Source organism: Spea bombifrons, chromosome 11 (genome assembly GCF_027358695.1).
Source record: "Spea bombifrons isolate aSpeBom1 chromosome 11, aSpeBom1.2.pri, whole genome shotgun sequence".
NCBI lineage: Eukaryota > Metazoa > Chordata > Amphibia > Anura > Pelobatidae > Spea > Spea bombifrons.
In genome coordinates, this window is record NC_071097.1 from 2,636,298 (window position 1) to 2,919,332 (window position 283,035).

At 45.0% G+C, this 283,035-nt stretch overlaps 24 protein-coding genes, 1 long non-coding RNA gene and 1 other non-coding gene across 29 annotated transcripts; 13 read left to right on the forward strand and 13 right to left on the reverse strand.

Moving 5' to 3' along the window:
• The first annotated feature begins 23,785 nt into the window (after window positions 1–23,785).
• Window positions 23,786–29,362, forward strand: GHITM (growth hormone inducible transmembrane protein). Its single transcript, XM_053450954.1, has 9 exons — window positions 23,786–23,885; window positions 24,532–24,689; window positions 25,190–25,292; window positions 26,098–26,209; window positions 26,397–26,538; window positions 27,235–27,343; window positions 27,617–27,805; window positions 28,235–28,406; window positions 28,932–29,362. The coding sequence occupies exons 2-9, from the start codon at window positions 24,558–24,560 to the stop codon at window positions 29,017–29,019; spliced, it is 1,047 nt and encodes a 348-aa protein (XP_053306929.1). The 5' UTR covers window positions 23,786–23,885; window positions 24,532–24,557; the 3' UTR covers window positions 29,020–29,362.
• Window positions 29,363–36,231: 6,869 nt separating this feature from the next.
• Window positions 36,232–54,543, forward strand: CDHR1 (cadherin related family member 1). Its single transcript, XM_053451105.1, has 17 exons — window positions 36,232–36,301; window positions 42,365–42,460; window positions 42,773–42,918; window positions 43,636–43,686; window positions 43,861–43,950; window positions 44,057–44,143; window positions 45,419–45,535; window positions 45,991–46,134; window positions 46,469–46,547; window positions 47,257–47,357; window positions 47,968–48,171; window positions 48,388–48,540; window positions 48,984–49,148; window positions 49,507–49,574; window positions 50,742–50,970; window positions 51,729–51,983; window positions 53,767–54,543. The coding sequence occupies exons 1-17, from the start codon at window positions 36,232–36,234 to the stop codon at window positions 54,301–54,303; spliced, it is 2,592 nt and encodes an 863-aa protein (XP_053307080.1). The 3' UTR covers window positions 54,304–54,543.
• Window positions 54,544–57,425: 2,882 nt separating this feature from the next.
• On the reverse strand, window positions 57,426–61,219 carry LRIT2 (leucine rich repeat, Ig-like and transmembrane domains 2). The gene is made up of 3 exons (XM_053450953.1): window positions 61,110–61,219; window positions 58,875–59,656; window positions 57,426–58,272 (listed from the first exon to the last, which is right to left on the reverse strand). The coding sequence occupies exons 1-3, from the start codon at window positions 61,217–61,219 to the stop codon at window positions 57,461–57,463; spliced, it is 1,704 nt and encodes a 567-aa protein (XP_053306928.1). The 3' UTR covers window positions 57,426–57,460.
• A 2,497-nt stretch (window positions 61,220–63,716) lies between these two features.
• LOC128469286 (zinc finger protein OZF-like) lies at window positions 63,717–66,711 on the forward strand. The gene is made up of 4 exons (XM_053451106.1): window positions 63,717–63,824; window positions 64,512–64,685; window positions 64,764–64,887; window positions 65,352–66,711. Exons 1-4 carry the CDS (start codon window positions 63,747–63,749, stop codon window positions 66,692–66,694), a joined length of 1,719 nt encoding a protein of 572 aa, XP_053307081.1. The 5' UTR covers window positions 63,717–63,746; the 3' UTR covers window positions 66,695–66,711.
• Window positions 66,712–69,056: 2,345 nt separating this feature from the next.
• LOC128469287 (uncharacterized) lies at window positions 69,057–99,168 on the reverse strand. Its single transcript, XM_053451107.1, has 20 exons — window positions 99,047–99,168; window positions 96,987–97,125; window positions 96,693–96,803; window positions 95,970–96,099; window positions 94,046–95,612; window positions 90,100–90,109; window positions 88,002–90,014; window positions 84,840–85,083; window positions 83,186–83,284; window positions 82,536–82,595; window positions 81,016–82,386; window positions 75,606–75,733; window positions 75,444–75,511; window positions 75,325–75,377; window positions 74,943–75,002; window positions 73,647–74,775; window positions 71,437–71,536; window positions 70,548–70,721; window positions 70,348–70,471; window positions 69,057–70,177 (listed from the first exon to the last, which is right to left on the reverse strand). Exons 1-20 carry the CDS (start codon window positions 99,166–99,168, stop codon window positions 69,057–69,059), a joined length of 8,823 nt encoding a protein of 2,940 aa, XP_053307082.1.
• A 1,844-nt stretch (window positions 99,169–101,012) lies between these two features.
• LOC128469288 (oocyte zinc finger protein XlCOF7.1-like) lies at window positions 101,013–124,560 on the forward strand. The gene is made up of 11 exons (XM_053451108.1): window positions 101,013–101,095; window positions 101,320–102,637; window positions 105,720–105,868; window positions 106,178–106,292; window positions 106,825–107,049; window positions 107,831–107,929; window positions 109,807–109,885; window positions 110,375–110,560; window positions 111,216–111,282; window positions 112,182–113,133; window positions 123,838–124,560. Exons 1-11 carry the CDS (start codon window positions 101,065–101,067, stop codon window positions 124,346–124,348), a joined length of 3,732 nt encoding a protein of 1,243 aa, XP_053307083.1. The 5' UTR covers window positions 101,013–101,064; the 3' UTR covers window positions 124,349–124,560.
• Window positions 124,561–126,601: 2,041 nt separating this feature from the next.
• On the reverse strand, window positions 126,602–132,644 carry LOC128468804 (oocyte zinc finger protein XlCOF6-like). The gene is made up of 5 exons (XM_053450625.1): window positions 132,562–132,644; window positions 130,341–130,469; window positions 129,919–130,107; window positions 128,893–129,016; window positions 126,602–128,710 (listed from the first exon to the last, which is right to left on the reverse strand). Exons 2-5 carry the CDS (start codon window positions 130,416–130,418, stop codon window positions 126,924–126,926), a joined length of 2,178 nt encoding a protein of 725 aa, XP_053306600.1. The 5' UTR covers window positions 130,419–130,469; window positions 132,562–132,644; the 3' UTR covers window positions 126,602–126,923.
• A 1,895-nt stretch (window positions 132,645–134,539) lies between these two features.
• Window positions 134,540–137,402, reverse strand: LOC128469289 (pulmonary surfactant-associated protein D-like). Its single transcript, XM_053451109.1, has 4 exons — window positions 137,216–137,402; window positions 136,586–136,687; window positions 135,397–135,480; window positions 134,540–134,919 (listed from the first exon to the last, which is right to left on the reverse strand). Exons 1-4 carry the CDS (start codon window positions 137,400–137,402, stop codon window positions 134,540–134,542), a joined length of 753 nt encoding a protein of 250 aa, XP_053307084.1.
• A 5,110-nt stretch (window positions 137,403–142,512) lies between these two features.
• LOC128468822 (membrane-spanning 4-domains subfamily A member 4A-like) lies at window positions 142,513–145,679 on the forward strand. The gene is made up of 6 exons (XM_053450643.1): window positions 142,513–142,674; window positions 143,323–143,439; window positions 143,739–143,795; window positions 144,147–144,257; window positions 144,646–144,768; window positions 145,391–145,679. Exons 1-6 carry the CDS (start codon window positions 142,540–142,542, stop codon window positions 145,580–145,582), a joined length of 735 nt encoding a protein of 244 aa, XP_053306618.1. The 5' UTR covers window positions 142,513–142,539; the 3' UTR covers window positions 145,583–145,679.
• Window positions 145,680–147,512: 1,833 nt separating this feature from the next.
• Window positions 147,513–151,076, reverse strand: LOC128469290 (gastrula zinc finger protein XlCGF48.2-like). The gene is made up of 5 exons (XM_053451110.1): window positions 150,779–151,076; window positions 149,931–150,021; window positions 149,410–149,598; window positions 149,245–149,323; window positions 147,513–148,718 (listed from the first exon to the last, which is right to left on the reverse strand). Exons 2-5 carry the CDS (start codon window positions 150,006–150,008, stop codon window positions 147,598–147,600), a joined length of 1,467 nt encoding a protein of 488 aa, XP_053307085.1. The 5' UTR covers window positions 150,009–150,021; window positions 150,779–151,076; the 3' UTR covers window positions 147,513–147,597.
• Window positions 151,020–168,644, forward strand: LOC128469291 (uncharacterized). The gene is made up of 9 exons (XM_053451111.1): window positions 151,020–151,123; window positions 151,980–152,047; window positions 152,493–154,368; window positions 159,986–160,127; window positions 160,235–161,147; window positions 164,634–164,767; window positions 165,153–165,341; window positions 165,424–165,547; window positions 166,618–168,644. Exons 1-9 carry the CDS (start codon window positions 151,020–151,022, stop codon window positions 168,567–168,569), a joined length of 5,502 nt encoding a protein of 1,833 aa, XP_053307086.1. The 3' UTR covers window positions 168,570–168,644.
• Window positions 168,645–169,764: 1,120 nt separating this feature from the next.
• On the reverse strand, window positions 169,765–172,040 carry LOC128468819 (pulmonary surfactant-associated protein D-like). The gene is made up of 5 exons (XM_053450640.1): window positions 171,845–172,040; window positions 171,637–171,735; window positions 171,069–171,104; window positions 170,331–170,411; window positions 169,765–170,178 (listed from the first exon to the last, which is right to left on the reverse strand). Exons 1-5 carry the CDS (start codon window positions 172,023–172,025, stop codon window positions 169,796–169,798), a joined length of 780 nt encoding a protein of 259 aa, XP_053306615.1. The 5' UTR covers window positions 172,026–172,040; the 3' UTR covers window positions 169,765–169,795.
• A 1,136-nt stretch (window positions 172,041–173,176) lies between these two features.
• On the reverse strand, window positions 173,177–178,343 carry LOC128468821 (pulmonary surfactant-associated protein D-like). 2 transcript variants are annotated; one of them, XM_053450641.1, is made up of 5 exons: window positions 178,079–178,343; window positions 177,871–177,969; window positions 177,321–177,356; window positions 174,000–174,080; window positions 173,177–173,575 (listed from the first exon to the last, which is right to left on the reverse strand). In XM_053450641.1, exons 1-5 carry the CDS (start codon window positions 178,278–178,280, stop codon window positions 173,193–173,195), a joined length of 801 nt encoding a protein of 266 aa, XP_053306616.1. In that variant the 5' UTR covers window positions 178,281–178,343; the 3' UTR covers window positions 173,177–173,192. The 2 variants fall into 2 exon arrangements, with proteins under 2 accessions (XP_053306616.1, XP_053306617.1); XM_053450642.1 differs by lacking the exon at window positions 174,000–174,080 and adding an exon at window positions 176,915–176,995.
• On the reverse strand, window positions 176,089–217,570 carry LOC128468811 (uncharacterized). The gene is made up of 7 exons (XM_053450631.1): window positions 217,534–217,570; window positions 216,311–216,601; window positions 215,880–216,003; window positions 214,814–215,575; window positions 184,014–184,049; window positions 183,697–183,777; window positions 176,089–176,495 (listed from the first exon to the last, which is right to left on the reverse strand). The coding sequence occupies exons 2-7, from the start codon at window positions 216,365–216,367 to the stop codon at window positions 176,113–176,115; spliced, it is 1,443 nt and encodes a 480-aa protein (XP_053306606.1). The 5' UTR covers window positions 216,368–216,601; window positions 217,534–217,570; the 3' UTR covers window positions 176,089–176,112.
• LOC128469205 (N-myc protein-like) lies at window positions 191,038–195,000 on the forward strand. The gene is made up of 3 exons (XM_053451033.1): window positions 191,038–191,737; window positions 193,036–193,607; window positions 194,947–195,000. The coding sequence occupies exons 1-3, from the start codon at window positions 191,038–191,040 to the stop codon at window positions 194,998–195,000; spliced, it is 1,326 nt and encodes a 441-aa protein (XP_053307008.1).
• On the forward strand, window positions 195,605–203,398 carry LOC128468829 (gastrula zinc finger protein XlCGF26.1-like). Its single transcript, XM_053450648.1, has 4 exons — window positions 195,605–195,716; window positions 196,703–197,502; window positions 202,508–202,605; window positions 202,666–203,398. Exons 2-4 carry the CDS (start codon window positions 196,743–196,745, stop codon window positions 203,287–203,289), a joined length of 1,482 nt encoding a protein of 493 aa, XP_053306623.1. The 5' UTR covers window positions 195,605–195,716; window positions 196,703–196,742; the 3' UTR covers window positions 203,290–203,398.
• On the reverse strand, window positions 204,935–205,006 carry TRNAT-CGU (transfer RNA threonine (anticodon CGU)). Its single transcript has one exon. It is a non-coding gene; the product is annotated as a tRNA-Thr (tRNA).
• LOC128468807 (zinc finger protein OZF-like) lies at window positions 208,011–211,034 on the reverse strand. Its single transcript, XM_053450627.1, has 2 exons — window positions 210,892–211,034; window positions 208,011–209,745 (listed from the first exon to the last, which is right to left on the reverse strand). Exon 2 carries the CDS (start codon window positions 209,705–209,707, stop codon window positions 208,037–208,039), a length of 1,671 nt encoding a protein of 556 aa, XP_053306602.1. The 5' UTR covers window positions 209,708–209,745; window positions 210,892–211,034; the 3' UTR covers window positions 208,011–208,036.
• On the reverse strand, window positions 213,301–214,808 carry LOC128469207 (gastrula zinc finger protein XlCGF17.1-like; the record flags this gene model as incomplete). Its single annotated transcript, XM_053451034.1, has 1 exon — window positions 213,301–214,808. A coding segment is annotated over one exon (1,062 nt), but the record flags the coding sequence as incomplete, so codon positions are not given.
• Window positions 217,571–218,266: 696 nt separating the features above from the next.
• On the forward strand, window positions 218,267–238,517 carry RASSF4 (Ras association domain family member 4). 3 transcript variants are annotated; one of them, XM_053450632.1, is made up of 12 exons: window positions 218,267–218,329; window positions 220,040–220,121; window positions 226,537–226,615; window positions 227,312–227,387; window positions 233,808–233,953; window positions 234,964–235,031; window positions 235,460–235,605; window positions 236,072–236,173; window positions 236,675–236,726; window positions 237,400–237,521; window positions 237,686–237,783; window positions 238,163–238,517. In XM_053450632.1, the coding sequence occupies exons 3-12, from the start codon at window positions 226,557–226,559 to the stop codon at window positions 238,230–238,232; spliced, it is 939 nt and encodes a 312-aa protein (XP_053306607.1). In that variant the 5' UTR covers window positions 218,267–218,329; window positions 220,040–220,121; window positions 226,537–226,556; the 3' UTR covers window positions 238,233–238,517. The 3 variants fall into 3 exon arrangements, with proteins under 3 accessions (XP_053306607.1, XP_053306609.1, XP_053306608.1); XM_053450634.1 differs by having other exon boundaries at window positions 235,463–235,605; XM_053450633.1 differs by lacking the exon at window positions 218,267–218,329 and having other exon boundaries at window positions 220,035–220,121.
• LOC128468828 (growth-regulated protein homolog gamma-like) lies at window positions 221,463–225,452 on the reverse strand. Its single transcript, XM_053450647.1, has 4 exons — window positions 225,382–225,452; window positions 224,282–224,405; window positions 223,704–223,784; window positions 221,463–221,942 (listed from the first exon to the last, which is right to left on the reverse strand). The coding sequence occupies exons 1-4, from the start codon at window positions 225,440–225,442 to the stop codon at window positions 221,804–221,806; spliced, it is 405 nt and encodes a 134-aa protein (XP_053306622.1). The 5' UTR covers window positions 225,443–225,452; the 3' UTR covers window positions 221,463–221,803.
• DEPP1 (DEPP autophagy regulator 1) lies at window positions 228,273–229,026 on the reverse strand. Its single transcript, XM_053450644.1, has one exon. It carries the CDS (start codon window positions 229,024–229,026, stop codon window positions 228,466–228,468), a length of 561 nt encoding a protein of 186 aa, XP_053306619.1. The 3' UTR covers window positions 228,273–228,465.
• Window positions 238,518–240,815: 2,298 nt separating the features above from the next.
• LOC128468808 (peroxisomal N(1)-acetyl-spermine/spermidine oxidase-like) lies at window positions 240,816–248,873 on the forward strand. Its single transcript, XM_053450628.1, has 8 exons — window positions 240,816–240,872; window positions 241,924–242,190; window positions 243,416–243,899; window positions 244,455–244,663; window positions 246,725–246,980; window positions 247,278–247,390; window positions 247,545–247,702; window positions 248,388–248,873. Exons 2-8 carry the CDS (start codon window positions 241,932–241,934, stop codon window positions 248,535–248,537), a joined length of 1,629 nt encoding a protein of 542 aa, XP_053306603.1. The 5' UTR covers window positions 240,816–240,872; window positions 241,924–241,931; the 3' UTR covers window positions 248,538–248,873.
• Window positions 248,874–249,837: 964 nt separating this feature from the next.
• Window positions 249,838–254,849, forward strand: LOC128468809 (peroxisomal N(1)-acetyl-spermine/spermidine oxidase-like). Its single transcript, XM_053450629.1, has 8 exons — window positions 249,838–249,968; window positions 250,359–250,639; window positions 251,086–251,566; window positions 251,951–252,144; window positions 252,764–253,019; window positions 253,429–253,541; window positions 254,203–254,360; window positions 254,639–254,849. The coding sequence occupies exons 2-8, from the start codon at window positions 250,393–250,395 to the stop codon at window positions 254,771–254,773; spliced, it is 1,584 nt and encodes a 527-aa protein (XP_053306604.1). The 5' UTR covers window positions 249,838–249,968; window positions 250,359–250,392; the 3' UTR covers window positions 254,774–254,849.
• Window positions 254,850–265,252: 10,403 nt separating this feature from the next.
• On the forward strand, window positions 265,253–267,730 carry LOC128468830 (uncharacterized). Its single transcript, XR_008345905.1, has 2 exons — window positions 265,253–265,389; window positions 266,508–267,730. It is a non-coding gene; the product is annotated as an uncharacterized LOC128468830 (long non-coding RNA).
• An 8,331-nt stretch (window positions 267,731–276,061) lies between these two features.
• ECHS1 (enoyl-CoA hydratase, short chain 1) lies at window positions 276,062–282,198 on the forward strand. The gene is made up of 8 exons (XM_053450636.1): window positions 276,062–276,169; window positions 279,056–279,253; window positions 279,694–279,821; window positions 279,982–280,081; window positions 280,276–280,380; window positions 280,779–280,898; window positions 281,495–281,562; window positions 281,988–282,198. Exons 1-8 carry the CDS (start codon window positions 276,085–276,087, stop codon window positions 282,051–282,053), a joined length of 870 nt encoding a protein of 289 aa, XP_053306611.1. The 5' UTR covers window positions 276,062–276,084; the 3' UTR covers window positions 282,054–282,198.
• The last annotated feature ends 837 nt before the right edge of the window (window positions 282,199–283,035 follow it).

Genomic DNA, 283,035 nt, shown 5'->3' on the forward strand with positions numbered 1-283,035 from the left:
ACCGAAGGATTTTAGGATATGATAGATGATGAAGTAGAAAAGATTAAAGGACGCTTGGAATCCTTTTTTCTTCACGCTTAATTCCGCTGCCATTTTCACTCATTTCATATCTTTTTCTGCTTTCATCTGCGGTGTCATGTTTACCCTACGGCGACACCATTTCATCTCTGGAGCTGGTTCCGGCCTGTAGGTCCATGAACTAGAACCTGACCTACAAGCTCACGTCCAAGAACACCCCACCTATATCCATATTAGACAGTTATTAGACAGTTGACCTAACATTCTGAGGACTCTGGAAGAAAAGGTTGTGATGTTTAGCGATGTCTTCTGGCCTAGGGTGTCAGTCCCCCCCCCGTGCCTCAAAGCTAGGGGACAGATTGTCCCAATGGACTGTCGGGTTCCCCCTCCCCGTAGGGCCAGTGAAAAGGAAGTGGCGATGGAGGGGGCCTGGCGTTACATGACCCCGGTTGAACTGGCCCTTTTTGAAGAATTTGGACCAGCCCAGAGGACAATTGACCCCTAAGCCAGCCCACCCCTAAGTATATGAAAAGGTCAACAGCATCCCATTTGCCTCTTTGTTCTTTTGAAACCCACCTGGACCTTCTGACCTCCAATAAAGTTGTGGTGGGTTTCTTGAGAGTTGACATACCCAAAGATAGGCAACGTGACCGCACACGGACAGCAGGGTCCAAAGCAGAACGTGTGGAGGCCCTTGATGGACAGCAGCCTTTTAATGGCCTCCATAACCTTACCTCTTAAATTTGGAAAGGACTTTGAATTGATGGGACTTCATCATAAAGTGTTAATATTATTATTATTACATCATTCCGTCTTCTCTTTCCTAATTCCTGTCGCTTCATACATTTCTTACTTTATCTGGACCCTAATCTCTTTTGTCTGCCCCCCTCCCCCGGGTCTATACCATGAGAGCAGCCATCTTAACTTTCTATTCTCAGGATCTCTATGATTATTCCTCCCCATTAAGTTATCTCTTGTTAAGTTGCTGATTGGTTCAGACAGTCTTTGCACGGGTGGAGGGGAGAAGAGATCTTCAGGACAGAAAATTGACTACATAATGCTGTCCCTGCCACATTCAGCCACGGATCTCAGCTTCCGTTAGGTGAACTTGTAACCCTTAAATGCCTGGGGTCCAGGCCAATATTCCTGAGCCTGAAATTAAAATGGGTAGAGCCAAAGCCTCAATATGGGGAGACGGAATAGATTTTCATTAAAGGGACTGTCCTTTCAATGAAACAATCCCGTTTCTTGGAATTTTTAACTCATTATATGCCATAATCTTTGTCTGTTTTCTTTTTTTGGGTTTAATTTTTTCTTTTTTGTTATTTTTGTCCTCTGTTAACCTTATCATAAATGAATTTCAAATTGGGTGAAAATACAAGATTAGCTCGCTTTTGAGATGTGAAACATTATGAAGAAATAATAACATTTAGGTTAAGTTTGTAAAAAAAAAATACAAGGGGACTATAGAAGAGCAGTAACTAAATGGAGGGCGCCACCTAGTGTTAGACGTGCAGAATGCGGGTGTCAAATGTAAGTGGGAATTACTTTAATATGTATGTGAATGCAAATAGGCTATTAACGTGGATATGATTGAGTGAAAAGCTACCTGGAAAGCTCTCTATGATGGTATCCTGAATCTAGAGATGGTAGCCGGGAAGCAGCCATAACCTGGGATGAACCATGAGAAGGCTAAGCTATACTACAACCCAGCTCACAAAGCCCGAGCTGTCCCACCTCCGGAGACAAAGGTCCTTGTGAGTGTCCTTCAAAATGTGCCCGAGGATCTGGTTGTGGCTCGAGCTCATTACGTTACAACATATTAACAGAGTTCCAGCAGATTCCCTATTAAGAGTTTGAGGCTAGCCCTGCCCACAAACTTCAACAGCCCCGCCCCAAAACCATCATAAGCCCCACCCCCGAAGAGCATCCTGGAATTTCCCAGGTATGAATATAACTAAAAACCTAAGCACATACAAAATATTTACCAATAATACTGTATTCACGGCAATTTTTAACCACCGGCACTGTTGAAGGCAAATATTTTTGGGGGCACCATGTTCTTTATTCATTATTATTTGTTTACAATCCAGTTAAAGGAAGGGTTGGATACTTTGGTTGACGTAAATATATCATCCTCTCAAATTAAGGTCACATTTAATATGAATAAGTAAAGATTGCTGAATATTTATGAGAAAGCTGCGAACTCTGGGTTTCTCAGAAACGCTTTGACCCAGATTCACGAAATTCTACACAAGATCAAATAGTATGCAAACTTACCAAGGTCATGATAAGGGTTCTGGATTTTTTCTTAGTTCATTTGTTTGTAGTTAACCTCTTATTTGAAATATTATTTCAGAAAATAATATTTTTCCCCCCCAATTCAAGTGGATTGGTTAGATTGTTTGGATATTTCCTTTTTTTCCCCAAGAACCCTCGAGAATTCTAATTAATTGTATAGAATTCTAAACACCTAACGTTATACTTCAAGGGGATCTGTCCGATATTCGGCGCTAAAATAAATAAATTGTGTTATTTTCATTTTTACTTAAATCCAGAGCTTTTAATGACATTTGAGGACATTTAGGTTAAAGGGCCAACTTGAAGAAGATTGGTCACAGAGTGTGGTAGAGCCACCATTATCTAATAGTTCCTGTCTGGAAGTTCTCTCCCTTCTCCTTAAATTTGAAACGACTATAGTATCCTTTCTCATCATCTGTTAGAAGGGAGAACTTGATCCTCTGGGGGTGACACAAAGCTGAGGACACAAAGAACCTCAAGGGTTTTTTGGGGGGGACTCCCAGGTTAGGTCCACCTGGGCGCTCATCAACTTGGTGCTTGGGTGAGGGCTACACTGGACCACTTAGACTGGGCCAATAAGACCACCAAAGTGCACTGGCACCATTTCTTGCACCTTCTTGTCTCTTCCTTAATAGCCTGGGCTAAAGATCCAAGACGACCTGTTCCTCCCTTGGTTTCTCCTGCCAGGGAAGAATGGAAGGGGCTTCATATGCCTTCAGGGAGTGGAGTGCAAGAAGGAGAAGAAGATCAGGGACCAGGTGGTCCTCTGTGGCCTTACGAAGCATGATCACTTTCACCCTTCCTCACTTTACAATGTAAAGCATGATATATCAGGTTTCTAGATTAAATCCTATAATTTCTCATCAAAGGTCTCCATCACTACAAATACAGCTGTACCATAGGGAGGACTGTGGATCTTAACCCCATGTGCAACAATGTGCCGGACAACGACATCTGTAATTAAGTTCCTTTGATAGCTTCCATATTTCCTGTTACTTGGACGCCTCCCATGCTAACACCCGCTACCGTGTCAAATCGAGGACCTCCATTCTCAAGACGAGCTTAAAATAAAAATCACCTAACGCGAGCAAGCAGTGAGACGCATCGGGATGAAGTGTGACAGGACACATTGATTAAAGACGAGGCACCATAACATCCCCGCAGATCTGTCAAAGGGATAAGCGTGTCTGTACGTCCTTAGCACTCTCTCTATCTCTCTGGGGATGTACTTAAAAGGCCCTAAAAGCTACTTGGAAAATTCCAGAGAAAGAAAATAATAACTAAGTAGTGGAGATACTAAAACGTGCGTCTAATCCTACAAACCGAAGCATCACAGCTTATCAGCTGCCTGAGGATATCATAGGGAGATCTTCAGTTTCTTTTTTTTCCTATCGTTGGAAAAGAATAAGCGACTAAAAGTTTTGGCTTCATACCATCCATATCTGATTAGTGCGGGCAAAAAAATGAGCGTTATAAATCAATATTCTCAACTTGAGGTCTACACCGTTGTGTGATGGCCCAAGCTTGGAAATACATCGTATATGGATCATATATATTAAATTTAATCTACATTTAAACTGTTTTCCTCCTGTAAAGGTTCCGACCTTAATCAGTCCTTGGTCTTGTCTTATATCCACCACCCCAGGCTTCGTTCAACAAAGCTCAACTAACCGAGGTGGCCATAGTCTACACAGTAGAAGGTCGCCTAGTTGGACTCGCTCAACAAACCTGGTGCAGCTTAGATGGACTCGCATAATATATAAGTCATTTTAAGCCCATAATTACACGTTGGGAGGACCCAAAAGTGGACGAGGATCTGCTCTGCTCCATGACCTCATCCTCCCCACTTCACAAGCCAAGAGCTGGACTCAAGCTGATAGTCAAGCTGCCTCCTAAAATCTGAATCACTTTGCCAAGCCCTGGCCCAACACGTAAATGTTCCATTTTACCGAGATATCTACCCTTTTAGTCACTTATGTTGGTCACCACCAGCGTCTTCCAAGTAAAGCCATGTTATATCACTCACGAAGACTGTAGAACGAACAGGATTTAGTGCCTTATATAAAAATATTTTAATCAAGACTCCATATGGACTGATAAATCTCGGTGATATCTTCGCCGTGAAAGATTACTTGTTTTATGCAAAGGGCCTCCTAAAATATTACACTTCCGACATGAAAGACGGCTCCAGATGTTTAAAGATTCCAAACGCGGAATTGACAGTTGACCCTCGATTTCTCCCACCTCGTCGGGAAGACTGCGTTTTAACTCCATAGTCCCCTGGCATAAATTGACACGTCTCGCTTCTCGTTTATCAGGTGGCTTCGGAAAGGGGCCGAACAGAAAATATTCTAGATGGAAATGATTGTATTCTCGCGGAAAACCACCTTGAATTGGATTGTAAAATGAAGACGCCGGGACGCATCAATCTTCAACGTTGACAAGTGAATCTTCTGTTCACAGCAGGGAGAGATTTGCCTTGACTCACTTCTCTATAAATTTGCCTAACCCTATTTAATGTACAAGAGAACCGTTGAATTGAGGGCCAATATTTCTACGACCTCCTCAGCTGGGCTCCCTCAAGGTAAATCTGATTTACTAGGTTCCTCCTCGTAGGGACGCTACCGTGTACCTCTACAGAAGCTCTAAAAAGTGAAGTTTAAAATGTCATGAGGGAACGAACGGAAAAGTTAGCAGCGGTGATGAAATTCCTGCCGGCAGCCGTCTCCGAATCAGTAATCTATTCACCTATAACCTTGATGTTCCACGTTCTTTTTCATGACAAATGGATAAGTGATGTGTGGTCTGCTCCGGGAGTTCTTTTCCGGCCTTGAAGAGGCTTCTAGCAAGTAGATACATACAATCCAGGTCTCAATAGTCTTGAGTAACCCCCACGGGTTATCAACGATTGCTCCTTCACGGATCATTTTCACACACTGTTGATTATTGATGGTGTGTGGACTACGTGGTACAAAAAAGGAATCTTTACTAGAACGTCTTCGAATGGGTTTCAGAACACTCTACCAAAGTTACCAATGATTTGATTGCAGTCAGTTCTCCTAGAACGTTCTGTTGTCTTCCACTCACTTTGACTTCGTGCCGTCCATATGTCTGGCTCCTGTGATTTTGCATCTGCCATTTTGGACAAAACAGGCATATTTATACAGTGATAAGAAAACGCTTACTCCATCTAGGCTGTGATACACGTCTCATCTGGGCACCGTCCATGGATCGGAGGCGAGATACTGCCATCCAATACGTCACATGGACAACTCATGGTGGGATCTACTCACTAAAGGTGCCCAAGTGTAGCAACTCTCTCTAAAGTCGATTCGGCCAGATTTCAAGCTAACTTGACTCCTAACTGGCGTTGAGTTGTAAGAATAGCAAAAAAGTCAAGTCAACTTGGATTGGCGCCAGAACAAAATGACCCATAAAAGTCCAATTCTCCATAAAGAAAAAAAAAATCAACTTGACTTCCAACTCAGTTGATGATGTCAGCAACAATCTAATTAAAAGGGAAACTCAAAATTTCAAATTTGGTGGTTTGGTTTGTAGAACTCAACCCAACAGCCAAAAGTCTAAGGTGCCACAAACCCATTAGGCATGGAACTTCAGATGGAGTCCAGCTCATGATGATGGACTCCAGCTCATAACGATGGAGTCCAGCTCATGACCGATGGACTCAGCTCATAACGATGGACTCCAGCTCATAACGATGGAGTCCAGCTCATGATCGATGGAGTCCAGCTCATGACCGATGGAGTCCAGCTCATGACCGATGGAGTCCAGCTCATGACGATGGACTCCAGCTCATAACGATGGAGTCCAGCTCATGACCGATGGAGTCTAGCTCATGACCGATGGACTCCAGCTTTTAATACTGACGATGTCCGTGAATCCCTTCAAGTTGTCGAAGTTGTCTTTAATCTCTATTCCCCTTTCTCCTTAATGGCCTCGTTTTAGAGAAACACCTTATTTTTCACACATCTGTCACAAAACACAGATTTTTCTTCTGTTTTCACCTCCTGGTTGCAATCAGACGGGTAGCCATTCTTCGTATCTCCTTGGTGATGTCTTGAGTTTTTTCTTCTCTAACTCCACTGTTCTAACAAAAAAAATCCTACAATAATAAGAGGCTTCACATCCTCATGCGCCGTTTCAAGATATAAGAACATCTGATAACCTTTAAGACGAGAGTCATAGATAAACACTGGAACAGACAGAAGCACTGTAGCTAAACCGATTTTATTCTCGCTGACAATATAACGTGAGCAGGAAGTTCTTGAAGATAACCAGAGCCCATGTAATCTATATTTAATGGAATATTCCAGTCCTGTTTTCAGGTAACGTGCATGTTGTAGTCCATTTTACATGGGCGCCAATGCATTTTACTGCGTGCGAATCGGTGCAGGCGTTCTTTAGTTATCGGACGTAGAATGTAAGAATCCTATCTCATTTAGCTCCTCCCCCGGTCGCCTCTACGGAAACCAGGAAGCGTTCGTTGGTACACTTCCTGCACATGCTCAGTAGCACGCCCATCTACTACTATCTAGCCAATGGAAGCAAGAGATTTACACATGAATACGTCCTAGGGGAAGGGGGCACAGACTTCATAGTATAAATGGGCAGGTTGGGGGAATCAAAGACCCCTCCAGTGACCGGCCCTTGGGCAGAGGGACACAGGGGGACCCAAGATGGTGGTCTCTCCCCCAGTTTTCCAGAGGGCCTAGGCCAGGACACATTACTTCTAGATAAAAAAAAAACAATATATATGTATTAGAAACAAGCCTCATATGTATAGCGTGGGAGCGGCCATCTTAACTTCCTGTTCTCAAGCTCTGCATCATTATTCCTCCCCATTAAGCTTTAATCAATCAATTTAGTCCTCGTAAACCTTCGTGAAGATTAAACGTTATCTACTGTTTTCAAGGTCATCTCGGGGGTTTGGATGCCGGCGTAGCTTTAATCTACATAAATATAATTTATCGGAGGCCGGAGCAGCGCCGTCCAATCTGCAGGATCATCATATAGATACGCGGGATGTGGATTAAATACTTTCTCCTATATCGTGCTGCATTTAAAAAGTTTGCTTCCGTATCCTAAAAAAAGAGTTAGACAAAAACACGGAGTAATATTTTTAAATAATCCAATATAAAATAAGAGACCATGGGAGCAGCCGTCTTAATTTCCTGTTCTCTGTCTCTGCATGATTATTCCTCCCCGTTAAGTTATCTCACCCCTATTGTTAAGTTGCTGGTTGCTGTTGATTGGTTTGGGCAGCCTTGGTAAGGGTGGGGGGGAGGAAAACAGGAAGAGAACTTCAGAAGTAGGACATTTGTTGCCATGCTAGTTGTGTCCCTGAGTCACCAACTTTTAACCCTTTCCAGTGTTGGAGGCCTATTTGCAGTTATTTATGTAAACGTTATACGGCGTTTAGAAGAAGAATAATGTATGTTATTAAGCTCCTAGAAAAGAGGGGCATCAGGGGAGGAAAAAGGGGGCACCAGGGAGGAAAAAGGGACATAGAGGGAGAAAAGGGGAACCACAGGAGAGGAGATAGGGGCATCAGGGACAACAGAGGGGCATCTGGAGAAGAGAAAGGGGCATCAGGGGAGGAGAATGGGGCATCAGGGAACAACAGAGTAGTATCAGAGGAGGAGAGAGGGGCATCAGGAGGGAGAGAGAGAGAGGGACATCAGGGGGAGTAAAGGGTGGACATCTCAGGAGGAAAGAGATGCATCAGGGGAGAACACAGGGGCATCAGGGGCGTAAGAGGGGCATCTAGAAGGACCAAAGGGGCACCAAGGAAGTAAGAGGGGCATCGGGGGAGGAAAGAGGGGAGCATGGAAGGACAGAGGGTCATCAGGGGAGGAAGAGGGGCACATTGGAAGACAGAGGGGCACAGAAAAGGAAAGAGGGGCATCAGGGGGAGGAAAGAGGGGCACAGGGTTTCCTGCCAAACAAAATGGGGAGAGTTGGGAGATATGGTCCAATTATTACAATCAAATTATTATTTTATTTATCTTGTCTTATTTTAAAAAAAAATATTATGTGTCAAAATGTCCCGTTTCATGGCCCGTCAAACCCCACAGATAAGAAGTAGAAGTGCAGTGTCTAAAAGCAGTCCTAAAACCGGCACCAGTAACCTTCTCCTCGACTTAACCAATTTTCTGAATCAATGAAGCCTGAGGAAGAACAATTTAACTCCCACTACGCACCCGCAACATCGCTGTATCATTATCCGCCATGATTATTACTAAACTGATTTATTAAGATTGTTTCAGAAGTTAAAAAAAAAACAAAAAAAAAAACAATGTTAGGGAATGAAAAGTTTAAAAAAACACAGCTTTGAGGGAACATCACGGGAAGAGATGTGGCAGAAGGTGGCAAAACTAGAAGTCCTTGTCCCAAAATGATTTGACATTTTGCTTTTGTTGCTCCGTAGTAATTGATTTATACATTGTGATTTATTTGGCGACGGCTCATTCGCGGACTCGAGCGCCGATTGGATTTAATGAGCTGTTGTCTAGGGTTACAAAAAGAAAACGTGAAGAATGAGTACTCTGTAACCTCACAATACTTATACATACTAACATACTTACCCACACTACCACTCACAGCAAAATACATATACATACTAACATACTTACCCACACTAACACTCACAGCAAAATACATATACATACTAACATGCTTACACACACTAACACTCACAGCAAAATACTTATACATACTAACATACTTACCCACACTACCACTCACAGCAAAATACTTATACATACTAACATACTTACACACACTAACACTCACAGCAAAATACTTATACATACTAACATACTTACACACACTAACACTCACAGCAAAATACTTATACATACTAACATACTTACCCACACTAACACTCACAGCAAAATACTTATACATACTAACATACTTACACACACTAACACTCACAGCAAAATACTTATACATACTAACATACTTACACACACTAACACTCACAGCAAAATACTTATACATACTAACATACTTACACACACTAACACTCACAGCAAAATACATATACATACTAACATACTTACACACACTAACACTCACAGCAAAATACTTATACATACTAACATACTTACACACACTAACACTCACAGCAAAATACGTATACATACTAACATACTTACCCACACTAACACTCACAGCAAAATACTTATACATACTAACATACTTACCCACACTAACACTCACAGCAAAATACTTATACATACTAACATACTTACACACACTAACACTCACAGCAAAATACTTATACATACTAACATACTTACACACACTAACACTCACAGCAAAATACTTATACATACTAACATACTTACACACACTAACACTCACAGCAAAATACTTATACATACTAACATACTTACCCACACTACCACTCACAGCAAAATACTTATACATACTAACATACTTACACACACTAACACTCACAGCAAAATACTTATACATACTAACATACTTACACACACTAACACTCACAGCAAAATACATATACATACTAACATGCTTACACACACTAACACTCACAGCAAAATACATATACATACTAACATACTTACACACACTAACACTCACAGCAAAATACATATACATACTAACATGCTTACACACACTAACACTCACAGCAAAATACTTATACATACTAACATACTTACACACACTAACACTCACAGCAAAATACATATACATACTAACATACTTACACACACTAACACTCACCGCAAAATACTTATACATACTAACATACTTACACACACTAACACTCACAGCAAAATACTTATACATACTAACATACTTACACACACTAACACTCACAGCAAAATTTGTATACTTACTAACGCACTTACACACACACTATCATACAATGGTCTTACATACACATACTAACACACAAACATATGTACTTACACACACTAACATACTTACATACACATACTAACCCACACTAACATACTAACATACTAACCCACACTTACATACTAACATACTTACATACACATACTAACTCATACTAACATGGACTTTGAGGTCCATCTTTAGGATCTCTGCAACTTTCGTCTCCCTTCTATCCAAATCCAGCTCTTCTGTGTTTGAAGCCAATGGCAACCAATTGAGCAACCTGATCGAACATAATTTACCCCGGACCCTTCCAGGTATTAACCCTTCCATCCCCCCCTATTCCCCCTTCTCTCTCTCTCTTTGGAATCCTTTTTCGTCTGTTCTCTTCCCTGATGCTCTCAGATTTCCTCTCCGATGGTATCATTTAGATGAGACGGAAGACCCGTCAACCCGACTTTGATATGGCATGTATCAACGTATTCCATGTTATCATACACGGCTATCAGCTGTTTACCATTCAACGGGATTCCGCTCTGCGGCCCCCCCATATGTTTGGTGATATAATGTATTGCCATACTATATATGTATACCTTCTGATTTCTTTCATCTTGAAATATGGAATCCTCCTTCAATAACAATTATTTGTGGGGGAAAAAACAAGGAATAAGAGTCGGAAATTACTTGACAAATCCTCAAGATTTACTGCCTTAGCATATAACATAAATAAATACCCACTGGATCTACGGAGAAAGGCCTCAGCATTACGCTGTCATAAATTCTGGAGGAATCTGGAATAACTTATAGGATAGAATCCTCTTTTACGTTCACTTAATGTGTGTTCTATTCAATTAGGCAAGTTATCTTTTCCAGCTGGCATCTCCTTTAATCTGACTAGCGGTTTGGAAATTATTTAAAGACTGTCTTATCTCCTCATAAAAAAACACACCTCTGGAAAGGCTGAAGGACAAACAGCGAGTTAAACCCAAGATCGTCTATCAAAAATAAGGGCTATTTTCTATAAATCTAGAGCTCCAGTGAAGCATTTTTATGTCTTATACATCTTTTTTCATTAAAAAAATGTTGCTACAACCATAAGTGCCAACTGTCTTGACTAAGAGTGTCCTCATGGCTAATGAACTAAGGATCTGGTGGCACATGCAGAGTGCTTCGTGGTACAACAGGCTTTGAAGATGGATCGTTCGGACATTATGAAGAAATTATGAAGAAGCCATATGACGTAATCCGAGTTTCATAAGGTTTTTTTATACTCTTTACAGAATGTCTCACTTTGATTTAAATTTGAGGACAAAAGGATGGACCTTGAGGTCCATCTTCTGGATCTCTGCAGCTTTCGTCTTCATATTGCCTCACCTTGCTTTAAATTTGAGGACAAAAAGGTGGACCTTGAGGTCCATCTTTAGGATCTCTGCAACTTTCGTCTCTTGAATGTCTCACTTTGCTTTTAATTTGAGGACAAAAAAGATGGACCTTGAGGTCCATCTTTAGGATCTCTGCAACTTTCGTCTCCCTTCTATCCAAATCCAGCTCTTCTGTGTTTGACTTTGTGTGTTTCGTTCGGAATGAGCACCAGCTGTTGTGATGTACCAATTATTACTGCTTCAGCAGCTTTTCTCTTCAAATCATTGCTCCGTTGCCTCTACTTGCTTTCCGAAACAAACAACTTTGGCCAACAACTCTTCAACCATCCATGGCCTGCTTTCATGAAACAGGAAATTACTTTTCTCGTCCAATGAATGGAATATAGATCCAAGGCCGGACCTTTAGCACCCAACATCCATCTGCTTTCCAAGAGAAATCCAGAAAACAGCTACGGGAGAGATTGTATCACGAAGACCAGTCAACCGGAGCATATTGACAACCCGAGGGGGAAAAAAAGTCTCCATTGAACAATTAGGCGACTAGGTTGATTGAACGCATGGAACACACAGACACTATGAGATTCCATTAACAATTAACAAACATGTCCATCCTACCCTGAAAGAAATCACAAGGCGTGATTCCTCCACATTCGGAACACATAAGTAATTAAAATAACCACAACCACGGGGCGGAATGTCTGTTACTATGTACTTGACATTGATTTTAAGACTGAAATTACAGATTTCAGTGTTCCGAGGGCTGTAAATCCTCGGGTTGGGGACAATATACAAAATTCTTGCTTTTTAGCCCCCAAAAAACCCTATTCAAGGGAGGAAAACAGCAGATTTTCAAAATATGGAGCTACAAAAAGACCCAAATTTGGTGACACCAGAGGACATTAGCTTGCTAACTAGGCTTCCATAAAGTCCTCTATCAGTGCCCATTAACACATACAGCGTGCAGGGTTCAGGTTACAGAGGCTGGGCTCGTGAGTTTAGAACAGTCCGCTAATTAGTAATTAACAAAGGCCAGGCCTACGGTGTTTTAATGAATTTCCAGGTTAATCATGTTGGTGTAATGAGAGCTCGGCCGTGTACTTTATATTAACAGGCCTGCTTAACTACTAGACTTGGGCATTTAAATTCGTCCGAATTTAAATTTTAACTAAATTTGCCAATTTCATTCATTCGCACAAATGTCAAAAAATGAGGAGAGACCCAATGAATGAAGGATAACGAAGCAAAGAGCTCTCATTCACACTCTCGTTCGATGTCTCCCTACCTTCCGCGCCAGCCGCTTCCATATCCTTGTGAAAGAATGTAAGAGCGACTGAGTGAGAGTCCTGAGTGTGGATTGGCCAAAATGGAGTGCTTTACTGCCATCATAGCTCTCTTTATGAATCTGCCACAAGGATTTGCCCCCCTCTGGTTTCATTTGCTTCAGAGTACGATGATCAGCAGGCCCAGGCTGTAATAACATCTAGCGTGGCAGTAGTGGGATAGAGTGGCTAAATCAGGACTGTCCCACCCAAAGCAGGACAATTGGGAGGCACGTCTCAAGAACATGTGTGCGGCCACCCATATCCAGCCTTCGGCCACACTTATGTCATCAGGTGGCTGCTGGCTTTAAAGTGCCAGGGCTGTCCTATCATCAAGAGTTCAGGAGGCAAAGACATTCTGAATGAAGTCACCTGTATTCAAGCAGGGATTCCAGCTGTGATATGAGAGGGAGAAAAGCACCAATCGGGATGCTCAGATGGTCAGAGGAGAATATGAAGACTGTATGACACCTGTGCCTATTCACCCCGACACCTGAGACTGGTGTAAAAACCCTGAGAATCTGCCCATTTACCCCAAGAAAGCAGGTAAAAAAAACCTTAGTATCTGCCCAGTCACCCCGAGACTGGGGTAAAAACCCTGAGAATCGGCCCAGTCACCCCGAGACGGGGGGGGGGGCTGAGAATCTGCCGAGTCACCAAGTTACCCTAAGACTGAGGTAAAAAACCTGAGAATCTGCCCATTCACCCCAAGAACGGGGTAGAAACCCTGAGAATCTGCCCATTCACCCCGATACCCAGAGACGGGGGTGGGGGGAACCCTGAGATTCTGCCTATTAACTCCGTGCGCGTACAGAAAAGCTCCCTGTTGCCGCCGGCGGGGATTCGTGCGTAACCTGTTATATTGTACAGAGAGATGTATTTTCGGCGTGTGAATCGGTCAGACACAGCGTGCCGGAGCCGTGCTGAGTAAATTCCAGCGCCAGCATTTATACTGTTCATCATCGTGAGATCCAGGCTGTACAAATGTCACGGAAGCAGCCAAACTGTGCGTCCGCGATGTGCGCCCGGCCATAAATAAATGATCGTTAAAGGAGAACGATCCCCGCCATCGCTTTCCGCCCAAAACAAAGCCATTCGTTAAAACTATCAATAGCTCGTGCTTTTTTCATCCAATCAGAGCGACTAATATGCTATATTATATGATATAATATTATATCAATTATCAAGGACGCCTTTTATTTAGACCTCATATCTGCGGCCTAGCCGACTTAGCCTAGGGCTCTCTAACACTCTCTTGTGCGCTCATTCACGTCTCTCCCTACCTTCTACCCCATCGCTTCCGTGTCTTCTTTTCCGCAGCTCCCTTTCTTCTCTTGCCTTTTTTTCTTCTGTCTTCTTTCTTTGCCCTCTTCTCCCCGGTATCAGCACCGTGATTCAGGTACTTATGCAAAGGGGCGGAGCCTAGCACACCCTTTCCCCCTATTGGAGGAACGGGGGAGAGGCTATCCCCGTGGTGTGGGTTGTGGCACAATGTCTTGGACCAGCCCTGAGTCCGCCCATTCCCATTCAATTTTATATTATTGGCAGCTAGTCCCGCTCCCTTTCTAAGACATTCCCCCAAAAGTCAGGCGGCTCGAGGTAGCCTGACCTGGGAAGGTCCCATTTATGCTTTTAACCCCATTACCTAACTTATACTCCAGAGGCATCGGGTATCCTACCTGGTTACCTAACCTTTAGGGCAGCCTTTTGGCCTCTGGTCGGTGTTGGGAAATTGGGGGTTATGATGGCTGGGAAGGGGTGCTCTTCAACCTACACCCAACTAAACCCTTCCCATAAATGGCTTCTTTCAAAGCATTTACCGGGAACACCAAATTGTCATGTGACCAAAAAAAAAGCACTGATAGGTTGTTGCCATGGAAAATGTAAAAGCTTCCTAACATGTCTTTTTATTTTTTTTCAAAGTCCAAGGTATCAGGCTTTAACATCGTCAGGGAAGTATGGTGACAGGTGACCATGCTCCTCAAAAGGCCACAGAGGACATTGGGTCCCCATCTTCTGCTTCTGGGGCTGGGGATACGTGGCCCCTTTCTTCCCTCCCTGGTAAACCAAGGGGGGCTCAGATCTTCTTGGCCTTTTACTGCAAGGAGAGGGACCTCAAGTCTTCAAGGAGATGTGGGAGCCATAATGTCTATGATAGATCAGCATCCCACCCATGGAACACTCCATCTCCACCAAGACCTTCCCCAACTGGGGCTTTTCTCATCTCTGGCTCTATCCCGCCCCAATTATGCAAATTTTGCGGAGAGGCGCCACCGCGAGTCATACCGACTTATCACCTTTACGATTTCTATCTGGCCAAGACTCGGGTCAAGTGGCCAAGTTTCTCCTTCCTTTCTTCGCAACGGAAGCACTCGTGTCCCTCAAAATAAAATGTTTTCTATAAAAAAAAAGGCAAAGAAAACATTTTCTATCAAGGTTTGTGCCTTTAAAAAGAGATAATACCCTTCTCGGAATGTCAGATGTTTGGAAGCGATAAGGACAGTGATGAATACCTTGTGAGAAGCGGCGAGCAGGGGGGTGCCAGGCTGGCAGGTTGATATGAAGGATAAGCTCGAGTTTGAAGAGTGTTCATGGAGCCAGAGAAGCAGCTTGTCCCTTGATGATAGCTGAGCCAGGAAAATCCAGACATCTCCAGAATATTAACAACGTTCTGCCGCACTATAAATTTGGTCTGTTTTTCTTTATTCTCCGGCTGGAAGATGCTCGGGAGAGAGATAGCGCGCCGAAGGAAGGCCCTTAACTCTTTCGACGACCCTGCAAGCCGACGAAAGAGAGCTTTTACTCATCTGCCGGCTTGTTTTTTTCTCAACAACCTCATTGATGGAATTAAACCCATTATAATGTAAAAAAAAACTGCAAGGCAGGCATTATTTTTGAGAGATATTTTTATTATTATTTTTTTATTGGTCTTTCTCGATCAGGGCCACCATCAGAAGGGTGATTGTAAAGAAAATATATAGCATAGGGTATAACGTATACAATATAGCATAGGCTACAGCTCTGAAAGTTATTGCAGTATACAGCAGTATGGGTTATTACTCTACACAGCACAGGGGGTTATTACACTATACAGCTCTGGGGGTTATTACTGTATACGACACTGGGGGGTATTGCAGTATACAGAGCTGGGGGGTTATATTACTGTATAAAGCGCTGGGGGGGTTAAATGACTGTATACAGCGCTGGGGGTTATATTACTGTATACAGTGCTGGGGGGTTATATTACTGTATACAGCGCTGGGGGGTTATATTACTGTATACAGCGCTGGGGGGGTTATATTACTGTATACAGCGCTGGGGGGTTATATTACTGTATACAGCACTGGGGGGTTATATTACTGTATACAGCGCTGGGGGTTATATTACTGTATACAGCGCTGGGGGGTTATATTACTGTATACAGCGCTGGGGGTTATATTACTGTATACAGCGCTGGGGGTTATATTACTGTATACAGCGCTGGGGGTTATATTACTGTATACAGCGCTGGGGGTTATATTACTGTATACAGCGCTGAGGGGTTATATTACTGTATACAGCGCTGGGGGTTATATTACTGTATACAGTGCTGGGGGTTATATTACTGTATACAGCGCTGCAGGGTTATATTACTGTATACAGCGCTGGGGGTTATATTACTGTATACAGCGCTGGGGTGCCTCCCTCCGTCACGCGGTATTATCCTCCGGTATTTAGCATGTATATGAACATATTTCATTTATTTTCATATGAGTCTTGAATATTTGATCAAGAGAACATTAAATGTTTTCGCTGCCAGCCCGGATCGCTGGTATAATTTATTCAGCAGATTACTGGTGTCGATGCCTCTTTTAGAAGCCTTCATCAAGCTCCTTATGAATACATAAATATATAAAGCCGCGTTGCCTGCATTCGCAAACTCATACGATTACCGTTCACTTTACCTCGCAGCGAGACTGTGCAAACCCCATCCACGAAGATGAAAGATTAGTATAATTCCTCCTGATTGGCCGAAGCCACCCTCGGACACCGTCGATAGAACTTTCGGAATTACGTCTCGTCTGTCCGAGGATCACCAGACAAAAAGACCAAGAAGAGGTCCATTGGTTTCCTTAAATAATTCCTCAAATTCACGCAAAATTTGGGGTGATCACTTTGAAAACCAGAAAATTGTTGGGGGGAGGAGGGGGAACGGGGTTCCGGATTATTGAAAGTCCAGAAATATCTCCAAAAACTCCCAACTTAATAATGTAACAGTTTTTTTGTAGATTTCAGCTCAAATATGGAGACAGTGAGGGTGACATCTAGGTTTGCAAAGCCGAATCTCCTGGATTGGGGAGTCTTTGGTAGCCATGAGGTGTCTACACACCAGGAGACCAACGGACTGCCCCAGAATACCAATTATCAGCTGTAATATCCAGATCTCCAAGGTATTTCTGGAGACTTCCCAAGGTGTGGTCATCATAATTCCTAACTATGCCCCCCAAAAAAAGACCATACACGACGTCTACTTGGAGCAAACGTTCAAAGGGTCTTCACGATGATCAACCAGACTTTGAGACCAAGAACACCTCTCCCAAGCTTGCCGTATTAAGTTACATGAACGTTAGAGGTCCTCAAGTTCCTTATGAAGAAGAGACCGCTCGGGTTTCGAAGGCTCGTATAACGTTAACATCCTTTACTGTGTTGCCCCAAAAAAAGGTATGACCTTTGACCTTCGACACGATTTTCTCGTGAGCTTGTTGATTTTTCTTCAACAAACAATATAGTACGCTACCAACTTATGGTGACGCTCGGACGTTTGTGATTGAACATTTGATCCGTGGTCTCTATGGAGCCCATTTTACAAAACACAACCCCAATGATTGTAATAATTGGACTTTTTCGTCTATTTTTAGCGCGATGACTTTCTATAAGGAATCACCTTTGCGACGAAGCCATTCTGTTCACAGAATAGACTTTTAATCTTAGTTCAGACACCTGGAATCAAAGTGGCTTGCTTTGTAGCTAGAGCTTTCAAACGCCTCATGCCATTAACTCATGACAAAGAATAAATCGTGTGGCCTGAAGACAAAGCGTTGTACTGTCCAACCATGACCGTTGAGTGATTAGAATATTCTATAAGTGGTACTTTCCAAGTATCTCCGTTTTAATGCCCCAAATCCTTGTTCCTATTCTTTTCCTCCATTGATACTACTCTACCTTCCTCGATGCCCCTCTTTTCTAGGTGCTCAGAATGTTTGCTGGGTGTGAGGGTACAGCAGGGTCCTTTGAAGCCTCTCATGGTTCCTCTCTTTCGAGGACGGCCAAGAAGATCCAGTCAACCACCAGGCCTTCTAGCCAGGGAGGGGTGGAGAAGGCTGCTGCCCTAGAAGATGAAGATTTGGGGATCCATTGTGGATCTTTGGAGCTTTTTTGGATTTTGAAGAACCACACCTTGAGCTTCATAAAAAGTCATATCTAAAAGTCTAGGTAAAGCTCGCCCCACCTCTACACACACTCCCTAATCATCTTGTCTCAATTCTCCATTTTGAATTGCTATCTGCCCGGGGTTTAACCCTCGCAGCCATTGTTTTCCATACAAGATTATGGTCTTAAAAATAAAGAAAACTGATTTTTGAGTAAGTGCGGCAAGTTGTCCGTTTACGACATAAAATTGCTAATTTAATTAACGATATTAGAACCTTCGGGCATCGAAATACATAAATTGGAATTACAAAATTCCTGTTTTTTCAGCGATTATTATGGCTTAAAAGCGGACTTTAGCTTGGACTTTTTGACTTGTACATTTAGACTTATTTACATAATTTCTAATCAGCGAGCTATTTAATAACGTTACTCGTATAATCATATGTTAATTTTGCTTTAAGTTTCTATAGCTTTACTTGATTAAGAAGCTAATACTTCATCTATTTTTGTTGTTGCGTAATTAGATTTTTACGTTCTAATACCTGGTGAGTTTAAATGTAATTTCTAGTATTTTTTGTAAACCACCTATTATCAGATGTAGTTTCAGGTTATCGAAGCCTAACGATAGCCTTAAGAAAGTATAATCATAATGGAAACATTCAGATACCTGCTTAAAACTAATATATATATATTTTTTATTATTATTATTATTTTTACTTAAGATCTTTCCATAAGATCTCTTTATCTCGAGATCTCGAGGCTGTCCTTGTAGACAACCATGTAGACTCTCTACAGGGATGGCTTAAAATGATGGCATCAAAAAAGAAGACCTTTAATTGTGTTGATCGCTAGCGTTGGGTGTGGGTTGAACTTGGTCACTGACCCCACGTGGACTTCATATCACTAAATCAAACCAAAGGACATAGGGTTTTTCCTCACTGCTGCTGACGAGACTATTGGCACCACCAGCGTCCCTCGAGAACTATTCTTTCCACGCTAGACCCGGTAAACTCTTCTTAATCTGTAGGCTCAGATACTTGGCATGAATACCCTAATAACCGCGAGATATCCAAACTCAGCCAGATGTGTAATTGGAGTCCAGAAGTGTTCTTGACCCAAATTAGCGACAATTTTGGGGGGATTTTTGGGAATAATGCGCCTGACGTATACTTGATGATAACCCGAGATACATGAATGTGACCTTCACTAACATCACATATTCCCCATAGATAATACACATACTGGGGGAACTCAACGGTTTTGACCAAGGGTCTCCGGTTGAAGAGCTGCTTCCCTGGGTCTCCAGGTCATTTTTTCATTCTCCAGGTAAGGGGAGAGGAAAAGCTTTGGGTAGCCTGCCCTGGAACGTTCCGAGGTATGGTAATAAATTACACTTTTCATTCTCAAATTCTTACCAAAAAATGTCCCAAGGGGTCTTCTCCAGACTATATCTGAGATATCCAATGTTGGCTCCAGCCAGCTCAAGGAGAACACTTGAGTCACCCTGGACTGCGGAGACAGATGAGGTAGGAATCGTAGCTGATCTGATTCAGACTCTTTATCTTGGTCAGGACCTTTCTCCTGGAAAAATGCTTGAGGGGACTTTTTTCTGATGTCCACCTCAACAAGCCAACTCGAAAGGCGCACACCGGTCAACGTCCCCACGCATTGGCCATACAGATCCTCCAAAAACCCCGTCACCACACTCACCCTATCGCTCAAACCTTCTTAATATCCCTCATCTTCAAGATGCAATCATCGTATGCCGATTTTTTCTTTTTTTCTTTTCTTGTCCCGAAGAACCAATTACGGCCGAAAGGAATTGTCAACGGTGATCAAAGCCACGCTGAACCACGGTAGTTAAAATACCAGAGGTTGGTATTTCTCGGGTTACGGCTGCGCACGCACATTCATAACCTGCATGACATTTACCCAGGCTGTGGTAATGAGTTTTGCGATGTAATTACAGTACAGTGCCGTGTTCTCTGCTAGGAAACCCTGTTCTGTTATTAAACCTCATACCGCGATCCCCTGAACTTTAAAGCCAAATATTAAACATTTATAACAGAAGAGTGTTCCCTTCACTCCGACGTGACCTATTTTAGATACGGGAATTTGTTAAAAATGGCCGTCCGCACAAAATATAAACCTTTTGATGCCGTATCAAGCAGTGTTTTTTTGTTTTTTTTGCCTGGTTGAGATGAAGGTGACACATTGCGCTTTAACATACAATAAATGGGTATTTCCTGGACGTTTGTTACTTTCGCATAAGCCAGATAACTAGAGCTTGAGGCATTTCAGACAATAGGTGTTTGTCACGTAAAAAACAGATTACTGGCCTCTCTCTGCAAAAAAAATAAATGTAAAGCTCAATACTGCCCCCTCAAGGCCTTCATAAGTATCTGCAGATTTATATTTTTTTTTTATTTTTTTTTTTTTTTTTTTATTTTTTTTGTACTGAATGAGAATTTTTCGATTTTGTTTAATTTCTAATTTTTTTTATAAAAAATTTTTGGAAATAATTTGAATAGAATGTGGAATCTTTAGATAAAAATTAAAAAAAATTCTTCAAAAGAACTTGATACGGATTTGATGTAAAAACAGAGACCATTTTCAAAATTCGATAACGATAATATAACATTCACTATTCCATGATGCATATGGCACCCTGGTCCTGATTGTCTACATTTTTGCCTTTTTCTTGTTTTGCCGGTAAATAAAATTTTGAAAAATAGGAGATCGTTTCTAAGACTTGTAGAAGGAAACGGCTATAATCTTGTCTGTCATTGGCCAAGATGGCCATAGATCAGGACGTGTTGTCACCTTGCATGATCTTAGGTTTCCATCTTGGGTTTCCATCACCAAAAATTGACTTAAAGTGGAAAATAACTCACTTACTAATCTCAACTGACCTTAAGCCTTTCACCTATCATAGTTGGACCTTGAGGATACCCCTTACCTCTGCTTACCTTCTCGTTGGTTTCAGCCAACCTTGAGCTTTTGCTTGTCCGGATTTCACCCACTTGCTAAATACATATATATTGAACTGCTATCTGCCACGTCTTTGTGGTCAATGTCACCTTTTGGTGGACCATCATAAGCCTGAGTGTCTACAATACCCCAATGGCTCGACTCCAGGGGAATTGCAGCTATGGTAGGTGAAGAATGCAACCGGCAATGCAATCTTCCACATCGGGACCCTCTCCTGCGTAGGGTAGATCAGTTCCTTCTCATCTGGGTTTGTTTACGTTGACATAGAGAAGAGAAAGTTAGCGCTCCACTTGACCAAGGAGTAGGTCCTTGTCACCGTTAGAACACACATGGTTGAGACATACATGAAGTCCCAAACCATGTGCATATTAGTAAAAGCAGACCAGACTAAATGGACCAAATGGTTCCATCAAATTCTATGGTCGACCTATGTCTCTGCCACCCCCCAGAAGCCCCCTCCATAATCTGCACCCTCTTTTTTTAAGGTATGCTTTGCCTTTAAGACACAAAGTGCCAGGATATTACATCATATGGTATGCAGCACCTTCTAAATTATGGAGGCTATGCTCCATTGTGTAAATGTTAACCCCATCTGTGAGCAACGGGACACCAGAGGGCCCGATTGCCCCAGAGGGGGAAATATGCCTGCCGGTTTGGCAGCAGGGGATTGCCGTCCCCCCTGGACCTGCCGCCTTGCCTAGTCGACCTAGATCTAAATTTTACTTAAGACTCAAACGCTTCAAACTGACCTTGGCCGCCAAAAAAACAAGGTCAAAAAAACATAGTCTGGCTTGAATGCGCTTATCCAGATATGAGATCTGTACTTTTTCTGTGCTCTGGTCATTTGTTTTTCCTGTTATTTTGCGAATGAATGAATAGCAGCCCCTAACGTACAATATATTGGGATATAAAAATTTAAAAAAAGTATATGAGATAAAGAAATGCCGGAACAGAGCAAGTACGACGCCATTTGTTATTTTACACGTGCTATTTTTTTTTTTTTAAGGGAAAAAAATATTGAATTATTAGTTTTTAAAAATCCATCTTTGTTAAAATCTTCTTAAAATCCACCTGAAAACGGCTATGTTCCTCGTGGAGAAGAACTCTCGGAGACATCAGAGTCTCCGTGAAAAAAAGATATTATAGAGACAGTTAGAAAAATGGGTGAAAACATGGAGATTTAGATTGTAAGCTCAGAATCCCACCATTCTTGCCAGGAACTTTGTATGAAAGCGCCGTGAGGCTAGGTGTCAATCTCACGGGCAGGGTCCTCAGGTCCTGTTCTATTTATATGTGTAAATGTATCTTTATGTATTTATTAACCACTTTTCGATTTAATTTGTACAGCGCAGCGGAATATGTTAGCATTTAATTAATAAAGAAGGAGAGTAGTCTGACATAATAGACTCTTCTAAGCCACCTTCACCAAGAACATGTACTTCATAATTGCAGCTCCCTGTGCTGCTCAGGAGAAGACCTCTTCAACCGGTTCCATGATCCCCACTGGGGCAGATACTTGGGAAGGTATGGACAAAAGTATTCGGACACCTGACCATTACACCAACAGAGGCTTTGATGACATCACATTCTAAATACATAGACATTAATATGAAGTCAGCACCCCCTTTGCAGATATAACGGCTTCTGCTCTTCTGGGAAGGATTTCCACAAGATTTTGGGGAGTCTCTGTGGGAATTTTTGCCCATTCATCCAGTAGAGCGTCTGTGAGGTCCAGCACTGATGTTGGACGAGACGCCCGGCTCGCAATCTCCATTCCAGTTCATCCCAAAGGTGTTTGTTGGGGTTGAGGTCGGGGCTCTGTGTGGCCGGTCAAGTTCTTCCACCCCAAACTCATCCAACCAGGTCTTTATGGAGCTTGCTTTGTGCGCTGGGGCGCAGTCTGGAATAGGAAAGGGTCTCCCCCAAACTGTTCCCACAAAGTTGGAAGCCGAACATTGTCCAAAATATTGTTATTCATATTACATTTATATTATCTATATTATTTTTTTATTTTATTTATATATTATTATTTATTAGTGTATATACGGTACATATATATATATATATATCTTTACAAATCATGTAATTATTGTAATTCTGAATATTCTTAGCAGCCGTAAAGAGGCATTTTAGAGACTTTTATCCCGTTCAGTCTTTTTATTTATATATTTTTATATATATTTGTACAATTTTTACATTATATTTAAATTATATTTCTATATTATTATTATTTATTAGTATACATATATATATTTCTGTACAAACGCGAGCATGCCCATTAGTCATGTCATCCAGCGCTTATGTAACTACGTCATCGCATAAAGCGACGCCCACCAATCGCTGACAGGTGCCCAGCTACCGGGCGCTTATGGGAATTGTAGTTCTTCTTGTACCTCCGTCTCCCTGGCCTGCGTTGGATCTGTAGTCTCTCGAGGACTACTCTTCCCATCAAGCCTTGCGTTCGAAGCGATATCAGGAACCTTCCCGAAGCTTGCTGCGTAGTTACATCAGAGGAAGCCGAGTCCTTGTCGCATTTGTACTTGTGAGGGGCTTTTAAAACTCTAGGACAAGTGGGGTGAGTAATAACTCGCGAATATATAGAATAAAGGGTAAAAATAACTGCTGAGTCAGTGCGGCGAGCTATTGTTTGTGTAATTAACGTTTTATGCATTTTTTTCCTAATTTTACAATTATTCCTCATTATATTATGTTTCTTTTATATTTAAACCTATAAATTATGTAAGATATATGTGTTTTATTATTATTAGTGTTATTATTAACTAAAATATATATTTTTTATTATTTATTATGAGATTTTTTTTTGTATTTATTATTTTTATTTTATTATGCCTGACATATATATTTTATTTTATGTATTATTTTTATTTTATTGTTATGCCTGAGATATATATTTTATTTGTTGTATTGTTTATTCTGATTTATTATTTTTATTTTATTGTTATGTCTGAGATATATATTTTATTTGTTGTATTGTTTATTGGTATTTATTATTTTTATTTTATTGTTATGTCTGAGATATATATTTTTTTTTGTATTGCTATTGGTATTTATTATTATTATTATTACTATTATTTTCATTGTTATGCCTGAGATATATATATATATTTTTTTTGTATTGTTATCGATATTTATTATTATTATTATTTTTATTGTTATGCCTGAGATATATTTTATATGAGCTCCTACTGTTATGTTTCCAGGAGAGGTGATCCGGTAGACGAGCAAGATGTTTGCAGCGAGATTGGTCTGCCTTCGCAGCGTGCCTGCGCTGGCCTTGCGCCCGACACTGACCCAGGGCTCTCCCGCTCTGAGGAACACCACGCTGAAGACCCAGCAGTGGCTTCTGCAGCCCAACCAGGTGAGCCCACCTTCTCCGTCCTTAACACGGTTATACAATGGATAATGAACTATACAGATGGCCCTGTTGGGTATGTGTGGGGTATGGTGGTGCGTGTACATAGATGACACGTGTCGGGAGGCAGCCGCCGGCTACGTTCCCTGTGACTCTCTACGGTAGGGAAGGACCAAGATCCTTCCGAAAGTGTATCGAGCGCCAAGAGACGGCTGCCTCGTTCCCCGGCTGTACGGTGCCCAGACGGTCAGCAATACCCTTTAGTGGACCAACGTTCATAAAGTAACAGTTCACGTAAGCTTTGAGCTCCAACTTCTGAAGACGGGACCTCTGGAGCTTCTGACTCTGAGCATTGAGCCAATGAAAGGTATCTCGGACCTCCTTGACGCGGTTACAGGAGAAGTCCTCTTATGTACCTGATGTATCACGCATTCATAACTATAACATACGTGCTAATAGCATCGTACACTATGGGGTACTTTAACAGCGGTGGTCTTCTCCGACAGGGTCATTCAACCAAAGCCAGGTTCGGGCTGCGCCGTGGCAAATCCGCTCGCGAAGAACTCAAAGAGGCCGTTTTGGAACCGTCAGTGGGGACGGCTGCCAGAAGTAAGTGACATGGCTTTAGTGATTGGTTCCCGCAGCTTTCCCCGTCTCCGCTGTACCGGAAACTCTCACCGGCCGATACCCCGGAGGACGTGCCGTGGAGTATAAATGCGTGATACGCAGGAAGAAAATGAAGCTCCTGTGTATAACACTCGCCCACCGGGTCAGGTCGCTGGCTGGTGATCGGTGAGACTGATCGGTGGCCTCAAGAGTCATTCATCAGATAGCAATTTATTAGTTTAAAATAAATTAAAAAAAATAATCTGTAAGCATTATTAGATCACATGACACGGTGAGTCCGATCAATAATCAGTGACCCAAAATGTCGCTAATAAGTGATCAGATACTAATCAGTATGATTAGATCACTGCTGACCAATAGGAGTGCAGCTGACCTGGAAGCACCTTTGACTTCCAGGTCGGCGCCATTGACGTTTTTTTTTTTTTTTATGATTATTATTTATTTATTTTTCTTTTGTTGATGCTTTGAATTGGTGACTTGGTCCTATGGGGGCTGAAGACACAAGCGTTAACCCCTTTAATGAATGCACCAATTTGTATTCAGTAGAAGCAGCCTCCCAGCAGAGTTGGTACAGGCTGATACAGTGAGGGACTTTAAACATGCACGGGATAGGCATACGGCTCCTGAATCTAAGATGAGACCAACGACTGGTTAAGGTCTGAGTCTTTACAGCAGGAGAAACGGGGCGACTAGACGGGGGCCGGATAAGTCTTATGGGTGTCTGTTGGTGGTTTCCGCTATCTGTTATACTCTGTACTTAATGTTGTAATTCCTCCCCACTTTACAGTTGATTTGACCGGCAGACTGGTCGTTGCGGGGGGCGCCGTGGTTGGTCTTGGCGCTCTGTGTTACTATGGACTGGGAATGTCTAATGAAATCGGGGCGGTGGAGAAGGCTGTGTACGTTACAGATACCTTTTATTGCTCTGTTTCATCATTTTTGGAATCGATTTCTTTTTTTCTCTCTCTATCTTTTTCTCTTTTTCTTTTTTTCTTTTTTCTTTTTTCTTTTTTTTTTTTTTTTTTTCTTTTTCATTTCTGTCTCATGAAATGTTTTATTTTCATTTATTTGTTTGCTTCTTTGCAGAATTTGGCCCCAGTACGTAAAAGACAGAATCAGGTCGACCTACATGTACTTTGCCGGCAGCATCGGCCTCACGGCTCTGTCTGCCGTAGCGGTTAGCAGGTCGCCGGCTCTCCTGAACCTGATGATGAGAGGCTCCTGGCTGGTGAGAATCTATGCTAGACTCTGTTGCTATGGCGACATCATCTGTCACGTCATACCTCGTTAGCCACGACGTAACAATTGATAGCCATAAAAAATACAAGGCATCCGCAGGATCTACGTTCTGCGTGTGTGTTCTATACATGCAACTTAAATAAATTCAAATATTTTGACATTTTGGGCTCCCTTTTTAAGAAAAAATATACCCCAAAATTTCTTAGCCCGCCGTATTTGAGCCCAAGGGCTACAGTGACAACTGTTTGATTTCAACACTTTCTTTTATTATTTCCTTGGAAACATAGAATTTGCCGGCAGATGCATGACCCCATGCATGTTTAAATCCCCTCGCTGTATTAGCCTCTACCACCTCTGCTGGCAGGCTGCTCCACTGATCTACCACCCACCCCGAAGCAAAACTTCTTTATTAAGGATAACCGGTTGGGAAAATCCTTCACGAATAGCTACTCAAGTTCATAGCTTCCAAAATAATTCCTATGTTTTCTATGTTATAAAAAATGTGCTGCCTTAAAAATAGCCATTTTTGGCTTGTAAGCATTTTTTTCTATTTTATATAGATTATAATTTGTAACAATGAGGTGTTTTTGTTTTATATAGCGCCATCATATTCCGCAGCGCTGTACCATGGGTGTTTATTTACAGCACTTTAACTAAAAAGCGATGTTTTCTCGTATCGTTCTAGGCCATCGGGGCGACCTTCGCAGCAATGATCGGAGCCGGGATGCTCCTGCGATCCATCTCATACGAACAGAGTCCCGGAGCCAAGCATCTCGCGTGGATGTTACATGCTGGTACGCCGAGCCCACTGGTTTAACGGTCCCCGTTATAATCTGAAACCGTTAACGCACCAGTTTTAGATGGTCTTACTCAGTTGGGCGGTAGTCATGGCGACAGCTCGGGATACTTAATGTTCCTGTTCACTGGACCACGATGATGGCTACGTTTAGACACCCAAGCGTTTGTGAAGAAGACATATAGCCTTACCTGGGGGTATTTCAGGGGGATATAAACTGTACGCATGTCAATCGTAGATCTGCTTGCTAACATCGGCTTCCTCTTCGCAGGTGTGATGGGCGCCGTGGTGGCTCCTTTAACGTTGTTAGGAGGGCCCCTGCTTATAAGGGCCGCCTGGTACACGGCTGGCATTGTAGGGGGTCTGTCCACGGTAGCCATGTGTGCACCAAGTGAGAAGTTTCTCAACATGGGAGGACCGCTGGGCGTTGGTCTGGGCCTTGTCCTTGCATCATCTATCGGTAAGTAGAAGCGATATTCTTCCTTGGTTGCGCCATTTGTGGGGTTCCTACCCAGAGCCGCAGCCTCCGGATCCGCTTCCCTCCAGGGTAGGGCTGCGAAGTAGGCCGCATCCTCGGGCTTGAGTAACGCATGCGCCGAGCTCAGCGGCGTAAATCTGTTGTAGGCGGGGGAGGCATGACCTCTCATCAGATGGTGCAGCCTCATTGGTGGGACCATAGTTGAAGGAGGAACGGGGGCAGAACTTCTCAGGCCTGCATCACTTCACTGTGTCACTGAGGGGGTGGCGCCCTGACATTGGTGGGAGGAGCCCGAAGCCTTGTATAAACCCTGCTCTTTTGTGCTTGTATGTTGCCAAGTTCAACTTCAGGGTAGTAGTCGAAGTCTAATCTGATGTTTCTCTTCTGACCACTTTTCTTCTTCCGTTCCAGGAAGTGCTTTCCTTCCTCCAACCTCTGCGTTTGGGGCTGGCCTCTACTCCGTTGCGATATACGGGGGTCTGGTGTTATTTGGGATGTTCCTTCTGTACGACACACAGAAAGTCATCAAACGGGCCGAGACCCATCCGGCGTACGGGGTACAAAAGTTCGACCCGATTAATTCGTAAGTATTCAAGCTTTTTCAATAAATAAAATTAAAAACGATGACTGTTTTTAAGAGCTTTTATCTGTATTTAATTCTGGAAATAAATCTTAATTATTTTTAGTTCGTATACCAACCTAGAACATATTAAAAAATATATATATTTTTTTTTCCAGTTTTATATAGTTGTACATTGTGTGTTGGAGCCGCCATCTTGCTGCCCCATCACAGGGTTTAACCCCTTAAGGACAATGGGCGGTTCCTAAACCCATTGAAAACAATGCATTTTGAGCCCGTACATGTACGGGCTTTGTCATTAAGGGGTTAAATCCCTGCCGCCCCTGTTATTTGTGATAATAGCTTTACTGAAACCCCGCGCGGCTGGAAACATTATTCTAGCGCTAGAGGCTCCTGCACGGTCCGCTAAAACAAGGCGGGGCGAGGACAGGAAGTGACTTGCCACTTCCTGTTTGGGCGGGAAAATCTTGTCTTTATATTCTGTATCTGTGAACCTGATGACGATGCCATGTTTTTTTTTGTCTGTAGGTGCCTGGGAATCTACACAGATACCTTGAACATCTTTATCCGCGTGGCCATGATAATGGCCGGTGGGGGAGGGGGCAAAAGGAAATGAACCCGTAAAAATAAGAGTTCTGCCCCAAAGCACTTTACACGCCTCCTGGATCTTGAATACGCGCTTATGCAAACATCAAAGATGCGCGTCGATTGAATCGTTTGTTTAGATTTCTGAACTCATTATGTATAATTCTCATTCATAATATCGAGGACCGGAATGGAAGAAGGGGGGGGGGCGGAAAATGTCTTTTACCATCCAATCTTCAAGGATTCCTTTCCGAGATGGAGACGCAGAGGTCGGAATAATTGCAGCTGTAACGGGTCATCAAAGTGGGTTTATAGTGATGTCATAAACTGAACACCTATTTGTTCCGGGAAATAAAAACATTTTGTTTTTCAAAGTGGCTTTAAAGAAATTGCTTCCAGAAATATGTTATATGTTTTATATATATATTATTATTCTTCTGTAAGAGCAGGGGAGGAAAAAAAATAATCTAGGCTTTGATTGTAACCAGCGAGGTGCAGATATGTCAGGACCCTTAAATATTTCTGTTAAAATTTTTGTATTTTTGTTAATATATATAATAAATCTACGTTGGACACTTGTTTAGTTTATGTGTAGTTTTGGGTAAAAATGAATCAACTGGGGTTTCGTTCAGAGCCCACAGATGAAAGAAGTAGAGAGAGGGAGAGCAAAGATGGACAAGAGAAAGGGGAGAAAAGAAAGTGTCCTCTGATGGTTGCCGAGACATCGGTTATATCGGATGCATTCTGTGTTGGGTGCATCTTGGTTGGATCCGTAACATTAAGATTTCACCAAAACAATGGTAGGGAATCTTCTGATTGGTGAACAATGCCAACGCTGTTGGAGATGTTTCTCCACCATGTGGACACCACTAATGGTTGGAATCTCCTGTGATCCCATGGATGGTCCAGCACTATACAGTAATAACCCCCTAGTGTTGTATACTGTATTAACCCCTCTAGTGCTGTACACAGTAATCTAGGTAGCCATTGACAAAAACCTGGTTTTATCTCATTTTGCTCCAATAAACTCTGCAGACCTGGAGGCCGCCATTGTTGTCAGTCATGTGATATTTTGGGTGACTTTCTTGGCTCGAACGTTGGGCTGATGCTTTATGGCAATGCTAATGAAGTCTGTTCCTCTATTGACTTTTAATAGAGTGTCATGCTGGGTGATTAAGACTGAGCCATTCCATTGTTTTCCCACAGGCAGTATGATAAGGAGTCGGGGGGGTTTAGTAGATCGGGGCTCAGATAACAGAGCGAGAATCATACAAACGGCTGATATGCAGCTGCCTGAAAACATTATATTATGGAGGCAAAAACTACAACTGGGTTAAAAAAGAAAATAGCAAAATACTGTATTTGCTCGATTATAAAATGATGGTTATTTTTCAGGGCAAATGCTCTGAAAAATACCCCTCGTCTAATATTCAAGGTCATCTTCTAATCAGATATCAAATAGAGGTCTGACTACAAGTCTAAGATCCAGATCCCCGCAGCGCTGCAGGGGACCCGGATCCTCCTCTCCGGCAGCAGGTGGAGGTCTGTGCGATGCGCGCAGGCAACCTCCACTGCTGCCGGGGCTTCTATGACGCCGTGCACAGGCTGCCCCACTAGACACGAAGGAAACTGATAAGTTGGGGAGGGTAAGAGTGGCATATGGGGGGACATAAGGGCTTTCTAGAGGCAGAGTGGCATTTAGGGGGTTAATAGGAAGGCAGAGTGGCATATAAGGGGTTAAAAGGAATATCAGGGAAGCAGAGTGGCATATAGGGGGTTAAAAGACATATCTGGGGGGCAGAGTGGCATATAGGGGGTATAAGGTATTTCTGGTGGGCAGATGTGCATAACTGGGGGCAGGTTGGCAAATAAAAGGAAATAAAAACAAAAAAATGCATTTTTCTCAATCATAGTTTTTATTAAATATGAAAAAAATAGTTTACATGTGAATTAATATTTACTGGTAAAACTTTTTTCTTATCGGGTCGTCTTATATTCAGGCTTTTTTCCATAAATTAATCTTCAAATTTTAGGTTGTCGTCTTATAATTGAGCAAAATACGATATATCAAAATATTATCCTGTTTTCCTTCCTTATCTCCTTTCTTCTCTTATTTCCTTTCATTATCTTTAATCCTCCTTTCTTCTCTTTAATCCTCCTTTCAACTCTTTCTGTATATATATATATTTTTTTTTTATTTTTTTTTTAAATACAAGAAAAAGTTTAAGAATGAAAACCCGGTGCGTGTCTTGGATGATGCCAGCATTTAAGATTCCACCTCCCTGGATAACGAGATCGACAAAGGATTACCTATAAGCAAATCATCTTATACTTAGCTTTGACATCTGTGCTGCGCTAAATATAAACCAGACGCTTTACGTAAGGATATTCAAAGGTGGTAAAGCCGGACGCTGCGTTTTAAAAAAAGAAGAAAAATATATATAATTAAAAAAAAAATGGAAGAGTTTGAGAAATGAGAAGAGATTCTAATATTAATATATATTTTTTAATAATAATATTATAAAGAAGCCGAGATGGTTAAGTATAAGAATATGTGCCTGTAGTATCGGGGCATGTACACTAGAGGGCGCCAATAGAAAACATACAAGTTAAACAGAAACCGAGAACCTGCTGGCCGACCCGTTCCCCACCGTCTAGTCTGCCCGTTTCTCCTTAATCAGTCGTTGGTCTCGTCTTCGATTCCGAAGCCATATGTTTATCCCATCCTCATTGTATTAGCCTCTACCACTTCTGCTGGGAGGCGGTTCCACTTATCTACCACCCTCTCAGTAAAGTAAAACTCCATTGCATTCCATCTAAGCCGCTGACCCTCTAGTTTTAGATTGCGACCTCGGAGCCAGTATTATCGAATCAATCCCTGTCCTGAAACTCTCCAACTTAACGATAGGGGAGAGAGAGAACTTAATAAGGAGGAATAATCACGCCCATCCTGAGAACAGGAAGTTAAGATGGAAGCTCCCATTGGAAACCAGTAACGGGGGTTTCTGACACATATGTATCGCTTATTATAATCTAAAAACAACTTTACACGGGATTATTTAGGGTATGGAGCTTTAAAATATACCCCCTCCTATGGTTCTTAGTACCTCGAGGCAGGGGGGTGAGGTTTGGTCATGCCCATTCCCACCGTCTTTATGCCCACTTCCACCCAGGTAATACCAACTCACACCTACTCCCCACCCACTTCCTATCGCTCCAAAGTTTAACTCGAAGAAACTCCCCCCCATTAAGTGTTAGCCCCGCCCCAGATCACAGTCACACCCCCAGAAAAAAAGAGGCGCCCCCCCCAGGTACATCATTGTACAGATCAGAGGTCCCTTTAAAACTTGGCTCTGCACTAGTGATAGTTTTCGGCATTCCTGGGAACTGTCAGGGTTTCTCCCGGAGACTCTTGGTGAAGCTTCACTTTTGCGGGTCACCACGGAGAATCTCCTGGTCGCGGGAGCCCCGTTGCGGCACGTCCCATTCCCCGCCCACTTCCCCTCCAACCACACCCAGTTTTCCTGTGTGGGGGGCTTTACAGAGAACCATTGTGGAGACAGAGAGGCCTAATAATAGACGAGCCACCTCTGCTATAGACTGCGTATGCAAAGGACTTGTGTCTATGGCCAGAGAGGTGCCATTTTGTTTTAGGGGTGTGGTTAGGGGTGGGGATTTACCTAGACTATTTGTGTGGCTTTCTGCCCTATTGCGGGGTATTTGTGTTACTGGGCGGGGAATTTAGAAGAATAATGGGGTTTTATTCACCCCGTTTAATTTATAAAGCCGTTTCCTGCTGTTTCTATACACATTATCGGGGCTTTTAGGGCTGTAGAACCCTGTGATCCCCTCATACCCAGCAAACATTCTGACCTCCTAGAAAAGAGGGGCATCGGGGGAGGAGAGAGGGTCATCAGGGAGGAAAGAGGGGCAACAGGGGAGGAAAGAGGGGCACCAGGGGAGTAAAATGAAGCAAAGAGGAGGAAAATTGGTCAATAGGGAAAATATATACCAACAATTAAGTTTATGTATTTTATTATTATTATTTTTCAGTTACGCTTGCTTGTTTTTTCCCCTCCCCGTATATTTTAAAACTACCGGAGTCAGAAAAAAAAGTGAGAAAAGGGTGAATATTGCATGGTCTTATATCCGTTATGGCATCAGCAAAGCGCCACTTTGAGCAAGGTGTAAAAAATATTGTGGTTTCCATGGCAACTCGTATTAGGTATGCAAGAGCCTATAGGCCGAAAGCCTTTCCTGCTGATACATGACACCACAAATTGAAGATTTTTTTTTTTTTTACTCTTTCCTCCCCTGTTTTCACACTTTTCCAGAAATGAATAAATTAACAGACCTCTGTTTTATTCGTCCAATTATCTTTGCATAATGAGCATTTATAATTATAAGAAAAGAGTAACCCAATTTTGATGTTACGGCATTCTTTTTTTTTCTTTAGTTCCTTTATCCTATATATAGAGGTCCAGCCTCCCCATTCAGCCCCCCATCCTGCCTCACCATCCAGCCTCCTCATTCAGCCCCCTCATCCAGCCTCCCCATCCTCCCCATTCAGCCTCCCCATCTAGCCTTCCCCCCATCCAGCCTCCCCATCCAGCCTTTCCCTCATCCTCCCCATTCAGCCTCCCCATCCAGCCTTCCCTCCATCCTCCCCAGTCAGCCTCCCCATCCAGCCTTCCCCCCATCCTCCTCATTCAGCCTCCCCTTCCAGCCTCCCCCTCTAGCCTTCCCCCCCATCCTCCCCATCCAGCCTCCTCATCTAGCCTTTCCCTCATCCTCCCCATCCAGCCTCCCTCTCTAGCCCCCCCATTCAGCCTCCCCATCCAGCCTTCCCCCATTCAGCCTCCTCATCCAGCCTCCCCCCATCCTCCCCATTCAGCCCCCCCTCCTGCTTCCCAATGTTTCTTTGCCCCCCCTTTCATTTGGTTAGCGAGCCAGTGGCACGGATGGATCCTGGGTGCAATTCCAATCTCTGCCACTAGAGGAGAATGTATGCATGTATACCTAATACCCCCCCCCCAAACCCGACTCTATTCCTCTCCACCCCAAAACTTTCCTTGTCAGTTACTCACCATTGGGTTCATCAGCCCAAGAGAAAATTGGGTCGTTAGTTGATACCTCATACCTTCTATTGGGCCAACAGATCTAGACTCTGATCTAGATCTGGGCCCTTCTATTGGGATGTAAAGTTACCTAAGGTTTCAGGACCTCTGAGGTCTCCTTTCCAGATGGAATGGATCCATGGCCATTCCCTCTTCAGGAGAGGTCTATGAGCTTCTGAATGCTTAGGTAATTTTTTCTACCAACTTCAACTAAAGACTCGGTCCCCGAGATAGAATTATCTAATCAATTTCCTGTCCTGACGTTCTTCTCCTGTGCCTGAACCAATCAGCAAATCAATAACAGACATAGCTTAATGGGGAGGAATAATCACACAGATCCTGAAAATGGAAGTTAAGATGGCCGCCCCCATGGCATATACATAAGGTGTGTTTATTTCATGTATATAAAAAGAAAAAAACTCCACAAACTGCTTTAGAGGCGGTCCTTCCAACGGTTCTTTTAAAGGCAAATCAAGGTAGAATTAGGCTGATTATGAGCAAATTTGATCAATTACCTTGCATTTTTTCAAACCAAAGCAGTTCAAGCAATTTACATACATTAAAAAGTAAAACAGAATCTGGCGGCAGATCAAAGCCATTTGTCAAATCTGGTCTTGGGGGTCAGGGGCGTTCATGTAATATTGCGAAGGTTTTTCTTTACTCAGAGAGTGGTAGATAAGTGGCACAACCTCCAAGCAGGGGTGGTAGACGTTAATACAGTGAAGGAATTTAAGCATTTAGGCATGTGGCATATGTAACCTTGAAATACGGCGGAGGTCTGTGGAGACCACCATAGCACCATGGTCACCCAACCTAATGACATCATACCCTAGCCCTTTGCAGAGAGAAGACCAACAGAAGACACAACGGTCCCTCCATATGAAAGGTCCTGTCAGAGACGTACCTTGGCTGGGTGCTGCCCTAGCTCTGACCCAGGGGAGCACCCCAGCCACCCCTTTACCACTAACCTCCATGGCCACCATCTACCATGCTGAACGTCAGCATATGTGGAGTCTATATGGGCCATTAGAAGGGACCTCCCCAACCGGCATGAGGAGCTTTGGCACGCCAGGAAGTATGATCACCCAACAGGGCAATCTGCCCATGGTTATGTGGAAAAATGGCTGCCTTGACCTCCTAGTCAACCTAGGAGATAATATGCCACTGGATCTATGAGGGTGGTTGGGGGGGACTTTTCTCAGCCAAGCCTAGGGCACAGACCCCCATAAATACACCACTGATGGAGCTATAATGTGTTGAGCAACAGGGTAGGTAGAAGTAGTAGGGTATATAATGGCAAGAACTCCCTAATGTTCCATACAGCGTCCAGGAAATTAGGGTAGAAGAAGAGCTTTCATGTGAGATGTGGGTGAAAAAAGATAGAGCGTGGGCTTGGCCAGACACCGTTCCTCCCCACCTAGTGATCAATGGTTGCCCCAGAGTGTAGGGTAATTATTGGTGCAACCCAGAGCCCCTGGGGTAAATCTGAAGGATTCCCGGGTATCAAAGTTGGTACTAGATGGTTTCAACCATCCCATGGCACCTCTAAGACCATGGAGCTGATAGGCTGAAGCCCACTCGAATCGGAAACCCAGCCATGTGTATAGTCTCTCAACTATTGATACAGAGTGACTCCCACTCAGCTCTCCCACTCAGCTCTCCCACTGGCTCCAAGAATAAAATATCTACAATAAATTATTTTCCGAATTAAAAAAAAATAATAATAATTCAACCTTTGGCCTGACGCGGTAAAAAAAAAAAAAAAAATTATAAAAAAAAAAATCTCTATAAATTAAATAATTTACAAATTAAATATACATTTTAATAAAAAATAAAATAATTAGAAATAAAAAAAAAAAAAATTCAAACAGTCCACGGGGGGGGTAGTTGGAATGAGAAAAAGAAGAGAAAAAAATATCACTCTACGCCTCGCAAGTTAATTGGTCTAATAAGATAGCAGGAAGGGGAGAATGGGACGTGTCATTGGATTAGCATCTTAACGTCTGTTGTTATCTCCGACGGCACAGAGATTCTTTATTCGCTGCTCGGAAAGTTAGCAGCCTCCGAAAAACTCCTCTAAATAATATATTTTTTTTTAATTTTTTTTTTTTTAAATTAAACCAAAAATGTTCTTTTCTAAAAGCGGCCTCCGTCTCGTCTTCATCCCTTTCTCCGTACTTCACGTTTGCCTGGCGGGTAAGTGGAATTCAATTTCTTTTCTTCTCGGGCTGGAGGAGCAGTTGGTAGGAAAGCTTAATCCCTTCTTATTAACCTCGCAGAGGGATATTTATTAACCCTTCCTAACCTAAGGGTTTCGAGAGAGAAAAAAAAGCTTTTCTCCTTTTTCTTTTTTTCTTTTTTCTTTTTTTCTCCCTTTTTTTAAGGATTTCCTTCAAACAAAAATTCATTAAAATGGTCTGCTGCGCCGCGGCGCGGATTTCATTCTTTATTCCGAAGAAGGTCGACAATAAAAGTGTTAATTGTGGGAAAAAAAATCTGATTTCTGGAATTTTTGGGGGGGAATTTAAATTAAATTCAAAATTAAATTAGAATGCGTTAATTTAGAGCTTGATGAAGCCCGGGGGGGCAGGAACTATGGCTCCGATTCATGTTGTTATTGATGGACACCCTTTTTGAAGGTTTTTTGGTGGTATTTTTGGGATATATTGTTAAGAGAGTCCTCAAAAAATGTTTTTTTCTTCTAGAAATGTCTGCTTGTCTCCTATTTTCACCCGAGATTTCTCATCCAGGGCTTAAAAAATTACGTTAAATGACATAAAAAAAATGTTAACTTTAATTGACCACCCCAGTATAAAAATGTATCTACCTGGAAATTGTCCCAGGTTTTTACCCCTGTCCTGGGGTGAATGGGCAGATTCCTACGATTTTTTACCCCAATCTCAGAGTCTTGGGGTGAATGAGCAGATTCTCAGGACTTTTACCCCAATCTCAGGGTCTCAGGGGGAATTGGCAGACTCTAAGGGTTTTTACCCCAGTCTCATGGTGAACGGGCAGATTCTCGGGGCTTTTACCCCAATATCAGGGTCTTAGGGTAAATTGGCAGTTTCTTAGAGGTTTTTACCCCAGTTTTGGGGTGAATTTGCAGATTTTCAGGGTTTTTACCCCAGTCTCAGGGTCTCTGGGTGAATGGGCAGAATCTTAGGGATTTGTACCCCAGTCTTGGGGGTAATTGGCAGATTCTCAGGGTTTTTACCCCAATCTCAGGGTCTCGGGTGGAATGGGCAGATTCTCAGGGTTTTTACCCCAGTCTCAGGTTCTCGGGGTGTAGGGGGGAAGATTCTCAGGGTCACACAGTCTAGAACCTTCATATTCTCTGATTGAATTATAGCGGAGCGTCTCGATTGGTGCGTTTCTTCCTGCTATACCACAGCTGGAATCCCTGCTTGAATACAGGTGCCTCCATCCAGAACACCTTACCCTCCTGACCAATCACCGTTTCTATAAGGACCGTTATTCAAACTATTTGGCTGCTGTCATAAGCGGGTCACTAACGTAGAAGCCTCACGACGGGCTGTGAAAGAGTTAATATTTAAATATTTCTTGGGGGCAAATAACGTAGAAGGTCCCCAGGTAGGGATGGGAGTCGTGTTTAGAATTTCCCAGCCGGTCAGATAAGAAACAGAAAATATCATTTTACCAAAAATACTATTTTTAACAAAAAAGTCCCCAACATGACTTGGCTGTTCTGATGACATCATCATAGTTTATTAATGACATGACTCTTGGTATAAAGGGTTATTGATGACATCACTGTACTGTATTACTAACATTCCTGTATTTGACCCTAAAAAGTCACTGCGATGTAACATTCATCACGCATGTTTAAGTTCCCTCACTGTTTTACCCTCTACCACTTCTGCTGGGAGGCTTTTCCACTTATCTACCACCTTCTCAGTAAAGTAAAACTTCGTTACAGGGTTGGTGGTCAATAAGTTGAGCAAACAGAAATGATTATTCAAACGCATCTGATGAGAAAATGGGCGAGCCTGGGGTTAATGGAGTCTGGGTGCAATATTTCCTCACGCCACCCCCTTCATAACTAACATGCATACATACTAACACACAAACTCGCTCTAACACCCACTCACTCTACCAGCTTACACTCACACACATTCTTTATCCTGCTCCTCCTCTCCCCCTCCCAGGAGCCACTAACCCGGGGCTCACCCCTGACACGCCAACACCATACGCTGACACTCACACACGCACACATACTAACACCGAATACTAACACACATACACTCATGCTAACACCATACTGTTACACACTCTCACATCATACACTAACACACACACATGCTAACATCATACACTAACACACACACACATGCTAACATCATACACTCATACACACACACACATGCTAACATCGTATGCTCACAAACATTGACATCTCACACTAACACACATGCTAAAATCATACACTCATACACAGTCATGCTAACCCCATACAGTGATAAACACACACGCTAACACTAAATGGCTCAGTCTTAATCACTCATCAGACACGCTGACTAATGAAAGTCTATGGAGGAAGAGACTTCATGAGCATCGCCATAAAGCATCAGCTCAGTGTGGTGTTTGAGCCGGGAAAGTCACCCAAAATGTCACATGACTGACAGCAACAGCGGCTCCAGGCCTGCAGATAAAGGGAGTTTATTGGGGCAAAACGAGATAAATCCAGGTTTTTGTCACCGATTGAAATTACTGTATACAGCGCTGGGGGTTATATTACTGTATACAGCGCTGGGGGTTATATTATTGTATACAGCGCTGGGGGTTATATTACTGTATACAGCGCTGGGGGGTTATATTACTGTATACAGCGCTGGGGGTTATATTACTGTATACAGTGCTGGGGGTTATATTACTGTATACAGCGCAGGGGGGTTATATTACTGTATACAGCGCTGGGGGTTATATTACTGTATACAGCGCTGGGGGGTTATATTACTGTATACAGCGCTGGGGGGTTATTACTGTATACAGCGCTGGGGGGTTATATTACTGTATACAGTGCTGGGGGGTTATATTACTGTATACAGCACTGGGGGTTATATTACTGTATACAGCGCTGGGGGGTTATATTACTGTATACAGCGCTGGGGGGTTATTACTGTATACAGCGCTGGGGGGTTATTACTGTATACAGCACTGGGGGTTATATTACTGTATACAGCGCTGGGGGGTTATATTACTGTATACAGCGCTGGGGGGGTTATATTACTGTATACAGCGCTGGGGGTTATATTACTGTATACAGTGCTGGGGGTTATATTACTGTATACAGTGCTGGGGGGTTATATTACTGTATACAGCACTGGGGGTTATATTACTGTATACAGCGCTGGGGGTTATATTACTGTATACAGCGCTGGGGGTTATATTACTGTATACAGCGCTGGGGGTTATATTACTGTATACAGTGCGGGGGGTTATATTACTGTATACAGCACTGGGGGGTTATATTACTGTATACAGCACTGGGGGTTATATTACTGTATACAGTGCTGGGGGGGTTATATTACTGTATACAGCGCTGGGGGTTATATTACTGTATACAGTGCTGGGGGTTATATTACTGTATACAATGCTGGGGGTTATATTACTGTATACAGCACTGGGGGGTTATATTACTGTATACAGCGCTGGGGGATTATATTACTGTATACAGCGCTGGGGGGTTATATTACTGTATACAGCGCTGGGGGGTTATATTACTGTATACAGCACTGGGGGTTATATTACTGTATACAGTGCTGGGGGTTATATTACTGTATACAGCACTGGGGGTTATATTACTGTATACAGCGCTGGGGGTTATATTACTGTATACAGCGCTGGGGGGGTATTACTGTATACAGCGCTGGGGGTTATATTACTGTATACAGCGCTGGGGGTTATATTACTGTATACAGCGCTGGGGGTTATATTACTGTATACAGCGCTGGGGGTTATATTACTGTATACAGCGCTGGGGGGTTATATTACTGTATACAGCGCTGGGGGTTATATTACTGTATACAGCGCTGGGGGTTATATTACTGTATACAGCACTGGGGGTTATATTACTGTATACAGCGCTGGGGGGTTATATTAGTGTATACAGTGCAGGGGGTTATATTACTGTATACAGCGCTGGGAGGTTATATTACTGTATACAGCACTGGGGTTATATTACTGTATACAGCGCTGGGAGTTATATTACTGTATACAGAGCTGGGGGGTTATATTACTGTATACAGTGCTGGGGGGGTTATATTACTGTATACAGCGCTGGGGGTTATATTACTGTATACAGCGCTGGGGGGTTATTAATGTATACAGCGCTGGGGGTTATATTACTGTATACAGCGCTCGGGGGTTATATTACTGTATACAGTGCTGGGGGTTATATTACTGTATACAGTGCTGGGGGGTTATATTACTGTATACAGTGCTGGGGGGTTATATTATTGTATACAGCGCTGGGGGGTTATATTACTGTATACAGCGCTGGGGGGTTATTACTGTATACAGCGCTGGGGGTTATATTACTGTATACAGTGCTGGGGGTTATATTACTGTATACAGCGCTGGGGGGTTATATTACTGTATACAGCGCTGGGGGTTATTACTGTATACAGCGCTGGGGGGTTATATTACTGTATACAGTGCTGGGGGTTATATTACTGTATACAGTGCTGGGGGGTTATATTACTGTATACAGCGCTGGGGGTTATATTACTGTATACATCGCTGGGGGTTATATTACTGTATACAGCGCTGGGGGTTATATTACTGTATACAGCGCTGGGGGTTATATTACTGTATACAGTGCTGGGGGGTTATATTACTGTATACAGCGCTGGGGGTTATATTACTGTATACAGCGCTGTGGGGTATATTACTGTATACAGCGCTGGGGGTTATATTACTGTATACAGCGCTGGGGGTTATATTACTGTATACAGCGCTGGGGGTTATATTACTGTATACAGTGCTGGGGGTTATTACTGTATACAGTGCTGGGGGGTTATATTACTGTATACAGCGCTGGGGGTTATATTACTGTATACAGTGCTGGGGGGTTATATTACTGTATACAGCGCTGGGGGTTATATTACTGTATACAGCGCACGGGGTTATTACTGTATACAGCGCTGGGGGTTATATTACTGTATACAGCGCTGGGGGATATATTACTGTATACAGCGCTGGGGGGTTATATTACTGTATACAGCGCTGGGGGGTTATGTTACTGTATACAGTGCTGGGGGGTATATTACTGTATACAGCGCTGGGGGTTATATTACTGTATACAGCACTGGGGGTTATATTACTGTATACAGCGCTGGGGGTTATATTACTGTATACAGCGCTGGGGGTTATATTACTGTATACAGCACTGGGGGTTATATTACTGTATACAGCGCTGGGGGTTATATTACTGTATACAGCGCTGGGGGGTTATTACTGTATACAGCACTCGGGGGTTATATTACTGTATACAGCGCTGGGGGGTTATATTACTGTATACAGCACTGGGGGGTTATATTACTGTATACAGTGCTGGGGGTTATATTACTGTATACAGCGCTGGGGGTTATATTACTGTATACAGTGCTGAGGGTTATATTACTGTATACAGCGCTGGGGGTTATATTACTGTATACAGCGCTGGGGGTTATATTACTGTATACAGTGCTGGGGGGTTATATTACTGTATACAGCGCTGGGGGGTTATATTACTGTATACAGCGCTGGGGGTTATATTACTGTATACAGCGCTGGGGGATTATATTACTGTATACAGCGCTGGGGGTTATATTACTGTATACAGCGCTGGGGGTTATATTACTGTATACAGCACTGGGGGTTATATTACTGTATACAGCGCTGGAGGGTTATATTACTGTATACAGCGCTGGGGGTTATATTACTGTATACAGTGCTGGGGGGTTATATTACTGTATACAGCGCTGGGGGGTTATATTACTGTATACAGCGCTGGGGGTTATATTACTGTATACAGCGCTGGGGGTTATTACTGTGTACAGCGCTGGGGGTTATTATTGTATACAGCACTGGGGGTTATTATTGTATACAGCGCCGGGGGTTATTACTGTATACAGCGCTGGGGGTTATATTACTGTATACAGCGCTGGGGGTTATTCCTGTATACAGCAGTACATGGCACTTCTCTTAGTAAATTTCTACATATTAAAATATTTATTCTGTATTTTATTTTATTTTCAGCCCAAACCAATTACGCCCCGTATTTTTTTGACAACGGAGCCGGAAGCAGCAATGGAAACATGGCCCTGCTGAGCGTTTCGGAAGACACACCAGTAGGTCAGTGGTAATACCTTTTTTTTTATTATTTTTTTGTATATTCTGGAAAGCGGCCAGGAAGGGGTTACTCCGAGCCAGGAAAGGAACATGTCACACATTCCGTTAACACTGACTTCCTACAGCTCATTAATATGCACGGCACAGATAAATATTTATGGATTTATTTGCGGGCCGTAGCTGTGATTTTTAGTGAGATCAAGGGTTTTAAATGCATTACGGTAAGAAAAAATATAAAAAATATAAAAATATATAAAAAAGATAATATTGAAAATAAAATAAAAATATATAATATGTATTTTATATTCATTAAAGGTTCTTATATCTATACCCTAAATGGAAGCGACCCGGAGGGTTATCCGGTGACCTATGGCCTGACGTTTGAACCTGGAATGAAACGTTACTTTGCCGTGGACCCTCTTAACGGAAATGTCACGTTAATTGAAGAACTAGACAGAGAGGTAAAATTATCATTTTTGGTTTTCACTGGAAGGGTGAGCTTGTGATCTGCTATAATGCATGCAAGTACGGGAGGCATGATGTGTAACCTAGACACAACCTAGGGGTGGGGTTAGAGGTGGGCAGGAGTGGGGTTAGAGGTGAGCAGGGGTGGGGTTAGAGGTTAACCGGGGTGGGGTTTGAGATGACAGGGGTGGGTTTAGAGGTGAGCAGGGGTGGGTTTTGAGATGAGCAGGGGTGGGGTTAGATGTGAACAGGGGTGGGTTTTGAGATGAGCAGGGGTGGGGTTAGAGGTGAGCAGGGGTGGGATTGGAGGTGAGCAGGGGTGGGATTAGAGGTAGGCACAGTTAGAAGCAGGGCTCAGGACAGGACCATTCTCCTGCCTTACTGATTTGGCCACCTTATGATGTATTGAAGAAGAACACCGGGATTGGGCATTGGGCTCCCCAAGGTCCCAAGGTGGCCACTTGTGGGCTGCTGGTGAGGCTTGTGCTTCAAAATCAGAGATTTTAGTTGATTTCATGGCAGATTTCCCAGTTTAAGGAGAGTCTCTAATCCCCCATAATTTGCCCATGATCCCAACCGTCCAACTTTTTGGAGCTCAATGGGACGGCAGGACAATCCCTGAAGATCTGGACTGTCCCACAAAAAAAATGGTGGCATGCATAGGAAATATTTATAATATATTAAATATTTAAAAAAAACCATTTGTTTTACAGAAACGGGATGAGATCGAAGTATTTGTTAGCATATCCGATGGTCTAAACAAGGTAAGTCTGGAATGCTGATGTTCATCGGGATTTGAGGCTAAAAGCCACTATTGGTCGAATTCCGGTCATAAAAAAATAATAAGAAGAAATAATTTAGCATATTTGATATTTATTAAAAAAAAAAACATTTTAGAATATTTATTACAATTTCCATGTTTTTTATTCTTAATACAGGTGGCTGAGAGGGTCCGGATATTGATAACGGACGCCAACGACGAGAGCCCAGAGTTCCTTCACACACCATATATTGTGACGGTGCCCGAGGTTCGTTAATTCACATGCAATTTCAGCCATTTCCCATGATCCCTCGGGGCAGTTTGTATCGGAATCCACCCTCTTGTTTAAATAGATGTTCCTCTTTTATTTTTAGGATGCCCCGCCGGGAAGCAGTATTTTTCAGATCGAGGCAGTCGATAGAGACAACGGATCTGGCGGGAGTATTACATATTCGATACAGGCAAGTTAAGACCTCTGAGGTCTTGAAAGCTTATGTTATTCTACATCTTATTACATGGCCGGTGTTACTACTAAAAGACACTTCATATAGTCCTATGTTGGGGTTCTAGAGTTTGACCCGGAGTCTCCGGGTGAAATTCTGCTTTCCTGGGTCTCCAGGTCAGATTCTTCTTTTGTTGGCGTAGGGGAACAACGTGTTGCCCCGCCCACGCTCCACCCACTCCCACCCACATTGCACTTGTTCTCCACCCAGTTCCCTCCTACTAAAGGCTGTCCGAGGGTCGCGGTAGGGCCTTCAAATCCAGGACAGACCTCTCCAGGTGGTCCAGTTGTGAAATAAGGAGTTAAATCCCAGAAGAATGGCTGGATGGGTGCAGCCCATTGCCCCCTTTTTTTGCTTTTTTTCTCCCTCTTGCCCTATCTTTTGTGGCTTTTTAAGCCTTAATTTTTTTTTTCTTTCTACGTCTTCTTTACCCCTCCCTTTTCTCTCCTTCTTCCGTCTCTCTCACATCTTTCTGTCCTCAATTACAAGTTAATAACACCTCTGACGGATGACATACGCATCCCTTTTAAATCTTTATCAAAGCATCTGTCTCTAGGTGGCTTTCTCTGCTTCACTCCTGGGCCTTAGGCTTTAACGTCTGATTTTGTTCACAGCTTGCCGCATTCACACATAACTTGCGCTATATTATCTTCTGCTTGTTTGGTTGGCAACAACACCCACTTGCTACGCAATGTATGAAAATAACTCACAATTTTGCTAAATCAAATGTTTATTTTTTTTTAAATTGCCTAAACCTCAGTCTCAATCACAAAAATAATAAACACCAAATATGGCCACGAGGGAGGTCCAGGAAGGAGATCTATACGGTAATTGGACTGCTCTTTCCACCATTGGCATGACGGCCAATGGCGCCCCATGAGAGTTGGCACTCTAAGCCACTGCTTAGGTGGCCTATTTGATGGGACAGGTGCTGCTTGAGTTTTTTTTCCCATAAAACATCAGTCAAGGTCAAATAGGATAGGTACAGGTTATCCTTGAATGTGTGTCAAATAATACTGAAGATAGTCTTCATGGTCAACCACCTGACCATTGCTAACCTTCTATGTTATCTCCATACCATAGAAAGTCCCATTTGACTTCCAGATTTGGGCACCATAACATGTCACCTCTTGAGGTCTTCATATGGGCATCATGAGCTTGATGGCTTCAATAACTCCATAACATCTCAACACGGTCACCAATATATATGTTTCTTTCCTTATTTCCTTCCAGAATACGCACAACAGTAAATTTTCCATAGATCGTCACAGCGGTGTTCTGAGGATAAAGGAAGGAATGCCATTAGATTTTGAGAAATCAAGGACTCATTTTGTCATAGTGTTGGCTAAGGTATGTTGATTGTCCTGTATAATTACCCTATGCTATTTTTTTCCATTATGGGTGATGTCCCTGGCCTTCAGTACCTCAAAAATGTTTCCAGTGCCACCGCTCCCCCCACTGTCCAAGGCCCTTCTCCCATTCTGAGCCAGCAGTTGGCATTCGCCAGATGGATGGAGACTCCTGCTCCTTGCACGGTCTAGATGTGATGTCATATCCCAGTGCTCGAGGTGAAGTCATTGTCAGATGGCAAAGATCTCAACTCTGGTGGCCTTCTTCTCCTTACCCTCCTAGACCTTGTCATAAGTACCCCTCTGAATACCCAATAGAGTAAAAAAAGATGATTTTCGGAAAGTTATTTTATTGTATCTTGTTATGATTACAGTGCCATCAACTTTGTATGTGGTTATTATTCATCCTCTAGCTAATGTGTCTATTTTTTTTTATTAATATGATATCCGTTGAAGGATGGAGGAGGGAAACTTCATGGCAAACACCAGATCTTTTCGTCGACTACCACCGTGACGGTCAACGTTGCAGATGTCCAAGATTCCCCCCCAGTATTTGTAGGAACCCCGTACTATGGTTACGTATATGAAGACACTACTTTGGTAAGTTACATGTGAACGTTGAGGCATGGGTTTTGGGGATTGCCTTACCAGTTAAGTCTCAGCTGATGACATCGTATGACATCATACTCATGTTCCTTTAGTCACTTTAATCCAGGCGGTATGCTTATATTATCATGAATCAGAATGTGATGCATCTGAAGGGATTATGATGTCTATTGCATTAAAGTTAATTTTAGGGTGATTTTGAGCAAAATATTTTACCAATTTGGACATATGTTGCTCAATATTTTCACTCAAATCGCAAATTATTTTCACGGACACTTTTCCTGATAAATATATATTTCTTAATTATTATTTTTTTTTTTATCATCAGGGATCTGAAATATTTACCGTTATAGCATATGATGGAGACAGAGGAAGCCCCAACACTATCTGTTATTATCTCCTAGACGGTACGTGGAAATAGGCGATTGTCAATGCGGTTACTTCATTTTGTGCCATTTAATAGTAAACCATGTTTTAAAAAAAATCAAGCAAAATATTGTCTTTTTTGGCTCTTTATTATGCAAAATCCTTATAAAAATTGATTTCCAAATCATATGATGACAAGGAATGGGAACAATTCATAGTTTGGAGCTTACGTTTAAGGGATTTTAGCGGGGATGGATAGGAGGAATTTTAGAAGATGTTTCATTAGCAGAACTCCAGCATCTCTCCAGGAAGGTCTTAGAAGAGGACATTCCCACCAAATATATGGGCATCTGCCACTGTTTGGGGTGTATAAGGTAGGAACACAGGGTAGGCCCATCCAAGACTGACCAGCAAAGCCATCGGTCTTCATTTTTTGGCCTAAGAAAAGCAGTGGTAAATTCTAGACGGGGTTGCGAGTTTTAGGCGAGGGCATGTGAGTGAAACATCTGGCATTTTAGTAAATCTGCCATATCTGTGAACAAATAATTATAACAAGGTTCGGAGCTAAAGAGAATCAAACATAAACAAGATGGTAAAAGGTGCCTACAGAGAGCAGTAAAGCACCACTTTTGCTAACGTTCATTTAGATAAGTTGTGTTACCCTTATATATTTAACCAAAACATAAAAAAATTATAAATTTCTCCATGATCATTTTATAAGCCCATTTTCCTTCTATAATAACGTTTCAGGAAGCGATGGAGCTTTCGCAATCAACAATTCCACTGGAGTGATAACAGTGATAAAAAATCCGAATGAACTCAAGAAAGAGGTCTATGAGCTGAAGGTCCAGGTAACCCTTGAGAATACACGATCTACTAGGAAGTCATTCTACTGGCCAAATTATACGAGAGATAAGGTTCCCATAGAGAACACTTGGCTGTTGCATAGGAACCATTTTTAGGGGTTCAGTTGGTGCTAGGTCGAGATTAAGCTTCTAAGTTTCTTCCTGATATCCTGAAGCCCCTTCCATGGTGTCTTCAATGTTGTCCTTATAGTTAAGGCTTACTCGGATGTCTGTTGTATTAACGCCATAAGCATGGGCATCCACAGAAATATTTCTGGGGGGAACTAGACTTACTCAAGGTGTGGAGCATGAGCTGGAGGAGGTGGAGCATGGGTGGGGTAATATGCTCTGCCATTTTCAATGGGGGGGGTTTAATCATATAGAATGATATGGAGCGTTGGCACCGCCAACGTCTTTGGTCTTTGATCATCACGGTTGAAGTACATTTCATGTCCTTTCTGCAATACTGTCTGGTTGTTTTAGGACTTTAAAGATCTCAGATTTTATTTTAGATTTTTTTTTTTTTTTTTGCTAAATAAATTTAAAAAAATGAAAAAAAAAAATTATTCGGCCATTTTGAAACGTTTCTCGATATTCTACCGTGTTTCCCTGGCAGGTTTCAGAATTGAACGCGGAAGAGGAAGTGGTGGGTCGTGCTTTTACGGTGGTCACCATAAGAGTAGTTGACCTCAACAACCACCCTCCCACCTTCTATGGCGAAAATGGACCCCAAAATCAATTTGAACTGACCATGTATGAGCATCCGCCAGAGGGAGAGATCCTAAGAGGACTTAAAATTACCGTCAATGATTCAGATCAGGTTCGTAAGATTCAAAATTTAAAATAAAATTTTATTTCTTCTCGTGAATTGCAATTGGCAATGTTTGTAAAATGTAATTTTACCTGGGAGAGGGCAAATTATCAAGTCTTAATGCAATTGTAAAGGCTTTGTTTTTCTTTATTTTAATTTTTTATATATTTTTTAAAAAAAATAATTTTAATTTGTTTATTTTTATTTAATTATTTCTATTTAAAGGGCGCCAATGCAAAATTTAATCTACGTTTGGTTGGACCCGGTGGTATTTTACGCGTGGTACCCCAAACCGTCCTGAACGAGGCTCAAGTCACAATAATTGTGGAGAATTCTGCTGGAATAGACTACGAGAAATACCATTTCCTTGTTTTTAAGGTATTTTTTTCCCATAATGATCACTTTAATAATTGTATTTAAAAAGTTAAGGATATAATATGCAAAATAAAGCAGACAATTGTACATTTTGGATCCCCAAGAGAAAAAATATTGAAAAAAAATCATGCTTTACTGTAACGAATCAAACAGGGACTATATTGTGACCTTGCTTACCTGTCTCGGCATTAGACATGCGGGGTGCTCTCTCACACACTCACACAGTCTCTCACACTCTCACTCACTATTACTCATGCTCTCTCACACTCTCTCTCAATGTCTCCCTACATTCTCCGCTGACCGCTTCCGTGTCCCCTGTCTCCGCATCTTCTCTTGCCTCTTCTTATTCGGTCTTCTTTCTTCTGTTTTCTTTCTTCGTTCCGCTTCTCAAGTACAACTTTTCTCCTCCAGGTGGGTTAGAAATATTTTAACCATTTTGTCTCCAGCTCCTAGCCATAGAAGTCAATACGCCTGAAAAGTTCAGCTCCACGGCGGAGATAACCATCCATCTTCTGGACATCAATGACAACGTCCCAAAGTTCTCTTCGGAATACTATATTGCCAGAATCCCAGAGAACTCTCCCGGAGGCTCCAACGTAGTAGCCGTGACCGTAAGTCCTGTTTACTTTGACATTACTTAGGGTCACCCAATTCTCTTGGACAGCGCAGGCCCTGTCCTCTTAAAAATGGACAATGGGCCCGTAAGGACATATTTTCCCAGCTGTAACAATGGCGACCTCTTAAGTTATGCCACCGTTCATATTACCCTTGGAAAAAACGCTGAGGCTAAGGTTAAAAAAGTCGAAATATACAATATTAGATATTATACTATATTCCCACCAGCCGTGCTTGATTTGAAGGCCATTCGCCGGAATTTGGGTGTCGAAATGAAGGATGGGTAGAAGCATGGCAAGTTTTCTCATGGAAACATTGGTGGGATGCAAAATATTTTTAATGTTACTGTTTCAGGCAACTGACTTGGATTCCGGAATCTGGGGTGAAATAAAGTACTCAATATACGGAGCTGGATCTGATCCGTGAGTAAAATTCATATTGGTCCTTTATATCATAACAATGAAAGACATAATACATAGTAAAAAAAAAAAAAAAAAAAAAGTCAAAATGTGCTTTTTTAATAAATTGGTTATTTTGTTTTATTTTAAATAATAAATAAAATATAATATTAAAATAATAATATAATAAATAAGTAGATATTTTTTAATAGCATGTTACAATGAGGATTTACAGAAAAATATAAAACAGCATTATATAAAAAAAAAAGTTTATCTATATAAAGTTTATCTATATAATTAATAAATGAATTTGTAATAAAATTCTAAAATTGAAAAATAAAAATAAGTTCACGGAAAAATTGGAAACCTGATTTATTATCCACGTGTAACAAAAACATGCGATTATTCATTGGTGATTTAAATTTTTTTCACTAAAGCCTTCTAAGAAGCTGTTAATTGGATCATGGCGGGCGGGGGGTGGGGTGCACAGTTGGAACGCTGATAACCAAATATAACAGCTTCTTCCGTGTACACAAAAGGGAGAAGAAATTAATTGTCACGATTTATTTTGGTTTTCTCACTTTCTTCCCAGCGGAAAAACTAAAAATAGGTTTTTAAAATATATCTTTATATATAGATTTTGTATTTCACTTGGATATCGGGCAAAAAGTCAGCACGGGGGATGACGAATAAGAAAGAAATAATAATTAGCTGTTATTTTCCATTTTGAATGTTTGGGGGGTTTTTTAGTGGGGATAATTTTAGAATTATTTTTTTTTGTTGGGATTCAAGTCAAATTTGTAATAAAAAAACTAGGAAGAAATAAAAATAAAAGGTCTTTTAGTAACCAGATAGTGGTCAATCTATAGGTGGGCATCTCAAACACCACACTGAGCTGATGCTTTATGGCCATGCTAATGAAGTCTGTTCTTCCATAGACTTTGATGGGCAGAGAGTCCGTCTGGGTGATTAAGACAGAGCCATTCTATTGTTCCCCACAGGCAGTATGATAAGGAGTCGGGGTGTTTAGTAGATCGGGGATCAGATAACAGAGCGAGAATCATACAAATGGCTGATATGCAGCTGCCTGAAAACATTATATTATGGGGAGATCTATATAACCATACCTAGAAAAATCTCCTCCATAGAGATCCTGAACTCTTGGGTGATGCTGTTTTTCCTTTTCTGCAGGTTTCTTATCCACCCGTCAACAGGAATCATTTACACACAGCCCTGGGCGTCTCTCGATGCTGAAGTCAACTCAAAGTACAACTTTTACGTCAAAGCCGAGGATACGGAAGGGAAGTATAGTCTGGCAGAGGTGTTCGTCACGGTATTGGACATCAATGACCACTGTCCGGAATTTAATGAAAATATTCAGGAGAGAACGATGGTCATTGGGACCCCAGTAAAAGTAGAGGTAAGTAACATCACTCTTTTGAGTTACTTTGAGAATATTGTAGAAATCTAGAATTTGCCGGCAGATCTGGTCCTTTTGGCCCCACCTAGTCGCTGGTTTCTCCTGCTGTGAAGACTCAAACCTTAATCGGTTCTTGGTCCCGTCTCATACAGTGAGGGGATTAAACATGCATCTAAGGCGAGACCAACGGCTGATTAAAGTTTGAATCTTTACAGCAGGAGAAACGGACATGCCGAATGGTTCTTATCTGGCATCAAGTTCTATGAAGGTCCAATCTTGTTGCTCAGAGGTGTCTCATCTCATTCTGATGAGACTTCTGGTACCTTTTGATGGCCAATATCCTTAGAGTAAAATATAGAAGACTAGAGTTCTAATCTACTTTTTGCTTCCGAGATCTTTATTGCCCATGTGACATCTTTCTGGCAATCCGCGAATGTTGGCCTACAAAAGAACCTTAGGGTCCCTCATGTAGAAAAAGTCCCACCTTCCCCAAGGTCCTTGTTTTGATTAAAGTCAACCCAGTTTTTCCCTAAATCGCCCCATCCCAATTCCCCAGTATGTTACTGGCATCTGGGGGTCCCCACGCTCCTCTTACACACACACAGTTACATACTTACATTCACACTAACACACTGTAACATACACACACACACACACTAACATACCTAGGAGCATATTAATAGACATACAGATTTTTTTTTTTACTTGAAAGTTCAGATTTAGAAATCAGATGTGTCTTTGGATGACTTGTTTCCTAGGCAACCGACCAGGATGCAGATGAACCCAACAATATTGTGGACTATTTCATCATGCAAGCGGACCCAGCTAATGTTTTTGACATCGATCAAAACACTGGGGAGATTAACCTGAAATCATATATCAGGTCTCTGGACATCATTGAGAACATTACGCACAACAAGGACTGCAAGTGGTCAGTGGTGGTCCAAGCCAAAGACAGAGGGTCTCCGTCTTTCAGCACGACGGCTGTGGTCAAAATTGACGTTACAGAGGAGGTGAGATGTTTAACGAACCCATCTGTCCCTTCGTATCTAACACTTCTAATAACATTCATTTAAAAAAACAGCATGTGGTCTTAGAAGACTAGATGTGACTAACTCGTTGTTGTGACTTCTACCTTTTTTAACATTTCATTAAAGGGGGAACGCTCACCATTTTTTAGCCATTTGTATGAGTTTTTTTATCCAAGCCCAATCTACTAGACAAACCAACCCCCCCCCGACTCTTTATCATACTGCCTGTGGGAAATAGCAGAATGGCTCAGTCTTAATCACCCAGCCTAACACTCTGACTAATGAAAGTCTATGGCAGAAGGGACTTCATTAGCATTGCCATAACGAATCAGCTCAGTGTGGTTTTTGAGCAGGGAAAGTCACCCAAAACTTCACGTGGTTGACAAAAATGGCGGCCTCTGGGCCAGCAGATATAAGGAGTTTATTGGGGAAAAAACTGACATTTTTTTCATGGGAAGTCCCCTTTATTGAACTTAATGCAATTCTTTTTTACTACTTCTGTTATTATTTTCATGCAAAGTTTGGTGACTTTTGGTGTTGACCGAGGTCAACTTGGGAAACATACCCAAGATGTTACTTCAACATGGTCAGCATGAAAGATGAGTTGTAAACCAAGCTGAAACCTTTTTTAACCAAGGAATTACAGGTCGGCCGAGTATTTAACTTCCTCTTCCAAATAATAAAACACCCAACACAACTAAATATATGAATCTGTAGGGTCTTTTATTCTACGTTGTCTTCTCCTCTTACCTCATATAAGGTAGGATGGAGAAGAACATCCAACGTCCACCTGCCCATCTGCAATGGAATAGGTCTTAAGATACCAAACTTGTGATAACCCTAGCCAATGGAATGATGGCTTTGATAATATTAAAAGGTATGCCAAAAACATAAAAGCTTCCAAACTGGAAGACATTTTTCCAGACGAGGCCATGGTGGACATTGCTGTCTGGAAGAGTCTCGCTGAACCTCAACTTATATTCTCTGATACTAAGTTACTTTTGTAGTGTCCCCAACGTTTGTATTTTGCCCCCTTAGACGTATCCTATCCAACGTTAAATTTCCTCATTTCTTTGACTTTTCCAGATAAGAGCAAAGGTAAAGTCCTATGTTTTGAGTCTCAGGAAGCGTCCATGGACAATATTCGGGATTTGCATGAGTACCGCCCTTTCCAGCATATCTATAACTATAGTGATATCCACCATCATGTATTGGAAAAGTCTCAAACGAGCCAGAATCCATCCAAGAGGCAGAGTTAAAAAAATTATCAAGGGACCGCCGAGGCAGCCCCTTCACTAAATTTTTTTAGATTTTATATAAGCCTTATGCCAAAGAGCATTTACGTTTTATGTTTTTATGTTCTTGTCTGTAAAAGAGTATAAGAAAACAAAAAATAAACACAGATTTCATCAAAACATTTTATGTATTTCAGAATACGGTTTTTCGATAATTTCTGTAATAATTATTCCAAATTTTAAAATTCTGTTATCGTATTCTAAAATGGCTACCGTTATGGGAAAAATTATTAAAAAAAAAAATAATAGCAAAATTAATTAAAAAAATTGTAGGGAATATCGCACAAAAATGGTTTATCGACCAGGATAATGCAATTGAGTTCTTTATGAATTTATCGCAAATTTTTCTAAATAATCTCAGAAATTTTAAAATAGTTATAAAGATGGTGGGCTGATGTATCTGATAAATGGGATGAAACTCTTGAAGGTAGGGAATCCAAGTTACATGTTCTCTTTGTACTCTTTTACAGACTCTTCTTCACAAAGGGCCCATGGCTGCCTTTTTGATGCAAAGTAAAGATAACCCAATGAAAGCGTTAGGGGTTCTTGCTGGCGTAATGGCCATCATGGTGGTCATCACTATCTTCATCTCCACCGCCATGTTCTGGCGCAATAAAAAGTCTAACAGAGTCATGCCTCTGAGGAGAATAATCAGGCGGAGGAGAACAGACCACCCTCCGAGGAATGTCCGGAGAGAGTGGCTGAAATTCAAGAGATCCAACAACTCTCCTGATAAGTTCGCCCTTGAGGAAATGGAAGAAAACGAAAACGGGAACAATAACAGCCAAGGCTCCATGCTCACCCCGAGCGCACCTTCTCCTCCTCCACCTCCGCGCCTACTGCCCAAGGCCAACAAGACTGAATGGAGCCTGCCTACCATTTCAGGATCGTTGACGCCAAAGATCATAGATCAGCAAATGAAAGACAAAGTCCCCACCGGTCTGGTCTCAGAACTCAAACAGATGCTGGAGAAGAAAAACGCGGGGTCCTCCATGTCGTTCTATTAGTCCGGGAAACGCTTTTCATACGGGATGCGCGCCTGCGCGAGGGTCACCCAGTCCATAAGGCATGCCATATAAACTTTTTGGAAAATCGGCTTTCAAGCGTGGCCAGGAGGGGGCGCAATTACACCAAACCCAATTTGTTGATGGCTTAAAATGGCTAAAAATATTTTATTGTATAAAAAATACAAAAAACTTAGTAATTTTGTTTATTATATACTGTGTGAGCCTTAAAAGAAAGATAAAACAGGACATAGAATATCATATTTTTCATTGGACATTGGAGTCCATTTTGAATGGACTCCAGTGCATTTTACTGCGTGAAAATCGGACCATGCATTCTTTAGTTGTTGGCGTTAGAAAATGACTCGTCTGCCTGATTTAACTCCTCCCCCCCAGCTGCCTCTACTGAAACAGGAAGCATTCGTCAGTACACTTCCTGCACAGCCTATCATGTGAACGCTAGCAAAACATTGGTGTTCAGAGACATGTGTTTGGTGTGATTGGCTGCTTAACTGCCCTTGACTAGAGTAGGAATTCTGCTGAGCATGGACAGGAAGTGTACTGCCGAATGCTTCCTGCTTTCATAAGAGGCAGCCGGGGGAGGGGTTAAATCACATAAAAGTCTAATTTTTTAACTCCAATAACTAAAGAATGCCTGCTCCGATTAACATGCGGTAAAATGCGCTGGAGTCCACGCAAAATGCACTCTACTTTGCATTAAACATGAAAACAGGCTTGATCATCATACTGCCTGTGGGAAACAATAGAATGGCTCAGTCTTAATCACCCAAAATACTATTTCAGATTGTCTCCTGGACATATTAGTTGATCAGAAAAAATGTTATGTCACCATGGTGATCACAATTAGCTGAACATATAAGTAACTGCAGAAATACAATGAAATTGCTAATGTGCATCTTTTATTTTTTTTTTTCACTGAAAAATAGATGTTGTGTCTTTTCTGACATTTATTCTTATTTTCAATGCAATTCATTAAACATAACAAAAAAAATGAAATGATCTGCTTATTTTCACTTCACGCTTCCGTATTGCAGATTACTTATCTATAATATAATTATTATTTTTTTATATTTTTTTTGTATAATGTTATGATTTCTTATTTGCTATAATTACGTATTATTTTGGTGGTTTTATTTATTTTAACATATTACGTATTTAGAGTATTATTATCATTATTATTGTTTACATATTGTGCATCCATAATGTTATTATTATTTATTATTTAGTATTATTATTTATTATTTGCGCATTACTTATCTATAATGCTAACATTATTTATTATTTAGTATTATTTATTATTTGCCTATTATGTACCTATAATGTTAATATTATTATTTATTATTTAGTATTATTATTTGCCTATTATGTATCTATAATGTTAATAATATTTACCATTTAGTATTATTTATAATTTACGCATTATGTACCTATAATGTTAATAATATTATTTATTATTTAGTATTATTATTTACCTATTATGTATCTATAATGTTAATATTATTTACTATTTAGTATTATTTATAATTTACGCATTATGTACCTATAATGTTAATATTATTATTTATTATTTAGTATTATTTTTTACCTATTATGTATCTATAATATTATTATTTAGTATTATCATCTATTTTTTACATTTTATGTATCCATACTGAAGAGGGTGACTTGACATTTTGATGATTTGTATTTAGGGGTTGGAGTATAAACAGAATTTGACGACAGAAAAGAACCAACTGGGCCGTCCAACAGCATTTTTCTTATTGCTGTGAAGACTTCAGTTATACAAAATGCAAGGGCAGGGGCCAAGGGGCAACTTAATGATTTCAAACTCTGATTTGAAGATTTCAGGGCCACTACCTGAAATGCGTGTTGTATAACATGGAGTATTGAGGGGTACTGGAGTAATAAGGACTTATTTCAGCATTATTTACTAACTGGATCCCTTCTGTGCTCCCTTCGGTGTTTATTTTTTATGCGTAGTGGGCAAAAGAGTCCATAGTGTCCATCGAGTATATTGGGCTGGATTTAACTATATTGATGTATTGATGGGCAACCAAGCAGAACGTTGTCAGCACTCCCCATTCATTTTCCATATTACACCATTAATAAGTTTCACGTGGGGGGGTCTATATTGCCTCCCTTCATTAAAAAGTATTTAAAAAAATAATAATAATAAAAAATAATAAAACCGTTAACGTTAATAATAACGTTGGGCAGGGTCGGCTTTCAGCTAGGAAATTAGTACAATAACGAAAAACAAAAGATGAATAGGTAAAAATAACATATAATATATATAACTTTTATTAAGAGCCAATTGCAAATAATTACAGATATAAATTAAACAAATCAACAAAGGAAGACTTAAAACCTAGAACAGAATATTTTTGTACAATTCCTGAGATTAAACATTAAGAATTATTATATTCTAATAACGTCCAGTGGTATTGCAGTGCACTTTTGCCATAAATATAAGAAGAAGAAAAAAATAAGAATTAGTTAATATTTATTGAATGTACATAGTACATTTTAATTGTGAATATAAAGATAGATATAAAAAAAAAAAACGATTTATATACAGAGACCTACAGAGACACAAAAAAAAGCAAAAAAAAACATTAAGTGAAAGCAATGGATATGATATACTGTGCAGGTCTGTAGCAAAGGCATCGTAAAAACAGTTAAATGGGAAAAGAAGTATATTTTTGGGGACCCCCGATCAATTAAAGGTCCAGTCATGCCTGGGTTTTTTTCACTCGGCGTAAAAGAAGTTTTTCACTTAAAAAATGCTGGTCATTTCCTTTAACGGTTTATTTGCCTTCCTGGTATCGTGGCAGCATCCTTGCGTGTAACATACATGAACGCCTGATGCTGCTACACGCATTGCCTGCTGAACAGACCAACACGCCATCAACCTGGTTGGAGCGAGACCACGAGACTGTCCTCCAGGGTAAGCAGCGTGCCGAAAAACAAAAAAAATTCACGTGAGTTCCATTAAAAGAAATCGCCGCCATTAAAATCGGTGAGGTTTTAGTCTGTCGTAAGTTTCTGCCCTTGAGTTTCTTCTTGGATATCGTATGTTGGGGCAAACATTGGAAAAAACTTGGACCAATAAGTCCCGAGGACGTAAAAGCCACGGCTTTTAATAAAGTTCTGCCGGATTCCTGTTGTCTGGTTTGGCCTTGTTTATTTTTTCTTCCGAACACCTCCTTCTCCGATTCTCGTCGTTGGTTTCGCGGTGGCACAGACCCTCCTCGCTGCTGGCCTGTAGACTGTCGAAGGTGCTTTCTTTGGTGTTCTCTTTCCGAAGAGTTTTTTGGGCCTTACGTTTCTGCCTGCAAAGCCCTACGCACTTCTCCAAGCAGTTGAACCTTGTCTCGGTGGTACACGCGTACATCCCGGCGGGCACCGCCAGCACCATGGCGCACACAATCACGATTATGTGAATGAGCTTCTCTCTTTGTTCCAGTTCACTGATGTCACTTCCTGTCATGAACACAATGCACTGGCCCTTCCTAGGGGGTTGACTCTTCAAGGTGATACACACTTCGTATTTGGTGGCCGGCGACAAATCGTTCACCGAGTAGGTATAAATGCCGGGGCCGATATTTATCACGTCCTTGTCCGCGTCATCGTACCGGCCAAAGTAGATGGTGTACCAGGTTTCCGACGGGTTCTCCGTCGCTGCGAACCATTCCAAGGCGATTCCGTAGACAGTCTGTTTGGAAATTCTAACATCTATGAAAACGTTCTCCTCGGAAGAAGATGGCGGGACGGAGTAGGCCTGGAATGTCGATGGATCTTCTGCTTTTGGAGACTGAACGCTCAGAAATATTGACGTGGAAGCGTTGCCCAGGAAATTTGTGGCTACGCAGTTGTATGTTCCTGCATCTGTAGGGCTCACGGAAGGGATCGCCATTTCTGATTTAATGGTCTCTTCGTCAACGGTAGATACTACAAGAATGGAAAAGGTACAGGTGAAATTAGGCTGGTAGCTGTGTTTGCCACAGCACAAGGGTCAAATACTATTTCTCCTGGGACTTGACTGTTCCTCTACGCTCTGTAGGATGACCACGTTGACTATTTGTCTTCCTGGACAAACTGGGGCTTCCAGATCTGGGAGAGACTTAGCAGGTCTACAAACGCTAGGAAGGATTCAGGCTAAAATAACCTTTTGTACATTAAATAATAAAAAAAAGGACATGACATTTTACCTCTATACCCTATATCTCATTATGCTTTCCATAATTAACCCCTTAGTGACAAAGCCCGTACATGTGCGGGCTCAAAATGCATTGTTTTCAATGGGTTTAGGGACTGCCCATTGTCCTTAAGGGGTTAATAGTTGGAAATACTTTGCTAATGTTCTGAAAAAAATCTAGTTTTAAAGAACACGCACATGTATATTATAAAATTCTTTAGGAAAAACGGGCAGACTAGATGGGGCCGAAGGGGGCCGGCCTTCCGGCGGGTGCTAAGGTTACAAATCATTTTCTGTTCCGGCGTAATTATTTTTCTAGGCTATGTTTTTTGACGAGCCCACTAACAGAACGTACCATTAAATGCTTTAATGATCTTTTTCCCATGGGTCCACCATATAGATGGTGCAGGAGCTGCTTTCACCAGACATGTTAAGGTGGCATTGTGTCCCACGTGGACGGTGACGTTGGTGACCGCTGCCGAGATCACTGGCTTCGTGCATTCATTTAGTTCCACCTCATGGAAGGACTTTCCTGCCTTGGAATCTGGACTCGCGCACACTAAATAGGGGTTCATCAGTATTATAGGGGGGCTCAGAGACTTGACAAAGCCGACGAAACCCCTCAGACGGCAGTCGCACGTCCACGGGTTGTCATGTAAAGCTAGGACAGCACTGGAACGGGCTTCTGCTCTGCCTTCTGATCCATAAGCCGTCTGGTACAGAGGCCAGTTGTAAAAGACGTCTCTGGAGATGATGGTAAGCTGATTGAAGGATAAGTCTAAGTAGGTCAGGTTTGCCAGGAACCTCAACGCATGCTCAGGGAGGACATCCAACCTGTTATGTTTCAAGTCCAAGATTTTCAGGCCGGGGGTATTTTGAAATGCCGTCCACGGGATGGACCTCAGCTTGTTCCCTTGTAGCCGAAGCTCCTTCAGACTCTTGACATCTTCCAGGCTTTTCAGGTGCATGACAGTGATGTTGTTAAAGTTAAGCCATAGGTGCTCCAAGCTGCTGATCCCACCAAATGAGCCTCTGGACAACTCCGTCAGATGGCATTTTTCGATTCTAATTTTGCGAATGTCTGAAGGGATGTCTTCCGGTATTCTTCTGAGGGAAGATGACATGCAAAGCAGTGTTCTGAAGAAAAAGCGGGAGAACAATCACATCACAGTTCTCATCCCTTTGCGGGATGCGGGTAGGAGGTCAGGTCGCTGTCGGTGGGCGATCCCGCTGATGTTACGGGACACGCGCTATTTTTAATGGGAAAGTGAGCGGGGTGTGGGACGTGGCGCAAGAGTTTCCCCTTAGTGACCCGGGGGGCTCCCAGTTATGGAAATAAGTAAAAGTTATAAACGGATTTGAACTAAATAGCTGTTAGCAGTACAATAATACTTAATTAAAGCATCCAGCCATTACTGATAGTGAAACATGAATATTCATACACTATGTAGAAGAGAGAATGGAAGGGAAAGGGAGGAAGAAAGGAAGAAACAAAGGAAGGGAAAGTGAAATGTAGGAATGAAGGGGGGAAGGAAGGAAGGAAGGAAGGAAGGGGAGGGAAGGAAGGAAGGAGAGAGGAGGGAAATGAAGGAACGAAGCGAGGGGGACGGAAGGAAGGAACGGAGGGGAAAAGGAAGGAAGGAAGGAAGGAAGCAAGGAAGGAAGGAAGACGGGAAAGAAGGAGGGAAGATATGAAGAAAGGAAGGAAGGAAGGAAGGACAGAAGGAAGGGGAAGAAAAGAGGAAAATGAAAGAACGAAGGGGGGGAGGAAGGAAGGAGTGAAATGAAGGAAGGAAGGGAGGGAGGAGGGAGGGAGGGAGGGAAGGAAGGAAAGAAAGAAAAGGAAGGAAGGAGAGAGATTTTGGTAAAACGTGCAGTATAAGGGTAAGTTGTGGCTTTTGTATCTACGTCAATGTTAAGTTGTAATAAATACAAAAATAAACTATTTTTTATATCAGAATGTTAAAACATCATCTCATTTTAAAATGTAAAAACATAAAATGTTGGTTTCTAGCTTACAATTGGGAAAAAAAAACATTTTCATGAATAATTTGGATCCTAGGATCAGGAAATAAAATAAAAGAGAATAAAAAATAATTTCTAGATAACAAAAAAGATCAACTGCAATAAATTTAAATTCCGGGGGACAGGAAATAAAATAAAACAAGAAAAGAAAGTTTATAATGAGAGAAAATGAAAGACGAAAGCAAAATTAATAAAAATTGTATATATATATATATATATATATATATTATAAATTTATTTTCTGCAATCAGTACACGTGTCATAAATTACATCTTTTCGATTTAAAAAAAGCGTTTTTTTTTATTTGAGCAGCATTAAAAATAATATTTTTAAAATTAAAAAAAGAAAACATTTTTTAAATTAAAAAAAAAAGCATATCATTTTTAAAATGAAAAATATATATTTAAATTAAAAAAAAAACTGCGGTTAACAAAAAAAATGTAAAAAAAGAAGATGATTTTGGTGTCCAGCAGTAGTTTTAGATGATGAGGTCAGCGTTAATAATTTCGATCCCAGGGACAGGAAAGAAACTAAACTAAAATTTTGAATTCCTATTTGAACTTGCCTGCCGAATGTATCGTTGGAACAGGAGCACCCGGCGACACACGAAGAGGAAGCCCGGCCGACCTCGACCAATAGAAGCAGGAAGAGAAAATGCTGCCAAGCCGTATCCATATTCCGTCTATAGAACGCACCGTTTAGTTTATCCTGCGAGGCGCGGACGGTGCTAACAAAGCCCAAATCCTATTAGCGCTAATCTGAGCTGACGTAGCAGGCAAGGTAGGAGATGACATTCAACCTGGAGAGTTAAGGGGTCCGGTGATGGGATCAGGGGAGTGGTCAATATGTTTACTGAGAGGGAGGTAGATAAGTGGGACAGCCTCCCAGCAGAGGTGGTAGAGGGTAATACAGTGAGGGTATTTAACACGCATGGGATAGGCATACGGCTCCTGAATCTAAGACGAGGCCAACGACTGATTAAGGTTTAAGTCTTTACAGCAGGCGAAACGGGCGACTAGACGGGGGCCGAATGGGGGCCGACCTGGCTCCTGTTAAGTTTAAAAATCATTTTCGTTTACGGTGTTATTATTTTTCTAGCCACTGGATGGCTCTAATGGCTTATTTTTGCTTTATAGACGCTGCCCGAGCCTAAACATGGAAACAGAATGTCCGGCAGATCGGCCTTTTTCGCCCCATTAGCCTCTACCATTTCTTTTGGGAGGCTGTTCCACCTATGCACCACCCTCTTGGTCAAGTAAAACTTCCTTTTATACTTATACACACTTTAAATTATTGGCTTGTGTCTGCTCAGCGATAATTTGGTGGATTTTCTTCTATAAGGGTTACTGGAGGTGGAAGTGAGGGGGTCTGGGGCGGAAATGGCCAGAGGTGTGGACACCCACCCGCCCGGAGAGCCACCTGCCAACGCTCAGCTAGTCACGGACTCATGGGCATTCCTGGGAACTCTCCATGTTTCCCCCGGAGGCCCTGGAGACACTCCATGCCCCCCCAACCAGTGTATTGCGTGTCAGCAGGACCCCCCCTGACCTCAGAGAGACCGCCCATTGACCTCAGCGAGACCGCCCACTGACCTCAGCGGGACCGCCTACCCGCATTCTCGAAAAAGGGAGATCTGCGGGTGGCTGGAGCCTGGATGCTCAGGTCTGCAACAGATCTCCATCGCTTTTCACAGCTCCCTCGGCCAATCAGAGGAGCTCAGAGGATCTCCCCAACTAGCCCAAGATCCCTACGGGGCAACTACTCAAGACAGCAAGACTGTCCGGTAAAAAACAGGACCCCTGGGGGGTGCAAAGCAGACACCCTCGGGCATTTCACCAGAGTCATCCAATCATTGTGCACGATTTTGGTTGAGATTTCGTCCGCAGGACGGGAACACGCTTACATACGACGCCATTGTTTTTTATTACCCCTGGGTAGATGGGCAATAAAGGGGTAAAACCCCCTGAATGGGGTATAAAGTTTGGGGGGATTTTTTTTTTCTTTTAATTGTTTTTTTTTTGTCTCAACGTCTTTGTTAATAAACTTTATTTAGTAATTTATTAATTATTAACCCCACAATAGGTGTTATAAATAAAAGTGATTCCGAAGCACAGTGTGAAAAGTGGTTGTATCACCATAGCAACCAACAGAAGAATGGCGCAATCACCAGGAACATCCCATTGGATGTCACATTAACAATAATAATAATAACAATAATAATTTTAAAAGTCCTTTTTTCATTAAAAAAAACTACCAATAATATACCTCAAAACTATAATTAAATAAAAATAATAAAAATTAAATCCAAACAAACATTGTAATTATGTTATTATTATTCTAATGATTTTTATTATATTAATTAATAATATGTACGGCTCTCTTCAAGCCTAAAAATACTCCTTGAGTTGTTACTAGTAAAGTTTAAATACTAATAATAAATTATTAAATAATGTTTAGCGCCTTTAACAGTAAAAATAATAACTAAATAAACGTTCGGGTAACCATAGCAACGGGGTTTTCAGTCCTAGAGACCCAATGCAACGTTTTCCACATTCGTCGTCGCCGGCTCCGGGCGCCATTTTGGTGGCGACATTCGGCCGGCGCTTGGTCTCCAGGAAGATGGCGGCCAGGAATACGGAAGTGCAGTGAAACGCAGACACTTCCGGTCAGTAACTTCCGGCTACTTTGAAATCATTTCTGAAACAGGGAAGACCCGGCAGCAGGTCAGTGCCGAGTGTTTTATTTTCCACATATTTCGCTATTTTAATCCCGAATTTAACTTTGTTTATCGCACTTCAACTCCATAAGCAAAGTTAAAATATTTTTTTGGTAATTTTAATTATTTTTATACAACCTATGTATCATTTATTTATTAATTGATGTGTTTTTAACATATATATATGGTAGTTTGGAGACTTATTAGTATAATAATAACTATACATATATATGAAATATATATAAATAAATATATATAAAAATAATAATTCGAAAAAAATAAATAAAATGAACATTTTATGAGCAGATTTACACCATACGTCCGGTTGTGGGACTCTGTCGGCAGGGGCGGGACTGTTGGCAGCTATGCTTGTGCCGCTCCCATCGTTTCCCGAGGAATATTTTACATTCTGAGATACTTCCTGCAGGGGACCGGATCCCGTGACCCCGTGACTCTGTGACTCCCTGACTCTGTGACTCCGTGACTATGAGCAACCCGGAGAAGGAGAGGACCGAAAATGTCTTGGCTCTGACCTTGGAGATCGTCTACCTGCTGACTGGAGAAGTGAGTGAGCGTCGCGGGGACGGCCCGTTACGTTTTGTTTGCAGGCGTTTAGTAAATTGGTGAAATGCACGAGAGGGGACGTATTTTCAGGTAGCACCAGCCCCTGTGTACGGAGAACCTTACAGTCGGAGATGATTGTGATGTGGAAGCCTAGAATCTGCCGTATGTATGTTAGTGTGTGTAAGTATGTTGGCGTGTGTGTGTAAGTATGTTGGCGTGTGTGTGTAAGTATGTTAGTGTGTGTGTGTAAGCATGTCGGTGTGTGTGTAAGTATGTTAGTGTGTGTAAGTATGTTAGTGTGTGTGTAAGTATGTTAGTGTGTGTGTGTAAGTATGTTAGCGTGTGTGTGTGTGTAAGTATGTTAGTGTGTGTGTAAGTATGTTAGTGTGTGTAAGCATGTCAGTGTGTGTGTGTGTGAGTATGTTAGTGTGTGTGTTAGTGTTGTGGAAAATATGGGTGGTCCTTGATATAAACTTCCTATAATGTGATAATATAACTGGGGATGCTATAAATGTGATTGGCTGTTGCTTTAGTGATGTCAGTGGGCGTGATACTGCATATTATGCAGCCTGGGGAGGGGTTAAATGAGACCGAATCCTAAGTTTTCCCACAGAATATCCACTCCAGCGTGCATTAAAAATACAATGTCTGGCACTAGACCATCTTATTGCTTCTCCTGCTCTATAGAACTATATCGTTGTGAAGCGACAGAGCGTGTACACGGCAGACAGCGGTAGTCCATGCGCGGCGGGGGTCTGCAGGACCCAGAACCAAAGCAAGGCGGCTCCGTCTCACTTGAGAAACATTGACCAGAAGGTCCTGGATCTGACCAACAGGATCCTTCAGCTGCTGACTGGAGAGGTGAGGGAGGAAGGGAATCGCCTCACACAGATTGGAATGAGTCTGAATGGTATGATGTCATCGTGGTTTTTTTTTCAGGTTCCTGTAAGGTGTGATGATGTCACCGTCCATTTCTCTATGGAGGAGTGGGAATATTTAGAGGGACACAAGGAGCTTTACGAGGACTTCATGACGGAGAATCCCCCGCCCCGCAGCTTGTCGGGTAAGAGGAGCCGTGTTCATTGGCTGGATTCCTTTAACCCCTTAATCTCAATTTATATGACGTAATACCGAAGCCACTGAAATCCATCGCATCATAGCTGGTTCAAGTCTCTTCGTTTATATTGAAATTATAAGAAAGGGGGAGTAAAATCAGCTCAGATCAGGGAAAGACCCCCAGTGACACTTAACTGACCCCACCACTGGAGGTTACGGTGGAAGCTTTTCAGTAGCCAATGCACCCAACAGACATTTAACCCCTTAAGGGACAGGCTGGGTTTTTTTTGGGGGGGGCGGGGTGTTTGTTCCCTTCATGACAATGGCGCTCGTGTTTAATGAGCTCACACAAGTTATATATTGGGGGGCTTTCTTCAGATACCGTTTATTGATCATTTCATCTACATTCCTATAAAAAAATGTAACATTTTAACCAGATTTCTCTACTAAAAAAGCTTTCATTTCCTGTAGTTGATCCAAGCGAAACCACGAAAAACAAAATGGCGGATGACTTTGGCACCCCGATTCCTTCACGCTCTGTGAGCGGAGGTACAAGCGACGTCAAGACCAACCCGGCAGCCACGTACGTCAGGGCAATCGAGCAGCAGAGACGGTGTATGGAGGGGGAAGAGGAGGCGGCTGCTCCCGCGGATTACATACGGGAAGAACGTATATCGATATACGTCAACGAAGAACTCGGCTCTTGTGAAGAAGAGAGCGTCGCCGACATTTATGCAACCAATGGCTACCGACCAGCAGAAGATCCGTCTTCTACCACCGAAGGGCCAAGTAGAGTGATTATTCTTGACCCTGACATAGAGACGTGCCCAGAGACGACGTATTTCCATGGTAACGTAGATCCCGACCTCGAGGAAACCCACTACGGAGACGTTAGAGAAACCTACGACAGGTTTAGCGACACGTCTCACCGTGCGCTGTACTACGCGGAGGAGCCGCGCGCGCGCCTCGCCTGCGAGGAGTGCTTTTCCAGCGCGTCGGATCTCGAGAGACACCAGGCGGCCCACAAAGGCAAGAAGCTGCGGTGCTCGCGCTGCGAGAAGTCCTTCTGCCACCGGTCCGAGCTCCTCCGGCACGAGCAGGTCCACACGGGCCAGAAGCCGTTCTCGTGCTCGGAGTGCGGAAGGAACTACACGAGCAAATCGAACCTCCTCACGCACATGACGCTCCACACGGGAGAGAAGCCGTACTCGTGCGCCGACTGCGAGAGACGCTTCACCAACCGCTCGCATCTGGCCAGGCATCGGCTGATTCACACGGGGCAGAGGCCGTTTTCCTGCTCGGAGTGCGGGAAGTGCTTCTCCAGCAGAGGACATCTCGTGAGGCACCAGCGCAGCCACACCGGCGAGAAGCCGTACCCTTGTTCCGTTTGCGGGAAGTGCTTCGTCGATTACTCGGCTCTGGTCCGGCATCAGCGGATTCACACCGGAGACCGGCCCTTTCCGTGTTCCGTGTGCGGGAAGCGCTTCACCAGTAGCTCGCACCTGTCCGTCCACCTGCGCATTCACACGGGAGAGAAGCCCTTCTCGTGCTCGGCGTGCGCAAAGTGCTTCTCGGATTACTCCAGCCTGGTTAGGCATCAGCGGACTCACACGGGAGTCTCGCCCTTCTCGTGTTCGGAATGCGGCAAATCCTTTAGCAGCAAATCCAATCTTGTTACGCACCAAAGAGTTCACGCGGGAGAAAGGGGGAGGCCCTTCTCGTGCCCTGAATGCGGGACGCGTTTCGCCAACAAATCCAGTCTCGTGAAACATCAGAAGATTCACATGGACAACACGATGGGTTTCCTGCACTAATATTGGGCAAAAACTGGGGAAAAAACAACTGGGGGTGATTAATAAATGCTGCACGAAGGGCAGGCTGGCTGTCCTGGAGGGCAGGGGACAATCTCCTCCAATGCTGTTCTGAGTTAAACCACCACCGTCGCAGGGGCCGGAATGCAACAGGGTCCCGTAAGACGATGCGACCCCGGGGTGACAGACTGCTTGCACACACTAGGGAAAAAAGGCTCTGGACGCAGTGGAGGTGTGATAGTAAGCGTGAGTGTGTGTGTGTGTGTGTGAGAGCTTGTAAGGGTTAGTGTGTGTATGTGTAAGGGTGACTAGGGGGGGCCACTTAACTTAACCCGCCCCATCAGGTAGGCAAAACCTTTGTAAATCCATTTCTTATCCGTATCCAAACAAAATAAGTAATCGGGACGAACCAATGGACACCGTTACAAACCCAGAACGGGATCTCTCGGGATGCGTCATGACGCGAGCTAACGAAATAAGAAAGCTGATAACCCTGTACGTTTAATTTTTTTTTTTTATTGCAAGCTGCGGAATGTTTTACTTCCGATTTACCTTGATTTATATTCAAACATAAAAATACTGAAAACCACCGAAAATTGAACCCTGGCAGTCGTCGCTGGTTACCAATGTGCCAGGATCCTGGAGAAGCTTCTCTCCTGCCGTGTCGTTTATCTCTTGATAGGACTGTGACTGCTAACTCCTATCATTCTAAGTCAGCCAATACATGCTGGAACCTGGCTCCCTGTGCCATGCCCCCCCACTTACACATTCATGCTATCACACATACACTCATTCATATACTCATTCATTCACAGATTAATTCCCTCAATCACGCATACAACCCCACCCTCTTACCTGCACTGCAGATCTCTCACTCGCAGACTTACACAGGGGCTGCTGCTTCCCACTGCGTAGCTCGCTAGCAATTTCTCTTGTGCCAAACAGCGGAAGCAGGAATGGAGCGGAGTCATGTGATGTGACAGAAATTCACGTGAATCCTCTGTGTTCGGCTTCCGCTGTGCGGTACAGAAGACACTGCTGTGCGAGCAACCCACAGGAAAGCAGCAGGGCCCTTGCGATTCTGCAATCCAGGTTGCCTTGCCTGCAGGTCCCATGCGGGCCGCACCTCAAGGTCCAGCGGGCCGCATGTTGGACGCCCCTGGGGTAGGGAGTTAAGATTAACCTTTACTAATTAAGAAGCAAAGCATTTCTGTGAAAAAGCCTGAAACATCATCGTTCTTAATTGTTGAAACGGCTTCAAAAAGAAACATCTGCCGAGATAGGTGAAATTGTTACATTTGTAGCAAGCAGTTCAATTGATATTCCTTTGGTAAAGTGATATTGTTCAATTGGTAATAAAAACTGTTAACATTTCTGGACAATGTTTAAAATTTCTATTAGCGATAAGAAGAGACTATTTTTTTTATTGATACAAATAAACTAAATATATTTTGAAATGTAACCCTTTCAATGCTGGTATGTATTTAACGATTTTAATATGGCATTGAACTGAGTTATGCCTTCCTTGTTATAAATAATACGACTCTCGGCGCATTGGCAGCATTTTAGGGTGTATTAAAATCCTCCTAAACTAAGCTTTTGCAGAATGGTCTACAACGAGGCTGCACAAATCTTCATCTGATGCCAAGTCTTGGGTATTTCAACTGATGCCAAGGCATCTCAATTAAAAATCCATCGTTTTTTTCAGTCAAGGATAAAAAAATATTTTATTGTCATCGGCATACAGAAATACAACAAATACAGGTGCACATTGAGGCAAACCTTCCGCTTTAACTCTTTTTTAACTGGGGGGAAGAAAAATAAATATTAATTATGCATAAATATTGGGATAACACATATGAACACATCCTATCTTCGTAATAACAATACTTGAAAATAAAGTAATTTGGAAGTTCCTGTCTCGTACCATATGAGATCCCCTCTCTTTTTCTTGTTCATTTTCATTTTTGGGATTAAGTAGGAAACTCTCGGTCCTATTTCTACCTACTCTATGGTGGTTCTGCCCCCCTCCTGGACCCTCAGTGATTTCTTGAAGCCCAGGATGCCGTTCTTCCACCGTCGGATGCTCTGGTGGGTTAGGGCCACAGGGAGAGAAGAGCCCCAATCTTCTGGGAGAGTGGCTTTACAAAGGAGTGGGGCTAGATGGCTGTGTGGGTGGGGCAATCCCTAGATTGTATTAAGTAGGAGGGAAAGTGGGTGTGGCCAATATTTAAATTGCCGATAGGAGGGCAATAAGTAAGATCTCCAGCTGTTACACAAGTTCAGCTTCCGAGATAACCCCCCGGCTGTAGTGTAGCAAAGCATCATGGGAGCTGTAGTTCCACCACGGCTTACCCTCTGCAAATCAAACATTTTTCTCTCTTGCGTGAATCTTCTGATGGCGGATTAGATACGGTTGGCACTTGAAACGCTTCCCGCACGCGGCACACGCGAACGCCTTCTCGTCGGTGTGAACGCCCCGATGGCTGACGCAGCTCGAGTAGTCGCTGAAGCGCTTCCCGCACACGGCGCAGGCAAAGGGCTTCTCCCCCGTGTGGATCCGCAGGTGGGTGACCAGGTTGGACTTATCGGCGAAGCGTTTCCCGCACTCGGGGCACGAGAACGGCCTCTCGCCCGTGTGAATCCTGCGGTGCACGATGAGGTGGGACCTGGCCGTGAATCGTTTCCCGCATTCGGGGCAGGAGAACGGCCTCTCGCCCGTGTGAGTCCTCAAGTGCGCCATGAGCTCGGATTTATACGCGAAACGTTTCTCGCACACCGAACACGCGAAATGGTATTTCGCAACATGCGTGTCGCCAGCGAAACATTCGCGAAGGTCTGAACAGTTATAAAGGTTCTCGGCGGTTTGCGGTCTTTCACGGAACGCGGTATCTAATCCAGTCCTGCTCCCGCGCTCCGTTCTACCGGCAAACGTCTTATTGCTCGACCTGCGGTAGTCCATGTTTCTAGATATAAACTCTCTCGGTTTACGCTCTGTGGGTAGGTAAAGGTCGCGGGCCATGAAATAATTTTCCTCGACGCACGAGGCCAACTCGTCCCTCAAGGGAGTAGATACATGCTCCATCTGTTGGGGTTCCGCGGGGGTCCCGTGTCCATCACGCGAGGATCTTTCCATCACCAAGCGAGAAGATGAACCTTCTGTGGGTGTAGACGTGTCTGGGAGGTCACGGGAGGTTGGTTCTTCTTGGATGCCAGGAGATAGATTCTCTGTATGGGCTTTAGTCACATCAATGTCCTCGATACGAGTCGGTGGAGTCCTGGTCTGGGAGATGTCACCGTCTGGGAGATGTCCTTCTTCACTTGAGGTTGACTCCTCCTCAGAAGATAGATGTTCTAACCTTTCTTCTCGTGGAGCAGAGTTCTCTCCTGTCCTTATAACAGAAGGATCCTGGCTTTTAACGTTTGCCACGAGTTTATCGTCGGTTGAGCGAGCGGGACTCTGAAGTCCTTTCAGGGTCTTTCCATCTGTTGGAAACAAAGACCATGATCTATTTTTTTCTGATGGCAAGCTTGTGTATGTTCATATCTATTTTTGTGCATTTATTAAGACAAAATGTTTTTCCATGGCTTTTTTTATCTTTTTTTTTTTGGACAACCATGGAAGGGAGGATGACAGAGATGAACGATCGTCTTACCCAGTGAAGTGAAGGTCTGGTGATTCTCCATCATCGCGTCCTCATAAAGAGCCTTGTGCCCTTGTACATAATCCCACTCATCCGCTGAGAAATAGACAGCCACGTCCTCACACCTCACAGCGACCTGACAAACCCAACAACACGGTCATTACCCACAAGCCCCTCTCTGTTTTTACTGTACAAAGTCCCGTTCCTCTCACCTCCCCGGTCAGCAGCTCGATGATCTTGTTGGTCAGTTCCAGGATCTTCTGCTCATTGTTTTTCCCACGTGAGAAGGAGCGGTGCCGTAGAGGAACAGCGCCACTGCCTTGGGTCTTGAAGGAACGTCTTCTGTGCATGACACGTCCTTCAGGATCCATCAAAGGTAGGCGACCCTACATATCGAGAGAGATACAATAGTAAATATTTCATTCTAGTATAAAAAAAAGTCAAAAAGTATCCCACTTTCTCCCCATTTTTCTAATGGGTCATTTGTAGAGAAGTCCAGACTTAAAGCTCTTCTAATGCGTGTCTACCTTATAAACAGCCTGTGGTTATGTCACAATTATAATATATATATATATATATTATATATATATATATATATTATATATATATATATATATTCCTCACCTCCCCTGTGAGCAGGTAGATGATCTCCAGGGTTATATTCAGAATAATGCCTGTGATCGGATCTTGGTCCTTGATCATTATGTTAGATTTATGCAGGTACGCAAGAAATGGCCTCTGGTCCTCGTGGGGTTATCACAGGGCTGATGTCCACAGGGTGCTCTGGGAATGGCCTTGGTCCTCGCGGGAGGGGTTATCACAGGGCTGATGTCCACAGGGTGCTCTGGGAATGGTCTTGGTCCTCGCGGGAGGGGTTATCACAGGGCTGATGTCCACAGGGTGCTCTGGGAATGGTCTTGGTCCTCGCGGGAGGGGTTATAACAGAGCTGATGTCCACAGGGTGCTCTGGGAATGGTCTTGGTCCTCATGGGAGGGGTTATCACAGGGCTGATGTCCACAGGGTGCTCTGGGAATGGTCCTTGGTCCTCGTGGGAGGGGTTATAATCAGGCTGATGTCCACAAGGTGCTCTGGGAACTGACTTTTGTCTTCATAGGACAGGTTATTAGTGAATTGATGTCCATTAAATGCCCAGAGGATGGACCTTGCCCCTCGTGCGTGGGGTTATCAGCACCCTGGCAGCTGCAATGACACAAGAAATATTAGACATACGTATCTTTGCTGCTGCATGTTTAAAACGCAAAAAAAATCAGAATTCCGCCAAAATTACTCACTGTAGTAGCTGTTACCAATTCTGCTGGGAGGCTGTTCCACTTATCATCCACCCTCTCAGTAAAGCAAAAAACTGTTTTACTTAGCAAGGAAATATAACGTACATCCATTTGAACAAGAGACCACCGAAAGCTTATCTACTTACCCCCCCCCATCTACCCTTATCTCCTTCAGACCCCCAAAGTAGGGGTAAATATTAACACAAAGGTAATAAGGAACCCCTGGGGGAGGGGGCAGAAACCTGTGCAAATTACCCGAATTAAATATAAATGTATCATACCTAGAAACATCGTTAGCTGTCAAGGCTCCATCAACGCTCCCGGGGAATAACGGTAAAGATTGCCCAAATCAAACATGGCCGCTGAGCCCTTCCCCAATCGACAGCTCTATCACAACCCTTTCGCTATGGTAACAGGGACGCAGCGCGCTTCGGTAGCGAAACGGCTCGTGCACATGCGCAGTCCACTCGTGGTCGCTTTTTGACCGCTAGTGACGTAAAGCCTGCTGGAGTGGATACACGGCAGGATTGCCCTGTTCAAATATGTCCGCTTAGCCCTTCCTCTACTTGACCGCACAGTCACACCCCTTTCTCTATGGTAACAGGTGCAACGCGCAGCAGCCGCTCGGTGGTTCCTGTGCACGCTCAATCAACATTGTTCTATCCGGCGATGACTAGTGACGTAAATTCGGCGTATTAGTTTCCATAACGAATTTACCTTGAAATCCACTTTAACCCCTTCAATCCCAGGGGGTTTTGGTACCTCAAAGCCCAGAGCAATTTTGCCATTTTTGGGGTATGTCGGTTTAGCGATGATTCTCTTTTCCTGTGAATAGAGTACCCATGTAAACTATATATTGTTTTTTCAAGGAGAGAGAGAGCTTTCGTTTGATACCATAGTTGGATGATTATCTGAAAATTTAGAATGAGAAATTTAGTAAAAGCTAGCGAAGATTAAAAAATTAAACTAATTTTTTTTTACATTTTGCCTCTGAATCCTCACAAAATTAGGTAAAGTGATGGAAAATCCGCTCCAAGTTGTTGTGAACGGGGGCAGGAGGGTTATACTGGCTAGATGTTATGCTAGGGCAATGGGAAGTAAGGTTTTTTAATAATTTTTTTATTATTTTTTTTTAAATTTTTTATTTTATTTAAATTTTTTTACATTTTTTTATTTTTTATATATTATTTTTACACAGAAATGGTTAGAGATCCTCCTAGGGACCTCCTGAACATGCCAGTGATGTCACAATGACATCACAGCTCACATTATAATTTTTTTTTGTATTATTTATATTATTTTTTTAATGATTTATTTAATATTATTTTTTAAATGAATTAACTTTTTTTTTTTTTTCAGCTTTTTCGTTTCAGGACGGGAGGGGGAGTGAGAGAGACGTCCCGGGAGGGAATGCCCGATCGCGCGTTTGCAACTTTCAACCGTAACAGCTTACCGGCTTTCATGCAGGAAGCTGTTACGGGAGATCGGGCAGCAGAAAGCCGGCGATGCCGGCTTCTGCTGCCAGGGGGGACCTGTTTTTTTTTTTTGGGGGGGGGGGGTCTGTCACAGGGACCAGAGGACTTTGAGCTGGGGGGGCCCCGGCCCTCGCGTGGACGTCTTTTGTCGGGTCGTCTGGAAACGTTCCTCCGAAGCTCCCCGGCAGCAGCCGCAGACAAACAAAAGCTGCTCCTTCTACAAGCTTTTTCCACCCCATAGGAAAGCAGACCGCAGTTACCATAGAGAGCAGCTGAACAAGCACTTATTTATTAAGGACAATCAGGTCAACGAGATGGAACACAAAAGAAAAACCAAAATCGGGACAGGCGGATTATTGCACATGGATCGGCGCCCTCTCCTGCCGGGGGGGAAAGGAGAACTTCGACCCTCTGTAATAATTCATGGGGGGGTAGGCTAATCCCAGGGAGCTTTTTCCCCTCTTCGGGACTCCGGCTCATCACTGGCCCGTAGCCCCCAGCTTCTATTGCGCATGCTCCTGCTGATGATTGACGAGCTGCCCGAACCGGACGAAAGACTTCCCACACTCCACGCAGATGTACGACTTTTCCCTTTGGTGGGTGAATTTGTGTTTGGCGAGGGTGGTTTTGCGGGTGAAGCTCTTGCCGCACTCTTCGCACGAGAACGGTTTCTCCCCCCGGTGCATGCGCAGGTGCCCGAGGAGGGTGGACCTCCTGGTTAAGGTCATCCCGCACACGTCACATGGGTACCGGCTCTCGCCGGTGTGTATCTTCCGGTGGCGGCCGAGCTGCGAGTTCTGACTGTAACGCTTCCCGCACTCGGAGCAGGAGAAGGGCTTCTTCCCCGGGTGAATGCACTCTGTTTCGTGAATGCGGAGGTCCGCTCCGAAGACGAACGCTTTGCCGCAGACAGGACAGGCCAGCTTCTTCTCTTTTTTGACCGCCGGCCGTGGAGGGACATCCGACTTGTCGCCGACCACCAAACCCGCAACGCCAGCGCCCTCGAAGGCTCCGTAACAGAAGACGAGTGCCTCCTTAAAATCGGAAGAGCGCGCCGACGGCGTGTGTCCCGCGGGCACGCAAGCGTCTTCACGCAAGGCATACTCCTCCCCTTTAATAGCGCTCGCACATTCTCCGCCGGGCTCCTCCTTCACACGGGCCGACGTATATCCTGACCGCGTACGTTCTGCGGGCGCGTAGGCGCCGACGTCGCCAAGACTTCCATCGTCCTCCTCCTTGATTGAATACACACATCCTATTCGGATGCCACCTCCCTTCGCACAATCGGCGGCGTCTGTAGCACCTTCATGGCCGCCGGGCTCCTCCTTGACGCGGACTGATATATATTGTGACCGCGCACGTTCTGTGGGGGCGTAGGCGCCGACTTCGGCAACATTTCCATCCTCCTCCTCCTTAATAGGACATGCGCATTCTATCCGCGTGCCATTAGCAACGTCTGTAGCGTTGTCATCTCCGGGCTCCTCCTTGACCCGGACAGACCGAGTAGATTCAGTGAGCGCGCATGCGTCCGATTCCTCCTTAATACGAACGGAGAGATATTCTACCCCCGACGGCTCGTCTCGCGTACAGGCGCCGCGGTCTGCTGCCTCCAACCCTTCCGGACTCCTCCTGACCACAGGGCCATCTGTTGGACCAAAACGTATCGATGAAAGGTCTGGAACGCGATCGTCAAAGTCATTAATTAACCGTATTCCAGAGGGACCTCTGCGGACCAACAACCCTGACTTCAACCAATCAAGGAGAAGCTTAAAGATTAACATATAACATATTAACATATTAACATATAACATATAACGAGCCACTGAACGCAGCGCCACCTACCCAGTGAGAGGAGAGTCTGCTCGTTCTCCATCTTCAGAGGTCCTTCTAGTCGTCGTCCTTCTGGAAATAAAAGAGACGGTGACTTTATGTACCGTATTTGCTCGATTATAAGATGACCCCCCTGAATATAAGCCTACCCTACAGGGAAAAAGTTTGATTAGCAACGATTAATTCACGTGTAAACTTTTTTTTTTCATATTTAATAAAAACTATGATTGACTTTTAGCTGCCAACCTGCCCCCCAGTTACGCACATCTCCCCTACGGCTTGATACGTTGCCCCCAGATAAGCCTTATATCCCCCCTATATGCCACTCTGCCCCCTCACACACACACACTTGTTGACCCCAAAAAGTCTGCCTATGCCACCTTACACCACTTACCCACAGAAGTGGCCTCTCTCTCTTCCTCAGTGTTGATTGAAGACCGATCGTGACTTTAAATAACAAAATTGTTGGTCATTGCAGGTTTGCGTCAGTTCCCAGCGTCAGGGGGGCATCACCTAGGGTAACGATAGCGGCCGTGGTAGACATCAGTTGTGTAGAAGAAGCAGTGAATCCACACCGCCGGCTATAACAAGATCAGGCAGGTCACCTCAGAGGTAACACAAACCCCCAGACGTTACACCACAGACTCCGTGCCGATCGTGCCACTGACCACTTACACCCCTCCCCAGCTCCACTTCCAACACACCTTCTATAACGGAGCTCCAAAGGGAGACGCTGCATCCACTTGAAAGAGATCCGGGCGAGCAGACGGTGCCCGGGGGGCCGGATCCTTCACAGGACACGCCTGAAAGACATTAAACGGAACATTAAAGATGCGGAGGGACTCTGTCGGGATCACTTTATCGAGGGGGCATTTGAGGGGCTGTTTGCCCCCTCTTTCTGTTGGTGTCGCCCCGAAATGAGATGAGTGACGTAACTCACGGCGAATAAATTCACGGCTCCGTCACTAAAAAAACCTAGAGAAGAACGGTCGATGGGGCAACAAAAAGGGGCGAAGACAACCTAAAGGGGCAGCCCAGCCATTATAATTAACATGATGCCCCCCCCATAACCACTTGCCCCCCTTCCCTAACCCCAGGGGCTATTTTCTGTGCAGGCTGAACACATCCCCCGGCGCGCGATATCCTTTCCGCCAATCAGATCTAGCGCCGGCCCGGCGAACGCGGCGTTACAGAGTCTCTTCAAGCAGCCAATCGGTGGTGAGGACGAGGAAGCTGCAGCTTCTACCTCAAGTAAGTCATTTTTATTCAGTGATTAAACGAAGGCGCAATAAATGACTCATAAAGTAACTTATAACGCATCGTCCTTTACAGGCCACGTTTAGAAAGCGCTACGATGGGGCAAAAAACTAAATATGGAGTAATTAACATGGACATTTGATCCGTTTTAACAGTGACTGCGCCACATAAAAAAAAAAATATTGCCCCTCACGTAACCCACTGGCTTTTTACTGGGGGGGGGGGTGTATATATATACGGTATATATCAAACTCATAAAGTACCCACCTAGCAGACCCCCAGCTTCTCCCCAGGAGGGCAAAGCACCCCTATTGCCCCCCCCGCCCACAACATATCCGCCTTCCTACCCCCCTCCCAGAGCCTCAGTACTCACTTTCCCACAGAAACGCTTTTAGGGCAAATAATCCAAAATTTAGGTTAATCAGCCATGGCCGAAGAGCCACTTTCCCCTCTGATGCAGACCGAGAAGCCACGCCCCTCCGTCCCAGCGGTAACAAGGCGCATGCGCCGTTCGAAGAATGCGCTACACGGGAGGCCAGGAGGAACTACGTGCCCCGTGATGCTCTGCGCCCGCGGCTAGTCCAGTGATCTCATTTCCGGTGCGCTTAGTTACAGGGTATTGAGTGAAACGGGTGCACGTTGAAAGCAGGAAAGCGTGTGAGCGTTGCTTAGCAACCGTTATGTATCGAAAGATAATATCTGATATTAAATGAAAGAAAGCCCTCCTTATTACACGATTTAGTGACATGGGAAATATCGCCCCAGCCCCTTCAAGACTGTCGTGTGGTACAGCATTTCCTGAGATAAACATTTCAGCTGTACGTTGTGCTATGCAGTTGGCTAGCATATGCATAGGTGAACAGTTATTCCTGGGAAAGGTGTTGCGATGTTATCACACAAGATGGAAAGTCCAAACTGTGGTTCCAAAGTCACAGGTCAATACACATTACATTCGCCCGAGTTCTGTGTCTACATGGAACAGCCTCCCGGCAGAAGTGGTAGATGCTAATAAAGTGAGGATTATTTAAACATGCATGGGATCGGCATACGGCTCCTAGAGGCATAAAGATCACTTTTATCTCGTCTCGCTTATTATGCCAAATAAACAGTAGTCGTTGACAGGGGCGTAATTAGAAATCAAAGGGCCCTGGGCTGAAAATTGCCTTGGGGGACCCCCCACCTTCACCAAGCATCATGGAGAAAGAGTTCTTCAAAGGTAATAAGGTGCAGAAACCTGTGCAAATTACCCTAATTAAATATAATTTATCATACCTTGAAACATCGTTAGCTGTCAAGGCTCCATCAAGGCTCCTGAGGGATAACGGTAAGGATTGCCCAAATCAAACATGGCTGTTGAGCCCTTCCCCAACCGACAGCTCTATCACAAACCTCTCTCTATGGTAACAGGGACGCAGCACGTCAACTCGTGGTCGCTTATCTACCGGTAATGACGTAAAGCCTGCTGGAGTGGATACACGGCAGGATTGCCCTGTTCAAATATGTCCGCCTAGCCCTTCCTCTACTTGACCCCACAGTCACACCCCTATCTCTATGGTAACAGGTGCGACGCGCAGCAGCCGCTCGGTGGTTCCTGCGCATGCTCAATCAACTTCGTTCTATCCGGCGATGACTAGTGACGTAAACCCGGCGTATCAGTTTCCATAACGAGTTTACCTGTTTAACCCCTTCGTGACAAAGGCTGATTTTACTTTTTGTACCCTTCGTGACAATGGCCGGTTTAACATTTCTGCGCTGCTCGTGTTTAGCTGTAATTTTCTTCTTTCCCATTTACTGAACCCACACACATTAGATATTGTTTTTTTTCAGGACAAGAAGGGCTTTCTTTAGATGACATTTTTTGTTTTGATTGTATCATATTATTTACTATTAAAAAAAGTATAAACTATGGTGAAAAATTTAGAAAAAAATGACTGTTTCTAACTTTTAGTTGAAAAATCTTTTACTCATCTATAAAAGGTAATAAAAAAACCTGCTAAATAGATTCTACTATTCGTCCTGAGTTTAGAAATACCCAATGTTTTTATGTTTTTTTGCTTTTTTCTACACATTATGGGGCAATAAGTACAGGTAGCGTTTTGCTATTTCAAAGCCATTTTTCCCAAATCTGGTCATTCTTCCCCCATGTGCCATTTCGGGTATCTTTGAAGCCGGCCAATGATGATTTACCCCATCAAGTCATATATTTTTGAAAACTAGACAGCCCAGGGTATTCCAAATGCTGGTATTTTAACTCTTTCCATGCACTTATTCTACCAGCAGCCTATGTCAAACTTTATGGTAGTAATTTTTTTGCATTTGTTTTGTCACACACATTTTACTTCAGGTATGAATAAACAGGTTCTGGTATATGTCACTATCACAAAACACCCCAATATGTGTTCAGCAACATCTCCTGAGCGCAGCGATACCCCACATGAATGATTTTGCCTGGCTGTTTGGGGGCAAAAGGGCCACATTTGGGGCATGCACATTTTTCAATGTTGAACTTTGGCATTTGGGCATCCACTGCCCATGCCCTATTTGGTACATCTTTGAGCCTGGCCAATGCAGTGTGTGCCCAATAAACCCATATATTTTTGAAAACTACACACCACAGGGTATTTTAAATGCTGGTATTTTAACTCTTTGCATGCACACATTTTAGCACCAGCATTTTTTCAAAGTTTGCACTAGTATTTTTGTGTGTGTATTTTTCCCACACACACCTACTTTATGTATGAATTTACAGCTCCTGGTATATGCCGCTGTCACACGACACCCCAATATGTGTTCAGCAACATCTCCTGAGTACAGTGATACCCCACATGCATGGGTTTGTCATTTTTTGGGGGAACTAAAAGGCCACATTTGGTACGTGTGCATTTTTTTTTAATTGGAAATTAGATGTGTGGCCATCCTTCCCCCCGTGTTATTTGGGACATTATTGAACCCGGCCAATTCAATTTACCCCATCAAATCATACATTTTTTAAAAGTAGACACCCCATGGGCATTTAATATGCCAGTATTTTAACTCTTTCCATGCGAGAATTGTTTTAAGCTAATATGCTAATTTTAGGACTTGCTCACAAAAATATATTTTTTATATATATATTTTTTTTTTGCCTTTTTTTACATTTTTTTTTTTTAAATTTCAACTTGAAGGTTCCCCTGATAGCGACATCAGTGGGAAATTATTTTTACATTTTACTGGTTTTTTACTATTTTTTTCTAATGATTATTAATTTTATTTTTAATTTATGTTTACTAATCACACTGTGATTAGAAAGCTGAGCTCCATTGACTTGCATGGTTGAATGCAGTACCTGTATTCAACCTGCAAGTGGAGCCAGAGTTCTCTAGAGGGTCTGGAGACCGTCTAGCGAACTTTTTAGTCTTTACTGTTTTTTTACAGGGCGGCCGCCATCTTGCTGATGGCGAAGATCACCTGCAGCGGCGGCTGTGACCGCTCTCCGGAGCGGTCACAGTCCATCCCAAGGTAAGTGTTTGGTGTCGCTGGATGCCTCCTGATCGAGGCATTCCAGCGACACCATTTAAGTTTAAGAGGCGATCGTTGATCGCCTCCTAAACGCTTTTAAAACGGACATCCGCCGCCATACAAAGTATGGCGGATGTTGACGCCCCAGGGAGGGGCCAGAGATGGCGAGGTCGAGGCATTACAGCAACGCCGTTTCGGTGCAGAAAGCGAAAATAGTTCGCTTTCTGCACCCGTTTAAAGACGTGCCGGTCCTGGCACGTCAATTGTCGTTATCGACTTGATTTTCGGTGACGTGCCCGGACCGGCAATTGTCATCAAGGGGTTAAATACAAATAAAATGTGCATTGATTATCGGGCAGATGGGGCATTATTTTTATTTTGCCCCCAGAGGGGGTATTTGTCTAGAAATGACGCCTTGTAATAACACAGGAAGTGCTCTGCATTCATAATGGAGCGATGCTCTGCAGTCTTAAAGTGACAGTAGCCTTGGTTTTTAACCCTTAATGAAACTATTCAGCAAACCTTACTTTATCCTTTATGAAAGGATTTAGTTTCTTGCAGCTGATTGGCTGCGTAGGCTGCGTCACCGCCATTAGCAACCTGGAGCATTAACAATATGTTTGCCCCCCCCTTCCCTTATTACCAGAATTTTGGGGGGATTGCCACCCTTTCGAAAACTTATTACCCACAAAAGAAGATTAACCCATTGTAGAGCGCTGCGGAATATGATGGCGCTATATGAAACCATAAACAAATAATAACCAGGCTAAGCAGTTGTAAAATGACATCACTGATGACATCATATTTTTAAAATGACTTAAATTTCCTGTGTCAAAGAAACAAGGTCCCGGAAAAACCGAGCATATAGACGCATCAGGCTCCAGGGCCTAACATTCGTGGTTGCAGGGGCCACAACTACCACTCTAGGGGGCCCAGGTCCTTTTTTTTTTTTAAGCTGGTGGGCGCAGGTAATATCCGCCGCTAGGATGCAGGATGATCTCACATTCTATCCCCGTATGCTGTGTCTGGCTGAGCACAGGAAGTGACATCATATCCACTTCCTGGGCGCCAGATCAAGCTGCACGCCACTCCAGCAGTACACACCAACCCTGATAAAAAGGTTCCAAGCACTTATTTATTAAGGACAACCAGGTCATCGAGATGGAACACAAAAGCAACCGAAATCGGGACAGGCGGATTATTGCACATGGTTTGGCACCCTCTCCTGCCGGGGGGGCGATGGGGGGGGCCTCGACCCTCTTTAATAATTCATGTGGGGGGGGGGCTAATCCCGGGGAGACTTTTCCCCTCCTGGGGATTCCGGCTCATCACTGGCCCGTAGCCCCCAGCTTGTTTTGCGCATGCGCCTGCTGATGCTTGACGAGCTGCCCGAACCGGACGAAAGACTTCCCGCACTCGGCGCAGATGTACGACTTTTCCTTTTGGTGGGTGAACTCGTGTTTGGTGAGGTTGGTTTTGCGGGTGAAGCTCTTGCCGCACTCTTCGCACAGGAAGGGCTTCTCCCCCCGGTGCATGCGCAGGTGCCCGAGGAGGATGGACCTCCTAGTGAAGGTCCTCCCGCACACGACACACGGGTACAGGCTCTCGCCGGTGTGTATCTTCCGGTGGCGGACGAGCTGCGAGTTGAGGGTGAAGCGCTTCCCGCACTCGGAGCAGGAGAAGGGCTTCTCCCCCGCGTGAGTCTGCTGGTGCGTGACGAGATACCACTGGCGGGAGAAGCGCTTGCCGCACTCGGGGCACGAGAAGGGCTTCTCCCCCGTGTGGATCATCCGATGCTGGGCGAGGTTGGACTTCTGGGTGAAGCACTTCCCGCAGTCGGAGCAGCCGAAGGGCTTCTTCCCCGTGTGAATGCGCTCGTGAATGCGGAGGTCCGCTCCGAAGGCGAACGCTTTGCCGCAGACAGGACAGGCCAGCTTCTTCTCCTTGTTGGCCGCCGGCCGTTGAGGGACATCTGGTTTGTTGCCGACCACCAAACCCGCAACGCCAGTGCCCTCGAAGGCTCCGTTACAGAAGACGGGTTCCTCCTTACAATCGGAGGAGCGCGCCGACGGCGTGTGTCCCACGGGCGCGCAAGCGTCTTCACACAAGGCAAGCTCCTCCCCCTTAATAGCGCTCTCACATTCTCCGCTGGGCTCCTCCTTCACACGGGCCGACGTATATCCTGACCGCGTACGTTCTGCGGGCGCGTAGGCGCCGACGTCGCCAAGACTTCCATCGTCCTCCTCCTTGATTGAATACACACATCCTATTCGGATGCCACCTCCCTTCGCACAATCGGCGGCGTCTGTAGCACCTTCATGGCCGCCGGGCTCCTCCTTGACGCAGACTGATATATATTGCGACCGCGCACGTTCTGTGGGTGCGTAGGCGCCGACGTCAGCAACATTTCCATCCTCCTCCTCCTCCTTAATTGGACACGCGCATTCTATCCGTGTGCCATTAGCAACGTCTGTAGCGTTGTCATCTCCGGGCTCCTCCTTGACCCGGACAGACCGAGTAGATTCAGTGAGTGCACGTGCGTCCGATTCCTCCTTAATACGAACGGAGAGATATTCTGAATCGCGTTCTACCTCCGACGGCTCGTCTCGCGTACAGCTGCCGCGGTCTGCTGCCTCCAACCCTTCCGGACTCCTCCTGACCACAGGGCCATCTGTTGGACCAAAACGTATCGATGAAAGGTCTGGAACGCGATCGTCAAAGTCATTAATTAACCGTATTCCAGAGGGCCCTCTGCGGACCAACAATCCTGACTTCAACCAATCAAGGAGAAGCTCAAGGATTAATATATAAATTAACATATAACGAGCCACTGAACGCAGCGCCACCTACCTAGTGAGAGGAGAGTCTGCACGTTCTCCATCTTCAGAGGTCCTTCTAGTCGTCGTCCTTCTGGAAATAAAAGACGGTGACTTTATGTACCGTATTTGCTCGATTATAAGATGACCCCCCTGAATATAAGCCTACCCTATAGGGAAAAAGTTTTATTAGCAAAGATTAATTCACGTGTAAACTTTTTTTTTTCATATTTAATAACAACCATGATTGACTTTTATCTGCCCCCCCAGTTACGCACATCAGCCCTACAGCTTGCCACTCTGCCCCCCACACACACACACTTGTTGACCCCAAACCTTCTGCCTATGCCACCTTACACCACTTACCCACAGGAGCGGCCTCTCTCTCTCTTCCTCAGTGTTGATTGAACACCGATTGTGACTTTAAATAACAAAATTGTTGGTCATTGCAGGTTTGCGTCAGTTCCCAGCGTCAGGGGGGCATCACCTAGGGTAACGTTAGCGGCCGTGGTAGACATCAGTTGTGTAGAAGAAGCAGTGAATCCACACCGCCGGCTATAACAAGATCAGGCAGGTCACCTCAGAGGTAACACAAACCCCCCCGACGCTACACATACGAGGTGACTCCGTACCGATCGTGCCACTGACCACTTACACCCCTCCCCAGCTCTACTTCCAACACACCTTCTATAACGGAGCTCCAAAGGGAGACGCTGCATCCACTCGAAAGAGATGCGGGCGAGCAGACGGTCCCCGGGGGGGCGGATCCTTCACAGGAAACGCCTAAAACACATTAAACGGAACATTAAATCACTTAATCGAGGGGGGCATTTGAGGGGCTGTTTTCCCCCTCTTTCTGTTGGTGTCACCCCGGAGTGAGATGAGTGATGTGACTCACTGCGGATAAATTCACGGCTCCATCACTAAAAAAACATAGCGAAGAACGTCTACGGGGCAACAAAAAGGGGCGGAGACAACCTTAAGGGGCAGCCCAGCCATTATAATTAACATGATGCCCCCTTTGCAGAACCCCCATACCCATTTGCCCCCAGGGGCTATTTCCTGTGCAGGCTGAACACACCACCTGGCACGAGATATCCTTACAGCCAATCAGATCTAGCGCCGGCCTGGCGAACGCGGCGTTACGGAGTCTCGTCAAGCAGCCAATCGGTGGCGAGGACGGGGAAGCTGCAGCTTCTACCTCAAATAAGTCATTTTTATTCAGTGTTTAAACGAAGGCGCAATAAATGACTCATAAAGTAACTTATAACGCATCGTCCTTTACAGGCCACGTTTAGAAAGCGCAACGATGGGGCAAAAAAACTAAATATGGAGTAATTAACATGGACGTTTTAACAGTAACTGCCCCACATAAAAAAATATTGCCCCTCACATGACCCACTGGCTTTTTACTTGGGGGGGGGTATATAGATATCAAACTCATAAAGTACCCACTTAGCAGACCCCCAGCTTCTCCCCAGGAGGGCAAAGCACCCCTATTGCCCCCCCGCCCACAACATATCTGCCTTCCCACCCCCCTCCCAGAGCCTCAGTACTCACTTTCCCACAGAAACGCTTTTAGGGCAAATAATCCAAAATTTAGGTTAATCAGCCATGGCCGACAAGCCACTTTCCCCCCTGATGCAGACCGAGAAGCCACGCCCCTCCGTCCCAGCACTAACAAGGCGCATGCGCCGTTCGAAGTATGCGCTACACGGGAGGCCAGGAGGAACTACGTGTCCCGTGATGCTCTGCGCCCGCGGCTAGTCCAGTGATCTCATTTCCGGTGCGCTTAGTTACAGGGTATTGAGTGAAACGGGTGCACGTTGAAAGCAGGAAAGCGTGTGAGCGTTGCTTAGCAACTGTTGTTATGTATTGAAAGCTAATATCTGACATTGAATGAAAGAAAGCCTTTAACTATTTAGTGACATGGGAAATATCGCCCCAGACCCTTCAAGACTGTCGTGTGGTACAGCATTTCCTGGGATAAACATTTCAGCTGTACGTTGTGCTATGCAGTTGGCTAGCATATGCATAGGTGAACAGTTATTCCTGGGAAAGGTGTTGCAATGTTATCACCATGGAAACAAGATGGAAAGTCCAAACTGTGGTTCCAAAGTCACAGGTCAATACACATTACATTCGCCCGAGTTCTGTGTCTATATGGAACAGCCTCCCAGCAGAAGTGTTAGAGGCTAATAAAGTGAGGATTATTTAAATATGCATGGGATCGGCATACGGCTCCTAGAGGCATAAAGATCACTTTTATCTCATCTCGCTTATTATGCCAAATAAACAGTAGTCGTTGACAGGATAGACTTGTAAGGAAGCGTCACACGACGCACGAGTCCCAGCGTGGAGAAAGAGTTCTTCAGTAGCACGAGCGGGAGAGACAGCGAGCAGAAGATCCTGGACCTGACCAACAAGATCATCCAGCTGCTGACCGGAGAGGTGAGGATGGCGAGGACCATGAGGTCTTCTTTGGTAACCCTGTCGCTGTGTTCCAGGTTCCTGTGAGGTGTGATGATGTCACCGTCTGTTTTTCCATGGAGGAGTGGGGGTTCATAGAGGTGCACAAGGAGCTTTACAAGGACATCATGATGGAGAATCACCAACCCCTACGCCCCATGGGTAAGAGAATGTTAAATCACCATCATGCCTCCATTAAAAGGGCCATAGCAACCATTATATGCACTTTAATGCACCGTGTGGCCCCTATAAAAATGTGTGTTGTCAATTTGGAGAATGCATTGTGAATATTGAATATGTGCCTTCAGCTTCTCAGCAGATATTTTTATGTTAACCCTGAGTGTCCTTTTCTGTGTGACTCTATGTGCAATGAAAGGTTAAGAGTGGACAGGTGGTTGGCTATTTCTTGCTCCAAGTAAGTTAAAAGAAACTGACCGAGTCTATTCAAGGACCACAATGAGGGGGGTCAGAAGTGATTGATCATCTCAGCTGCAAACATGGTCTTTGCCATAAACTGACCATAATAGGATGAATGGATTTCTGTATCTTTCTGTATATTTCAGGACACTTGCTACACAGACAGATCTTAGCACGTAGCTGTCTTGTTTGTAAAGGTATATAAGACACGTGTTGTTTTCATGGAGAGAGAGTAGTCTGGCTGATGACTCTCCCTCGTGTGCACGAGCAATAAAATCTGCTTATTCAACTCTTTTGGGAAGAATCTGTGTCTCAAAGTTACTGAGCATTCACAGCATGGAGGGGGATTCTGGAGAAAAGTAAAGGTAGGTGCTAATTACACTTCAACCATCTTACTGGTTTATTCCCACGATGCAACCAAAGTTCCCTCTCCTCTCCTCTTACATGGATTTTGCCGGCAGATCAGCTAATGTTCTGGTGCCCACCTCCCCAACCGGCCCATTTACACTATGGAACAGCGCGCCTAGCCACGTAGCCTGATCTCCTGTGTAGCGACAGGGATGTGTCCCTGCCGCTGCAAGAAGGGCACGACGTACCGATACGTCCATAGGGGTTTCTTGGGATGCGTTTTATGGACGTACCGGTACGTCCATAGGGGACTGAAAGGGATAACTAGCTTCTGAAATGATGTCCGACTGGTAGATATCTCCATTCCGGTCTGACGGGAGATTCTGCCGGGCCAAGTCATTCAGTAATTCATCAAGAGACGGCAAAGCCCCAGCAGTACATGTAAGCATCGCCATTACGCGGTTCTTTCTTCCATTCCCACCGTTCAAAGTCCTGCTCTCCCCCTACGGTTGGCCACGCTTCCGGAAACAGAAACCTAAAAGATTGTTTTAACAAACGCTTTAATATACAGTATATACATGGTTAACCATTTCCACGTTGTGCACCACCATTAGCCAGAACTATTACTTTTAAATGGTCGTTACATTTATTGAAGGTAAAGTAATTGCCCCCCCCCCGACCTAATAACTGGTTGTGTCACCCTTAGAGGCAACAACTGCAGAGAAACGTTTGTGAATGTCTCCCTGCGGAGGGTTTCGAGTGTTAACCCCTTAATGACAACAGCCCGTACGTGTGCGGGCTCAAAATGCATTGTTTTCAATGGGTTTAGGGACCGCCCATTGTCCTGAAGGGGTTAAAAGGCCACTTAAGGTCATGTCGCAGAATCCCAACCAGGTTCAGGTCAGGACTTTTGAGTTGGCCTTCAAAACCTTCATTCTTCCGAGTCGTTCCGAGGTGGACTTTGCTCATGCGCCTTTGGCCGAGAAATCGGGAAAGGAGGCAAATACCGTAATTGCTCGACTATAAGACGACCCTGATTATAAGACCCCCCAAAATCTGAATATTAATTTAGGGGAAAAAAGAAAAAGCCTGAATATAAGACGACCCTATAGGAAAAAAGTTTTACCAGTAAATGTTAATTCATCTAAACTATTTTTTTAAAAATTTGATTTCTATCATTGAGAAAAATGTTTTTGTTTTTATTTCCTTTTATTTTCCAACCTGGCCCCCAGTTATGAACATCTGACCCCCCAGTTGTGCCTTATATGCCACTCTGCCTCCCTAATACGCCACTCTGCCCGATATGCCCTTTAACCCCCTATTTGCCACTCTCCACGATATGCCTTATATACCCCCTATATGCCACTCTGATATTCCTTTTAACCCCCTGTATGCCACTCTGCCTCCCTGATATTCCTTTTAACCCACTATATGCCACTCTGCCTCCCTGATATTCCTTTTAACCCCCTATATACCACTCTACCAGAAAGCCCTTATACCCCCCTCCCATATGCCAATCTTACCCTCCCCCGACCTGCCAGTGCTTCCCTAGACATCAGATTCCTGAAGTGGGGCAGCCGGTGTTGGTCTGTCCGATGCGCGCAGACAACCTCCACTGCTACCGGCACTTCTATGAATGAGCACAGGAAGGTCATGTGACGCCAGCTCTTTGTCATAGAAGCCCCAGAGGAAGCCCCGGCAGCAGCGGAGGTTGCCTGTGCGCATCGCACAGACCTCCACCGCCTGCTGGAGAGGAGGATCCGGGTCCCCTGCTGTGCTGCGGGGGATCTGGATCTTAGTCTTGTAATCAGACCTCTATTTGACTTCTGATTAGAAGATGACCTTGAATATAAGACGAGGGATAAGAACCTTGTCTTATAATCAAGCAAATACGGTACCTCTTCGCAGCGCTGTATACAAAGGGGGTTGTGGTTTTAACTCTTTCATTTCACTATTCATTACGAAGGGCCGACGCTCCTCTAGCGTGAAGGGCTGAGCTGGCCCTGGAAGATTCATCATTTAATGTGTTAAGGAGACTTTCAAGGGATCTTGCTGATTTTACTATACATTATATAGGGCCCGGCCAAGCTAGTCCTCCAGCAGAAGATCACCGGTGGTTTGCATGACCCACAACTTGACACAAGTTGCAATATTTCAACAAGACTTTGGTGCGTTAACGAGAAAACGGGTTTGTCTAGCGTATAAACCACTAGATCTACGTTTCAGACACCAAGAGAGTCTAAAGCCCCCCGACGTGTCAGTTAGCCGCAGCTTTTAGGTCATCTGGACTCGGGTGCTGTAACTTGGCGTCTAGGTATCTCTTTTCCCTCGCATGAACCGCCTGATGCGCCACGAGACTCGATTTCGCCGCGAAACTATTTCCGCACTCAGAGCACGAGAACGGCTTCTCCCCCGTGTGGATCCTCTGATGGTAGACGAGACCCGACTTATCGGTGAAGCCCTTGCCGCATTCCGCGCATGGGTAACGCTTGTCCCCCGTGTGCACGCTTTGATGCCTTAAGAAGTGCGACTTGGTGTAAAAGCGCTTGCCGCACTCGGAACACGAGAACGGCTTCTCTCCCGTGTGAACGCTCTGATGCGTGACGAGACTCGACTTGAACGTGAAGCACTTGCCGCATTCGAGGCATGAGAAGGGCTTCTCCCCGGAATGAACCCTCTGGTGCTTGACAAGGCTTGATTTAATCGGGAAGGACTTCCCGCACAGAGAACACGAGAACGGCTTCTCCCCCGTATGGATCCTCTGATGGGCGACAAACTGCGACTTGGTGTTGAACTGCTTGCCGCAGTCGGGACAGGAGAACGGCTTCTCCTCGGAGTGGATCAGCTGATGGTAGACCAGCCCCGACTTCCCGGTGAAGCACTTCCCGCACTCAGAACACGAGAACGGCTTCTCTTCCGTGTGGATCCTCTGGTGCGAAATAAGATGGGCGTCTTGGGTGAAAGATTTCCCGCACACGGAACACGAGAACGGCCTCTCCCCCGTGTGGATCCTCTCGTGTTTCACCAGGCTCGACTTCATGGTGAAGCTTTTCCCGCACGCGGAGCACGCGAAGGGCTTCTCCCCCGTGTGGTTCCTCTGGTGGATGATGAAATGCGAGCGCGTGGTGAAGCACCGCCCGCAGTCAGAGCACGAGAACGGCTTCTCGGACGTGTGGATGGTCTGGTGGTACACGAGACCCGATTTCTCGGTGAAGCGCTTGCCGCACACGGAACACGAGAAGGGCTTCTCCCCCGTGTGGATCCTCTGGTGAGACGTGAGAGTGGCCTTCTGGCTGAAATTCTTCCCGCACGTGGAGCAGGAAAACAGCCTCTCTCCCGTGTGAATGTTGCGGTGTTTCACGAGACTTGACTTGCTCGGGAAGCCCTTCCCGCACACGGAGCACGCGAACGGCTTCTCCCCCGTGTGGCTCCTCTGGTGGATCACAAAATGCGATTTATTGAGAAAGCGTTTGCCGCACTCGGAACAGGAGTACGGTTTGTTGCCCGCGTGAATCCGTTGGTGCTTCGCGAGATCCGAGCCGCTACTAAAGCATTTCTGACACTCGGGACAGCCCCACGTTGCCCCGCCGGTCCGCGCCGCCTCATCGGCTGAACTTGCTGACGTTTGGAAGACCCTCAGCCTCTTGCCCCTCGCACCGTTCTTGGTGTCCTGGAGACTTCTTCCTCTACGTGGAGCGGAGGCCTCCTCAATATGAGAGGACTCCGTCACCCCCGTATCCACGAGACCGTCTTCTTCATCTGTCGATTCCTCCTTAATGCGGACTGATATGTAGTCTGTGTCCGTGAGACTGCCTTCATCGCATGAGTCTTCCTCCATCTTAACAAACACGTTCAGGTCCGCGTCCGAGATACTTCCACCTTCGCTTGAGGTGGACTCCTCCTTAATAAGAACGGCTATGGTGTCCGTGGGACTTCCTTCCTCCGACGAGCAGGATTCTTCCTTAATGTGAGCGAAGGCATATTCTGTCGGGGTGCGAGCAGCGCCGACATTCCCGTCACGCGAGGACGATTCCTCCTTCATCGAAGATGAGGAGGTATCCTCTACGCATGCGCCGATGCCACTGCTTTGGAGATTTCCATCTGAACGAGAGCTGGACCGGTCCTTCACACAAGTAGAAGGTGGTTCTAGTTGTGCGTTTTCCGAAGGGGTAAAAACAACATTATTTGTGAGATTTCCAGAACCCCGGGTAGAGGATTCTTCATCCATATTTCTCACAGATCGTCTCTCCTGTTTTCTTGAGATGCTACTCCTGGTGAACTAGGAATGGGAACTCTTCTGGTTTATTACGTCTTAGGGCTCCATCTCCTAGACACAAATTAATAGGAATAATAAGATTACGTACGCTTTTGTACCTGTGTCAACTAAACACAACATTGCCAATACTCAGAGATACTTTAACCCTGTTAGTCCCCTTAGGACGTACATATACGTCCTCAAAACTTGTGGCAAGAAGCCCGTTAGGACGTACAGGTACGTCCTGGCTTTGTTGTCCCTGCCGCTACACGGACTGGATTCCTGCTGACTGTCGTTCAAGGAATGCCCGATCACGGGATCGGGTACTCTCTTCCGGTGCCGACACCAACAGGAAGTTCACTCGAGGACAGAAGAGCCTCAGCGGGGTCTTTCCATTGATATTATTGCTATCTGCAAATGCAGGGTTATGGAGCCCAGCCTGCTGATCACATTGTGATCAGAAGGAGTAGAAGAATAGTTTCTCCCCCTTCTAAATTTAAAAAAAAAAAAAAAAATTATATATGGGGGGGGGCACAAATAAATTATTCCCCCATTCCAGACTTTGAGATTGGGGTACAAACCCTGGGACCGGGGGCAAATCTTTAGGGTTCCCACATATATCTGTATAGTTACTGCATCCTGACCTGTCACCCGACCACCCCCCCTCTGGATATTTTGGCCGAAGGGGGCACTTTTGGTTTGAGGTGTGGTTATGGGTGTGTCTGGGGCGGGGCTTTATCAGTGTTTTAATGTGACTTTGTGCCCTATCACTGGGTATCTGTGTACCCTGTGATACACTCGTACCCAGCAACCCCTCTGAGCTCCTAGAAAAGAGGGGCATCAGGGGAGGAAAACGTGATTTTGGGCCTAAAGAGGGACTGGCCCCAATAAGGAGAGACACTTGGCAGGTATACCTCCAGTCTGCCCCTCGGTTACCGCTGTAGCCCGTATCCGCAGGTGATAATTGTGTAACTACACGTACCCAGCCTGCCCCACCGCCAGGGGCTCCGCCGGTCACACCACCGGGACAACAACACCCCGTCCGCTTCGGACACTTCAGGTCTAAGCGCCTGCTAGTGAGGTCACCGAGCCCTGCAGCAGAGGCTCACTGGTATTGTAGTTCGAGCGAGGCACCGTGACAGCTTGGCGCATGCGCACTAGCGACTTGCGGGAGGCGCAGATCGCTTGTGGTTCGTATAGGCATACCAGATATCAGACGCATGCGTGCATCCTCTACCATAGAAATTAGGGAAAAGATTGACGGTCACACTGCGAGAAGCACCCGACGGCCATGTTTGGTAAGGGCAAACCGTTTAATTCAGCCTCGGAAGTATCGGGGTTTTTTTTTACTCTCTCTGACCACTAAGGTTAATTCCAGCCTTTAAAGTAACATTTACCCCCTCGTGGAGGTCTGTCCTCGGTTGTCTCTATGGCAACGCAGAATTTCCGCACATGCGCAGTCGATACCTGCGCGGTGCAGCCACTATCCAGTGCTGAACTGTACGCTTAAAGGTGCAGCTCCACTTCGACATTGACAAACCACAGTGCCTACTTTTGTGTCATGTGACAATTAGGTGTGCCGGGCAAAAACTGGCACCATATTGAAAATCAATCTCTGATTGGCTGATAAATGGTCATCATTTTATAATTAATGTACTGTATTAGTGGGGGTCATTGCAGAAGGGGCGGAGCCCATAAGTTCCCAGGTACGCATACCCGGTGCAGGCTGACCGACGCGCAGAGGGACTTCGCACGGGAGATCAGGAGATGGTATCAGTATTTCATCCATCCACACGTACCTGACACCCCACTCATAACTAATAAAGGAGGAGGAATAACTAAAAGACCCCTTTCCCACAAACTGCCGAGGATCAAGCGGTGATGGTCGGCGACCGGCTGGGTCAGACTGGCGATGCTCGGTCCGCCCTTTAAGTCTGGCTGCCACAGAGTACGTAGAGTATTTGGCACCAGGGGCCGACTCTTTATTTAGCACCCCGTGCTTTAAAATGTAAAATCTCCCACACTCTCGCGCACGCTCTCCCTCAATGTCTCCCTACTCTCTCTACCGACCGCCTCCATGCGCTGTACAACAGGTAGATAAGTAACATAATTCGACTGTAGGAGGATAGAAATCGGAGGAGAGGATCATAGAGGGGCAAGACGGGTAAGAGAAAGCACGGCTAAAACAGGGTTACAATAATCCAGGTGGGAGATGAGGGCATGGACAAGAGCGTTGGCGGCATCTTGTGCTAGTGGGCGGTCACATGATCGATCAAACTGGCCCATTTAGGTCACAGTGCCAGGATATGATGTCACATCCCAGCGCTCCACAGCAGGACTGCGGATTGCTGTGTCACATTCTGGCCCAGGCCATCTAGCCCTTGGGGGCAGCAACCCCCCCCCACCACCACCACAAAACAGCTTCCCTGTAACCTTTTTTGTGCAATCAGACTTCCTGGAGCACCACCGGTGAATGAGCCGGATAGAAAGATGGTCACCGGTTTGCCTAACCAGGCCGTTAACTCTAAAGAGGACGGGGCTGGGTTGGCACAGCAGCCTTTAACACAGTTCGGTCCGGTTCCATAGGATGGAGAGAGAAAGAGAGGGGGAGATCGAGAGGGGGGGGGTCGAGAGAGAGAGAGAAGGGGATGGAGAGAGAGAGAGAAGGGGATGGAGAGAGAGAGAGAAAGTGGGGATGGAGAGAGAGAGAGGGGGCGAGAGAAGCATGCACATGAAGAAGGCGTTAGACACAGCGGCGGGAGGAACGTGAAAACAGATATCGCTCTTTATTGACTATTAGACGGCAAACGACACAAGCAGCACATCACGTAACAAAGGGCGAGGAGCGGCCTGCTCCCAGGAGCTTACAATCTAGAGGTTTTGTTCATAGATATCGTTTATGAGAAGCATCTGAGAGACGTTCCATTTTCATAAATAAATCAGCAGGACTCTACGACTGGATGAAGAAATAACGTGGAATAAAATGCGAGGAAACAGAGAAAAGAGCCCCAAATCTCCATAAATGCGAGTCAGGAGGAGGCACTGCTATACCCCACTTATTCTAACAAAAATAGGGGGGTGAATGTATCCCCTCGGGCCACAACAATTAAATGTTGCTCCAGGGGTTATTATTCTGGGGATATGCATAAACCTAGAGAAGGCAGAATTTGCCGGCAGATCGGCCCCATTCGGCCCTCGCCCGTTTCTCCTGCTGTAAAGACTCAAACCAGTCGTCGGCCTCGTCTTAGATTCAGGAGCCGTACGTCTATCCCATGCATGTTTAATCCTCTCACTGTATGACCTTCTACCACCTCTGCTGGGAGGCTGTTCCACTTATCTACTGCCCTCTCGGAACAATGTCATTCTACTGAATCTGTCCTCTATAAATAGAATTAAATAACGTTAACTAAGCTTTTTACTGAGCTGGTAAAAAAAAAAAAAAAAAACTACTTTTAGTATTTTTAGTTTTAGTGTTTTTTTTATCATAAATAAATGCAATGGAAGAATGTACAATTTTTAAAAAACCGAGTTTAAATATTTTAGCTTAAATAGGCAGAATAAGTTGAGAAAAACATAAAAAAAAAAAACCGTCCATCCGGAGTTTTTTACGCCACTGGCATTCATGATTGCTGCCTCTCTCTCTCTCAAACTGACTGCGAGGTCCTGTCATGGGCAGTTGGGATTTTTTGGGGTAATTTTTATTTTTCTATTTTTTGTTGGCTGATAAAAAAATAAAAAAAATAAAAAAAAAACACTTTTTGACCCCTAAAGCAGTTTTTTTTTTTTTTTTTTTTTAGGTTAGAGTGAAATTCTTATAGATTTCTTGTGCAGATCCACAGATTTAGAGTAAAAACAAATAACCTTATTATAAAAAAAAAAAAGTGCATGTATATAGTCTATTGTTAACCCTAATACCTAAAAAAAAAAAAAAAAAAAAAAAATATTTCCAAAATCAGGACAAATTATAATATTTTTTTTTTTATCTGCACCGGATATGCATAATTTTTTTTTTTTTAAATTTTCAAATTTGTTAAATATTTTTTTTTTATGTTTACGCCAAATGGAGCTTTTCCCGGGCGTGAAGTTTCTGATGTTTAACGAAACCCAACTTGGAAGAGAACAGCTTCCCGCACTCGGGGCACGAGTAGGGCTTCTCCCCGGTGTGAATGCGCTGGTGCTGGACCATGTTGGACTTGTCGGTGAAGCACTTGCCGCACTCGGGACACGAGAAGCGCTTGGTGCCGCTGTGGATCCTGCGGTGGATGATCAGCACCGACTTGTTGGAGAAGCACTTGCCGCACTCGGGGCACGCGAAGGGCTTCTCGCCCGAGTGAGTCCTCCGGTGCGTGGCGAGGTTGGCCTTGGTGGAGAAGGCCTTGAAGCACTCGGGGCAGGAGAACGGCTTCTCGCCTTTGTGGATCTTCTGATGCGTAATGAGGTTGGCGCTGCTGGAGTAGTACTTACCGCACTGGGAACAGAGGTAGGGCTTCTCGCCCGTGTGCGTCCTTTGGTGGGTCACCAGATACGACTTGCTGGCGAAGCACTTCCCGCACTCCGAGCAGGAGAAGTGCTTCTCGCCCGTGTGGATCCTCTGGTGTATGGAGAGGTTGGATTTGCTGGAGAAGCACTTGTCGCATTCGGGACACGCGAAGGGCTTCTCTCCCGTGTGGACCCTCACGTGTTTGACCAGCTCCGACCTCCTCAGGAAGTCCTTGCCGCACTCGGAGCACGCGTACGGCTTCTCCCCCGTGTGAATCTTGAGGTGCGACGCCAGTTCGGTCTTCCTGGAGAAGCGCTTGCCGCACTCGGAGCACAGGAAGGGCTTCTCCCCCGTGTGGATCCTGTGATGGGTGATCAGATTGGACTTGTTGGAGAAGCACTGGCCGCACTCGGAGCACGAGAAGGGCCTCTCGCCCGTGTGGATCCTCTGGTGTATGACCAGGTTGGAGTTACACGTGAAGCCTTTCCCGCAGTCAGGACACACGAAGGACCTGTCGTCCCGATTGGTCCTTTTATCCCTCAGCAGACCGCCCGAAAACCCGCGGCTCTCGCCGGCCGGCAGGAAGACGTTCTCCTCGACGTCCTGCCCGGCGCACAGCTTATAAGCGGGCCGTTTTCTGGTCTCCTCTGGTGTCTGGTCTATTCCTCTACAAACGTTCCGGCTCTGGACCGAGTCGGAGATATTAACGTGGACGCCGTATTCGGGGCAGTGGGTCTGGGTAAATAGATCAGGGTGGTCTTCACAAGGGTATTCCTCCTTTATACAGACAGATGTGTACTCTATCTGTCGGTGTTCTTCTTCAGCGTAGACCTCAGACCAAGCAGGTTCCTCCTTAAGCTCGGTAGATACACGGGCATTAAGCGTTTCTTCCGGGGGGGTGTGAGGGTCAGCACCCCAACAGCTCCCATCGTACGGCGTTGACTCCTCCTTTATACAGATAGAGACATACTCTATAGGTGAATACGCTTCCTCGTAGGGCGGCTCCCACTTGATGTCGGTGGACGTTCCATCTGGGCGCAAGGCGGGCTCCACCTTAATACGAGGAGAAGAAGCCGTGCGTTCCGTCTGCGTAGCAATATCTTCTTCTTTCCGCCCGGCGGGTTCCTCGGGGGCGTGTCTGTCTGTGGATCGGAAACAGAAACTTTTTTTTGTATCTTTTTTGATTGATGAACGTTCCTTGCATAAACCCTAAAATATATATATATATATATATATATATTTTTACATTTTGGGTTATAACGGTGAGTTGGAATATATATATTTTAATTCAGATTTTTTGTTGGTTAATCAATAAATTACACTTTTTAACCCCCCCCCCCCCAAAAAATAGACATACGGCTCCTGAATCTAAGACGTGACCATCGGCCGATTATGGTTTGTTCAGGAGAAACGGGCGAGTAGGTGGGGGCCTCGAAGGCGCTCGATGCTCTAATGAACTCAACGAGGAAGCGGCGGGTTGGTTCTCTCCGTTCTCTTACCGATCCTCTCGCAGGACCCGTCCTCCTCCTCCGCCGCCGCCGCCGCCGCCGCCTCCTCCTCGTGTACTACAGAACTGCCCTGCAGCTCCTCGGAGGGAAACCCCGCAGCTCCTTCCATCTCAGGCGCTTCCTAAAGAAAAACAAAACCAGTTCATAAATAATAATAATAATACAAAAACAACTTAAATCCGCAGGCAGATCGGCCCCATCCGGCCCCCGTCTACTCTGCCCGTGTCTCCTGCTGTAAAGACTTGTGCGGGGCGCGGGGTCCTCACCCCCATGACAATGGACCAGGCAGCTGTTATATGCATTGAAGTGCTGTAGCACTCAGACATGTCCATGGGGATTTTGGAGTGCAGCTTGAGGTTAGGTGATCGATAAGTGGAACAGCCTCCCAGCAGAGGTGGTAAAGGGTAAAATCAGCAAGGATTTAAACATGCATGGGATAGACATACGGCTCCTGAATCTAAGACGAGACCGACAACTGATTAGGGTTTGAGGTTCTACAGCGGGACAAACAGGCGACTAGACGGGGGCCGGATGGGGCCGATCCGCCGGCAGGTTCTGGGTTACTATAATCACCAGCAGGTCCTCTCCAGCTGCATTTGGATAATAAAGAACTCGGCGTACGAACGAAGAAGCTCGATACCTGATCCCCAGCGGCTGCTGTCACATCAACATCTCGCCAATGTCGCCCTCGGTTAGGTTAGAAGGCGGGGTCACCGAGACGGACGGAGTCACCGCACCAGAGATCCGGGTCCCGCCATATCTTCCAGGCACACACGGCCCGAAGCTGCTGGCGTCATCCTCGCCAGGTTTCTTCACGATATCACCCTGCAAAATAAATACATTGTAGATAAACGGAACAGACACCCAGCAGAGGTGGTAATGACTAATACATCAACTGAAACGCACAGGGATAGGCATACGATCCTGAATCAGGACTGATTAAGGGTAACAGTTGGATTACTGCCAAAGAGGATGTGTGACATCATGTGCAGGTCTCTGACGTCACACCCGCTCCCATCGATCAAATATGAAGACACAGCTGTAATCACGAGGGCCTCTGCTATTTACAGGTTCCTGTATGTAGAACGACTGATGCTTAAGCTGATCGTCAGGACAGTTAGCAGCTACCCTCCAGTATGAAGAGGTCCTTTAAGGCTCCAAATCATTTTATTGATCTAAAGATACAGACAAATTGGAGCCTCCGATGCAGATCACTTCCATCACATCCCCACTCCATAACAGACGTCCCCACTCGTGTTTACCCGCTTTCAACGCTCACAGAGCCATAAACAAACACAATGACTTCCATATAAGGCCTCTACCGACCTGCCCGACTGCTGCTGCCTGGGAGTCCCCGCACTATCTCCACTACGCCTTCAACCCTTTGTTTTTGCCAATCCAGGGACTCGCTGGGATGCTAGAAACAGAAACTTCCGGTTTTCCGGTGGCGCGCCGGAAGCGACAACACTGTGGGACAACGCGCAGGCGCCGGGTCATTTGCCCACACTAGATGTGGAGCCGCGTTGCCATAGAGACGGAGAAGCGCGATGTAGTCGATTTGTATAGGATACACATTTCGCCCATACAGTGCGTTAGGGAGTTTTCTAGCAAATGCATAGGTGAACTTATTGCTAGAAAATGATGTTTTTATTATTTTATTGTAAATAATGAGATAAAAACATAAAATGTGCCCCCCCCTTTGCATTGACATAGATTATGTTGGGCCCCCAGGACCCTGTATAGAAAACACGCGCCAGGGATGGCCACGGCTTAGGCGTCCGGCTGCGGAGTGGTTTCCATGGAAACAGCTAAAAGTTTTGGATTAGTACAGGGGAAAAAGCTATGAAAGAGAGGAGGCGGGGGCGAGAGATAGGAGAGAGGATAAAGAGAGCGAGAAGAGGAGAGACAAGAAAGAAAGGAGAGGAGAGAGAGAAAGACAAGAAGAAAAGAGAGAAAGAGAGGCGTAAAGAGACTGAAGAGAGAGAGTGAGGAGAGAAGAAAGGATGGAGAGGAGAGAAAGAAAAAGGGGGAGAGGGCAAGAGATAGGAGAGAATAAAGCGAGAAGAGAGACAAGAAAGAATGGAGAGGAGCGAGAAAAAGGAGAGAGAAAGACAATGATGGAAAGAGAGAAAGGAAAGAGGGGTAAATAGAAGAGAGAGAGAGAAGGGGACAGAAGAAAGGGTGGAGAGGGCAGAAAAAAAGAGAAACGGGGAGAGACAGGAAAGAATCTAGAGAGGCGAGAGAAAGACAAGGAATAAGAGAAAGAAAGGAAAGGAGGGAAAGAGATAGGAAAGAGAATATGGAGAGCGAGAAGAGATAAAGGAAGGAGAGAATGGAGAGGAGGGGGAGAAAGACAAGGAAGAAAGGAGAGAGGGGGCAATAGATAGAAGAGGAGAGAAGAAAGGATGGAGAGGGGGGGGAGAAAGACAAGGAAGAAAAGGAAGGAAGAGGGGACAGGAGAAAGGATGAGGGGAGAGGAAGAAGAGGAGAGAGAAAGGAACGAGAGACAAAAAAGAATGGAGAGGAGCGAGAAAAAGAAAAGAGAGAGGGGGGAAGCGATGGAAGAGAGAATAAAGAGAGCGAGAATAGGAGAGAAAGGAGACAAGAAAAAATGAGGAGGAGAAGGTGGAGATGAGAGGAAAGAACGGGCAGGAATGAAGCCACCTGATGCAGAACGCAAATCCTCCCACTCCCATCACTCTCAGTCCAACACAACATAAAATCACATTTTGGGAGGTATATTTATTGAAATAAATCTGAAGACAGCAATTCAGGGTTAATAATAATTATTGTTTTTATTATGTATTTATTGTATTATTATCTTCTTACTTGCCCTTTATAAACAGCACTGTATTAGCCTCTACCGCTTCTGCTGGGAGGCTGATCCACTTATCTGCCACACCTTCAGTAAAGTAACTATTATAGATTCTTCAGCTGGGGGGGGATTAAACCTTCACCATAAAGAGAAGCTGCAGCCCCAGAGCTGCAGTGCCCCTTCCTTTGTGCTGTTTTTCATGCCAAAACAATGGACACTGGAGTCCCTCTTTAAGGGGTTAAACACAAGTTACTTGAACTTAAACCCTTCACCAGCTTCCGGTCTCTCGCAGACAGCAAGCCGCGGGCGCAGAGCATCACGGGACATGTAGTTCCCTCTTGGCCTCCCGTGTAGCACATACTTCAGACGGCGCATGCGCCCATAAAGGGAGCGCTTTGTTGCTATGGGGACGGAGGGGCGTGGTTTTTACTGTCTGGATCAGGGGGGAAAGTGCCTCGTCGGCCATGGCTGATTAACCTGAATATTTAATTTTTTGGCCCTAAAAGCGCTTCTGTGGGAAAGTGAGTACTGAGGCTCTGGGAGGGGGGGGGCAAGAAGGCAGATATGTGGTGGGCAGGGGTGGGGCAATAGGGGTGCTAGGCCTGGAGGGGGTGTTTTGCCCTCGTTGGGGGAAACTGGGGTGCATATAAGGGAACTTGTCACATATATATTTATGAATGTGCTTTTGGGAAGGCCAGTGGGGGCAAACTTTATATTGTGGGGCAGTTACCATGGAAACTGCCCCTGCTCATTGCTGTCTATTCAATTAATGGCCTGGTGTGTTTGACAGGTGCATAAATTTACTGCCATTCAGATCTCCAATACAAAAGAAGTGTTTTCCTACCCCTACATATATGCAGTGGGCTGTTAAAGGGGCCGTTTATTGCCCCTGTAAAGGACGATGCGTTATAAGTTACTTTATGAGTCATTTATTGCGCCTTCTTTTAAACACTGAATAAAAACGACTTACTTGAGGTAGAAGCTGCAGCTTCCCTCTTCTCACCACCGATTGGCTGCTTGAAGAGACTCCGTAGCTCCGCGTTCGCCGGGCCGGCGCTAGATCTGATTGGCGGAAAGGATATCGCGTGCCGGGGGATGTGTTCAGCCTGCACAGAAAATAGCCCCTGGGGGTAGGGAAGGGGGGGGCAAATGGGTATGGGGGTTCTGCAGAGGGGGCATCGTGTTAATTATAATGGGTGGGCTGCCCCTTTAGTCACATCGGTCATCTCGCTCCGGGGCGACACCTACAGAAAGAGGGGGGCAAACAGCCCCTCAAACGCCCCCTCGATAAAGTGATTCCGACAGAGTCCCTCCGCATCTTTAATGTTCCGTTTAATGTCTTTCAGGCGTTTCCTGTGAAGGATCCGGCCCCCCGGGCACCGTCTGCTCGCCCGGATCTCTTTCAAGTGGGTGCAGCGTCTCCCTTTGGAGCTCCGTTATAGAAGGTGTGTTGGAAGTGGAGCTGGGGAGGGGTGTAAGTGGTCAGTGGCACGATCGGTACGGCGTCACCTCGTATGTGTAACGTCTGGGGGGTTTGTGTTATCTCTGAGGTGACCTGCCTGATCTTGTTATAGCCGGCGGTGTGGATTCACTGCTTCTTCTACACAACTGACGTCTACCACAAAAGAGAACATGTCTATTCTAGCATTACCTTAGGTCAGCCAAGGCACGTGGCCACGGTTTAGACTTACTGGCCCAAAAATAAACGGGACTAGGAAGGAGATGGGGGAGAGATAGTGAGAAAATAGATCAAAGGAGAGATATAGTGGGAGATAATGAGAAGGAGAGATGGCTTGAAAATGGAGAGACAAAGGGGAGAGATAGTAAGAAAGTACATAAAAAGGAAAGATATAGAGGAGAGAGGAAGTGGGAGAGAATGAGAGAGAGGGGAGATATAGTGAGAAAATAGATCAAAGGAGAGATATAGTGGGAGATAATGAGAAAGAGGAGAGATAGGGAGAAGGGGGAGAGATGGCTTGAAAATGGAGAGACAAAGGGGAGAGATAGTGAGAAAGTAGATAAAAAGGAAAGATAGAGGAGAAGTAAAGATGAGAGAGGAAGTGGGAGGTAATGAGAGAGAGAGAGAGGGGAGAGATGGCATGAAAATGGAGAAAGATGTGGGAGAGAGAGGGGGGAGAGAGTAGAGTGCTAGAAACTGGACATTATACATTAGAAAATAAAGACCTTCTGTGTTCTATAACGTCACTTTCTATTTCTCCAAGTGTCGGGGGTATCTAGAAGAACAGAAGGACCTCTACCAGCCAGTTGAAGATGGAGAATGAGCGGACGCTCCACTCATTGGGTAGGTCGGGATGCTGCCTGCTGGGTTCCCCCGTGAACTGAGGAAGGAAGTTAAGGGGTTCCGTCATAAAACGTCCATTATTCTCGATCTTATAGTCTAGAACGTGGAAATGAGCCCAAGTTTATTGATGTTTGCAGAATTTTCTCACTCGTACGCTTCGTCCCGACAGATGGCGCCGCTGTTACGAGTCAACCGGTTACCAGGCCGTTTTCTTTCTTTCTCAGATCCCGTGTATGAAGAACTAAGCGCCGTGGGACCCGATGAACTCAACAAGCCACAAACGGACCGTGTTAATGATACGCAAGACGAGCCGTCGGAGGTAGACCGCGCGTCCGGCCGTATCAAGGAAGAACACGATTCGGAATATCTCTCCGTTCGTATTAAGGAGGAATTGGATTCGTACGAAGAAGAAGAAGAAGATATGGCGGAAGGTAATATTTATCCAGGCCAGGAGAACGCGCTGGCAGAAGGTATGGCCGTCCGTGTTAAGGAGGAGCCTGAGTCTTGCGGTGAGGGAAACGCCACGGACACCGACACGGAGATAGAATACACGTCTTTCGTTATAAAGGAGGAATCCTTCTCGTGCGACGAGGGAAGCGTCACGGACACGGACACTGGCACTCTCGCGGAACCCACGCGGTCGGAATGTTCCTCCGCCGATTGTAAGGAGGAACGAGGCACGAAAGACTCGGACGTTAGCAGGTCGGCGGAAAACTCGCAGGAAAGCGGTTCCGCTCGGACGAAAGACGGCGAGAGCGCAAGCGACGTCGCGAGAATGGAGAGCACGCCGTCGGCCACGGCCTTCAGCCCGTGCGGGGGAAGCCAGATCATTGGCTTCATCGTCTACCAGCAATCGAGCTGTAGAGAGAGGATGGTCACCTGCCCCGAGTGTCAGAAATTCTTCAGCAACAAGTCGGATCTCCTCAAACACCAGGCCGTCCACAAGGACAAGAAGCTGACGTGTACCGTGTGCGGCAAAACGTTCTCCTTCAAGGCCGACCTCATCGCCCACAAGCGCATTCACACGGGCGAGAAGCCCTTCGGCTGCTCCGACTGCGGCAAGTGCTTCACCCAGAAGTCCCAGCTGGTCCAGCATCGGATGATCCACACGGGGGAGAAGCCCTTCTCGTGCCCCGACTGCGGCAAGTGCTTCGCCCGCAGCTCGCACCTCATCACGCACCAGCGGACGCACACGGGGGAGAAGCCCTTCTCCTGCTCCGAGTGCGGGAAGTGTTACAGTCAGAACTCGCAGCTGCTCCAGCATCAGAGGATACACACGGGCGAGAGCCCTTACTCGTGCTCCGAGTGCGGGAAATCGTTCACGAGGAGAGCCATCCTCCTGGAGCACCAGCGGACGCACACGGGGGAGAAGCCCTTCTCGTGCGAGGAGTGCGGCGAGTGCTTCACCCGGAAGTCCAGCCTCCTCAAGCACGAGAAGACCCACAAGACGGGAAAGACGTTCGTGTGCGCGGAATGCGGGAAATCGTTCATTCGCCACATACACCTCGCCAGGCATCAGCGCACGCACGCTCGCGAGAAGCTGTCCAGCTGCTAACTCGGCGGTCCCTTCCACCGACAGCTCCAAAGGATGAACGTTCTGGGTTGGGGGGGCAGAAAAAAGCACTTATCAGAGAGATGGGACAAGAATTTGCTGCAGACGCTCTGCGTGGTCCTTCCAGAATCCGAGACCTGGAACCTTTTGGCTCTGACATGGAGAAATAACATATATATTATGTATATATATATGGAACGCTCGTCCCGTAACAGTTGATATCTTGTTTCTAGGACGTGGTGGCCACGTGAAGGACATGGTGGACATACATTTGCCGCCAGGCATTCCTTTGAACATCTAAATGGTTTGGTCAATGGACGCTTTGGTCAATAATGGCCCTTGATGGACAGCCTTAGAACTCATGACGTTGTTACGTTTTCAGTAGTATGTAAAAACGATGTTACATGTGAACGAACTGACACACGCCTAGTTTACCTGCTAGTAGTAACGATGCCGTAGTTCCGTTATAATTGCCCAGTGGTGGTAAATATTAGACAGTCCGCGGTTGTACTATGGTAATGGTGTCACTAGACTGTAGGAAGTTCGCTCTGCTCAGTGGTATTTAGTTTGTGCGAATGTTCGATTTCGTTGTGAATATCTGGATTGTGTTGCCCTCAGGGGTGAGAAGATGTTTTAAATAAAAAAAAACGGATTTTTTGGATTCCGGAAAGTGGCAAAATTTGTATTTAAATTCCTTCAGGTAGCAGGAAGGAGGTGAATGGCACCGACATCTACCTCAGCGGGCTCAGGAAAGGGGGTGCAAGAGGGATCTTCTCAGTAAGTAGTTGGGCGGCCTGGATTTCTTGTAGGTGGCCATGTTTCTGGTTTCTCTGGAAGCCCTGCGTGGCCTGGGTCAAAAAATACAGGTCATTTCATAGGCAAGAAGTGGGATTTTCTCAGTAAGCAGTTGGGCGGCCTGGATCGCTTGTTAGGTGTTTCTGGTTCCTCAAGAAGCCCTGCATAGTCTTGGTCAAGGAATACAGCTGTTTTGTGAGAGGACAATTAGTATGCTAACCGTAGGCTCCAGGAACTGGCTTGGTTGTTGTGCGAGGACAACCGACCATAGACCTTAACATGTGGCGCCAGACCAGTCCCAGGGGCGTAAAACCCTAGGCAGAGGAACCAAAACACCACCGGTGGAAAGGTTGGTCAGATAGCTCCAAGGCCAAAAAGACAGGCTGCGGTCACAATGCCCAATAAACAGGCGAGGGGTTAGGGTCGGAGGAAACGCAAGCAGGATCCAGGGAGCAAGCGGGCCTAAACGATTTTAAGCAGGTATTTTTTAATCCCCTTTTGTAATTCATTTATTCCAGAAGTACGATTGAATGCCAGTGTGGCAGAGTTGGCTCTCTCATTGTTTACGCCAGGTGCAGTCTTTAGGGCGACTGTTGTTGGGAAGCTGAGAAAGCGTGCGTGAATGTGGTGGTTTGTATAGGAAAGAGCCAAGACAAGGTAAGGGAATGAAGTATCAGGTGTGATGAGTGAGGATGGATGTATGTGTGTGTGTTTGTGGATTTGTTCACACATGGAAGAGCTCCACGCAAGGTAAGGGAGTGAAGTATCAGGTGTGATGAGTGAGGATGGATGTATGTGTGTGTGTTTGTGGATTTGTTCACACATGGAAGAGCTCCACGCAAGGTAAGGGAGTGATCGGCATGCAGTGTGACGACAGAGTGGGATTTAATGTGTGGATTTTAGGTACCAGGGGAGGTAAGGGGCCGCTTGGCTGTGCCTGCTCCAAGTGCCGCCCGGTGCACCGCGTTGAGTGTACGGAAAGCGGGAACCGAGCTGTCACAGAGACGCCGTCAGAGATGCGGTCCGCCGCCTGGACACGAGTCCCAGGTATCTTACATCTTACATTTTTAATGTTTGGAAGCGGGAGAGACTCTGTTTCTTCCTCCTTTTCACGTTGAGCCTCATTGCTGCTGATCACAGAGTGTGTGTGTGTGGGGGGGTGTTTACGTTTAATGTTCCCGGTGGTGTCAGGAGTCTGCCGGCAGAGAACGCCTGAATTTCCGTTCAGACATTCTCCAGCATTCTGAAGAAATCGGTGCTCACATGGAGCGCAGAGACATTGGATCAGTAAGCAGGAAGCCAGTGCTTGCTGACAGGGGTGACCCCAGGCTGTCTGAGACAGGATGGATCACCCTTATACCGGCAAAGAAAAGCTCCCCATCACCACAAAAAAAACAAAGTACAAACTATTAAGTCCACAGTTATCTAGACTGTATTAGAGGACGTAATAGTATGTCATAAGGGTCGCGAACGGCTTAAAAAAAGAATGAGATTCAGAATCTCTCTCTCCGTATTAAGGAGGCACTGCATTTTTACATTTTATCCCCCTAATATTTATACAGGCCTGGAAAATACGCAGACAGGAGGCAAGCAATTGCACGACCAGAGATAACACACAGATTTATTAAAAATGAGGAAGCCGTCTGGTGTGAATGTGGAAATCTTTACAGACGCTTGCACATCCACAGAACAGTCACGATGCGCTTCTATTAGAAAGGAGACCGTGGTGGCCACGCATTACCCGAAAGGAAGGAAAGCGAGCAAGCCTGGCCAATAAGCACGTCCTCGATGCTTTAAAAGAAAAATTAAACGCTTATTAGCGTTTGCAATAGAATTATTAAATATGTACAGTACTGTGCAAAAGTAGTTTTCAATTATTTAACCAAACGATAAAAGAAAAGTCTAAATCAAATAAAAACTTGGCGGTCCCAGATATTCCGCAGCGTTCACCGGGACGCGGCCGTGCACACGCGGCGTCAGAACGAGGGATAAATGCTTTCCGGAACCTCCCGTCCTCGACGCAAGGCAGGCAAGCACATGGAGGATTAAGATAATAAATATATATATATTAATAATATATAAATATATATTATTAAGGGGCGGGCCCTAAGCAAGGTGAGCCATGATCCGGCTCCGGCAACATCGCGGCCCTGGTATGTCTCTTACGGTGGGGGCGGGTTTGGCCCGTTTCATCATAATTATCGCAATTTAAGGACCTTTAAGGGAGCGAAGTGCCACGGCTCCTCCCCTTTTCTTTTTCCACGCTGTCCCGTGCAGGAAGTCGCTGGAGGCGGGGGCGCGGCGTCCCGCAATGTACGCGGGGGATGCAGCCTACTTTGTAATCCGTGTCGGGGCCGGCGCTGCCACCCTGCGCCTGGCGCACACGGGGGCCCGCGGCCCGACGACAACAATCCCGTGTGCACGCCGTAATGTTTAACGAGATTCGACCGCGAGGAACAGGTCTTCCCGCAGGTGGTGCAAGTCCAGCTGCACCTTTCGCCGGCCGTCTGGTGTTTAATGAGATCGAACTTAGTTTTGAAGCATTTCCGACACTCGGTGCAGCTGTACGTTTTCTCCGTGGTTGGGGATGCGGTAGGAGGAATACGTGGGCTTTCTTTTTTAATATTGCCCCCGGCGCCCTCAGTCGCTGTAGGCCAATTCGTCATTCCTTGTGAATTCGTCTCCGTTGCTCCGCATTCCTCGGAATGATCGGTTTTATCGTCTATTTTTGTAAGCTCCGATGACCTTGAAGTATTTACCTCCGTGGGACTTCCTACTTTATATGGGGAGGATTCCTCCTTCACTTGAGGAAGAGTACTTTCTCCGTGTGCGTGTTTTGCAGCGGGATACGTGAGATTTCTTTCTTCGCTCGCACATTCCTCGGAACGATCGGTTTTATCGTCTATTTTTGTAAGCTCCGATGACCTCGAAGTATTTACCTCCGTGGGACTTCCTACTTTATATGGGGAGGATTCCTCCTTCACTTGAGGAAGAGTACTTTCTCCGTGTGCGTGTTTTGCAGCGGGATACGCGAGATTTCTTTCTTCGCTCGCACATTCCTCGGAACGATCGGTTTTATCGTCTATTTTTGTAAGCTCCGATGACCTCGAAGTATTTACCTCCGTGGGACTTCCTACTTTATATGGGGAGGATTCCTCCTTCACTTGAGGAAGAGTACTTTCTCCGTGTGCGTGTTTTGCAGCGGGATACGTGAGATTTCTTTCTTCGCTCGCACATTCCTCGGAACGATCGGTTTTATCGTCTATTTTTGTAAGCTCCGATGACCTCGAAGTATTTACCTCCGTGGGACTTCCTACTTTATATGGGGAGGATTCCTCCTTCACTTGAGGAAGAGTACTTTCTCCGTGTGTGTGTTTTGCAGCGGGATACGTGAGATTTCTTTCTTCGCTCGCACATTCCTCTCGAACATCCCGCGAGTTATTCCCACCATCGAGATTGCCGGCTGTATTGACAGTTCCGAGATCTTGAGAAGGCACGTGGGGGTAGCTTCCTTCGGGGTCGTTGCTGGCGTTGGATGCATCTGTTTGAAAGAAATAGTGGACAGCACAGCTTTTACTTTACGCGAAACTACAAATCAACGTTACAGGTAGGCACTGATGACGCATGGGGATGATGTCATACTCATGTCACAGGTAGCATGGGACACTGGCACTGAGACCTTTAGCGCTGTCTCCTAGTTGCCAGTAGGAGACCCCCCCTATTTGCCACTCTGCCTCCAGAAAGTCTTTATACCCCTCATATGCCACTTTTACCATCCCCCGACTTACCAGTGCTTCCCTAGACTTTTCCCCATGCTTCAGATTCCTTGACGTGTAGTGGCGGCAGCCGGTGAAGGTCTCCGCGATGCACACAGTCAACCTCCGCTGCTGCCGGCACTTCTATGAATGAGCACCGGAAGGTTATGTGACGCCGGCGCTCCGTCATAGAAGCAGCAGAGGTTGTCTGCGCTCATCGCAAAGACCTCTACCACCTGCTGAAGAGGAGGATGCGGGTCCCCTGCAGCGCTGCGGGGGATCTGGTTTTTAGTCTTTTAGTCAGACCTCCATTTGACGTTTGATTAGAAGATGACCTCGAATATAAGACGGGGGATATTTTTCAGAGCATTTCCTCGTCTTATAATCGAGCAAATATGGCAATTATACATTCTCTTACCCAAGGGGCGTAGGGGTTGGTGATTCTCCATCATGATGTCCTTGTAAAGCTCCTTGTGTACCTCTATGAACTCCCACTCCTCCATGGAGAAACAGACGATGACATCATCACACCTCACAGGAACCTGAAACACAGCGACAGGGTTACCAAAGAAGACGTCGCGGTCTCACGGCGCGATTTCCCGTTCCCGGCCGGTCCCTCACCTCTCCGGTCAGCAGCAGGATGATCTTGCTGGTCAGGTCCAGGATCTTCTGCTCGCTGCCTCTCTCACCTGAGCCGCTGCAGAACTCTTCCTTCACGCTGGGACTCCTGCGGTGAGTGACTCCCCCGCCAGACTCGCCTACGACAAGGCTGTCCTAGAAAGACATCTTCCGTTTATACATCACCCGTTTACTGCGTAAGCAGCACGTGTCTGAACCCCTCAATGCCAGCCCCCCCGATCTGCCACCAGCTACAATTTTTATGACATCGCTTGGCATAGATAGAAGTGATGTCACGGGATCATTCCCAGAATCCACTCACCGATCCGGTCAGTAGGAAGACGATCTCCAGGGTGAGGTCCAAGATCTGCTTGCCCATCCAATTCCTGTCTTTGGCCATCGCGGCCGCGCCAGTCGGCTGCTCCGAGTAGTAGTAGTAGTAGATTTAGTTACTTGCGGTGGGCCGTTCTCCGGCCGGATTCAGTCTAACTGGGGGGGGGGAATAAATGAGTAATAAGTACATGTTGTATGCAGATCCTGGGAACCTATGGCCGAGACCCCACCCCGAGACTCATAATATATATAAATTATATTACATATAAAATATATATTACTTTAATATTATTTCTAACTCCCCGCTAGATATTACATATACTGTAACAGGGGGGGGGGTAATTTACATACAATGGTCACAGCCAAATCACACATAATACTCCATCAGGCGCTCCTTTGCACACGGTTAAGAATTTGCACCTGGCCCACCTCAGCCCTGTAGCGGGTCGCTGATTTCTGGCCGAAACCGGCTGGATATCAGATCTTGGGGCAAATACCGGCCATAGGTCTCTGTCCTGTAAATCCTGATCCAATGGAGAGTAAAACAACACATACTAAAGTCCAAACGGACCCCTGGGCATCTGTATAACTGAGTGGGCATCAGAGGAGGAAAAACAGCCAAAGGGACCTAGGTAGGGACTGGTTAGACTAAACAGGGACAGTTGGCGGATGTGGGCACATTTTATACCTGCGGTTTAAACGGTAACTCTGCTGGCGCCTTCCGTGCGTTAGAAGCGAACATTACCAAAGACTCCGGGGAGCAGCTCCAAACGCGCACCGTAACTGCCTCGCACCGAGTGCTTCTCTTCCGCCACTTCCTCGTCTCTACAGTAACAGGACGGCGGACCGCCTCCTGCGCATGCGCAGTCTCTCACGTCCCTTTGTTGGCAAACTAGCCAGTGCGCGTGAGTCGCCTGACGTCAAATCCGGCGCACGACAGGAAAGCCGGAAGTTTCCCTTATTAGCTTCACGGTTCGACCGTGGAAACTCAAAACAACTGGATAAGGGGGTAGTGGAGACAGTGCCCGTGCTCGCAGGCAGGAGCAGACGGTAAAGTAAGTGCGGGGTTGGTATAGAAGTGATGAGGTGACATGTTCTGCACCCTGGGGTAGTTTATGAGCCTGTGGGGGGGTTGTAATTGTGGAAGGGGTTAAATATACTGTAGGGCATGACAGGAAAATAATGAGATGGTCGGCGGTGTCATTGGGGGTATTAAGAAGGTGCTGTGGGGTGGAATAGGGGGGTATGAGGAAGGTGGTTTGTGGGGTGGAATGGGGGGGTATTAGGCAGGTGGTTTGTGGGGTGGAATGGGGGTGTATTAGGCAGCCCTGAATACAGGAGGGGTGATTTAAAGGGACAGCGCACCTATCATATACATTTAACTGCATATAATGGCTGCAGTGTCCCTCTAAGCATGGGAGGCTTCACATATTAGGCGGGGGCCGGATGGGGGCTGACTTGCCCCAAATCCTTCTTTTTTTTTTTTTAAATAAAACCTGTGAAAGTGAATCACTTTTTTGTTTCATAAATTAATATATTTTTATAATTTTATTTTTTTCAGGCTCATCATCTCTGGTTGCCCTGGAAACCACCCCTTCCCAGCGGACCTAGGATCGACGATCCCCCCCCAAAAAAAAAACCACCCCCGACGCGCTCAGAATGAACAAGGACAAGAATCAGACGTCGGAGAGGATCTTGAGTCTTACGCTGGAGATCATCTACCTGCTAACGGGAGAGGTGAGGATTCCGTGCGGGGCGGGTAGGACTTCGGGGGTCTCGGCCTGTCCAGCTGGGAGGGGGGGGAGTCATTTAAAATACATAAAGGGGTTCAAGAAAGGACAGGAGGAGAAATGTCAGAGCCAGAGGTTATGATCTAACACTAGAGGGTTGGAGGTTCGGACAAAAGGTAAAGAAGGTTTGCTTTACGGAGAGGGTGGGGGATAAGTGGAACAGCCTCCCAGCAGAGGTGGTAGAGGGTAATACAGCGAGGGGATGTAAACATGCATGGGACAGACATACGGCTCCTGAGTCTAAAATGAGACGGACGATTTATTAAGGTCTGGGTCTTTACAGACTGGACGGGGGCCGGATGGGGCCGATCTGCGTGTCTATGAAGGATTTGGTCCGTGGAAGATCAGCCCGCTCGGCCCATCGCTGGCCGGGGGCTGCTTTGGCCCTTTGGTGGGTTTGTGCCGAGCGCTCTGCTCAGTGTCTGTGCGTTTCCAGGATTATGTTATCGTGAAGAAAGCCGGCGAGGACGACGCGAAGCTCAGCGGTCCGTGCGTGCTGGACAGGCGCCGCAGGGCCCGGGGCTCCGACGCAGGGGCCCCGTCTCACTCGCCGCTACTTGAGACGAACAACGACCGGATCCTGGAACTGACCAGCAAAATCATTCATCCTCTGACCGGAGAGGTGAGCGCCAAGTGTCACTGATTTATCTATACATTATACAGGGGGCCAGCTCACTGATATAACTATACATTATACAGGGGGCTGGCTCGCTGGTTTATCTATACATTATACAGGGGGCCGGACACTGATTTAACTATACATTGTACAGGGCACCGGCTCACTGATATATCAGTGACCGGCCCCCTTTATAATGTATAGTTATATCAGTGTGTCGGTGCCCTGTACAATGTATAGTTATATCAGTGACCGGCCCCCTTTATAATGTATAGTTATAACTATACATTGTACAGGGCACCGGCTCACTGATATAACTATACATTATACTGGGGGCTCGCTTGCTGATTTCACTATGCATTACACAGGGCCCGGTCCACTTAAGGATATACTATACAGGGGCCGGCTCAGCCTTCCTGCAGTAAAAGTTCACTGGGATTTGCCCTTCTTAATAATATCGGGATAAAAAAAAGTTCTTGGTACAGAAGTCCATCCAATCGGTTGACGCTCTTTATTATTATTGTTTTATATAGCGCCATCATATTCTGCAGCGCTGTACAACGGTATGATTTTGTGTATTTATAACATACGAGCTGTTTGCTGCGTAATACGAATATTCATTTAAATCTTTTTTTTTTCTTTTTTCTGTGTTATACATTAGTATTTGGAAGGCGGCCAGGATATTTACAAGGACAGCGTGAGGAAAAGCCAGCTTCTCAGCTCACCAAGTAAGGCGAGATTCCATTGCGTTTGTGCGCCATTAAATTAAACGCCTTATTTATATACCTCATATTATATATTATATACTCTCCGGCCGTATAACTAATCCCGTCCTTATAACCCGTTATATCCCTGTATATTCCTCATATTATATATTATATACTCTCCGGCCGTATAACTAATCCTGTCCTTATAACCTGTTATATCCTGTATATTCCTCATATTATATATTATATACTCTCCCCCGTATAACTAATCCCGTCTTTATAACCCGTTATATCCTGTATATTCCTCATATTATATATTATATACTCTCCCCCGTATAACTAATCCCGTCCTTATAACCCGTTATATCCTGTATATTCCTCATATTATATATTATATACTCTCCCCCCGTATAACTAATCCCGTCCTAATAACCCGTTATATCCTGTATATTCCTCATATTATATATTATATACTCTCCGGCCGTATAACTAATCCCGTCCTTATAACCCGTTATATCCCTGTATATTCCTCATATTAAATATATTATATACTCTCCCCCCAGATAACTAATCCCGTCCTTATAACCCGTTATATCCCTGTATATTCCTCATATTATATATTATATACTCTCCACCCGTATAACTAATCCCGTCCTTATAACCTGTTATATCCTGTATATTCCTCATATCATATATTATATACTCTCCGGCCGTATAACTAATCCCGTCCTTATAACCCGTTATATCCCTGTATATTCCTCATATTAAATATATTATATACTCTCCCCCCAGATAACTAATCCCGTCCTTATAACCCGTTATATCCCTGTATATTCCTCATATTATATATTATATACTCTCCGGCCGTATAACTAATCCCGTCCTTTCTTGATGAAAACATGGGATTTTTTTCTCCCCAGGTCGCTCGGACGAAGAAGTAAGCGATGCCAAAGATAATCCAGAAAAAAAGCACTTAAAAACAAACAAACCGCGGAGGAGACAGAGTAGACCTTGCAGAATCACGGCATCAGCTACAGCCTCCTTTGAAGGAGGCATCGACACGGACACTAACGTGTACACGCATGCAGAAAGTCCACACGCAGAATATACCCGTGTCCACGTTAAAGAGGAAACCACCTCCTGCGGGGATCGGAATCTCGAGGCCGGAGCCGACTGTACCCCCGCCGAGGGGCCGGAGACGGAATACACCACCTTCCACGTTAAGGAGGAATCCGACGTCTGCGAGAAAGGAAACCTCAGCGACTCTGAGACCTACGGACCCCCAGAGTCCACAGCAACGGAGTTCACAACGGTTCAGGTCAAGGAGGAGGGGCCCGACGGAAACCTCACCGGTACGGACATGTTCGCGTCTACGGGACACGGTCAGGTGCCATGTAGCGCCAACGCGAACGAACCCAACCAAGGGGGCGGAGACGAGGCGCACAGCGGCCTGACGGTCGTGAAATTCGTGGAGTGCGATATAAGCATCCACAAGATGGCCGCCTATATAGCGCACCAGCATACGCACAGCCCCCCGCGGATGTACCACTGCTCCGACTGCCAGAAATCTTTCACCACCAGCTCCAACCTGGCCAGGCACCAGGCCTCCCACATCGTAAAGAAGCTGTCCTGCTCGTACTGCGGCAAGTACTTCTCCTACAAGTCCAAGCTGGAGACGCACGAGCGCATCCACACGGGCGAGCGGCCCTTCTCGTGCTCCGAGTGCGGCAAGCGCTTCACGGACAAATCGAGCCTCGTGCAGCACGAGCGGATTCACAGAGGGGAGAAGCCCTTCACGTGTTTCAAGTGCGGGAGATCCTTCACCCAAAGCTCGCAGCTCATCAGACACCAGAGAACTCACGTGGGAGCCAAGTCGCTTCCCGTTCCTTAACACGGGGGGGGGACCGGGACGGCGTGTTATAAAACATTCTCTAGAAATAGGAATTATTTTATTATTATTATTATTTTATTTTTCTTACTTTCCCAACCAATGAATGATTCTTATTATACGTTTTATGTATAGAGCTCCGGCAGGGGTAGTACAATGTTGGGTGAACAAAGAGTTAACAACCCTTTAAATGAAATCAAATTTAAATCAAATTACCAAACCAAAAATGCATTAGAACCCTAAGGCGGACCGGTACCAGAAGGAGAGCCCTGTTCTCGTGAGCTTACAATCTATTAGGGATAGATCTAAAAAAAAGTGCTCGATTTGCAAGCAATTTTTTTTTTAACAAAAAATAATCTGGCAAAAACAAATAAAAACAACCTTTTAAGCGAGGTCGTCTTTTAGTCAGAGCTCAGGTCCGGTCCGGCACCTTCTCTGTAATACCCCACCCCCGGCCACCTTATATGCCGCTTGGGTGCGTTCTAAGACTTGCCTGGACCGCAAGCCGATATGCGGGGAGACATGTAGGCGCGGGTCACGTGACGTACGCAGCGATCACATGACCTCGCCTCCAAGGAACGATCTTCCCATGTCTCCTGTCTATCGGCCTGTGCTCCTCTTCGCAGGTTGTCCAAATAGAGGCAAATCCTTGTGGACAACACCCCCCCATGACCCTCAGGCTCCCCTAAGGTTGGCTGAGCATCATGGGACTTGTTCCTAAACATGTGCCGCTCACTTATATCCAGCAGGCTCCACGTAGAACCTTCCTACTGAAAGGACAGTTGATCTATGCATTTGTCCGAACTTTGCTCATGCGCCGCCGTTTCAGATTTCCACCGGAGGGACTGTTTGAATGCTTAAAATACAATATCGGCTACAAGCCAGGATCCCGAGTCCACAAATTATATATAATAATATAAAACATCAGCCCATGGTTATAAAAAATAATAATAATTCAGCATGTTCCAAAAAACAAGTTTTATTGAGAAAAAAAACAACCTGTAACGTGTAATAAATAAGTGGTTCCTCAGAAAATATTCCCAGATACTTTCCGCATCACATAGAGAGAAGTAAAAGCGCTGTATCTGCGTTTTGTCTTCCACGTGGCTCCCTGTCGCGTATAAACTGCTTTTAAAGGGTACTGCAGCTTATTAGCAACAGAGTCCTGGAATTCTTCCAAAGCTGCTGCTCCTCAGTGTGTTACACGACGGCAGTCTGACCGCCTGCAACCGGTCCCGGTCCCCTTTTAACTGGTAGGCCTTCGAGCTCATGCCCCCTTCTGTGATGTCATAAATTGTCAGGGCAGAGGGGACAGATAGAGGGGCCCTGTTGAAAGGTTTTCAGCAAGAAACTACAGGAAAACGGGACATTATTTAAAAGTAGGTGGAACAGCACCTTTAACTGTAATCACCCCTTCCTCTGATTGGCCCATCATACAGTCTGTCTTGGTCACATGATACTGTACACTTGTAAAACGGAATAAGCAATAAACGTATATTAGAATCCCAACCTTATGTATGTCCCGTGGGAGCAGCCATCTTAACTTACTGTTCTGTGGATCTTTATTCCACCCCAGTGAGCCATGTCTTCTTCTGTTGTTCAGCTGCTTATCGTTGATTGGTTAAGGCAGCCTCTATCAATGGTGGGTGGGCTGCCAGGTTCACTGAATTCATAGATGGTCCTTTCAGAAAGTGTGTGGACTAGACAGGGGGGCAAGTTTAATGTAACCGGGGTGATTATGCAAAACGGCTGAACGTTTTTGGGGAAAATAAAGGAAAATTGGTGGATAACCCCTGGGAAGGTCAACCGAGGTCAACTCTGATCCATTTTAACCCAGTTTTTTTTTTCTACGGGGAAAGAAGTTGGGGCTTCACCTCTTGACTTTTCATTATGAAGGCCCAACACAAGCAGGCTGATCCACTGTGAATGGCTGAGCTGGCCCTGCATAATGTATAATTCAATGGGTAGGGAAACTATAATGTATAGTGAAGCTGAGGGGGTTGAAAGCACGACGATGTTTTCAAATAAAAGTGAGAAAGTGTTTTGTTTTTTTTCTTATAGAAAACTAGATGATATGATAAAAAATGGCATCTGAAGAAAGCCTTTCTTGTCCTGCCCCCCCCCCCCCATTTAACCTGTTTGGATTCAGTAAATAGGAGAGGAGAAAATTACAGCTAAACACGAGCGCCGCATAAGCGTTAAAACAGCCATTGTCACGAAGGGTACAAAAACGTAGAAAACAGCCTGGTCCTTAAGGGATTAAATTGCTTGCGAGTCTCTTTTTTGTGCCGATGTCCCACTGATTCAGCTCCTCGGTAAGCAATATAGCCGTGAAAAATTAGACCGGACTCGGGGTGCTTTGACGTGGTGGAGGGCGAAGCCATATATGGGGGTATAGCATGATGGGACCCCCGATATTTACGCGCCTGCACGGTATAGCCTCTGGCAGTCAGCTCCAGCGCTGGCTTGTATAAGAGTTCCTGCGCTCTAATGACCCCCCCGATTAATTCAACGGGAGTGCTTCCTTGTCACGGCTTTGCTGCTTTGGTGGGATAAGGGATGGCGCTCTGAAACTCTACGGTAAGCGGCTCCTATGGTTTTGTTTTTCGATACAGGTTGAAGAAGGCGCGTCCTCACAAAGCACTTTAAGGTGTATTCGTGGATGGTGGGGGACATCGGATTGTCCTTTTAAGTGTTTTATTGTGTGGGGTTTAAGGTTTTTCTTGAATATTGAGGAGGAGGCCACATGGAGGTTCGGTGGAAGTAGGTTCCGGGGGGGGGGGACAATTGAGAGAGAGTCGGGTGCTGTTGCAATAGTCAAGGAGGGACATCATAAGGGACCCAACATGGGCTTTTGTGGAAAGGGAGGATGAGATTATATTTATGTTTTAGGCGTGGCAAGATCTGGCAAAGGACTGAATATGGAGAGGAAAGAGAGGGCCGAGGCAAATATGCCCCAAGACACTGGGCCAGGTTAGAAGGTTTAGGGGAAGGTGGCGGTGGGTAGAAGGTTTAGGGGAAGGTGGCGGTGGGTAGAAGGTTGTGGCAAAGAAGTAAAAATCCTGTCCGAGGGTTTTTTAGTCTTGCCTTTGAATTGGTGGGAAGGTCTTGGGCAGCGAGAGAAGACTGTGGGTTGGCAGAAAGGGAGGATACGAGGTTGGAGAAGAGGAATTGTATGAGTTTATAGTGAATGAAGTCTTTACTCGATTTGAAGTCTTTACTCGATTACTCGGGGCGTTGCGCAAAGATGGCAGACGGGAAATAAATCATGAGTCTTGATAAAGCACCGACCCCCCAGCCGCACTTCTAACCACGCTCCCGGAAACAAAACGGACCCTCGAAAAACATAACGCCGGGACTTATACATTCGAGACCGGATCTGTATCTCAGCATTCCGTACACGTGTAGGCACTTACGTCTCCTCTAAGGGAGCTTGAAATGGTCACTAAAGGTACAGGTCACGTGATACATCGGTACAAAACTCCGTTCGTTCCACAATTCCACATAAAAGTATACAGAAGCGATACAAAACATACTGATCCCGCTCCAAATAGCCGGCTCGCTTTTTAGCGCTACTTGAGCAGGTAAAACACAGCAGATAAAGCAGGGAAGGAAACCCAAATTGGTAAAGCTGCACTATAGTACGGTTCAGCCTGCTCCAGCTTTCTCCGCGAGCTGGTTCCCCAGAGGTGTATGACATGAAGGGGTTGTTCCACTTATGTGTGCTCCGAGCCCAAACCGTTCCCACACTTTGCGCACGAGATGCTTTTTTCTCGCGTGTGAGCGTTCTCATGCTTAGTAAGCTGCGTCCTCCGGCTGAACCGCTTCCCGCACACGCAGCAGCCGAAGGGTTTCTCCCCCGTGTGAGTCCTCTGGTGCGTCACGAGACTCGATTTCGCGGTGAAGGACGCCCCGCATTCCGAACACGAGTACGGTTTCTCTCCCGTGTGGGTCCTCTGATGCACCCGAAGGTGATAATTACACGGGAACATTTTCCCGCACACGGGACACTGGCGCTTCTTTACCTTATGAATCCTCTGGTGCTTGACCAGTTCCGAATTGGTACTGTAGCATCGCGGGCACTCGGGGCACTTATACTGCTGTGTTATTTGGGGGATTACTGGGGGTGATTTATTGTTTCCATCGGCCCCGGATAGGGCGTTCTTGCGCTTGTCTTGTCTCGCATCGTCTCCTCTGTAACGATCTGGCGTATATTCCGTTTGATAGCGGTCTACGGGGGGATCCGTGACTGTGAGATTCCCGCATGGATCCGTTTCCTCCTTGATAGATACCGACGTATATTCAATCTGCGTTGGTTCTTCCGGGGTATAATCGCCAGGGGATTCCCCGTTAAAACATGTATTTCCCGCTTGCGTAGCCCCTGCGGATGTATGGATGTCACTGTTGGGGATGTTCCCTGTTTCACGTAGGGTTAATTCGTCTACTTCCTTCTCCTGTGTCCTTGCTGTTTCGTGGATCTTTGGCCCTTTTGGTTCTGGATTTATTTTAACGTCATTTATATCTCCTTCTTTGTAATTTTGTGAAAGAATAGAAAAGTCGCCGCATCCCTCGGGTGTATTTCTGAATTCCACTCCATCTCCTGGGGAGAAAATATAAAAAATATTCGTTATTTTACTACATACTGAAACAATTTGACCTATAAAAAATGTGCAAAATACGAAGAATACAACTGCTTGCTTTTTTTTTTTTTTTTAACAAAAGTTCTCGCTCTGTAATTTGAGCCCCGATCTACTAAACACCTCGACTCCTTATCATACCGTGGGAAACAATGGAATGACTCGGCCTCAATCACGCAGAGAGTTAAAACGATCAGGATGCGCTTATAAGGGTAGACAGCAAACATGATCGGCCCCATCTGGCCCCCGTCTAGTCGCCCGTTTCTCCTGCTTTAAAGACTCAGACCTTAATCAGTCATTGGTCTCGTCTTAGACTCCACTGTATTAACCCTTTACCGCCTCTGCTGGGAGGCTATTTCTCAATCTATGCAAGTGATGACTTGGGCAACGCGCGCCGCCGTGATACGGACAAAATCTCCTCTTACCAACCGGCCGGCTGTTCTCCTCCTCTGCCATTACGCTCCTGTAAAGCTCTCCATGTCCCTCCGCGTACTCCCACTCCTCCACGGTGAGATAGACGGCCACGTCGTCACACCTTACGGGAACCTGGCGCACGGAACGACATGCTCGTTAGCCACGACATAAGATTCCGGCGGCCCGGCGCCTTGTTCCCGTTCCCGGCGGGTCCCTCACCTCTCCGGTCAGCAGCTGGATGATCTTGTTGGTCAGCTCCAGGATCTTCTGCTCATCGCTTGTCTCGGGTATCTGCGAGTGAGGCGGCGGCGCCGGCGGGGCGACCAGGCCCGGGGTTTTGACCGATGCTCCTGGCATATGGGGACCACCGCAGCATGCGCAGCGCTTCACGACAGTATACTCCTACATTGCAAAACAGTCCGTCATATCTTTGCATCGAGAAACAAAAGTAAAAGAAAAAAAAAAGAAAAAAATAACTTTATAAAATTCTCATTTTGGGTATTCTTCTCTTGACCACACAAGGGTTAATGCTGCTTACACCCTGACTCCTTACGGTCATGGCTGAATGCCTTGGTCTTAATAACCAAGCAGGGTTTTGTTTTTTTAGCACCTTAACGAGCATGCGTCTTGTCTTTGACGCCCCGTTTATTTCAGAAAAAAATAGGGCTTTCGCTTGAAACCATAGAAACGTGCAAAAAAATAATTACATTGTGAGGGATAGTATGTAAAAACCTATAATACAATGTAAAAAAAATATTTATGTATTTTTTTCCACAATAAAAACACATTTCTTTAATTATTATTTTATTGCTCATTTTTATTTATATTTTATTAAAAAAATAAATTATAAAAAAAATCTATATTTTTGTTTTCCCTGTGCCGGAGACACGTTGCTTCTCACCCTCTTCCCTCTGTGATCAGCAGGCCAGGAGCCATAGAGACCTGAATTGCTGATCGCAATGCATGTGATCGGCCAGCAGGTGGAGCAATCAAATCCCAGCAAGAGCCTGCTTGGAAAATCTTCCCTCCTCCTCCAGGATGCGACATTTCTGGCCACTGATTGGCTGCTTGAAGCTCTTCGGTCAGTGGCAGGAAAGTGTCTCCAGTGTGTGTGTGGGGTGGGGGGGACGACATGCGCACCACCCCTGCCCCTTCCGTTAGTGACGTCAGTTCCCAGAATGCCTCACCTCTCCGGTCAGCAGGTAAATGATCTCCAGAGTGAGACTCAAGAGCCTATCGGTGCCCTGAATCCTGCCCATCGCCCGGGGGGGGTACAGGCGCCGTTTTCTGGAGGACGGGGTCCGGTCTCCTGAAATAAAAACACATTCACCAACATCGTATTACTTATTTTTTGGGCCAAGAGGAATTTTCCCCAAACATAAAAAACCACCCTACAATTTCCGTAGCTGCACCAAGCACCAACATATACCGCGGCGCTGTACAATTTAAATGTAGATTGTAAGCTCTTGTGCACAGGGGCCGCCTCACCTGTTGCTTCTGTAAGTCAGATTGTTATGTTACATGCTACTTGTTATGTCCTGTCTACCCATTGTACAGCGCTACGGGATATGCTGGCACTATATGAAACAATAAATCACAATAATAATAATAAGTGGGGTAATTAATACATACAGACACATGAGGAGCTGAGAACCCGGCCCGGGAGCTTGCAATCTAGGCTTATGCTGCTTTATACAAAGTCCCTGGCAGGAATGGCGGGGTTATGAGGGCTGCGCTCGAGAGCTTACAATCTAAGGCAGTAGTATTTGTAACAGAAGGAGGGGTAAAAAGAGGGAGGGGTATTTCTCGTGGCAGTAATTAGGGGGTAAGAGTTTTGGGGATAGAAACGAGGATGTAGAAATATAATCAACGAGGGGGCGAATAAGAGAAAGGAAACTTTAAAAGGGGAGGGGTTATGGCTGCAGGAGGTTGGAGGGGGAGGGGTTATAGCTTTAGGAGGCTGGAGGGGGAGGGGTCATGACTGACAGAGGCCGGAGGTCAAAACCCCTGAGAATCTGCCCCTTCACCCCGAGACTGGGGTAAAAACCCCTGAGAATCTGCCCCTTCACCCCGAGACTGTGATAAAAACCCCTGAGAATCTGCCCGTTCACCCCGAGACTGGGGTAAAAACCCCTGAGAATCTGCCCCTTCACCCCGAGACTGGGGTAAAAACCCAGAGAATCTGCCCCTTCACCCCGAGACTGGGGCGAAAACCCTGATAATCTGCCCCTTCACCCTGAGACTGGGGCAAAACCTCTATGGTGATGTTTTCTGAGGGGGCATTCCATAGGTAATGCATGAGAGGTAAAAGGTAATGGGGTAATAACTTAATTACCCCGATATGTGTAGATATTAGGCTGTCATTACCTTTATTTAATCAACTTATATAATTAATTAGTCCCCTCTCGTGTCAAATTACCCATCAGGCTTTGCTTCTGTGAGGCCAAATATCTGCTGGACCACGTGTCATGCCGTAGTTGCCCCTTGTACTGCCCCACGGAATATGACGGCGCCATATCAATTAATTATAAGACTCGGGGTAGCACAGCATAACAGGGTGATTTGCCCCCATTTTTCCCAGCTGCCCCCCGTACACACACCCGCTGCCCCCTCTCCTGGTGGGGTGGGGCTCTACCTTCCGTTACCCGCTTTTCGGTTGCTTTACAGCCTCACCACCGTCGCTCGGTTATGACGTCGCGCCCAAAGCGCTGAGCACTTTGCCAGACGCTCTTCCAAGCTGGGAACTCACGCTGGACACCCAAACATCCTACTGCGCGTGCGCCGGAATCTGTTACCATAGAGAGGCGTGAGGGACCTGTACGGAAGTGAGCTTAGTAGGGGAGAGGGCTCTGTCGCCATGATTGATGTGGGCGAATCTGACAGGAATACGAATAAAACGAATAATAGGTTGATTTTTTTGTTAAGCAGAACCACAGACCCGGATTACACGCAGAAGCTGCCAAAAAACTTTACTTATAAAGGAAATAAAATCAGCTGCATTTATTTTGTAATTTTATTTTTCCCAATTAAAAAAGTGTGAGGGAATTATTATTATTATTATTACATCAAGATTGTATATATGTGTATATTATAATATAAATCAGACTGTATAGGTAAGGGCTGGCGTTTTCGGTCTTATTAATATCCATGTGGTAGTCTGCACCATCTTTGTCCCCAAACAGCTTGCTTGTGCCATCTCTGTCCACAAACAGCTTGTCTGTGCCATCTTTGCAGTCAAACAGCTTGCCTGAGTCATCTTTGCCCCCGAACAGCTATTCAATACCACCAAACAGCTTGCCTGAGTCATCTTTGTACCAAATAGCTGGCCAGTGCCCCCAAACTGCTTATCTGTGCCATCGTTGTCCTCAAATAGCTGGTCAGTGCCCCAAACATCCCGTCTGTGCCATCTATATATGGTGGGGTGGCAGGGGTGACCTCCTCTTCGTGCACAGGTCAAGTGGTCACATCTTGGAAATAAATGGAAAGAAAGAATGGCATTTCCAGGAAACTTGGGAACTCTGTGTATCAGCGACAGGAAGTGATTTAACATCGCCATGGCGACCCCGTGGTTTATATATATATATATATATATATATATATATATATATATATCCCTTTGTTCACAAATGTGTAGTTATTTATATATTTACCAAGAAATTACTTGGTCCGCTGTCTGCTAAATGCCGTAGTCTTATCGCTATAGCAACACATATTATATTCCAATCAGGATCGTTGCTATGGTGACAAGACCTCATGATATAATAATTATATATTGATTTATACTGTATAATAATGTATATATATGGTATAATATTTTGAACGACTGGCAGTGTGCACATCCAGCCATCAGGACTGTCCTGATAAAATCGGTATTGTTGGCAGCACTTGCAGAACGGGAAGCCATTGATAAAGATGTCCCTCCAGTCACTAATCGCGGGTCTTGAGCTATACAGCTATTACAAGTATATTTGCCCTTTTCAAAGATGGACGTCGCATACTGCTCCATCATCTCCATGGTGACACACACGCGTCTGACCTATTTGCACGCGTGCACAGTGCGCTCAGCCGCAGGAACTACACCTCCCACAATCCCCTGCGCCCGCAGACGCTTTGAAGCGACGGCAGAATACAAAGGTTGAAGCCGAAAGGTACGGTGGCCGAAAGAGGCGGGGCTTTAGATCTGTATGGTACAGGCTGAGCAGAAGGAGCAGTGGAGACAGAACTGAGACTCTCAGGTATAGGTGGTATCTGATTAATGAAGGGGGTATTAGTGAGACCTAAAAAAAAAGGGAGTTAAATCCCTTGCAGATCATCTAAAGAAGCTTTATGAGGATCTCTGGAGTCCTCAGGGATGGAGACTGTTGTGGTCCTCTGCTGATTTGGTGTAGTTAGACATAGCTGCCTACAGCACTGAATTTACAGGGTCAGTCCAGACAATTGGCGTCCTGATTGATGTTTGTCCTATTTATTGGGACATGTGAAGATTTAAATATATCCGCTTAAGGAGACACAGTCTAATGCCCCCGACAGCTCTTCTACAGAAGACCCCCGCAGGGGCAGTCTATCACTTTCAGGGGAATGCATACAGGCGAATGCTTCTCCTGCAGGTTATTTAGCTGAGGGGTGGGGGGGGGAAGGGGGCAACTGGGTATGGAGGAGTCACACCATGCAGAAAGCCTTAGCTGACCCAAGTGTCTTCTGAAGCTGTAACTCGAGACCAGGTCTAAAACTTGGGTATGATGTAAGTGTGAGTTGTTGTCAATTATGTCACCGTCACTCATTGGGTGCCTGGAAATTACTGTGTGCTTTGTACGTCCATATTTTGTTTAGTTAAACAACCTACATGGCGCTTATTTCCAATAGGTCCATCCCCAGGAGGACATAGACCTCTGATGGTCTTCACAGCCTCGTTATTTCGCTGGTGAGAGGAGATTGGGGCGAAATAAGAACCGATCGGTGGGCAAAATCTCTAAAAATGAGCATAGCACAGATGATACAACGTAACGACGCGAGAAACAACCGAGAACACGATGGAAATTACAACAACGATGACATTCCTACTCCGTCAGAACATACGTCTACTGTTATTAAAGAGGAACCGGCTGGACAACCAGACCTCGTGGAACCTTATGTTTCGCCTGATCATGTTAAGGAGGAACCAGCTTCTCATGTAGAAGGAACTCAACCGGATTATATGTTCATTCATATTAAAGAGGAGTCTTCCTCGTGCGTTGAGGAAGAGTCTTCCAAAGCTAAAAACCACTCAGCCGTGGAATACGAACAGACAGGAGATGAGGTTCCTCGGTCTGAGGAGTCTTCATGCAGGGACGGTGATGACCACACGCCAGGAGATCCGGAATCGGAATATATATCTATTATTATCAAGGAGGAACCGGACTCGGACGAAGAAGAGGGCCCACCGGATCGTACGCAGCCTACCGTGACATGTGACGATAGCGTGAATCCCGGTGAAAGTATTAGTAGAATCCAGAAGATGCCCTCGGAACGTCGCGGAAGCAGCAGGACGATTCACAAAGGTGAAAGAAGTCACAAGAGGACACACGGTTACAAGGTGTACGGCTGCACCGTGTGCCAGAAATGTTTCGCGAGTAACGCGGACCTGGTCAAACACCGGAGGATTCACACGGGGGAGAAGCCGTTCTCCTGCTCGGAATGCGGAAAGAGCTTCAGCGACAAGTCCAACCTCCTAAAACATCGCAAGTTCCACGCCAGGGACGGACCTTTCGCGTGCGGCCAGTGCGGGAAGCCCTTCTCCTACAAATCGGATCTGGTCACGCATCAGAGGGTCCACACGGGAGACAAGCCCTTCTCCTGTTCCGAATGCGGGAAGAGCTTCTACCAGAACTCGCACGTGGTGGAACACCAGAAGATCCACAGAGGGGAGAAGCCCTTCTCGTGCTCCGAGTGCGGGAAACGCTTCACCCGCAGCTCGCACCTGGCCCAGCATCAGATGATCCACACCGGCGAGAAGCCCTTCTCGTGCTCCGAGTGCGGAAAATCCTTCAACGACAAGTCCAATCTCCTCAAACACCAAAGGCTCCATGCGAGGTGCCGGATTTCAGGGTCGGAACGGGGGAATACTCCATCGACCATGGAGGAGGAAGCGCTGTCACGTTCTAAGTTCTAGGTGATGCTTGTGTCTGGTTGAAGGGACAGTACCGTGGACGTTGTAGACTCAACTAGAAGGGCAGCCTTCCTTTAAACGTTGAATATTTATACATTTTAGAATATGTATTTATTGGACGCTCACGTTCTGTTACATGAAGAAGGAGAAGCCAATCATTGAAGGTGCTGTTCCACCTAGGGGACATCTTAAAATAACCGCAGACAGGTTCTTCATCGTGTAGAGAGAGGTTGAAGGAACCCGTGTGTCGTCTGTTTTTTTTCTCCTTAATGCCCCCCCCTTCTCTCAAAACCCAAGTTTATTTTAATACTGCAGACGCCTAGAAACAGAGCCCTGGCGTTGATCCAAAGCCCGCCCCTTTTTGTATTACATCACAGCAGTCCGACCGCCTGCAGCCACTCCCACCTGCATGTGATCCCGATACACGGTTCTAGGGAGCGAGCGCGAGTGAGTGAAGTGTTTTGTAGCGTGTGCGATAGGTGTGAGGCAGCGAGACGTCTGTGTGATAGGTGTGATGGGAGTCACATCGATGAGGAATGAGGTCCTGAAATAAACGATGTGAAATAATCATGATATCATACTCTATGTTCTGAGCATTCAAGTGCATGTTTGGTAATTAAAATAACTCGTTTTTTAGGATAAATTGTGTTTCATTTTCTAAATTGTGTCGTTTTTATGTATCAAATGTATTGGAAACTGACCAAAAATGGCTATTCCGTGGGAGCAGCCATCTTAACAATGACATTGAAGGACACAGGGTCCACGTATGGAGTTTCCCGAGCCAAAGTCCACAGCGAGTCTCACGTAGGGGTCCGGTTCTACCTCTAACCCACCATCATTCCACAGGAAGGAGAAGCCGCGTTCAACAACGGACTCCAACTCCATTGACTAAGCTTACGGAAGGGAGTTGGGGTCAAAAGACGCACTCAACGTGTTTCACACCCCAGCGCTGTATACAGTAATATAACCCCTAGCGCTGTATACAGTAATATAACCCCCAGCGCTGTATACAGTAATATAACCCCCAGCGCTGTATACAGTAATATAACCCCCAGCACTGTATACAGTAATATAACCCCCAGCGCTGTATACAGTAATATAAACCCCCTGTATAATGTATATGTAAATCAGTGACACCCTTACGTTATAAACCTCAGGGTCGCATGTTCAAATCCCGGCAGGGTCAACTCGGTTCTTCCCTCTTCTACAGTCGACAAATGGGTACCATCGATTGGCTAATAACATCTATTATTCAGCTGCCGATTTGGCTAATCTCCCCACCGGAAGAAAGGCGCTATATAAATACTACTTCTTAACGATGGCTCTTCATAACGAACAAAGGAGTTATACTACGACTCCATCACCGACACTTCCTTTAGTGAATAGACATTGGTAGGCAGGACGAGGGTCGTAACGAGTTTTTTCTCCTGTAACGCACATGGCATTGTGTATATTATAATTAAAAAAAATGTATTTATGTATTCATTTTATCAACCAGTTTTTATTTTGGGGGGGGTATAAGATAGGATGTGGGCGTGTCTTATCACATCATGAAGTCAATCAACACTTAGGCACCACCCACTGAACGGCAGACTGTAAAACGAGACCTCCTTTTGGGCTGTGAACCTACGGCATCATGGGAAATAACCCATAGGACGTCTACGGTAGATCATCCTTTACGTTTATCCGTTCTAGACTCCGCCCCCTCTGAACCTTTTTATGGTTTCCATTACAAACAAGCAACAATAAAAACAAAAACCAACAGGCCGCCATGTTTAGTCATCGTTACATTAAGCAAAGCCGTTAAGGGCGATGAGTCCAGCGTTCCATTGGAACCTCCTGGCGGAGGGATTCGATCACCCCCTTACACATGTACAGGGGAGGACTAGAGGACCTGTCACGCACTGAGAAATTCAGCCCCTAGTACGGCTTCCATAAACACTCAACTCAGCCTTTTCAGCACCTATAGGCATCGCTGGGATCTCCTTGGCCTTAATGTAAGACAAATCTTGAATTGAGTCTCCACTTGGTCTGGGTGTACGACGGTCGCCACGATTGGGCTGCACCTCCTCGTCTGGATTTTAACGAAGAGTTTCAAGTCATCATTTATCGAGCGGACATCTTCCAAAACTCCATGGGTTCCTCGGTCTTCTTCCAGTTTCCCAATATCCAAGTTGGCCTTGATATCGAGCAGTCGGCACTCGGCTTGGAGCCGTTGACCAGAGCCTCCAACGTCTCCTCTGGTGGAGACGTCTTCCACCCATACAAAGAGTCACGGTAGCCTGCGAAGAGCTGATATCTCCTCTGGGGGGAGGGGGGAAAAAGGCAAACCGCAGACGCCTATCAAATAATATTTAATTCTAGATTCATAGTTACGCAAACTATTTCCTATCGCCGTAAAGTTGGTCTACTGGGAAACATGTCCATACATGGCAAGAAAGGAACGTGTATTGTCATGTGATGTCATTTATATCTTGAGTCCACTGCTAAGCAGACATAGACCATGCTGTGGGTCTATCTGTTATCACATAAAAAGGGGAGATAAAAAAAAGAAAGACTTCATGGCGCCGGGTCCATCTCAAACGTGGCTTTTCTGATGCCTGAGGACATGCGACCTTTGGGAAAAAAACTTGCCACATATGTGACACGGGAACGGTTTCTCCCCCGTGTGAGTTCGCTGGTGCCTGACGAGATTAGACTGGGTGATGAAACGCTTCCCGCACACGGAACAGGAGAAGGGCCTTTCCCCTTCGTGGTTCTTCGTGTGCGTGACGTAGCTGGACTTGCTGGTGAAGCTGGTGCCGCATTTGTTGCACTTGTAGGGCTTCTCCCGCTTGTGGCTTCTCTGATGCACGTAGAAGGCCGATTCGTTGTTGAAGCACTTCCCGCACTCGCAGCATATCAGCGAGATGTCCTCCGTGTGGGCCTTGCCGTGGTCCAGAAGCTCCTCTTTGGTGGGGAAGCACTTCCTGCAGACGGAACACGAGAACGGCCGGCTTTGCATGTGGCTGTTCTGGTGCGTGAAGAAGGAGGCCTCGTCGGCAAAGCACTTGCCGCATTCGTAACAGGTGTAGGTATCTTCGAGGGCGTCTTCGGCGTGGGTCTTGTCGTGTTCGAAAAGCTCGGCCTCGGTGCCAAAGCACCTCCCGCAGTAGGAGCACGAGAAGGGCTCACTTTCCACGTGGCTGTTCTGATGCGCGAGGAAAGCCGCCTCTTCGGTAAAGCAAGCACCGCATTCGGCACAAGGGTACGTTTCTTCCGGGGGGTCTTCGCCGTGAGTCCCGCCGTGTTCAAGAAGCTCTGCCTCGGTGCCGAAACATTCAGCGCAGACGGAACACGAGAAGGACCCGCCGTCCGCGTGGCTGTTCTGGTGTGCGAGGAAAGCCGCCGCATCGGTGAAGCAAGCGTCGCACTCGGAACAGGAGTAGGTTTCTTCCACCGCGTGACCGTTCAGGTGAGTGATGAGACTCCCCTTATCCGGAAAGCTCATCCTACAAATGGAACACACGAGCGTCTTGCGTCTCGTGTGGAGTAGTTGATGTCTCACCAGATGCGTTCTTTGGGTGAAGGACATCCCGCACTCGGAGCACGTGAACGGCTTCTCTCCGGTGTGAATCCTCTCGTGTCGGACGATGTCGGAGTGAGTACGAAAGCGCTTCCCGCACGTGGAACAGGAGTACGATTTCTTTCCCTTGTGAGTCTTCCGGTGGGCGATGAGGCTCCCTTTGTTTTTGAAGCTTCTCGCGCACTCGGGGCAGAAAAAGCGAATATTCCTCACCCGGTGAACTCGAGCGTGTCTATCGAGGTGGTGTTGAGAGGCAAAGTACTTGCCGCATTCAGAACAGCCTATCTTCTGTCCTCCTTCCCTGGTCTGATCGGAGTTCCTCGCCAAGCTTTTCCTCTCATCGTCGGTGGACTTATGACCCTGGCCGAACTTCACTAAGGTCACCCGACTGTCCGTGACCCCGTCAATGTTTTTATCGTGTGCATCGATTTCCATCAGGTCCTTTTCCACAGGCAAGGTCGATTCCTCTTTGAGATGGACAGTAAGAAATTCCGGTGGCGTGCTTTCATCAACGATGTAAACGTCGGCAGCGGCCGTGTTTCCGTCTTCGCTTGATTCTTCCACGGGAGCCCCGCCAGAGAGTGCGGGGGGTCTTTTTGCGGATTCCTCCGCCCGTCTATAGGCGTGAAGGTCGGCTCCATAGGGCATTGCAGATGCCTCTACGCTATCACACAGCTCGCCGCTGGTCGGGTGGCTTTGTCCCTGATCGGTTTCCGCGCTCCACTCGTCTTCTGTAACGCAATTAGCTGAAGAAACAGACGTGTGGGATTCCGGACTCGTGCATCTCGAAGCTGGGTCGACTGTTGGAATGAAACACAGAGGAGATTAGGAAGCACAGCCGGCAGCCATATTTATACTTAAGATGTCTATGCCGGTATCAAGGAACCTGTGATGGCGTGGGTTAACCATTCAGGGCTGTAACATGTCCGTGGAGGGTGGCAGATGTTTGCTATACACACGCGGCAGTCATAAAGAGTCTCACCTTCAGAGCCGATGAGCTGGTCACTGTTCACAATGAAATCGTTGTAACGATCCGTGTGCCCTTCTACGTACTCCCACTCCTCCATGGAGAAATAGACGGCGATGTCCTCACACCGTACACCGACCTGACACACACATAACGATAAGAGTCGTCACTCGACTACTTTCTTATGCAGAAGTTGTACAGCTGTGGCAAAAAAACCCCCAACCCTTCCCTTTTTCCCTTTGTTGGAAGATGGAGAAACGTTTTTTCTCACTCTCTTCCCACCGTGATCAGCAAGCACGGCTCCATGGCCTTGCTGACTGCAATGCGTGCGATCAGCCAGCAGGGGAAGTCATTGGGAATTCCAGCAGGGTCTAGACCAACCCTGCTAAGTCTTACACACAATCGGTGTGCCGACAGGCTACAGTCCAGACTGTCCATGCAGCTATGACTTAAGGTAGTCTTGGCACACAGTTTGCCGACGTATCTCTACGTCTATAGGTTAGTTTAGGGGTTAATATTCTTCTGTAGAAGAAGTGTCAGGGACATTGGAACTCTAGGGAAGCATCATGTTTACCTTAGGGGACATCAATCCCCAATATCAGCCAAAGGAAGTCTAGTTGCTGAGTGAGAGCCAATATAGATACTAGTTTGAAGAGACGTCACGTTGTTATGGGGCAAGCAGGAGTGGGTGGGTGAGAACCGGTTTGTGGTGGGCAGGATTTGGGTCAGCGAAAGGGGAGCGGGGAGTGGGGGCAGAGAATGGAATTTCAAGTGGAAAAATGGGATGGCAGGAGAAAGGAGAAAGCAATTAAAAGAGCAGAGGACATCCTCTCGGGCCTAAGGCACCGCTGTCAGGCTGCGGTTACGTGGAGGTTACTCATTGGAAATGGAAGACGACCAGACAAAGACAAGCAACTTGGCCTCAGAGTGCACGACGTATCCCTGAACCGTAACAGATATGGAAACCGCGGAGAAAGAGAGATGAGAGGAGAGTCGGGTGGCTATCAGCCTTACTATACGACTCTTCCCGGGAGCCCTCACCTCTCCAGAAAGCAGCTGGGTGATCTTGTTGGTCAGTTCCAGGATCCTCTGCTCGTTGTCTCCCTCGTGTATCATTGGGGGAGTTGGAGGCGCCAAGGTGGAGCCCGGGGCCGTGACAGACTCTTCTAACACCTGGGAGCCGCCGTGGTCCGTGACACGCTCACCATTCTTCTTCACAATCATGCAGTCCTATAGATCACGGCCACAAGGATACACACACCTGAGTATACTCCCACATGCCACTATTTATGCTATTTATTTAAGGGGGAGGGGCTTGTTGCATCTGCATCTATTAGCCATTATCTGAAGGTGGCAGGGCAAGCATTATCTAATCGATTTCCCGTCCAGAAGTTCTCTCCCTTCTCCTCCCCAACCCATTCAAAGCGCTGCCTCAACCAATCAGCAGCTCCAGAATCCCTCACCTCGCCGGTCAGTAAGCAGATGATCTCCAGGGTTAGATTCAGGATCTTCTCGGTTAGCCGATACTTGTCCCTGTTCATTCTTCAAGAATGGGTTGGGTTCTTCCAGAACGGGTTCCGGTCGACCGACCTCTGCGGTTAGAGAGATAACCGTTTGTCTTACCCCAAATTATTGTCATGGTTACAAAGACCATGGTTACAGCTGTTTCCATCTTATCACCATAGCAACCAACAGAATGTCCAAATGACCAGATCTCTTTTATTACAAATGCCTTTTTAGACGCAATACCACCCAGCGGGATGACGCTGGTATGTAACATGGTTGGACAAACCCCAGGCCGCCATGGCGACCAGGTCATTATTCTTTCTCACTATCTCCCCCTTCTTTCTCATTATCTCCCCCTTTCTTTCCACCTCTCTTCTTTTTCTCATTATCTCCCCCTTCTTCCCATCTCTCTTCTTTTATCTCCCAATTATTCCCATCTCTCTTCTTTCTTATATCCCCACATCGCTTCTTCCTTATTAGATCCCTTCTCTCTTTCTCTCGATTTTTTCCTTTTCTTACCATCTCTCCTCTTTCTAATCATCTCCCCCTTCTTACAATCTCTTCCCTGCTTGCCAATTTCTTCTCTTTCTCATCATCTCCCTTCTCTGTCTATACTCCTCACTATCTCTCCCCTTTTCCTCTTCACCTTTCCATTTTCTTATTATCTCTCTTATTTCTTATGTCCTGGGTGGGAGCGTGAGGTCTATTCCTACAGACTTCTGTTTTAGTACTCGATCGGGGTGGGAGCAGCTTCAGTACTGCGCTCCGGAATATGACAAGTTATGGCAACAACACTTTGCCAACCCCCCCAAAAAAAAAGTGTGAGTGTGTCAGTGTGTGAATAAGTATGTTACCGTGTTAAGTATGTTAGCATGCGTGTTAGTGTTGTCCTACATAGGGATGCACAGAAATGAAAATTCTGGACCAAAACCGAAAATTCAGGATTCACTTGGCCAAAACCGAAAATGAGCCCCCCCACCTTTAAAAAATTGGACCAAAAAAACCAACTCTTTTATTAAAAGTAACAAAAAAATTGGACCAAAAAACATCAATAACAATATTAACATATATATATAATTGTTAACAACACTCACACTCCTATTATGCCAAGTCAACCAGTACATGCTGGAATCTGGGTATGCCTGGGCATGATAGGAGTGTGATTGCTGTTAGGAATCATATACATTTAATACAGGAATCACACTCCTATCATGCACAAGCAGCCAACACATTCTGGAACTTGGCTAGCTGCCCCCCTTGTGCATTATTGCTGCCAGCAGCATGGGGTCTGCACATCACCTACAGCCATACATCCATGCTGTAACACACACATTCATTCACAGATACCAATCATTAACAGATACTCATTCATTCCCTCAATCACGCACGCATACTCGTTCATACACTCTCACCCTAACCCCTTACCCAAACTGCAGATCACTCTGTGCCACTCGCGGAGTTCCGCAGGGGCCGCTGCTTGCCTCTGCATTCAACTTCTCTTGTCCTGCACAGGGGAAGCAGGAACGGATCAGAGTTATGTTACGTACATACACGTGACTCTGCTGGTTTCCTGCTTCCCCTGGGCAGAATAAGAGACACTGCTCGCACAGCGGACTATTATTTTCAGCCTTTTTTTGTCAATAATGCCATTTTCCGACCGATATGTGTTGGCCGCTGATATTTCGGTGCATCCCTAGTCCTACAACTTAAATCCTAGAAACAAACCAAATCTGTCAATCCCAATATACTTACCCCATTAAACTACAATAAATCAACCTGGGTAGGGTAACCCAGGTGTTACCCTACCTGGGGCACTAACTGAGGACCTTTACCCCTGAGCAGCTGCTTAGACATTAACCCTTCTTCTCAGATTATCTAATACCCTTAAAATATGTTTGCACCCCCCAACTACCCATGTTTTAACTCCTTCCTGTTTATTCAGCAGGGGTATTTCGATTGACTTGCCCCCCCCCCTGCATGTCACTACCCAATAATATGCAGATATCCCCCCCCCAAAGGGCTGCAGAGCATCACAAGTTTCTAACTTCCAGGCCTGCAGAGCATCACATTACCCTTCAACCATGCTCAACCGGCGCTGCAGGGTATTGCCCCGATCAGAGTATTTAATAATTATCCAAAACTACCCCATCTGGCATCAGTTGCCACCCTCACGCAAACCTGAATATTGACCCCTCAGCTCAGGTTTTCATCGGCAGCCCCACAGCGTCTTCTCTTCCTACCGCTCCTTACTTCCGGGTCCGCGCCGGATGTTGGTTACTCGCGCGCAGAGGTTCCTGGGAGATGTAGTTCTGCGGTGTTACCGGCGCTCTCAGCCGTCAAAACGCTGAAGCAGGAGTACAGAGTGCGCATGCGCAATAGATGCGTGCCTAAAAACGGAGCAGAGGTCGCAGGGAGAGTACAATTTAATCTATACATAGTGCTAGCATCTTTTTCTAGCAAATGTATAGGTGAAATGTAAGCTTTCACCTATACATAATCAGAAATATATCTATGGCCCAAAACAGGTCATGGGGTGGGGTGGGGCGAGAATTTAACCTATACATTGTGCCAACCACCCACAATCTTCATCGGAGAATGATAACACGCTAAGCACACGCCAGCGCCCCACACGGCTCACGTATCGGTAGCCCATTGCTTCCGATCTAGTGTTATTTTGCGTGTATACAGTACTGTGCAAAAGTTTTAGGCAGGTGTGTGTGGGGGGTGATTATGTTTTTTTATCATCAAAGGAATGTTTGATCAAATGTTTGAAGATTTTTCAAATCAAATTACAATTAGTGGCCATTTAGTACGAAAAATTAAATTTTCGCCTGGCCCTGGACCGATGATCATACCTGGAAACTCTCTGGGTTTCGCCCCTGAAGACTCTAAGAGAAGAACAGCTTCTCCGAGTCGCCACCGGAAAACTCAGTGTCAACATTCGGACGCTCTCACGACATCATCGGGAATGCCCGCCATCGTCAGCGGGACTTCCCACCGGCATCTGCTTCTGGACTTTTGTGTTCCTATTGGCAATGTGGACCTCCCTCTTCTTCAAACCCATCGTAATCTTGGTCTTCAAGACTCCGCTCTCACTTGGTCCTCATCTGATGGCCCTTTCAGTGTCTAGATCTTCTCTGCTTCGCCTTTGGGTGTACCCTGTGGCCAAATTCTCCCTAAAATTGAACTTTTTATGTTTCCTTCATCCAATATTTACATTCCTTCAACCGTCTCCCTCAATGTCACAGCTGAAGCCATCACCCCTTCCCCCACACACTCGCTGCCTTGGTGTCACCACTCAATTTGTGACCTGACTCACCCCTCACCACTCAAAAATCCCAAAATATGCTCATGTCTGCCTCTTACCCAACACTCAACTAAAGCACTTATTCACCCCCTGATTATGTTCCCGTCTTGTCTACTGCAACCCCATATTCGCTGGTTTCCCTTATTATTGCCGCCCGGTCTTCTCTGTTGAAAGTAGGGGGCATTCATTAGTGAACCTCTTGGGCATGCCCAGTAGCACGCCCATTCTAGTTAATGGGGAGCAGCAGCAGCCAATCACACACGTGCTCTCTGAACACCCGTGTTTTAAAACATACATGCATTTGGCCACTAATTTCTATGGGAATATGGCTCCTATTGACATCAATGGGCGTGCTGCTATGGACAAGACGTTTGCTTGTTGTTGCCGTAACTGGGCTACCATGTGTGACAGCGGGGCGAGATGTCAAGGCCATATCATTATTTTGGGGCAAAAGGCTCCATTAGAAATGTCATTATTAGCTTTGTTCATAATTTTGCTGGGAACCCTTAATTGCCATGTGACAAAAACACGCACTGATTTTTTTTTTTATATTAAGTAATATTTTTACATTTTTTATCACAATAATTTTTCAAAAGCCAAATGTTATTTTTTTTTAATATACGCCGTTCGCTTTTATTGCATTTATTATTGTTTATAAATTCAAATTATTATTATTATTTTTTATTTTTTTTTAAATATATTTTTTTGGTGATCAGTTAATGTCTAAAAAAATAAAAAATAAAATCATAGTGTGAAAGCAGCCATAAAAATTGATTCATTAATCATTATCCTAACCTTGCGGATCCTGCTTATTTTAACCCATAAACACTTAAGGCTGTCAGATTTGCGCTAAAAGAATTCACATATAATAAGTTGTTTCTCATGACAATTCTTATCGTTCCACTTTCCGTCGTCGTACATTTCCACACAGTCTTCGTTTCCTTGTTGGTCGTTGGGTTCGGATGGACTCCAGTTTGTGTAGGAAATGACCTCTCCGTTTGGGTACCTGAAGGTTCCTTCAACATGAAAGTCATTGATTCCGAGGAAAGGCGATTTCTTGTTCTCCAAAGAGAGTGCTAACACCGCGTCGTTCTCTGCTTGGTTCTGCGGGGAAGCCAACTGGCCTCCTGCCTTCGTACAAGTCTGGACTCCTTCTTTATAATTCATGAACACGCCGTTGGTCATATAGATCTTCCTCCCGCTAAATGTCCCTCTAGAGAAGGTCAGGGCTGCAATGACGAAAAAACTTATGTCCAACTTATCCATTATAAGAATACATGGAGGAACGATTACAGCCGCTATCTGATGATATGTTCCTTTAGGGGCATAACTAGAAACTGCAGGGACCTGGTGCGAAAATTGCCTCGGTGCCCCCCAACTTCTTCAAGCAACATGTCCCACCTTTGCCTTGAAACAGCTTGTGGGTACCTTATTTGCCCCAAACAGCTTGTGAGTGCCACGTTTGCCACAAGCAGCTTACCAGTGCCCCCAAACAGCCTGCCTGTGCCATCTTTGTTCCAGCTTGTCCTGGAACATAATACCCATGTCCTGATTGGGGTTTCTTAAGTTTATTGAATAACAGGAGACGCATTACTGCCTATGTAAACAGGTAGAAGTTCTAACAAGGATTAAAAGTGAAAAAGGAAAAATATCTTTACACGATAATAAAAGTAAGGTAACGCAACTGGCATCTGAAATCTACTCACCTTTCAACTGTACCGCTACGGCTGATTGCAAATGTTCAAGTTGTAGCTCCAGCGCATTTACTCGACTTATGAGAGATTCTGAAGCTAAATAGAAAGATTAATGACAATGTTACTCATTCGGCTAATCCCGTATTTTAGAGTGAGAGCTCTGCGTACGAGGCCATAACATTCCAGGACCGTATAGCATTCCTCCGACCCTCTGGTTTTAGATTCTGATCTCTTGTTCTTTGAAATAAACTCTTTAAATATTAAAATGTCTCTATCACATCCACTATCTCTCTCTTCTCTCCCCTAAGCCAGATATATTGAGACGCCTTAGCCTTTCCTGATCATTTTTATCCTGCGATCCATTCACCCTTTTGGTAGCCCTCTGCTGAGCTCTCTACAAGATGTCAACGGAGATGGGGCTCTCCAGAACTGTCCCCAATGCTCTAGATGAGGTCTCACCAGAGATCGGTCAAGCGGCAGAACCTCCTCTTCCCGCTACTAATGCCTCTCGCTATACAACCCAGCACCCCGTTTCTTTTTTCCGACACTTTATTGCATTGTCTGCTTACCTGTAAGTCCTCAGAAATAATTACTCACAAGTCCCTCTATTCCATTGTCCCGAAAAGAACAGCTCCCAATGCTATATTCTGCCTTGGGAATTTTATGTCCCAAGTGCATTATTTTACATTTATCAACATTAAACTGCAGCTGCCACACTCTCGACTAGTTCTCCAATTCACTTTTGCTTATTCCACTTGGAATGTCGACCCTCTTGCAGACATACCAGCTCTGATTTTTGGGCACTGCCCTACTGTCTGTGGGGTTCTTCGGCCAGTTATAACCAATTGCTGACCTCCATTTGGCCCAAGATTCTGCACATTCCCGTCCGCAATTATAGCTGTCGCTAAATCCACCCCCACCCCCATGACTGGTTATGCCTACCTAGCTAAGCTCCTTCGTTCCTGGGACCTCCAGAGAGCCAGCATTGGGAAAGTTTGAAAACCAGGGTAATTTCTGCTAAAAATGTCAACGTAAGTTAACAAAGATCTGCTCTAGAACTAGGAACCCTTCTGAGAGATAATTCTTTAATTATGTAAAATTTTATTCCGTTCAACTGTCACGTGATGTTTTTTTGTGATTAAAACCTCAGATAAAAGGGATAAAGTGACAGGTTTGCTTAGAAATGAAATAAGTTATGTACCTGGAGATCCACCTTTCTCTCCCTTTGCCCCTGGTTCACCCAGTTCTCCTTTCTTTCCAGGATTTCCAGGTGGTCCTTCAGGTCCCCTCTCACCAATGAGTCCTCACAGAGAAAAAAGCATCAAAAAAATAATCAATATAATAGATAATGGCCCACACAATAGAACCGTTTCTTCCTTAACACATCGTTGTGTGCCTTTATTCAGCTTAATGTATATATTTCCGCCATTATTATTTGACTATGGTTGCTTTCACCATCTGCCTGATTATTCTTCTCAATTAAGTTATCTCTCTCCTGTTATGAAGTTGCTGATTGTTATTGACTGGTTCGGGCAGTCCATGTTGGTGGAGGAAAAGGGAGAGGAATTCAGGATAGGAAATTTATCGGATAATGCTTGCTGTGCCACAGGCTGCCTCCAAACCTGGCTTCCCCAAGGCAAACTTGTAGACTACATGTCCTCCAACCTCTAAACCGATTGAGAATCAAAAACCACAAGCTACTTCCTATCACCCTTCCTTTCCTTTTATGATGAAATAAACTCATTCTGCCTCCATAACATGGGTTAAATTAATATATTGAATCAGAAAATCCAACATTTGATGGAAGTGAAAGACAAGGTACGTTGCTTACCTTGGTCACCCTTTTCACCCTTCTCACCCATGGGTCCATCGTCTCCATCTTGCCCCGGCTTCCCATCTTTGCCACATGAGAGCAATGAACAATCCTTGTCTTTGTCCTTGAAGAACAGGAGACTCTGTGCCACAAGCGCCACACTCAATATGGTGGCACAGATGTGCGTAATATGAAAATCCTTCATTTCGACAACGTTTGTACCTTGGGATTAAAACATATTATTGACCCATGCATCGATTCCATAAGAAGAAGAACCCAGTAGAATTGGATCAACTTACCTTTTCTTGGAAAGACTAAGGATCGTCAGAAGATAAGAAAAAAGAAACCCGCCACAGACTCACATATTTATAGACATAGTCCTTCTGCCAAAGAAGCTGACCGGTCATTAGAGAACAATACCTTATTGTGTTTGAAACAATAAATAAATCATCATTTTTCTATTGAAATATTAAATAAAATTGATTTAACCTCTTAAGGACGGGTTTGTTTGCTATATATTTGTGCAATTTGTGCAATTGGATCCCCATACAGATTCTTTTTGGAAATTATATTCATAAAATATTATATAATATTAAATATAACAAATGGGGGGGGGGACTTTTTTTTAATGGTTAAATCCTTGAGAATTTCCCATACAATCGTAAGGGTTTCTTTTTGAAATTATATTCATACATATAGCAAATTCATTTTTTAGACTAATTTGTTTTTCCAAAAATGGACAACTTTCACATTTTTTTTATAGTTTTACCCTTAATAAATTGCACATAGTAAGGGCCTTCTTTTTGAAAATATATTTATAAATAATTTAGAATTTTTTTTTTAATGGCAAAAATGTAAACTTTTTTTTATAGTTTTGATAAATTGCACGTTAATAAATCCCATACAACATGTAGGGCTTTCTTTTTTAAGTTAGAATTATATATATGCAGTATCTTACAAAAGTGAGTACACCCCTCACGTTTTTGATTATATCTTTTCATGCCATTTTAACCATTTCCCCTCCCCGGTGTCATGTGACTTGTTAGTGTTACAAAGTCTCAGGTGTGAATGGGGGGCAGGTGTGTCAAATTTGGTGTCATCGCTCTCACGCTCTCTCATACCGGTCACTGGGAGTCCAACATGGCGCCTCATGGCAAAGAACTCTCCGAGGTTCTGAAAAAAAGAATCGTTGCTCTACATAAAGATGGCCGAGGCTATAAGAAGAAACAGGCCTCGCCAAATTGGTCTGCATGGCTGTCGTCCCAGAAGGAAGTCTTTTCTAAAGATGATGCACAAGAAAGCCCGCAAACAGTTTGCTGAAGACAAGCAGACTAAGGACATGGATTACTGGAACCACGACCTGCGGTCTGATGAGACCAAGATAAACTTATTTGGTTCAGATGGTGTCAAGCGTGTGTGGCGACAATTAGGTGAGGAGTACAAAGACAAGCGTGTCTTCCCTACAGTCAGGCATGGTGGTGGGAGCGTCATGGTCTGGGCCTGCATGAGTGCTGCCGGCACTGGGGAGCTACGGTTCATTCAGGGAACCATGAATGCCAACATGTACTGTGACATACTGAAGCAGAGCATGATCCCTTCCCTTCAGAGACCGGGCCGCAGGGCTGTATCCCAACACGATAACGACCCCAAACACGCCTCCAAGACCACCACTGCCTGGCTAAAGAAGCTGAGGGTAAAGGTGACGGACTGGCCAAGCATATCACCAGACCTAAACCCTACTGAGCATCTGTGGGGCTTCCTCAAACGGAAGGTGGGGGAGCGCAAGGTCTCTGACATCCACCAGGACATCCTCCTGAGTTCGGAAACACCTATTATGCGGAAGATTCTGGAAGCTCATCTGAGCTGGGCCCCTTTTAATAGGTCCAAATGGTCTGAAACACTACTTGTTATGTCCCGTTTACCCATTGGACAGCACTGCAGAATAAGATGGTGCTATATATATAAATAATGAATAATAATAAGTAACGTATAAGTAATGTATAATACTCATTGAGTGCTAGGAAATGTAAAAGTTTTTTTTACACGAATTGATTTACAGACCCATTGCTGAAACATATTAGCAGGTACCGGATCACTGCACACAATGGGTTACACGCTGACCCAGAACAACATGAACCTGGTTTCAAAAAAACATGGAGTCCTTTTGTAATTTATTGCAATCCATCGGGCGTTCTTTAGTTATTGGAGTAACAGATTGCCTCATTTACCCCCCCACCACCACCAGCTTCCTGTATCAAAAGCAGGAAGTGTAAACAGGAAGCATACTTAAGTACACGTCAGAAGCTGCAGCCAATCGCATGTATGCTAGTTGAACATTTAGACTGCATATGATTTCAGACAACTGCCCTCTTGTTAGTGTAATCAATGTTCCGGACCAACTGGTGCTTCTTTGCTTTCTTTATCACAGCTCAAATCCCTGCTTTAATACAGGTGACCGCCTTCAGATTTTTTTTTGCATATTCTGTGGTTATCTGTGCATTGTTATGATGGGAAGGGGCTTCATATAACCCCTGTGGGTTACTTTTATATGCCTTGGTTGTCCAGGGGGGCTCCTTGAGACACTGTATGGTCCCTTTAACCTGGGAAACACATAATTGTATCCTTCTACAGAGCAGTAATACATAGCTGCTAAGTTTCCCTTTTTAAAAGAGCCAGTCCCTCTCCCAAATCCCTGATGTCCCTCTCTCCTCCCCTGATGCCCATCTTTTCTAGGAGCTCAAAGTGTTTGCTGAGTATGAGGGTATCACAGGGTTCTACAGTCCTAGAAGCCCCCATAATGTATATAGAAATATATGCATATGTGTGTGTGGTTAACCTCTTCAGTGCTGGACTGCAAAACATCTGTGTGTGTGTAGTTAACATTTACAGGCAATATTTTTGCAATACAGGAGTGTAATGAACACATCGTACCTTTTAGAATTTGGCAGCCTTAGTCACATATCCATCTCATGATCAGCCGACTCAGCTCCACCTTTTGTCAATAAACTAGTTGCTGTTTGATTTGGCTAGCGGAGTGGTGTTGATTGTAAAGCAGTTTTGACGTGTAGTATCGGATGCCAAACAGTTTGAGCTATCGGTACCGTGCAAAAGTCTTAGGCAGGTGCGAAAATAAAATGCTGTAAAGTAAGAATGCCTTCAAAAATAGCCACGTTAATAGTTTATTTGTATCAATTAACCAAATGCAAAGCGAGTGAACAAAAGAAAAATCTAAATCAAATCAATATTCGGTGAGACTGCATCAAGTCTTGTAGGTGGATTCGCAGAAAGTCAAGGATTTTGTAGGCATATAGTTAGGTGTTTGATTAAACGATTCTACCAAACTGGTGCTAATGATCATCAATTTAATATGTAGGTTGAAACGCAATAATTAACTGAAACCGAAACAGCTGTATAGGAGGAAAAAAACTGGATGATGAACTCACCAGGTGGCTAAAGACAGCTTAATGCAAAAAGTCATCCACCATGGCAGCACTGAGGACAGCAACAACCCCCAAGGTAGCTACACCACATCAGCACGGTCTCTCCCAGTGAATTTTTTTCACACCAGCCTAAATCTTTTGTGCAGTACTGGATATATAGAGTGAATGTATAAGTAAGACAGAGTAGAAAGTGATAGTTATATATATCTCAATGAGCTCCAAGTATCCCAATACAGAACGATTCCCAAACCTGATCATAAAAACACTAAAAAACAAAACAAAAAGACAACACCTGAAAAAGCTATTATTTCCAGGTTAGAAATAAAAAAAATAAAAGTTATATCAAAATAAATAATAATTTGGAGTGCTGAGCATCTATTTGAAGAACATGTTGTACAAGGGTAGAGCCCCTGCTACGGCGCCTATCTTTTAGAGTGTAGCCCATCAGTAAAGTATTTGGACTACGTAAGTATGAACACCAGCAAGATGGGGCAAGACACGGGGGAGCACTTGCTACCTGGAAATCCCCGAGCCTGACTTGAATATGCCGTATTGGTAAGTATGCCGCCCTTTAAGCCACCAGCCCACCAGGCACCTGCCAGTCCGGGCCCCTAGGTATTAATTAATTAATTAATTAATCTGCATCTTTTTTGCTTTTTTTCTGTTGGTATTATGATATTTGTAACGAAATAAATATGTGAAAATCCCTTGACCAAAATGTGTTTCCTTCTCCACACTACGACACCAAAGGGAGCGTTGGCCCTGCATGAAGGACATTTTAATATGGAAGTCTAGGGGCGGAAACGCAGCTCTCCTGTCAACTCTCCCTTTAGCGAAGAAACAACAAAGGAAAGATGGCACTCGTGGCAGTGGGAACCTCGGATGAAACCAGTAGCAAAGTGCAACCTTTCCAGGTGTGAACATTGTATACTGTGTAATAAATGGCACTCCCACTATAAAATGCAACAAACGGTTATCCTATTAAAAAAAGAAGCCAGTTATAACCCGCAAGGACAACAGAAGCGGCGTAAAACTCCTTCGGACAGAGACCGTGAGTACACGTACATTCTATTAAAAAAAAACTCCTCTAAATGAACAAATATAACACAATGGATTTGTATTATAATATATCCGTAAGCGTGTCCCTTTCTATATTCGTCTTTCTGTACAATAAACAAAATCTATCCTTTTAAAACAATCTCATAGAGTTTAAGACCCTTTCTCCTTCTATATAATCGTATCATGTGTTAAGGTTATTGTCCGCTTTATATTTAGTTCTTGCATTTTATATATCGTTTTTATATTCATTTTATGTTATTTTTACATTTGGTTTTCTATTCTATTGTAATAGTGCTATGGAATCTGCTGGAACTCTAGTAATAAAATATAATAATAATATTAATAATAATAATAATAGTATACAATGTGATACTAGGCAGAAATTGGTTACATAACAGCAGAACCTTCTCCCTGTTCATGCTACTAATGCCTCTCGCTATATAAACAAGCACCCTGCTTGCTTTTTCTGATGCTTTATTACAGTGCCTGCTTACCCATAAATCCTCAGAAACAATTACTCCTGAGGCTGTCTCTGCTGGCAGAACGTATTTATAAATTATTCATATATTTATTTTATTTTTCTTTGGATATTTACATACCAAGTGCAACATTTTACATTTATCAACGTTGAACTGCAACTGCCACACTCTTGAGAATTTTTCTAATTGACTTAAATCATTAGCCATGTGCTGGCAGAACGTATTTATGAATTATTTATATATTTATTTTATTTAGTTTTCCTTTGGATTTTGACATCATCATCATTAACTGTTGACACGAAATTAATTGCTACTTCTTCTTTGTAAACAGGTTCTAGATTTGTTCTAGATTGCAGCTTTCGCAATGGCGTCACCTCTGAGTGAAGGACGCGTTGTAATTATTCCTAGAAACCAAGTGATGGCCGGTTCGACCGCAACTAAACCAGTGGCCGCTGCTTTCTATCTAAGTGTTCTAAAAGGACAGCCTAAAGCTCTAGGGGTAAGTTTTGATATTGCAATGTAACATGTACTTGTTTTTTGGTAAAAATTGGAGAAAATAAATGGAACACGATGATCGCTTACCTGGAGAACACATGGCACCGGGATGCACTATGGGAAGAAGGCACGTTGGCGGAGGCAATGTTCTTCTGGGAAACCTTGGGTCCTGCCATTCATGTGGATGTTACTTTGACACGTATCACCTACCTAAGTGTTGCTGCAGACCATGTACACCCTTTCATGGACACCGTATTCCCTGATGCCATTGGCCTCTGTCAGCAGGATAATGTGGCCTGCCAAGAAGCAAAAATGGCTCAGGAATGGTTTGAGGAACACAACGAGTTCAAGACATTGAACTCCCCAGATCTGAATCCAATCGAGCATCTGTGGTAGGACTGGACAAACAAGTCCCATCCATGAAGACCCCACCTCGTAACTTACAGGACTTAAAGGACCTGCTGGTGCCGAATACCACAGCACACCTTCAGAGGACTAGCACGACGTGTCAGGGCTGTTTTGGCCTACACAATATTAGGCCAAAGCAAAGGGCCGTGTTTGAGAGGTTAAGAATACATTTTGCTGATGGATATTACAAAATCAAATCAAGTGGAATGATTGGCTAACGTACCTGTTCCTTCTGTTCCCATAGACAACACAGATTGTCCTGTCACTGTTACAGATATCACTGGGGTTAATCTATTCGCTTTCTAACGGATGCGTAACCATCTCCATATTGACCGGCGTTAATTTCTGGGGATCAGTATTTGTGAGTATGGAATATGTTGGCTATAGCCTATACGATGGTCATTTTCTAGATAATTACACACTTGCCTAGCTTCTTATTGTCTTTAATTCTCCTGTTGCTCACATGTCTCTACATGTGGAATAAGTTCTGGTCAACGTAGGTGCCTCCAGTAAGATGTGACATCTCCCCTTTACGTGTAAATCAAAACAAACGCATGGCACCATTCCATTGGTCAGAACAATTCTTGAAATTTTGGGCCATAGCGTGAACGCTGGAATGTAAAATGGTTGTGATTCTCAAACGTGTCCTTGTCTCCGCAGTACATCACTTCGGGATCTCTGTCAGTTGCAGTGGAGAATCATCCGTCCATCTCTTTGGTAGGTTGAGTCCAAAAATATTGAAGCACTAGAGGGTAGCGCCCAATTTAAAAGATCTAGGAGGAAACGCGAAGCTCTCCTAGTGGTCCTCCAGCTGGCGTAGCTTCCGTTCTTGGTTCCTCGGTTCCTCCTTGGTTGGTTCCACAAACGGTTGCGTAATCCACATATTGTTCTGCGGTTCCTATCATAATTCCCATCTGGTTTCTCCATAGTTGCTCGATCCTTAAGTAGTTCTCCAGATGTGGTGTTGCAATGATGACAAACAGATATCGGGGCTTTCTGTTTTTCCTGTTGAACGCTATGAACCATGGATCTTGTGGACCCAACTATTGTCTTGCTTTTCTCCTACAGGTTAAAGGATTCCTAGTTATGAATATCATCAGCTCTGTGATCGCAGTGGTTGCCATAATTATTTTTTGTATCGACATTGGTGAATGGTATCATGGTTGTTACTATTGGCCGGTAAGTTATTATTTAGAAGAACACATTCCAAAATCATATCCTACTGAATGACGTGGTTGTACTTGTTATGCCCTGTTCCACTGAGTGAATCTTAAGAGAATAACTACTTGTCATATGTCGATATGTCTCAAAGCCCCACCCTAACCACACCCCTAAATGTCCTTATTTGGTCATGTGGAATCATGGGAAGTTTCTAAAGCAAACTGTAAGCAATGTTATGGTTTGCCAAACCCTTCCTAAAGAGCATGTAGTCTTTCTGTATACATCTCCTCCATATTTGTTAATGAATTTGCTCCTAAGCTCCCGACCAGCCCCCTTTTTTTGCCGTTTATTTAGTTATCTTTGGAATGTCACGTAATTATTTCTCTGAATTTTGTATCTTTTGCAGATAGCTAAGATTGTTCATCTTTCAATACTAATTGTTGCGTCCTTCCTGCAATTTGGTGTGTCGCTGTCTCTCTCCATTTTCGCATGGAAGTCCCTGGACCACGCAGACAATCCTCCGTCCCAGGTAAGATAACAATAGTCCAGGGGTGTCCGACCTGCGGCCCTCCGGCTGCTGCAGGACTACATCTCCCATAATGCTCTTTCAGCTAAGGGGCTGGCTGAGGAGGATGGGAGATGTAGTCCTGCAGCAGCTGGAGGGCCGCAAGTTGGACGCCCCTGCAATAGTATGTTAATTGGATAAAAGGGATTACTTGATCTGTGATTAAAATGGCCATAAGTCATTATAAATAAATGTGAATGGTGGAGGTTGACTATTCCATCGGGGGGGTCTAGACCCTATAAAAATAATAATGTAAGGCAATAGTGACTGACCATGTCTGTGGACAACATGTAGACTGAAGGTCAAGACCCTTCTCCATTGTATGAAACCAAAGATGTTTTTTTAATGCCATTGGGCAGACCAAGCTTCAGAGACAACCTTTGAACATCTCAAAGGTCACGTCTTCTTCCGGTATCAAAAACCTGTGCAGACTACCTTTTCTGGGACCCATACAGCCATATTGAATTTTTAGACTTAAGACCTCAATTCTTCAGATCTACAGCACAGAGCTTTTTTTTGAGCCCATCTTGGCTACACCAATCCTGTAGACTTCTTCCTCACACTTTCTTTCATTGCTCCGTACCAGGTCTTTATAATACCAAATGATTACGTTCCTTCCGGACCCTCTGGTAATCCTGCCTTTGGGAACCTTTATACGGCATCCATACCCCAAGACAACGGAGTTCCCACAAGTCCTACGGCTCCCATGTATCCTGGGGAACAAGGAAGCCACGCTATACCTCTGCCCAACTATTATGGAAATACGGTGTCCTCCTAAAAGCCACAGCAGGATGGTTAGAACATGACATTGGCTTTTTCCATATCAACCCTTGCCACGTAATTGAATTTACCTTCTATTACTCATTACAGAATAATAAAAAAAATTATGAATTTTATATGTTAATTAATAATTAAAGCGCAGACCAGCTCTTAACGAGAGAAGACAACACATGACTCTCTGCTACGCTTTCACACATCATTTTGGGATATTTTCTTGATATTCTGTGCATATCTGACGCAGCTTCTCAATATGGAATTTGCGATACCTAGAAATGTTCAAAGAATTACAATTATTGACTGAGAAACTGAGAATACATCCGATGAGACCTTCTTGACCCTCATCTGACCAGACATCGTCCCACTGATGATGGGAAACCGACAGAAAATGTTTGTATATATCATTGGCATAACTACACAGTGGGGCCTGTGCCTCTTGATTCCAAATAGTTTAGGGTCAAAAGGGCCCAGACCGCGCAGATCCCGGAAGGGCCCTTTCTAAACTATTTTGAACCGGCACAGGGAGACAGGAACGTATCAGGGTCATGTTACGTCAGGTGACCCCACGGTGAAAATGGGGCGGCTCGCAAACTGCAGGAGCAGTGAGAGGTAAGCGGGGGGCAGGTGGGATGTATATGTGTGAGCATGGATGTGTAATTGTGTTTGAGCATGGATGTGTAATTGTTTGTGCGCGAGTATGGATATGTAATTGTGTGTGTGTGAGCATGAATGTCTGTGTGTGTGAGCATGAATGTGTAAGTGGGTGAGATGATTGCATGTTAGAATGAATATGTACGTGTGTGTTAGTGAATTGGTGTGTGTACTTTGTGTAAGTAATTTTACATGTCTGCCTTGAAGGGGGGTAAGAGTCAAAGAAGGCACAGACAAGTTGTTTGGGGGCAATGATGGCACAGACCAGCTGTTGAAGTTGGGGTCCCTGGGGCAATTTTCGCAGTAGGGCCCTGTGGTTTCTAGTTACGCCCCTGATAAATGTATGTGTATGGTGTTAGCGTGTAGTTGTGCACTTATGTCATCAGACACCTGTTTTTGAAAAGGATATTGAGGCGCTTGTAAAGGTCCAGAGGCTGCTATAAAGTTAATAAGAGGAGTGGCGCACTTTAGCAATGAAGAAAGGATAAAGAAGTATTAGAGGGGATATATCATTGTACAAATACATACGGGGGGCAATACCAACCACTCTCGTGTGACCTCTTCATTAATAGGACGTTACAGAAAACAAGAGGTCATCCATTGAGACTTGAAGAAAGGAATTTTTGCTTAAAGCAGCAAAAAGGGTCCTTTACAGTAAAAGCAGTAAAGCTATAGAATCCACGCCCCATATTCTGAGCTCAAATTCAATAATTGCCTTCTATTACGGGCTTACTTAACGAATGAAATTACTTTAATTAGAGCTGATGGATCCAGTGAGAAATCAGATGATCATTTTGGAAACCAGAAAGTTTTTTTAACCCCTTTTTGAGGCACAATTGGAAATGGATTTAATGTGGGGGCTTTCGGCTTCTAAATTACCGTTATGGTCCATCTCCCCTAACAAGAATCATTAGGGCCCGTTCTATATTTCTTGGCGTAAAATGTAGCCGTATCGCTATAGCAACCGAGCGAATATTCCCACTGATTGTATTATTTCATTGGTTACCGTGGCGTAACCATTGGATCATTTCATTGGCTACTGTGGCTTTCAAGTCTCGAACAGGAATATTATTTTTTATGCAAAAATCTGGGGAGCTCCAGTTCTGATGTAGTTTTTGACGATTGTGTTTTTAAATACATTTTATTTGGGTACGAGAAAAAAAAAAAAAGAAAAGAAATTATAAAAAAAAAATAAAAAAATCTTGCGTTGCTTCTTTTTGGAGGCATAGAATAAAAGCGGAGCAGCAGTATCCTCCGACGGACACTCATAAATTAAGACATGCAAAGAAGTCGGATTTTATCCAAAGAGAAATAAATTGACATATCCATTAAAAAAAATAATAATAATAATTTCCCCTCCCCCGTTCAGCTCGTAAAAAACGGTTTGGATCCCGTGTGAATGATTTTATGCCTGGCGAGACTCGAGCTCTGAGTGAAGCGCTTCCCGCAGTCGGCGCACGAGAAGGGCTTCTCCCCCGTGTGGATCCGCTGATGGAGAACCAGGTAGGAGCCCCGGGTGAAGCTCTTGCCGCACTCGGAGCACGAGAAGGGCTTCTCCCCTTTGTGAGTCCTCTGGTGCCTCACCAGGTACGAGTTGTAGGTGAAGCACTTGCCGCACTCGGAGCACGAGTACGTCTTCTGCCCCGTGTGGCTCTTCTCGTGGATCACGAGGTTGGTCTTGTAAGAAAAGCACTCCCCGCAGTAGGAACACGCCAAGCCTTTGACCCTGTGGGTCTGGAGGTGCTTAAACAGCTCGGAGTTACTGGTGAAGAAGTCCGGGCACTCGGAGCAGTTGTACAACCGGAACGTGGTGTGGGTTTTTTTATGGGCTATCAAGGCCTTCAGTTTGCCGAAAGTCCGACCGCACTCGCTGCAGGTCATGAACGGGATGTTGCTCTCCATATTCTGCGTGGCGGTGGATTTTTTCCTCGCGCTCCTTACCCTGGCCGAGCGGACGATCGGCGCACCGCCCGCGGGGGGAATCACATCGGGGTCCGTACAGCGGGGTTCTCCGTGGGACGTCGGTTCCTCTTTAACTTGAACCGGTAAATAGCCCGCCGCTCTGTCTTCTATGGGTGCGTCGGGGGGGTGGCCCTCATCGCCCGCGTAGGTCTCCTCTTTGATCTGGAAAGGTGGGTACGCTGCTTCCGTTTGCTCCGTTGGTCCAGGGTCTGCACGGACCCCCAGGTGGCCCTCTTCGTAGGGTTCTTCTGCGATGTCGTTCGGAAACGTTTGTTCTGCCGAAGCCACGGCGCCTGTGATATCTCCGCCTTCGCAGGAGGAATCCCTTTTGATGTCCGTGTCTCTGACGTTATTCCCCTCCGAATCGCCACTAAAATTCCTCGGTTCCTTCGGCAGTTTCTGAACGACATTGAAGTATTTTGGTTGCTGGTAACATTTGACGTCACTCGTAGAGTTTACGCTCTCAGGAATAGAATGAGGATCATAAAGATGTTCCTGTGAAGGCCCTCTGTCTGATCCGTCACCTATATATAAAAAAAATAATATAAATAAATATATAATAAAAAAAATATATAAATATAATAAAAAAAAATATATATATATTTAACAAAAAAAATAAAAAATACATTTTAAAAAATACATTTTAATGAATCTATATGTTATTTATTTATGGGGCTACCTCTTCTGCCACAATGACTCAGGTTGTAGACAATGAAAAACCAGCCCAATGACCTCAAGCAGCATGGATTTCACTTCCCACCGCAGCTCCATCACAACATTAGTCGGCTAGAAACCTGAGTTAACACTCAGTGCTTGGTCTGCCTCTCGCTTTAGACTTCCAAAGGTTAAATTCCACCCCACTTGATGACGGCGGTCAACCTGATGAAGCCACGGTACGAGGCAAAACACATGGCGAATTAAGCCATTCGGGGAGTCATCTGCACAAAGTACCCAACCAGTAGTGTGCTGTACGGAGGCATAAGAAAGACAATGACCTCTCTGTACTAGAATAATATTTCGGGACCTTCCTGCACAGAATATTTTCCTCACCGGTTGAGCTGAAGGGCTGGAGATCCTTCATCGTGTTGTTCTCCTGTGGCTCATGGTGGCCTTCTGCCAACTCCCACTTCTACATAAATAAAGAGAAAACGGCATGAACCCGACCCACACGGCGGTACAAGCTCTACCCGGACACAACCTTTCTGCAGCTCTCACCTCTGCGGTCAGCAGCTGGATGATTGTGTTGGTCAGCTCCAGGATCTTCTGGCCGTTGTCCTTCTCACACATCAGCGAGGACGGCGGAGACGCTGTGGTGGGATTCCAGCTCCTACAGGATTCTTCAGACCCGTTGGGACTACTCTTGAGCGACAGATGCTCGCCGGACTTCTTCACAACCACACAGTCCTGTAGAAGAAGCCCAAAGTACGTTAAACATCCAAACCCCCCCCCCCAAAAAAAGCATTAAAACGTCCAGAACTCGTAGCCTTTCTGAGAAGGATCCAGAAAACATCTGGAAAGGTTGAGGGGTGCGACGTCACACAAATGGAGTGGTCGCTGATGACATCATTTGTAATATCTTTCCATGACCCTGCTATCCATACATGACCAGAATTCCAAAGACTCTACAAACAATAAAAGCTTTCTAGTTCTCGTGAGCCTGGGCATACAATCATGGCAGGCTTGCCGTGATCGCTTCTCCTCTCGCCAGCTACTAAAACCGATACTTGTCTTCTCACCTCTCCGGTCAGCAGATAGATGATCTCCAGAGTAATGTTCAAGATCCTCTTGGTCATCTGGTTCCTGCCCGTATCCATGGTCGCAGACGATCTGTAGACAGAAGTACGTTGAACGTCTTCTTCAAAGCCTAGCTTGAAACCATGAGCATATTTTTGACGATGGCCATGCTATGTGGCCCGTGTGACCCCCATTGCCTGGTTCCTCTGCAGCCTTATTGCCCCCCCAGGTCAAGACATCTGGTATACCCTTTGAGATCCAGTTTGGGTGCTCTTTTGGGGCGATAGAATATTCCAGTAGGGTCCGATCTGGTTTCCAGAAAACCTCATGGCAGAATCTTTTCTTTTTTAGTATTTTGAGGGGGGGGGCACTTACCATATGGAGATGCTGCAGCTTCAGCTTCCCACCTCCTCCATATCCCAGTAATTCTCGCCACTGATTGGCTGTTTAAGGCAGTCAATCAATGCCAGGAAAGCAATAGCTTTCAGATCAATGGCATCCCTTCCCATGCTTGCGCACAGGGGTCTCGTTAGGCACCCCACCCCCTCAAAAAGATTTAAAAGCCAGAGCTGGAGCTGATTGGCTGTTAGAATATGGTGCGTCCGGAGACCTGTTCGGCCAATCACATCTCCTGCTTGGCAAGAGGCTAGCGATGGGGAAAGGGGACAATTGCATATAGGGGGATTCTGCTATATATAGGGGGCAGCGTTTAAATTTAAAGGGACCTCTCGGGTATCATATGTATTAACGTGCATATGATTACTGGCGTGTTCCTCGCCCTTTAAAGCATGCTTACAAGTCAAGTGCTGGGGGTTATAATCTCGACAGTGATTGGCTAATGAGGACTTACCCCGAATAAAGAAATTATAAGAGGTGGTGAAGGAAGGGGGTCCTCAGGATGCCCAGACTGACAGTAACTATCCCTCCCTCGGCAATACAGAAGTAAAGGTTTCCATGGTGATTGGGACGCCTGTTATTCTTAATAAATCCGGGTAAACGTCTCATATCAATCCCATTCTTGCTTTCACATCGCAAAGATCCATCTCTACCGCCTGCAGGAGGGATAAAAGGGATTTCTGCCCTTATCCAGCATGGCCGCGAAGCACTTCCTGTATGATCTGATTCCGGCTTCCCGCGGTGGCGGAAGTAAGCTTTCCAGAGAGCGGTTATTTGCCCAGCGTCAACTACAACTCCCGTAAGCCTCTACGCCGCCGAGGCGGAAGCGTGACGTAAATTCGTGCGGCCAGCAGCTTGAGCGCGACGGAAAAAGAAAGGGAGACGTTCTTATTATTGCTGTGATGGTGTGAACGACAGCTGAGAGTGGAAGAGTATGTATAGTTATATTTATTCATATTATATATCTATCTATATATCTCTCTATCTATCTGTATACAATATATATATATAATGCACCCACATATATCTAGCTATATATTAATAACATAAATTAGATGTATTTTATGTATTATATATATTTATATATAATTTTTATATAATTTTTATATTATATAATTATAAATATTTATATTTAAAATATGAGAATATGCAACGTTACAATATAGTTAGGTGGAAGAGTATGTATAGCCATATATATCTATATAAATGAAGAAGTTAGATGTATTTATATTATATATATATTATATAATTTATATATATATATATATATATATACATATATATATATGTGTGTGTGTGTGTATATGACACAAATACATACATGAAATGTATTTAATGTTATATATAATATATATATATAATATATATATATAATATATATATATAATATATATATGAATATGAAAAGCTACAATATATATTGTAAAAATATTATAGAATACATGAGATGGCACACATATATAGCATGGCTACAATTGCATTTTTAAGAGATGGTGATAAATCAGAAAACACATTAATTTAAATTGAATATATATAATTTTATTTCTTTCTCCATCCTGTCCAGAAGTCCCGATGCCTACTTTAGGCTTTTCTTCGCGACCTTTCAGTCGTGTCCCGTGGAGATGAGTTTCATCAAATTATTTGTGTCTTTTTAGGTGTGGGGATCACAAGAAGCTTCACAAGAACGCGGTGATGGAGACCCACCAGCGCCTCGGCTCACCGGGTAAGAGGTTCCGTCACGTTTATTTATATATACCCTACCGTTTAAAAGTTTGGGGTCACTGAGCTGTTTTCATGGAAAACAACTAAATTTCTGGCTGAAACATAATTGCAAAAAGGGTTTATAACCATCAATTATCCTTTTTAAACTTAAACTTGGATCAGCGAACACAACGTGCCATTGGGACATAGGAGTGATGGGAGTGATAAAGGGCCATTGGGACACAGGAGTGATGGGAGTGATAAAGGGCCATTGGGACACAGGAGTGATGGGGGCGATAAAGGGCCATTGGGACACAGGAGTGATGGGAGTGATAAAGGGCCATTGGAACACAGGAGTGATGGGAGTGATAAAGGGCCATTGAAACACAGGAGTGATGGGAGTGATAAAGGGCCATTGGGACACAGGAGTGATGGGAGTGATAACGTTTACTGTTTGTTTCCAACAGAGGACCTCGTCTCCAGAGCTGAAGACGGACGTCGCCGGTCAGAGAGGGAGACGGACTTTGCTGCGTTAACAGAACCTCAGCACACGGGACCCGTGATCATCAAGGAAGAACTGCTATCGGACGAAGATGATATCACGCGGATCGTCTGCACGTCTGTCAAGGAGGAATCCTTCTCGGATGAGGATGAGGAAGCCGCAGGCTGTATAGTGAGTACACGGACATCTGACGTTAAGGAGGAACCCGTCTCGCACGATGGGGGGGATCAAACGGACCCTGATCTTTCTTCACAGGAAGATTATATCGGCGCCCATATTAAAGAGGAGGAGGACACCTGCGACGAAGAGGACGTTACCGACACCGACAGCTACGCGCCGACAGAATATCCTTTTGTTCGTATCAAGGAGGAACCGACTTCGTGTGACGAAGGAGACGTAACGGACACGGATGTGTACGCGCCTGCAGGAGATACCAACACAGAGTATACGCCTGCGAAGGAGGAGTCAGACGCGGAGATAGAATACACGTCCGTCCTTATAAAAGAGGAATCGTTCTCGAGCGACGAAGACGACGGTAGCGATACGGCCCCGGAGCACGCAGAGGATGACTTTGACCACGGGGGCTTCAGGATCTGGAAGTGCGCCAAGTGCGAGAAACTTTTTAACAGTAAAGCCGATTACAGGGCCCACCAGAAGACGCACAGCACGGAGACGTTCGAATGCCCCGAGTGCCACAAGTGCTTCACCAACAGGACGGCCGTCACGCGGCACCAGAGAATTCACAAGGAGCAGAAGCAGGCGTGTCCGGACTGCGGGAAGTACTTCGCGTCCAAAGCCAGCCTCTCGGTGCACTACAGGACGCACACGGGCGAGAAGCCGTTCTCCTGCTCCGACTGCGGCAAAAGCTTCGCCAACCAGGCCCACCTCAGCAGGCATCAGCGGATTCACACCGGCGAGAGGCCCTTCCCCTGCCCCGTCTGCGGCAAGTACTTCACCAACCAGTCCCACCTCATCAGGCACCAGAGGAGTCACACGGGGGAGAAGCCGTTCTCCTGCTCTGTTTGCTCCAAGCGGTTTATCGACAAATCCAGCCTGGCCACCCATCAGAGGGTCCACACGGGCGAGAAGCCCTACTCGTGCTTCGATTGCGGAAAGTGCTTCACCAGCAGGTCGAGCTTCATTTCCCACCAGAGGAACCATAAAGGCGAGAAGCCGTTCTCCTGCTCGACCTGCGAGAAGCGCTTCACCAACCACCCCGACCTCATCAAGCACCAAAGGACTCACACGAGGGTGAAGCCCTTCTCCTGCTCCCAGTGTAAGAAGTGTTTCACCCAGAGCTCGCACCTGGCCCGGCATCAGAGGAGCCACACGGGGGAGAAGCCGTTCTCCTGCGCGGTCTGCGGGAAGCACTTCAGCTTAAACGAGAACCTGGTCACGCACCAACGGATCCACACGGGGGTGAAGCCGTTCTCCTGCTCCGAGTGCGGCAAAGCCTTCTCCAGCAAGTCCAACTTTCTCACCCATCAGAGGAGCCACACGGGAGAGAAGCCCTTCCCGTGCTCGGTGTGCGGGAAAGGCTTCACCAACCAGTCGGACCTCCTCAAGCACCAGCGGATCCACACGAAGGAGAAGCCGTTCTCGTGCTCCGAGTGCGGGAAGCGCTTCACCCAGAGCTCGCATCTGGTGAGGCACCAAATGAGCCACTCGGGCGAGAGACCCTTTTCCTGCTCCGAGTGCGGCAAGTGTTTCACCATTAAGTCCAACTACCTCCGGCACCAGAGGAGCCACACGGGGGAGAAGCCGTTCTCGTGCTCAGTGTGCGGGAAGTGCTTCACTGTTAAAACCAATCTTGTCCATCATCAGCTGAGTCACGGGGGGGAATAAACAATTGTTCTGCACTTGATAATGGACGATTTCAATGCATTAAAGTGGCTCTTTTACTCCTTAATGGCGTTTATGGATTAAAATAAGCAATATGTACGTATTAGACGCCCTCCTTCTGTGTACAACGTGGAAGCAGCCGTCATAACATCCCCAGAACTTCCTGTTCTGGGGATCTGCATGATTATTCCTCCCCTGTTAAGTTGCTGATTGTTGCTGTTTGGTTCATGCAGCTTTTATAAGGTAGGGGGTAAAGGATAATAGGGAGAGCTTCTTCAGAATAAACTGATTAGACCTACTGTATTTGATTGATTATAAGACAAGGACCCCCCTCTGAAAAGTCATCTTATAAAAACGTCCTTGTCTTATAATCGCCGTCTGAGCCCAGGGACGTGTTACTTACACTCCGATTCGCTCTCTCTTTCGCTCAATCTCTCTCCCTACCTCCTCTGCCGCCATTCGCTTCTGTGTTGCCTTTTCCTCAGCTCCGTTTCACTTGCCTCTTCTTCTGTCTTCTTTCTTCGCCTCTCCCCGATGCTTCCCAAAAAGGGTGGAGCCTTCGCACACACCCTCTCCCCCCATTGGAGGAAGGGCAGAGAGCCTGTGCCCGTGGTGCGCACCATGGCTCCACAAAAAGTACTCCTAAGAGGCCATAATATTGCAGACAGGTTCATGGAGAAAAAGAGCTGCAGAAACGCTTCTCTTTCTCCACGACTCTGTCTGCAGGTCGTCTTATAATTGAATAAATACGATACCTGGCGCAGATCCCAGCTTCCCCGGTATAAAATAGTGCCTTATTATTGATCCGAATGTTTCCAAAACGATTATATATTAAACCCCCCCCCCCAGTTTTATGTAGTTATGTTAAAAACCTTCTATTAACCCTAATGTACATGGCTAATACGGTGGCTGAGGGGGGTCCAGGTGGAACGAGGTAAAAGTTTATTTGAGTATTGATCGGCGCCCGCCCCCCCCCAAAAAAAACAGGTTTTTATTGTGCAATACAGTCCAAAAAGGACAATCTTTGGTAAAGTCGATGCTCGTAAGCAAAGAACTATAATGAAGAGTAACCGTGCAGAACCCCCGCTCTGCCTGCGCACCCGCTGGTATTTTGTATGTTGGATAGAACAATAAACTGCTAGTCAAGTTCGCCTCTGGAATTCTTTGAATTTTGGCATAATTTCAGAACGTTGGGGCGTAATATCTGTCTGATAAACGTACCTTGAAATGATTAACCCCTTAACGACCCATACGGACGTACAGGTATTAACCTCATTGGAAAGGCGCACCAAGACGTCCCTTACGATGTACCTGGACGTCTCCCTGCCGCTCCACGACAGATCGGGCTGATCGTTGTAATGAGCCTCGCTGGAGCGCTGCGGGAAAGCCATATAAAGACTGTTCAGCTGCAGACATGGCTTCTGATTTGTCCTTTTCGTTGTCACCTGACAGGAAGTGGTTTATAAACTTCCTCTGTTCTTTTATTTGTTGCCCATTCAAAGAGTTTATTGGTACTGAACTTTGGTTGACCCGGACCACGTCTGATCCGTGTCCCCAACTTGGGACGACCCTGACCATGTCTGATCCGTGTCTCTGTGTACTGACCTTTGGCTTGACCCTGACCCAGTCTGATCTGCCTTCTTGTACCAACTTGACGCTCACCACAATTTGCTTTTCTCGTGTATTGACCCCACGCGTGATAATGACCACAACATATTTATTCCTGATGTTTCCTTCCTCTGGTAGCCGGACACAGCAGAGCCCCGCCGGCCGCGGAGTAAGTACCCTTATGCTCAACCTCAAAGGGGATAACCTACCACCAGGGCTAGGTACAGAGATTGTGGGTCCAACACATGTAAGAAGCCCATGATATCTTCTATGAAGAAAGGTCGCCACAGTACGACCTACTCCAGTAACTGTATCATTCACCAAAGGCGAGACTGAGATACATTGGTGGCAGCAAAGCAGTATGAGAAGGACTTGGTGTGTTTATCTAGTGATTACACAGTTACACACACACAGCCGCTCCTGAAGACACGTAAACACCAGATAGACATGTTTAAGGGCCCAAACACTGAAGATGCAGCTTGGGTACAGTATCCACTCCTAGTCGGAAGCAAGCTAGGCACCAGGCTCAAGTCTACATTGGAGCTCCTCTGGTCCTTTCTTTCAAACATGATAGATTTTGTTTCCATATCTTCTGCTGGTAAGGCCGGCTCTCCTGCCCATATGTCGGGAGGATGACACGTGACGGCAGCTGCAGGGGGGAGCGTGTCTTTGCCACGCACTGCCACTTCTGCACTTCAGCTTCAGGGACGAAATCCAGGGGGAGGTCTCTGGCTCGCGCACAAGCATTAACCCCTCCAATGCTGCAAGCGGGATGACACTGGAGGACCCTCGGCCCAACAGTGACCCCTGAGGGAGGGGTCATCCAGGTCATAAAGTAAAAAATATATATAAATATATATCTGTACATTTTTATTACATAACTGATAACTATCTGATCGCGATTGGTTAAATTTTAGGTCACCAATTATTGACCGGAGTCAAGATATTTGCCCATAAAATGGTATAGAACGAAGCCATATTTACTAGTTTTTTTTTTTTTTTTTTTACTTCTTAAAATTTTCTATATTTTCTAACGTAGCTATTTTTTTTTTATTTTTTCACCACGGCCTAGATGTGGGCAGGGATCTATGAAACCAGGTGATAAGGGTACAGGGGTCTCACCTTACCCCAAAAGTCATTTTACACGGTTAACATTTTTTTGCACAATTTTTGCTATATATTTTTACTTGTTTACAATATTCACACAAACATAGATTCTGCCTTGGAAATCGAACATCCCAAGTGCGTTATTTTACATTTATCAATGTGAAACCGCAGCTGCAACATTCTTGACAATCTTTTCCCCGATTTACTTAAATCTCTTGCCCTCATCAGCGGTCTTGACGGTCTAAAACGCTCCGTTTCACACGGCACTAGTTTTATTGTTAGGGTATGAGCGAGGTTTTTTTTTTCTGTACTTTAAGGAAACGGTACAAGATAATACTTTTTTTTTTTCCTTTAATATTTTACTTTCTATTTTGTAACATTTTTTAAAAAAAATATGAAAATATAATTTAACACATTGTAAAATATTTAAAAAAAATATTAAAAACTTTTTTCAACTATAAATGATAGGCGGGTGGCCCATTTTTGCAAAATGCGCGAGGGGGGGGTTCTGCAGAATCCCGCTAAAATGCATTTGCCCCTTTGCCCACCCCCTTCAGGCACTACATAAACTTGTCTCCAGTCAGATCCAGCTTTGGCCCTGCTGAACACCTGGATTCCCAAGGGAGCACTTCCCTGCCACCAATTGGCTGCATAAACCATCAATCAGACACAGGACATATTCCCAGCGATTTCATTGGATGTACTTACTGCCAGAAATTTTAGATCACGGTGATCAGGAAGCAGGGCCCTGCAGCCTTACGCGCTGATCACAGTGATCAGGAAGAAGGGCCCTGCAGATTACGCGCGGATCACAGTCATCAGGGCTCTGCAGCCTCACGCGCTGATCGTAGTGACCAGGAAGCAGGGCTCTGCAGCCTTACGCGCTGATCACAGTGACCAGGAAGCAGGGCTCTGCAGCCTTACGCGCTGATCACAGTCATCAGGGCTCTGCAGCCTCATGCGCTGATCACAGTCATCAGGAAGCAGGGCTCTGCAGCCTCACGCGCTGATCACAGTCATCAGGAAGCAGGGCTCTGCAGCCTTACACGCTGATCACAGGGATCAGAAAGCAGGGCTCTGCAGCCCTGGATGCTGATCGCAGTGATCAGGAAGCAGGGCTCTGCTTCCCTGATCTCACCTGGTGGCAACGACCGGGGTGACAGAGACCCGAATTGGTCTTCTATGAAACAAAAGGCCAAATTAAATAACGCCCCATTACATAAACGATATCGGCTCAGAGCAAGTAGTGGTTCATTTGGTTTCATGTGACATCATACTCATCTGTTCTATTTAATCACATGACGTGTGTGTCGCCTGCTAAAAACCTACCCCCAACAGCTCAGTTTAAACAGCTCAGATAAATTAGCCAGGGATGCTCCTTTACAGGTTATGACATCACTTTACATGGTACAACATTGGTTAACAGGAATGGAGTCTTGAACAACAATGAACAACTTTTAAAGAACCCAACTTTCAATAAGTTATAAATAGTCTGAGCGCACCAAACGCTCTTTTTATCTTGCCATTTTTACCATAAGTGGGTTTAAGATTCCCCTCTTTCCGTGTTTGAAGAACCCACGCAAACCATACATCTTTTTTTTTTTTTTTTTTTTCCGAAAAAATAGAGCTTTTATTTGAAACCATAGAACCATGCAAAAAAATTAAAAAATATATATTTTTGGGCAATTTTAATTAGAATTTCTTCTACACTCTAAGTGCTGATGAACAACGACCCAATTTACGTTCGGCAACATCCCCTGAATGCGGAAATACCCAACATACGTATTTTATGTTCTAGAGGGCCACCTCCATCCCTTACATAGTACCCTGTAGGGTTGTATTTTTTAATACTTCTGGCTTAAGAAGTTTGGGGGTAGTAAACGGGGACGGGATGGGGTTATAATCTTTACTATCTAGTGCTAGGACAACGGGATGTCAGGGCTTTAATTCATTCATTCATTCGTTCGTTCATTCATTCACTCTGCAATACGGAGAGAAATCCTTTCAGTGATATGCCAGTGATGTCATAATGACATATCTGAGCTCACTATTATTTTTTATATCCAGTTAATATTTCCTATTTTTGTTTCTAGATAATTGTCTCATAATCGAGCAACACGGTAAATGTACTCACAATGTATGCAGTACGGGTTCTATTGCCAATAAATCCAATACATTTTTTTAAAGAAATGTTAAAAAAATAAATCTAAAAATCCTAAAAAAAGGTAAAAGACTGTAAAATCATCACCAGGAATCCTTGTATACACACACACACACACACATATATATATATATATATATATATATATATATATATATATATATATATATATATATATATATATATATACACACACATATATACACATACACATATATAACCCATGTAATGCAATTTTATAAAAAAAATAAAAAAAAAACCCAGCACAAAATCCCAAATTTAGAAACTATACATGTATTCAAAAATGTTTAATTGTTGGATACTATTTTAAAAGAAATTCCAACCGTTATCGCGCCTTTTAGCTTTAAATGACTTGCGGCGGACGGCATCCGACTCAGAATCATGTGACCTTTTTAAGGAGGACGTTCTGATACCCGCCTATGGAGGACATCGTGGCAGAAGCCACCTAAAGCCCGTATATATAAAAATCTGCAAGCACGTCGTTTGGGTAACTATTGGAGATGCATAGAGAGGAGCGGAAATACTCGACGGGTGACGAGGAGCGGCGAGAGCTTCACCCCCCAATTTGACGACGTCGTCAAAAAAAAGTGCATTTTTAGGTTCGTGAAATACCTTATTTCCACCTAAACAATAGACAGGCAGGTTTTCTTAGCTGCTCTATTATTGGTGTCAGCCCTGTTCGCCTTGTCTCTAGTATGGATCAGGTCGTGTTTGCGCAGGTTGGACCTTTTCGTGAAGCCCTTGCCGCACACGGCGCACAGGTGCGGCCTCTCCCCCGTGTGGGTCTTTCGGTGCTTGGAGACGTCGGACTTGCACACGAAGCGCTTGCCGCAGTCGGGGCAGGCGTGCGGCTTCTCTCCCGTGTGAAGCATCTGGTGGCGCACGAGAAGCGACTTGAGGGTGAAGCTCTTGCCGCACTCGGCGCACGAGAAGGGCTTCTCGCCCGTGTGGGTCATCTGGTGCTTTAGGAGGGTCGAGTTGAGGGAGAAGGACTTTCCGCACTCGGAGCAGCCGTAGGGCTTCACCCCCTCGTGTATGAGCTGGTGCCGGACCAGGCTGGTTTTGACGGTGTAGCGGTTCCCGCACACCGAGCACGCGAACGGCTTGAGCCCGCTGTGCGTCCTTTGGTGGGCGACCAGATTGGCCCGGTAGTTGAAACACTTGCCGCACTGGGGGCAGGCGAACAGGTCGTTTCCGATGTGGCTGCGGTAATGTCTGACCAGGCTGGACTTGGAGGACAGCCGTTTCCCGCACTGGGTGCACGTCAGCTCCTTGGTCGTGTGGACCACCCGGTGCTTGATGAGGGCCAAGTCGGTGCCGAAACACTTCTGACACTCCGTGCAGGGAAACAGGACCTCCGCGGCGGACCCTCGTTGGTCGGCTGGCAATCTGAGGGTCCTGCTGCTTGGGCCCGCGCCTTTCGCCCACTTTTTGTAGCCCTTGGTAAAGATATATTCCGTAGGGGCATAGATGACCCCGTCTTTGATGTTCTCCTCGGACGCCTCGGAATCCACCATGATGTAAGCGGACTGCGTGTAAAGGTCGCTCCCCCTCTCGGGCGAGTCCGGCTCTTCCTTGATGTAAACGGTTATGAAGTCCGACCCCGCGTCGCCTTTCTCGTACGAGTCGGGCTCTTCCTTGGCCCGGACGGAGCTGCGCGACGCCGGCTCCTCCGCGACACAGACAGCAGTAGACGCCACCACCTCGCGCTCGGCGGGTTCGTAGACATCGCCGTCCGGGAAGTCGCTGCCGTCCGACGACAGAGACTCCTCCTTAATGTGAAAGTAATCCGCCGGCGTGTAAATCTCGTCGTCCGACAGATCTCCGGCTGCGCTCAAAGGCGACTCGCTCTCGGTTGGGTCAGGGACGCCTTTGGCCGGCGTACGTTCTTTGGGTGAGCGGATAACAGAGACCCTGGAACTTCCTCCTTCCCGACACCCAGAATCCTGCCTCTCGTTCCCGGCGTCTTTTAACTCCGTCTTGCCCGGCCCGTTACGAGGGGATCCTGGTTCTTTATCCCTTTCGTCTACGCATTTGGGGGAAGGATCTGGTTCTTCTGTGGCTCCACCACCTGAAAAAGAAGTATACTGTGAGTGGATTATAAGAAGCCCCCCAAACATTGTAAAAGGCTAGAATATAAGACTATGGGGGGGAACCTGTAGTGTGGGGGTGGTACTGGGGGCAGTAATGAATGGGGGGGGGTAATTTACTCCATATTCCATGTCTACAGAATCTCGTATACTCACCGGCCTATCAGTCTGTGGCTCAGAGGTGAGGAGCATATCTGAGGAACATGTCCCATGATGCTCAGTGAAACCTGAGGCAGCCTGAGGATCATGGGATATGTAGTCCGCAAAGATCTGCCCCTATTTCAACCAGAAGCTCCTCTCCACAACTTGCTATAGCAAGAGCAGAAGCGCCGATTCGGCAGAAATGCTATATTGGAAGGATCCGAGGTCTGAATGAAAGACGACCTCGATTGCAAGACAGGGTTATTTTGTTTTTAAGATTAAACATTAATTTGAAACAATAAAAAAATAAATACCTGCACCGTTTTTGTTTTTTTTTAAATGTATTTTATTTTTTTTATAAATGAGAAATGGGGGGGGGGGGGAACGCTTGGTTTGAGTGCACCTGCACCCAGTCTGGGTGCAGATGTCAACGGTCTCCGCGTGCTTCTTTCGGCAAGGAGCGCAACCCACCTCCTATGTGTTTCTGCGCCTTGTAACTACTAGGTCACGACAGGGGCCGGCAGCCTTTAATATTCTATTGGGGGGAGGGGTCAGAGCTTTTAGTCATCACAACTAATTAACTGTTCGTATGCTGCCTAGGATTTTCCCCACCTAATGTCCTCGGCGTCTGGTTATTCTCCATCCTCGCACGGAGCTCCTTCTTATTTAGAGGATCCCAATCCTCCTCCGAGACGTGAATTTCCACCGTGTCCGACTCACAGTTACCCTGAAAGAAAAAAACTAACTTTATTTGTCTGTTTTCCCAAAGCTGAGAATCCCACCATTTTAAAATCAGAAACGCAGGAACGGGGGGGTTGTCCATTATAATCACAAGAAATGGATCAGAAATCCAGCGCAGAGGGGGTTAATGATGTAAATGACTATTAATGGAACCTCTTCGAAGGTGTACAGAAGCCCTTTATCACTCCCATCACTCCTGTGTTCCAATGGCTCTTTATCACTGCCATCACTCCTGTGTTCCAATGCCCTTTATCACTCCCATCACTCCTGTGTCCCAATGGCCCTTTATCACTCCCATCACTCCTGTGTCCCAATGGCCCTTTATCACTCCCATCACTCCTGTGTTCCAATGGCCCTTCATCACTCCTGTGTCCCAATGGCACGTTGTGTTCGCTGATCCAAGTTTAAGTTTAAAAGGCTAATTGATGGTTAGAAACCCTTTTGTAATTATGTTACAGCCAGAAATGTCCTCGTTTTCCATGAAAACAGCTCAGTGACCCCAAACTTTTGGACGGGAGGGTATGTGAGACAGACTTAATGAAAACGCATTTGCAAGGGGGGGGGACACCACAAACATTTAAAGGGACCCCTCCACCGTATGCATTCACGCGCATTCACGGTTCTTGGATCTCTTTTACCTCCTCAGTCGGTTGGCCGTCCATCTTCGAGGCGCTTCTCGAGATTTTCCCGGGCGATCCAATCCTCTCCTTGTGAAGCTTCGTGGCCGCTGTCAGCTATGATCGGGTTCTTCGAACAATCTCCGCTCTGCAACAAGAAGGGCAGATTTGTTTTTTAGCATCCCTTATAAATAACCGAGATAAAAGGGAAAAGTTTAACCCAATACACGCCACTGTACAGCGACATGGAATACGATGGCGCCATATAATCAAGTCAGATTTTATTTCTTTAAATTATGAAAATATATATATTATGAATATACTGTAAGTATACATTTAATATATATATATATATATTCTAACAAATAAAATATATATTCCAATATACAAATAATATATTCTAATATACAAATAATATATTCTAATATACAAATATATATTTTCATATATATATATATATATATATATATATATATAAATAAAATATTAAATACATATTCTTTACAATACACAAATGAAATAAAGAATATATAAATATTGTATATATGAGTAATACATTATATATTATATATTTCCAACCCCCCTCACCCCATCGTTCTCCCGGCCATAATACTACATCATACGGTAAAACCCGTGTCACTTCCCCAGGCAGGCAGAGCATGTCTCCGGCAGGCTTCATTCATTCTACCCGCACGACACTCCCTTTACGGCCGCCAACCGCCCAAGCCAACGTACCCGCCCGCTGCCCGTTCTCCCGGTGCCCGGGCCCGTCCGCCCCCTCTCCCGGCTCTCCAGCCCAGCGTAACAATGAGAGTCGGCCCTCTTCCGCGAGGCGCGCGACTTTTACGTCACTCCTGGCAACTACGCTCGCGGAGGATCACGGGAGCGCATACAGGGAGCTTGCGTTACCACGGAGACGGAAAGTGGCTAGACAGTCTCAGAAAAATTGGGGTGGCGCGGCGGCCATGATGGATTAAGGCAACTGCCCCACCACCATCACCACCGTTAAAACTTACTAACTGATTGCGCTCCTGCTCCGGATCCGTAGTCGCCAGGGTAACAACGTCTGCCCAGGGGGCAGCTTTAGGTAGGGGGCGATGCTCGGATGTGTATAGGTTGGGGGGTATCAGGAGAGGGAGGGGTGAAACGTTCTGCAGAAGGGCAACAATGGCATGATTGAGTTTATATTAAAGAGATGTCACCTCTTATTCCCAGGTAGAGCTTCTGAAGAGATGGTCTGCGGTGCTGAGGTGGGTGTGAAAGATGAACTGCCCAGAGGGCCAATTTTGGTCATACCGGGTTTTTGCCCCAACCTCAGGGTGAAGGGGCAGATCCTGGGGGTCACACAGTCTGGAGCGGACTCCTTCCTATTCTCCCCCCGCCCGCTGTGATCATATAGAAGACTCCCAGTCGGTGCTTTTGCTCCCAGTGTGTTAAGGTTGACATCGCTGCTTGAATGCAGGTGACTCAATTGAATGTATCTATAAATAACAAGTCGAGGTTTCCATGACGACCGGTATTGGAGCCATTTGGGTGACACGTTTGCCGGGTCTCCACGTAGAATCTTCACGGCGGGCTATTAAAGGGTTAATAATTCAGGAGTCTCCGGGTCAGCGCATCTAGAAAGTTCCTAGGTCTGCTTCCCGTTTAGTGGTGTGGGGGCGTAAAATAACTTTATTAGTCCAAACAAAGTCTCCCGTCCTGAAATTCTGCCCGTGAGTTGATCACGATCCAATGAGATTAGGTTCTCTTTTTGTTTTTTCAGGGTTGACGCACAGAAAATCCATCGCTTGAACCCCAGAGTCCATCCTCTGAGCGTCTTAAGGCTGCCAACATGGCCGACGTCAAGAAGCAGATTAACGAGGAGATCTTGAATCTCACCCTGGAGATTATCTACCTGTTGACCGGAGAGGTGAGGGATTGAGATGTCCGTTTGATTTCGTCGCAAGATCCACATTCAGGACAGGTTGCAACGAAAAAGGATCCTTTACCGCAAGGCCAGTAAAGATGTGGAATCCGCTGCCTTCAGTGGTTGTCCAATCACAGTCAGTAGATGCCTTCAAGTATGGGCGATCTTTAAGCAAAGAAGAATATACAGGGACATAACGGGTTACAAGGACAGGGTAAGCTTGTTGATCCACCATTTGTGGACAGGAAGGAGCCCCCCCCACCCCTTTTTAAGGTTTTGCCTTCTTCTGGGTCAACAGCGAGGTGGACCTTGATGGACTTCTGTCTGTTTTCAGCGTATGTTATGTGTTTGGAGCCATATTGTCATATTCATGTCTTCCACTGTATAGGATTATACATTTGTTAAGAAGAGCGGAGAGAGCATCGCGCACGTTGGGTCATGCAGGAGTCTTCCATTTAAGAAGGGCCGCCAGCATCCCGCCAAGGTTCCTCCACCTCAACCACCGATACGCGAGAGAGACAACGACAAGAAGATCCTGGAGCTGACCAACAAGATCATCCAGCTGCTGACCGGAGAGGTGAGAGAGCCGCCGGGAACGGGGGTCATCGTCCGGTGGAAAGGATGTGTCGGAGTAACCTCTGTGTTGCTGTCTCCGTCAGGTTCCTATAAGGTGTGAGGACGTGGCCGTCTATTTCTCCGTGGAGGAGTGGGAGTACGTAGAAGGACACCAGGATCTTTACCGGGAGGTCATATTGAAGAGGCACGTGCCCCCCGACCCCACGGGTAAGATTATATCAGATTTCACTGCGGTGTAAAATATGTACATTACAGTTAAGGTGTTACTTGGACCAAGTTCTCCATTTTGTATTTTTTTTTTTCACGCTAAATAATCCCGTGTAACTTTGTCGACAGATCAACTTCCTGTTCCTTGGTTCTGCAAAGATTATTCCCCCCCGTTAAATTATCTCTCCCCTGTTACGAAGATGCTGATTGGTTTTATGGACCTTGAAAAGGGGGGTGGGGTAGAAGAAAGAGAACTTCTGGACAGGAAATTGATTGGATAATGCTAGGTCTGCCACCGATCACGGTTTCCCCGAGTAAAGTAACCCACCGGGCGCCAAGGGTAGTTTTAACTCGTGAATTTGGTTATGCTAGTTGTGAAGGCCACAGTATCCTTTAAAGAGGGGGGGTTGAAGATGGATAAAATCTCCGGGACACATAGGATTTGACGGCCAGGGGCCGATTGGACAGCTTTTGGACAGACTCAGACAGGCAGGAACACGCTGGATTGCGTAACATGCACGGTGTGAGCAGCTGGAAAGAAAGCTGTGGGTAAGGTAAGGAGGGTGAGAGAAGATGAGTGCGTTGAGTTTGTGTGCATGGATCTGAGTGTGAGAGTGTTTATGAGTTTGAGTACGTGTAAGTGTGTGTGTGTGTATGAATGTTTTGGAATACTTACATGTAAGTGTGTATCAGCATGAGTGTGTGTAAGCGAGTGTGTAAGTGTACAGTGTGTGAATATGTGTGCCAGATTGTATGTCAGTTACTGGGAGGGGGGGCACGATATGTGTGCCTGCCCTCCCCTGCTGACAGCAGACACAAACCTTTCGCCCCATTTAGTCTGCCTTAGTTACAAAACTTTTAAGTAAAAATACTGGTTTTATCCATTTATGGTGCTCTTAAGTAAATAAAATGAACAAGTAAATAAATAAAAGCGTCTGTAGAACCCCCCACCCCCCGCTGTAAAATGAGTGCCGATTTGGTTTTCCAGTCACCTCCACGTTTTAAAAGAAAAGGAAAAAAAAAAGTGACATTTCAGCCAAAACTAATGAAAGTTCACTTCTTACCACTAGATGACTCGCCGGCCAGGAACGCACCCGACGGATCTCATCACCCTGCTCCTTCTCCAGCGAAGGAGAAACCGCGCGAAGACCCCCGAAGAGAAACGCGGCGAGACATTCACAAACCAAAGAAGAGCCATGGCCGATCCAAGAGCAAAGGCAGCAAGGAGTTCTGGCCTTCCGAAGACCGAAATCTCGCAGCCACCAGCGTCGCTCCATGCTTGGAGCATCTCCTGGCGGACTATACGGCCACGGCGGACATTTATACCCCCACAAAGCCCACCCCAGTGGACTACACGCCAAATACAACTGCCTACGTCAACCTGGAATCGGTCTTGTGTAAAGAGGAAGACGCCAGAGACGCTTACAGAGAAGACATGGAGGAAAGGTACCGATATCATCCAATCGAGGTGCCTGCATCATGGGAGGAAGTCAATTTCATAGACGCGTCTTTCTTTATTAAGGAGGAGTTTGAGTCGCAAGTAGCGACCAGCCAATGGGACGGACGTATCGGGACGCCCGGGAACCAAACGAGGGCAGCCAATCCATTTTACCATTTTAAGTGCAGCGAGTGCGGCAAAGAATTCTCTAAAAAATGCTCTTTGGTGTCCCACAAACTGAGACACATCGTCGAGAGGATGTACGAGTGTTCCGATTGCCGGCGGTATTTTCACTTGAGTCGGACGCTGGACGACGGGGTTAAGGCGGCGTGTTCCTTGTGCGCGATACATTTCTCCCGCGAGTCCGACCTCCTCGCGCACTACAGGCATCACGTCGGCAAGGAGCTGATCCCGTGCGCCGCGTGTAAAAGGAAGTTCAAGAAGGAGTACGACCTCGTTTCGCAAGGGAAGGTCGCGTCGGTGAAGAAGTGGTTCTCGTGTTCTGATTGCGGGAAGTCCTTCCCCCATCGTTCCCAGCTGGTCATACACCAGAGGATACACACGGGCGAGAAGCCGTTCGTCTGTTCAGAATGCGGCAGATGCTTCGGCAAGAAGGGAAACCTTGTCAGGCATCAGACCATCCATTCCGAGGAGAGTAGGTTTTTGCCTCCGGAATACGAGGAACGTTTCTCGCGTAAATCAGGGCCCGTTGGTAGGCAGCGAGGGAGTCGCACCCGAAAGAAAGCTTTCCCGTGTCCCGAATGCGGCAAGTGTTTCCCGCACATGTCTATCCTCATCTCGCACCAGCGCATACACACAGGGGAGAAACCGTTCGTATGTTCCGAGTGCGGCAAATGTTTCAACCAAAAAGGAAATCTGGTTAGACATCGGATGATTCACACAGGAGAGAACAGAGCCTTGTGTTCGGGGGGCGGGCGACGTTTTGTCGAGAAGCCGAGGCGTGTTACGCACCGGAGGAGCCAGGGGGCCAAGGAGCCGTTCCAGTGCTCCGAATGCGGCAAGTCTTTCCGCCATAGCTTCCTCCTCACCGCGCATCGGCGCATACACACGGGAGAGAGGCCCTTCGCATGCGCCGAGTGCGGCAAGTGTTTTAACCAGAAGGGAAATCTGATTAGGCACCGGATGATTCATTCGGGAGAGAAGAAGTTCTCGTGCTCCGAGTGCGGCCAGCGCTTTCCTGACAAATCGAAACTATTTCGGCACAAGAGGAGTCACGCAGGAGAGAAACCACTCTCGTGTTCCGAGTGCGGGAAGTACTTTCCCTATAATTCCCTCCTCGTCGCCCACCAGAGGATACACACCGGGGAGAAGCCGTACTCGTGCTCTGAATGCGGCAAGTGCTTCAGAATTAAATATAAACTTGACCATCACAAGAGGGTTCACCGGGAGGAGAAACCGTTCCCGTGTCTCGAATGCGGCCGGTGTTTTACGGAGAAGTCGCGTCTAATCGCGCATCAGAGGACCCACGAGGGGGAGAAAAACCATTCGCCCGCTCCGAACGCGGGAAATGTTTCAGAGCGGAATCGGCTCTTGATAAACACCAGAGGGCTCATGCGGGAATAAAAATCGACGCCAGATAAACCTCAGATGATCCATACAAAAGAAAAAGTCAACAGAAAATTATAAAAAATGTAAAAATTTCTCAATGTTTTATTATTATTATTATTTTTTGTACCTTTTTTTTAAGTTATTATTACCAATCACATAATTAAATAAAAGCAACTGCACGTAATTGGCCAAAAATTGTAACTTTTGGAGTCTGGTATTGATAAAATGTAAAGAGCGGATATATGCAAAAAAATATCAATTACTAAAACGGTATCAAATTGCCTTCTGTTTACTTACTGATACAACTGGTACCTGGTATATAGGTGGGTATTATGCAGTAGCCTAAAGAAATAATATTAATGGATATGAGATGCATGGACCCAAATTACGTTACGTAGCCACCATCAGATGTGTCCAAGTGCCACTGGCGCATTTGCGTTTATTGTGCATGTATTGGCCGCTTGTGCATGATAGGAGTGTGAATACTATATATATATATTAAATATGATTACTAACAGCAATCACACTCCTATCATGCCCAGGCATACCTAGATTCCAGCATGTACAGGCTGCCTGGGCATGATAGGAGTGTGATTGCTGTTAGTAATCATATATAGTTAATATAGCAATGACACTCCTATCATGTAGCCACAGTAGCAAAAGCTAGCAGAAATTACACTTGTATCATGCCCAGGTTCCAGGATGAGTGTGATTGATGTTGGCAGTTACTGTTAGCAATCACACTCCTGCCATGCCCAGACAACCAGTACATGCTGGACTCTGGGCATGATAGGAGTGTTGTGTTCATGAGCATAAACCTTTATTGGAAGCTCTAGATTGCTTCTGGGAGAGGATCACACTCCCATCAAGCCCAGGTTCCAGCATGTACTGGCTGCCGTACTAGCAACTAACATCAATCACACTGAGCATAATATGAGTGTGATTGATGTTAGTTGCTAGTACGGCAACCAGTACATGCGGGACCCTGGGCATGATAGGAGTGTCATCCTATCCCACAAGCCTATCCCCACAATTCATATACATGGTGTCATTCAATCACACTGACTACTATCATGCCCAGGCAGCCATCACATACTGGAATCACTCAGATTCCAGCATAAACAGACTGCCTGGGCGTTATAGGAGTCTAATTGCAGTTATAAATCATATATTTTTATACATATTGTATGCGTGTGTATAATCGATATACAAGATAAATGTACAGATTTTATTTCGTTTTTTCAGAATTCACACACTACTCTGTGCTTTGCATTACAATCCCTGTCATTCCAGCCGCTAGTGTGAGGTCTTATTTCTGCACAGTTTTCAGCCGTATTTCCATTGGGTTCATTTGGACGCCAATTACTATAATGGATTTTTTTCCCATCTAGGTACATAAATACGCCCTCCTCTTTCCTATCGTTTATCCCTAGAAACAAAAAAATGTTTAATTCCTTTGTAATCTCATGGATCACGGCATCCTCAGCGCTGTTGGTCGGCGTGGGTAAAGTTCCACCCTCTCTTTCACAAGCGGCTTGAGCCCCGGAATAATCTGCTGTTAAATCTATAGGGACATAAACTTTGTCCCCAGATACTTTTGCGCCTTTTAGAGAATACTGGACCGCTAAAATGAAAAGGAAAAAATGAATCAACATCAGACTTCTTCATCACCCATCTTCTATCGGGGCAAATTTGTTGATGAAACATGAATTAGGAAGCATTCAAAGTGGAATTTGTGGAGGATACACAAAGTGGATTTATAATCGAAAAACTTACATCGCCTTAGGAAACGGAAAGTTTTTTCTAAAAGAGCGACTTTTCCTTCTAAGGTGGATACTTTTTCTGCTGTCTTTACATCTGTGTAAAAAAACAGGTACATAAGTAATGAATGAAAAGAATTAAGAATAAGGGAAAATATATAAATTCCAATACCAGCCCCCCCCCCCCAAAAAAAAAGAGAGGAAAAGAGGACACCAGGATTGTTTTCCAGAATGGTGGAAATGTATTTCTGAAACATTGATTAACCATCAGTATTAATCACGGTCCCTATGAAAACCATGGCTTCTGATGAAGAAACGGTGAATGAATGTTAAAGCGGGTGAATGGAATCATTAGATATCATAAAATGAGAGCACAATATAAAGGAACTCGGATTGTGTGACGGCGGGAACCCACACTTTTCACCGAGGACCCCGAGACTTCGGACAAAGTATAAAAGGCATTGGGGCTACCCCGTCCTCTTTATACAGGGAGATGTTCTACAGAATCCTCCATGCCTCATGCATTCCTCCGACACAAAGCTATAAAACAGGCAAATGACCCAGATCAATGCCCCAAATGCAAACAGCTGGCCCGACCCGTCGTCTATGGCGCTGTCAACGCTCCCAAACGCTAGGCGGACGAGAACGGGACCGGTTTTATAAAATGCATCAATCTGATTGGTTCATTCGCGTTCAAGTAGGGATATCCAGAAATCACCCATGAGCTCCGAAATTGAATATGTAAGAGATGTACCTGTGTCTCCTTTATCTCCTTTTGACCCTTTCAGACCTAAAAAATAAAAGCGTGTGTGAAATTAGAAAACCAGATCTAGCAATAGAGTGGGTGGGGCTAGCCCCAGACCACCTTAAGTGGGTGGGGAGTAGGAGGGGGATTAGGTAGAGTGGGCGTGGCTAAACGACACTCCTCTGCTTGGAGAAACGGAAATGATCGAATACCCAAGGAAGCAGAGCTTCACGCCGAGACTCCGGGTCAAACACACAGAGTTTCCATTAATGGAAATACTTTAATGGTATTTAGAAAAAAAAGGAGATGATATGAAATATAATTTACCTTTAATTTAAGTCTTTGGGCAAGATTTTAAGGACAAATAGTCTGAATCAAGGGACAGTCCCATGAAACCGGGACGCCTAGTCATCCTAACCAAGAGCATAGTAGGCAACAACCAGGGTACGTCCGATGGCCGTCCCAGAAGAAGCCGCTACTGTGATAACCAAGTACAGGTCATATATTTTTATTATACTATATTCTAATTATTAACGTGAAACTGTCCTTAAAACTGTCCATACCAGTCTGCCCTTACCTGCAATCCCGTTACCTCCTTGCTCCCCTTTTGGTCCGGTTTTCCCAGGGGGTCCAGCGGCACCTCTCATGCCCGGACTTCCAGGCTGACCAGGAGATCCTACAGAAAAACTACATATAAACCATCCTTCCCTTGTATTTATTTAGTATATCTAATTAAGCTGTATAATTATGTAATTTATATTCCAAAACACACAAACACGTCTCACCTGGGTCTCCTTTGTGGCCATGAACTCCATCCCTTCCGTCTCTGCCGTTAAGACCTGGAAGCCCCTGTATCACGGAGCACGTGGCCGGCGTTTCTGGCAGAGCCTGGGAGAACGCTGAGAGTACGGCCACCACGACGATGACATTAATCTGTAAACGCCGAATCACGTCTCCCATCTTCATCCTGGAGATAAATGAAATCATTTCCCAATCTATCCACCGAGTCCTCGCTGGAGCCGACGGCCGTATCTACAAACAGTTTAATGTACTAACCTGGTTAAGAACGCAGCAAACGAGCAACGTCTCTTTTTATAGGAGAAAATGTCGATTTCCAGGAAGAAACGCGATGAACTTTATCCGATCGATAACGGTCAGTTTAATGACCTTTTGTGTTCTGTAGAATACATTGTGAAATTGACGTTCTGTGACTTTACCTTTTTCTGGGATTTTTTTACACAGAATTTGACTTCTAAATTCTTTCTAAATGGGTCGAGACAACAGAATCCTTAAGAGCTTTGATGGATCTCCAAGTCAAGGGTTCGATTCCTATTGGGTCATCCATGAAATGCGACCATGTAGGCCGTGGTGTGAAATAAAACACTATGAACAGAAACATGTAGCGGTTCTTGTTTTTTTTCCAGAATTGGGTAATTAAACACACAAAAATGAAAAATCAGCATGCGCTGAATCCTTGCTTTTGTTTTGTTTGTTTATCATGAATATTGTAGCAGCAGCCCGGGGGGGAATCTGAATCTTTATGCCTTTTTATGATTTTTCGGTTATGTGCTCATCTATTTTTGTATAGTCCAGTTCTCAATCAAAAAGGTAAAAAAACTGCAACAAAATATAGCCTTTAGTACTATAGCTCCATTTTATCGATCAGTAAAACGGAACCTTCTGTCACTCTCAGCATAGGATATACCGGAACCCGGGAGCCGAGTTTGGACTGTAGGCGAGTATGAGAAGGACGATAGCGGTAGCCGGTATATCCGGATCCAACCTCCAGGTGAAGGACAAGCCGGTCCAGCAGAACTGGACCGCAAAACCAGCGTTCAAATCGTAGACAGAAACTAAGTGCCAGACCAGGGCTTCAATAATTGGCCCACCACGAAAACGAGGTTGCACCGTCCCTTGGAGAATCATTCATATCATTGGCTCGCACGTGGCACGGTCATGTGACGGCGCCACGCGAGACAGGCCTGGATTCGGGCCAACTTGCACGTCTGAGGAGTCAGGAGCAGGCAACAGAGGTGAGTTCTTAACCCCTTTTTTGATGTTACGTTTCCGGGAGCAATATGGCAACATCCGTACTTATGACACGCATAGCGTCCAAAAACACAGATTTTATTTTTAGAATTCACAAACAACCCTCCACGCTATATGACAAGCCCTGTCGTTCCAGCCAGTAATATAATATGCCATTTCTGCACAGTTTTCAGCCGTATTTCCATTGGGTTCATTTTGACGCCAGTTACTATAAGTGATTTTTTTCCCATCTAGGGACATAAATACGCCCTCCTCTTTCCTATCGTTTATCCCTAGAAACAGATGAATTTGTAATTCCTTTGCAACCTCATGGATCGTGGCGTCCTCAGCGCCGTTGGTCGGCGTGGGTAAAGTTCCACCTTCTCTTTCACAAGCGGCTTGAGCCCCGGAATAATCTGCTGTTAAGTTTATAGGGACATAAACTTTGTCCCCAGATATTTTCACGCCTTTTAGAGAATACTGGAGCACTAAAACTAAAAGGAAAAAAAAAAAAAAAGATACAATCTTCCCTCTGGGCAAATTTTCTGATAAGGAATTAATTAGGAAAAAGTTTCAATTGTTTATTAAAATTACCAAATTTATCTGTGCTATGGAGATTTCATTTTAATGTCAACGTCCCAGAAGCTGCGTAAGATTACGCAATCGGTTTTGTGTCCTGACGTTCTCTCCCTTCTCCTCCTCTCCCACCCTTACAAAGGCTGCCTCAACCAATGAAGAATAATCAGCAACTTAACGGAGGAGAGATAACTTAACGAGCGGGAGCGATCAGGTCCAGAGAACGGGAAGTTAAGACGTCGGCTCCTGCACTTTATACATAAAGTTAGCTGAAAACTTCCTAGCGTTCCCCCCTCCCGTACTCCCCGAACTGGATTTATGAATCAGAGAACTTACATCGCTTTAGGAAACGGATGTTTTTTTCTAAAAGAGCTATCTTGTCTCCTAAAGTTGAAACCATCTCTGCTGTTCTTACATCTGCAAAAAAAACGGGTAAATTTGGCAAAAAAAGAAATTATATACAGATCCAAAAGAATATACAGGATAGTCAAACGTACCTGGGTGCATTTTCTAGACCGAAAACACAAACAAAGGACATTTTTTTGTTGTTTTTATTATTATTATTATTATGTCAAGAAATGAGTTTGATACCCTGATGTTCTGCTCATTCACCCTGACACACGGAGATTGAGGTAAGATACCCTCAGAATCTTCACCCTGGGATCCCGAGATCAGGATAAAAACTTTTAATCCTTACAGTTCCCATGCCAATGTCAGGTCTCCAGGGCACAGAAAAGCTCTATACAAATATTCAGAGTTACCTGCCATCCCGTTACTTCCTTGATCCCCTTTTGGTCCGGTTTTCCCAGGGGGTCCAGCGGCACCTCTCATGCCCGGACTTCCAGGCTGGCCAGGAGATCCTACAGAAAAACTACATATAAACCATCCTTCCCTTGTATTTATTTAGTATATCTAATTAAGCTGTATAATTATGTAATTTATATTCCAAAACACACAAACACGTCTCACCTGGGTCTCCTTTGTGGCCATGAAGTCCATCCCTCCCGTCTCTGCCGTTAAGACCTGGAAGCCCCTGTATCACGGAGCACGTGGCCGGTGTTTCTGGCAGAGCCTGGCAGAACGCCGAGAGTACGGCCACCACGACGATGACATTAATCTGTAAACGCCGAATCACGTCTCCCATCTTCATCCCGGAGATAAATAAAATCATTTCCCAATCTATCCACCGAGTCCTCGCTGGAGCCGACGGCCGTATCTACAAACAGTTTAATGTACTAACCTCGTTAAGAACGCAGCAAAGTAAACGAGCAACGTCTCTTTTTATAGGAGAAAATGTCGATTTCCAGGAAGAAACGCGATGAACTTTATCCGATCGATAACGGTCAGTTTAATGACCTTTTGTATTCTGTAGAACACATTGTGAAATTGACGTTCTGTGACTTTACCTTTTTCTGGGATTTTTTTACACAGAATTTGACTTCTTAATTCTTTCTAAATGGGTCGAGACAACAGAATCCTTAAGAGCTTTGCTGCATCTCCAAGTCAAGGGTTCGATTCCTATTGGGTCATCCATGAAATGCGACCATGTAGGCCGTGGTGTGAAATAGAACACTATGGACAGAAACATGTAGCGGTTCTTGTTTTTTTCCAGAATTGGGTAATTAAACACACAGGCCACCCACTAGGTGTTCTCAGTTCCAAAACAAACAGTCTATGTTCAACAACTGCTGCAAACATGACGGGTCCAAGGTCACCAATTATTTAAGTTTTGTGCTACCCGGACCCTTTACTATTCTATAAAACCGCCACCAGCAAACCAAAGGGTTCCATCGTTTAAGTTACAGAACAGGTGCTATGGCTATATGTTTCCATCAAAGAAGAAGGAGAAGAAGTTGACTGCTAGCGTTTGTGCATCTAGAGACCATACCCAGATGGAAAGAGAGTCTCGTCGTACTGAGAAGACATCAGGTTCATGGGAAAAGGAGAAATATTTATACAGAATCTACAGAGATCGGTTATAAAGCTAATAATGCCCAACCACAAAAAAAAAGTAACTGTTTACAGATGTTTCAATGATCTGTGATTCACCGATTACCCTCTCTATCCAATAAACATCTGGTGTCCCCTCAGTGCCACCGTCACACCATCCAGCTCATCAGACTATCACACCGGGGCAAAGTGGGTCATCAAACATCAGCCAAGGTCAGAACGTAGATGGATGCACGCAGCTATCAGACATGGCCGGTAAATCGTCCGGTTCACAACCCCACAGGAAAACAAACTCAAAACAAAATATATCATTTAGTACCATCGCGCCATCTTCTTCCGTATTCTCTTCCAAAGCCCATCGTACAGCTTCTACGCCGCCATTATGTCGATGTTGGTCATCGAGGTTAGAAAGTTAACCTTTTTACGCTACGTCTCTGGGAGGAATATGACAGCATCCGTACTCACCACCAGTGTAGGGTAAAAAATACAGATTTTATTTCTAGAATTCACAAACAACTCTGCGCTTTATATCACAAGCCCTGTCAATCCATCCAGTAACATGGGGTGGTATTTCTACACAGTTTTCAGCCTTTTTTCCATTGGGTTCATTTTGACGCCAGTTACTATAGTTGATTTTTTTCCCATCTAGGTACATAAATACGCCCTCCTCTTTCCTATCGTTTATCCCTAGAAACACATAAATTTTTAATTCCTTTGCAACCTCATGGATCGCGGCGTCCTCAGCGCTGTTGGTCGGCGTGGGTAAAGTTCCACCTTCTCTTTCACAAGCGGCTTGAGCCCCGGAATAATCTGCTGTTAAATCTATAGGGACATAAACTTTGTCCCCAGATACTTTCGCGCCTTTTAGAGAATACTGGAGCACTAGAACTAAAAGGAAACAAAAAAAAGAGATACAATCTTCCCTCTGGGCAAATTTTCCGATAAGGAATTAATTAGGAAAAAGTTTAAATTGTTTATTAAAATTACCAAATTTATCTGTGCTATGGAGATTTCATTTTAATGTCAACGTCCCAGAAGCTGTGTAAGATTATGCAATCGGTTTTGTGTCCTGACGTTCTCTCCCTTCTCCTCCTGTCCCGCCCTTACAAAGGCTGCCTCAACCAATGAAGAATAATCAGCAACTTAACGGAGGAGAGATAACTTAATGAGCGGGAGCGATCAGGTCCAGAGAATGGGAAGATAAGACGTCGGCTCCTGCACTTTATACATAAAGTTAGCTGAAAACTTCCTAGATCCCCCCCCCCATTCCCCGAACTTCATTTATGAATCAGAGAACTTACATCGCTTCAGGAAACCAATATGTTTTTCTAAAATTGCAATTTTTTCCTCTAAGGATGAAACTTTTTCTGCTGTTCTTGCATCTGCAATAAACAGATGAAATTGAAAAAAGCAAAAAAGAAGAAAAAAATATAATATATAGATCAGAAAGAATCTATAGAATAGTCAACATTCTTTTCTTATTATTATACAGTCAAGAGATGTTTTATACCATGATGTTCACCCTGTGACCCTGAGATTGTGATTGAGACCATGAGAATCTCCCCATTCACCATGAAACTTGCATTCAAGCAAGAAAATCCAAACAAATCCTTGTCTTTTTTGTCATCACAAACATTGCCAAACTTTTCATAGACCTGAAATTATCAATGGGTTGGAAAATTGAACTTATTGATGAATAAGACGTACCTGTGTCTCCTTTATCTCCCTTAGACCCCTTCAAACCTATAAAATAAAAGTATATATACGAATACAAAAACAAATAGACAAAACAAAAGAATTTCCGTATCCTAGGTAGTCTTCAGTGACCTCTGTTTCCTCAGCCAGAGCCTGAGTTATAATTAGTATCACATTTTTTAGTAGCAGTATTCAATAAAATAAAATGACTGGTGGGGATTTTATAATGCGAAAGCCTATGAGGAACACCCATACCTGAGAAGGTCCCAGGCTAGGCTACCTGGAGCTCTCTCTCTCATCTGAGGAGAATGGCTTTGTGAATGGTAAGGGCTAGTCATGTGTTGATGTATGGCTAGCTATGTCTGAGATGAGGCTAGTCCCAGATGGCCTTAGGTTGGTGGAGACGTTGCTGGAATGGGCACGGCTAGATGTTGCTCCACCGGAGAACTCAAACTGAGCTGGGAAAAGGGAATTTGGCCAGGAGATGGCTTCTTTGTGTAGATCCATCTCAGAATATGTACATTATGAAGCTCTATACAAATATTCAGAGGGATACAGTTACCTGCCACCCCGTTACTTCCTTGATCCCCTTTTGGTCCGGTTTTCCCAGGGGGTCCAGCGGCACCTCTCATGCCCGGACTTCCAGGCTGGCCAGGAGATCCTACAGAAAAACTACATATAAACCATCCTTCCCTTGTATTTATTTAGTATATCTAATTAAGCTGTATACTTATGTAATTTATATTCCAAAACACACAAACACTTCTCACCTGGGTCTCCTTTGTGGCCATGAACTCCATCCCTCCCATCTCTGCCGTTAAGACCCGGAAGCCCCTGTATCACGGAGCACGTGGCCGGCGTTTCTGGCAGAGCCTGGGAGAACGCCGAGAGTACGGCCACCACGACGATGACATTAATCTGTAAACGGCGAATCACGTCTCCCATCTTCATCCCGGAGATAAATAAAATCATTTCCCAATCTATCCACTGAGTCCTCGCTGGAGCCGACGGCCGTATCTACAAACAGTTTAATGTACTAACCTGGTTAAGAACGCAGCAAACGAGCAACGTCTCTTTTTATAGGAGAAAATGTCGATTTCCAGGAAGAAACGCGATGAACTTTATCCGATCGATAACGGTCAGTTTAATGACCTTTTGTGTTTTGTAGAATACATTGTGAAATTGACGTTCTGTGACTTTACCTTTTTCTGGGATTTTTTTACACAGAATTTGACTTCTAAATTCTTTCTAAGTGGGTCGAGACAACAGAATCCTTAAGAGCTTTGCTGCATCTCCAAGTCAAGGATTCGATTCCTATTGGGTCATCCATGAAATGCGACCATGTAGGCCGTGGTGTGAAATAGAACACTATGGACAGAAACATGTAGCGGTTCTTGTTTTTTTCCAGAATTGGGTAATTAAACACACAGGCCACCCACTAGGTGTTCTCAGTTCCAAAACAAACAGTCTATGTTCAACAACTGCTGCAAACATGACGGGTCCAAGGTCCCCAATTATTTAAGGTCCCTTCACTATTCTATAAAACCTTCATCACCAAGGCAAAGGGTTCCATTGTTTAGGTTACAGAACAGGTGCTACGGCTATATGTTTCCATCAAAGGAGAAGGAGAAGAAGTTAAATGCCAGTATTTGTGCATCTACAGACCATACCCAGATGGAAAGAGCGCCCTGTTCATGGAAAAAAGTGAAATATTCATACCGAATATACAGAGATTGGTTATAAAGCTTATAATCTCCAATAACATAAAAGTAGTTGTTTCAAACATTTTACACATACAAGTCCCCCAAAGGAAAAGATCAATGACAGGAGGGATCACATAATAAGTAGCTTTCCGACACAACAGTCGATAGACCTCAGATCACAGAGGAGATGTTTCAATGTTCTGGGTGTGAGAAATGTTTTGCTAGTAACTTAAATTTAGTTAAACATCGTAAGGTTTACAAAGAAAAGGATCTGACGTGTTCTGAATCCGGGAAAAACTTGGCCCCCAAATCAAGTCTCGTCAGACATTGTAGGATTCACACAGAAAAGGATCTGTTTAGTGCTCTGAATGTTTTAACAGAACGTCAAGTTTTCTTACACATCAGAGGAACCACGCGAGAGAGAAACCATTTGCTTGTTCTGTTTGTATGAAATGTTTTACTAACCAAGGAGACCTTGATAGACACGAGCTGATTCACACAGGAGAGAAACCATTTGCTTGTTTTGCTAACCAAGGAGGCCTTGATAGACACGAGCTGATTCACACAGGAGAGAAACCATTTGCTTGTTTTACTAACCAAGGAGACCTTGATAGACACGAGCTGATTCACACAGGAGAGAAACCATTTGCTTGTTTTACTAACCAAGGAGACCTTGATAGACACGAGCTGATTCACACAGGAGAGAAACCATTTGCTTGTTTTACTAACCAAGGAGACCTTGATAGACACGAGCTGATTCACACAGGAGAGAAACCATTTGCTTGTTTTACTAACCAAGGATACCTTGATAGACACGAGCTGATTCACACAGGAGAGAAACCATTTGCTTGTTTTACTAACCAAGGAGACCTTGATAGACACGAGCTGATTCACACAGGAGAGAAACCATTTGCTTGTTTTACTAACCAAGGAGACCTTGATAGACACGAGCTGATTCACACAGGAGAGAAACCATTTGCTTGTTTTACTAACCAAGGAGACCTTGATAGACACGAGCTGATTCACACAGGAGAGAAACCATTTGCTTGTTTTGCTAACCAAGGAGACCTTGATAGACACGAGCTGATTCACACAGGAGAGAAACCATTTGCTTGTTTTACTAACCAAGGAGACCTTGATAGACACGAGCTGATTCACACAGGAGAGAAACCATTTGCTTGTTTTGCTAACCAAGGAGACCTTGATAGACACGAGCTGATTCACACAGGAGAGAAACCATTCTCGTGTTCCGAGTGTGGGAAATCTATCACCAAACGCTCTCATCTTGCGATTCATCAGAGAAATCATTTTTATGCGCCTACTGTGGGAAATTTATTTTGAATCATAAAAAATGTATTCTTGCTCAATATTCCAAAGTGCTTTCCAGATCAATCGGACCAAACATTAACGTGTTTACATTGTCGTGTTCTGTTCACCCGATGAGGTGTCCACTTCTCTCCAATGGGATCCTTTGAACCAAGAGGTCTTCTTTCTTCCTTTCTGGTTTCCACCTTTTAAATTTCATGGAGACTTCAGGATACTTTGGAATAACGTTTTACAAACCACTGGTAGTACCCAGAGAAGGAGCTCAGCTGATCAGTTGTTATGGTTTGGAGCCGGCTTACAACCACTTCTATCGTGGCTGGGTTTATGAAACGTGGCTACAGAGCTCTAAGCAAATGTACAGTTATCCAAAGATAGCTTCAGCCCTTAGATGATGTAGTACTTGTACCAGTGGTTTTTCATGCTCTTCTGGGGACTTTCCAAAAATAATCAGATCATCCAGGTACACCAAACACCTGCAGGGTTCCTTTCCTCCAGCACCTTCTCCATTAATCTCTGGTAGACTTGGGGAGCTCCTGTCACGACATATCTCATGCTTAAATCCATAAAATCCCAATTCATCTCAGCAGTGCCTCCATCTGAAGCCCTTTTTCTTTTAGTTGGAAACTAGGGTCATGATCAGCATGATAGGGCTCCTGAGCCTTCGTAACGAGTGAGGGAGATTGAACCAATTGAACCTGTTTTACTATATGAAAAAGGAATAGGTGACTTTCAGACCTGATTAGCGCAATCCTGATTTTTGACTACAGATTTGTGGGTATTACCTGGCCTGGCTGACATTCCTGTTTCTTGACTCTTGATCCTTGCCTGTTCCCGAACAAGAGTCCTCTCCATTTCAGACCTCAGCGGGTGCGACTACGTTTTCAAGCTCCTGCCCTCGGCTAGTTCTACGTTTATATTTTTGGATTCTGTTTTGGCTTCACTGGCTTAATGTGTTAACTGGTATTTCCGCTTTCGTCCCGATTCTTGGTACCTTGACAGCCTCGCTTCTCGTCACCAGGTAGCCTTTTACATCCTTTTGTAATGGTCAAGGATAAGAAAGATCTCCTGTCTGGAAGGGGGGTCTCCCCTTTTCTATTTCATGTTTAAGTGCTTACAATAAGGGTATCAGTAGTTTTCTCCATACATATGGTGGGCAAGACCCTGCCGCTCCTCTACAACACTGAAATGATGAACTCTGGAACATGGCCACCAGATGAACTGGAGTTACAGCACAATTTTTTATTCACACAAGATGAGAATTTTTGGAATGATTTAAAATGTATTATATTTGATCTTAATAAATGTAAGTGCAATCATCGCTTGAGAAGGGCTCATCAGTTCATTAAATCGGTTGTCTACAGTAGACTGCCAGAACCGAGGCTTATAGATTGCCTGCATTGTGATTTAACCATTAGATTTTTAGCTGTCTGACCTACTTTCTGTACTTTTTATAACAGACTGACAGCTTTAGGACTCCATACTAGGTCCTAGTATTTTTTTTACTGAGGCCACAGTACTCTATGGGGTCGAAAATGACCAATTCCTGTGGGTTCAGAGTAAAACACAAAAGATGTGGGGAGTTACTTAACACAAGCATCCATGTTAGTCATGGGTATGACCTCTACCAGCCTCCCTCACAGCCCAAAGTCTGTTGTGATGGGACCTTAAGTTACTGGTTGCTATCTCTATCTTGATGCATGAAAAGCCACATACAAATCGGGTAAAGCTCCAGGTCATTCAGATTTTGGCGGGAAAAAAAATGCCTATTTGCTTTGGCTCAACAAATCGTTTAATCGGGTCTGAAACAAATCACCTTGTCGTGCAGAAAATACATTCTATTTATGGTCTCTTAAAAATGGAAAAAAAAACTTATCCCTCTAAAATATTGTCCACTTTTTCTTTAACGACCCACATAACAGGACCCTGTTGTGTTATACCGTTGTAACCGTAGCCCCATTGGGTAAATGTGCCCAGTGTCCCTACATTCTCTCCCCCTGTATGTCCCAGTGTACCCCAAGTAACTATGCCCTGGTTGAGAGGTTCAAAAGTAGACACCATTTTGGCCGGTCACTGGTTCTATATCCCTGTCCAATAAGAATTGCCCCCTGTTATCTTGGTCCGCTCTGATTCCAATTGGTTGCTTTCCTTGTGTACTGATTGGCTACCCCTAGTTAAGGTGTATTACCGAATGTGCCTTATTGGTCACTCTCTCCTAATGCTACATTTCAGTTGATCGGTGATAACAGCAGAAAATGTGATTTGTTTACCTCAGATTTTTCCCACTGCCATTTTGCCCTAAGGTGAACGCCAGCCAAGAATGAGGTGCTTTCACTGACATCTTCTCCCCGAACTGGAGGGTTAAGGAAGATGACATCATAGCAAGCGCCGCCATTTTGCTCTAAGGTTAAGTTCTGCCAAAATGCTGGCACCCCTGTCTCCAAGCAGCATCATCGAAAGTGCCGCCATTTTGGCAGAAGTTCACCATAGGTCAAAATGGCGCACATTAGTGTTTTTACAGTTGCTCAATATAGCCAATATTTTTTCAGAATTCACACACAACTCTGCGAATTATAGCACAACCCTTATCATTCCAGCCATTATGAGTAGGTCCTATTTCTACACAGTTTTCATCCTTTTTTCCATTGGGTTCATTTTGACGCCAATTACTATAGTTGATTTTTTTCCCATCTAGGTACCTAAATACGCCCTCCTCTTGCCTATCATTTATCCCTAGAAAAAAAGAAACGTTTAATTCCCTTGCAACCTCATGGATCGCGGCGTCTTCAGCGCTGTTGGTCGGCGTGGGTAAAGTTCCACCTTCCCTTGCACAAGCGAGTTGAGCCCCGAAATATTCTGCTGTTAAATCAATAGGGACATAAACTTTGTCCCCAGATATTTTCACGCCTTTTAAAAAATACCGGACCGCTAAAATTAAAAGAAGAAAAAAAAAAGAGATTTAGAGATTTTTTCCCCATTTGTAACGTAGCAACTTTTGATACAATCTTCTCTCTGGGCAAATTTGCTGATGGGGAATGAATTAGGAAAAAGTTTGAAGGGGAATTTTAACAGAACTAAAATTATTTATTAAAATTGTGTTTTGGAGAGTTTTCATTTTACTGCGTAAGATTACGCAATCGGTTTTGTGTCCTGACGTTCTCTCCCTTCTCCTCCTCTCCCACCCTTACAAAGGCTGCCTCAACCAATGAAGAATAATCAGCAACTTAACAGAAGAGAGATAACTTAATGAGCGGGAGCGATCAGGTCCAGAGAATGGGAAGTTAAGACGTCGCCTCCTGCACTTTATACATAAAGTGAGCTGAAAACTTCATAGAGCCCCCCCCCCCAGTCCCCGAACTTACATCGCTTTATTAAATTGATGTTTTTTTCTAAAAGAGCTATCTTGTCTTCTAAAGTTGAAATCATCTCTGCTGTTCTTGCATCTGCAATAAACGGGTAAATTTGGCATCAAAAGAAGAAATAATTACTTGAGAGCTAATCCATGTCAGTGGGAAATCTCAAGGTCTCCATGGCACTGAAAAAGACAGTTTTACAAGATAGACAAATCTGATTAAATAAATTTGTGTGTTTCCCATCACAAACAAGGCCAAACCTTTCCATAGACTTGAAAATATCAACGGGTTTCGATAATTTAACTTATTGGTAAATAACAACGTACCTGTGTCTCCTTTATCTCCTTTTGACCCATTCAAACCTATAAAATAAAAGTATATATTCGATTACAAAAAAATAAAAACAAGTAGACAAACAAAACCGGCTTCTCATATTCTAGGTAGTCTTCAGCGAGCTTTTTCTATTCATCCAGAGTCTGGGTTATAAATAAAAAGTAGATAATTATTATCCCATTTAATATCACTGATTATTTTTAGTAGCAGTATTCAATAAAATAAACCGACTGGTGTGGATTTTTATAATGCGAAAGCCTATGAAAAAGACCTGTACTTGAGAAGGTCCCAGGCTAGGCTACCTGGAGCTCTCTCTCTCATCTGAGGAGAATGGCTTTGTGAATGGTAAGTGTTGGTTGAATTAATGGTCGAATTCTCCTCAGAAAAAGTTATCTCCTTTAATAGATTATGCGCATAATCGAGACAAGGCACACAACACACAAAAGTCGAAGCGTTGTCTAATTACGTATTTGGATTACATGGTTTATATAACTTCTTATACTTCTTATCTGCTTCTAATTGCATGCATCATTCTGATTGGTTACTTTTTAAGCAGGTTACGCCTCTTAGTAGATATGTTGGCGCAACTCGTGATATATCATAGACTAGACATTTTCTACTGTCTTTGTCAGCAATAATATTTATGATAACATAAGCATTTTTCTAACAGTAAGGGCTAGTCATGTGTTGATGTATGGCTAGCTATGTCTGAGATGAGGCTAGTCCCAGATAGCCTTAGGTTGGTGGAGACGTTGGTGGAATGGGCACGGCTAGATGTTGTTCCACTGCCTGGAGAACTCAAACTGAGCTGGGGAAAAGGGAATTTGGCCAGAAGATGGCTTCTTTGTGTAGACCCATCTCAGAATATGTACATTATGAAGCTCTATACAAATATTCAGAGGGATACAGTTACCTGCAATCCCGTTACCTCCTTGATCCCCTTTTGGTCCGGTTTTCCCAGGGGGTCCAGCGGCACCTCTCATGCCCGGACTTCCAGGCTGACCAGGAGATCCTACAGAAAAACTACATATAAACCATCCTTCCCTTGTATTTATTTAGTATATCTAATTAAGCTGTATAATTATGTAATTTCTATTCCAAAACACACAAACACAATGACTTAGTATGACTACACAAAAACACACAAACACTTCTCACCTGGGTCTCCTTTGTGGCCATGAACTCCATCCCTCCCGTCTCTGCCGTTGAGACCTGGAAGCCCCTGTATCACGGAGCACGTGGCCGGCGTTTCTGGCAGAGCCTGGGAGAACGCCGAGAGTACGGCCACCACGACGATGACATTAATCTGTAAACGCCGAATCACATCTCCCATCTTCATCCCGGAGATAAATAAAATCATTTCCCAATCTATCCACCGAGTCCTCGCTGGAGCCGACGGCCGTCTCTACAAACAGTTTAATGTACTAACCTCGCTAAGAACGCAGCAAACGAGCAACGTCTCTTTTTATAGGAGAAAATGTCGATTTCCAGGAAAAAGCACGATGAACTTTAATCCGATCGATAACGGTCAGTTTAATGACCTTTTGCATTCTATAGAATACATTGTGAAATACAAGTCTGTGTAAAAAAAAATTAAAAAAAAGTCACAGAACGTCAAAGTTCTTTCTAAATGGGTCAGGACAAAAGAATCCTTAAGAGCTTTGCTGCATCTCCAAGTCAAGGGTAGGATTTCTATTGGGTCATCCAATAAATTCTGCTATATAGGCCGTGGTGTGAAATAGAACACTATGAACAGAAACACGTAACAGTTTTTGTTTTTCCAGAATTAGGTAGTTAAACACACAAGCCACCCACTTGGTGTTTTCAGTTCTAAAACAAACAGTCTATGTTCAACAACTGCTGCAAACATGACGGGTCCAAGGCCACCAATTATTTAAGTTTTGTGCTACCCGGACCCTTCACTGTTCTATAAAACCGCCACCAGCAAAGGAAAAGCTCAATGACAGAAAGGAACCCATTAATAAGTAGCGGTCGAAAGACCTCAGAGGAGATGTATCAATGTTCTGAATGTGAGAAATGTTTTGCTAGTAAATCAAATTTAGTTAAACATCATAAGGTTTACAAAGAAAAGGATCTGCCGTGTTCTGAATGCGGGAAAAGCTTGACCCCCAAATCAAGTCTCGTCAGACATTGTAGGATTCACACGGAAAAGGATCTGTTCACATGCTCTGAATGTTTTAACAGAACGTTGAGTTTTCTTACACATCAGAGGAACCACGCGAGAGAGAAACCATTTGCTTGTTCTGTTTGTATGAAATGTTTTACAAACCAAGGAGACCTTGATAGACACGAGCTGATTCACACAGGAGAGAAACCATTTGCTTGTTTTACTAACCAAGGAGACCTTGATAGACACGAGCTGATTCACACAGGAGAGAAACCATTTGCTTGTTTTACTAACCAAGGAGACCTTGATAGACACGAGCTGATTCACACAGGAGAGAAACCATTTGCTTGTTTTGCCAACCAAGGACACCTTGATAGACACGAGCTGATTCACACAGGAGAGAAACCATTCTCGTGTTCCGAGTGTGGGAAATCTTTCACCCAACGCTCTCATCTTGTGATTCATCAGAGGATTCACACAGGGTAGAAACCATTTTCATGCGCCAACCGTGAGCAATCTTTCACTAGTCAATTAAATGTTCTTTTGCATCACAGAGACAGTTCTCTTGTTCCATATGGCTTAAGTTCTTTTCTAATCAAATCGGATAAAACATCAAAAGATGCCACTGATGAAAGCATTGGCGTCTCATCACCTACAGGTCAAAGCCATCTGAAGAAAAAGTAAACCAGGAGAAGAAAGAGTCTTCTCCAACCACGTTGAAAAGGACCATACCAAGTGTTACTTACAATACAGTTAAAACTGAGCTCACATTTTTAAGCTTGCTCCCCCTCCCCCAATATTTAAAGGTACTAATAATTTCATAGTAATTTCCATTATCAAAGACTTATTACTTAAGTAGTTATATGTTTTTATTAATAAACACTTTAACAAAGAGAAGACGATGAATTGCTACATTCTCACTTCACGAAATTCATACAACAGGGAATTTTCTTTTTAAAAAATGGATGCCATATTTTGCCAACACCAAAGCGTGATCTGGGCTTCAATCTCCCTCTTCTCAAGAATAAGAACCGTGCCTCTCTTCTCTGCCATGAAATCGGCTGGTTGACAAATAACACACATTTAGGGAGTCAGTTTATACCCACACGCTTATTACACACGCCTTACACGAAACACGCAGAGGAGGTGAAACATGACACTCTCCCCATGTCCCCAATCAAGGCATGGGAAGCCACACGACTCTACGAAATGTAACTGGCAATACTCTATATTCCTGCCACTTCCCGGGAGGGCGACGCTTCTCGTCTCCCTCACCTCCTGGCGTGTCTTGGGATTCTCTATGGTGGGACATTTCCTGGATAAATCTCAACAACGCCCACCGGCCATTCAACAAACGGGAGATCAGCTCCGGAATAAAGCAGCCCGCGTGGTTGGCGTTCCAGCCGGAAAGTGGCGTACGTCAGACGCTTTGATGGGTTAGATTGGGATAACGCCAGCTTCATCTCGACAGACCAGGAGACACCACGTTGCACCAAACTATTGTACAAGTTCTTAAGATCTCCACCAAACTGTAAAAAGACTACTGAGTGGCCAACAATAGTCCTTTTATTACCCCACTGACAATATTATAGATGCCACCAGAGAGGCACTTGTCCTAAGTGCCGTACCTCGGAAGCAGATCTACTCCCTGGTTTCGGCAATGCCAACCCTTCAAGTCCTTCTGAACCAATGTAGCACAAATTGTCCCCAAACGTAAGATTTGCCCCATCCAATTAATGGTGGCGGCTTTATTTGGGGCGGCGATTAATTCCGCAGTGAGAAAGGGTGCCACAAAATAGAACACGTGATTACGGCGGTCGCATGAAAACCGTATTGCAGCAGCGAATGAAAACAGACCTGCCGGCAGTTGGGCTTTTTAGGTGGACCGTATTTGTTGGCACATCGGCTGACGATTTGAAGGAAAACAAAATCTAAATTACCGGTACTTGCTGGGGACCAAACTGCCCGTGTTTATATAATTTGACACACACATTCCTGGGTTCTCATTAGATTTGCGGTGGCTAGAAAGGTAAGAAGGACTGTGTGGCTGGCATCTGCCCCGTCGACCAACAGCTGCCGTGCGTGTATTGCAAACCAACCACATTTGCCTCCATGTAAGGGCTTTTTATGGTTCAATATATATATATATACATTATATTATATATATATACATAGGAAATGCAACTGCCATTCACTTCCTTAAGTGTAAATACTGTGTCTTTAAGGGGTTAAATATACACAGGCAACTGGAGATGTGGTTGCATGTTCAAAGCCCTTGGTGACCAGTGACGTAATAGTACGTCCTACTGCTTTTGTGTGAAAAACAAAAAGAAAGAATTGCTACCACAAACTCTGGCAAAGGCTGGTGGTCGAATTTGTGCATGGAAAAGGTTAAAATACCAGCATCTGAAATACTCTGAAATACTCTCTCCGCGCACATATATAATAAATATACACACATATCATACACACGCACTCAGATACACATATAATACATTTACACCCACATTTATAATATACACACACATATAATACACGCACGCACTCATATACACACATATAATACATTTTCGTGCACGTATATAAATATACACACATATAATACATTTACACGCACGTACATAATAAATATACACATATAGCACATTTACACGCACGTATATAATAAACACGCACATATAATGCATACACTCATTCACATACACAATTTCGTAGCGCTGTACAAAGGGTAGAGAGAACATAACATGTAGTATATAACCTAACAATTTAACTAACAGAAACAACATATATACAGTACATATACACACATGCACATATATACAATACATATACCCAATACATATACACACACATACATATATATATATACAATACATATATACAATATATATACAATACATATATACAATATATACACAATACATATACAAACACACACATATATATATATATATATATACACAATATATATATATATATATATATATATATACAATATATATATATATATATATACACATGCACATATATATACAATATGTATACGTTATATATATATATATGTTACTGTTAATGTATAACCTACCCCATGTATGAATATGCCCGGTTCACAGCCCACACAGGCAATACCCCCTCATAACAACCCCTGTATAATTGCCCTCAAACCCCCGGAAACCGCTACCCCGCCACCACTGCTTACAAGGGAGGGAGGGGCTGAGATTTTGGCGCGAAAGAAATGTCACCGCCCGTGCTTATTATGGAAGCGGGTGGGCAGGGATAATGGCAGAGGAGGAGGCGGGGTTAAATTGATTCTTGTCTTTTCTCGCTGTAACCGCACCCCCATCCCGCCTCTCCCCTCCCCCTGGGTGTGTCTTTTCTTCTTGTGATTAATAATATCCGACAGCTTCAAAGAAATTCCGCGCCGGTGGGCGGGGCACTCACTGACGGTGGGCGGGGCACTCACTGACAGTGGGCCGAGCTTAGGAGGATGCAGTCACTAATAGTAAGTGGAGTTTAGGACGAAGCACTCATTGACAGCTGGTGCAGTTTAGGAGTTTGCACTCACTAACAGTGGGCCTTGGTTTAGGAGCGTGCACTCACTGATAGTGGCGGGGTTTCGGAGGGTACACTCACTGACAGTGGGCAGGGTTTGGGAGCGTGCACTCACTGACAGTATGCAGCAGCCAGGGCATGTAGTGCCAGGGTGCAGCGTCTAAAGCGGACCAGAGCGACAGCCCGCGCAGAGGTAAGACTCCGCCTCCCTATCCACGGTCATTAACCCCTAGAGTGCCAGCTCCGCGTATAACATGCGCTAGCGGCGCTTTTTCCGCGGGCAGCTTCAGGGACGGGGCTTCAGTGTGGGCCGAAGCCCTGACATCCCCCCCCACCCAGGCTTAATGATCGCTCCGTGAGAGCGATCGGGCAGCGTTAAACCCTTCAGTGCCGCGGTTTGCGGCATTGAATGGGTTAACGCTGCGCGATCGCTCTCGTGGAGGCCTGTCGGGACAGAGTGTGTCTCAATGCTCTGCTCCTCTGGAGCGACAGCGCTGATATAGTAAAAAAAAATAAATATATATATATAAAAAACATCTTTCACAGCCAAAGCTGCTTTCAGGTCAGTTGCTGTCAAGCAGAGCCAATCAGAAATGTGCTGCTTCTCTGAACAGTGATATCCCCTCCCCCTTCCATCAGTGACAGCTGTCATAGAGAGAGAGGGGTCAAAAAAAGTTTAAAAAAATAATAAAAACACATGCATTATCAATAAAAATATTCGTTTGTATTTTTTACAGTATTACATTATTTTTTTCCCCTTTTTTTATCTGATCGCAGAGCGGTGACACCTTAGGTCGCTGATTATTGACCTGTCTTAATGCTCAATGTCTGTGGTTTACAGATTTTTTTAAATATTTTTTTCATTTTACACTATTAATTTTGGCTTTTAACATTTTTTTTAAAAAACATTTTTACACTTTTTTTTATTTTACACAATTAAGTTAAAAAACATTTTTGAACAAATGTAAAAAAAAAATTGGGTCACTGATCAGTAATGTCCCCCCCATCAATAGCCGGCGACCTAATCTAATCATCCCTACCACTAACACATAAGTGTAACATAACCTTACATCTAACCGTACCTAACGCTTTCACTATCCACTAACAGGATCCCGACACTACCCCTAACTCCAACCGCAAGGCACAGGTCTCCGCTGATCGTTGGCATTTCCGACTGTAGGATTTTGTTATTAAGTCTAGAAACTACCGTAAAGAAGCTTTTATTTTATAAAGAATTTAGAATTCTCACTTGTGTCTCTTTTTTTTTTTTAAATTCCAGGTAGGGTTTGACCTTTTTGGGGGGGACAAGAAGTGTTAAAGAGCAAAGGAGCTGGAAAATGTCTGATGTTTTGAGTAAGAACCCGGATCTGGAGTTTGACTGCTTGCAGCCTTTTTTTTACCCGGATGAGGATGATTTTTATTTGTGCGGCCCCGACTCTGCTCCCCCAGGGGAGGACATGTGGAAGAAGTTTGAGTTACTTCCCTCTCCTGTCTCGCCCAGTCAAGCTGAGCTGCAGAATGACTCCCCATCCCCTGGACAGTTGCCTTTTCTGGATGATGGGTTGTCTGCTGACGGGGATTCCTCAGACTGGGCATCTGAGCTGCTTCTGTTGCCCCCGGAGTCTGACCTTTCGGGGGGACCTGACTGGGGCTTGATGCAAAACGCAGGTCTCAACCTGAAGTCCATCATCATCCATGACTGTATGTGGAGCGGTTTCTCAACAAAGGAAAAGCTGGAGAGGGCAGTAAGTGAGAAGTGGGGCAGAACCGTAAAAGCCACCGACACCTACCAGCCGGGGACCCTTCCTGCCAGCGGCATCACAGGGCGAGGGGAGGATTTGAGCAACCCTGCCACTCAATGTGTCGACCCGGCAGCGGTTTTTCCATTCCCACTCAGCAATTGCAGTGGTGTCCAAGCTGGTGCCTTCTGCATTGTGGCCCCTTCTTCATCTGCCCCTTCTGCTGCCCCGAGCAGGGGCAACAGTCATTCCTGCGCGACCAGCTCCAGCTCTGGATGGGACACCCACAGTGAATCAGGTAACTATACATCAACTTTTTTTTTTGCCTCCTTCTCCAGGATTGGACCGTGGAATGTCTTCCCGACCTTATTTGTAGATAATTGTGTTTAACTTTTTTTTACCAACTTTAATTTTAACAAATTTTGCCTAATTGGTGAATTTTTAAGGATTTCTGAAAACGAAGAGGGAACGAAGGAAAAAAGAATGAAAAAAATCTTTTAATTATTGTATTAATTTGTCCACTGTAGCCAAGTACTCCCTCCCCCCTCCCTCTCACAATTTTCTGGGAACCTTGCCAGCAGTTTATTAGCAGCTGTTACATTTCAGGGTGTAATCAGCTTTTGGCAAGCTTCCCAGGTTTTATTAGGAGTGTTGACAACCCTCTCAGAAAATAATCAGGGACGGAGGTTACATACAGGGCACCAAAGAAAAAAAAAAAGGTGTAGTTAACCATTGCAATACCAGAGATCATTTAGCCTGCCTTTTTTATCTGCTTTAAAGCTGCTGTTCCACATAGACATGTTTTTTCTCAACTTTCCTAGATTATTATTATGTAGTATTATAGTATACACCTTAAATAAACATTTTCCTCTTTAAAATAGCAGACTATCCTTCCTGTCTGTCTGCGCTGCTCCGCCTGCTCGTCTCCTATCACACGAGACACCTCAGTCCCTCGCTGAAAACCAATTTTATAATACAAATACCCAAAAATATACAGTCTACACTATTTTTTTTTATTATTATTATTGTTATATACCGTATTGGCTCGGATATAGGCCGCCCCCGTATATAGGCCGCACCCTAAAAGTTTGGTGCTTTTTTAAAGAAAAAGTTTTTTTCTTTAAAAAAGCACCAAAAAACATGCTGCCACTCTGCCCCCCCCAAGATATGCTGCCACTGTCCTCCCCCCCCGAGATATGCTACGACTGTTCTCCCTCCCTGAGATATGCTACGACTGTCCTTCCTCCCCGAGATATGCTACCACTGTCCTCCTCTGTCCCCCCCCCCGACTTACCGGAGCAGACTCCCGGGTGTCTTGCGGGGCCGGCGGGGGACATCTACGCAATACAACATCCGGCCTGAAGGGAAATATCTACGACGCTATTATGGCTCTATATACTTTTCTCTCAGCTAGGACAGCCGCAGATTGGTTCCCAATCACTAATGGCACACGACAAGGATGCCCACTATCACCCAATTGACATTCGAGAGAGGTATCGTGGGATTCCAGTTAAAATCGGTGGAGTGTAAGATCAGCCTATATGCAGACGATGAGTTTATGTCTTTTGAATAGAACATTTGGATTTCTTGTTTCAGATTATGAAGGAGACAATGACGGAGATGACGAAGAGGAAGAGATTGATGTCGTAACAGTGGAGAAAAGACCCACTTCCTCCGAGTCTATGACATCATTCACAATCACCGTACGCAAGAGAGTCAAGAGCAAGGCCACACAGAGCGATTTGCTTCTCAAGACACCCGCCCCTGCTCATCAACAACACAACTACGCAGCTCCTTCTCCAAAGGTGGGCACAGAGGAGGTGGTCCGCCCCCCAAAAAAGCCGGGAAACGAGGCGCCGAAGAGCATTGTGCCGCAAGCGGCGGAAAGCTCAAGCCCACTCGACTATGACTCGGATTACAGCGAGAGAAAACAGAAGCACAACATTCTAGAACGCTTGCGCCGCAACAATCTGAAATCCAGGCTGCTCGCGCTAAGGGACCACGTACCAGAACTTGCCAAAAAAGACAAAGCGGCTAAAATAGTAATCCTTAAAAAAGCCACCGATTACGTCTATTCCCTCCGGGCCAACGAGGAGAAACTCTTGCAAAAGAAGGAAAAACTTCAACTCAGACAGCAACAGCTGCTGAAGAAAATTGAGCACGCAAAGGTTTGATTGACGGCTTTTTCCTCTCCAGAGCGCTCACTGCTCCGTGGCACTTTTTTTTTTATTTTTTTACATTTTTTTGTTTTTTTTTAATACTACAAAAGCGTTTTGAATTTCAATTCAGTTCACAACTTTTTGATTTTTTTGTTTTTTCAAAACAACTGGCATTATGTTACGTATAGACATTCAAAATGTTTTTTTTACTAAGGTTTTTTTTTTTTTTGCATTTTTGAGCTGGTGACATTTTTATTATTCTTTATACAACAAAAGAATGTTTGATGTTTCTGAACGTTGGTTAAAATTTCAATCCAGTAGAAAATAATAATATATATTTTTTCGGAACAACTGGATTATGTTATGAATTTTAAGCCTGCCAAATTATTTACTGTATCCATTTTTTGTAATTTTTAAAGTGTGTTTTTCAGATTTTTTTTCATTTCTTGTGAGCTGCTGACTTTTTTTATTTTATACAATCCATGATCTTTTTTTTTCTTCTTCTAGTTAGGGTACTTATACTGTATTGCTGATGAATGATAAATATCATTCATCCACTTGCCTTTTTGTACACTTATCTCGGACTATGCCGGGACTACCCCTTTTATCTCGGATTTTACTACTTATTGAAAATGTTTTCTATAAAAATATATTGTTAATTTCTTTGTTTACCTGCATATGTGAGTACGAGGTTGATACATACCTAAATTTCATATTTACAATATTTTGTTTGGGGTACTTTTGGCACTTTTTGGCATTATATTTGCCTTATTTTTTGTTAGTCTGTTTCTCCTTGTTAACGTATTTGTCCGTGTTTTTCTGGGAATAGGACTTGAGCATCGTTGAGTTTTGTGTTCTGTTTATTCGTTTTCCGGCACTAAAGCACTTCGAAATACCTCATGTTTATGAAAATAAATAATGGCGACAAAAGAATACGAGTCTTTTTCGTTAATCAAGTTGCTTTTGACCTTGAAAAAAAATACTTGGTCGTAAACCCAGTAGTATGGTCAGATCATCACGGCCTAAACTTCTCCATCTCCTCGGAGCTAATTGAACTTCCCCCTCCAAGGCTAGCCAAACGCCAAGTCCATGCCTCTAGTCAGGACTGTTTTGGTGGCAAGAAGGGGACTTACACAATATTACGCAGGTGGTCTGTACAGGTGGTTTGTACTAATTGCAAATTTTATGTACAAAATTCCGAAAATGAGGCAAGACCCCCACAAACAAAAACAAAGTAAAAAGCTCGGAATTTGCGTTTGAATTTCGGGGGCTCATTCACTCTCTAACACGCTCATTCTCACACTCTCTAAATGTCTCTGCCGACCGCTTCCCCCTCTGTGTCTCACAGAAGGGAGAAGAACAAGAAGATGAAGAGGAGAAGGAGCATTCAAAGAGTGTGTGAGAGAGAGAGAACGAGAATGAATATGGACAATGTGTGCATATTCGGCCCTGGTGGATATCAATACCAGAGCCATAAAACAGACGTCGGTGGGCAGTCCTGGCCGCGTCCCGCAATGGAAAGGCTCCGGGTTGCCAGAGCCCAGAACTTCCCAGGTATGGGTAGGCATCAGCTGTCAGTCTAGCCAATGAGAACTCACCAAATATTCTGTTTTTGCCACTCATTGCCACCAGCCACCTCTAGTGCACATTGTTTAAAAAAAAAGATCCTGAACGTTATTTAAAACTACAAAACTCTGAGACATACAAATAAAGTAAAAAACAATCCTAAACTTTATTTAAAACTACAAAACTCTGAGACATACAAATAAAGTAAAATAAAAAAATCCTAAACTTTATTTAAAACTACAAAACTCTGAGGCATACACATAGAGTGTCATATACTTCCTCAGAGATATTTTCCATCAGAGCAAAATCGACCGTTTAACGAATCCGCCTTTCCGAGCGCCTAACGGTACGCGGGACTACATCTCCCAGCATCCCGCGCGCAACGACGTCCCAACGCGCAGCATTTGGCTGAGGGCGCCCTTGACACGCAAGTGAGCCGCAAGCCATGATTTCCGGCTGGAAACTTCCGGTTATGGACTTACTTCCGGCTCGATTCAGTTTGATCACTGCTGAATCATTCGTTTATTGTAGTCGGTGCTGAGCCGTATACCGGTATGTATATCGTTAATCCACGCGCCATGTTGGTAACTATAGTAACCGTAATTATGAGAAAATTGACGGGCTTTTCTTTGCGCTGTGATTGGTTGCCTGGTTTCGGGTATCACTAGTGGTTTTATTCATATTAATGATATTTATTGCCCTTTTTCATGCAGAGGATAAAACTCAGCCAATATATATCAGTACAACGTATCTCCTGGTGGCTAATGCTAATATCATAATGCATGCCATTATCACCATGGCAACTCTCGGGGGGGGGGGGGTTGCCCCAGTCTCGAGGTGAAGGGGCAGATTCTCAGGACCACACAGTTAATCTGATGGTAGCGAAGACTCCCGATTGGTGCTTTTCCTACTGTTGATATCTCTGCTTGAATGCAGGTGACTAAATGAAGTTCGTGTCTTTCAATAATGACAAGTCAGTGTTTCCACGGCGACCAGTATTGGAGCCGCTTGGGTAGCTCATTGGATGGGTCGCTCTGGAATCTGCATGATAGCCCATTAAAGGGTTAATATGTAAAGCGCCTCAGGGGCAGCGGGGGCACCGTGTACTTGCGTGTCGCAAGTTGGACTGCAATTCTCATCATCCCAGCTTCATATAGGAAGTGTGGCGGGGAGGAATAGGTCAAATGAAAGAGTTTAAAGGATGGGAAAATGTTGGAAGAAGAGTAAAACTAGAGGATCGGAGGGTTAGATGGAACCTTGAGGACCAAGGTGATCTTGTCTAGAACCCTGTGGTTCCTTTTAGATGAAGTCAAGGTTTGGGGGGGTCTCGATCCGGCTTCAGCTCGTAATGTTCGCTTGAGGAACCAGGGGTAGAGCAGAAGCGTTGGGCTTAAGCCAACTGCAGTTTATTAGAGCTTAAGAGCGGCTTCTTGTATCTAGGAGATCAAGATCGTCCTCCAATAGTTCTTCGGTTCAAGGATGACTTTGGTCTTGAGTTCTTCTGTTGGCTTGCGTTGTAACATAATGTCTTCCCACAGATGGTTTTGGGAGTCCCTTCCCTAAAGCTCTGAAGAACCCATGGAGGTTATGGATGGGAATCCAGACCCGCACGAAGAAGGAAGTCTCGAGGAGCCCTACGAGTCGCCTCCCAGAGAAGGGATCGAGGTGGACGTGGCGTCCTTCCAAGAGGAAGGCCCCCTGTTAATCTGCTCTGAAAGCGGGAAGTATTTGACCGGCGATCCGCCGCCCCCCAAACCCCCGAAGCCCCGGGTGACAAAGAAGCCGTACTCGTGTAGCGAGTGCGGCAAGTGTTTCGCCAAAAAGGCCTACCTGGTGATCCACGAGCGGATCCACACGGGCGAGAAGCCCTTCGCGTGCGCCGAGTGCGGCAAGTGCTTCACCTCCAAGTCGAACCGGAGCACGCACGAGAAGTTCCACAAGGGGGAGAAGCTCTACGCCTGCTTCGAATGCGGGAAGTGCTTCACCACCAAGTCCTATCTCATCGTCCACAAGAGGATCCACACCGGCGAGAAGCCCTTCGAGTGCCCCAAGTGCGGCAAGTGCTTCACCCGCAATCAGAAACTCCTCTCGCACAGCCGCATCCACACGGGGGAGAAGCCCTTCCAGTGCCCCGAGTGCGACAAGTACTTCGCCCGCAAGTCTGACCTCGTCGTCCACGAGAGAACGCACAGCGGCCAAAAGCCGTACAAGTGCGCCGCCTGCGGCAAGTGCTTCACCAAGAAGTCGAGCCTCGGCATGCACGAGCGGACTCACACCGGGGAGCGGCCCTTCGTCTGCTCCGAGTGCGGCAAAGGCTTCTCCCAGAAACACCACCTCCAGACGCATCACAAGATCCACGCGAGGGTCAAACCCGCCGATTAGGTCACCGGGAGGACGGCGAAGAGACCTTGGAGGACTTATTACTGGTCAGGTGTTTAACCGGAGGGGATATTTAGCCCCTCCCCCCCAGAAAAAAATACATCCAATAGCAAGATATACAAATATTAACGTTCCGCTGCCGCAAATTATTTTTGAATTCATTTTAATTGTATTTTAACGTGTTTTTTAATAATTCAGGTTAATTTGTAAAAAAAAAAAAAGTAAAAAAATGGCTCCTTACTTGATTATATACCTTTTTTTTTAATTAAAACAAATAATAAAAAATATATTTTTTTTTATTACTTTGGAGTGTCTCTCCAAAGTAATAAAAAGCTTTTTTTTTATTATTATTATTATTATTTTTTAATGGTTCTGATTGGGCAACCCCCCCCCCCCTTTTTTTTATATTGCTAGTATCAGATAAAAAATTATTGGTAAAGTTTTGTTTTTTTTTTGTTTTGTTTTTTTTAACCAGTTGTAGTTTTTGCCCCATAATAATAGTTTTCGGGCAGCTGCATATCAGCCATTTGTATGATTCTCGCTCTGTTGTCTGAGCCCCGATCTACTAAACGCCCCGACTGCTTATCAGATTGCCTGTGGGGAACAATAGAATGGCTCAGTCTTAATCACCCAGCAGGACTCTCTGACTAATGAAAGTCTATGGAGGAACGGACAAATTCCCTGAATCCTTATCATGCTGCTTGTGGGTGACAATAGAATGGCTCAGTCTTAACCAGCCGGACTCTTCGCTAATGATAGTCTATGGAGGAACGGACTTCATTAGCATCGCCATAAAGCATCAGCTCAGTGTGGTGATTGAGCCGGGAAAGTCACCCAAAATGTCACATGACTGACAGCGACGTCGCCTCCAGGTCGGCAGACAAAGGGAGATAAAAACCAATTCAGCGCTAAGCTTATCGGGGAGGTTTTTTTGGTGAAGTTTAAGCTGAATCCGTTATAAAATGTACAGATTGCGTAACTCGATTGTAAGAATAAAATGAGATTTTGCTATTAAATAGCACATGATGCGGTTCGAGGGCTGTGATTGGATAGGAAGAGGAATCGTACGATATGCGAGTCGTGTCCAATAAAACTTTGTTTTTCTGCCTATTGTGGGTCTTTGTGTCCTTTTCTACAACGCGGTGCCCTAGATCGTGTTCAAACGGGCCGAGCTCCTAGAAAGGAGGGACTGTGCTTCCTGAACGGGGACAGCTGGCAAGTATCTGATATCATAACTGGAAATCAGCTGCTATCTATCAAATCTGGGTATAATTTCAAGAAGATTAGATAGAAGGGAAAATGTACCGTTTTACACGGTGAGGCCTGTGAGATCCGTGGAAAAGACCTAAATTAATTCCCAGAAATAGACTTAGACGTCACTAAATGACGAGGGTTCATTAATAATGATGTATAGAACTAATGGCAAGATTGCCCTAAATAATCATGGCGGCGGTGGCTGCTTTAGTTCGTCTGTTCTGCCGCATGGTTCTTGCGCATGCGCCATTCACGATGCACTGCTTTCTTTGTAGCAAGGATTCCTACGCATGCGTCTTTTCAATACAAGACTTTATTCCTTCTTCTCTATGGTAACAACAGGGCGGTCGAGGATTCCTACGCATGCGTCTTTTCAATATATGTCATCGTACCTTTATCTCTATGGTAACACAGGGCGACCAAGGATGCCAGCGCACGCGCAGTTTTAGTTACCCTGTAGGAAGGAAAGTAAGTGCGTAGAATTACATTTCGCACGTGCTGGCGGATGCTAATGCCACATCCGGTGCTCCTCGGGGAACCCGGAAGTTTACGCAGCTGTTATAGCCACGTGACCGGGAGAAGTAAATACCGGGGAGAAGGCTCCCCCGGAGGAAGTGCTGAACCCCGTAAGAGGGAGTAGGTGAGATTTCCTGCTGCTAGGAGTGGAATTATTAATAAAAACGGAGTTTTCTTACTTGTGGTTATAATAATAATAATAATAATAATAATAGAGGTTCATTAATTAACATCCTAAATGTATCCTGATGAGATGCTCTGCAGACATATAAGGGGTTGATGTAATAGTCCGCAGAGCCGGCATCAGTAATTGATAGAGGAGGTGTGATGCTCTGTAGAGCCAGTACCAGTAATTGATAGAGGAGGTGAGATGGTCTGCAGAGCCAGTACCAGTAATCGATAGAGGAGGTGAGATGCTCCGCAGAGCCGGTACCAGTAATTGATAGAGGAGGTGAGATTCTCTGCAGAGCCGGTACCAGTAATTGATAGAGGAGGCGAGATGCTCTGCAGAGCCAGTACCAGTAATTGATAGAGGAGGTGAGATGCTCTGCAGAGCCAGTACCAGTAATTGATAGAGGAGGTGAGATGCTCTGCAGAGCCAGTACCAGTAATTGATAGAGGAGGTGAGATGTTCTGCAGAGCCAGTGCCAGTAATTGATACAGGAGGTGAGAGGCTCTGCAGAGCCAGTACCAGTAATTGATACAGGAGGTGGGATGCTCTGCATAGCCAGTACCAGTAATTGATAGAGGAGGTGAGATGCTCTGCAGAGCCAGTACCAGTAATTGATAGAGGAGGTGTGATGCTCTGCAGAGCCAGTACCAGTAATCGATACAGGAGGTGAGAGGCTCTGCAGCTTGGGTTTCTTGGGAGTCATAATCGATCCCTCTTGACTTGTAGGTGGACGTCCATGGAGACTCCCGGCCGCAGGGGCCCCGTGGGCTCTGTGCGAATGGACGAGGACACCAGCGTGGTCTTGGATCTTACTCTGGAGATGGTGTATCTGCTCATCGGGGAGGTGAGGCACTCATTCCTCACTTTAAAGGGACGCTCTAGCCATCATCTGCACTTTAAAGCGTCCCTTTAAATGCCCCCCCCTAAATGTATCCCCCCCCCCAGTTAAATGCCCTGGAGGTGCCCTGCCACGTGATGCACTCTCCTCCTGTCAGCTCCAGCATTGGCTCTGCCTGCCGTGCTCTGATTAGTCTTCCCGATCATTTCAATGGGAGCGCTTTCCTGCCGCTGATTGACAGCTTAAGCAGCCAATCAGCGTCAGGAAGTTTCAGATCGTAAAGAAACACCGAATTTAATATTTTAAATGATTATTATTTTGGATGAATGATTATTAAATTACTCGCAGAGGGTTAATGTTGCTCACAGAGTACTTTAATACGCAGCTCTCCATAGAGAGGGTGGCGGGGACATTAGACTGTCCCTCTAATCTGCACCTTTCCATCCCTTGAAGGTTTTGCCCCCCAGGTGCAATCATGAAAGGTTTGATATTTTAATAACAGACCCGAGCTGGGTGGTCTTCTCAGAGTTCATGACTGGTGGCCCTAAAGTATGCCTCGAGATCAAGGGGGTTGTGTTGTGGATCTGGGCATTTGTCCAGCTCTGGTACCTTCCATGCTCCCGTAGGTCGCTTCACTTCTGTGTCTTCCCGTCTTCATGTATAGGCCTTTAATGTCGTGAAGAAGTCTGGTGGGTGTATCGCGTACGGCGGCAGCCCCCATGGATCCTCAGGATGCCGGAGTCCCCAGAGTCCAAGCGCGGCGTCCTCGCCTCGCTCATTGATACACCCCAGGAACAATGACCTGAAGATTCTGGAACTGACCAAGAAGATCAATCAGCTGCTTACTGGAGAGGTGAGAGCCGCCGGAACGGGGCATTGTGCGGCACGCCCGAGGGCTCCTTGTGTGATGGCTGTACCGCTGCTTGTTTCAGGTTCTCTTAAGGTTTGAGGATGTCGCTCTCTATTTCTCCGTGGAGGAGTGGGAATACTTGGAAGAGCACGAGGATCTTTACCGGGACGAAATGACCAATGAGAACCACCAGCCCCCCAGCTTACTGGGTAAGAGGAGGCCGAAGCGCTTCTGATTTCATGGAGTTTGAGAGCATTTGTTACGTCCTAAAAAGATGTGGCAAGATGCCCATTAGGAAGTACCAGTATGCCCCGACTTTATTGCGCAAGAGATCAGGGTCTATTAACAGCCTGGCCTCCCCCTGTCAGCAGAAACCAGTATCGCTGGCTTCATGCAGACTGATTGTGTTTAACGGCGCGAGCACCTGTGTCCCGTTACATGAGAAATGCCCGATCATACGATCGGGCGTTCCCTTTCGGTAAGTGTCACTGATGACTGGAGAGACCCAGTTGGTGTATTTGATTACTCCTCCCCCTGCTGGCTGATCGCACGTGATCAGCAATGCAAGTCTATGGAGCCGTGCTTACTGATCACAGTGTGTAGTCTTCAAACTGTTTGGAGACCCCCGCTCTTCTTATGCCATCTGTGAGTCATATGTAGTAGCAAAAAAGTGTCCTCAGCCATGAAGGAACGTATGGCAAGACCAGTTCCCACTAAATAGACTTTTAGAGTTCTCCTTTTTCAATACGAACCAATAACTAGGATGTCGAAGTTGACATTTTCTGTAAACATCACTCAAGCAGCCATGTGCTTCTTTCCATTAGGTGAATCCACGACGGAAAATGCTGCATTTCAGGGCCCCGGCGGCGACGTTGAACCTAACGCTGGAGACAAATTCCCAAATGTTGATGAACCAAGCCAGGCAGACGGTCCTTCTCCGAGGAGCTGGGGAGAGGAACTGTATGAAGAAGAAGACCCTAATATCATCGTCATTCATTCTTTTACAGGAGAGACAGTGTCGGTTCAAAGCAACGAGGGAACTTCCACTCACCAGAGTGGGGCTTGCCTCGCTGGGAACTTGGATCCCGTTAAATATCCAGCTGCTTGCCAAAGGAACAAGCTGACTCCTTCTGAGTGGGGAAGAGAGTCTGCTCGTAACTCAGAGCTTTACCCCCACAGCGTCTCCACCGGGAAGAAACCATGTTCCTGTTCTAGTTGTGGGAAGTGCTTTAGGAGTAGGTCAGAGCTCGCCGCGCACATGTTGACTCACGCGAGCGAGAACTCCTTTATATGTTCCGAGTGTGGCCGGTGCTTCAGCAGCCGGGGAAACCTGGTCCAACACAGGAAACATCACACGGACGGAAAGCCCTTCCTGTGCTCCTCATGCGGGAAGGGCTTCGTTGACTACCCGACGCTCGTCCGACATCAGAGCGTCCACGCCGAAGGAGGGAAATGTTTTACCGGCAAGTCGAATCTCGTAGCCGGTCCGCAGGTCCGCACGGGAGAAAGGCCGTTCCTGTGTGCCGCGTGCGGGAAATGCTTCAGCAGGGTGGGTCACCTCCTTAGACATCAGCAGACCCACACGGGAAACAAGCCCTTCTCGTGTTCCTTCTGCGGCAAGCGGTTTTCTAGCAACTCGAGCCTTGATCTGCACGAGAGGACTCACACGGGAGAGAAGCCCTTCTCGTGTTCCCATTGCGGGGATCAGTTTAACGCCTACTCGAGTCTCATCAGACATTGCAGGCGCCACACGGGGGAGAAACCCTATTCGTGCTCCGACTGCGGCAAGCGTTTCGCCATCAAATCCAACCTCGTGACGCACCTCCGAGTCCACACCGGGGAAAGGCCGTTCGCGTGTGCCGAGTGCGGGAAGTGTTTCAGCTACAATTCCATACTTGTTAAGCACCAGAGGACTCACACGGGCGAGAAGCCCTTCGCCTGCTCCGAGTGCGGGAAGTGCTTCAGCAACCAGTCGAATCTCGTCTCGCACCGCAGGATTCACACGGGGGAGAAGCCGTTCGCGTGCGCCGCGTGCCTGCAGTCTTTCACCAAAAAGTCCAGTCTGATCAAGCACCAGAAGATCCACGCGCAGGACCATTCGGGCTCCTTGTCCTAAACGCCGCCGTGTTTCCGAGGACACTGCCAAGCTCGGGCCGTTTAAACATTTGGGCTTCAGCCGTTGATGAAATGTATAGCAGATAAAAGCAATGTTACGCATTTTATTCCCTCCAGCTCTGTCATGGGTTATTTGTCATGACGGTGCAATACTGAACCCGGGAACGTCCCACGGAGCTCAGGGATTGGACCCTGGCCCACTCAATGTTCCACCACACACACACTCACGCTAACACTGTGGCACATGAGGAAGCTGACAACCTCGTAGATTATTAAATCCCCCCTGTGTGGTCTGCACCCATTTAACGCTCTGCAAATCTTACCGCCTGCCCCCAAACAAAGGCTTTCTCTAGTTCCACCTCTACATTCCCGCTTAGAAGGACAAAAAGAGACAAGCAGTGGCAAATAAGTCACACAAAGGACCCCTGCAACCCAGAAGTGCCAACCCATAAAATTGTCCACAAAGTGCTGGTCCGACCAGTAAGTTGAGTGTTAACGTAGATGTGTATGAGAAGCAGTGTGTAAGCATGAGTGTGTGTGTGTTGGCAAGTATCGGTAAGAGTATGTGTAAGCATGTGTGTAAGCATGAGTGTTTGTACATATGTGTGCCACTGCTTATTGGGGGGGGTGCAAGGTGCCAATGGGGCCCACTTGGCTTTACTTACCCTGCCGGGCCAGAAGGTGCCAGCCCTGCCCTGGAAACATCTGTTACCCTCAAAATGGTTGCTTATACACCGATACAGTCAGGTTTCACACCAAAGGTGCGGGCAACATTATCTCCTATGGGTTTATTCACTAAAGAGAGAGCATTGGTTTCCGTTCTCCGACAAGACTGGCCGAGCTGGCCCTGTATAATGTATAATTCCACGTGAAAGGAGACCTCTCGCCGATTTAACTATACATTATCCAGGAGAATCCTTGTCCTGCAGGAGAAGTTCGCTGGGGTCGGACCCTCAATATAAATAGCTAAGCGAAGAAGCTGAAACCTAACGCTCCCACTAGCTCTCCTGCCAACTCTCCATTTGGTTCTGAAAGTCTGCTGCCACCTCTGCTGGGAGGCTGTTCCACTTATCTACCACCCCTTCTTGCCACAGTTGGTCTTTATCTTGTGAGATGACCTTCCCTAAGTCTGCTATGATGTCACGTGTTCGCATACTGTAAGGAGTATGGTTTTTTTTTTTTGTAATCTATGCATTTTACTTTATTTTTAAGTGAACTCTGCTAACCGGGTGAATAAAAGCAACAAAATAAAATCCTTCAGAATAAAATACTTCTTGTCGCCGAAATTGGATTTCTTTTTTATTTAAATAATAAATTAATTAAAATAAATAAATATAGAATATTCCATATACATTCTATATATTATGTGTATGTATATATATATATATATGACATTATGATATTTAGTAAATTCTAATTTTTTTTATAATAAACAAATTGGCCATCCAAATTTTTCCTGCGTCTAGAATTTACCATCGGATCGGCCCCCCATTCGGCCCCCGTTTCTCCTGCTGTAAAGACTCAAACCTTAATCGGTTGTTGGTCTCGTCTTAGATTCAGGAGCCGTATGTCTATCCCATGCGTGTTTAATACCCTCACTGTATTACCCTCTACCACTTCTGCCAGGAGGCTGCTCTAAAAATGAAAGGCACGGACGGGGATCGAACCCGTGATCTTCGGTTTACGAGACCGACGCCTTACCACTTGGCCACCGCGCCGACTGGAGAACTTGCCTGAGAGAGTCTTCTTCTCAAAGCGATTGGGCTTTCGACCACCATTGATATACCGTAAACCGATACAGATTTTATTTCCGTGTATGATCTCCGTATACGAGTTTTTACGGACAGCAGACTATACATCCAGCTCCAGGTTGTTTTCTATATATAGTGGGAGGTCACTTATAGAGGTGTATACGTATAATAGTATTTTATATATATATAGCAGGAGGTCACTTATAGATGTGTATACGTATAATAGTATTTTATATATATATATAGCGGGAGGTCACTTATAGATGTGTACATGTATAATAGTATTTTATATATATATAGCGGGAGGTCACTTATAGATGTGTATACGTATAATAGTATTTTATATATAGCGGGAGGTCACTTATAGAGGTGTATACGTATAATAGTATTTTATATATATATAGCAGGAGGTCACTTATAGATGTGTATACGTATAATAGTATTTTATATATATATAGTGGGAGGTCACTTATAGATGTGTATATGTATAATAGTATTATATATATATATAGCGGGAGGTCACTTATAGATGTGTATACGTATAATAGTATTTTATATATAGCGGGAGGTCACTTATAGAGGTGTATACGTATAATAGTATTTTATATATATATAGCAGGAGGTCACTTATAGATGTGTATACGTATAATAGTATTTTATATATATATAACGGGAGGTCCCTTATAGATGTGTATACGTATAATAGTATTTTATATATATATAGCAGGAGGTCACTTATAGATGTGTATACGTATAATAGTATTTTATATATATAGTGGGAGGTCCCTTATAGAGGTGTATACGTATAATAGTATTTTATATATATATAGCAGGAGGTCACTTATAGATGTGTATACGTATAATAGTATTTTATATATATATAACGGGAGGTCACTAATAGATGTGTATACGTATAATAGTATTTTATATATATATAGCGGGAGGTCACTTATAGATGTGTACATGTATAATAGTATTTTCTATATATAGCGGGAGGTCGCTTATAGATATGTATACGTATAATAGTATTTTCTATATAGTGGGAGGTCACTTATAGATGTGTATACGTATAATAGTATTTTATACATATAGCGGGAGGTCACTTATAGATGTGTATACGTATAATAGTATTTTCTATATATAGCGGTAGGTTACTTATAGATGTGTATACGTATAATACTTCATATATATACATATAGCGGGAGGTCACTTATAGATGTGTATACGTATAATAGTATTTTATATATATATATAGCGGGAGGTCACTTATAGATGTGTATACGTATAATAGTATTTTATATATATATATATAGCGGGAGGTCACTTATAGATGTGTATACGTATAATAGTATTTTATATATATAGCGGGAGGTCGCTTACAGATGTGTATACGTATAATAGTATTTTATATATATAGCAGGAGGTCGCTTATAGATGTGTATACGTATAATAGTATTTTCTATATAGCGGGAGGTCACTTATAGATGTGTATACGTATAATAGTATTTTATATATATATAGCGGGAAGTTACTTATAGATGTGTATACTTATAATAGTATTTTCTATATATAGCGGTAGGTTACATATAGATGTGTATACGTATAATAGTATTTTATATATATAGCGGGAGGTTACTTATAGATGTGTATACTTATAATAGTATTTTATATATATAGCGGTAGGTTACTTATAGATGTGTATACGTATAATAGTATTTTTTATATATATATATATAGCGGGAGGTTACTTATAGATGTGTATACGTATAATAGTATTTTATATATATATATATAGCGGTAGGTTACTTATAGATGTGTATACGTATAATAGTATTTTATATATATATATATATATAGCGGGAGGTTACTTATAGATGTGTATACTTATAATAGTATTTTATATATAGCGGTAGGTTACTTATAGATGTGTATACGTATAATAGTATTTTATATATATATATATAGCGGGAGGTTACTTATAGATGTGTATACTTATAATAGTATTTTATATATATAGCGGTAGGTTACTTATAGATGTGTATACTTATAATAGTATTTTATATATAGCGGTAGGTTACTTATAGATGTGTATACGTATAATAGTATTTTATATATATATATATATAGCGGGAGGTCACTTATAGTTGTGTACATGTATAATAGTATTTTCTATATAACGGGAGGTTACTTATAGATGTGTATACTTATAATAGTATTTTATATATATAGCGGTAGGTTACTTATAGATGTGTATACTTATAATAGTATTTTATATATAGCGGTAGGTTACTTATAGATGTGTATACGTATAATAGTATTTTATATATATATATATATAGCGGGAGGTCACTTATAGTTGTGTACATGTATAATAGTATTTTCTATATAACGGGAGGTCACTTATAGATGTGTATACGTAACTGCCCCTCTCCCACCCGTCCCTGTGTGATTCTAATACATAGACAGTTAATCACCTGATCTATTTAATCATGCCAGTAGAGGGCGCCAAATCTTTGGATGCCTTTATTACCCATCACTCCCCATTCCTTCTCTCACCTCACTGCACCTTCCAGAATATTCCAAGCCCTCTCTCCCTCTCATTCTGTTCACACAATCCGTCTTTTCTCTCCACTCTCTCTTCATATATCGCCCTCCAGGCCCTACCTCACAGTTCTTTGACCACCTTTCTGCTTTGACATCCTCTTCTGGTCTCTCTCATGGACCCCCAAAAGTTTAATAATTAGTTATGCACTTCACCCTTCAGCACAGACGGGTTTTATTACATGTATTAGTATCATGTGATAATTCATTGTTTTTAAATTTTGTATCAGTAAAGCAAAAAAATCCCTAAAATTCCTTAACCCCTTAATGACAAAACCCGTACATGTATGGGCTCAAAATGCATTGTTTTCAATGGGTTTAGGGACCACCAATTGTCCTCAAGGGGTTAAATTTATTCCCGCGATCAAAGTTTTTTCAAAATGAATGGATGGAAATTTATTTCTCCCCGGCGTGGACCAACTGATGCCTGACAAGAGTGGATTTAACAGTGAAACACTTCCCGCACTCGGAGCAGGAGTACGGCTTCTCTCCTGTGTGGCTCTGGAGATGGGTAACGAGATTGGATTTATCGATGAAGCGTTTTCCGCACGCCGAACAGGAGAACGGCTTCTCCCCCGTGTGAATCCTCTGATGTTTGATGTACGACGAGCTGCGGGCAAAACGTTTCCCGCACTCGGGACACGAGAACGGCTTCTCTCCGGTATGGATCCTCTCGTGGGTGATGAGGCTGGACTTATCGGTGAAACTTTTACCGCAGGCCGAACACGAAAAGGGTTTCTCCCCCGTGTGGCTCCTCTGGTGTTTGGCGAAATTGGATCTGTTGTTGAAGCTCTTCCCGCAGACGGAACAAGCGAACGGCTTCTCCTGCGTATGGATCCTACGGTGCGTGATAAGGTTGGTGTTACTGACGAAACGTTTCCCGCATTCGGAACACGAGAACGGCTTCTCCCCCGTGTGACCTCTCTGATGGCGGGCCAGATGCGAGCTGCACGAGAAACGCTTCCCGCACTCGGGGCACGGAAAGGGCCTTTCTTGCGTGTGGACCCTCCGATGGGTGATGAGGTTGGTGTTGCTCGTAAACGATTTGCCACAATCGGAGCACGAGTAGGGTTTCTCTCCCGTGTGACTCTTCTGATGCCTCATGAGGTAGACGTTATCTGGAAAGACTTTCCCGCAGTCGGAGCACGAGTGCTGCTTGGCCTCGGTATGAATTCTCTCGTGGTAGACGAGACTTGACTTGTCGCTGAAGCTCTTTCCGCAAGCGGAACACAGGAACTGGTTCTTTAACGCGTGACTCTTCTGATGGTAGACGAGACTCGATTTATACGTGAAGTTTTTGCCGCATTCCGAACAAGACAGCCTTTCTCCTTTGTGGGTTGCTTGGTGTCTGAGGAGGATGGAGTTACTGGAGAAACTTTTTTGACACTCGGTGCAGCTGAACATCTTCCCTGGGCCATGTGCCTTCTTGTGAGACGCATAAGAGGCTTTAGAACGAAAAACCTCATCACACTCGCTACACTTTACTAAAAAACACCCAATTCTCTCATTTTTACCTTTCTTTACCATGCTTTCATTATGAGGATCAAAATTATTGCCTCCGTAGACGTGGCTTCTTGGTGTAGCTCTTGCAAAAGGTTCTTCCTCAGACAAGACTTCATCCTTCTTAACACGCGTGTATCCTTTTCCTTCGCGTTCCGTGGGAATGTTATCTCCTGCGTGATTGCCACCCCCATCCGAGTCGTCTTTGATTTGAACGGCTATGCATTCCATTTGGGCTTCCATTCCATCGGATTCCTCTTTCACAACAACAGTCGTGTATTCTGGTGGTGAGTAACCGTGGAGATCTGCGACATCTTCTTCATCGGGTGAGGCTGATTCCACCTTAATACAAACAGGCGGATTTTCCACGGCTGAATAAGTGTCGTGGTGGATGAGGTTTCCATCTTCATTGGAGACAGATTCCTCCTTAATCTGATGTTCTGAAGGTGCGTGAATGTCTTCACGATGTTTAGAGGAGGCCAACTCCTCCTTTCCAAAGTTACTTGGAAATTCTGAATGTATATGTTTCCCGTGTACAGCACCTGAGGGATATTCTTCTTCCTCCATATTTTTTTTACCGTCACTTGTCTCTTTAGATACGATATCTGAGAAAGAAAACATGAATTTGGAATTAATTTTTACCATCGTTCATAGTGACATCTGTTGGATGTAAAGGGAAGGAAGGGCATTGGATTCCTTTTCTTATCCTTTGATAACATAAATTCTAGTGTTCAGCTGTACCTATTGGCCCTATAGACACCATTGTTGTTGACAACCAGAGCTGGTTGATGTCATGTGACCTTTTATGTGTCAGTGATTGGGACTGACAGTTGCCATCCGTTTTAGAAGGCCTCTTTGTTTCAGCAGGGTGACCGGGGAAAAGAGGGCAAATTGCGCTTTTTCCTTGATAACTGACACTCATAGAAATTATAACTTTTTGCCCAATTCTAGTTATGAGGTCACGCTTACACAGGAGGGACCTACTTTCGCCAAGGTGGGGGCCACCATATTTTTTTTCACAACAGACTCTCCCTACTGGTGTCACAGCTGATATATTTCAGTGGGCCAACACAAGTCACCAGTTTTTAGGACCTTAGAGGTTCTATCTTAAGACTGAGGAAACTCTGAGGTTACGAAAGCTTAGACTTGTAAGCATGGCTGAACTGGCCTACTGGAAGAGCTACCTCCGATCTGGCCAGCCATCCAATTATAAGTGTCAGACTCAGAGGGGGTTCTGAAAGCTTAGCCAACCCGCATCTCTTTTCTATGTTTGTGCTCCATGGTGTCAAAAAATCCTCCTCTTGTTTATACAAGGTGAAACAACCAATGGAACGATCCATTATTTTCATCATTCTGTTATATGACAGGGATTGCCGGGAGACACGGGACAGCTCCTTTTATTTAGGGACTGTCCTGGGACATGTAGTCACCATAGTCTACCATTGGCCTCTCTGGGCTGGTCAGGGGAGATCGGAGGATCAAAGGTTGGGCAGCTACCCGGGAGAAGAGGAACAGTGGAAATTGTGACTGTAGTGCCAAATCCGGGACTGATGGGAAGTATGTGTTCATATACACATTATTGGGGCTGCAGAACCCAGTGATACCCTCACACCCTGCAGCTTCAGGACAGGAAAGAAGGTATGGGGATTCGAACACATCACCTGCCCCTCTCACCTTCGCTAGGTAATTTCATCCTGCACCCAGATCACCCTATAGACTAGACCCTCAGAGGGGTATGATCCCATACCTACCCCTGTGCTCTCTGGGTCTCTCCTCAGTCCTCAGTAATCCACAGGAGATGACAGTTCAGCCTTCTGCTCGCATGCTGTGGTTCACAACACAAGAGACGGTTACCTCTGTTTGTCTGGCACAGGAGCCATTTTGTTGGAGCCAACTTAATACATGACAGGATTTGGTCTCCAAGAAAATGGCTGCCGTTTGGGCTCCAGGAAAATGGCTACCTTTGCAGAAATTGAATAGGGACATTTTCTGAGTAAAAGGGTCCCTTGGCCGGAAATAAATGCACATGCATACTTTCTTAATGAACAGACCCTGAAATATTAACCCTTTAATAGCCAATTGTGGAGATTCGCCATATGTGTTATCGAAATGGCTCTGATACCGGCCCCGTGGAAACCTTGACTAGTCATTATTTAAAGATATACCTAATTAAGTAACCTGCATTCAAGCAGAGATATCAACAAATAACATACAGGGAGGAAAAGCACCAATTGGGAGTCTTATATATGATCACAGCGTGGGGGAGAATAGGAAGTAGTCGGCTGCAGACTGTATGACCGTGATAATCTGCCCCTTCACCCAGAGACTGGGGCAAAAACCCTGAGAATCTGCCCCTTCACCCTGAGACTGGGGTAAAATACCCGAGACAGGGGCAAAACCTCAGACTTCCAGAAAAGCAGGACTATCGCACACAAAGCAGGGCAGTTGGGAGGAATGCATTGGGCCTGTTGGGGAGATCCAAGGATCAGAGAGTGGTGGAATCAGGATAGATGTTGTTGCCCTGCGCTCTGCCCCCTGCAGTAGGTAGAATGTCTTAACTCAAAAAGCATGCGCAATGGACCCATCTTGGAAAACATGGCTGACCTGTCATGGCACAGACACCAATCACAGATCCATCGCCACCACCTCGTGCCCCATTGCATATGGCACTTGCCCCCCCCTTCCTAATTTGGGGAATCATTATATTAAATGTTGGGAAGTAGCTGCCAACAGTGCTGAATCTCCAAGGACAATCCTTTTAAGTGGGCTAATGAACAGGCTACTGGGCTACAATCACTATAGTGGAGTCATCTGTCCCAGCATCTCTGCATGCACGTATTAGTAACTATGCTCCGTGCTGGAAATACACCACGATGTCAGAGGTAGAATATGACATCACAGCTCCACCCATCAATGTTGGTAAGTAGAGTAAATTAGGGCAGAATGGTTGATATGGACAGCAGGGGGCATCCAGCTGACATATTTCCCAAGTCCACAAGACCCTGCTAGGATCTCTGATTGCTCCATCTGCTGGCCAATCAGCACTCGGAAAGCTCTGCCAACAATCCCAAATTTGCCAAGGCAGTCACAATAATTACACCTGTGTCACAGCTGATAGTAGCCGGTTGGCAAGATTGCCATAAGATCTGGATTCACAATGGCCACATTGGGTGTTTGTGTGTTTTTATGGTTTCTGTATAATGTATTTGGGTTCATTAAACACTGAAAATGGGGAAATCTTAATTAAACCCACATATGCTAAAAATGACCTTGGTAAGAAAAAGGTTAAGATATCACACAAAATCCAAAAAGTACAGAGAAATAAAGTTTTTCATAAATAGAGGGAAAAAATATTAAAACAATAATATTTAATATTTGAATATGTTTTATTGTCATATTTTTATGTTGAATATTTGTATTATTATATATTCACGTCACTGCAAAAAAAAAAAAGGGGGGATTATGATGAGAAGGTGTCACAGCAAATTATTAGTAGCAAAGAAGCAGAGTGATTCTGTTCCGGTATTGTGGTCTGGCTCAAACTAAGTGTACTAATATTTATATAAAAAAAAAATTACAAAAAAAAAAAATAAAAAATAGAAAAAAAAAATGAATAAAATCAATACTATAAAATTGTATTAAAATATTTGACGCTTAAACCAAAAATGATAAGGACCGTCATAGATCTGTAGTGTAATACATTAAAACGTGATAATTTTTGCTTTTCATAATTGTTTTTTAAATGTTTTGTTCTTTAACGGATCACTCTATTTACCTTAAATATTTATTTACCATATTTGCTCGATTATAAGACGACCTCCCAAAATTTGAATATTGAGGAAAAATAGAAAAAGCCTGAAGACGACCCTATAAGAAAAAAGTTTTACTGGTAAATATTCTCATGTAATCTATTTTTTTCATATTTAATAAAAACTATGATTGAGAAAAATGCATTTTTTGTCATTTGCCAACCTGCCCCCAGTTATGCACATCTGCCCCACGGCTTGCTACTCTGCCCCCCCCAGATACGCCTTATACCCCCCTATTTACCACTCTGCCCCCCTGATATGCCTTATCCCCTCATTGGCCAATCTGCCCCCCTGATATGCCCCTCCCCCCAACCTACCAATGCATTCCTAGACTTGTCCCCCGTACTCCAGATTCCTTGGTGTCTAGTAGGGGCAGCTGGTGGACGTCTGCGTGATGCACACACACAACCTCTGCTGCTACCAAGGACCTCCATCGGGGCTTCTATGATGGAGCACTTGAAGGTCACGCCGGCGCTCCGCCGTAGAGGCCCCAGAGGAAGTGCCGGGCAGCAGCGGAGGTTGTCTGCGAGCATCGTGGCTGCCGGAGAGGAGGATCCAGGTCCCCTGCAGCGCTGCGGGGGATCTGGATCTTGTAGTCAGACCTCTATTTAAGCTCTGATTAGAAGACGACCTCGAATATAAGACGAGGAGTATTTTTCAGAGCATATAATCGAGCAAATACGGTAATTCACTTTTTTTTTTTCTCCGGGATTTTGCCATATTGTCAAATTTTAAAGGTATATGAAAAAGTCCTTTTGATATTTTTTATCTGTCGGCCCTACGGGTTAAGAAGCTGCTCATCGGATTGCATTTCCGTGATCGATGGATTTGTTCTTCAGGTGGATGGCTTGGTGTCTAACGAGACTCGATTTAGCAGTGAAGGCGTTGCCGCAGACGGAACACGAGAAGGTTTTCGCCCCCGTGTGTATGTTCTGATGTTTGAGGGCGTTCGAATTGCTGCTGAAACACTTCCCGCACACGGAACACGTGAACGGCTTCACTCCGGTATGAAGGCCGTGATGTATGAGGAACTGGGATTTGCTGTTGAAGCACTTCCCGCACTCGGGGCACGCGAACGGCTTCTCCCCCGTGTGGATCCGCTGATGTATAATGAGGCTGGACTTATCGGTGAAGCACTTCCCGCATTCGGAGCACGAGAACGGCTTCTCGCCCGTGTGGGTCCTCTGATGGGTCACGAAGTTGGATTTGCTGGTGAAGCTCCTTCCGCACTCGGCGCACGAGAAGGGCTTTTCCCCCGTGTGGATCCTTTGATGGGTAACGAGGCTGGACTTGCAGGTAAAGTACTTCCCGCAGTCAGAGCACGAGAACGGCTTCTCCCCCGTGTGGATCCTCTGGTGGTAGACGAGACCCGACTTGTCGGTGAAGCACTTCCCGCATTCGGGGCAGACGAAGGGCCTCTCCCCCGTGTGGATCCTCTGGTGTTTCAGGAGCTTGGACTTGTCGATGAAGCATTTCCCGCAGTCGGAGCAGGAATAAGGCTTCTCGCCCGTGTGGAGCCTCTCGTGGACCACGAGGTCCGACTTGTGGGAAAAGTGCTTCCCGCAGTAGGAACACGGGAAGGGCTTCTCCCCCGTGTGGACCCTCAGATGCTTATTAAGACTCGACTTATCGATGAAGCATTTCAAGCACTGAGGGCACGAGAAGGGCTTCTCTCCCGTGTGGATCCTTTGATGCGTAAGCAGGTGCGACCTGCTAGCGAAGCACTTCCCACACACCGAGCAGGGCAGGTTCTTGCCCTTGTGGGCTTTTTGGGGTTTACCCAAGTCCGGCTTATCGTTGGGGAAAGCTTGTCGAAGCTCGGAAGAGCTGGACGCGCCCCCCGCTGTCCGGTGACCCGAATTACCAGCCATCCCATCTTCCTCGTTGCCTTGTCTTACCGCTACATTATCACTTGTCCTCGGTTTACTGGGATACCTACCACCGCTAGACCCATACTCCATGTCTTCTTCGCCGGACGTCTCCTCCTCCTTAATACAAGCAGACATATATTCTGCCTCCGTATCGCCTCCAAGTGTATAGACAATGGTGTCTGAGAGGTCGTCTTCTTCATGCGAGACCGATTCCTCCTTAACATTAGTAGATGCATGTCGCACCTCCGTGTAAACGATGGAGTCCACATCGGAGGCCAACTCTTCCTTAATAAGAAGAGCAGACGTGCCCCCCTTCCGGGTATCTGTCGCGGCTGCATCAATACCGGCATCTTTGAGGTGTCCTTCATCACACCAGGCCGCTTCCTCCTTGATACGTCTAGATATATACCCGGTGCTTGTGTGGATGTCAGCTTCTGAGGATTCTGGCTTGATAGAACCAGATGCGGTTCCTGGCCACGGGCGATCGGTTGATGAACTCGTGTCGCCGTCTGCACAGCTGCCGCCTTCATGCGGCACCGATTCCTCTTTAATCTGGACGACTATATAATCCCCTTCGGTGGTCATACCGTCCGAGACGTTCCTTCCTTCCGACAGGTCTTCTCCTGCAGAGAAGCTCTCCTCCTTGATTTGCGCGCTCATGCTCTTCAGGTCGTTTCTTTTCTCGTCTTTTATCGAACGAGGTGGAACGACGGGGCTGTGGCACCCATCGACAATCATACACAGGATGGGGTTCTCTGTTGGAAAGAAAGGGGGTGGTCTGGGTAAAAAGCACTTTATAAGTTAAAACATTGATAAATGTAAGGTTACGCATTTGTAGAGCGCTTCAAGAGACCTCTGAGGTCCCATAAAAAGGTATCAATTTCACGTTTTATCTTAGACTAATACGGATATACATATCATTTTTTTCTTATAAAGCTATTCAATGACTGAACTTTCCATCTTCTCACCATTTTCCAAATATTGGGTATGGACAAAATTGGCTCAAATGCTTCAGTTTCTGGGGATTTTCTTTCTATCCAAAAAGGTATATTTTCTTACCCAGTGAACTAGAGGCCGGGCATTGCTCAGTTTTCACTTCCCTGTAAGAATCTCGTTCTCTTTTCACACACTCCCAGGGCTCCTCGCGATCAGAAACCGTGCCATCTTCTTGCTTCGTTGCTTCCTAAAGAGAAGCACCTTCAGAATTTCAGCAATCCGGCCCGTAATCACCTCATTGGTTATCTATCTACGTCTCCCTAACATTATTTCACCTAAGAACAAACATACGCCTCCTCGCCTCCATAATGGAGAACAATGTAGCCAACGGATGAGCCCCTTGAGCATTAAGCTACCGGCCAATAGGAAGCGGAGTAAATTGTGGCAGCCTAAGCTACACCTATAAGCCAGTTTAGATACCTATTGGCCATCACTATCGCCCTACCAGCTTACTATCGGTCAGAATAACGTGGTATGATCAATGGTTTCCTTACAGAGCCAGACTTCTGGTGGACCATCTCTGGTGTCGGCTTGAAGACCCTTTGAGCCATCGCGACCTGCTCGGCGTTCACCGGGGACGCCCGGTCCGGTGAAAACGTTTAATCCCGTGGCCCATCGAGGGGCGGCATGGTAAGTGTGCGCTGATGGAGGAAAGTACCCGGCATCAGACCCCTGAAATAACACCTAAACACGTTCTGGAAGAACAGAAAGTCCACCTCGGCATCCAAACACCAAGCGCAAGCACCGAGATAACCGACGGAGCTTCATCCAGGCTGTTCAGAAACCTACAGAGAACATAAAATGTACGTAATTACGCTTATTATTTCATCACCAGTTCCCAGCCTCCAGCACGCAAAGGTTTTATTTTACTCTTAAACTGGGGTGACCGGGCGGCACGTCTAAAGGTGCTGTCCCACTTAACATGTTAAAGGAAGCAAACGTTGGCAGATCTCATACCAAGCTTATTTCTGTTTCTATGGCAACAACTTATAAGCACCTGCTTTCGTGTCACGCGACAATTTTGTATTATATATATATCTATATGCACCTGAAGCAGAAACAGATTGTCCCAAAAGTTTGCAATCTACTATACTTTAATTAGCCAATAGGAATCATTTTTACCAAATGTAATATGTTAACCCCAAGACTACAGTCATTGTATAACCCAACCTCAGTCCAATACTAATGTACATTAAACACTATATATAACACATATTATAAATATATATGATATATAATATATATATTATATATATCATATAATATATATTATTATATATAACTCGTTTTATATGATAAATGTCGTATTACACACACATATCATACATCATACACAACTGACATGATTTATAACATACACAATATATATATACACACACACGCATGTATAATAACATTTATTGTGTATAACACTGTATAATATGTAACATACACAACTGATATGTTATACATGATTAATGTTATATATATATATATATATATATACACACATCATTTATCATATATAACAACATATAATACATAACATGTATAACATTTTGCAACCCAACCCCAGAGCATCTTACATTTCCTTCTGCTATCAGCTTTAATAAACGCCATTGTTACCCTCCGCTGGCATCCATAACTACCTCCAAGCCCTGCAGGTCCATAACACCCCGACCCCAGCATACTCCATACCCCCCAGGAACTCAGTTCTGCCCCTTCGGCTCCCACTTACTTTCTCCAAGCCCTGGGTAACTCCGAATAACAATAAGACCCGCCCCCATCAGGTTTTTCCCCGTCGCACACATGTGACGTCACTCGCTTTTACGCGCTGCGGCCCTGGGAAATGTAGTTCGACGACGACGAGTTCTCTGCAGTGCGCATGCGCGACAAGCGGGATTTAAAGTGTCCAAAACACATGCTAGGTTAGGTGCATCGACAGAGGCAAACATGAAATGCGTAGGTGCCAACAGTCCTGAATTTAAGGGTCGAACCCCGTCCGGCAGCGAGCTGGCCCTGTAGGGGGCGCTGCCATGATGCGGATGCAGAAAGGGTCCGTAATAGCCCTAGGTTGCCCATTGTACAGCGCTGGGGTATATGACTGCACTATATAGATCCATAATGTTTTACTATATTGTGCTAGCTGGTAGAGTATAATTCCCTTAATGCTTTGAGTCGCTGGTTGCCAAGTGCTGGCTGAGGATCATAGGACGCGATCCCGGCTGTATATGTTCCGGACACCACCATTCCCACAAATCCCAGCCACGTGACCCCCGATCTGCTGCCTAAAGGTCTTTGTGCTCATCGCATCCCTCGGAGACAGCGCAGGCCTCATCCCGTCTCCATGGCGACCGAGCCTGCCGTGTGCCGCTGAGGGTTCCTGCTTCCGCCACCCTCTTGGCACTGATTGGGCAGAAGCCCCAAGCGGCGCGCTATGATTGGCTGCGGGGCGGGACAAGGGGGGATATCGGATTCCAAGCGGTTGTGTCGGGGGTCTCCGTGTGGCGCTGGGGGTCTGCACTGTGTGACAGGTGAGGGGGCGCATGTCGGGGGCATAACGGGGTATTTTCTGCCCAGGTCGCTGCATGCATTTCATTACCTGCCGGGATATGAGGGGAAACCCAAGTTCCTGTCCCCAAGAGCTTGCAATCTAGGTCTGCTGTCTGTTACGGTAAGGCAGATGATTCCCCCCCATCCCCCTCTGGGGCCCTGAAGCCAAGGAGAGGGGGTAGGATGGTGATTATTATTATTATTATTATTATTATTATTACAATAACACTAATACTATATTCATATTAATAATTACTATAATAATAACAATACTATAATACTATATTCATATTAATATTACTATAATAATAACAATACCATAATACTATATTCATATTAATATTACTATAATAATAACAATACTATAATACTATATTCATATTAATATTACTATAATAATAACAATACTATAATACTATATTCTTATCACTATAATTATACTATTATACTATAGTTATATTAATAGAACTATTAAAAAGTCCATCCAAACATGCCATGCATGTATAAATCCCCTCACTGGGAGGCTGTTCCACTCATCCACCTCTCAGTAAAATAAAACTTCCACCCCGGCGTCTGTTGGCGCTATATAAACGAACGTACCGTAATAGAGGAAGTCTAAATAAGATGAAAATAAGCAATATGTAAGCATTACAGTCATGATAGGGCCCACCAAGAGTGGGGTACTTTGGCGTAGCGGTGGGCGGGGCAATATATGATGATGATGATGGTGATGATGTTTTCCCAACCCAAAGAGGGCACCTGTTGTCCTTTTTTTTTATTGGACGTCCCCTGCAGTCATCCCCACGTTGTCCACTAGGTGGCGCCCTTGCGCTGAGAGCTCATTCATTGTTAACAGTAACATTTGTGATGCAAAAAACTCTATAAATACACATCCATACCCCCCCCAAAATAAAGAACATTTCATCCAAACCCCAAATGGTTAAAAAACCCAAAAATAAACAAAGAGGTAACAAATAGGTAAATTAAGTCCCCGGGCTCCAGTGATATCACACTAAAAGGAATGCGATAAATACAAAAAGAAAAAGACAGCGTTAAAATGCCTCAATCCCACAAAATATATAATATATATATATATATATATAAATACATTTTATTGAATGCATATAATAGTATAACAACTAAGGTATATATGTGTGTGTGTGTGTGTGTATATATATATATATATATATATATATATATATATATATATATATATATATATAAGAAAAGAGATTTCTTTTTGTAGTTTATTGGTCATTTTTTGTCTTTTTTAAAAATCTTTATTTATTATTTTTTTATCATTTTTATCGCCTGATACTTATTGTTTTTTATATACTATATTTTATTTATCATATAGAATATTGTGGTGATTTTTTTGTGCTGATATATATATATATATATATATATATATTTATTTATTATATACGTATTGAATAAAATGTATTTTTATATATTTTATATCATTTTAGCGCCGCGTTGTTTGTGCATCTGATTCGTTGATAACGTGGTTCCATTGCGGCGGCCGTCGGCTTTGTGTAATGGTTAACCCATTCATGGCCCGCATTGCTCCTGTACACGATAACGCCAATGCCTATGCCCAGTAGAGCTCCCTGGCGGTGAAGGGGTTAATCTGTGCGCGTCGCCGTTGATCCATACACTTCCCTTTTTTTTATATATATATATTTTTGCAGAGTGAGCAGACGGTCCCCGCAGATGCCGGCAGATTTCACGTCGTCCGACATACACGGGAGGGTCTGTTGATACTTGGGTCGCGTGAGTACAGGATTCCTTTGTATTTCCGCCCCGTCTGCCGTCCTCCCCTAGCGCTTCTTGTCCTGTGCAGGTTAGATCTTAAAAAACCCTAAGCTTAGCTTGATCAGATGGCTCCTTCAGAAGCTTCTAGAATATGTGCATTGCTGGCTTATCTCGTCCTACTTTAGAAACTACGTACCGTATTCCCTCGATTATAAGGTTTTTTTCAGAAAAAATCATCTGAAAAAACCCACTTTGTCTTAAAATCCAGATCTCAGATCCGCGGCACCGCCGACTAGGCCTAGGGGCTTGTCTTTCACTCACGCTCTCTCTCACTACCTCCACCGACCACTTCCATGTCCCGTCTCCATTCCCTCAGCTCCACTTCTTCTCTTCTGCCTTTTTGTTCTCCTGTCTTCTTTCTTCGCCTGCTTCTCCTCGCTATCAGCTCGGTTATCAAGTGCGGAGCCTCCGTGCACACCCGATTGGAGGAACGGAAGACAGGCTGCCCCCGTGGTGCAGCCTCTCCCCTGCTCCTCCAATCGGGGCGAAAGCATGTGCACGGAGGCTCCGCCCCTTTGTGGCAGCACCTGGATAACATAGTTGATATGGACGAAGAAAGAAGAAGAAAAAGAGGCCAGAGAAGAAGCGGAGCTAAGGAAAAGGAGGCGGTAGAGGCCGGTGGAAATCTCATAGCTGCCAACAGTCCCACATCTGCTGACAGCCCTGACGCCTAGGTTTGTTGAGACCACTGACGGCTCTGTGGGTACAGCTGGTCTGTAGTGTACTGGTAATTTATACCACCTAGGGGAGATCTGTGCACCATTAGCTGTCTTATAAAGTAGACAGAGTGTGAGAGGCTCGAGACTCCCACCGCCAACAGAACCGGCCACCGGTGGTGGATCGAGGCCAGAAATACTTAAGAAGCCATCATGGCTGGAATGTTTTGTAGCTGTGGTCACCCCCCCCTAATGTAAATGAGGTATGGCCCTCAGGGGCGTAGAATCTTTTAGGGGTTGTTCCCCTGTTCGGTGCTTCCCCCCCCCCGACACGTAGATCACGTCTATGGGAACGAAATGACAGCGACGTGTCACCGGTCCCACGCGTGTGTCCTGGCACACGGAGAACGCTGTGCGAGGGGAAGGAAACGCCTGCTTCCTTCTGCACGTGCGACTCGTCAACAAGTTCCCCCGGGCCGCCTCGGCACGGTCAGGAAGACACTCGAGTCACCTTTCTTGAAGCCGTTTGTGGAATTTCTTCCAGCTGGGAATCAGGAAGACAACAATAACCAAGTCTTCTTCTTCTAGTGAGAGCCGTCGCCAAAAATAAACCAGACATCAATCAACAGAGCGTTAAAAATATACATTTCTAATAAAAAATAACATTTTGGCCATTTTAGGGCCTTCTATTTTCTATACCAATTAAATGCTAGGAGGCATCACAGAAGATCGGCCCCATTCGGCCCACTTAGCCTGCCGTAAAGCCCTTAGTCGGTCGGCGGTCTCGTCTTAGATTCAGGAGCCGTATGTCTATCCCATGCGTGTTTAAATCCCCTGAATCGATAAAGCTTCTGCTGGGAGGCTGCTCCATTTACCTACTACAACATATAATCAGTTTGTATGATCTGCACATTAAATGACCGTCGCCCCCACATCGTGTCCTCATGCCACCGAGACGGCTTCGGTCCCCCGCGTGAGCGTTGTTCACCGGGCCGTGCGTAAGGATATCGGCATGATGCAGGATGTGGCCCTTTTCCCCCGTTTTTTCGCCGGGCGGGGGTCCTTGCGCCTCGTCGACCTCCTCTTCACGCAGCGCTTCCTCTTGTCGGTGTTGTTCGGGTTTCTAGAAATGAAATCACGATTTAAGGATCTTAGCGCATACGGGCTGGAAGAAAAGCCGAGACAGACGGGTGATATGATCGAGACGTTCAAATACTTAAAGGGAGTCAACAGGATAAACGAAGAGCGTTTAATTAAAAGGAGAAATAAAACCACAACGAGAGGACAGAGCCATAAACTAGAGGGGCAAGGGTTTAAAGGTAACATCAGGAAATATTACTTTACGGAAAGGGTAGTGGATGCATGGAATAGCCTTCCAGCAGAAGTGGTAGATGTTAATACAGTAAAGCATGAGATAGGCATAAGGCCAAGCTAGATATAGGATAAGGCCAGGTACTAAGGAAAGCACTCAGGGGTTAACCCCTTAGGGTAATGACTTGCACAGAAATGCCTCTGATTGGCTGTTGCTGGTCTGCCTGGGTCCCGCTGACCGTGGCTACAGTTATCTGCGATCGGTGACAGTAGCGGATAGGCATGGACTGACCATCGGGCACCGCGGGCAAATGGAGGGTGGCTTGCTGGCCAACAACGCCCCGTACTCTGCCGAGCTGCCACTCCAGCGCCAGACCGAGTGCTGTAGTGAGCATAAAGCATACCACGCGGCCTGTCATATACTCATCTCATGCGGGGGCCACCGGCCTTAAAGTGCCCAGCCGCCTTGTCATCCTCTTTCTCCGCAAATCCATCGGCATCATGCTGGCCTCTACGGGGCCACGGCGCACACCACCTCCAGAAGCTCTTCCGTGGAAAGGGGCGGAGCCTCAGGGCAACCCAACCCCGATTGGAGGATTGGGGAGAGGGTGTGCCTGGAGGCTCCGCCTTTTCTGCGGAAGCGCTTCGGGAGGCCTGGACAATGGAGCTGATGCCGGGGAGAAGTGGATGAAGAAAGAAGACAGGAGACGGAAGACCAGGGTCTCATCTCTTGGGTATAGCTGGGGCACCTTGCGGGCCGGGTCCGGCTGGTATCGGCCCAGCGAATGCTGGTTACGAGCTCCTGGTCACCGGGCGCTCGCAGTACGGCGGCGTGAGAAAGTCCTGCCTGGTTTCACAGGTTTGTTTTTCTCTTTGATCTTCTGGCTTTATTACTCTCTCTGAGTCATAAAAACTTCCTCCCACCCCAAACGGTAAATCAGCCGCACGGTGATTATAAAGTCTAAAGTCCTTTAGGGGTTAAATGGGGAATTCCCACCATATCTTATCCTCCTGTTATGGGCCTATGGTTGTAAAGCAACGCTCTTCTCTTCCTCTCTCCCTCTCTCTCTCTCTCTCTCTCTCTGTCTCTCTCTCTCTCGCAAACCAGCGCTCCTCTCTTCCTCTCCCTTTCTCATTCCCTCTTGTCCTCTCTCTCTCTCAAACCAATGCTTCTCTCTGTTTTTCTCCTCTCTTCCTCTCCCTTTCTCACCCCCTCTCTCTGTCTCTGTCTCCTTTCTTCTCTCTCTCTGCATTCTCATTTCTTCTCACTTTCTGTACTCTTTCTTCTCTCTGTCTCCTTTCTTCTCTCTCTCTGTCTCTTTTCTCCTCTCACTCTGTTTCTCCTTGTGTCTCTCTCTCTCCATTCTCCTTTCTTCTCACTTTCTCTCCTCACTTTCTTCTCTCTCTGTCTCTTTTCTCCTCTCACTCTGTTTCTCCTTCTCTCTCTCTCTCTCTCTCTCTCTCTCTCCATTCTCCTTTCTTCTTACTTTCTCTCCTCACTTTCTTCTCTCTCTGTCTCCAGTGCTGGTGCCCCCTGGTCCAGACACCCCATGCACTAAGCCTTTGAACTCACCTCTTCCAGCAGCGAATAAGTTTCTTTCCTTGCTTCTCTGCGGGTTTCAGACACAGAGCACTGGAATTCTTGAGGAAGACGCTGGGGGGGGGGGTAAAACCATTCATTAATTGCCTGTAAAAGTACTAAAAACAGAGTCAGAAATATCATTCCGTTCCTTACCCTTCACTAGAAATAATTTCCAGAACCATGTCAAATTTTGACTTGTTTCTAATTTGTGCGGGGAAGCACTTAATTGTCATGTGCTCACTTTTATCTGCAGATCTGGAGGTGGCCATTGTTGTCAGTCATGTGATATTTTGGGTGACTTCACCACACTGAGCTGATGCTTTACGGCAATGCTAATAAAGTCCCTTCCTCCATAGCCAGAGAGTGTGATGGAGGATAAAGTCTAACTAGGGCTAACTCCACCCCTAAACAAAACCACACCCCCAGAAGAAGTGAAAAAGCCCAAGAATGCTTATGTGCATACCATGACAACAGCCCTCTCACCTTCCTGTCTTCAAGATTTGCATGATTATTCCTCCCCATTATGTGATGTTTACATTGGGACGCGGATCCTGTGTGTGTCGACTTACATGACCTCTGTAAACTTGCAGTGTGAGGTGGGCAGCGTCACGGTGAAGTCCCGTATGCGCCTCAGGGGGATACTGCTATAGAGTTGAATGCAGCTACATCTGGTGGGTATTCCATGCACCATTTCTGCAAAGGAAGGAACATCTTTGTACAAGCCAAAAAAATAAAAAATAAAATAAAAATATTGAAAAAGATAAATAAAAATATTTTCCTTAAAGGGACGCCCCCTCTAAAGAAGAATAAAAAAAATCAAAAAAAAAATCTAAATATTTAAAAAGATAAATAAAAATATTTTCCTTAAAGGGACGCCCCCTCTAAAGAAGAATTAAAAAAATAAAAATATATATAAATATTTAAAAAGATAAATAAAAATATTTTCCTTAAAGGGACGCCCCCTCTAAAGAAGAATAAAAAAAATAAAAAATAAAGAAATCTAAATATTTAAAAAGATAAATAAAAATATTTTCCTTAAAGGGACACCCCCTCTAAAGAAGAATTAAAAAAAAATAAAACATATATATAAATATTTAAAAAGATAAATAAAAATATTTTCCTTAAAGGGACACCCCCTCTAAAGAAGAATAAAAAAAATATATATAATTAAAAAGTAAAATAAATAATAAACATATTTTTCTAAAAAGGGACACCCCCCTCTAAAGAAGAATAAATAAATAAATATATATATTTAAAAAGTAAAAAAATCAAAAATATTTTCCTTAAAGGAACACCCCCTCTAAAGAAGAATAAATAAATAAATATATATATATATTTAAAAAGTAAAAAAATCAAAAATATTTTCCTTAAAGGGACACCCCCTATAAGAAGAATAAAAAAAAAATAAATTTAAAAAGTAAAATAAATAATAAACATATTTTCCTTAAAGGGACACCCCCCTCTAAAGAAGAATAAATGAATATATATATATATATATATATATATATATATATATATATATATTTAAAAAGTAAAAAAAATCAAAAATATTTTCCTTAAAGGGACACCCCTCTAAAGAAGAAAACTAAAATTAAAAGAAATGAGTAAATATTTAATCACTTAAATATTTACACTTATTAATAAAAATGTGATAAATGGGAAGGCTCACCCATTTGCTGCGAGGAGGTCCGTGTGAACGCACAGATCAGGAGAAGCACGAGTAGCTGCATGGCAGCGTGTCGGCGTTTACAAGAGAGAAGAAGCCTTTGGTGCGACGCCGGCGATACTTCCTGAATTCCTTCTTATAGCGGAGGAGAAGGGCTCGTAAGGCTCGGGTTGGCTCCTCTTGGCATCCGGTGATCCTGATTGCGAACGGAATTGTCCTTTCCTCCAGGTCGTGCCGTTTAGCGGACCTGCGTCTCTGTGAGAGTCCTTATTACCTTCCTTCGCTCCGGGTAAAATAAATAAGCGTTAAGATTCCGAGGAAGACCGGATTGCGCAATACGGTGTCACTCTAGACGCCTGAACGTCGTGATGAAGCTCCTGTTAACACACCTGGGAACCCTCGGGGTATTTCTGGGGGTCCCGGGGGGGGCAGATTCTCAGAGTCTAGTTATGAAATAGCAAAAAACGGCAGAAATAGCAAAAAAAAAGCATTGGGCAAGCATTCCTAAACTCGAGTCAGAACAGGGTTTTTTTTTTATCTTAAAATCAAATAAAAACCGTATCTAAAGAGTCCTTTTTGTCCTGAAAATCCCCCCCCCACACCTCTTCAGTAAACGAGAAAGAAGAAAACTACAGCTAAACACGAGGACCGTTCTGTCCTTAAGGGGTTAAATACGTTCTCTTTATCTTAAGATTAAGCGCAATTTCGGATGAAACGTGTTTTTGTAAAACGAAAAAGTATTTTTCTGGCAGAACCCGAGGCCTCGAGTCATCTATTCTTCGGAAGCCTTTGTTGCGCAATCACGCCCGCGCAGAACGTTAAAGGGACAGTGGTCCTTTTCTTCATGGGTTGAGCCAGACCACAAGCTGAATGGAGGTGGCCATGGCTCCTGGAACAAAATGGGGTTACAACCAGTATCCGCGGATGGGGCCCGGGCACGCCTCGTTTTTTTGGCCCTTGTGGCCTGCTACCCAGGACTGGGCCACTGCAGAACTTGCTCTCCGAGTCCTTGGAGCCCAGGTAGCCCCTTGCCAGGGTCTGGCGGGATGTGAGCACATGGGCCAGGTGGAGGAGCATGGGATGGGGCACATGGGGCCCATGCCGTTAGGTTTACTTGGGCCCCCCACCTATAAGATATTTCTTGATGTCCACCTATAGGAGGACCTGCTGCTGGAAGGATGGAGGACGGCGCATGCAACCCCTATGTGAAAATCAACAGCAACAAGTGCATTTTGAGGTAGGCCGGGGCAAAAGGACAATGTGTGGATGTAGACGAGTCAACAGGGCTGGCTTCAATGCATACCTCTTCTGCCCTCCGGGGGGGCGCGGGGTATCACAGCTGATCAGTACTGGGTCTTTAGGGCAGCCTCTGATGTCTAAAGGGAGAGGTGATGGACCATATTGTCACAATTATAGGTTCCCGAAACACACCTGATTTTGGGGAAGCATCCACTAGTTTAGAACATCCCTCCCATGTGTCAAGGTTTAGGAAAACAGTCCTGATTTGGGGGCATCGCCCATAAGGGCGACTGCGGGGGTCATGGGCTGTTCGTGTTTATTGTAAGCACAGTAAGAGCTGTAGATGATTTGGGCCACATTGAGGGCAGAGAGTGGTCCTCTTTAAGATGGTATGGCCCACCTGCCCCGTGCTTTCCTCTATTTCAAGTACTAATGAATGAAAAAAACAGGTTTTTTTTGCCGTGTCCCCTCTTTTTGTAAGCGGGGGCCACAAGGCACACCGTGAAACTTTGCTCCTCTGAGGGCCGAGAGTGGTCCTCTTTAAGATGGTATGGCCCACCTGCCCCGTGCTTTAGTCTATTTCTAGTACGAATGAATGTTATTGTTTTTTTTATTTTTTTTTTTGTCGTGTCCCCTCTTTTTATAAGCGGGGGCCACAAGGCACACCGTGAAACTTTGCTTCTCTCTTTGCCAGGTCCGAACTGTTGTCACATCTGAGAACCTACAACTGCTACCACGAGGGAAGGAGCTTCCAGCTGCGGCACCGAGAGGTACGTGAACACCCGTTAACCCTTCATAACCAAGAATGGCCATTTGGATGGATACGGAGGGGGGGTGGTTTGTTCTGCTCTATGAAGCCATGTGATGGGGCTCCATGGTCGAAAAACTATTTAATAGAAAACAAGGACGCGTTATTGGTTGGGGAGGACGATAAGAACGAGGAAAAGATGGTCACCCACAGACATTATATCTTCACGCTTACGTATTATTTTTGAGTGGTTGGTTTTTATTTTTGTTTTAATTTTTTTTTTATTATTGTTTAATTTATCATTTATATTAATAATAATATATTAAAACAATGTAAAAAAAAAAAAAAAGAAGAAATCCAAAATATTATTATTATTATTATTAATGATAATATTATGTTTTCATTTATTGACCCCCTTCGTGACCAATGACATACGACATTGGTTAAAACCAGTCCCGCGACTCAGCGATTGCGTGGTCGCTTTCGTGCGTTTGGTCGTTTCGACAGCCAATCGCATGACCTATGCTAATGTACAACAGGGGTCATCAACGCAAAAAAAATAAAATGTGTGTATATATTTATCATATTTATTGATTTATTTTTTAAATTTTTTTTATTCATTTTATTTTTTTACCCTGATGAAGACGATGTGATTTTATTTATTTATTTTTAATTTATTTTATTATTTTTTTTACTTATTTTTTTTATTTTTAGCCTCTTTTCATGGGATTTTGGAAATTTTATTTCAATTTTTTTTTTGCCCAGACCCGTGACGTTTGAGTCCAGCCGTACACCGGCGCAGGTTGCGTTTCGTTACGAGAAGCTTTATTTTTTTTTTTTGTCGGATTTGTAGGCCGTTCCTCTCCCGATGGAACCCCAGCCTCCGTTAACCATTTATCACACGCCATTTTCCTTCGTATTCAGACCGTTTTTATTGTAAAAAAAACCCAAATCCTCTGAAAACCATAAATTATTTAGGGACAAATAAAAAAATAATAAAATAAATTAAAGTGCATCAGTCCAAGTCTTCAAAACAGAGGCGCCCTCTCTAAGGTAGAGAAAGCCCGTTTATAAATAAAGAAGTCCACGCTGGTTCTAGATCACAGCTCGTAGATGACGGGGAGCTGCGGGGCGGAGAGTCTCCTGGTGGCCCCGGTACCGGTAAGCCGGCATCTCTTCTGGAGGCGATGAGGCCTGTTCCTCCGCTCCGCCGCCCGCTGTATATCGGCGCTCTGGTCCCTGCCGCAGGGCTGCCTCTTGGAAGCCACCGTCGCTTTATGATGGCCCAGGGGACCGAGCGAGTGGCAGACGATCGGAGAGTCCGCGTTCTCTTTCCCACTCTGTCTGTACAGCCAGGCAAGCGGGTCGCCGTTGGTTTGCAGACCGGTGGCGTCCGGCGCCGGGGACCGGACCTTTCCATCGCAGGACCTCGGCGGTCGGAGGTGTTGGCGGCTCCTCCGCTGGCTCCTGGCCGGTCCCTGCTGCGTGGTGAGACTCAGTACGGAGCTCGGCTGGGCCAGCGTCTGGATGGACTTGACGTACTCCTCCAGCCCGTTGGAAGGGCGCATGTCTGCCCCGCCGTCCCCGCGCTGGGAATTCGTCTCCGCGTCCTCGCTGATGGTGGGAAGGTGGGCGACTGAAATCAGGAGCTGCGATCTCATATCTGAAGGAGGAACAGAGATAGGAGGTCAGTATGCGGTTTGGGTCTCAAGAACCACATCCCAGATACAGATTCTAGGTGTTCGGAAGGTGGAGTGTCTTCCCCACCGGGACATATCCTCAACCCTAGTATAATTATCATTGAGAGAGAGAGAAGAAGAAGGAAAGGAGAGAAGAGAGGGAAAGGAGAGAAGAGATGGAAAGGAGAGAAGAGAGGGAAAGGAGAGAAGAGAGGGAAAGGAGAGAAGAGATTGAAAGGAGAGAAGAGATGGAAAGGAGAGAAGAGGGAGCGAAGAGGTGGAAAGGAGGGAAAGGAGAGAAGAGAGAAAGGAGAGAAGAGAGTGCAAGAAGAGAAGAGAAAGAAGAGAGGGAAAGGAGAGAAGAGAGAGAGAAAAGATGGAAAGGAGAGAAGAGAGAAAGGAGAAAGGAGAAGAGAGGGCAAGGAGAGAAGAGAAAGAAGAGAGGGAAAGGAGAGAAGAGAGAGAAGAGATGGAAAGGAGAGAAGAGGGAGCGAAGAGATGGAAAGGAGGGAAAGGAGAGAAGAGATGGAAAGGAGAGAAGAAAGGGAAAGGAGAGAAGAGATGGAAAGGAGAAAAGGGAGAGAATATGACAGAAACAATTAAACACATAAAGGAATTAAATTTAACTAAATGAGGGAGAAATAATCTAAATCTAGAGGATCAGAGGCTTAGATGTAATTTAAGGAGGTTTGACTTTACTGAGAGGGTAGTAGATAAATGGAACAGCCTCCCAGCAGAAGTGGTAGAGGGTAATACAGAGAGGGGATTAAACGCGCATGGGATAGACATACGGCTCCTGAATCTAAGACGAGACCCACGACCGGTTAAGGTTTGAGTCTTTACAGCGGATGAGATGGGGGCCGGATGGGGCCGATCTGGTAGATGCTGTAATGAAGAAGGATCGTTACCTCTTTAGAGTCGGTGGTCCGCGCCGCGTTCTCTCTCTCTCTCTCTGCGTCTCGGGATGCTTGTGCCGCCCTTGCTCTGCGCCGCGTCCTTTTATACCCGCTGGCAGCTGCCGGCCGACACGTCCCAGCTCAGCGAGGATGTGGGGAAGGTGAGGTCTCCGGGGGGGGGGAGGCGTTCCTCCAGGTTCCTGCCGGCTCTGGCCAGTATTTGTTTTCCGACGTTCCTTTCCTGTCCAGATGAGAACATCCTCGAGCAGCGGCTCATTCATGTGCACGTCGACATGTTCTTCGGGTACCCCCTCCTCTCTGAAACAAAGCCGTGACTCTACTACCTCTTTAGATTTTATTTTTTTTTATAGATTTTCTAATTATTTTTTGGGGGACTTCCACTAAATGTCGTCGATGTACCAGGAGCTGCTGGGCCGCCATTGGCCGCGGGCTGCCTCTGTTTCTAAGTATAGATCGCTGCCGGGGATGCTATTTTTAGACCGCGTTAAGTGTCACATTTGCTGTTTATTCTGGGTCGAAATGCTGATGTTGTGCTAATAATAGATAACCTAAATGAGCGGGTAACCATGGTAACAGGAGCGGGCACAGCGACGGAGCAGACGTCCGACATACAGAAACACACCGCTGGCCTGATGAATGGGAAATCGAGGGATTAACCTGTTGTGGCCGGGGTTGCGCTATGGGGTTTATTTACTAAGCTGTAAGTTTGCCGGTGAGATCTGCTGCTCTGTGTCATTGAGGGCCAACCCCTGGAAAGAGGGGCCAAGCTGGCTGGGACACTAGAGCAGTTGTGATGTCATACGTGGCTGCGCCATCACAATTCGTGATGTGATGTCACATCATTGCATGGCTTCCCAGTGCATTTTGCCCGTTACAGGGCATTGTCAGGACTGTCTCTGCACATTCTGTTCTGTTGGCAGCTATGAGTAAGGTGCTAGTTGAGGTGGATTTCTTGGATTAGCATCGGAATTGGTGTTAACGTTACCCACTTCCGGAACCTCGGGGGTCTCTTGTTTATTGAAAGAAGAACGGAGCAGCTTACAAGAGTGCCTGTAAAGACAAGACTTGCCCGCCTTAAAATGGGACAGTTGTGCAGTATGCTGTTGGCTTTTATAGCTCACAGAGTACTTTTAACCCCTTCGTGACCAATGACATCCCAGGAACATCCTGAAAAAGGTCTCCCTAGTGGACCCATGACGTACCTGGCATGACATGGGTTAAAAAAACCGGCCCCACATTGTGATTGCGCTGATGCAGCTGCAGCTGACTGTGCTGTGACTTCTGCGCATGTGATCTCTCCTACAGCCAATCACACGCACAGTAAGAACCAGCCATTCCCTGCGTCTGAACCCCCAGGTTTAAAAAAAAATAATATATATATATTTGAATTTGATCCTAAGGGGTTAATATTCTGAATAAATATATATATATACTTGTAATTATTATTATGTAGTTAGTGCGGTTGGGGTTAGCTAGTAGGGGAATTAGTTGGATAGGGTTAGGGTTAAATTTAGAGTTAGGAAGGGGTTAAAAAATGTTAATCTATATAGAGATGTGTAGGAAATTTTAAATGAGAAAGAGGGAAAAAACAGCTGAAGAAAAACTCGAAAATAGTGTTAAAAAAATAACATTAAAAAAGGCTCGGTCCTTAAGGGGTTAATACGTCCCTTTAAATGCCCGTGCTGAAAGCAACGGCGCGCAGGTGGAGGGCGAAGCGCCCCCTTTTTTTTGTATGGTGAGAGTACGAGGACGTGCCCCGTCACTCCCAGCCGCTTCCCAGTATGCATACTGGAGATTTTCCCAGCGCCGGTGGAACAATAAGGCTGCCCCCCCCCGTTCGCAAGGGGGGGGGAGATTGTGGGGGGGCCCCAAGAAAGCAGCCGCCACTTTCTTACCATCCTCTTTATTGTTTTAGGCTATTGTATGATGTGTAAAGAATAACCCCCCCCCCATCTCGTGAACATTTCAATACTTAACCCCTTCGCTGCCGGAGCCTTTTAGCACCCTATCAACCGTACTTTTTTTTTTTATATTTTTTTGCCATTTTTACTATATGTTTAATTAGGATTCCCCTCTTCCGTGTTTGATGAACCCACACAAATTATACATCTTTTTTTTTGTGGGGGGGGTGTTCGGCAACATCCCCTGATCACAGACTTACCCCGACATACATATTATTTATGTTCTAGAACCACATCGACCCCTTACATAGTACCCTACTTCTCCTTTAAGGGGTTTGGGGGTAGTGAGTGGGGGAGATGTTCATTTTTACATGCAGGGCGGGGGCAATAGAATGTCAGGGCTTTTTACATTTATTATTATTATATTTTATTATTAATATTATTTATTATTTTTATTATTTTATTTATATTATTATTATTTTATTTGTATTATTTATATTATTATTATATTATTTTTTATTATTATTTTTATTATTTTATTTATATTATTTTATTTTTATTATTTTTATTATTTATATTATTATTATTATTTTATATTATTACTTTATTAATTTTTTGCACCCCTATCAGTGCAGTATGGATGCAGTGACATCACTGTACGGTTAATTCGGTTTTTTTTTGTTTATTTATATTTCAGGGAAGGATGGGAAACGTCCATATGGTCGTGAAGGGGTTAAAGGGATTTAAAATGGCACAGGAGGGAAGTTTATTTCAACGGAGTAGAAATGTTAGAGACCAGAATCTGGCACTAGAGGGCCAGAGGCTTAAATGGACTTTAAAAAAAAAAACTTTACTGGAAGGGTGGTAGATAAATTGAACAGCCTCCCAGCAGAAGTGGCAGAGTCTAATCCAGCCCAGTGAGGGAGTTTAAACATGCATGGGATAGGTTATACGGTCTTATCTGCGATCAGGAGCCATATGCCTATCCCATGCGTGTTTAAGTTCCCTAACTGTTAACCTCTACCACTTATGCTGGAAGGCTGCTCCACTTATCTACCACCCTCTTGGCTGTATTCCAGTTTCCATGCTGCGTTGTATTGTACCAAGCCCTGTTATCTCCCCCCCCCCGCGTCCTGTTGAAGGGGAAGTTCTCTGTGACCCGACGTGACCTGGGTTTCTTTTTCTTGGCCGCCCCACGGCTCGTACAGCGTGCGACTTCACACGCCGTTCCCTCAACCAGCACGGCGCCCCCCCCCCCCCCGACACCGAGGGGCTGCGAACAGGATGGGCTTCGCTTTCCTTTCTGTTTGCCCGCCGCTCCCAGGACAAAGTCCCAGCCGGGGAAGGGGGGGGGCGAGGCAGCTGAGGGCCACGGCGAGCTTTACAGCCCCCGCCGCACCCCGTCTATTGTGCCGCTTTATAACTAGCGATTGTGTTGCGGGTAGATAAAGGTCTGTGGGAAAAAGTCCCGTTTATTTTCTCACGTGCCCCGCCCCTAAACAATGCCGCCGTCCAGAGTAGAAACGGTACTAGAGCCTCTCATACAGCAATATGCAGAAGCCTGAAAACTTTATATTATGGGGCAAAAACCGGGGTAAATGGTACAATACTTTAAATACATATTTTTAATAAAATGGTGGGACTTTTCCATTAAGACTGAGGAATTCTATTGCTACACGTGCGAGCTCTGCGCATGCACACGGGGACCCCAGAGTCCGCTGAGTGAGGCAGAGGCGAGTATATCACATGCCCTGCGCACAGCTCGGGGGAGGGGCGAATGCACATGGTGGGATTGTACAGAACCTGTATAATGTATAACGCGATGCTTGGGGAAGGGCCCACCGTGGTTTCCACCGTAGAAGCTCATTGGGGTCGGTGGAATGCAGGCGGCCCATGCGCGATTGGCGCAGAGTTAACCGTGTCCACTCGCTCTACCTTCTCCTAGGAAAGCGGACAGCTGGTGATTGAGGGGCTGCTGAATATCTCCTGGGGTCTTCGTCGTCCAATCAGACTGCAGATGCACGACGACAACGAACGCGTTTCCTTCTGTCCCTCCGAGACCACCGGAGCGGGATCCGCAGCCAGGAGCAGGTGGGAACGACCACCCCCATCCACCCCCCTTCCTGAGCCAATCAGCAACTTAGTGGGGAGGAATAAGCATGCCGCTCCTGAGAACGGGAAGATAAGGTGGCCGCTTCTAAAGTATCCACAGAAGATGGGTTTCTAATTTTTGTCCAAATCTAAAACAAATATATTTTAGGACGTTTAGGACCTCTTAGATTTAAGGGAGGTAGAGCCGTTGAACCACCTCCCAGCAGAGGTGGTAGAGGCTAATACAGTGAGGGGAGTTAAACATGAATGGGATAGACATACGGCTCCTGATGAGACCAGGCAGTCGAGACGACTGCAAAAAAAATACCCCAGACTCAAGGGGTTAATAGTGAGAAGCAGAGGGTCGATGCTCGGAGCATTGTGGGTATTGTTTAGGAAGCGGACATAATGGAGTGTTTACCAGCGTTGTTTTGCGATGCGTACGGGGAGGAATAAACACGCGAGGCTGCGACAGGCACCGTTGCCAAGGAAACGGCGTCACGAGCCTTTCTGATAAACACACAGCCAGCAGGCTACCACGTGAAGCGCGTCGATCGCTGCGCCCCGGGAGCCCGCCGGCTGCGTGATCGCTTATCGTCTCATTCTTCACGCGTCGGCAGAGAATGTCCACGTGGCGTATCTGTCTTTAACGGGGGGGGGGGTCCTAATTAACCCTTATCAAGAGCGTGGGGAGGAAAAAACGAACCTTGGAAAAATGGAACGATATAATAAAAATATAATAATAATAACAATATATACTATATATAATAATAATAATAATAACAATATATAATAGCAATCTATATTATAATAATATGATAACAATATATATAATAATAATAATAATGTATATTTCTATAGCACCAGCAGACGCCGTGGTGCTGTTACAATGGGGGGGTGAAAATATTTAACGAAGACAATTTTAAATGGACGATAACACAGGCTAAGACAAGCTGCCCTGCCCCTAAAACAATGTATATTGTCTTACAATATTTTATTTTAATGTCTAGCCTTGAGCCGGCCCCCGCGGAGCGCCAGCCTAATACAGAGGAGATGAACAATAATCCCGCAAACCGGGGTAAGTGACCAATTGCGCGCGAGAGCGGGGGGGGGCAATATCGCCAAAAAAATGGCTGCTTACATTTATAAATATTTGTCTCCTGTACCTTTTTAAATGGGAACCATAAGCGACAACAGTCCCGAATATGCTGGGGCAGTCCCGTTTCTTTGGGTCCCTGCTAAACGCTGGTAAATGAGCCTCGGCATATTCACTGGTTAGTCCGGAGTCGGCTTCAGGCCCCGCCCCCAATGGACATTGTGCATTACGAAAGGGCCGACCCCAGACAGCTTCTCCTGGAAGCGCTGGGCTGGCCCTGTATAATGTATAGATAAACTCACCCACTGAATTATACATTAAGCAGGGCCAGCTCAGCCTTGCGAGGTGCAAGAGCTAAGACCACAAGCCTGCCGTTAGTGAATAAACCCCTCTGCGTTTTCCGTATGCAGCAGGCAGGGTCGAGGAGGAAACGCCGCAGCTCAAGAGGACCAGGAGCGACGCCAGTTTTGTCCAGATGCGGACGAAGCATCGCAGGCCGGGAGAAAGCCCCAGGAGCCACAGGTTCTCTATCAACGGCCACTTCTATAATCACAAGGTATGGGTATTCCGGGGGGCGGCGCGTTTCTGCGCATGTCCTTTTATGAGATGCCTGTCTGAACAATCAGCAATGGGTTAGGGATAATTCAATGGGGAGGAATAACCATGCAGATCCTGAGAACAGGAAGTTACGACAGCTGCCTCTATGGCGTTCCATACCGTCGTGATAATTTGGGATTTGGATGACTTCCCCGTCTCGGACACCACACTGGGCCGATGCTTTACGACAGTGCTAATGAAGTCCGTCCCTTCATAGACTTTCATTATCCAGAGAGTCTGACTGGGTGATTTAGACCGAGCCATTCTCTATTGGGGTAAAAAAAAAAAAAAGAGCAATATTTTGGAAAATGTATTTTTTAATCTGATATTTGGAATAAATGGATGGTGGGAGGTCCCTTCTAAGCGTGACACAGCATGCCTCTTTTTGAACGAGACAGCAATATGGTTTTTGTGTTTCCTTTCAGACTTCGGTATTTACCCCGGCCTACGGGTCCGTGACGAACGTCCGAGTCACCAGCGCCATGGACACGTCTGAAGTTCTGAACCTGCTTCTAAGGAAATTCAAGGTCGGCTTGTTCTCCGGCATCCCAAACGACAGTCTATTAACCACAGGGGGAAAGATAGCTTGATGGGGAGGAATAATCATGCAGATCCTGATAACAGGAAGTTAAGACGGCTCCTCCCATGCCATTATTTTGGGCGACTTTCCAGGGTGAAAACACCACACTGAGCTGTTTTTTTTTGTAGCAATGCTAATGAAGTCCCTTCTCCCATAGACTTTCATTAGTTAGGGAGTCCTGCTGGGTGATTAAGACCGAGGCATTCTATCGCTTATCACAGGCAGTATGATAAGGAGTCAGGTTGTTCGTCTAGTACATTGGGCCATGGCAAGCGTGAGAAAGCACGCCTTATTTATTTGAGGGTCGGGAACGGTAGAATTCTAAACTATGATGATTAACAACCATAATAATAAATTTTTATTGTTGATATATAACTAATAATAAATAATAATTATTAATAAAATATATTTTTTTATTCTTTTTTTTATATATTGTCATCAAACCCAGGTGGAGAACGGCCCCACGGAATTTGCACTTTACATGGTTCATGAGATGGGCGGTAGGTTCATTTTTTTGGTAGACTAGGTGGGCCCAATGGTTCAAATGTTCCTCATAACGTATTGAGGGTCAGTTGCCTCCCAGCAGAGGTGGTAGAGGGTAATACAGTGAGGGTATTAAACATGCATGGGATAGACATATGGCTCCTGAATCTAAGACGAGACCAACGACTGATTACGGTTTGAGTCGTTACAGCAGGAGAAACGGGCGACTAGACGGGGGCCGGATAGGGCCGATCTGCCATCAAGTTCTAGGTTTCTATGCTCACTGTGCGGAGGAGAGAAAAAGGGAGAGGAGCGCGAGGCGTGAAGAACGCGGGTGGTTGCAGGGACTTGGGGCTCAGATGATATGGTACAGGGAAGGGGCCGTGACGCAAGGATAGCGAGGAGGACTAGTCAAAGAACCCTGGAGAGGGTAACAGGGCAGGGGCAGTAATGGCTGGGTCTCCATCTACACCATCTGTAGTGTATAGTTCAAAACTCGGCAGATGGAAACCATAGAGCTTGTACGTCCGAGCTTCTGAACGTACCATAATATGGTAGTTTGTCACCAAGCAGACGTTCTGTCTGGTCAGAGAAGAAAAAAACATGGCGGCCTTCAAATGACTACTTTCCTTCCAAGCCTATTAGTTGAGTGACAAACGTCTCTACGTCTTATCTTGTTTGCTTGTCTAGAAAGAACCAAATTAGGAGAGACGGAGTTCCCCCTGATCTGCAGGATCCTCCACGGGCCGTGTGAACGAATCGCGAGGCTTTTCATAATGGAGACCGACCTCGGAGAGGAGGTTTCCTATGACGTAAGACTATCGTTCCGTCCCGAGGCCTGCTTTGGATAAGGTTGATGTATAATATTAGAATCCAGCTCTCCATTGTGGGTAAAAAAGGGTGGTTGGATGTTCCTCACTAGATGAACGCAACTCAAGGGTCCACCAAGCTCATCCAGAAAACCATCTTTTTCCAGGTGGCTCAGTACATCAAGTTCGAGATGCCAGTGCTGGACAGCTTTGTGGAGAAGCTAAAGGAAGAAGAAGAACGAGAGATTTTCAAACTGACCGAAAAGTAAGAGACAAGACATTCCATTTGTTGCTATGGTGATTGCACCACTTGATTCCTTCACGTTAGGTTAGATATCCTTTTTGCCAAGTTGCTGATTGGTTCAGGCTGCCTTTGGAAGGGTTGGGGGTTGGAGGAGGGAGAGAACACCGGTTCTTTCTGCCATGAACCTTGCAGTTAAGAAAGCTGCTCCCTTGGGTGGGCTCTCCCTCTCCTGAAGGAATGGAGTCAGAAGAGAGCATAGCTGGCCGCTTGAGGCTTATGGTTTGGCACAAGGAGTATAGGGCTGGCCCCAGATGACATTACCCGGAGACTATGGACCAAACCAATATGCAAACAAGGGGGGCTTCTAATACTTATATATATTGCCAATCCTCTCTCGTAGGTACAACGTTCTGAAGTCTGTCTTACTCCAGAGATTGGAAGAAGCGGCTGGCTATGAGAGCTACGCGTGAATAATCAGCCGGGGCCTCAGGAAGTGGACGTGACAGACGACGGGTATCCTATACCCCCCTCTCCCTTGAATGTGAATCTTCGTAGAATATATACCTAAGAAAGTCATCGGTCCATTTGGACATGCTTTCTGCTCTGTTGGACCTCCTCAAGCCACTTGTTTCTCTGGGAACGTGGACCACTTTGAAGCCGGTACCGTGCCACGGAAAAAGTTCAACATCAAAACGTATCAACAAGAAATGTTATCTGTCCATCGGTCCACTTCAGTAATAATAATAATAATAATATAAGATCGAGAATATGGTATCGTCCATCGAAAATGAAAATAGATAACATTGTATCGGTCCACGGATGGAGTCTTCAGTCGAAGGCGAGTCATATATGGTTTCCGGTCCTCGGAGGTCTCCTGTTCAGATGGAATGATTTCATTTGCACGTGGTAAGACATAACGCACCATCTGAAGAAGAGGTCTCTCGTTGGCCCGTTAAAATCATCACCTTCGACGCAAGACTCCACAACGACGATTAATATTTTTTTCTTTCGAATCGTAGTGAATGAGCTGAGGCTGCTATGATATTTGTTCTAATAACCTCGTTCTGATAGCCTCTTCCTATACGTGGATGAGTGTAACCCCGCCTTGTCCTTGATTAATACGGACTAGGCCTTTAGGTGCACTTGCTTGGGGACTGGATTGGGGAGTAACATTGGTCTTGGCCCTTTGGTTAGATCTCATTCATTTTCTTCTGTAGAACCTGCTTTGGGCTACCATGTTGGGCCATTACATCTCCAGATCCATCCCACCAGCTGAAAGAGGACAATAAAATTCCGAACTACCCTTGTAATTCTACATTCATCCACTGGAACAAAAACTGACGCCATGTTTAGTTCCTTTCTGCGCTCCTCTCATGGGTTTTTATTTATCTCCTTATGATCCGATGTGCCTTGGGTAGATCTCATTCTTTTTCTTCTGCCAGGCTTGTTTGAGGCTACCTTGTCGGGCCACCACTTGGCCCACCGGCAGAACGCTTCCAGCCCTCCACTGGTCATTACCATCAATGTTTTATGCGGCCCCCCTCCACAGACAGCTTAGGCCACAGAACCACTGTGATGTTACAGATCCAACAGAACAGTGATGTCATGGTTTCGTGAAGACGGCAACCCCAGAGGCCATAGAGTCGCTTCCTGAACGTAAAGAAAACATGCATTCTTTCATAAACCCCACTTAACCAGTAAGCAGCTTTATGAATAAGAGGCTATTCGGCTCTCTAGGTTGGCGGGGTTTCCGAACGTAAAGCAGGGTAAATAACTAGATCTCGATGATGTCATAAATTACGAGCAAAGTCCGGTTCTTGCGTTGTAAACAGGACACGTCTGTGAATGTAGTAAAAAAAAAAAAAAAGGTTTCTGGGTGGCGGGGCTGTTAGTTTTGTTAATATCTAAAATATTAACACAATTTACTACTAGGATAATGTGATATTTTAAATTATGACTAATAAAACATTTTTATTGATTCTAAATTGTCGGAATGTGTCTGATTGGCTATAAATCGACAAGGAATAAACTTGGAATAGCGCTGTGCAAAAGTTTTAGGCAGGTGTGAAAAAAATGCCGTAAAAGTACAAAAAAATAAATCAATTTTACCAAATAGGTGCTAATGATCATCAATTTAATATGTAGGTTGAAACGCAAGCATTAACTGAAAGTGAAACAGCTGTGTAGGAGTGAGGAACAGCCAGACTCACTAACAAGGTGAGGTTTTAGGTGAGGCAGTTTAATGTAAAAAGTCATCCACCACGGCAGCACTGAGGACAGCAACAACCCCCAGGGTAGCTACACCACATCAGCACGGTCTCTCCCAGGCAGAAAATTCTAGGGCAGGCAGAGGTTTCCAGATGTTCCTTCCTTCTGAGGACTGCAGACGCAAATGATCAACCAATGAATGGATACGGAAGCTGCGTGGCCCCTTTGAAATTTGGGTGGTACCCCCCCCCAAAACGCATGGAGAGAATCTGCAGAATCCCTCCATATACACAAGCCCCCCTTTTCCTCACCTATTTTCCATGCAAAAGCTTGTGTAATATTAACCCTCTTTATATCTGTACCAGGGTTCCCCTTTCCTGCATTATTCCTCCCCAATTAGGTTAAGTCTATATTGTTACCCCACGATACCTGTAAGGAAGAACTAGGTGTATGATTTTATACCCCCTGGAGTTGAAAGGGCCACTACAGCCATCCTATCCATGGGTCCCGTGGTGCCCCCCTTGCTGAGTGGAGGGACCCCCAGTGGCTCAAAACAGGTGGGTTGTGACACCATGTAGGTAACAAATATACTCATTTCATGCAATATCTTGGTTTGGCTTTAATCAGTCAAGGGAGTCACGGGGGTCTTAGGTTCAGGGGCTATATGCCTGCCCCATGTATGATTAAATTCCCTCCCTGTATTACTAGGAAAATGCTCATTAATAAAAAAAAAAAAGTAACATTGCCACATACTAAGTAAACAGCCCTTTATATGTACTTTTCGTGTTAATGACTGCTGGACTTGGACCCCGACCCGGACCACCCGACGGGCGATCGGCTAGAACATCAAATCAATTAAATATTAAGCGTCTGACGGCCTGGAATCAGGACTTTCCTCACAGGTCTGCAGATTTATTTATTTATTTATTTTTTGCTAATTCTTAACTTGTGAAATAAATGTATAATATTAAAGACAAACATATAACAGTAATACAATAAATGGCAGAGAAAATATATTCTAAAATAATAAAATATTAATACATCAGTAATATCTCATATTTAATATTTATATAAAAATATGTTTTCTAAAATATTGTTAAATGTACATAGTAATAAATTATAGGGTCGTAGTAATAGTAATATTTATATGCTATTTAGTTTAAATACATTTTTTTCTAAAATATTGTTAAAAAAATGTAGATAGTAATTATATATAATTATTAATATATATAAATTATATAATATATATATAATAAATGTAGTAATATATATATCTGATTTAAAAAAAATAAAAATAATAATAAAAATAAATAAATAAATATATATATATATATATACACACACACACACAGAGAAAATATATACTATATATATATATATATATATATATATATATATATATATATATATTTTTTTTTTTTTTTTTCAAATATATTTTAAAAAACAGCTTATATAGTAATCAGTGATATAAAGTACGGTAATATACGGCGCGTATAAAATACATTATGTATATATATATTATAGGAAGACCTGCATAAATTGTTGGCTCTATAGAAATAAAATATATATTATTATTATCATGCATATACACACACTAGCTAAAAATATGGAATATATAAATATGTGTTTCTATTATATATTTTTACATAGTAATAGGTTATATAGTAGTAAAGTAATATACGGTGCGTATAACATACATATAATATATATGTGTGTATATATCATATAAAAATATATTATAATGTTTATCATAATAATAAATAATACATATTATACATACACTACACCAAAAATATGTAATAGATTTTTGTATTTTATATATATAAGTGTATATAGTAATAGGTGATGTAGCAGTAGAGATATATATATATATATATATATATATATATATATATAATGCATTATATGAAAATATGTCTAATGACATTCCATTGATAATAAGGAAGCAATAAGGTGGCACCATGCCGAGTACAGGCCCTGCCAGGCCCAGGCTCCTCCTCACCGTGCTGGTAGTTTGCACCCTGCCCCCGCCCTACCCTCTGCCTCCGGCCAGCGCACTACTCCAGCCCATGGCTTCCCGTCCACCTGCCGTTCTGATCGTCGGCTCCGGTATCTCGGGGCTGGCAGCCGCCCACAAACTGCACGCCCGGGGCTTTCAGAACGTGAGGGTCCTGGAAGCCACAGGAAGAACCGGGGGCCGGATCCGGAGCCGGAGATACGGTAATGACGGGAATTAACGCGTCACCTGTCACTGGGTGGGCTCTATCACCTCCAAACCAGTGCTACTCCCATCAGCCTCAGCCAGGAACCCGACAGTATGTCTCCTTTATACTGTGTACATATATATACAAACACATATAGTGCTACTCCCATCAGCCTCAGCCAGGAACCCGACAGTATGTCTCCTTTATACTGTGTACATATATATACAAACACATATAGTGACAACTCCCATCAGCCTCAGCCAGGAACCCGACATAATATGTATGTCTCCTCTATACTGTGTACATATATATATATACAAACACATATAGTGACAACTCCTATCAGCCTCAGCCAGGAACCCGACAATGATTAATATGTATGTGTCCTCTATACTGTGTACATATATATATATATATACACACACACACACAAACACATATAGTGACAAGTCCCATCAGCCTCAGCCAGGAACCCGACATAATATGTATGTCTCCTCTATACTGTATATATACAAACACATATAGTGACAACTCCTATCAACCTCAGCCAGGAACCCGACAATGATTAATATGTATGTGTCCTCTATACTGTGTGTATACATATATATATATATATATATATATATATATATATATATATATATATATACACACAAACACATATAGTGACAACTCCTATCAGCCTCAGCCAGGAACCTGACAATGATTAATATATAATTATATGTGAGATGCGCTGGACATGGAATGATCTCAGTAACTTGCATAAGAATAATAATTAATAATAATTTTAATAATAATATTTGTAAACATTTCAATTATTATTATTATTATTGGCATTATTATTTTAAAATATTTAATAGTAATAATAATTAAATCATTATCCTAATAAAATGGATGGAATAAGGAATTCATTTTCTTACAAATTTGTTGTAAATGTAATAATTCACTAAATAATAACAAAAATATTTCGTAAATCGTTACTTTTCTTTGCCGAAATATATATGATGTCTTTCTTTTAAACAAAATATACACAAAAAGAAAAAAAAAAAAGATCAGCATCCAATAAAATAACCAATTTACCGCGTTGGCGTGTGGGGGGGGTACTGCTGTAACTCGCTGGCAGAATTGGCAGAGGCTAGTAGGGTGGGAGACTATATGGGTCAGATGGCATCGGTGGGCGGGGCTGGTGATGTGAGTCACATGCTTCTCAATGCCCACCGTGTGTTCATGTCTTGGAACAGGTAAGGGCTTCATCGAGATCGGCGCCCAGTGGATTCATGGCCCCTCGCCTGGTAACCCCGTCTTCCGGTTGGCGTCGGAGTATTCCCTGCTGGGACCCGACGCCTTGACGAAGGAGAACCAGGAGGTGGACGTCGGGGGCCACCCGCCCCCATTCTCGGTCTCCTACGGCAGCTCCGGCAAGAAGATCAGCCCAGAAGTGGTGGGGAACGTCATGGAGATGTATTCTTCCTGGCTGGAACAAACTCGCAATTTCACCCACACCGGCTGTGACCCGAAAGCCAGTGTCGGGGGCTTCATACAACGGGAAATCGCCCTCAGGGCCAAGGAATGGGACTCGGGGGCCGCAGGGACGACGCTGGCTTTGTTGAGTGGCCTACTGAAGCTTGAGTGCTGCATCAGTGGCACTCACAGCATGGACGACGTGGCTCTCTGTCCCTTTGGAGAGTACACGGTCCTCCCAGGTCTGGATTGTACCTTCCCTGGGTGAGTTTGGGGCTGTGGCCCCCAATGAGGGTGAGGGCCACCTGTGCCGACCCTATATTCCAGTTCCCGTAGATGTCACATGATTAAATGCATCATAAGAAACACCGTTCCTGGTAGCATTCAGTAAAATTTAGCTTCATTTGTATTTTTATTGCCGGGAACATTAAATTGCCATGTGACACAAAAGCAGGCACTGATAGGCTATTGCCATAGAAGATGAAAAAACGCTTCTTAAAACTTTGTGTTGTTGTAATGTGATCAGACCTTCAGTGTCAGACATAGGATCGACCAACTGCTTTGGTGGTAGATGACATGGGGTATCTAATAGGCACTTGCCCCGCCCCATTTCAGACATCCAATCTGGGCTGGGGGAGGGAGCTGGCTAGAGGTGGGGATGGGTGGGACTGAGCCCAAGAGGGGCATGACAAGACCCAAGAGTTGTGTGGTTGGGGAGAGGAACACCGCCCACCTTACCTGAAGAGCCAACCAAAGGTTTCGTATCCTCCCCCTGCTCCCCATATAGATGCTTAAACCCCCCCCCTTCTGCTCTTCCAGGGGATATGAAAGTCTCGTGAACCAAATTAAGTCGACGCTTCCTGATGACAGCATCCTATTAAACAAAGCGGTGAAGACCGTTCACTGGAATGGATCATACCAAAATGGATCGTACCAAACCCACAACTCGCGATCGTTCCCAGTGATGGTGGAGTGTGAAGACGGGGAGACCTTTGTGGCCGATCATGTCATTGTCACTGTCCCATTAGGTAACCTGTTTACTATTTATATAATAATACTATTTCTCCTTCATTCCTCATCTTTCTTCTTCTTCCTCCTTTCCTTTTTTCCCACTTCCTTCCTTGCTCCTTCTTTCCTTCTTCCTTTTCCTCCTTTCTTTCCTTGCTTCTTCTTTCCTTGTCGCCTTTTCTTTGCTCATTTTTCTCCCCAACCTGGCAAGATGTCCCACAGTGCCAACTTTGTCCCCAAACAGCATGACTGTGCTATTTTAACCCCCAAACAGCCTGCCTGTGCCATATTTGCCTCCAAACAGCCTGCCTGTGCCATCTTTACCCCCAAACATCCTGCCTGTGCCATCTTTGCATCCAAATAGCCTGCATGTGCCATCCTTGCCTCCAAACAGGCTGCCTGTGCCATCCTTGCCTCCAAACAGCCTGCCTGTGCCATCTTTGCCTCCAAACAGCCTGTCTGTGCCATCTTTGCCCCCAAACAGTCTGATTATAGTGTTATTATAGCAAAACAATGAAAATTGGCCCAGGTTCCTTGTGTGGGAGAGCAGGGCTGTGTCCTCCTGGGGCCCTCAATGGGGTTAATAAGTTACCGTCAGCTATGTCTCTTTTTTTTTTGCACTTCTTCTCTTCCTCTTTTTTTCTCTGTCTTTTTTTCAAGTCCCTCTCTAGTTATTCTATCCTCTATTCTCTTGCCGTCCTCTTTTTCCGCCCTATTCTCATACAGGATTTTTTTTCCTTTTCCAAGCAATATCACGCGAAAATACTTCCTCCATTTCTTTCTCTATAACGGCTTTCTTCCAGTATTTATACTATATATATATATATATATATATATATATATATATATATATATATATTTATGTTTTCTTGGTTATTCAGTGTAATTTAAAAAAATGTAGAAATTTTGCTTTAGATTGCCACACGTTACTCTTTCAGTTTTAAGCCGGACCATAAAACAAGAAAATATAAAAAATCTTACGAAATATGACATTGTTGTGTTTTAAACCATGTGATGAACTCAGAACCAAAACGTCCAATAATATTAAGAAAACCACAATGTTCTGATAATCCAATTTCATTGCTTTTTATTCTTTTTTTTATCTGTATATTTGAGAAAATAATTAAAAATAATAAAATAATTGTTACAGATTCAAATTAGAGATATTTGTACATTAGACCCCTGCCTTGGACACCATTGGATATACCTAGGTCTGGGAACTCTGTATTTGACCTGGAATCACCGGGTGAAACCCTACTTCTCCGGGTCTCCATGCTCATTTGTTTCCATGCCCACTCCACCTATTCCCCACCTTGTTTCCTGGATACTAGCCGGCCCCATAAGTCCGGCTACTCATGTCCCATGTCCTATGAAGGTACGATGGCACAACCAGGCGGTTTGGGGCTAAGAAGGCCCCGAGAAGCTGTTGGGAGAGAACGTTGGCACTGTGGGAACTGGGAAGCTACCAGCTATGGATTCTTTTGCAGCAAGTTTGCTCGAAGGGAGGTCTGTTGTGTTTTTCCTTTGATTTTAGTCCTTGCAGCCAACTGAGTAGAGTTTCTATTTCATTGCGTCTCTATCTTGGTCATCAGGTGGAACATTATCTCCAGCTAGTGGCCATTTTTGTTATTGCTGTAGGGAAATATTTTCTCTGCACTAGCTCCTTACTGGAGTTCAGATCGGCTTCGTCCGGCCGATTTCTGCCTGTGTGATTCGCTACCAGTGTCCGCTTTGGGGGCACACATGGGAGCTGCAGACCAATTATGGTCACTCATCCTGAATAACCAAGTTATATAAAGGCCATTAGGGGTCTGCTCTCTCCCATCATCTAGTCGTTGGAAGCCATTCTCCTTCCATTCCTCTTCACCAGCGTTAACAAAATATGGTGTGGAGGTGATGAGAAGGATAATCCACGTCAAAAGGAGAAGTATCAGGCTCCTTTTCTTCCATGGGCTCTTTCTTCTTGGACCATGGTGACGTCCCGGTAGCTCTGAGTGCTTTTATGGGATGTGGCCACCACCCTATAACTCATGTAAGGAACACGTGTGACTTATGTGTCTTGTCTTCTACTTTCATTACAGGGTTCCTGAAGGAGCGAACCGCAAGCTTCCTGTCCCCCAAACTTCCACCCAATAAAGTCAAGGCAATTCAGAACATGGGATTTGGAACCAACAATAAAGTCTTTCTAGAGTTTAAGGAACCGTTTTGGGAGCCCGATTGTGAAATAATCCAGCTAGTGTGGGAAGGCGAGTCTCCTCTTAAAGAGTCACCAAAAAACCTAAAGCAAGATTGGGTGAAAAAGTTTGCGGGATTTGTGGTTCTTCAGCCTCCAGAACTGTAGGTATAGCATGTGAAATCAGTGTGTCATTGATGTATTTGACTATTAATGTGGATTTTTACATACAAGACGGCTCATGAGGAGAGGTTGTGCGTTTGTGAGAGCACTAGAGCTGTCGAGACCTCAGACTTCCTTTATCTGACCAAAGAAGTCACCTCTGAACCCTGAGAAATAGTTGGCCACTAAAGCCAACTCCTGTGTAAAACTGTTTATCCAAAGCAAAGGGTGTTTACTTTGTCTACATGTATGGGGGGACTTTACTACGATGTGGCCTCCTCAGTGTCTTCTGTCCGCAGGGTTGGCCATGTGCTGTGTGGCTTTATCGCAGGAGAGGAGTCGGAGTATATGGAAACACTGACAGATGAAGACATTCTCTCTGCCATGACCGCTGTGCTGAGACAGTTCACAGGTAACGATGGAGCTACCATGCTGCCACCTCTGATCCAAACTTAGCAATGCTCAGAGGGTTCCTTGTACCCTCTTTTTTGTCCAGATGTACCTCTGAATGTTCCACTGCCTTATATGTGCATTATTATTGAATGGGTATCTGATGTTCAATGCAGGGAACCCTCAGCTTCCTCCTCCGGTCCGCATGCTTCGCACCAGATGGCGTAGTGAGCCTTACACGCGTGGCTCCTACAGTTACGTGGCGGTGGGCAGCTCAGGAGAGGACGTGGACATCCTTGCACGGCCTCTACCCTTAGAAGAAGACACATCTAAGGTGAGAAACAACCAGGTTCAAGCAACTTGCTGATTTCAATCAGACTTTCCCAAGGAGGCAATCCCATGGTTGATAATGTCTTATCTAGCTCTCCATCATCTGATAAAGGTAACAAGGCAGCAGAAGTACACAATTTACTGTGTATGGAGACAGCTCCATACACAATCACTGTAACACTGTACACTGATACACCACACATTCTAACACTAGCCACTGAAACACACCACCATACACACTCATTCTAACACCATACTCTAACACCCGGTACAGTCTATCCCAGCACTCTGTATTAATCGCAGGCAGCGTCATAAGGGAGCACTTTAGCAGAGGAACAGACCTCTCGCTCCCTTCATTTTGCTTCTTGACCGGAGCCACCTGGTACTAAGACCGGTCCTGCCTGGGTACTGCAGCGGCCCCTGATTAAGGCGCCCAGGCACCTGCGTGGACCCCCTGGTAGTACGACCGGCCCTGCTTGTATATCATGGCAATTTTTGTCGAATGGTTTAAGCATTCTTTTTAAAAGGTTGGTGGAGAAGAAGAGAGAGAACTTCAGGAAAGGGCTTCCCATAATGCTAGTTGTGCCAAGCTCTGCCACAGATTTCAGTGCTCCTTGCTTAAAATCTCCCCTGACCGTACTGCGTAGTGCTGTGAAGAGTTAAATTGTTGTTTTCTTTTTTTTTCTCAGCCTCTGCAGGTCCTGTTTGCTGGAGAAGCCACTCACAGAAACTTCTACTCCACCACTCATGGTGCCTTATTGTCTGGCTGGAGAGAAGCAGACAGACTGACGAGGCATTATCCAGAACTTGTCCGCCCCCTTAACCGATCCAAGCTCTAGGGAGACTAGAAATGCTGCAATTTGATTTTTTTAATATTTTTTTCTGTGAAAGATGAATCGTTATTGACTCCTGGAATCCGCCGTACATTTCTCTGACCTTTTAACGGAAGCTCATTGCTGGAACGGGGCTTAGCTGCTCTACCTCTGAATCACTGGGATGGAACGATTCAAATTTCCCTTTACTTTTTAATTCTTTTGAAGGTTTAACTACATAAAACCAACACGCTTAACATTTATCCAGCTTCCCCCCCCCAGGATCTGATTTTTGTGTCACGTGACAATTAAATGTTCCCTGACGAAATGGAAATGAATGACAACAGAATAAAAGAATAAAAATGTGAATGTGTCTCTTAACTGTAGTTTCTTTGCGAGGTTACAAACAATCCTCAATCATTTTACGCCGCTTTGCCACCGTCTGTTGAGTTATTCATCCACGTTGTTCCTCAAAAAGGGTTTGACTATAATGAAGAGCATTATTCTTGACTTGGTAGAAGAGCATCAAAGGTCCATAGGAGCCTACTTCACACATTGTGTCCGTATCTCTGTAAGGAGTCATGTGATTCTTCCGTCCATTACTGAACCCTTGCCACCAACCCTCAGGTCATCTTGTCCTGCCCCCGGGAACTTGTGTTAGCAATGCCAGCTTGGCTCGTGGACAACAAATCCTGAAGGACCTCAGTGGCGTTCTCACTGCCACCTCAGTATTCTGGACACCAAGATTAGGACCATCACAAAGTCCACGTACCGCCTCGGTCTTGGATACCAATAAAGATATCACTATAAGTCCAGGTGTCTCCAAGAAGCTGATAGTTAAAACCCGTGGTGGATTGCTATTAAGAGGTCCAAGAACTCCATCACTCTTGTGTTCAGAATGTTCCTACAAATGTAGCCGATTTATCTTACCACAGGATCGTTGTAGGAATCGGCAATGCTCTCGGGGTATGACATCACAGAACAAAGTGTTATCTGTCCTTAACAATTTAAATAGGGACCCCTTATACATATATATATATATATATACCATATGGAGAAGACACTTCTGAGGCTCGAAAAGCTTATGTAACTACATTTTATTTTTACGTTGCCCGATAAAAAATATCAACTTCAACTAAAGACTCCATGTACCTTGTTTGAACTTTGTCAGCGAACCTCATGCCAGAGAGAGCAAAGTAGCAGAAGTGACTTCTGTGCGGAAAACCGGCTGCCCAAATAAAGTGTGGTGTCCAATGTTTTCAATATGTCAACATTGCTACATACAAAAATAAACAGAGTTGGTAATTTTTTTTTTACTTTTGAGGATAAATCACTGGTCACAATCCCAAAGATCTCATCGCCCAGTCATCGTCCCGATCGCGGAGGTTCTAACTACAGAACTTCAGCTCCAAGGATCAGAAGGAAGGGGGATTTGGCCATAAGTGTCCTACAAGAGAGGTACCTGAGATACATGACATGCAATTTTAGGCAACTGATACCTAGGTAAACAAATACTAAGGTTTTGGGGATGAGCTGAGGGCACATGATGTGTTTTAGATTGTTTATGTTCTTGGTTGTAGTCGTGGAAGCTTATCTTCCTTATAGTTTTTTCAGAAACTTAGATCTTGACGGCAGATAAGAGTCATTCTGTCCTGCTGCAAAGAAACTCACACTCTTATTCTGTCCTTGGTCTTGTCTTCAAGATATACCTATCCCACTCTATCAACCTCTGACACTTCTGCTTGAAGGCTGTTCCATTCATCGACCACCCTCTGAGTTAATCCAAACTTCCTTACATTCTATTGAGAGGTTCATTTTATGCTTGTGTTCTCCATACTGTGACAACAGCTGTAGGGTAATAAAGAAGAAATAAAGAGACACAATGCTGAATACAGGCCCTGCCAAGCTCCTCCTAACCATGCTGGTAGTTTGCACCTTGCCCTCGCCCTACGCCCCGACCAGTGCAGTACCCCAGCCCAGGGTTGCCAATCAGCCAGCCGTGTTGATCATCGGAGCCGGTATCTCGGGCCTAGGAGCTGCCCACAAACTGCACGCCCACGGCTTTCAAAATGTGAGAGTCTTGGAAGCCACTGGGAGAACCGGTGGCCGGATCCGGAGCCAGAGATATGGTAATAATCTAACAAGGGACACTCATAGTACTCATAGCTCATCTTTTACCAACATCTTTGTTCTAGGCCAAGCTATCGTTCACCATATTTTTTCTCAGTTAAAGAAAGTACAGACCAAGACACTCGTAATGACCAATACAGTCTTTAAGAGTTTTTAAAATTCAGTGTATAATACATTATGTAGGGCAGGTCATGAGGTATTTTCAGGCCATTGAGCACACACTCTCTTGTAGGCCTTGGTTAGTCTTTTAGTACCTCCAACTCCATAAACCAGATTCACATTCGGAGAAGGATATTCCTCTCTGCCAGCCATATTTTGTCAAGGATTCTGAGGCCTTCATCAGAATCAAAGTTGAGACATTTATCTACTCAACCTCATTGATCGTAGTTATATCCACCATGAAGACTTGTTTTTTTGATTGTGTCTTAATACCTGTTTGTAACAGGTAAAGGATTCATTGAGATCGGGGCGCAGTGGATTCATGGACCATCACCTGGTAACCCTGTCTTCCGGTTGGCGTCGGAGTATTCCCTACTGGAACCAGAATGCTTAACGAAGGAGAATCAGGAAGGTGCTTATGGCCACCCATCTATTATTTCTGTCCCCTACAGCAGCTCTGGCAAGAGGATCAGTCCAGAAGTAGTGGGGAACATTTCCGAGCTATTTTCATCCTTTCTGGAACAAGCTCGAAACGTCACCAATGGGGACTGTGATCAAAACGAAAGTATTGGAAGATTTGTACAACGGCAAACCGCACAAAAGATGAGGGAGTGGGACTCGGTGACTGCAGGGACAGCACTGGCCTTGTTAAGTAGTCTACTGAAAAGTGAGTGCAGCAATAGTGGCACTCATAGTATGGATTACGTTGCCCTCTGTTCCTTTGGAGAGTACACAGTTCTCCCAGGACTGGACTGTACCTTCCCCAGGTGAGTAACAGGCCATATTACCTATTGGACTTGGCCTGGATAACATTAGTCCGTGATAAACCTCATTTCTCTTTCATGAAGATCAAGATCCTTAGCAGGCCTCTTTGTATGAGTAGATACCAAGGTACATTATTGGCAAGATCAATTCCCCTTCTTCCCCCACCTTCTCAATAAATCTTGCTATGGGGTGGCAGTCGGGTGTCCAAGACTGGATATGTGTTCTAAAGTAGGGATGTGGAATTTACAAAATGGGGCAGGGTACATGCCAGGGCAATGGGTACGATCACATTGCACCATCTCTCCCTGCATTCTCTTCTTCCTTCAAACTTAAATATTGCCCACTTTGTGTTTTTTTTGTAATTGTTGACCCTTCTGTCCTTACAGAGGTTTTGAGAGCCTTATTAACCAAATTAAGTCACCACTACCTAATAACACAATCTTACTAAACAAAGTGGTGGAGACCGTTCACTGGAATGGATCCTACCAAGGCAACGACTCCCGAACGTTCCCAGTGATGGTGGCGTGTGAAGACGGGGACACCTTTGTGGCCGATCATGTCATTGTCACTGTCCCATTAGGTAAGAGGATTCTCTTAATGGTATATTCAATATTTTTACTTACTTTACTTAATGGCATAGGGTGCACAGTGTTAGTCAAAGCAATAGGTTAATTGTCATGCCATGGTGGCATAAGGAACTCTCTCACTGTTTCAACTGGCCACAGAGACACTTCCTTGCATTTCCCACCAATTGGTGTCTACATAACCAAGGTATTTAAAGGAAAATGCATTTTATTTGCACATCATGAACCCATTTTCTGCTGTTCTATATGAAGAGGGACATCCGAGGAGCAGAGTAGGCCATGGACAGTGAAGTTTCATGGCTGGGATCTGCCCTGAGCCTGACCGAGGACAGCTCCCCACTCGAAACCACTTGCCACCACCAGTATTGATACTGAGTGCCGGGATAAGTCCCGTTATACTGCATCTTAAGGCTAAGCATGGTGTCCTATAGTGTAAATATGGGCTCCCAAGTAGTTTGCTAGGGAGCCTGATTACCCAACCAAGGCCCCAAGGACCGATTTCCCACCACCACCCTCCTGTATGCACCCACTTGGAGTGGTTAAGGTCCTTTGGAAATTACACACTGGATATTTAAGAAACTTATCTAGCCCTCATATCTTATTCCTTGATCGCAGGGTTCCTGAAGGAGAGATCGTCCAGCTTCTTCTCTCCATCTCTCTCTCCCGAAAAGGTTCAGTCAATTCAGCAAATGGGATTTGGAACGGTTAATAAAATCTTGCTGGAATTCAAGACGCCATTTTGGGAGCCTGAGACGGAAGTAATGCTGCTTGTGTGGGACGGGGAATCTCCTCTTATCAATCCCCCAATAAACCTGACCCAAGATTGGGTCAAGAAGCTCGCTGGGTTTGTGGTCCTGCAGCGTCCAGAACAGTACGTATAATGTAAAGACTGCTGCGTTATATGAAGTTTATATTCTACTAGTCAATGGCTGGTTCTGCTGTCATTTTTCTGGATCACATGAAAAAAAATGGCTACATAAATCATACACAAAACAGGAAAAAATCTGTAATTGTACGCATAAGGATAATCCATCATTCAGTACATTTTTTTTTAAACCTATTATTTTATTATTAATATATTTCGTTATTTTGCCGTTTTGATGTGTTCATAATACATACGCTTTGCTGAATATGAGTTTCCAGGTACATCATTTTATTTTATATCAAGTCTTAAAGTAGCTGGCAGCCCACGTGAAACATGGAACGGATCTAAAACAAAATATATGGGATGGGTTCTGTAGGACACAGTCAATGCCTGATAACATTGGCCTTGTCCACAGGGTTGGCCATGTGCTGTGTGGCTTCATTGCGGGAGAAGAATCTGCGTTTATGGAAACACTGACGGATGAGGAGGTTCTCTCCAACATGACTGCTGTGCTGAGACAATTCACAGGTAATGGACAGTTGTTGTTAGGACCTTCATGGTCTGGGTGTGATCACATTGTGTGGCATGTTCAACACAACTGCTCACAGTAGACATAACAGGGAATGAAGAATCAGGAACGAAGCTATATAAACTGCGGTCAGTAGTTGGATGATCAAGAGAGATGAGAAATGTGGTCAGGGCAAGCCAAGGTCAGTAGCTGGAGGAGCTTGGGAGACAGGAGCATGGTCAGGACAAGTCAAGGTCAGTAGATGTTGGAACTGAGGAGTCTGGAGTGTCATTAGGGGATGAAAGTCATTTTTTTCTTTCATCCCCTCTTTCTTCTCTTCCTTTCTCCATTTTCCCTTCTTTCTTTCTTTCATTCTCTCTTTCGCCCTCATACCTACCACACCTCGCTCCCATCCCACATTACACCTCACACTCATAATATCCAACCATCACATAACACGTCTTTCCTATCACACTTCATGCCCATCAGACCCAGCCATCACATGTCATGTCCATCACACCTCACGCCGATCACACCCAGCTATCACATGTCATGGTCATCACGGCCATGGATGTGTCCTATTCTGTATGTTGGGCGATCAAGTGCCACTTTTTCTACCTGATATGAATCTTGTTTGGGCCTATATAACAAGGCTAAATGGATTTTTCTTGATCCGCACAGGAGATCCCAATCTGTCTCCTCCAATCCGCATTTTACGCTCCCGGTGGCACAGTGAACCTTACACCCGCGGATCATACAGCTATGTGGCTGTTGGCAACTCAGGGAAGAATGTGGACATCCTCGCCCAGCCATTACCCAATGACCGCAAAGCAGATAAGGTGAGAAAGACTAAAGGTCTGCAGTGTTGATGGATAAGATTTCAGGTGTGGGAAGGATGATAAAGAGGAGTGAGTGCTTGTAATGAAGCAGAACTCCACGGGCTTGGAAGACCTTTCAGCTTTGAGTTCTAGCACATTCTTCTAGTTCTAAACGTTCTTCTAAGCATTTTCTAAGACAAAGGCCACCAGTCCACCAAGAATCTAATGATATCATCTCCTTATAGATGTCTATTAATCAGAAGGCCTGTTTTTTTACTAGAACTACTTGGTATTTGCAGCCTCTGCAGGTCCTGTTTGCCGGAGAAGCCACTCACAGAAACTTCTATTCCACCACTCATGGGGCCTTATTGTCTGGCTGGAGAGAAGCAGAGAGACTGATTAGCCGTTATCCCCCCAATGGATCCGAGGTTTAAGGGGGATCTGCCACTTCCAGTACCCTCCATGTTACCAATATATACATTCAATAAACCTATGCAGTGTGTCTGAAGATTAACGCGGCCAACTGTTGGTTGAATTAATGGTCGAATTCTCCTCAGAAAGAGCTCTTTATTTAGATCATGCGCATAATCAAGACAAGGCACACAACACACATAAATCGAAGCATTGTCTGAATATATGTTAATAGTATACGGTTTATATAGCATATTAGCTATTCCTAATATTCTGATTGGTCTATTTCAAGCAGACACGCCTCTTGGAGCAACCTCAAGAAAAGCAGCTTTCGAGAGAAGCATGTTTTAGACATTTTGGCGCCATTTAAAGGATAGCGTAATATTTCTGATAACATAAGTATTTTTCTAACACCAATATATATATAAGTGTTAGAAACTAACCTTGTAATATGTTAGGAGCAGCCACCTTAACTTGATTATTCCTCCCCAGTAGGATATCTACCCTCTATTGACTTCTATTGCTTATTGACGTTGAGAAAGGAGTAAAAAAATAAAAACAAATATTAAATTATAATATTTTTACATTTGAATTTGGAGGAATACTCAGATAGCAAGGATAGTAAGAAAGGTTCTGATACAGGATATTACCAGGTCAGATCATAACGCATTCGTTCTTGTTATTCTACCTGAAAAATCCTAAAAAGAGATCAAATTGGCGACTAAATGAATATTAATTAAAATTAATTGGTACGACAAGGGTAATCGGGCAGATAGACTGCCGTCTAATAAATCAAAGGGTACGAAGAAGTTATAAAATTGGATGGAATGGAGAATTATGTCTCACTCCGGAGAAAATCGGTGCAGGCCTCAATGATTTTTTATAAACTCTTTTAACGATTAAAGAATAAGAACAACCCCAAGAATACTTTCCTAGCAGAGAGGCCACGTCGTCTAACGTATTACGCAATCGCGGGATATGTACATGCGCCCCTCCTTCTGACTACATATATATCGCGTCGTCTCCCAGAAATAAATCGAATCTAGAATATGAGACAGACGTTTTAGAGAAACGAGTGAAGTCCCTTTCGCCATAAATCCAGAAGGCCGAATTTCCTCCTCGTTTTCTTAAACTGGGGGCGCCTGGGATTTTTATATGTTTATCCATCGCCTCAATTCTATTTGTTTTCTTATCCAATGCTGGATCTAGTGTTCGGTTAGAATCTCCCGCGAAGAATAATTCACCTTGCCTATCAAAAAACTACCAGAAGAACCATTAGGTGCAGATACATCGATTAGAGTAGAAGTTTCCCCTTGGATTTCAACTATCGCTATTATAACCCTTGCTTCTTCATGGGTTTATTGATAAATAATTATCATATCGCCTGGGTGTATCTTACGGGGGTAAACCTCATATTATCTGTTTTTTTTTCCCAATGGGTCTCTTGGCTCTTTCTTTTCTGATAAAGTCAAACACAATTGAGCGCTTAGTGGGGGAGTTCAGACCCTGGGTGTTAATTGATATAATTTTACCCATCATCCCGGAATCTCCGAGCCTTTAGGTTCCATTCTTCGCGCATCCCGAATAACAAACATATATGTAAAACAAACATTAAATATAAAAAGAGTTCTCTGAATCCCTATATTAATTATCCTAACCATATCTCCTTGTCCACCTCTAAAATCCGTGGTAATAAACCCCACCCACGGATAAAAAAAAAAAAACACCATCCTCCAAGGAAAAAAGAAGATGAATGGTGAGTAACTGAGCCGCTAAGCCGGGAATTTCTTAATACTCACTTGAGGGAGATGATTCGAAGTTGGTCGGAGAGTCCTTCGCTCATTGTACTCCACTCCTTCGGATTAATGGGCTCCTATCGGACTCTTTTCCTACTCGCAATGGCACCCGGCAGGGCTGCCCCCCTGTCTCCGTTATTGTTTGTGCTCACCCTCGAACCTCTTCTACAAGCTATCCGGTTGAACCCTGACATCGCTGGCATACCGGTTGGCAGCACCCAACATAAGATCCTCGGCTACGCCGACGACCTTCTTTTCTCCATCTCTCGACCCCGGCTGTCCCTGCCCTCCATCCTGAGGGAACTGGATCTCTACGGTTCCCTGTCTAATTTTAAAATTAATATGGCCAAATCTGAAATTCTGGGGGTGGGTGTCCCCGCGGCTGAGAGCGCTTCCCTCGCGGCCGCTTTCCCGTTCTGTTGGTGCGACGCTAAATTGCGTTATCTGGGTGTCTGGTTGTCTGCGGACTTCTCCCAACTCTTCCCTATGAACTTCCTGCCTATTCTCTCTGACTTGCGCGCCGACCTTGCTCGGTGGTCTCGGCTCACTCTCTCGTGGATGGGACGGATTAACTCCATCAAGATGAATGCTATGCCTCGGCTCCTCTACTTGTTTCAGACCCTTCCCATTCGCATTCCACCTTCCTTTTTCTCCACACTTCGCACTCTCTTCCTTCGGTTTGTTTGGGGCCGTGGCTCCCCGCGGATTAAATATGGTGTGCTCGTCCTACCAAAGGACAGAGGTGGCTTGGCCTGCTGCGTGTACTTGAATGGTCCTGTGGGGTGCGACGTAAGCTGTGGGTGGGGGCTGAGAGTGCTTCGCTCCCTGTCCCGACGAGTTCGTTGCCCTGGCTTGCCACGGCCTGTGCCCGTCGTGTAGCCGCCTCTCACCCTTTTGTCTCCGCGACGCTCGGGGTGTGGCACTCCTTGCTCCGCACTACCACCATCTCCACCATTCCTTCCCCCCTTCTCCTGGTGACGGCCAAATCTCTGATCCCCCCTACATTGGGGTGACCCGGACCCGCCCTCGATTCGGGAGTGGATCCTGCGGGTGGAGCGGAGACGTACCCTTGAGGAGCTGATGTGCTCGGCAGACGACAGGTCTGACAAGCATCTCCGTCTTTGGTTTCACTGGACGCAATACCTGTCTGGCCCCGAGATCTGCCCTCATCTGGCGGCCACACCCGTTCCATAGTCCCACCTTTTTCTCTCTTTCTCTCTCTTCTTCTTCTCTCTCTTCTTCTTCTCTTTTTTTTTCTTTTTCTTCTCTCTCTCTCTCTCTTCCCGTTCCATGTCTACCCTCTGCTCCCTGTCTCCTTCCTGGATCCTTAGTCCTGGTCGTCCACCATGACGACGATGTGCTACTGCTGTTGCACTGCACTGTTTGGATCATCAAACAGTTCAGAGGAAGATGGATTTTGAGAACAGACGGATGAAAAATATCCACCCTGTGCATGTTTCATTTTGGTTGTTGTATTCTGCTGAGAGGCTGTTCCAGTCATCCGCTCAGTAAGCCAGAACCATCCACCATTCCTTCCCCCCTTACGCCGATCCGTGATAACCCTGACTTCCCTCCGGGGATGGGCGCGGACCTCTTCCCTGAGGTGGCAGCTCGGGGTGTGTCCGGGATCCGAGCCTTCTTGTCCTCACGTAACTTGAAGCCGTTGAGGGACCTGGTGTCTGCTGATCTGCCGACCCCTCTCGCTCGGTTCCGCTATGCCCAACTGGGCAACTTCTTTCGGACTCTGGTCTGTAAGCATGAGGTGTTCCGGGACCTTACTGTTTTCGAGAATCTGTGTGCGCGGGACGAGTCTCCGGCTCACGGTGTGTCTTTGCTTTACGGACTCCTTCTACCTGCTATTTATCCCGCTACCCCGCCCCATGTAGGCAGGTGGGAGAGCTCGCTGAATCTGACCCTTACGGAGGGACAATGGCATAAGATATCGATCCTCACTCACAAGTGCTCCATCAGTAACAGGGACCAGGAGATGTCCTATAAGCTTTTGGCCGGTTGGTACCGCCCTCCGTCCACGCTGGCCCGGTACAATCCCGATATCCGGGATGAATGCTGGAGGTGTGGGGCTTCCCCGTGTTCGATCCTTCACTTATGGTGGTCTTGCCCTCGGATGCTCTTCTTTTGGACTACTGTCCATTCTACTGCTCAAGCCCTTACCGACAGGCGGCTACTGTTCACCCCGGAGTTCCTTCTGCTGCTGCATATGTCCTACCCTGTCTCTTGGTATAAATCTACGATACTCCGCCATCTCCTGGTGGCGGCCAAATCTCTGATCCCCCTACATTGGGGTGACCCGGACCCGTCCTCGATTCGGGAGTGGATCCTGCGGGTGGAGCGGAGACGTACCCTTGAGGAGCTGATGTGCTCGGCAGACGACAGGTCTGACAAGCATCTCCGTCTTTGGTTTCACTGGATGCAATACCTGTCTGGCCCCGAGATCTGCCCTCATCTGGCGGCCACACCCGTTCCATAGTCCCACCTTTTTCTCTCTTTCTCTCTCTTCTTCTCTCTCTTCTTCTTCTCTTTTTTTTCTTTTTCTTCTCTCTCTCTCTTCCCGTTCCATGTCTACCCTCTGCTCCCTGTCTCCTTCCTGGATCCTTAGTCCTGGTCGTCCACCATGACGACGATGTGCTACTGCTGTTGCACTGCACTGTTTGGATCATCAAACAGTTCTGAGTGTTCAGAGGAAGATGGATTTTGAGAACAGACGGATGAAAAATATCTACCCTGTGCATGTTTCATTTTGGTTGTTGTATTCTGCTGAGAGGCTGTTCCAGTCATCCGCTCAGTAAGCCAGAACCATCCACCATTCCTTCCCCCCTTACGCCGATCCGTGATAACCCTGACTTCCCTCCGGGGATGGGCGCGGACCTCTTCCCTGAGGTGGCAGCTCGGGGTGTGTCCGGGATCCGAGCCTTCTTGTCCTCACGTAACTTGAAGCCGTTGAGGGACCTGGTGTCTGCTGATCTGCCGACCCCTCTCGCTCGGTTCCGCTATGCCCAACTGGGCAACTTCTTTCGGACTCTGGTCTGTAAGCATGAGGTGTTCCGGGACCTTACTGTTTTCGAGAATCTGTGTGCGCGGGACGAGTCTCTGGCTCACGGTGTGTCTTTGCTTTACGGACTCCTTCTGCCTGCTATTTATCCCGCTATCCCGCCCCATGTAGGCAGGTGGGAGAGCTCGCTGAATCTGACCCTTACGGAGGGACAATGGCATAAGATATCGATCCTCACTCACAAGTGCTCCATCAGTAACAGGGACCAGGAGATCTCCTATAAGCTTTTGGCCGGTTGGTACCGCCCTCCGTCCACGCTGGCCCGGTACAATCCCGATATCCGGGATGAATGCTGGAGGTGTGGGGCTTCCCCGTGTTCGATCCTTCACTTATGGTGGTCTTGCCCTCGGATGCTCTTCTTTTGGACTACTGTCCATTCTACTGCTGAAGCCCTTACCGACAGACGGCTACTGTTCACCCCGGAGTTCCTTCTGCTGCTGCATATGTCCTACCCTGTCTCTTGGTATAAATCTACGATACTCCGCCATCTCCTGGTGGCGGCCAAATCTCTGATCCCCCTACATTGGGGTGACCCGGACCCGCCCTCGATTCGGGAGTGGATCCTGCTGGTGGAGCGGAGACGTACCCTTGAGGAGCTGATGTGCTCGGCAGACGACAGGTCTGACAAGCATCTCCGTCTTTGGTTTCACTGGACGCAATACCTGTCTGGCCCCGAGATCTGCCCTCATCTGGCGGCCACACCCGTTCCATAGTCCCACCTTTTTCTCTCTTTCGCTCTCTTCTTCTTCTCTCTCTTCTTCTCTTTTTTTTTTCTTCTCTCTCTCTTCCCGTTCCATGTCTACCCTCTGCTCCCTGTCTCCTTCCTGGATCCTTAGTCTTACCGTCCCCTTCCCGGCCCATCACGATGCCGCGCTTGCCGCTCTGTGGGTGCCTTCCTCATGGTTGGTCACGGTGCCTCGATCACTGTGCTGCAGCTATGCCCCGTCCTTCCCCCGACGCTTTTCGCCTCTCATGTGAGTTGGCGCTTAGCTGTCATCGCCTTCGTAGTTTCCCGGATTCGCCGGCCCCGCTCCACACGGAGCACTCCACACATGCTACATCCTGTTGTGTCACGGGCCGCGATGGACTCATTTCTCTGGTAACCTATCTTGATTAATCAGTCTTGCTTTCATTATCATTCTGCTGACCCAGAGATGGTTTGTTCCCACTGCTGTTGCACTGCACTGTTTGGATCATCAAACAGTTCTGAGTGTTCAGAGGAAGATGGATTTTGAGAACAGACGGATGAAAAATATCTCCCCTGTGCATGTTTCATTTTGGTTGTTGTATTCTGCTGAGAGGCTGTTCCAGTCATCCGCTCAGTAATCCAGAACCATCCAAAGCACAGAAAGTATGGCAGTTTTTCTGGATTTTCTGCCACTATTTACACTGCTATGTATATCTGTTAATAAACTGTAAATAGCATTTGAAATTCTGTTATGTGTGTTTGTAGTGCATCGGTGGCTTCACAGAACTGCCGCACCACCCAATAGGTGTCCCTTTTCATACCCTGCTCCAGGCACTCGCCCTCTGTCTATTCAGACATCCCAGACACTCCAGGTCCTTATCTTCTCTGAGGTCCTGATTCAAAAATACAATAAACCCCCACGCCTGATATAAAACTAAAAACAGAGACCACGGAGATACATTTCTCTACTCAAAATAATGCGATGCAAAAGCAATCGGTGCAGTTTTTACCGTTGGCATACCCAACTGGTGTATCCAGTATCGCCCAAACAATGGTGGACCTCCTTTTTCTAGGAGTATCCATCACCATAACCTTTCCTAGTGGTTTCAGGTAATGTAACGAATATGTTTGTAACCTTACATTTGTTGGTTTCAGTGTTTTTGAAATGTTTAATTTCTTCCAATAATTAAGCGAGAAGACTGATACCGCTGCTCCCGTATCAAGATACATACTGAGTGGATGATCTTCTATCTTCACATCCACCACTATTTCTTTCTGGTCTGTTTCCAAACTGTAGATATTTTGTTTCTTCAAGTGATCCTCTTCATCAGAACTTGATGGTGAGTTTGTAATTTCTGCATTATATGTGCTCTTCTTTGTTTCCCTTCGTATTGTACCTTTGTTGTCCTTACTTGTTCGGCATGCTCTACGTAGATGTCCAACCTTTCCGCCATTATGGCATTGGGCAGTTTTAAATCTACAATTTCTCGCGTCATGTGATTTTTCTCCACATACGTTGATACATTTTGTGGCAAAAAGGACTCCTCCTCTTTTTGCTTTGCTTGTAAAACCCTTGCATCCTTATTGGCTGTCTCCATGAGACACTTTTTCCAACGCTCGGGTCATAGGTCATCCTCTGTTAATAACTTTCTTTGAATTATTTCGTTATTCATTCCCATTACAAACAGGTCTCTCAAAGCAGTTTGTAAGTAGTCTCCAAATCTGCAAGCGCCCGCCAATTTCCTCAGTGTCACTGCATACGTTTTCAGATCTTCTCCCTGTTTTTGTCTTCGGTTATAACATTTGTACCTTTCTGCGATCTCTAACAGGCGCGGTTGGTAATGATCAGTTTAAAATAGTAATCAGTTCCAAAAAGGTTTTAGTGGATGGCTTGGCAGGTGGAATAAGATCTCTCAATGTACTATAGGGTTTGGCACCAACTGCTGTTAAAAATACAGCTACTTTCTTTTCTTCCTTGACATTGTTAGCCTCTAAATATTGATCTAGACGCTCTATCCATGAATCCCAGACGCTCTATCCATGAATCCCAGACGCTCTATCCGTGAATCCCAGACGTCAGTCTCCGGATCAAATTCACTTTTGTGTCCAAATAATGCCATTTTGTTTAGATATCTCTATAATCTGTTACAATCTGTAAAGTCTCAGTATAGGCAGTGCCAATGGATCCTGGGAAAGCAGTTCTATTTTTTTTTTTTTCAAAACAATTCCAGTATAAATCTTGCACAACGTTTCACCCTGACACCCTTGCTGTCTGTGGATGGTTACTAATACCTGTTGGATCCCATCCTCGTCGCCACGGTCAGGTTTCTTACGTACTGCACAATAAGGACACTTCATTAAGGTCCAACAGGTTTATTTTAGATTTTAGATTTTCCAACTGTCACAACTTTTATCAGCCAAAGTGATGACATCATCATAGCTTCCTCCAGGCTTCCGTAGTAAAACACCACACTTGCCAATGCTTGAAACAGCCAATCAGTGGCAGGAAAGTGCTCCTGTTGAAATCAATGGCACCGCTTTCCACACATGCGGTCGGGGGGTCTGAGCAAACTCCCACCCACAGTGGGAGTAATGGTAAGGGGCCAGGGTGGCCCATGCGGCCACTTGTTCGCCCCTTTTAAAGCAGCTAGGTGTGGTTAATACTGATGAACTCTCACACACACACACACTCTGACTGATCCAGCATGCAGGAAGTGACATCGCATCCACTTCCTGCACGCTGGATCTATCTGCACACTGCAAGGAGGAAGAGACGCACCACTCCTGCACATGTGGTTTGCTCTTTGGGTTCAAAGATGGCACAAGCAGGCTGTTTGTGGATAAAGAAGGCACGGACAAACTGTGTTGGGTTCACTGACTGGGGACAAAGGTGGTGCAGACAAGCTATTTCGGGATAAAAATGGGAGAGACGTGCTGTCCTCCATGACACCATGGGAAGCTCCCGGATACACGCGTATAGAAGTTATCTCTGCTAATCTCTGTTAATGCAACAAAGCACCTTATCCAGCATTCCTTCTACCAGTTCCGCCCATCTACGTCACAAGCATGGCTTCTGTTGGGTCCAAAATGGTGAATTTTCCTTGACTTGCAAACATTCCTTTTGTCTGGACGAAACCCCATTTTCCGGGAGTGTTTGGGAGTGAAACCTCATCTGCTCGTACTCAACAAAATGGACCTGGCGGATCTCGCTCGGCAAAACGTAAGCGCCCGGCCTCAAAAATGAGGTTCTATCGGATTCGGTGGCCCTGTTACAGTAGAGGGCACTGGAAGTCATACTGAAGAAGAAGGTCCTGCTCCTATGAGCTTACATGGGGGGGGGTATTGAGCGAAGGTGGCTTGATTGTAGTGGGGGTAACACAAAGAGCTCGGTGGTGTTGAGATCTTGCTGATGGGGAGGAGGTTGTGGTGTGCATTGTGTGACATTTCTGGGAGAAATTCTGCTTGGTAACCTTGTGCCTATACTTGAGGGACAATTACTAAATAGTTATTCCAAACCTGAAGTATCCACCAGTATAACTGTTTGTGGAGACTAAGAAAATCTAGATTATAGATCAGGGAGGCCCTCTTTTTGCCCTGACCCCACACAGGGTTACTGTATGTACTCCTAGTTGGTGGCCCTCCTGCCACCAGCACAGCTTTTAATATCAAACACGTGTCCCCAGTTGCCTTATCTCTGTCAACACCAAGCATGTGAGTGCCGATGGGCTCCTTAGCCTGAAAAGGGGGAACTTGACAACATCCAAGATGTGGAGGTGCAACCTTTCTCTGGAAACACGTCACAGTATGCAGGACAGCATTCACTATGCTGCCACACTCAGGTTGCCATAACAGTGGCATGGCTTGGCTCCTACCTCCATACAGGGTATAAGCGTTGCTATGGAGACACCGTAGCATTTGACGACACCTTTTGTATCTCTTCCTTTTTGTACTACTCACTTGTTTCCATCTCCAACTGCTTGAAACAGTTTTTTTGTTTCCATATGTAAGTGCGGCTACCTCTCCTGCTTGAGTACTCCATCACCTGGGGTAAGACACCGGGCCATTACACAAGGGCGGTAAGACACCGGGCCATTACACAAGGGCGCTAATCTAAACCACGTCCTGTTGAGGTTTGGTTAAAATGTATGGGCTATTTATGGTAGTTCAGGGTCAAGGAGCTAACCCAGAAAGTTCCCAGGTAAGTTAGTTTCTCAAACCCCCAACATTTCAGTTGTCCTCGGGCTCCTGTCTCAGGGGATGGGTCAACACCAGAAGTAGGTGAGGCCAGTACCATGGCCACGTGCCGACCTAACCCAAAAAAGTACCTTGTGGTATTCAGCTTCAGGGTGTTGTGAGGCCATTTTGGAGTTTCAAGTCACTCGAGGGAGATCAGAGATCCATGATGTCCACAACCCAGCAGAAGTCGGATTTGGGGGCAGCTAAGCAGGACAGCACCCAAAAATCAAGCCCCTTGTGACTTATGCAATCTGATAACGACCATCTTGAGAATTTTTCTCCCACAAAAGTATGTCATAAAAAATGTCTTAATGACGTGCATTTGTAACTCTTTAAAATCATTCTGCTGGCAAGACGATAACATCCCAATCCCAGCAAAATTCAGATTAATATTGAAAATGCCGTTTTGTTACATATAAGCAAATATGATTTCGTCTTCATCATCTTACCCTAACTGGGGCATATTAAAGAAAAAGATTTGGGGTGCTACAAGATAGATGGCTTCCTAAGAAGGACTGCTAGTTTCCATGGAGATAATGTAGCCGAAGTTAACCCTTTGAGCAGCAGCTGGAAAAAAAAAATAAAACCTTCACAATAATATATTATTATTTCTTTTACATGTTCTTGGCTAGAAATCGGGTTGTTGCTGGATATGAAAACCATGTTTTAATGAACTAAATCTGCTTTGATAACGGGGAGGAGTTGTTAGGGGTGGGGAAAAAAATCCCTAGGCTCCAGTATAACAGAAGAGGAAGAGTGTATAAGCCCCCAGTGTGGCAGCAGAGGCAGGAGGTGGCACATAGATCGAGGACAATACAGCTGAAGAGGAATCCTCGCCTCCTTCCCTAGGTGAGGACTCAAAGTCTTTGTAATTTTGGTGATATATTGTAATATCGGTGACATGAAAGTATCGCCTTTTTGGATTTTCGTTGTCCATATGAATCTTATTTTTAAGAATTCCATTGTTTTGTCGACCAAGGTGGGCATAACATGGTCATGTGAAGAATAAAGCCTGGATTAGGATTTAATGTTGTCACCAGAAGTGTCTGGCCAGAGGCATCCTCATGTCTCTTCCTATTCATTCCTAAAATGTGTCGAGGCTGACCTGATCTGGTCCCTATTATTAAAACCCACCCAATCCCTACATTTTCTAATATTTCAGTAATATTCCCCTCCCCCCTCTGCTCTCGCAAATACAGCCCCCGTGTTGCTTCCTCACCTTCCCTAATCCGGCTTTGAAGGAACAAATCCCTGTGTATTTATTCGGATCTTTTCCAGCCGATTTCCCCTCAGCGAATCTGGCTGGAAGTGACCCACATTTGTTTTTGGAAGAATTGTAACCCCCCTCCCACTGCCATTTTTATACATAAAACCTCCATTATCTGTAGTTTGGGGTGTCTGCTAAAAGAACGTATTAGAAAATGAAGTGGTTTTAATTCTGATTAATTCCGTTCGATTACGAGAAGAACCTAATTGATACCATGAATGAAAAACAAGATTAATTGGCAGACGGGGGACACCCACTCATCAGATGTCACGTTGAGTATTGGTGGCCATATTCCTGAGGCTAATTTACACTGGGGGGATATACAAAATCCAATTCTTTTTAAAATGTAACTAGATGCACAGGAAGAAACATCATGTCAAAACTAATTACATATGATATGCGGTTATATGGTTCAAGTGGGGCAACATGGAAAGCTTTTAGGACCTTTAGAGGTCCTCAGATGGAGAAGACATCTAAGGTCTCAAGCTTATGTTGCCTTACATCTTTTTCTGTGTTGGCCCAATAAAAGGTATCAACTTCAACTAAATATTCCCAGCAAAGGGACCTCCAGAAGACAATTTTGAATTGGTTACTGGTGAGATGTTTGGGGTGCTAGGACCATTTCATTGGTTGCTACAGGGATAAGATCACTTTTGGAAGCTAACCACTCTCCTATTGTTCTTACTTGTTATTATTTTAGCACTAGTTTCAAGAAGATGAGGGGAAGCTCAGCTGTCTGTTGGTCACTCCTGCTGCTAGCAGCCCTGTTCTGTCACAGCGTCACAGCCAAAGGAGGCCGCGGAGGCGCCAGAGGAGGGGCCCGAGGAGCTTCACGCGCGGCTTCTCGCATGCGGGTCAAGACACCAACCCGCTACGGCTCTTTCCGAGTGGCGGCAGGAGCGGCGGCCGCTGGAGCAGTGGCTGGAGCGGCCGCGGGCTTGGCAGGAAGAAGAAGGTGGAGATACGATGACAGCTCAGAAGTGAGCATGCCTTCGGGTAACAACACCGACGAGGGACTTTACAGCTACAGGTCCTGGGCCTCAGACACGTGTCCTCTCATTTCTTCCTTCCACCTCACTCTGACATCCTGCGCTACTGCAATCCTCAAGTTTTATTTTTAACAATAAATAACGCCCCACGCCAAATATAAGAGGGGAAAAAAAACTTTTCCACCATCTTCATGTGTGTGTGTGTGTGGGAACGTACTTTCTGGATGACTCTGTTCCATAGACACCCTACAAATGTTACCTAGATATCCAGCCACAATTACCTGTACTCTGTATGATACAACAACGGGGGTTTAAAGAAAATGGATGGGTTACGATAGGTGAAGAACAGAAGAATCGATGCACGTCCCACAAGCTGCTAGCTTTCTGGCCAAAATGTTTCTGGTCCGACATATTGAAATCATGTATTTTGTATACTGTTAATTGGACTTGCTCAAAAAATACCATCTTTTCAATCGCTATCACAGAAATTTCAATCTGATTTCTGTATTTTTTTGTATGTGTTCTGCTGTTTCCACGGAAACTATTACATGAAAGATGTAGCCTTGAAATCACTTAGCCTGGTGGGTTGGCCTTTATATTTGACACAGAAGTTTACGCTTTGAGATAAGCTCTGACACCATTTTCCATATCGACGTTTTATGGAAGCCATTAGCGACTATGGAGCTGTCTGCCCGTGTTGACGACCCAGCAGAGTTGCCAACCTCTGGCCAATGCGTAGACATTTTTAATCTTATCTCAATGATTCTAGAAATCCTCTGTCATTTCTGATCATGCCAACTCTCCTGGAAAGGAATTTCATGAACTCATCATCTTTCATGCCAAATGTGTTGTTGTCAGGGTAGACCTAGGAGAACGAGCGTGGGCTGAAACGCAACGCTCATCACAGATGGGAAACCAGGGTCCTCCAGAGAAATCCTTTCTGTCTTAAGGTCCATAGGCAGGAGCCTGGCATCCACAAATGGAGTCCAGTTTGGATCATGACCACGCAGACACCCCCTTGTTCTCCCACCTTTATGCCAAACTAGTTTTATTATACAATATCTGGTAATTTAGCTGATTCAGCATTATATGCATTTGGTTTTACTACCGGAAACAGACCTTAGGTTTGGTGAAAAAAAACATTAATATACTTTATTAATATTTAAAATTAATATAAGAGATACAGCGTTTCAGTCTATATCCCCCTTTTCTGGACCCTAACCCTGTGTACCGTAATAGTACCTTTTCCACCCCCGCTGTTCCTACTATCCTTATTTTGATCTTTTTTCAGTTCCATGGTCCAAACAAAAATACCAGGGGAGAGCAATTGTCCCCTGGGCTCTTATTAAAAGCTATTGAGCTACCACCTGAGACTGTTTCTTGTTTTACTTGCAGTTCTACGTCCAGCCACCAGGATGTCAAGGGTAACAAGGACTTCAGCCGACATTTATAGCTATCTATGACTGGATCCTTTCTGTGTTCCTTGAGTGCAGTTTCTATACTGTTGCTTTCTATAGCACGTGTTTAGGTGGTGCACAACATAATAGTGTAGTCATTTAGGATGAAGAAAGATACAATTCAAAACTCATTTTTATAATGAAATAGTGGTTTTCAATTTTTCCCTAAAACCAGGAAAAATGCCTATTTTTTTTATAACCCCCAGCGCTGTATACAGTAATAACCCCCAGCGCTGTATACAGTAATATAACCCCCAGCGCTGTATACAGTAATAACCCCCCAGCGCTGTATACAGTAATATAACCCCCCCAGCACTGTATACAGTAATATAACCCCCAGCGCTGTATACAGTAATATAACCCCCAGCGCTGTATACAGTAATATAACCCCCCAGCGCTGTATACAGTAATATAACCCCCAGCACTGTATACAGTAATATAACCCCCAGCGCTGTATACAGTAATATAACCCCCCAGTGCTGTATACAGTAATATAACCCCCAGCGCTGTATACAGTAATATAACCTGGGCTCTGTATATAGTAATATAACCCCCAGCGCTGTATACAGTAATATACCCCCCCAGTGCTGTATACAGTAATATAACCCCCCAGCGCTGTATACAGTAATATAACCCCCAGCGCTGTATACAGTAATAACCCCCCAGCGCTGTATACAGTAATATACCCCCCCAGTGCTGTATACAGTAATATAACCCCCAGCGCTGTATACAGTAATATAACCCCCCAGCGCTGTATACAGTAATATAACCCCCAGCGCTGTATACAGTAATAACCCCCCAGCGCTGTATACAGTAATATACCCCCCCAGTGCTGTATACAATAATAACCCCCAGCGCTGTATACAGTAATATAACCCCCAGCGCTGTATACAGTAATATAACCCCCAGCGCTGTATACAGTAATATAACCCCCAGCACTGTAAGACCGAGCCATTCTATTGTTTCCCCACAGGCAGTATGATAAGGAGTCGGGGTGTTTAGTAGATCCGGGGTCAGATTACAGACCGAGAACTCATACAAATGGCTAATAAACATTATATTATGGGGCAATAACTTTAGAAGTGAAAAGATAAAGCAGCGCAATAGGGGGAGTTTCTCTTTAAGAAAAGGGCACCCAAAATTGCATTTATATAGAGGCACAATTATACCCTCACAGTGATACGGCCCCCAGGGCTAAATAGTGTCAGCCTTCCGGTGGATATTACATATTAGAAAAAAGATATATATTTTCTCTGTACAAAATTTGTTTTTTATTGTATGAAAAATATAGTTGGAGCGCTGACAAAAATAATATCAGCGGCCAAAGCAGTGTCGCAGTATGCACTTTTCATTTGCACCCTGTATTCGTTTAGATTCCTTAATTTGGTTTAGACATTTTGGTTCTGGGCAAACTACGTGGCATTTTATTCTATAAGCTTCCCCGGTCTTGAACATGCGCAGTTAGGTAATAAAAGTCTGGTGTGTGTATGTGCAGTGCCTACTCTGACCCACTTGGCCGAAACATTGGCTATGCTAAGGGAGTAGGGGTACCAGCTCTACACCTAAAAAACTAATCTGGGGAGTCTCATGGAGGTTCTTGGGATAGTTACTGGTGTCCAAGTGGGACAAGAGGTGTTTCCGTCTGCCCCTGTTCCACCCAGTCCCTGACTCCATAAGCTACGGAGGCATAACCTGCCCCAGTGCACAGCTAGCCATGTCTACTCAACCAGTCTCCACCCTATTCCACCTTCCATGAAGGCTAGGAAGATGTCCCACCACTCCCTTGATATATAATACGCCATACCCCGTGAGGGTTTAGTAGCTCTGCCCCATCCCAGCTCTGCCCATCTTGGCTCCCATGGAGAAATGTTATGCCGCTTGTGATGCAAATGGCCACAGAAACACAATTTCCTTTCCCCTGTAGTTTGCATGTTGTGGAAGCTTCTACTTTCTGACATTTTTTTTTTGAAGGCCTGGTCCTGAAGGTCTATGTTTGCCCAGATCAGCATGGTTTACCCCGGCAACTTCTACAAAGGTCAGAACTGGCAGAAACTACACCAAGTAATTTCCCACACGTGCAGACCAAAGCTTAAGCAATTACACGTCGTCTGCAAATTTAGGACCAAACCCTGGTGGTCCACTAAGACTAAGGACCACTGCCCAAAACGAAATTCTCCACTAGACTTATTTTCAGTTGTCTATGCGGGTCACTTTTACTCCTAAAATGTTCTTTTTTGGAACTTATATCTGCATACATTCTCCTTTTTATACACCAGATCTTAACCTTAAAGGACTCCTGGAAGTCGTAACTAGTACGGTGACTGCGCCCCGACATTTTTCTTTTAAATCTATTATTTTATTGCTGTTATACATCCCACATGCTACAAGGAGTAGGGTTACTGGGACTTCGTGTTATTTACATTTTAATAAACGCTCTAAACCGAAGCTGGTGCTCCTATAGCCACAAAGTGAAGAATGCAGGGCTGTCCAAACGTGCGCCAAGTGGGGCCGCAGCTGATCCCCACATGCCAAAATCTTTCAAGCCCAAACTCAAAGGGATATGAAACCCCTTTCACCCATGGGCCAAAGCCTGCAGAAGGCCCGTCAAAAAAATCCTGTCATTCACCATCTTCAGCTGAAAACCAATTGTATATATATATATATATTATTAGTATATATTGATATAGTTGTATTATTATTATATATGATTTTTAACTTATAATTGATAATTCTCTGCTGTTTTTCCTTTTCCTATTAAACATAAACCTATGAACGTTTCTTCTTGGCCCTTCAGGGAGTGCTGAGGGGGCCACTAAAGAGCTGGGAGCCGACAGACTCCCCCACCAAAAAAATCCTGTCATTCACCATCTTCAGCTGAAAACCAATTGTATAATTATTATTATTATTATATATTTATATATTTGTATTATTAAATATCATTTTGAACTTATAATTTATAATTCCCTGCTGTTTTTCCGATTCCTATTATTTATTATTAGTATTATTTATCATTAGTATTTACGTTATGAACGTTTTACTCCCACAACTCCCAACCCCAGCTAACTCTAAAAACAACTGACGCAGTTTACCTTTAACACTACACAAAAGGTTGCGACTAGTTCCTATCCGGTAGAAGGACCATGTCCTTTACAGGGATAGGAAATAGCTTGCTCAGGGTGTGTGAGCTATTTTCTATCCAGCAAAATCACCTTTTGCCCCCTAGTGGTCAGGTCCTGTACAGCGATAGGAACTATCCAACTCATGTAAAGAGAGCTAGCTTCTATCCCTGTAAAGGACCTTTTGCTCCATTGTGGCCAGGTCCTGTTAACGGATAGGAACTAGATGGTTCATAGTGAGAAATCTATTTACCATCCATCTTAAGGACCCTTATCTCTCCAGCCAGGGCCGGCCTTTGGGGTGTGCGACCTGTGCGACCGCACAGGGCGCCACACTCCAGGGGGCGCCGCCGCCGCCACCGGGTCCGCCGCCGCTGCCACCGCCACGGGGTCCTCCGCCGCCGCCGCCGCGGGGTCCTCCTCCTCCGCCGCCCCCTCCGCACCTAAATGAAAACGTTGTTTTTTTTGTTGTTGGTTTTTTTAACTTTATTTAACATGGAGGATGTTAAATAAAGTTAAAAAAACCAACAACAAAAAAAACAACGTTTTCATTTAGGTGCAGAGGGGGCGGCGGAGGAGGAGGACCCCGCGGCGGCGGCAGCGGAGGAGGACCCCGCGGCGGCGGCGGCGGAGGACCCCGTGGCGGCGGCGGAGGACCCCGTGGCGGCGGGGGAGGACCCGGCGGCGGCGGCGCCCCCTGGAGTGTGGCGCCCTGTGCGGTTTGAAGGGGCAGTGGGGGGGTAGTTTGAAGGGGCAGAGGGGGGGGTAGTTTGAAGGGGCAGAGGGGGGGGTAGTTTGAAGGGGCAGAGGGGGGGGTAGTTTGAAGGGGCAGAGGGGGGTAGTTTGAAGGGGCAGAGGGGGGGTGTAGTTTGAAGGGGCAGAGGGGGGGGGTAGTTTGAAGGGGCAGAGGGGGGGGTAGTTTGAAGGGGCAGAGGGGGGGTAGTTTGAAGGGGCAGAGGGGGGTAGTGAGGGGGGGCGCCAGAGGAGTAGTTCGCACAGGGCGCCGGAACACCTAAGGCCGGCTCTGTCTCCAGCTCACACAGGTCCCTTACAGGGATAGGAACTAGACGGTTTATAGTGAGCAATCTAGTTTCCATCCAGCTAAAGGACTTTTATACCATCAGCTAACAATGGTCCTTTACAAGGATAACAATCCGTAGTTCCTATACTGTGAAGGGACTCAAATCTCCAGCTCACACAGGTCCCTTACAGGAATAGGAACTAGACGGTTCATAGTGAGAAATCTAGCTCCCATGGTCTTGCCATGGTCATAAAGGCAAGAAAAATTCCAGAAACATTGTGTATTAGATTTTATTTACTCTAACGCGGTTTCATAACATACCCATAGATATTCCTAATAATAATTGTGTTAATGGGTACCAACATGTCCAATTGTCTTCCATCTGTCGTGGATTCACACCTTAACCCTGCGTGGTCCCTAATCTGAGCAGGAGAAAGACACAACCAATGGAGCCTTTCTTGGATATTCTCCCTTGTGTATGGCGGTCCGACGCACACAGCTGAGCTGTTCCCACTAGCCTTGCACTTGTCCGCTGCACAACACTCTGTGGGCAACAGTTTATGCCTGGCTCCTATTCCAAAAAGCCGCCACCATGAGGACGTAATCTATTAATCTACCCGTCACTAAAAAGTTAATGTTTTGTGAGTGGTTGAGATAGACTGTAGAAGAAGAAGAAAAGAGTATAAACATCTATTTAAAGAAAAGAAACTGATTTTTAATTGCAATTCCAGATATATTGCATGCGTTCTGTTCATTTAATTATTTCTGAACATTTATTATTATTATTACTATTATTTTGAAACATATACAGCTGTTGCTTTATTTTATCACATTCTCACATACATTGTGAAGATCTCAACTCGGCGAGCGCCCGCGCTCTCTATCTCTCTCTCGGCGCGCGCACGCGCGCGCTCTCTCTCTCTCGGCGCGCGCACGCACGCGCTCTCTCTCTCGGCGCGCGCACGCACGCGCTCTCTCTCTCGGCGCGCGCACGCACGCGCTCTCTCTCTCGGCGCGCGCACGCACGCGCTCTCTCTCTCGGCGCGCGCACGCACGCGTTCTCTCTCTCGGCGCGCGCACGCACGCACGCGCTCTCTCTCTCTCTCTCGGCGCGCGCACGTGCTCTCTCTCTCGGCGCGCGCGCTCTCTCTCTCTCTCCCTCGAGGCGAGCGCACGCGCTCTCTCACTCCCTCGAGGCGAGCGCACGCTCTCTCTCCCTCGAGGCGAGCACACGCTCTCTCTCCCTCGAGGCGAGCACACGCTCTCTCTCCCTCGAGGCGAGCACACGCTCTCTCTCCCTCGAGGCGAGTGCACGCTCTATCTCAGAGAGAGAGAGAGAGACGCACTTACTGGCACAGAGAGAGAGAAACACACTCACTAGCACAGAGAGACACACACTCACTGGCACAGAGAGAGAGAGACACTCACTGGCACAGAGAGAGAGCCCATTTTTAGTCATTTGCACGTCCCGCGCTGCTGCTTCTTCCTCTTCCTGTAGTTCTTTGTACCACACTCACTGGCACAGAGAGAGACACACACACACTCACTGGCACAGAGAGAGACACACACACACTCACTCACTGGCACAGAGAGAGAGAGACACACACTCACTGGCACAGAGAGAGAGAGACACACACACACTCACTGACACATAGAGAGAGAGAGACACTCACTGGCACACAGAGAGATAGAGACACTCACTGGCACACAGAGAGAGACACACACACTCACTGGCACACAGAGAGAGACACACACACTCACTGGCACACAGAGAGAGACACACACACTCACTGGCACACAGAGAGAGACACACTCACTGGCAGAGAGAGAGAGAGAGAGAGAGAGAGAGAGAGAGAGAGACACTCACTGGCACAGAGAGAGAGAGAGACACTCACTGGCACAGAGAGAGAGAGAGACACACACTGGCACAGAGAGAGAGCCCATTTTTAGTCATTTGCACGTCCCGCGCTGCTGCTTCTTCCTCTTCCTGTAGTTCTTTGTACCACACTCACTGGCACAGAGAGAGACACACACACACTCACTCACTGGCACAGAGAGAGACACACACACACTCACTCACTGGCACAGAGACACACACACACTCACTCACTGGCACAGAGAGAGAGAGAGACACACTCACTGGCACAGAGAGAGAGAGACACACACACACACTCACTGACACATAGAGAGAGAGACACACTCACTGGCACACAGAGAGAGACACACACACACTCACTGGCACACAGAGAGAGACACTCACTGGCACACAGAGAGATAGAGACACTCACTGGCACACAGAGAGAGACACACACACTCACTGGCACACAGAGAGAGACACTCACTGGCACACAGAGAGATAGAGACACTCACTGGCACACAGAGAGAGACACACACTCACTGGCACACAGAGAGAGAGACACTCACTGGCACAGAGAGAGAGAAAGAGAGAGAGAGAGAGAGAGAGAGACTCACTGGCACAGAGAGAGAGAGAGAGAGACACTCACTGGCACAGAGAGAGAGAGAGAGAGAGACGCTCACGGGCAGAGAGAGAGAGAGACGCTCACGGGCACAGAGAGAGAGACGCGCTCACGGGCACAGAGAGAGAGACGCTCTCACGGGCACAGAGAGAGAGACGCTCTCACGGGCACAGAGAGAGAGACGCTCTCACGGGCACAGAGAGAGAGACGCTCTCACGGGCACAGAGAGAGAGAGAGAGACGCTCTCACGGGCACAGAGAGAGAGACCCTCTCACGGGCACAGAGAGAGAGAGAGAGACCCTCTCACGGGCACAGAGAGAGAGAGAGACCCTCTCACGGGCACAGAGAGAGAGAGAGAGACCCTCTCACGGGCACAGAGAGAGAGAGAGAGACCCTCTCACGGGCACAGAGAGAGAGACGCTCTCACGGGCACAGAGAGAGAGAGAGAGACCCTCTCACGGGCACAGAGAGAGAGAGAGACCCTCTCACGGGCACAGAGAGAGAGAGAGAGACGCTCTCACGGGCACAGAGAGAGAGAGAGAGAGACGCTCTCACGGGCACAGAGAGAGACGCTCTCACGGGCACAGAGAGAGACGCTCTCACGGGCACAGAGAGAGACGCTCTCACGGGCACAGAGAGAGACGCTCGATGGCACAGAGAGATAGAGAGAGACACTCGATGGCACAGAGAGAGAGAGAGACACTCGATGGCACAGAGAGAGAGAGAGACACTCGATGGCACAGAGACTGAGAAAGCAAGACACTTACTGGCACACAGAGAGAGAGAGACACTCACTGGCACACAGAGAGAGACACTGGCACTGAGAGAGAGACTCACTGTGAATTATTTCACAGATTCAAGTTTCCTTCTGCCTCCATGATATTCTGTATTTTCAGGAGTTCTGTTAAAACTGCATCCTCACATCCCAGGTTATTGAAAAAGAAACAGCAGCCCAGCACAGCTCAGCTCAGCTCATTTGTAGTCATTTGCACTTCCCGTGCTGCTGCTGCTGCTGCTTCCTCTTCCTGTAGTTCTTTGTACCATGTGACCAAACAGTCACATGGTCTGCTGACATCACCAGAGTCCTTCTACTGGGTAGGAACTAGCCGCTACCCTACACAAAAGGGCGCGCTTCCCCGGATGGATCCATGCGCATGCGCGAGAAGCGAGCGGCGGTTGCAGTAAAGGGTCACAGCGCATGCGTGCCAGTAGTCAAGATGGCGGCGCTGTGCAGAGGGATCGCTCGTCTGACAAGCCCTGTTTGTTACGTTCGGCAAGGGGTGTTCCGGGGGTATAGCGCCGGTACGTCCATAAAATAATATATAAAATACATGGCGTTAATGGGGGCTGTATTATAAAAGCGCCGTTATTGAAGAATAACTTCATTAAATGCTCAAGGGTAACGGGAATAAGGCATTATTGGGTAGGGGTGAAAAGGTTCTGTGAGTTACAAGTAAGGGATATTAAGTAAAAGTGCTGGGTATAAAATGTTCAAGCTAAAAATACTGTCAATAACGTAAACTCCATTTTTTTAACAATATATATAAATGAATTTTTTTTTTATCATTTATTAGTATTTTTTTTTAATATATAATTCATATTGTTAAGATATTGCAAATTATAGCTTATATTAATTTTATACTTTTATTTTTTTTAATTTAAGTTTATATTAAAATGTATATTTTAAAAATATCGTAAATTATCTTTTATTAATTAAGTTATATATTTTTTTTTAAATTCAGTGTATAAATTATAATGTAATTTTATATTTTACAAATATTGTAAATTATTTTTATGATAATTTTGTATTTTAACAAAAACATGTCTCATTAGGTCAGCAAAATAAAGCCAAAAATGGGGGGGGGGGAATGTATTTTTTCACTTCAGACTCAATAAAAACTAGTTTGTCATTTTATTTTTCTAAACCGTAATATCAAAAGCTGTGTTGCTTAATATTTGTAGTAGGTAACCGGTGTAAAATAAACAGAAATTGAGAACAGAAGACCGTGTTTTTCTAATTTTATTGCTAAAAGTTCAATTTACTAGACATCTTTAAATTTAATGCATGGCCGCCGTCTATTAAACAGCTCTAGCTGCCCGGGATGTTAAAATATGCCAACAAAACGATATATTTTCAGAAACTACACCCCCAGCTGCAGAAAATGAGGTCTTATTTGTATTTGTATCACAAATCTGCCGTGCACAACAAATAAGTGAATATCACACTTATAAAAAAATTTATTTATGTTTTGCGTACTCAACTTTTGTCCTAGAAACACATGCAGCCCCTCATTTGATGCGCCAAGGGGTGTAGTTCTTGCAAATGTGTACTTTTTGTGCCATGATTTAACTTCCTAATGCCACGTCAAGGCTTCAACCCTAATTACTGACCATTCACACGCCTTTCATATCTCCATTCACTCACAGAAGCACACACCATACTTTCCATACATTCACTTGCAGAAGCACACACCATACTTTCCATACATTCACTTGCAGAAGCACACACCATACTCTCCATACATTCACTCGCAGAAGCACACACCATACTTTCCATACATTCACTCGCAGAAGCACACACCATACTTTCCATACATTCACTCGCAGAAGCACACACCATTCTTTCCATACATTCACTCGCAGAAGCACACACCATTCTTTCCATACATTCACTCGCAGAAGCACACACCATACTTTCCATACATTCACTCGCAGAAGCACACACCATTCTTTCCATACATTCACTCGCAGAAGCACACACCATTCTTTCCATACATTCACTCGCAGAAGCACACACCATACTTTCCATACATTCACTCGCAGAAGCACACACCATTCTTTCCATACATTCACTCGCAGAAGCACACACCATTCTTACCATACATTCACTCGCAGAAGCACACACCATACTTTCCATACATTCACTCGCAGAAGCACACACCATACTTTCCATACATTCACTCGCAGAAGCACACACCATACTTTCCATACATTCACTCGCAGAAGCACACACCATACTTTCCATACATTCACTCGCAGAAGCACACACCATACTTTCCATACATTCACTCGCAGAAGCACACACCATTCTTTCCATACATTCACTCGCAGAAGCACACGCCATACTTTCCATACATTCACTCGCAGAAGCACACGCCATTCTCTCCCCTTTCAATCCCAAAGAAATTATGGTAAAGGGGGATCAGGATTCAAAAATTGCCTCCCTCTGCCTTTGGCTAAATTTAACCCCATCATCAATGGGGGATTTTTAAAAAGGGAATGTGACTTTTCATAGCCATATGATCGCTGTGGTAACAGCACCACAGTGATCATTTAACTAGAATACTTGAATTTTTATTTTTTTTAAAGTTAAACTATTTCATGTTTAGATAATTTAATTTGGGGGTCTCTAGGCAATTTTGATCTTTATTTATCTGCCTTTAGAGATCCCCCACAATTTTTTTTTAATCTTTACTTTTTTAAACTTTTTTAATATTTTTTAGTCTTTTTTTTTTTACAAGCCTTATACCAAAGGTGAGACGATTACCTTTCCAACAGTATATGTTGGGGGTCTGTAGCTGCTTAGATGCTTGAGATACTGGCATCTAAGCAGCATGACCCCATACCTCTTTAACTGACAGTTGTCGGTTATTAATAAAGTTGCGCAGTGAGGTCATCGCGCGTGACGTTACCGGCCGGATCGGGTGGGGTAGGTGGTGATGGAGGTCCACAGACCTCCATGAAGGTAGGGTAGTGCTAGCGGTGCCAGCCCCGTTCAGTGAGGAGGATGGGTGGAGCCGCCGGCAGCAGCAGCGGGAATGAATCCTACAGGGTGCACATCGGGGTCGGGTAAGTGGAAGTAACTGGGGGCATGCTTGGCAGTGGGAGGCCGGGACAAAGATGCCTATGGGAGACTCTGTCCCCAGTTTCCTATAGACATCTTTGTCACTAAATAGCTTCCCATAGTCCCATGTTTAGTGACAAAGATGCCTATGGGAGACTGGGGGCAAAGGCAAACTCTGTTAATTAATGGTAATTAAAAGTATGCACTGGTGCTTTTTAGTGTGGGCAAAGTGCTGGGGTAAAGTGTGAGACTGTGAGTGCTGGGGCAAAAAAAAGTCCTGGCTCCTAACTTTTTTAGCTGGCTCCTAGCCCTGACGTATATATCTTTTACGTGTCCCCCGGCAGGTCCGGCCTATCAGTACATCCTGGTGGAGCGCAAGGGCAAGAATGAGAACGTGGGCTTCATTCAGCTGAACCGTCCCAAGGCGCTGAACGCTCTCTGCGATGGGCTGATGACCGAACTCAACCAGGCCCTGGACTCTTTCGAGGGGGACCCGCAGGTCGGGGCCATCGTGATCACAGGAAGCGAGAAAGCCTTTGCCGGTCAGTGACGTCTACCGCCTCCTCCTGGGGCTGTCGCCATTTATAGGGCGGGGTTAGGCTTTGTATTAGGGCTGCAACAACTAATTTATAATGAAATGATCTATAATTTATCTTTGATTGTTTATTTAGCCACCTGTGACACATTAGTCTTGTTTACAGTGGCTCACCGTTCCGTATAATATGGTTTGGTTACCTGACTAGAAATGAAAAGAAGCGGATATGACATCAGAGCGAAGAATTAACACCAATAACTACTTTGCCATAGTACCAATAGCTTTACTGAAAGGGTGGTAGATACGTGGAGCAGCCTCCCAGCAGAAGTGGTAGAGGTTAACGCAGCGAGGGCATGTAAACATGCGTTAGACAGATTAGACGGGGGGCCGGCTGGGCCTTATGTGGAACTTTTACATTTTAATGCACTTATTTATTTACTGTTCCAGCTGGAGCCGACATCAAGGAGATGCAGAACCGGACGTTCCAGGAATGTTACGGCGGCGGCTTCCTCTCTCACTGGAACCGCGTCTCTTCTGTGAAGAAGCCCGTCATCGCGGCTGTCAACGGATACGCGGTGAGTGTGTGGGGGGGTCCGCCATACACTGCATTATGTCTGTATAGCCACGCAGTACCTACACATAGAACATTACAGTGGGCCTATCTATAGTGTATATATATATATATATATATCGTTTTGATTTCTGACTATTTTTCCTTTTTTTTCCTCCCCATAGCTCGGAGGAGGATGTGAGTTGGCTATGATGTGCGATATAATATATGCCGGAGAAAAGGCACAGTTCGGGCAGCCAGAAATTTTATTGGGCACCATCCCAGGTACGGTGTCTGTGGCTGGTCTTCGCCCCCCTGCTGTTTGTGGGCGGGGTGTTGGGGAGGTGTGGCCAGCTTTATTAGGTGGGAAAAACTGGATTGGGTGGAGCCACACGCCGAGAACATGAATTAATCAGGCTGTGTCTTATTACTTGCTGGCGCTTTGGGTGGGAGTCTGACCCCTTTCTGCCCCTCCGCAGGCGCCGGCGGGACGCAAAGACTGACGCGGGCGGTGGGCAAGTCGCTGGCCATGGAAATGGTCCTCACTGGAGATCGCATCTCGGCCCAGGAAGCAAAACAAGCTGGTATGGCAATATGGGGTTTTAGCTGTGTTTGGACATATTAATTATAATTTTTTTATTGATTTACATTTTCATTTTTAATATTTTTGTATTTTATTTTTACTTTTTTTTCTATTTTAAGTTATATTTTATTTTTGTATTTTTTTGTATTTCTATTTATAATGTTAAAATATTATTTTTTTTCCATTGTTGAAATAATCTGTTTTAATTTAAAATGCTACATCGTTCGCATTTTTTTTTTACCAGTAGCGATTGTCACGTGACACAAACCCTGCCACTGATAGGCTGTTGCCATAGAACACGAAGCCTTCGGAGGAAAGGAATAGAATGTCAGATGTGGTTTTTAAATATATATATATACAGAATGTAAAGCAGGTTGTTTCGATATGATGTCATCGCAGGACTTGTGAGCAAAGTCTTCCCGGCTGATAAACTGTTGGAAGAGGCGATCAGCTGTGGGGAGAAGATAGCCGGCAACTCTAAGCTGATCGTGTCGATGGCGAAGGAAGCGGTTAATGGAGGTGAGGACCGGGCAGGGGGCTAGTTAGTTAGCCTTGGGGGTGAATTCACTAAATCCATGACTTTAGCCCTAAACTCAGATTACAACTCCAATCATCACTGTCGGTCAATCTTTGAAATGCCCCCCCACCCGGAAGAGATTTAACAAAATACAGGAGGGAAGTTTATTTCAAAGGAGGAGAGATGTTAGAACAAGAGACCGGAAACTAAAACTTTACTTTGAGGGTGGTAGGTAAGTGGAACAGCCTCCCAGCAGAAGTGGTAGAGGGTAATACAGTGAGGGGATTAAACATGCATGGGATAGACATACGGCTCCTGAATCTAAGACGAGACCAACGACTGATTAAGGTCTGAGTCTTTACAGCTGTAGAATCCGGGGGCCGAATGGGGCCGGTCTCCCATGAAGTTTGAGCTGGCTGAGTTTTTAGTGGAATCCTCCCTGTGCCTGGGCAAAGATCCCCATAAATCAGTAATAACAGCACTTCTAGGGTTAAAGACGTCAGCGAATCACTGCTGGGCGTAACTGCCCTTTTAAGCCGAGCAGCCAATCAGTGAGGGAGGTCCTCTGTCTATTAATCTCTGTTTCTCGTTCTGCCAGCCTTTGAACTCTCCCTGTCCGAGGGGAACCGACTCGAGAAAAGACTCTTCCACTCCACTTTTGCCACGGTAAGTGCTCACTCACTAGGCGTCGAGTGTTGGCAGGCCCCTAACTTTCATCTTCTTGCTTAGAAGCGGACGGCGTCGCCGCTCCCCCTTGTTTAAAATCACGTGAAGAATTTCTTTAGGCGGTTTTATTTTTTTTGACATTTATTTTCCCTGTGTTTGTGTCTAGAAATAATAAAATTGTTTAAAAAAAAAAAAATATAATAAATAATCCAAAAATAGTTTATTAAAATTAATAATTTCCATCTCCGGCTGATCACAGTAGTAAAGTCTATGCATGGTTACTGAGTGAGTGGTAGGTCAGTGGAGCAGCCTCCCAGCAGAGGTGGTAGAGGCTAATAAGGCAAGCGGGCTTAGGCATACGGCTTCTGAATCTGAGGCATCTCCGGCCCCTCCGATAATTGCTTTGTTTGTTTATTTCTTTGCAGGACGATCGCAAGGAGGGGATGACGGCTTTTGTGGAGAAGAGAAAGGCAAAGTTTACCGACCAGTAGCCTCGGGAGGCTTCACCGCCGCAGGGACTTTCCAGCCCCCTTTAAATAAAGCTGATTCTGATTGGTCGACCCCCTTGTCGCCTGCATTTCTGATGACCCGTCCACGGCTGAGGTTTGATTGTCGCACTACAAGAACCAATTAAAATACATATTTTTCCATGAGAAGGCTCTGCTGGTATCTTTTGTATTTGCAGAGAGGGTGGTAGATAAGTGCAGCTGCTGCCCAGCAGAAGCGGTAGAGGCAAATAGTTATTAGTGTCTTTTTGAAATAAGTGCTATAATCGCCGCTATGGCCGGGTTTATTTCCACCTTAATATTCGTGGTTTTCCTGCTAACGTTTTGCGGTGGCCCCCCCTATACGTTCGCCCCCAATGTGCATGCATGAAAAGTGCACTCATTCATTTCAGTAGGAGATTGGCTTATTCAGTAGCTCATTGGCTGCGCAGGCGGAGCGCCCTTTAAATGTATTCATTGTCCAGGGATGCTGGAGCGTCCCTTTTAAGAGTTAAACATCGCTCTCACCTACAATTCAGGAGCCATATCCCCTTAATGTGTTGGCGTCTACCACCTCTGCTGGAGGCTCTGCCACTCATCTACCTCCCTTCGTAAATTAAGGGCTTTCTGGGTCAAATTACTTTTTTTTGCCGGGGCGGACACAGAGAGCTGCTTGTTACGGGCCGTTCTCGTCGGCCGACGGCTCGTAGATCTCCAGAGATTGAGGGCGATTAATAGAAACAGACCGTCGGTGACAGACGATCTTTCCACGGGGACCCCCGCAGAGCCTGAACCCGAGCCGGGGGATGGAAAACATCGGCCCTCCGTGCCAGGACGTGTTTGTAACAAGAGTATTCATCTGCCATCCAGCACAGAAGGCTAATTAGCTAAAACCCTCCGTTCTGCCCCCCCTTGCTGAATGAGCCGCATTGTACCCCACGGCCGCTATTTTTCCCTCCCCGTCATCATCATCATTATCGACTGCCGG

Coding starts and splice junctions, on each gene's coding strand:
- LOC128469288 (XM_053451108.1), top strand. CDS start 101,065: ATGGAGAATGAGCGGACGCTCCACTCATTGG. Junction 102,638..105,719: donor ACGCACGCTCGCGAGAAGCT/GTCCAGCTGCTA, acceptor TGTCCCGTGCAG/GAAGTCGCTGGAGGCGGGGG. Junction 107,930..109,806: donor TTCACGCTGGGACTCCTGCG/GTGAGTGACTCC, acceptor CGACGCGCTCAG/AATGAACAAGGACAAGAATC.
- LOC128468809 (XM_053450629.1), top strand. CDS start 250,393: ATGCTGAATACAGGCCCTGCCAAGCTCCTCCTAACCATGCTGGTAGTT. Junction 253,542..254,202: donor TGTGCTGAGACAATTCACAG/GTAATGGACAGT, acceptor TGATCCGCACAG/GAGATCCCAATCTGTCTCCT. Junction 254,361..254,638: donor ATGACCGCAAAGCAGATAAG/GTGAGAAAGACT, acceptor TGGTATTTGCAG/CCTCTGCAGGTCCTGTTTGC.
- LOC128469205 (XM_053451033.1), top strand. CDS start 191,038: ATGTCTGATGTTTTGAGTAAGAACCCGGATCTGGAGTTTGACTGCTTG. Junction 191,738..193,035: donor GGACACCCACAGTGAATCAG/GTAACTATACAT, acceptor TTCTTGTTTCAG/ATTATGAAGGAGACAATGAC. Junction 193,608..194,946: donor AGAAAATTGAGCACGCAAAG/GTTTGATTGACG, acceptor TGTGTCTCACAG/AAGGGAGAAGAACAAGAAGA.
- LOC128469286 (XM_053451106.1), top strand. CDS start 63,747: ATGAGCAACCCGGAGAAGGAGAGGACCGAAAATGTCTTGGCTCTGACC. Junction 63,825..64,511: donor TCTACCTGCTGACTGGAGAA/GTGAGTGAGCGT, acceptor CCTGCTCTATAG/AACTATATCGTTGTGAAGCG. Junction 64,888..65,351: donor CCCGCCCCGCAGCTTGTCGG/GTAAGAGGAGCC, acceptor CATTTCCTGTAG/TTGATCCAAGCGAAACCACG.
- LOC128468819 (XM_053450640.1), bottom strand. CDS start 172,025: ATGAAGATGGGAGACGTGATTCGGCGTTTACAGATTAATGTCATCGTC. Junction 171,736..171,844: donor TGGCCACAAAGGAGACCCAG/GTGAGACGTGTT, acceptor GTTTTTCTGTAG/GATCTCCTGGTCAGCCTGGA. Junction 170,412..171,068: donor AGGAGATAAAGGAGACACAG/GTACATCTCTTA, acceptor TTTTTTACACAG/ATGTAAAGACAGCAGAAAAA.
- LRIT2 (XM_053450953.1), bottom strand. CDS start 61,219: ATGGATACGGCTTGGCAGCATTTTCTCTTCCTGCTTCTATTGGTCGAG. Junction 59,657..61,109: donor TCCAACGATACATTCGGCAG/GCAAGTTCAAAT, acceptor CTTTTTCTTCAG/AACACTGCTTTGCATGTCAT. Junction 58,273..58,874: donor GATCATTAAAGCATTTAATG/GTACGTTCTGTT, acceptor CCATTCTTGTAG/TATCTACCGTTGACGAAGAG.
- CDHR1 (XM_053451105.1), top strand. CDS start 36,232: ATGTTCTTTTCTAAAAGCGGCCTCCGTCTCGTCTTCATCCCTTTCTCC. Junction 48,541..48,983: donor ACCATTTCCTTGTTTTTAAG/GTATTTTTTTCC, acceptor TTTTGTCTCCAG/CTCCTAGCCATAGAAGTCAA. Junction 49,149..49,506: donor CCAACGTAGTAGCCGTGACC/GTAAGTCCTGTT, acceptor TTACTGTTTCAG/GCAACTGACTTGGATTCCGG.
- LOC128469291 (XM_053451111.1), top strand. CDS start 151,020: ATGGCCGCGAAGCACTTCCTGTATGATCTGATTCCGGCTTCCCGCGGT. Junction 154,369..159,985: donor CAGCTGAGTCACGGGGGGGA/ATAAACAATTGT, acceptor GTGTTTGCGCAG/GTTGGACCTTTTCGTGAAGC. Junction 165,342..165,423: donor TCCAGCTGCTGACCGGAGAG/GTGAGAGAGCCG, acceptor TGTCTCCGTCAG/GTTCCTATAAGGTGTGAGGA.
- ECHS1 (XM_053450636.1), top strand. CDS start 276,085: ATGGCGGCGCTGTGCAGAGGGATCGCTCGTCTGACAAGCCCTGTTTGT. Junction 279,254..279,693: donor AAGCGAGAAAGCCTTTGCCG/GTCAGTGACGTC, acceptor TTACTGTTCCAG/CTGGAGCCGACATCAAGGAG. Junction 281,563..281,987: donor TCCACTCCACTTTTGCCACG/GTAAGTGCTCAC, acceptor ATTTCTTTGCAG/GACGATCGCAAGGAGGGGAT.
- LOC128468811 (XM_053450631.1), bottom strand. CDS start 216,367: ATGGCTCAAAGGGTCTTCAAGCCGACACCAGAGATGGTCCACCAGAAG. Junction 184,050..214,813: donor CGAGGAAGATGGGATGGCTG/GTAATTCGGGTC, acceptor TTTATTTTATAG/GTTTGAATGGGTCAAAAGGA. Junction 183,778..184,013: donor AGGAGATAAAGGAGACACAG/GTACGTTGTTAT, acceptor CGTTTATTGCAG/ATGCAAGAACAGCAGAGATG.
- LOC128469290 (XM_053451110.1), bottom strand. CDS start 150,008: ATGGATACGGGCAGGAACCAGATGACCAAGAGGATCTTGAACATTACT. Junction 149,599..149,930: donor TCTATCTGCTGACCGGAGAG/GTGAGAAGACAA, acceptor CTTCTTCTACAG/GACTGTGTGGTTGTGAAGAA. Junction 148,719..149,244: donor CCAGCCCTTCAGCTCAACCG/GTGAGGAAAATA, acceptor TTTTATATATAG/GTGACGGATCAGACAGAGGG.
- LOC128468822 (XM_053450643.1), top strand. CDS start 142,540: ATGGCGTCACCTCTGAGTGAAGGACGCGTTGTAATTATTCCTAGAAAC. Junction 143,440..143,738: donor ATTTCTGGGGATCAGTATTT/GTGAGTATGGAA, acceptor TTGTCTCCGCAG/TACATCACTTCGGGATCTCT. Junction 144,769..145,390: donor CAGACAATCCTCCGTCCCAG/GTAAGATAACAA, acceptor GCTCCGTACCAG/GTCTTTATAATACCAAATGA.
- LOC128468821 (XM_053450641.1), bottom strand. CDS start 178,280: ATGATTTTATTTATCTCCGGGATGAAGATGGGAGACGTGATTCGCCGT. Junction 177,970..178,078: donor TGGCCACAAAGGAGACCCAG/GTGAGAAGTGTT, acceptor GTTTTTCTGTAG/GATCTCCTGGCCAGCCTGGA. Junction 174,081..177,320: donor GGGAGATAAAGGAGACACAG/GTACGTCTTATT, acceptor TTTTTTTTGCAG/ATGTAAGAACAGCAGAGATG.
- LOC128468808 (XM_053450628.1), top strand. CDS start 241,932: ATGCCGAGTACAGGCCCTGCCAGGCCCAGGCTCCTCCTCACCGTGCTG. Junction 243,900..244,454: donor CTGGATTGTACCTTCCCTGG/GTGAGTTTGGGG, acceptor CTGCTCTTCCAG/GGGATATGAAAGTCTCGTGA. Junction 247,391..247,544: donor TGTGCTGAGACAGTTCACAG/GTAACGATGGAG, acceptor TGTTCAATGCAG/GGAACCCTCAGCTTCCTCCT.
- RASSF4 (XM_053450632.1), top strand. CDS start 226,557: ATGGAGGACGGCGCATGCAACCCCTATGTGAAAATCAACAGCAACAAG. Junction 227,388..233,807: donor TCCAGCTGCGGCACCGAGAG/GTACGTGAACAC, acceptor ACCTTCTCCTAG/GAAAGCGGACAGCTGGTGAT. Junction 235,032..235,459: donor CAATAATCCCGCAAACCGGG/GTAAGTGACCAA, acceptor TTCCGTATGCAG/CAGGCAGGGTCGAGGAGGAA.
- LOC128468828 (XM_053450647.1), bottom strand. CDS start 225,442: ATGCAGCTACTCGTGCTTCTCCTGATCTGTGCGTTCACACGGACCTCC. Junction 224,406..225,381: donor GACCTCCTCGCAGCAAATGG/GTGAGCCTTCCC, acceptor CTTCCTTTGCAG/AAATGGTGCATGGAATACCC. Junction 221,943..223,703: donor CTTATTCGCTGCTGGAAGAG/GTGAGTTCAAAG, acceptor TTTCATTTCTAG/AAACCCGAACAACACCGACA.
- GHITM (XM_053450954.1), top strand. CDS start 24,558: ATGTTTGCAGCGAGATTGGTCTGCCTTCGCAGCGTGCCTGCGCTGGCC. Junction 24,690..25,189: donor GGCTTCTGCAGCCCAACCAG/GTGAGCCCACCT, acceptor CTTCTCCGACAG/GGTCATTCAACCAAAGCCAG. Junction 27,344..27,616: donor CGCGTGGATGTTACATGCTG/GTACGCCGAGCC, acceptor TCCTCTTCGCAG/GTGTGATGGGCGCCGTGGTG.
- LOC128469287 (XM_053451107.1), bottom strand. CDS start 99,168: ATGCGCCGTCTGAAGTATGTGCTACACGGGAGGCCAAGAGGGAACTAC. Junction 82,596..83,185: donor TTGGAGCTCCGTTATAGAAG/GTGTGTTGGAAG, acceptor TTTTATTTCCAG/AAGGACGACGACTAGAAGGA. Junction 70,472..70,547: donor TCGAGCTGCTGACCGGGGAG/GTGAGAGGAACG, acceptor TGGGTTTGTCAG/GTCGCTGTGAGGTGTGAGGA.
- LOC128468804 (XM_053450625.1), bottom strand. CDS start 130,418: ATGAACAGGGACAAGTATCGGCTAACCGAGAAGATCCTGAATCTAACC. Junction 130,108..130,340: donor TCTGCTTACTGACCGGCGAG/GTGAGGGATTCT, acceptor CGTGATCTATAG/GACTGCATGATTGTGAAGAA. Junction 129,017..129,918: donor CCCAGCTGCTTTCTGGAGAG/GTGAGGGCTCCC, acceptor TGTGTGTGTCAG/GTCGGTGTACGGTGTGAGGA.
- DEPP1 (XM_053450644.1), bottom strand. CDS start 229,026: ATGAGATCGCAGCTCCTGATTTCAGTCGCCCACCTTCCCACCATCAGC.
- LOC128468807 (XM_053450627.1), bottom strand. CDS start 209,707: ATGGAGGAAGAAGAATATCCCTCAGGTGCTGTACACGGGAAACATATA.
- LOC128469289 (XM_053451109.1), bottom strand. CDS start 137,402: ATGAAGGATTTTCATATTACGCACATCTGTGCCACCATATTGAGTGTG. Junction 136,688..137,215: donor GGGTGAAAAGGGTGACCAAG/GTAAGCAACGTA, acceptor TTTCTCTGTGAG/GACTCATTGGTGAGAGGGGA. Junction 135,481..136,585: donor AGAGAAAGGTGGATCTCCAG/GTACATAACTTA, acceptor CTTTCTATTTAG/CTTCAGAATCTCTCATAAGT.
- LOC128468829 (XM_053450648.1), top strand. CDS start 196,743: ATGGAGGTTATGGATGGGAATCCAGACCCGCACGAAGAAGGAAGTCTC. Junction 197,503..202,507: donor CTCCCAGAAACACCACCTCC/AGACGCATCACA, acceptor GGGGAAACCTGG/TCCAACACAGGAAACATCAC. Junction 202,606..202,665: donor CGCTCGTCCGACATCAGAGC/GTCCACGCCGAA, acceptor GCCGGTCCGCAG/GTCCGCACGGGAGAAAGGCC.